The sequence below is a fragment of the Notamacropus eugenii genome, chromosome 5 (assembly GCF_028372415.1).
Source record: "Notamacropus eugenii isolate mMacEug1 chromosome 5, mMacEug1.pri_v2, whole genome shotgun sequence".
Lineage (NCBI taxonomy): Eukaryota > Metazoa > Chordata > Mammalia > Diprotodontia > Macropodidae > Notamacropus > Notamacropus eugenii.
The window spans coordinates 298441842-298681599 of NC_092876.1; the positions used below are offsets into that span (position 1 = coordinate 298441842).

Consider the following 239758-nt stretch of genomic DNA (forward strand, 5'->3'; position numbering starts at 1 on the left):
AGAAAGTTGAAATTAACATAGTAGATAACCTCTGTTACTAAATTCTGGGATTCTAATCACTCAGGACGAAAATGAGATGCTACTATTAGAGTGAAATATTTCCCCTATTCTCGACATGAACAAATAACCATTACCTCTAAACTGAGAAAAGAACTATATCCCATCTGGAAACCTAGGTAGGGTTATATCAACAGAAAAAAATAACAAGGATATATTAAAACCATAGTGTGGGGTGCTGGGAAACCCTTGTATCAGAGATACGAATGAAAAATATTTCCCTTTAAAAATATTGTAGTAAGCATCAAGATCCTTAGTTTTCATATCCTGGTTAAACAATGAATGGAGACACAGACACAACTGACCAAGATACGTAACAATTTTATTGCTTTACAAAGTTAATTTTTAAAAAGCTTGAAACATTGACATTACTCAGTAGTTAACACTATTTTGGAATTAAAAGTAGCTTCAAAGTCAGAATCTAACATGAAAACCTCAAAAGGGAAGACAAGAGATAAAGAGATTATTCATCAATAAATGACTGTCATATAAAGCCTGACCTCACTGCAATTATCTGGCACAGCAATTCACTTTATGACAAAGTGTTATCCCATGTCCTTTTCCTCACATATCACATGAATACCAAAGATGATATTCTCAAAATATAACATATCTAATGTAAAATAGTGTGTGGGAATTTTTAATAGAAATAAAAAAGTTTTTATAATGTTTTTTACAAGACTGTGGTTCAAGCAAATCTATTACTGTTTCCAGGTTAATGCCTGCATTTGTGTTAATATTTGTAATTAACAAAGAATTTGAAATTATTTCAACCTAAGATGAAGGTGTGTACAATTTATTTAACAAAAGAGCAGGACAAAAGGGAAGTGGGGGCTTTCCAAATTATAATGAGAAAAGAATTCTTAATAAAACAAGGAAGAAACCTCATGAATTATACACAATCCCTCTATCAAATGAGATACTTTGAAAGCACTTAACACTTTGGCTAACAAATAGTAGGTGTTTAATAAATGCTTATTCCTTTTTCTCTAGCCTCTCTCCAAGGTGTAACAAATTCATAAAAACTGGAAAATGGGTAAACAATTAAATTAATGAGGTTGCACAATTAAAAGCAATTAAATTGTAGTGCTATTACTTAGCTTGTATTATATTAGCTTGGCTTATATGCAGTTACAACTGCTTTGATAAAATCTTAGTTCTATATTGGGGCTATCTTTGGTGCTTTCATAATATTATGTAGTTTAAAAAAAATTATTTCATAAAGACAGAAAGAGCTGAAAAAAGTGTTCTATATATTTCTAAAAATTACAGATTTAAAAAGCAAGATTAACCCCTTTAGCCATTCCTGCTATTTTCCTCAAGCTGTTTACTTGCTATGAATGAACTTTTGATCATAGTGCTTATAGATTTAGATCTGAAAGAGACCTTAGGGATCATGTAATCCAGATTCTTCATTTTACAGATGAGGAAACTGAGTCTTGATGAGATTAAATGATGTGACCAAGATATTAAATGCACAGCTGACATTAAAACCCAGGTTCTCCTACTCCAAATCCTAAGCTGTAGCTTCTAAAAATTTGCACATGAAAATATTTAACAAAAGAAAATATTGATGTTTCTTAAATGGACATAGGTAGGATAGAACTTATCCTGTGCTACAGGAGTGTAGCACATTAGAAAGCACTGTGTGTGTGGAATCAGAGGATGAGCTGAAATCCACTCTTATCTGTTTTCTATTGATGTCACCTTGGGCAAGCCAACTGGACAATATGGAAAGTTGGAGATCTAGAACTAGTTGATCTTTGAAATTCCTTCTAGCTACAAATTTATAATTGTAACTTAGGTGTTTTTCTTGACTTGTTTTTTTTACCTCCTGTATCTAATCCGTAGGGAAGACCTAATTTTATTTTTGTAACATCCCTTGCCTCCTTTTCTCTGACCCCACCACCATTCTAGTACAGGCCCTCATCACCTAAAGTATAGAACAGAGGTACTGCTTTCATAAAGAAAAACCAATAGCATGCTGAACTAGAAAATCACAAATTAACATTATCTATGCTGTATTGTATTCTTATTTTGTCTTTTCTGTTCAGTCTTAGTATCCTACTCGTGACCTAATTCGGGGTTTTCTTTGCAAAGATACCAGAGTGGTCTGCCATTTCCTTCTCCAGTTCACTTTACAGATGAAGAAACTGAGGGAAATAAGGTTAAGTGACTTGCCCAGGGTCACATAGTCATTAAGTGTATGAGCCCCGATTTGAACTCAAAAAGAATAGTCTTCTGGACTCCAGGCCTTGTACTCTATCCACTGTGCCACCTAGCTGCCTCCTGTTTAGTCAAAGACTAGAAATTTTAAATTGAAATTTTCTATTCACAGATTGCTCGTTTCTGCCCATACTGATTTTCACTAAATGCTGCCCCTCCCCCCAATTTCTTTACAGGAATAAATATAACATAAAATTCTACTCTACTCTGCTTTTATCTCCCTAGTTTTATCTATCCTGTTCCTTTTCAATAAGGTACACCCTTCCTGAGTTATATTCCAGGCTTAAGTTCCAATCATTTCACATCTTGGAAATTCCCTTAGGGGTTAATTTGTCTCCTTTCATTAGGATCTCTAACCTTGTTATTAATCCATTCTTAGTCTATTTTGGGTGCAGAAATCTTAGGTCACAGATTTGATAGTGGTCAATCTGGTGGCAAACCTACTGACAATCTTCACCTTTCAACTCAGCTACACTATGATATCCAATCCTGCTTTCCAGTCTAAAGTCCTTTAGCAAAATTAATTGGTACACACATTTTCACCTGCCCTTTTAGGTCTACTCCATGTTGCCATATATTATAGAAATAATCCCTTCCAACATACATTTTATATTTTGTAATTGGTTACTGCTATTTCCCTGTGTTTATGGATTCAAGCAGAGATGTTGATGTTTCCAAGTTGGAAGGAGATCAAAAGCTGGAAAGCTAACAATGTCAAGGGCATTAACTTTAAAAAAAGGGGAGGAGGGGAAAGGGGAGTTTTCTGAGTCTTTAACTAGAATAGCTATGACTAGAAGAAAGTAAATCTAATTAATTTAAGGGTACAACAGGTGCAAGAGATAAGAGCTCTGCAGTACTTTTTCTTTAGCATCTTCTTTTTATCCAGATAAAAATTGCATAACTTTGTAACAAGCTTAATTTTCTGCCTGACCAATCTCTGCTAAAGAGGTTGCTTAAAACAATGTTGTCCCTATTAAAATAAAACATTAAAAAGTAGGAGGAGAAAGGAAAGAGGACAAACTAAAAGGTGGAAATGACAAGAGAATTAGACTATGGATATATACTTATGTTTTAAAATTTAAAGATGATTTCCCTTACCATTGACACAGGTTAGAAAAAAGCACACCTATTTGGTTAAAGAAGGTTAAATTACTTTACCAAGTAGTTTAAATGATACTGAGTTTGTAGACCTCAGTTCTCCACTCAGTTACTTCACTGGTTAGATCTTTAGAAAGCTGTTAGAAAGACATTTAAGTTGTTACAGATTTCCTCTTAAAACACTCTGAAATGTAACTACCCCCATGTCCTCTAGTTTTCTTATTTAATACCCTCTGAGAACATGCAGCTAAGTGGCAGTGGACAGGGTGCTGGGCCTGCTGTCAGGAAGGCCCTTCTTTTTGAGTTCAAATCTGGCAAAAAAACCCTTCTTAGCTATGTGACCCTGGACAAGTCACTTAACTCTTTTGGTCTCAGTTCCTCATCTGTAACATGAGCTTGAGAAGGAAACGAGAAACCACTCCAGTGTATACATGAAAACCCTAAATGGGCTTGTGAAGAGTTAGACAAGACTAAAAAATGACTCAACAACAAAGACATTAAATTTTTAAAGGGACACTTCTTTCTTCTCCTTTAGAATGTTAGCACTGCATTATCATATGGTCCCTTACAAATGGGCTTATAAATTTCTTCCCTAAGCTTCTCTTGGGTCTTGTGTCTGTATTTCAAAGTTCCTGCTTAGCTCTGATAACTTCATGAGAATTTCTTGAAGATTTTCTACTCCTTTAAAGATCCAGATCCCCACCCCCACCCCAATACTAAACATTGAAAGCTAAGTTATTCTTAGTTGTAAGCTTATAACTTTTGCTGTTTGGAATATTATATTTCAAGACCTTGAATTTGTAGCAGAAGCTGCCAGGGCTTGTATGATCCTGACTGTAGTTCTTTTGTACTTAAAACATCTTTTTTCTAGATGCTTGTAGTATATTGTCTTTGAAGTGGAAGCTCTGGTTTTTGGCTATGACATTCCTGAGATTTTTCCTTCAGGAGGTGATTAGTATCCCTACTATCTTTACTTTGCCCTTAGTTCTAAAAGATAAGGCTATTTTTCATTTAGGATTCCTTGAAATAAAGTGTTCAAACCTTTTTGTTTTAAAGAAAAAGCATGGCTTTCAACGAGTCAAATGATTCTTAAATTATCTCTCCTTGACTTATTTTCCAGATAAGATATTTCTGACAGCAACTTATACATTTTCTTTGTCTTTCATTTTGTTTTAAAAATTTCTTGTTGTGTCCGTTACTGGTTTCTGTTCAGTCTGTACATTTGAGTTTTCAGGGATTCTGTTTCTTGGATGACATTTAAAACGTTCTCTTCAAAGATATTTATTCTCCTTCCTATTTGTTCCTCTAGAACTTTTATTCTTTTTATATATCTTGCTTCATTTCTTCCAGATATTCATGTAGACCTTGTAGAAATTTCAATTTTTCCTTTAAGTCCCTATTTACAATTTAATGGTATGACATTCTCATTCTAGGGTAGACTGGGGTATTACTAGATCAACAATATTTTTTTCTTTTGGATGGGTTAATCTGTCCTGCTTGGTCTTGACCTGGGATAGGTAGGTTCCTGCTGTCAAAGCCACCTTTCTGGCTTAGCATCCCCACCTCTGAGCTTCTTAATTCTGGATCTTCAGGGCTGTTGTGGAATCTCAGGATAATCATCAGAGGCCCTGGACAACTTGGCTGTTTGTCTTCTTCCCAGGCTGTTTGGTATCAATTCTAGTGGCTTCCAATGTCCCTAGTGTGAGTTTCTGACAACATTCTGAGGGGGCTTTCTGGGGAAGCCCTCTATTCCTTCTGCCTCTGAACACAGAGCCTTTTAGGCTATAAGTCTGGCCTATTCAAGACTATGCTGAGAGTTTAGTAGTTTCACTGGAGTTCTCCTCTGTGAGGTCTCCCTCTCTCCCTGCTGCCCTCCTCCCCTGGGTTACTGGAATTTACTCCTTCATTAATTTACTTTGTAGTATATTAGTATACTTAGTTACACAATGTTTTATTCCCCACCTTCCTACCCTCTCCAACAGAAGATAAATTCCTTCAAGAAGGCAGACTAGTGCTGGAGTGTTATCAGGGGTTTTGGATTAAAATCCCAGCTCTGCTATTTACTAGCTATGTGACCTAGGTTAAGTTATCTCAACTCTCGGGGTCTCAGTTTGTTCATTTCTAAAATGACCTCTAAGATCTTTTCTAGCTCCTAGCCAACGTATGATTCTATGAGGGAAGAGTTTCAGGTCTTTGTTATCTATAGTACTCCACATATCACCTTACATGTACTTAATAAAAGTTCAAGTTTCTGAAATTAAAATAAATTAAAGGAAGCAGTCCTGTTATTATGATGTAACCTCTTTTAAATAAATTCAAAATGTTTTTGTTGTTTAAAAAAAGTATAACAAAGGGCCATTTTTTCTTTGTGCTCAAGGGAACCCTTTGGTAACATGCTTATGCTTTCATTTTTTTTGTATGTAGGCGGGCACATTTTGTTTCAACATGAGATACTTCCCAGAAAATACCTAAATAATTCTACCCCAACCAGTAACTTTCATGAAGTTTTGAACCAAGCACCTAACAGTTTGAATTGAAATAGATACATCACTTTTCATTTTTACGATCACTAAGGTATGTCTCTTGCATTTGGCCTAGGTCTTACAGCTTCATATTGTCTTGTTTACTTTGTGGTAGTCATTACATACATTTTTTTGATACTGCTTTTTCATAGTCTACCAATTTCATACGCCTGTTCATGGTTCTCTAATTTCCCCATATGCTTCATTCTTTGTGGTACAATAATACTGCATTCCATAAATAATATGGAATAAGTAAGATTATTTTCTGGATGTGGTCAGTAACTCCTTGCAGATGATAGTCCAGGTAGATGGTATCTTGGGATCAACTAGTATCAACAATTTAATAATTTTTCTTGCAAAATTACAAGTTGTTTTCCAGGGTAGCTGAATAAATTCACAGCTTCAACACCACTGAATTAGTGGGCTTGTCTCCTCATAGCTTCTCCAACTTTGGATTTTTACCATCTGTTACTGTCTTTGCCAATTTGATGAATGTGAAATGACACCTCAGAGATTTTAATTTTCATTTCTTTGATTAGTGACAACGAACAGTTTTCAGACGGATGTTGATAGTTTTCATTTCCTCTTCTGAAAACTTCCTGTCCTTTGAATACTTGGGGAAGAGTTCTAATAATACATTTGATCAATTTCTTATTGATTAGGCACATCAAACTTTCTGAGAAGTTTTAATACCAATAATTTTACTCAATTGAAATCCTTTTTTTCTGATGCTCTGCATTGCTTTATATTGTTTAAATGCAATTACATTTTGATAATCAAGACTGTTAAGTTTGTCTTTTAAAAATTCTTTTACCCTCTGTGTATGAATATTTTCCTTTTCTATATTATGTCTGACAGTTCTTTCCATTATTCTTCCTATGAGAAACTATCTAGTAATGGAAGTAAATATAACCATGATGAAATAACATATTTTAGAAAACCATATATATTAATTAAAAATTGTGACTTGGGAGGGAAAAAGTATTTTCCAGACATATTTAGGAAGCTTGTTCTTACTGATAGTAGCAGTATGGCCTAGAGGTTAGAAAGTCAGGAAGATGCCCAACTTCTGATATACATTGGCTGTGTGACCTTCAGAAAGTATTAACCATCAGCACTCTATGCAATTCTTCATGAGGAAAAAAAATGACACTGACCTCCATTAGTAGAGACTTTCTTTATCTGGAAGTTTCTTACACTAATGAAATCACAGATCCAAATCCAATTTTCTTGTTACTTACAGGAAGATGTTCTTAAGCATATGTAAAGACTTTTAAAATATCCTTTTTTGAAAGTTCTTTTTTTACCTTACAAAGATTTACAATTGATCAATAATAGAACTTTATCTACATTTTATTTTACCTATTACTTTGACTAATGGATGAACTTGAAATAAAAAAAAAAACCAAACCTATTTACAGCATTAATAGTTGGTCTTTCCAGGTTCTCATCATTCCCATTTTCTATTTCAATCTAGTTGGTGGTAATAAACACATTTTAGCAAAAAAACAAATGGTTACTGCCCAATTCTAGGAAGACTGGCAGAGAAATTCAGAACTTAGTTCTGACTCTAAAAGCCAACCATAAAAATTTTAATGAGCATTGTACTAGCAACCAGTAACCTCTTACTTGCTACTATCCTTATTATAAGACAGCAGTAGACTTGAGGTGTACCTCTAACATGAGCCTACCTTTTTTTTTTTTTTAAATTATTAAATTTATTTATTTAACTTTTAACATTCATTTTCACAAAATTTTGGGTTACAAATTTTCTCCCCTTTTATCCCCTCCCCCCCCAAACACCAAGCATTCTAATTGCCCCTATGACCAATCTGCTCTCTCTTCTATCATCCCTCTCTGCCCTTGTCTCCATCTTCTCTTTTGTCCTGTAGGGGCAGATAGCTTTCTATACCCCTTTACCTGTTTTTCTTATTTCCTAGTGGCAAGAACATTACTCGACAGTTGATCCTAACACTTTGAGTTCCAACTTCTCTTCCTCCCTCCCTCCCCACCCCTTCCCTTTGGAAGGCAAGCAATTCAATATAGGCCATACCTGTGTAGTTTTGCAAATGACTTCCATAATAGTTGTGTTGTATAGGACTAGCTATATTTCCCTCCATCCTATCCTGTCCCCCATTACTTCTATTCTCTTTTGATCCTATCCCTCCCCATGAGTGTCGACCTCGAATTGCACTCTCCTCCTCATACCCTCCCTTCCATCATCCCCCCCACCCTGCTTGTCCCCTTATCCCCCACTTTCCTGTATTGTGAGATAGGTTTTCCTACCAAAATGAGTGTGCACTTTATTCTTTTCTTTAGTGGAATGTGATGAGAGTAGACTTCATGTTTTTCTCTCCCCTCCCCTCTTTATCCCTCCACTAATGAGTCTTTTGATTGCCTCTTTTATGAGAGATAATTTGCCCCATTCAATTTCTCCCTTTCTCTTCCCAATATATTTCTCTCTCACTGCTTGATTTCATTTTGTTTTAAAGATATGATCCCATCCTATTCAATTCACTCTGTGCACTCTGTCTCTATGTATGTGAGCGTGTGTGCATGTGTAATCCCACCCAGTACCCAGATACTGAAATGTTTCAAGAGTTACAAATATTGTCTTTCCATGTAGGAATGTAAACAGTTCAGCTTTAGTAAGTCCCTTATGACTTCACTTTGCTGTTCACCTTTTCATGGTTCTCTTCATTCTTGTGTTTGAAAGTCAAATTTTCTTTTCAGCTCTGGTCTTTTCATCAAGAATACTTGAAGATCCTCTATTTCATTGAAAGACCATTTTTTCCCCTGAAGTATTATAGTCAGTTTTGCTGGGTAGGTGATTCTTGGTTTTAGTCCTAGTTCCTTTGACTTCTGGAATATACTGTTCCATGCCCTTCGATCCCTTAATGTAGAGGCTGCTAGATCTTGTGTTATCCTGATTGTATTTCCACAATACTTGAATTGTTTCTTTCTAGCTGCTTGCAATATTTTCTCTTTCACCTGGGAATTCTGGAATTTGGCCACAATGTTCCTAGGAGTTTCTCTTTTTGGATCTCTTTCATGCAGTGTTCTGTGGATTCCTTGAATATTTATTTTGCCCTCTGGTTCTAGAATCTCAGGGCAGTTTTCCTTGATAATTTCATGAAAGATGATGTCTAGGCTCTTCTTTTGATCATGGCTTTCAGGTAGTCCCATAATTTTTAAATTGTCTCTCCTGGATCTATTTTCCAGGTCTGTTGTTTTTCCAATGAGATATTTCACATTATCTTCCATTTTTCCATTCTTCTCTCTTTGTTCTGTGATTTCTTGGTTTTGCATAAAGTCATTAGCCTCCATCTGTGCCATTCTAATTTTGAAAGAACTATTTTCTTCAGTGAGCTTTTGAATCTCCTTTTCCATTTGGCTAATTCTGCTTTTGAAAGCATTCTTCTCCTCATTGGCTTTTTGAACCTCTTTTGCCAATTGAGTTAGGCTAGTTTTCAAGGTGTTAATTTCTTCAACATTTTTTTGGGTCTCCCTTAGCAGGGAGCTGATCTGCTGTTCATGCTTTGACTTCATGTCTCTCATTTCTCTTCCCAGCTTTTCCTCCACCTCTCTAACTTGATTTTCAAAATTCTTTTTGAGCTCTTCCATGGCCTGAGCCCATTGGGTGGGCTGGGACACAGAAGCCTTGATTTCTGTGTCTTTGCCTGATGGTAAGCATTGTTCTTCCTCATCAGAAAGGAAGGGAGGAAATGCCTGTTCGCCAAGAAAGTAACCTTCTATAGTCTTATTTCTTTTCCCTTTTCTGGGCATTTTCCCAGCCAGTGACTTGACCTCTGAATATTTTCCTCACACCCACCTCACCTCCTGATCCTCCCAGCCCGTGTTTGTGGTCTGAGATTCAAATGCTGCTTCCAGCCTCAGGGCTTTTGGCGGGGGCAGGGCTGCTATTCAGTATGAGATTATGTTCTGGTGCTGAGGTCGGGGCAGGGCCACCTCTCAGGCTCAGTTCCCTCAGGGGGTTTATGCACAGACCTTCCGCAATGGATTCAGGCTCCCGCCCGCTTGGGGAGCCCCTGTCTGCAGCCGCCTCTCAGCTTCTACCTCCGGGGGGGGGGGGGGGGCCTGAATTATGGGGGCACCCCACTCCCCTCTCGACCCGCCAAAGAGACTCTCTCACCCACCCCTGTCACCTGTGGGTGGAGGGACTTGTGCGGCCGCTGGAGATCCCGTCCCTGAAGCCTGCTCGGATCTGTTTCTCTCGGTGCCGCAGCAGGTCTGGGCTGGGCTTTGTGTCTGCAGTGCGACGGACCTTTTGCGAGAGGTTTGCAGATCCCTCTGTGGGTGGAGGGACTCGCGTGGCCGCTGGAGATCCTGTCTGTGAAGCCTGCTCGGATCTTTTCCTCTCGGTGCCGCGGCCGCGGCAGGGCTGCACTCAGCTCCCAGTCCCGGCGCCCAGTCCGCAGCGCGAAGGCCCCCCCCCCCCGCGAGAGGTTTGCAGGTCTCTCTGGAACAGAAATCTCCCTCGCTCCAATGTTCCGTGGCCTCTGGGTGCGGAATTCGCCGTGAGTTACTCCCCTGTAGCCATTCTATGGGTTGTGGGTTCAGAGCTATCTACCTTTTTTTTTTTTTGACACAATTAATGGCAGTGTTGAGGTGGAATGGAAAAATGTTCTTATTTCAATATATTTAATCACCTCTTTAGCGCCTTTCTACTGGTTGGAATTCATTTTGGGGGTAGGATGATGTTTTAATTGTTCCCATTATTTTTAGTTCCGAACTTAAACCCTGGTTTACAGATTACCATTAAACCCCTTTATTGCTATTCTCCATAAAGCAGATTTTGATATAAAGATAATTTCCCTTATATTTATATCCAAAGAGATTTATCAACTGAAGAACACAAAACACCTCATTACAAACCAATCTCCCCTATAACAAAATCAAAGAACCCATGTTTGTCTTTGTCTTCAGAATGCCTATGCAGGCACTCAATAAACACTATGACAAATGTTACAGGGAGACTTTTAATTAAGCTGTTTCTTCCACGTGCAGGATTATTTTATTGATCCCTTACACATCATAAAAAATTCTGTTTACTAAGTTGGTATAGTAGCCCCATTTCACAAGAACAGGGAGAGGAATATTAAATTACAGCCAAACAGGTCAATTTAAATTTTGCTGAATACATGATCTCATTAATATGAGTACTTGTTCCACTTGTATAGATTTCAATGTATCCAGATCTCCTCATTTGTTGTAATTCTTGCCTGTGACTTCCCAAATATCCTCTACAGAGAACTTAACCAAAATGTAAAAGGACATTCTTTCAGCTTTTTAACATTTAATGGACATTAATATAGTTTTTGAACATCTATCTCTCACTGTCACTATGTGACTATCTTACCTATGATTTACTTGCTAGATAAGATATTGTACTTCACTTTTTGTATGCAAGTTGTTTTTGCTAATATGCTGCAGCCCACTTTTACCCACCATGTTTGTTTCTACTGCCCTCTGGACTATCCCTGATTCTGATTTTTCAAAGATCATTGTACACTCTGGTATAGGAAGAATATTTTGGTATGAAAAAGATCAATTTGTGTCAGAGAATATCTTTCCATTACTCAAAGTAGCAGAATTTCCCAAATGCAAATCAGTCTGCTCCTATCACAATTTTGGATCCACTTCACTGTTCTGTTGCAATGTCTATCCAAGATATATATGCTGACGGTCTGACTGAAGGGGCTACTCATTAAAATGTATCTCAAGACCAGAATAATAATAGGTATTCTTTTTCTGCACAGAATGTCAGGGCCCAATTTTTTTGAGTGGCAGTGCATCTCGTCTGAGAGTGACCTGGGATTTATGGCAATCAGCACAATGTCATTTGATAAGAAGAATATTCAGAAGACTTCGCTATCTATGATGAATCCTCTTTCTTCTGGACTCTGCCTGTCTTTCCCCACCAGGGTCTCTTATTTCCTTGCTTTTAGTCGTTAATTTAGAATGTTTAAAAAAATTAAAAACACATTGGTAGAAACTATATACAAATATTACAAATAACAAACACAATCTGCTGAAGCTAAAGACAAATATGGAGGCCTGATAGAATGTTGTTGGCATTTAGGATTTCATTTATACTTTTCAGTTAAACAGTACAGGCATCTTTTTACAATTTTGGTCTATCTTGACCCAACACATTTAATTTTCTATCCCTAATAATAATGTATCTATTGTAATAAGTCTATTAAAAAACAGAATGTGTTCTGATAACACATTTTGTTGATAGAAACTTCTTTTATTTGAGGTAGAAATAAAATATGAGGTCTGGGAAAAGATTTTTTAAAAGGAGAGCTTGTACTTAAAATAAGTAAATGCTAACTAAAATATAAGATGTGCAATAAAATAGAAAATGTGTTTTTGAAATTTTAGTGCAGAGGGAGAAATTAACACTAAGGAAGATAAGAATCACCTGTTCTTCAAAGGAGGACCATCTTTTCCACACCAGGAATCTGAGGCTGAGCTCAACTTCCTTCTACCTTCTACTCTTTCTTCATGGATCTCAATAAACAATTATTTTATTTTAGGGGCAACCTTATGAGTGGTCATAATGATTTCAAAGGCCCTTCTACCCCTTCCCCTAACTATACTTGGTTGCTGATCCCTAGAATTGCTTTAATAGGGTCTTTAATATTATTTTATAATAAGTCTTTTATATTTCAGTTAGAGACAGAACATACAAATGTCTGATTAAGGTAACATACTAACTCAATCGCTCTTGGGCAAGCAATTAGTTTGTCAATCAACCACGAAATGAAATTGAATGATTGTATATTCTTTGCATTCTTGAAGAGAGAAAGGGTTAGAACACATGAAGACACTCATCCTGTTCAAGCATTCTTTAAGTGAAAAAAGGAGGAAGGATTGTGACCTGGCATATATGAAATCTGGGGGGTGGGGAGGGGGAGAGGAAGCAGTTGGAAAAAAGGGGACAAAAAGGGAAGGCTTGGAGATGACCTCACAGTTTTACTAAAAGTTGGTTCTGTATGCCTTTGAAAATGCATAAATACAGCAAAGCAGAATTATAGTAGCTCAAAAGAAGTATAAGATGAGCAAATTTAGAGACATCTTCAATCCAAATATTCATATGAACTATTTGTGCCTAACCTGTGTTAGAGCCTTCCGAACTCACATTGGTCTGGTCAGTCAATCAGACACATTGTACCTTGACCCTAAAAAGTGATGTCATTTTGGTCCTTTTCAAGCATGAAGGATAACAAGCAGAAGTATTTATGTTTAGTTCAACTACAAATGTTCACTAATATAACCATTATTAAGCTGTATGCTATGCACTACAAAATTGTCTCCAATGACTTTGGAAGATTTTGAAAAATCAGATTCTCATTAAAGACATTACAAAAGCTCTGCACATACGTATAGAAATTTACTGGTGCACAGACAGTATTTTCTTTTTTGGGGGGTGGGGGTGGGGAATGCTTTGAATGGGAGGAGACATGCCAGCCTAGGTAGTAAAATAAAATACATCTGAATTTATCTAAAAGTAAACTGGGACTCAGTGGTATAGTAAATTGGTAGAATATAATCATTCTTTATATACAAGTCAAGCATAGCAATAAGGGTAATGGTACAACCACAACCAGCCTACAGATTGAAATACTACATCTCTGCTACTGGCTAAATTTTAAGGTGATATCACGTAACTATACATAAGTATTAGATGTTATTTCAAATTGCTAGTATTCAAGGAAAGGTAAGGATAAAGAATATAAACAGAAGGAGTTTTCCTCAGTTATGGGAATAGTTATGTATAGAAATAATGTACAATCAAAGCTAGAGCAACAGATCATTGCAACTGATCTAACTCTGTCCTTATGAAAAAGGAACAAACCTAAGCTACAGGACATCACAGGTTCACTTTTTCTGAACAAGTAGTGTTAAAAAAAAAAAAAAATAAGCTCAAGTAAAAGACAAGAGTTATAAATTTAAAGGCTACAGGAGGCACAGAGAGGAAACCAAATGAGAGATAAAAACGTGTCAGAGGCTGGCAGGAAGGAAGAAGACGAAAAATTAGTGAATGGCAAAAATAAGACTGACTTTTGAGGGGAAAGAGTCAGAATATTAAGGGACAAAACATGGGATGGAGGGAAGAGTCTTTTGGAATAGGAAAGGAAGAAATGACTTGGAAACAGGATTAAATAACTAACCATTTTGCTTAATTCTCTGAGCCAATTTTCTAATTTAATTACTTTTGTTTAAAAAACTGATTTATCAGGTATAGGTAAAATTTACTTCCATAAGAAATACAGTCACCATATTCTACTGACTTAATTACACAGGTTATGCACATATTAAAAAAAAAAATTCACTAGAGTTAAGTGTTTATTTTAAAATAGAGTTACCAAAAGAACTGACATGAATCCTTTATGAAACAACTTCTAGTTATTTACATGTACAGGTATCATTCTAAAGATGAGGTATATTGTTCTGTGGTTTGTAATTCCTTGCAATACCCAGAACTGTTTGCAACAAAAATATAAGATCTGCCTTGAAGCTTCCCTTGAAAGAGCTGACTAATAGTGATTAGTTATTTTAATGACTTCATAAAAAAGTCAAGATTTTTAAAGGCTTTACATTTTAATATTCACAATATTATTACTTGGCAAAGACTGTTAACTACTACAGCTACATTACTAAAGGACTTGAGCTGAACATTTACCAAAAAGGGTATTCACATGTACTAATAAAGGAAACGCTTTCCCCTTCAAAAATTATGGAAGTTTATTTCAGGACTAATAGGTAGGTATTCTGAACTGTAACCATCATATTAAAAACCCTAATAGACCATTCAACTATATAGGGGGATGTGGGAAGAACATGAAGGAGACTACCACCTGCTACCGCAGAGGATCCAGATACTGTCCAAAGGAATTGAGTACTAAAAAGGATCTCATTAGAAGAGTTTCATGGATACCATGGTCCATTTGGCAGTTATCCTAATGATACCTTTATAATAAGGCTTCAGTAAAGGTTGAAAATTGATTGCTTGGAACGTCTGGAGAAAAAAAGCTACAACTTTGGTAATATTTTTTATGTTTTCTTATATATTTGATAATGAATGACTTTTAAAAGTAATTATATATGACCTACAGGCATGACTTATATTAGAACTATACCTAAAAAATGCAGTACTCAATTTCTGCAAAGTTGGCAGTATTTTTTTTTATGCTTCTGAAATAAATTATTTTGAATATGTATTTAGATTCGCCTAAGTTACTGACTCACCTTCCTACTTTCTCTGTAACACGAAGTACTGGATATGGATATGAAATTGCTATATAGTATTACTGCTGAAATCAATAGGTACAACCTTTAATTAAACAGGAATTAGAGAATATTACTGTAGTGAAGGTATCATAGCCCAATATGTCTTCTATTATTGTTATTCCATCTATAGATGGCTCTTAGAGTAAAAGTCCTTGAAGGGCAGAGATGACCTCTGATCTCTGTAAGCCTCAGAGTCATTCAGAAAATGCCTTGCACATTAAGCTTTAACAGATTAAAAGCACACCAAGACTCTTAAAATAATCTGTATTTGTGGAATGAGAAAACTGGTAAAGCACCATATTTGAAAACAAAGGGAACAGGTATAAATTTTATTAGCTGTAATAATCTTGACCTTGACCAATTTATTTCTTAAAATTTTAGCTTTGTATTGGAGTGGAGAGATTATTGCATTTGGAGTTAGGAAGATCTGGGTTTGCACTGTCTCAGGAACTGGGCCCCTGGAAGCTTCAGTTTCTTTAACTAAAAAATAGGGATGATATTTTAAACTATATTTTAACTAAAAGATAGGGAGGATCAAATGAGATAATAGGTGTAAAATGTTTTACAACCTTAAAATGTTAGAGATATCGGCTATTATGATTACTTATCTATAAAATGAGGCAGTTTGACTAAATAACCTCTTCCAAAGCTGTGTTCCTTTAATGTTATGAATATTTGGTTATCAGTTTACTCTTAAGGTTGAACTTAACATTGAATTGAATGAAAGGATGGCTTTGGTTTTAATACTGTTATTCAGTGGTCAAAAAGAAGCAAGCATCAGTACCAAAAGGCATTTTCTAAGATCAAATTAGTTACATTTAATCTTCTCCAAAATAAATTAACGATATCTGATCTATTTACTATGTAACTTTTCTTTCTAAAAATGACAAAGTTGTGAGTCAAACTACACCCTCTTCTCAATGGTCACAGTATAAGTAAAACTACCACTCAGTTAAGATAGTATAAACACTTACATGGGTGTGACAAAGTAAATCTACTTAGCATTTAGGCTGATCCTAGCATATGTTTAACTTTCCCCCCAACCCCCTCCCAATTAAGGCAACTGGTAGCTAAAACTATCAAAAGATTAAACAATCCAAAAACCATCTATTGATGTCTACTGAGTATCCACTAGCTTTTTCTAAACTGAGTTGTTCCTACAGGAAGGGTTGGAGATGTTAAAACAAAATAGTGAGAAGTAACCTTACAACAGGGTCCTGGAATTAAAACAGATCACCAAATATCACCTCTGCTGCTACAGATAGCTACCATATGCCAAAGGAAAATGCTACTTCATCCAATCCTCAGTCTGGGGACTAAAGGAACTAGTAAAAATGCAATAAGCTATCACAATAGGTGCTTAATATTGACTATTATTGACAGTAACTCAACACACAAACAATAAGAGAAAGTAAAATTAGATTGTACAAACTACTCTCCTTATATTTGGAAAAGAGCAGACAATCCGTTTTTTTTGCACTGCACTTTCACTCCCTGCAACATAACTTCATGTGAGCTTTTAGTTAGTTTGACAATATTTTCCAATTTTCATAAGTTTCATCTTCTTAAAAATGGCTATTGACCAAAAGCGCTAAACTCACACTGAGAAGCATCTTTTCAGTGTTGTATTAGAAATTTGAAAATAAGCCAATCCCAGAAAAGCCAAGTTAATGTATTCAGGTGGCTTCAGACAGAAAACCACCTTTGGGTCAAAGGACCAGAGAGAAGTTGGGGGGGGGGGGGGTAGAAATAAACCACCCCCAAACACCCTACTGCTAATTTTCTCGACCACTTCCTTCAAGCACACCATCACCAGAAGGAGAGGAGCCCTTGCCAGGGGTGTCTGACCCTGACAGCGTTTCTCAGCCTGCCCTTAGAGCTTCTTAGGACAGACAGATGAACAGGAAAGATTTCACTACCAGCCCCACTGCCCCGCTGAAGGAGGGGGGGAGTGAGAGCGTGTGAGTGTGTGAGTGAATGTGTCTGTGCGGGGGAACATTCAACATTTTTTCCCGTCAAAGCACTGGGACAAGGGCTTACCGTTTGCTCTAAACGCAAGAAAAGATTTTTTTCGAAATAAACAAAAAGCTTCCCCTGGCCCCGCGAGGCCGTGGCTGCTGCCCGGCCCCGAGAGTCGGTGTGTTGAGGCACGGGCCCCCCCACGGAGAGATCGGCGTCTCTCGGGCCTGCTGTTTCTGTTCTCCGAGTCCTCGGGGACGCAGCAGCAGCTACAGCAGCTGCAGCCGCCGCCGCCATGGCAGGGACCCGGGCACCGCAGACGGGGCTCCCCCCGTGCTTCCTCCACTAGGCCTATGGGGACTCGCTCTACACATGGCCCCGGGCCGGGGGGAGGGGGAGGGGAGGGCTGAAGGAGGCCCAAGGTTCGGCGGCCCGGGGAGGGGGGCGCGTCTTTCGAACCCCGCCGGTCGGGGACTGAGGGCGCAGGCCGGTCCCCGGGACCTCGGCCAGCTCAGCTGGGAAGGCCACCCCCAATCCCGACACACCCCCTCCCCCTATCTGCCCCCCCCCAAGCACCTTCTCCGTTAGAGCGACCGGTTGGCGGGCGGGGGAGGGAGGAGCGGTACACCGGGGAGCTGGAGCGGGGGATGGAGGTGGCGGGGGGTGGCGGGGTGGTGGTGGTGGAAATGTCTCTTACCCGAGTTACTGAGGAGGAGGAGGAGGAGGAGGCGGTCGGAGCGCGGCGCAGCAGGGAGACAGCGGGGTTGGGTGGGCGCGACTGGGAGTCACAGGGGAGAGAATTAACCCCATCACCAGCCCCGGACACCGGCTCCAGCGGCTACCGCTGCTAACGAAGACCCGCCCACCACCACCACGCACTAGCCGCCGCCCGCCTCCTCCAAAGGGAAGTCGGCCAATTGCTGGTCGGAGAACTGAGGAAAGACACCAACTCTCACCAATCAACTTTCGGGATCCGCCCCTTTTTTTACTCCCTCCCCCCCACACTGCTGTGCCCCTCCTGGGCCGCGGTCGAGCTAAGTGCCAACCCTACTTCAGCCCGGAGAAAAAAAAGAACCAATCGGCTTCAGGGACCTCCGCTTGAGGGACGTGGCCATTGGCCAATCCCGGGGTCGCCCTGGGTGATAAGGCTTTTCCTTCTGTAACGAGGCCACCTTTTCCCACGAGTGGGATCCTGAGGATCAGGACTGTGATTAGAGTACTAGAGTGAGAAATCAATACCGAGAGTCTGAAAAAAGGATCTTTCGCTCTTGTGATTATTACGGTTAGAGAAGAGGAAACGTCCTTGAGCTCTAAGATGGGGCTTATTTGGAGCGTCGGTCCTCGGAGCTTTCAACACCTGGCTTCAGTAGCTAAGGACGATGGTTTCCCCCCCACCTTTCCCGCACACTTCTTAGCGGGAAACTACAGTTCCCATAATGGCCTGCAATATTCTTCCAACCTATTCTTCCTTTATCTTCCGCTGAGCACCATGGGAATTGCAGTTTCCAGGCGGGACTTGCGACCTTGGCCAATGGGAAGGTAGAAGGCGTGGGGCGGGAAGCCAATAACCCTCCCCCACCCCGCTCTTTCTCAGGTGAGGTTACGGTGTACTGCAGACTTTTCCTTTCCAGCCTTTTTCGTCCTCCAGACTCGTGAGGCGGACGGAAGGAAAGTTGTCTCAGGAGACGTTGTCAGAAATGAGATTGGGGTTCTCTTCCCCAATCCCTAGCCCCCGCCTTTCCTTTCGCCGCGTCTCCTCGACGTCACTTCCGGTAAGGGGCGGGCCCACGCTCCCAAACCCTTGGCGGGAGCCTGAGCTTCAGTGTCCCCCCGTCCAGGTGTGGGTCTGAGTTCGGCGTGGTGGACAGGTATCGTCCGCCTCTGCTGCCGCCCAGGTTTGGATGGGGATATTGGAGGCTGAGTAGGGGAGATGGGGAAAGAGAATGAAGGAAGTGGGCGGGGAGGGGGGGCGGGATTGCCATGGCCTGTTGCGCAGTGGAGAGTGTGCGGGACCTGGAGGCCGGAGGACCTAAATTGTTAGTTCTGTGACTCTGGACAAGTCACCTAACCCCTGTCTGACTCAGTTTCTTCAGCTGTAAAATCGGGATAATAATAGCACCTGTTTCGCAGGTTGCTGTGAAATACGAGATATTTGTAAATATAAGATAAATATTAAAAAGATACAAATATAAAAATAAGTTATTTGTAAAGCATTTTGCAATCCTTAAAGTAACAGATACTGGCTGTTTCCATCCCTTGGCTTGTCACGCATTATATAATTTTTTTTCCTATCCTCCTGGCCACTGAGTCAAGCGTTTATTAAATGTGACTCTAGGCCAGGTACTGTACTAAAGGCTGGAAATTTAGAAATAAAACAGAACGCCTCAGACAAAATATGTTCCTTGTCGCGGAGGAGCTTCCATTCTAACTGGGGAGACGTTATTGTGTTTGCCAAGAGCTATGTGCAAACACGATAGATCCAGGATAATTTCAGAAGGAAAGCGCTACCATTAAGGCAGACACGTGGTCAGGTTAGTCACTTTGGGAAGGAAATGAGCATTTATTAAGATTCTCTACAAATATCTCATGTGAACCTCACAACCATGGAAGGTAGGCACTATTATTAATTCCCATTTTACTGTGGAAAAAACCGAGGCAGAGATTAAGTAATTTGACGAAGATTGTTAACATCTTCCTGATTCCAAGCTAGCCCTACATCCAACTGTCTCTGTATTTAAAATGTGTATGTGTATACATATAAAAGTATTTTAGAAAGCTCATAGTAGGTGTTCCACAAGTATTTTTTGCCTGAGGCCTGTGTATGTAACCAAGCTGTCCATGAGCATGACATGCCAGAGAAGACAAAAACAAAGTGATTTTGGATACTGCCTAGTAATAGCGGAAAGAGGTCTGTACCTGAAGTTGAAGTGACAAGCTTCACATGCTATGTCTGCCACTTAATGCCAGCCTTGGGCAAGCTAGTTGCCTTAAGTGGAAAATGAAGGTGTTGAATTTGTTGAATGCTAAGATTTCTCTCAGTACTAAATCTATGATCCTGTGAATTCATCCTCCCCAAAAGTTTTTATATGGGTGAAATTAGGCTAATATGAACCTCAGAAGTGTATTTGACAGAAAAAAAAAGTCACAAAAATACAATGTGCGGTTTGAGGGTAGGATAGAAGTCTTTGCCTTGGTAAGAAAGGGCCTGCTGGTGGTTTGACACAGCTGTGTGACCCTTAAACCTTCAGCATTGGCTAAGGAATTGTTTTCTCCTTGAGACATTCTAGAAGAGGAGGCCCTGACTTACTGTATCTTAACTGTTTTTGAATATCAGACATCTTAATGCCCTTTATCTTATGATACAAACGGGGGAGGGAACACTAATATTGGAATCTCCTCTTTTTTTCCACATTCTACTCATTCTGAGACTTTCATCATGTTTTTTTGACTTCACTACCTTCTCTACTTATTTCACCCCTTTTCACTTTGTGGTACCTCATCCCAAACATCCCTGATATATACCTTTAGCTTTCATGCCTGCATTGATTTTATTTCCTTCATCAACTATTTCCATTTGTACTTCACATTTCATTTGCTCTAGATTGTAGGCTTCTGAATTGAAAATAACAACTCTTATTTCTGTGGTATTGTAACTTCCATATGGACTGTTGCACTCAGATACTTCAGTGGTACTTATATAGTAACTCACGATGGACTTTTTATCAGCTTGTACTTAACCTGGTGTAATGTAAATCTGTTTAAATTTTTCTCTATTCCTGTATTCACCAAGGCAGAGAATATTGAATTGAGTGTACTAGGGCATGGAGTGTTGAGTAAACTAGAATTAAAGAATTTTAGAACTGCAGTGGACCTAAGATACCTAATACCTTCAGTTTACAGGTACAGTCTATAAGCTTTTTGCCTTAGTGAAATCAACAGGTGAGGGAGAGGAATATAAATATTTCTTCTGTCAATCCAGGGTTCTTGAAATAATGCCAGGCGTGGGATTATCAGGAGGTGTCTACATCCCAAATTAGTATCAATATAGCTACATCAATTTGATAATACTTTGGGTAACAACCTCACAACATCCTTTTGATGAAAGGATAAATAAGATGTACTATTCTTTATTTACTGCTGTAACTGAGATAATAACTTTCCCACAGGTCTTAGTTAATAGAAAAAAAGCCTTGAAAGGGTAATACTTATTCTCAATATTCTTCTCACACTTGTTATTTCCATCTTTAATTTTTTTAAATATGGGATGCTATACACATGCAGTCGGTTCTAGAGTATTCATCTGAAGAACAAGAGAGTGGAATTGCATGATTTCTACAGAGCTTTCAGTTCTCATTTCAGTCTAGTAAGCATTTATTAGTAATGTGTTAGGCACAGTGATACAAAAACGAAACAGTCTTTGCCTTCAAGGATCTTACATTTCTTTTGCTTATTTGTACATTTACATGTATACGTATATAAAAAGAAATGTAAGATAAAGTGAGGGAGGTAGATGCTGCCATCTAAGAGAAAGGCTTAAAGAAGAAAATACCTTTTGAACTGAGATTTGAAGGAAATGAGGGATTCCAAGAGGTAAAGATAAGGAGGGAGTGTGTTTCAAGCATGCTGAGTATGGTAATGGGAGATAGAGCATTGTGTGAGGAACAGCAAGGAGGTCAGTTTGGCTAGACCATAGAGTTCAAGAAGGAGAGTAATATATAATAAGACTGAAAAGGTAGGTTGGGGCCAATTTATGGAGGCCCTTAAAAGCCAAACCAAAGACTTTGTATTTGATTCTAGAGGTAATCAGGAGTCGTGAGAGTTTTTTGAGGAGTAGAATGATGTGGTCAGACTTGCTTTGGGAAGGTCACTGTGTAGAGGTGGATTGAAGGAGATAGCCTTGAGGCTGGGAGACAAGTTTGGTGCTATTGCAGTCATCTGGGCAAGAGGTGATGAGAGCCTTAACTATAAGGCAATATGTGGACACATATAAGAGATATCAGGATTTCACAGTGGATTCAGTGAAGATTGTGGTTGTGGTAAGGGTTATTTGAGACAAATGAGTCCAAGATTGTTAAGGTGTGATAAAATGATGGTGTCCTTGTTAGAAAAAAGAAAGTTTAAAAGAGTAACAGATTGGGGGAGGGGGGGTGCGAATGAAAAAGGAAAGAAGGAAGGACACAAGCATTAAACAGCCACTAAGTGCCACTATCCTAACTTTCAGGCATAGAAATACAAAAACATTACCTGCCCTCAAGGAGCTTGCATTCTAATGGAAGAAGGTAGCACTGACAAAGAGGTGGTGGTGGTGGTACACTGACTGTCTAGGATCTTGATTTTGAAGTCTAGAACATTGCTGAGAGGGGACCACCCAGGGTCCTTCCACAAAATGGAGTTCTCAAGCAGATTTCACCAGTGGGAAAAGAAGGTGGGCCTTACAGAGTGTTTGTCTGTGTTGAGAAGGCAGCAGAGTACTGGATTTTTCAGGATCCTGAGGTGCTAGGTGCTGAAGGATGTTCCAGAATGAGACAGCAAGTGCCCAGCAGAATTTTGGTTTTGAAGTCTAGAAGCTGGAAATATAACTGGGAGGAGGCAGTAATGAATTCCGTTTTGAATGTTTCATGTTTGAGGTGCATGGGAGATACTGAGTTGAAAGTGTCCAAAAGGCAGGTGATGGTATAAGACCAAAACTTGGGAGAAAAATTAGGAGTGGATTTATAGAATATGAACTAAATAAGTGTTTTACAGCTATTTATATGTCTATATTGTAGGGTGTAGGTGTTGATATTAGACTTAGAAATCAATAAGTATTACAAAGTATTTTCTGGATACCCTGTGTATTAGATACTGTGGCACAAATGAGAAAATGTGATGACGTATATAAGTTTTGCAAACTTTAAAGCATTACATACGTGCTAGCTTCTATCATCATCATTATCATCATCATCATCAGTATTACGACTACTGGGACAGACATGCAGGCATAAGACATAGTCCCTGCCCTCTAGAAGTTTATAGTTAATTTTCAGTCAAGACGATGAAAACCTATATGTGCCATAGTCTGTCACTAACACCTGCCTTACAGCATTATTGTGAAGCTCAAATGAGGCAATGTACGTAAAGCTCCTTGCAAGTCTTAAAGCATTATATAAATGCCAAGGAATCTTAGTACTATTATTAGACTATAGTGCAGACTACAACTCTATAGGAATAAAGAAAAAATCGTAGGATATAGTAAGTAGAAGTCATGAAAAAGTGGAAGAGGAGGGATATTCCACAGATTTGGAGAAATATGTTCAAATGCATGGAGAAGGAATAATTATGGTCTATATAGGAACAATAAAATGTAAAATGTAAGAATAGGGAAGGTGGATCCATTTGAACAAAAATGGTTAACCAAAGGGACTGTAACCCAGGATTTGTGTTCGTCTTTTATTGCTGAAGAAGACCTTGCCATCAGAGAAATGATGATATGACTTGCACTTGACTTTGCTTTGAGTGACAGAGGGCTGTGCAAGTCACCAGCCTCACTTCTTCTCCAGAGCCATCTGAATCCAGTGACCATTCATCAGGATGACTGACCCAGGGTGCACTGGGAGACTTGGCACCTTTAGGCCAAGGTCTTTTTAGGTACTCACTTAGAGTGAGATAATGCCTATTCATTGAATAGACCTGTTTAAGAAGTAACCAGAGGATGTTGAAGGACCCAGCTCAACCTAGGCTAAGTGAGGAGTAAAAGCCAGTTGTCAGCTGCCTTCATTGAATTCAAGCATCAGGTTTGGATAAATTGTATCCTTGCACAGCAAAAAAAAAAAAAAAAAAAAAAAAGATCATGAATTTGATTGGTAATTTCTGGAAGTAATCTTTGAAAAACTAAAATTCACTAAGAACCACTGTACTTTTATCAAGAACAGGGTTTGCCATATTTAATTTGGTATCCTTTTTGGATGAGGTTACAGGGCTGACAGATGGGGAGAATTCTTGCCTGCCTTCCTTCTTTCCTTCCTTTCTTCCTTCCTTCCTTCCTTCCTTCCTTCCTTCCTTCCTTCCTTCCTTCCTTCCCTCCTTCCTCTTTCGATATCTAGCTATATATACATAGGGTGTGAGGGAAATATAGTACACCCATATTTCAGAAAAATCATTTGACAGTATCTCTTATACTATCTTTGTGGAGAAATATATGTTACATAGTAGTATCTAGCTCATATGTGGATTTGAAAGTGGTGGGATTACTGGACCTAAACAGTAGATATTAGTGAGTCTTTGTAAGCTTAGAGGGAGGTCCCTAGTAGTGTGCCCCAAGGATTTCTATTTGGCCATGTTCAGTTTGATATATTTATCAGTGGCTTGGATGGAAGCATAGATAGAATAATTTATTACTTTTATAGATGGTACAAATTTGGGAAGGTTAACCAACAGGTTAGGTAACAATTATCATGCAAAAAAAGATCCTGAAAAGTTAGAATAAGACAAAGTAGTAAGATAGAATTTAATAGGGTTACATATAAAGTCCTATATTTGGGTTTAAAAATGACTTCACAATTACAAATGAAGAAGGCTTACGCAGTCAACAGTGAGCATGAAAAAGATATGTGGTTCTTATTGAATTGCAAGCTGCACATGAGTCAGTTGTGCAGGATAACAGCAATAAAAACCAAAGAGATCTTAGACTGCTCTGAGATGCTGTGTCTTCGTGAATGATAGTCCTGCCATACTCTGCCAAATTTAGGCACAATTTTATTGATTATCTCTGCCACATTTTAGGTAAAGTGGCGTAACAAGTTCATGTACATCTAGAGTAGGGGTCCTTAAACTTTTAAAATCCCTTTGACAGCCTGGGGAGGCTTTTGACTGCTTCTCAGGACAATATTTTTATGACTACATTAATAATGAAGGAAATGCTAAATTACATTCAGAAGTTATTGAAAATAAGGATGTAATTTTTTTTTCCCATCTAAGTTCATTGAAACCGTGAAATCTAATCTATCCTGATCTAGAATACGTAGGCTGTGTAGCAAACTGGATACCATACCACATAAAAATCATTTAAAGGACAGATAAATGTTTAGCCTAGAGAAGAAAAGACTTTGGGGAGTCCCGGTTGGAAGTGTTTAAAGGGCTGTTACATGGAAGAGGGGTTAGAGTTATTCACCTTTGGTTCTAGAGGCAAAATTCATCTCTATACAAGGAAAAACTTCTTAATTGTTGCTGCCTCAAAGTGGAATAGGCTACCTCAGGAGGAACCAAATTTCAACCTTCTACTAGTATTTTTCATGCTAAAGATGATCATTTGTTAGCCATGTTGTAGGGATTCTTCTAGTTGGTCTCCATGATTCTGATGGTATCTTGAAGTTGGATATTAGAGTCTGTCCAATAGGCAGAATTCCTTGTAGCTCCAGCAGTGACATCAAATTTCTGTATTAACAAGGAGAAATTGATATTTTAATTTGACTGTAATATAGAGGATGGATTATAAGGGAAGGACTAATTAAGGTGTTGATTTCAAATTAATCTTAGTATGAATTGATAAGAGTTTGGATTAGGGTGGGTCTAGTGGAAATTTGAAAGGGAAATTTGAAATAGAATACAGTAAAAAATTAAAGAAGGAATTGAATGAGGAGTAAAATGTTTCAGTAGTAGTGGTATAATTTAATGGCCCTGTGATCTTGGGCAAGTTACTTTCTCATTCTGGGTCTGTTTCCTAATTGGCAAAATAAATGTATGATAATATTTCAGCTGCTTGCCTTCTAAAATTAATTTAAGGAAAGTGATTTGTAAACTAAATTACATAGAAATATGAGCAATTTTAGAATAACTACCTAGAAACAATACAGGTACACAAAATTGAGCAAGCTGGCTACTTTGTGAGATATTCTAATGAAGGTAGTGATTCAAGATTAAACCATGACATAGGTTTAAATTTCTTTTTGTTAGTTGTTCAATCATGTATGTCTCCTCATGACCCCATTTAGAGTTGCTTGGAAAAGATACTGGAGAGTTTGCCATATTCTTCTCCAGCTCATTTTACAAATGAGGAAACCGAGGCAGACAGGGTTAAGTGACTTGCCAGTAGTTAGTAAGTGTCTGAGACCAGATTTGAACTCTGTTCTTCCTGACTCCAGAGCTGGCACTCTACCCACTGTGCCATCTAATTGCATCTAAATTTCATTAGTACAGTTTTGTAAAATGAAGTTAACTAAAAAACCCATAACAGTAGGCTTAATTAAGGACTTTGTACTAAGAAACAGTTTGACAACTTTTCTTTTGGTATATGGATTAGCTTTTTCTGCACTTAGTACTTATAAATGACCTTGTATTTAAAGAAAAATATATTTTCTCTTTCTTTAATGAGATTTTAAATACCTTGAAGGCAAAAACCATGTCTCATTTCTTTGACCAGTACTGTGCCTTAAGCATTGCAGGTACTCAATAAATGTTAATTGATTTATTGATGGTTGGTTTCCTATAGTCAACAATGTGAATTAGATGACTTATTCCCATCTTATGTGATTTTTAAATCATATTGACTTTATGATTACTGTCAGAAAATTTGCAACATTGTATTTTGTTCTTGAATAAGAAACAAAAACCATTTGATTAGCCAACTTTCAGACAAAAATTTAAGGAATATAAATATGACAATAACTGAGGCATTTGAAATAAAGCAGAAAATATCTTGTCTTCTAATGATCTTTCCTAAGTAGTCGAGTTTATTTGTAGATATATTGATTTTTGTGTGAAGCACATGGAATCAGTCTCATTCAATACCTTGTAAATATCAAGAGCTATTACAAATAACTCATGAATGATGCCAACTCTCAGCAGTGATATGGTCTTTATGGCTATCTGTTGTGATAAAATTACTCTGAGGTAGTCGGAGCTACCAGAAGCCAGACAGAAAAGGAGCCATATCAATTGCCATAGTTCTGGAATGTTTTCAGTGTCAGGTTTCAGCTGGGACTGTCAGATTCCCCACCTGCAACAATCTCAACAATGAAAACAGTGACTGTTGAGTATCCAGTCGTTTGGCTGGAACGAAAGATCGAATTACTGTAGGCTAAAGGGAAGTTTCTTTTTAGTGATTGTGAATTGCTCTATATGTAATCCAGATTTTAACCTCTGTACTTTATATAGGTTTTCCCTCATCTGGCTTCAATAGAAGCAAAAATAAATCAACTGTTAATAGGCTCTTTGATTTTCTGTGCCAGGCCTGCATCTTAATTTTCTGCATAGCTTTTGGTAGTGACTCAACCCCTTGAGGAATTTTCTCGAATGTCTATATGAATCCTGAAAATTCTCTGAATTAGTGCTTCTGGGACCATGCTACTTTAATGTTCTTCATGCTGAAAGTGAACATTTAGTATAGCTTAACCTTAAAGTATATATTAGTCATTATGAGCTCAGCATTTTGATGAATTATTGTCATATCTTTAGCTCCTGCAATTTGAACCATTATCATTCTTGCTTTTTTCAGAAGGGTGGGATTAGTTGGAAAATAAGTAATTATAGTTCAAAATTGCAAAAAGAGATTATGGACCTCTGTACTTGAGAGTTGGCCTCTGACCATTCTTCCTTGTCATGTTTAGCATCTTTGTAAATCACCTAGTTGGATTTACTTCTCTAAAGGTCTAAGACTTCTCTACTTTGTGGAGTGCTATAGGTTGCTTATATCATTTAATAGTATCAATGATTAGTCATTTTGCAAGATGGGAGAATGCATGCCAGCAGATTGAAAATTTAGAGGATTTTCTTCCAATGATTATTTGTACTAGGAGGAAAAGTACTTAAATGATTTCTTCCATTTTTCTTTTGCTCAAAATTTAAAGAATAAAAAAAACATAGATTGTCATTTAATAAGTAAAAATCAACAGCCCAATCTAGAACATTTCAGTGATTCAGATGGGTGTAAAAAATAAATATTCCAGAAGTGAGGAACAAATAAGCTTGTACTTAGCAAATTTTTAATAATTGTTTTATTTTACCTTGATAAAATGCTGTCAGTAGAGCATGATTTACACTATAAAGTTACGCTCTAATATTAGGAATACAAATTTACTTCCCCCCATCTCCCAATTTAAGTAGTTATGCCTACTCATTGACACTATTCTTTTTACATTCTGAAAGTAAAATGACTCTTTTTATTCTGTTCTTAATAGCAAATACTAATTTACGTCAGAGATGAAGTTTCACACTTTCACTTACTATTTAAGCTTTCCACTTAATATCCAACCAGTTGCTAAGCAAAAAAGTGTGAATTTTAGAAATAAATATAACACAAAAAGGCATTTTTATATAGTAGAAGAACACTTTAGAAATCAGAAGTCCTGACTAACACTGTCTAGTTGTGTGACTTTGAAAGTCATTTGTGCTGTTTCCTTAGCTATAATATTCAAGTAATGAAAGGTTATTGTCATAAGGTTATTGTGAACATAGTCTGTTGTATGTTTATTGTGTAAAGTGCTATAGAAATAAGAGATTGTTATCTGCTCAGTTGACATGTCTGTAGCACATGATAGGGTAATGAATCTTAACCATTGATTTTTATAAACTTTCAGCTTAGCTATCTGATCTAGATGGGGTAGAAGTTCAAAATGAATACAAAGACCAAAATATTTTATGCTCATTTCACATTTCCTCATTTTAGGAATCCTTTGTTAGAGATTGCTACCTGTGGCTCTGCCTCCTTGCTTCCTCCATAGTAGAAGAAAGTGGAGCACTTGTGAATAAAAACTAACTTTAACTTAGTTTTATACTGTAGCTTACATCATACTCCTTCTCTCTGTGAAATAGCCATATGTGATCTATAAAGTATACCAAAATCATTTGACAAGAGGAAGGAATGAAGTTTAGAGTGGAGTCAAGCAGGTATAAGTCAGTGCTGTAGCTAAGTTTTACTTGGTAATACCTAAGAGTACTGAAAAATGTTAAATTTATATTTTGAGGGAAGAATACTTAATGAAATCCTGACAGTCTTCTCAAGTTTATTAGAAAATAAAATGTGTAGATCAGGGACCTGGCTTTTAAAGTTGAGTCCATATAAAAAGGGAAAAAAACAAACCAATTATAATTCATCTCTACTTTTTAATGTCAGTCCAAATTGCTAGTTTACTCTTATTTTACAAGTTTTTTTTTTTTTCATAATTATACCCAGTGGCATTTAGCATCATGACTAAACACCCTGAAAGCAAAGAATTGTTACTGAACCCTAGAAGTAATACTAGGAATCAGCATTCTGGGCTCTGAAAAATAGTAGCGGTAGAAGACAAAGGAGACCTCTTATATTTAATTTTATTTTTATTCTTAAACACCAAAAAAAAAACCCCAGGGGGTTGGGTTATATAGGCAAACAGAAAAAGGATTGCACTTGAAATTGCAAATCTTTATCACGTACAACTTCCTTTTCAAAAAAAGTTCATAAATTCAGCCTGTACCATTCAAAGTTATTCCGATTGTACTTGTATTTTCAATTCTCTGCATTAAAAAAAATGCCTCAATGACCCTCCTTTTTTTTTTTTTTTTGTTACCTATCCCTGCCATCTTTCTCTCCATCCCCGACATTGGCAAAAAAGAAAAACCCAGGTCTTGTAACAAATAATGCAGTCATGAAAAAAAATCCCCACTTTAGCCATGTTTGAAAATGTATATTTTGTTCTGCATCTTGAGTACATTGTCAGAAGGTGAGTAAAATACTTATCAGTAAGCATTTACTAAATGCCTACTATGTTTCAGGTATTATACAGATGCTTAGGTCTTTCAAAGTTGTTTGTCTTTATACTGTGTCATTATCTTATATATTGTTCTCCTGGTTCTCACTTCACTGTACATTGCCCATACAGGTCACCACTCCTGTTTGTTCTAGAAACACTACCTATACCAACTATACAGTGCAGATTAAGATTTTAGCTTCTGAATGAATTGATCCCTACGGTTTTCGGACACGTGAATGTTTCTTCTTAACTCTGCAGGTGGATCCCTTTGAAGCTCCATTTCATAGAAGTTGCTCAGCATCATTTTGACTCTTTTACAAACTGCCTGTAGCATTCCCAGCTCTCTTATCAAATGAAACTTTTGACACTTAACAATTTATTAAGCAATTTCATACAGTATAAATGATTCTTTTGATGTCAAATATGGTTTTTTAAAGGTTTTTTTTCTTATTATAAGCCTGACATTTTCTTTGGATAAATTCTGTTGTCTTGCCAACATTCATATAAACTTTCAAGATTCCAGTTCACCATATTCATTTTTTTGTCATCTGGGGCTAAAGCATCAGTACAGAGCAAACAGAGTTGTTTTTCCTCTCCATCAGTACCAGTTGTGAATAACACTGATAAAGAGTGGATCATATTTTCTGAATTTCAGATTTTTGCCTTTTTATTTCTAAGTTTCTGTTATTTCAGTTGTACCTCTTATTTCTGTTTGGAGTAGTTTCAGTTGTGCTAGAGAGCTTTCTTTTCAAACTGGTTATGTAATTGTCCATTATAAAGCTTTTATTTCATTTTTAAAAAATTGTATAAAATTAAAAATTATAACATGTATTTTAATTTAATGTTAGAAAATATAAAATTATTATGAATGTCATATTTCCATTTTTAAATTTTCATGTTTTTTGGGGGGGAAAACCAGCTTATTTTGTTATATATACCAAAATATGTAACATTGAGAAATATGGTACATCTAATTTCCACACAGAGATTGTTTATCTTCATGCATTTCAAATGCAGGAAACCACTGGAGTATACAGCTCACTGATTTATGAACTTATGACTGCTGATATAGAGTAGTAAATCGTACACTTATTAAGTATCTATTCACATTTGACTTTGCATACAACATTGATTATTTGATGTTATTTGATGCTCTGTTCATTGTCATTTGAAGTCAGTTTGCCATGTTAATTTCAGACATGTTGAATGAGATTTCAACTTCATTTTGTCAATAACTGAACATTCATAGAGTTGTTCAGTTCTGTCCTACTCTGTGACGCCATTTGCAGTTTCTTTGGCAAATATACCGGAGTGGTTAGCCATTTCTTTGTCTAGCTCATTTTTACAGATGAGGAACTGAGGCAAACTCAGATAAGTGACTTGCTTAGGGTCATATAACTAGTAAGTATCTGAGGCCAGATTTAAACTCATGAAGATGACTCTTCCCTCCTGGCCCAGCACTTTTATCCACCACATCTCTTAGCTGCCCCATTTATAGAGGAGTTATACTCAAATATCCAGCAATTTTGATTCTTACTTCCTAAAAGAATATATTCTAGAGTTCAGAAAATTGCTATATGGTTAGTCACACAAGTAATAATATTCTCAATATGTAGATAAACTAATTGAAGTTTGGCAATGTGCGGTGACTTTCATAAAGTCGCAAACAGGTAAGTGATAAAGACTATACGTGAACTCAGGTCTTTTCACACTATATCCAATTGACACTTGGTGCTCTCCATGCAAAGGTATCTTCAGAATTTCCTCTATTACTATTGAGCCTAAAGATATCAACTTAGTACAAGGATGTTCCTGAAGTGCTGGAGATTAGATAGATAGATGGATAGGTATACATGCCAAAAAGCTTGAAGCTGTTTAATAACACAACCATTAATGTGTGAAATGCACTTAACATGAGACATGTACATTCCTCCCTATCCCCGACAAGCACACACACACACATTCCTGGCTTCATCCAAGGAATAAGTAGCACAGTATGATTACACTGATGTAGGAGGGAAAAGAACTAGACTAGGAACCTGAGACCACTTAAGCTGTGTGGCCTTGACAATGGGAATCCTACCTGACACTCTCTTCCTGTCCTTGTATTTGCTAGCTTTCTGCCTACAGTTTCATGAGAGCTAATCTCATTGACCCTCTTATATAAATCTGCCATCTACAGGTAGGCCCAGCCTGGGCAAAAAGACTGATCTGCTCTAGGGGTCATAGATTTAGAGTTGGAAGCCATCTTATAGGTCATAAAGTCAAAACCTCTCATTTCATAGATGAGGAAATTGAAGCCCAGGTGATAGTCAGAGCCAGGATTTAAATGTCAGTCCTCTGAGTTCAAATCCAGGTTTTCCTACCATAATATTTTTGTCTTTGTAGCAGTAGTTGCACCTGTCCTCTTTATGCTTTTTGAACTGCTGTGTGGGCTTCCTGTTGCACTGTTCTTACTTATTCCTTGATACCATACTGCCTTTCTTGCTTAATATTTATAATAATAATAATAATAATACACATTTAAATAGTGCCTTAGGATTTACAACTTTCCTCCAAGTTGCATAAGTTATACAAATATTATGGTTCTTTGTTGTTGTTATTCAGTTATTTTTAGTCATGTTCAACTCTTGATGACCCCATTTGGAGTTTTCTTGGCAGAGATACTGGAACCATTTGCCATTTCCTTCTCCAGTTCATTTTACTGATCAGGAAACTGAGGCAAATAGGATTAATTGCCCATAGTCGCATATCTACTAAATGTCTGAGGCTAGAATTGAATTCAGAAAGATGAGGCTCCTGTAATATACCCATTGTGCCACCTATTTGTTGGTTCTTTTTGATAATGATAATGATAATAACAATAAATAATATCATTTTTTGTCCCCTTGAGGTTTGCAAAATGCTTTTAGAAATAATAGCTAGCTAGCTTTTATATAACTCTTTGAGGTTTGATAAGTGCTTTAAAAGTATTATCTCATTTTATCTTTATGACCCTGTAAGAGGTAGGGTGCTATTATTATCCTATTTTATAGATAAGGAAACTAAGATATACAGAAGTTAATTGACTTAACCTCCCCTCACTTCTCCCCCTCCCCTAGGGCCACACACAACTTCTGCATCTTAAGACAAAATTTGAACTCAGGTCTTCTTGATTCCAGGTCCAACATTCTGTTTGCTGTGCACCTGATTATTAGAGAGGTTCAGTGATTTGTCAGTGGTCATATAGCTAAGTATCAGCACCAGGACTCCAAGCATTAGACAAGACCTTCGAGAGGAAAGGGAATATACATGTAAGGTGACCCAGACCCAAAAAGCTCTAAAGTAGCATACAATTACAAGTTATTTTTATTTAACCCATCTTCTCTCCTATCCGCAGTTCATTATTTCCTTTTTTTCAGTTATATGCCTGCTTTTTAGTTGTCTTAAATTAAAGGCTGATAGTAAATCTCTTAGTACAGAAGTAGATAAAGAGAGCCATTTATCATTTCAGCAATCTATAACTTAAAAAGAAATTTTCCTTTTGATTGACTCTTAGATTTTTTCATCCCTTTTTTGCTTTGATCTGTCTAGATTATATGATAAAATTGATTGATCTTTTTCTCCTTGATTTTATAGATAAAACTTTAGTTAAGTAGTGAAACCAAAGTGAAGACATTAGGATCAGGAGTGGCGAACCTGAGACCAAGAGGCCACATGTGACCTTGGGTGCAGCCTTTTGACTGAGTCCAAGTTTTACAGAACAAATTCTTTTGTTAAGGGGATTTGTTCTGTGAAGTTTGGATTCAGTTAAAGGGCTGCATTTCCTAGAGGCCACAGTTTCCTCATCCCTGCCATATGTTTATGATGAAAGAAATACTTGTTCTTCAAGTATCTACATGTGCTTTCTTAAATATTTCTTCAACTCCCATAATAAAGGTTTATTAATCCATATAAGTTTGTATAATATATGAAGAACGTATGTATCAATACAGTTATCAATCATGATTTTAGAGGTATAATGATGAAACATATTATTGACCTCCTGATGTAGAGGTGATAGGTTTAGATTGCAGTTAGACATATAGATATGTATGTATATGTATTCATGTGTTTGTATATTAGTATTTAGACAATGTGATGTTTGCTTGACTGTGCATATTTGCTAGAAGCTATTTATTTTTCTTTTCTATTTTTTTTCAGTGGAGTGAGAAGGAGATTAAATAGATTTGTGCTAATTTTAAAAACTATTAAATGTACTTTCAGGAGTGGTCACTATTGTTTTCCTTAATTGTTGTGTTATAAGAGATCTACTTTTCATGAATGGGAGTAATCTATAAAAATTTGTAATTCTACAGATATATTTTGTATATTATATCTATATAAATATGTATTACATATATCTTACCTATTTAGAAAAGCATTTCAGGTTGCTATGAAATTTAATTATTAAGTAGAAAAGGAAATTTGGCTCTAATGACACATTATTTTAGAACTAAGTTTTTTAGATTGACTTATATGCCAAGATACATAAAGTAGTACATACTTTATCCTGCTAACTATCTGAAGACTTTTATTTTTTGAAACATTCAAACATTATAGTGTTGAAGGTCATAGTACAGAGCACAACCGAATCAAATTAAGATAAATGCTTTGGCATTTTTCATGTACTACATTGAACATTTTAATATAGTTATAGGGAACATATGTTTTATTGCAGAGAACGTGGGGCTCAATGATTTAAAAGTAGTTTTGTTGCCTGCTTTTTCTTCTATCATTTGGTAACTCTAAAATTTTATCTGGAAATCAAAAGATGAAGGCTATGTTAATTAGAGTTGATGTTAATTAATCTGATTTAAAAAATTAATTTTCAGTATTTTAAAATAAACCTCTGTAATTCTGAAGTAATTTAATGAATATACATTAGACATTAGTATCTTGTACAGCATAATTCTTTAAATACAGATTTGTCCCAATTTAAGAAAATCAGATTCAGGAACATTTAACCTTACAAAACACATAAATTAAAGTGTTAGAGAATAACAATTTGCGTTACATGAGGATTTCACATTGAAAACATGCTCATATAATGCATAGATATACATACATTGAGTAATTTCATTTACATACACTTAGTTTAAATGCACCTTTTCTGGAATAAGGAGCATGATACAGATTTGTATTATTTGGCTTGCTATTGCACTCCCCACAGTAGCATGTCTTCTCAAATCATCCATACCATTTCCTCATGTAACCCTTTCTGCATAGGACTTTGTTTTATACTTTCCTGAGAAGATGGAAGCCATTCAGCATAAATTCCTTCTTTTTAGTTCCATGCCTTGACCATACTAGCAAACTTGTTCTCTTCTTTGTTTCTCTCTCTGAGGAAGATGCAAACTTTTTCCCTGCTAACACCTTAGATCCCAGACATCCAAGAAAGAGGAAAAAGTCTCATATATACAAAAATATTTAAACGAGCTTTTTTGTGGTAACAAAAACCTTAAAAATAAAGAGATAGCCATCAATTGAGAAATGACTGGATAAGTTGAAGTATTATGAATGTAATGGAGTGCTATTGTGCTGTAACAAATTAGGAAATGTTCAGTCACATCCTAACTTTTTGTTACCCTATTTGGGGTTTCCTTTCAAGTAGTTTGCTATTTCCTTCTCCAGCTCATTTTACAGATGAGGAAACTGAGAGTTAGGTGACTTGCCCAGGGTCACACAGCTACTAATTGTCTGAGATCAGATTTAACTCAAGAAGATGGATCTTCCTGACTTCAGGTCCAGCGATCTATCTACCTAGCTGTCCGAATGAGGAAATAGATGATGACAGAGATATAGAAAAACATAAACTGATGTAGAGTGAAGTAAGCAGAACCAGAATAATTTATACAAAAAAATGTAGACCAACAACTTTGAAAGCTGTAGGAACAATGATCGACACAATGAATATCCATGATTCTAGATGAGAAATGATGAAATGTATTATTTGCCTCCTGACATAGAGACGATGGATTTAGAGTACAGAATGAGACATATGTACATGCATATTTACATTTAGCCAATATAGGAATCTGATTTGCTTGTCTATGCATATTTGTAGCAAAGAAATTTTTCTTTTCTGTTCCCCCCCCCCCCCCCCAGTGGAGTGGGGAGTAAGAGGAAGACTGAATAGATTTCTGTTAATTGAACTATTAAATGCACTTTCAGGAGAATCCCCTCTATTCCCCTCTTCTCCTCCACCTCTGGCTTCTTCCTTGCTGCATTGTTTTTTTATTCCCAGAAACTCCTCCTTCCTTAAAAAAAAAAAACAACAACAAACCATGCTGTAGTCTCAAGCTATTTACTGTAGAAATCTCTTTGCTTTCATAGCCAAATTCACAGAAGTCAAGTCTTTGCTTCTACTTCATCCCCTTACTTCTTATTCTCTCCCAGTCTGATTTCCAACTCTACCACTTAGTGAATTTGGTACCTGGCTCACAATTTTTCTCTCCTCTCCAACTCCTGCCCTCATACTAGGAAACTTCATATTTCTTGACTGTACTTCTGGGACCTAATTGTCCTCCTCACCTCAAGCAAAGATGGTCATAACCTTGGTCTTGCCATAGACCACAAATGTGCCACTTCCATATTTAAGAATTCTGAAGTCTCCTTATTCTGACCATAATCTGTTGACTTTTCACCACACCTTCTGCCTTCCCTTACCAAACCCAACTGTTGTCTGCACTGTGACTCCAATGCCTCGACTCCCTCAGTTCTCTCGCAGGTTATCTCCCCTGCACTAGCCTTTCTTTCCTCTTTTCCCGATCTTTTCCCCTTGGTGAACCAATTCAACTTTATGCTGTCCTCCTCTCTTGAATTCCTAGCTTCCTTATCATTTCATTGATTAGGCCCTGCCAAGCCTCAGCCCTTCTGACTAGGTCCCCTACACATTGATTTTACAGAACCTCCACTGGGCCCTCACTGCTGCTAAACAATTCTTGTTTACTTGCCTTATCAACTCACTGTCATGATCTCCATAGTGGTTCTTTCAGACCTTTCCATCCGTCTTCAAACCTCCCATGGCATCCCCTCTTGCCCCCCTCACTCTGGCCCCTCTACCTCCCCCCTCCCACTGAGATCCTTGGAATTGAAGCAATTCACCAAGAGCTTCCTCTTCTCCCCTCTTCCTAGTCTATCCCCCAGATGCCTTCTGACACTTTCTCCTCCATCTGTCTCACATGATGAGGGAAACTTAGTGCTTAAGACTAACCCCTGTTTCCCTGCAATGTCCCTACTCTTGGTGGCAATTTCCTATAGTCAAAAGGTTTGTAAGCTTAATACCAGATCTATTCAATTATAGATTATGGGTAGAGGAACATCCGAGGCTGTCTAAAATTAAGTTATTAGGCATAGGACTTTAGACCAACAACATTAAGTTAGGGTCCTTTTATTCTTAGTAATACTGTGGAGACAATTAGATCAAGAGATTGTGAAGTTAGCAACATAAATATTGTCTGTGTCTCAGTTGGCTTATGTTTAAAAAAAAAAAATTCTGGTCCATATTGTAAATGCTTTAAAAAGATGTATCACCTGACCAAAAGTTTGAATTGCTTTATCTGTTATAAACTGTGTTAAAAATAAAAAAAATTAAAAAAAGACTAATCCCTCTATTCCTTTAAGTGTTTTCATCTTACCCTATCCCCTCCAACAGATTGTCTCCTTTATCATTCTCACTCTTTCACATATTTTCAATCTTTCCCTATCTACTGGCTCCTTCCTTGTTACCTACAAACATGCCAACGTTTCCTTCATTCTCAAAAAACCCTCACTTAATCCTTTTATTCCTGCTGACAGTCATCCTGTCTCTTCTTTCCTTTGTACCTAAACTTCTCAAAAGGCTGTCTACAATAGATGTCTCCGTTTGCTCTCCTCTCCCTTCTTAACGCCTTATAACCTGGCTTCCACCTTATCACTCCCCTAAAACTGCTCTCTCCAAAATTACTAGTGATCTCTTAGTTGCCAAAATTATTGGCTTTTTCTTAATCTTCATTCTCTTTGACCTCTCTGCAGCCTTGAAACTGTTGATCACCCTCTTTTTGATACAGGTGTGCAATCTGTTGCCAAGTTCTGTCATTTGACTTTTGTATTGTATCTTTAATATGGCTCTTTCTTTCTTCTGATACTGCTGCCACTCTAGTGCAGGCCCTCATCACCTCTTTCCTGGACTGTTGCAATAGACTTCTAGTGGGTAGCCCCATTGCAATCTGTTCTCCAATGTGATTTTCATAATGCACAGACATAGCTATGTTGCTCCCCTACCCACTATATCCCAGTGACTTGGACAATAATAGCCCCCTATTTTTTCTCTTATTATAGTCTTGTTGCTTTCTAATGCATCTTCCCTCTAGCTGTCGAATTAATGTTCCTGAAGCATTTAGTGCCTTCCTGTTTTCAGTTGGGTAAAATAAAAATTTCTGTCTCATATATTTAAGCCTTTCACAATCTAGCTGTAGCTTATCTTTTTAAAAAATGTCATCATCACTTCCCAGTGAATAATTTCCAATAAATTCCTACCTTGAAACAAATATATTTGTGAAATACATATTAACACATTGACTATATCTGAAAATATATGTCTTATTTTATATCTGTAGTCCATTACCTCTTTGCTTTTAGTCGTGAGGCATGCATGGTACTCATCAAATCCTCTGAAGTCATTGGTCACTGCATCAATCAGAGGTCTGAAGTCTTTCAGTGTTCTTTTTATGCACTTTATTGAAGTAGTTATATTCTTCTCTCTACTTTGCTCTTCATTAGTTCATACTATTCTTCCTATATTTCTCTGAATTCTTCAGATTTGGAATTTCTAATACCATAATACTAGTACATTGCATTCATATAGCATAGTTTTTTCAACTATCCCCCATTTGATGAACTCCTTCCTTCCAGTGATTTTGTATTACAAAAAAGAATTGTTGCTAGAAATCTTTTTGTGCATGTGATACTTTTCCATCTATGTTTGACCTCTGAGTATATGCCTTGTCAAATTGCTACTCAAAGGGTATTACCACTTACAGTTGTGTCTTTTTCATACTCTGTTCCAGGTTTGGACCAATTCACATCCTTTCCAACAGTATATTCTTCCAACAATATTTATTATTTTTTTAAGTTTGCTGAACACTTTTTAAAATTAATTTATTTTACTCTTCAACATTCATTTCTACAAGATATTGAGTTCCATATTTTCTCCCCATGTTTCCTTCTCCCACCCCAAGATGGCATGATTACCCCTTCCTCCAGTCTGCCCTCCCCTTTAACCCTCCCAACCTCCTCTCTCCCTCGCCTTCACTTTCTTGAAGGGCAAGATAGATTTCTGTATTCCATTGCCTGTACAACTTACTTCCCAGTTGCTTGTAAAAACAATTTTTGACATTTGTTTTTAAAACTCTGAGTTCTAAATTCTCTCCTTTCTTCCCTCTCCACCTACTCATGGCAAGCATTTCAATATAGGTTATATATGTGTAGTTATGCAAAACACTTCCATAATAGTCTTGTTGTGAAAGACTAACTATATTACCCTCCATCCTGTGGTGCCCCCCCATTTATTTTATTGTCTCTGTTGACCTTGTCCCTTTTCAAAAGTGTTTGCTTGTAACTACTCCCTCTCCCAATCTGCCCTTCCCTCTATCATCCCCTTCCATCCCTTTCCCCCTGCTTTCCTGTAGGTTAAGATATCCAGTTGAGTATGTGTGTTATTCTCTACTTAAGCCAAATCCAGTGAGAGTAAGGTTTACTAATTCTTTCTCCCCTTTCTTCCCCTCCATTGTAAAATCTTTTTCTTGCCTCTGTTATATAATTTACTCCATTCTATCTCTCCTTTTCTCCTCCCAACATATTCTTCTCTCATCCCTTAATTTTAGTTTTTAGACATCATTCCTTCATATTCAACTCACCCTGTGCCCTCTGTCTATATATATATATTTTCCCTCCAACTACCCTAATAGTGAGAAAAGTCTTATGAGTTACAAATATCATCTTTCCATGTAGGAATGTAAACAGTTCAACTTTAGTAAGTCCCTTATGATTTCTCTTTTCTGTTTTCTTTTTCATGCTTCTCTTGACTCTTGTATTTGAAAGTCAGATTTTCTATTCAGCTCTGGTTTTTTCATCAAGAATTCTTGAAAGTCCTTTATTTCATTAAATGTCCATTTTTTCTCCTGAAGTATTATACACAGCTTTGCTGAGTAAGTGATTCTTGGTTTTAATCGTAGCTCCTTTGACCTCTGGAATGTCATATGCCAAGCCCTCTGATTCCTTAATGGAGAAGCTACAAGATCTTGTGTTATCCTGATTGTATTTCTACAGTACTTGAGTTGTTTCTTTCTGGCTGCTTGCAGTATTTTCTCTTTGACCTGGGAATTTGGAATTTGGCTACAGTATTCCTAGGAGTTTTCCTTTTGGTATCTCTTTCAAAAGGTAATCAGTGGGTTCTTTCCATTTCTCTTTTATCCTCTGGTTCTAGAATATCAAGGCAGTTTTCCTTGATAATTTCTTGAAAGATGATATCTAGGCTCTTTTATTGATCATGGCTTTCAGGCAGTTCAATAATTTTAGAATTATCTCTCCTGGATTTATTTTCTAGGTCAGTGGTTTTTTCTAGGAGATATTTCACATTGTCTTCTATTTTTTCATTCTTTTGGTTCAACATTTATTATTTTCATGTTTTTTCATGCAATGCCATGAGGTGAAACTTTGGTGTTGTTTTAATTTGTATTTTTCTTATTAGTGATTTGTTTGATTGAATAATAATGAACTGATCATTGGATTTTGAACAAGTATATCATTAATTTGTTAACTAAAAAGTATTAATTTGTTATCAATGCTGTTTAACTTATCAAACATTTATTAAGCACCTCTTATGTGCATAAAAATGTGAACTGTATATCCCTCAAAACACTATGTAGTACTGTTCATTCAAAGAATATGTTTGAACAGGAGATAACCAAATACATGGTATAACAAGGTATTTTGTTACAGGTTTTAGTGATTGAAGAAAAATTAAATATTAATTATATTTTTGAAGGTTTTAATGAAATTTTGTGATGGTGATAAACCCTATGTGAATAGAAATGATTTGTTATCATGATAATGTTTTATTCTGTAATATACTTAATTCTTACTGCAATTTAAAATTTTATTTTTAGGCTCAACATGAACAACATATCTAATACTCAAGAATCTCATATATCTAAAAATTCTTGTTTGAAAAGTGAGTTTGAAGATCAGCTGTTGTTTTTGCCTGAAAAATTAAGAGCAAGATTACTTCCTTTCCAGAAGGATGGTATCACCTTTGCATTGAAAAGAAATGGCAGGTAAAAAAATTCAGCCTTTATAGATTGAAAATGTAAAATTTTAATAAGTATTGATCTGAATTATGTGGATTCTTATTTTACAAATAATTTCTTGAAATTTCAGAATTTTGGAGTTTAAAACAATAACAATGCCCATTTAGTGTAATAAAAAATTCTTTATACAAATTTCTAAAAAGTGTTCAGCTCATGCTCAAAGATCTTCTTTTAGGGGAAATCTGTTTTCCCCTTTTGGCAGTCCAGTCTGCTTATAGGGTACTCCAGTTTTTTTTCTTAAATCCAATCTAAATCTTCTGTATGCCAAAGAGCCTCTTTTGATAATCTTTGATGGCATATTCTTCACCTTTCTGGTCATCCACAGCTTTATAGAATGATAGAATTTGAGATTTGGATGAACCTTTAGTGGTCGTCTAATTTACTCCTTCTCAAAAAGAATCTTAATTATACTATATGCAAAAAGTAGTAGAGGGAAACCTCCCATCCTCAAGTAAGCCCATTTCACTATTGGCTACTTGTAATTGTGTATTACATTTTTCCTAACATCCAGCTAAAATTTACTTCTTTGCAACTTCTACCCATTGTTCCTGGTTCTGCCCCCTGGGGCCCAAAAGAACAAAAATAATCCCTCCATGATATCATAACCCTTCAATTACTTCAGGATAACTACTGGGTCTCCCCTGTGCCCAGTTTTTTTTCTTTTGCAAGCTAAGCATGCTCAGTTCCTAAATTGATCTTCATATGACACAGGATAAAGCCCTCCACCATTCTAGTTGCCCTCCTCTGGGTACTGCTCAGTATTATTTAGCTTGGTAGTCCAGGAATGAACATAGTTAAATGAGGCTTGATCAGAACAGAGTACAGTGTTCTAGTTCTTGGAAGCTGTGGTTCTCTTAACATAGTATAGTCCAAGGTCACATTAGTGTTTTTTTAGCTGTCACATCTTGCTGCCATGTGTTGTGCTTACAGATCTTTGTCAGAACAACTACCATCTAACAATGCCTCCCCCCATTTGTACTTGTGAATTTGATTTTTTTTATACTTGCATATAAGAAATTATATTTATCCTTATTAAATTTCATGTTATTAGATTGAACCCAGCGTTCTAGTGTATTAGAGTCTTTTTGGATCCTGACTCCATTTTCTGTTGTGTTAAGTGTTACTCCTTGATTTGTATTATCTACACACTTGATTGTCATGCCATGCTTGCTTTTAGTCCAGTCACTGATAAAAATATAAATGAGCATAGGGCCAAGGACAGGTCTCTGGATATTTAGCAGGACACCTTCTGTCACAATGACATTGAACTATTAAGCCTTTTGAGTTTGGTCATCCAAACAGTTATGAATCCATCTCATTCATTGTATTACTGTCTAATCCATATCTCTCCATCTTCACAAAAATAGTATGAGGTAATTCATCATGGAAAAAATTTTCAGTCTACGTTAGCTGTTACCTTCAGCTGTCAAAATGGGAAAAAAAATCTTGCAGGACCAGTCATTGAAGCCATGCTGGCTCTTCATCACCCCCTTGTGGAGGCACTTTGCCTTGTCTGTGTTCATTTTAAAATACTGCTTCAAAAAGCTATTTTCCTAATTGTGTTCTGACCCAAGGAAACTAATACTTGTTTTATTCTTGACTCATGTCCTTGGGTTACCATGAAGGATAGTGTTAGCTTTTTTGGCTGTCGTGGCACAATGTTGCCTCATATACAACTTAGAGTGAGCTAAAACTTCATTTCTATTTTTATTTCCTATCCTTTACTTGTGAAGTACATTTTTTTTTAACAGAAGGGGAGATTTTTGCTTTTGTCCCTATTAAATTTAATATTTCCTACACTCAATCCATTGCTATAACTCTTCCAGAATTTTTTTCATTTTCTGTTATCCAAGGTGTTAGCTGTTTCTTCAAGATTTTGTCTTCTGCAAAACTGACAAACATATCTTAGTAACTTCATCCCAGTCACTGATAAAAAGGTTAGACATCACTGGGCCCAGGATAGATTACAATGGTATATAGATAACCTCCAGATTGTTAGTAACCTATTATTGGCTCATCTTGGGCTCTGGTGATTCATTCTTGATTAAAACTTCCTCACTCTAGCCTTATCTCTCTCCATCTTGTCTGTGGAATAGCATGAGACACTATTAAATGTTTCATTGAAATCTTGGCGTGGTTTATCTGAAACTTTCTACTTTTTTGTCTAGTTTAATAATCCTGTCAAAAAATAAAGTGTTAGTTTAGCATGAAGTCCTTGAAGAAACTATGCTAATTCTTTTTGTGATCACTTCACTGATTCCCTTTAGAAGTATTCACAGATAGTCTTTTAACAGAATTTCCTATTATACCTGAAGTAGAAGGGTAAGTTACTGGACCTTGGGTTGTAGACTAGAGCACCTTCTTTTGTTTGAAAGTCAAGGCAGTATTGGTACCCCTCAGGGAAACTATCCCTAATTGTCTCTTCTTCCCCTGTCTTTTGCTTTATGACTCTTCACCTTATAATGTTTGTGGCTCCATATTATCATTCCTTTTAGTACAAGACGCTAATTTCTTCTAGGATAGTCCACCTTTCTTCACTAGAACGCTGTATTTGTTTCATAGCTCCACATGCTCAGTGGTACTTCTTCTCATCCTCTTCTGTGGTGCATGCTTTACTCTAGCCTTATGATACTGATTAGAACTGCTCTTGTCTCTTTACTTCCACTTCTTTGCTTTGATAACTGGGATATAGATAAAAATGTCTCTATCCCTTTAGTTCCCTCCTGTATGAGGTCTGTCTTGCACTTTGTGCATATATGGTTACTTTTAATTTCTAGCAGAAACAAAAATATAGCTTACTCTTTGTAGATCACTACAAAATTCTCCTTGCCTAGCAAGTAGACTAGCATACTTCCTTTAAAGAAGATAACAGTCCTTTGTCTTTTTCATAACACATGACTAACTCTTATGGTTAATGGTTGTGTCGGTGCTTGTTTTTGTAGCCCTCTGGGTGGGGGCTTTTATGGTGATGAGAGGATATATTTTACTTAGTTACTTTTAAATAGTGGTTGTCATAATTCTGTTATTCAGTGGTACTAGTAGAAATAGATCTTTAAGCAAAATTCAATTATCCAATTAGTTCTTATTTCACCTAACTAGTCAACTCTAGGTGTCTCTTGGACATCTATGGCCCCTAGGCTCTCTGTCCCCACTGGGAGGCTAGAGGAAGGATCCCCTGAGGCTTAATTAACTTAGGAAACACCAGGATACAAGATGTAATCCAGTTATCTAATTAGTTTTGCCACTACTGTATCTTGTTGTTGTTGATCTTCAGATAGTATATTGCCAAGGCAATATTCACAGCACCAAGGGCGTATATGAATATGCCAGCATAGTTCCTGAATCCCAAAGTATAACAGATTCTCCATGTAGAAGGCAGAAGAAAAACATTTATTCAAACACCAGGAAGCCAAATCTCAACACCAGAAAGCCAAACCCATTATAGTAACCAAAAAGTCTATACACATTATCAGGCCCTCCCACAAACAAACACTCACAGGCCTACTTCCTCTGTCGTTTCCAGCTCTGACTAGTCTGACCAACTTCCCCTCTGCTCTGCTCTTGTTTTGCCTCTTCCTGTTCTACCCTTCCTTCTCCAACCCTTCCTCTTCCACCTGTTCAGCAAACTCTTTCCACTACATGTGGCTTAGGTTTCCATGGGATTTAAGCAGGTCACTTAGGCCTATTAATGGATGGGAAAGAGCTTCAAATTAAGGAAAAAAAAATACATTAACATAAAAAATATCCATTACAATGGGGCAACTGGTATCAACAGAACTGCAATAGAGATAATAGAAAATAAGCATATAAAACAATATTTTTGGCAGCTGGTGTCAACAGAACTTTACAACAATGTAACAGGGACCACACAAAATAAGCACATAAAACAGTATCTTAGGATGGGGCTTGAGCACAAGCACCCATCATTCCCTCCCTTGAAAGAATGAGTTCTAAAATCTTGGGATAAGGGACAAAAGTCTCTTCTTCTATAGTTACTTCTGGTGAAATTGGATGTAAAGCTGTCCTTGCCCCAAGAGGTCAGTTCTTTAGGTGGCATCTGGAACTTGGTCAACACCAGGTCCAGGGGTGACACATCACAGTTGTGGGGGGGCATGATATCTGGCTTCTGGCTTAAGCAATCAGGCATCTGCAGGCGGAGAGTACTAAACCTGCAGAAACCAAATCTGACAAGATAAACAGACACAGACCCAAAAGGAAACAAGGAGACAATAACCAGAAGCAGGGTAGATATAGGGTAAGCCATGCTTCTGGAGTCCATGAGCCCACTAGCATAGCTTCATTCACTGTTGTTTACTATTTTCTGATTTGCAGTTTTGGGGTCATCATTCTGGCTAGGGGTATACTTTCTTTAATCTGAGTTGGGAGCTGGCCAATTTCCTTTTCTCCCTGCAGTTATGACAAACTTTTATACAAGGGTTCAGGAGGATCTGTAGAGTCAGTTCTTCTCGATTCCATCTAGTATCACACCCCTTTTCTCAGTACATTTTCTGTAGTTCATTAGTTGGGATACCATCTATGCTTCTAAAATTTACCCCTGCTCTAAATAGAGAAGTAAACATATCATTTCTTGTCAGTCTGTTTCTGATTTTGAATCTACTGGCTATTTACTCTTCTTTCTCTCTTGAGGAAATTTATCTTTTCCCCAGTCCCCTAAGTCACTTAACTGTGAAATCTTATCCAGCATCTCCAAAAGAAGGTACCCTATTTCCCCTATTAGTAGAGTCAGAACTAGTTGCTTGTAAGCAGGAGGAGCTGTCTTCACTATTATATTCCTGTGGGAAACTGCTAAGGGGGTATCATGGTATGCATCTGCATTTCTCATCATTATGGTAGTCTTCATTTCCTCCTCCTTTAACCTTCTCAGATAGTCCCTAATTGAATACCAGGGTCTACCTCCATTGGGCTATATAGAGTCATTAGGAAACTGCTTACTGTGTCTTTCTTCAGCCAAAACCAACGGATTAGTTGTATTATTATCTGCTTGCATATTGTCATCTCTGAAAACTTGCTGTACAAAAAAATTCTAATACCTATAAATTTCAAGCAATCCACTCCATCAGTCTATGTTCCTCCAGCCCTTTCATCATTCATTCTTACCATCCAGGATATTAATGATTCTCCCATCCTTTGGGTGAACTGACTCAAAATACCTGTGACTTCCTCCTGAGTAAAATCCTCAGTTATCTCCCTAAACATTCTGTTGTCCCCCTGGTTCTCCTGTTTCTGCCTTAGTATTAGGCATGCTTTTAACTGAGAAGCTTCTCTCTCTAACACTGTTTCATTTTCCAACTCTGACTTTGTCCCATTTTCCTCCTACACATCTCCTGGCAATTGTTGCCATGTCATCTAGGTTGGGTGTGTATAAAGGTTGTATGCACACTTCTTTTGCTAGCTTTTCGCTTGTAAGCTAAATGAACAACTTTTTCTTATATCACCTGAGACCCTCCAGCTTGCTTTTTTAAAGGAGAGCCCAAATACTGAGAATTCCCATGCAAACTGGCTCTTTTTCCATCTGAATTTTTTTCTTCAGCAGCTTGTCTCTGCTTTTACACATAATACACTAACCTGTTAATAAAATCCAACCTCTCCTACACACCCCTGTCAGTTCTTTCCCTGGTTTTATTGGTATTCCTTGCAAATACCTTTCCAAATCTCTAAGTTCCCCCTTCTGTAACCTTAGTTCCCAGCTTTCACAGGGTCCAGTGGTTTTGCCCCATTTCCTTGCTAGGGAGAGATGAGGCAAATCCTCCCTTCTTGGGATATCCCTTCTTATAAATGCTTTCTATCTCCAAATAGAGATTTTATACCCTGCAATCCTGTTCATAATGCCAAATGTGTTGCCAAGGCAATATTCACAGCACCAATGGCGACTGAGTATGTTGGCATAGTTCTGAATTGCAAAGTATAACAGACTCTTCATATAGAATGCAGAATAAAAACATTGAAACACCAGAGACCCAAATCCATCATAGCAACAAAGAAATCCATCATAGTAACCAAGAAATCTATACACATTATCAGGTCTTCCCACAAACAAACACTCACAGGCCTAGCAGTCTCTTTCCTCTGTCCTGCCCAGCTCTGACTGGTCTGACCAACTTCGTCTCAGCACTGCTGCAGCTCCACCTTTTCCTGTTCTACCCTTCCTGCTCCACCCCTTCCTGTTGTAACTGTTCAGCAAGGTCTTCCTGCCACATGTGACTTTGGCTTCCATGTGATTTAAGCAGGTCCTACAGGCCTGTTAATGGTTGCTTCAAATTAAGCAAAAGAATACATTAACAATACAGTTATCTGATATTTATGAGGGTAACTAGGAATCCTTTAAAAGTTGCCCCATGTTACATACTTTTATAATTTCTGTATAACTTTTTTTCTTCTTACAATATACAAGAAAGCCAGGGAAGCCAACAAGTAGAAGTGAGGAGGAGGAGAATTCCAGCGTATTATTAGTGATAATCATTTTCAGATCGGTCTAAGTTTGCGATTTTCTCTAGTATTTATGTATGTACAATAAAAATCTCCCAAGAAGTCACTTTATAAGACTTTGGTGTTTTGGTAGTTTTTGAACCTTTGGAAAGAAAGAAGTATGTATGTATGTATACGTATATATACACACACCCGTATATACATATGCTCATATATGTCTATATACATATATATGTATATACGCTCATATATATGTCTGTGTCCATACTTATTTTTATTTATATACATATATTCCATGAAAAACTGGTAACATTTGTCTTAATTAACCTAAATGCTTAATAATCCTTCTATTTAAGAAAATTTATTAAACTGAAAAGAGTGAAGTACTTGCTGAAGTTAGATTATGGTAGCTTTTTCAGTTCTTAAGATTTTGTTAGATTTTTAAACTTCTAAAAATCATCATAATTCATTTAAGAAAAGATCCCATCTCCACTGCAGATTTCCTTGACTGAAGAATACTAATGACTTTCTCAAAACAATGATTCACTTTGGTAGAATATTGTGAAAGTCCACTCTATAATAAACTTCATGGAAATGAACTGTCATAGTACTTTTACTGTGCAAGAATCAAGTTTCATGGTTATTATTTGATGTCATATTTTTAGGTTCCTTAAGCTTGTTATCACTAGATAATTAGCTTCCCTAATTGGAGTACCTCAGTGGCATAGTGGTTAAAGCACTGGGCTTGGGTTCTTGGAAAACCTGAATTCAAATCTGGTCTCAGACACTATTGTTAAATCACTTAACCTCTGTTTCTTTATCTGTAAAATGGGGATAATAAGAGCACCCATCTTCTACGTTTTTGTGAGAATCAAATGAGATAATTATGAGACACAGCATTAGCACCTAACACAGTGAGCTCTACATAAATTTTAGGTATAAATAATTATTCCCTCACATAACCAGGTATAGATTATGATTGTCTTGTAGTCATTAGATTTACCTTGTCTTGTCTCTGTGCAAAGAAGAGTGAGAAGTCATTTTCTTACCCCTTCTTCTTGGCCAAGTTTGGTAATTGGAATTATGTGGCATTCAGTTTTGGTCAATTTTTGCTTTTTCTATCTATGTTGGAGTTATTGTCAATATTATTTTTCTAGTTTTTCTGATTTCATTTTACATCAGTTCACACAAATCTTTTTGTTCCTCTTGTCGACAGGCAATCACAATGTCACAAGATTTACATGAAAACCAGGTTTATTATGAAAGAAATGAACTTGTATGTGAAACCCAAAGGGTTCACAGTTCTTACAGAAGTTTATATATTTATGACAGTGCAACAAAAGGAGGAGGAGAAATTAGGAAGGGACACAGCATGGGAGGGGAAGGGCTCGTGAAGGGAAGGAACAAGGTGATGGTAGAAGCTGCATTTTTTCTCCTTGGGAGGACTGCTAGACTATGAAGGTAGGAGGATCTGCTTATCTGCAAAGGACCCCAACTGCACAAGCCTGGCATAGACTGGCTGGCACCTCTTTTGCCTCCCAAGGACATGCAGGGATTCCAGCATGGGGTACAATAACAAATTATGTCAGCCCAGGAGGAGCTTCTTCCTTGACACACTCAGGGTCTCCTGCATGCTCAGTGTCCAGTGTTTCAGGAAAACATGGCAATTTGAAAAGACAAGTTCAGGGACAAGACAGGGGACCCCTAATAGCCCTTAACACACTGAATTCTTCATTTTGTAGCATGGTAATATTTCTTTACTTTCTTTCATATATCATAGTTTGCTTGACTGTTCACAGTAGGTACCTAATTTTTTTCTAGTTCTTTGCTATAACAAAAAATGTTGGTATTACTATTTTGGTATATATGCAACCTTCTATTTTTTCCCTCTTCAAGAAATATGCCTTGCAGTGGGATTTCTGATTCAAAGAGGGTGGACAGTCATTTAGTCAGCAAGATTTTTTTAACTCCTACAATGTGCTAGGCAGTATACTGAGTGCTGGAGATACAAAAAGAGGCAAAAGACAGCTCCTGCCCTCAAGGAGCTTACACTCTAATGGGAGAAACAACATACAGACAAATATTTTACAAACAAGATATGAACAGGACAAGTAGGAAATAATCAACAGGGGAAAGGCATAAGAATTAAGAGGAATAGGGAAAGGCTTCTTATAGAAAGTGGGATTTTAGTGGGTACTTGAAAGAAGTCAGAGAAAGCAGTAAGTGGAGCAGAGAGCATTCCAGGTATGGAGTACAGCCAGACAAAATGCGTGAAGCCAAGAGGTGGAGTGTCTGTTTCTTAAAACAGCCAGGGGGCCATTGTCAGTGATTAAAGAATATGTGGTGAGGGGGTACAGGTGTAAAATATGAGAATACTAGAAGGTAATTTGGGGTGAAGATTATGAAAAACTTGAACATTTAAACCACTTTTCTTAGCATAATTTCATTTTGCTTTGAAAATGTATGAATATCAGAGGCAGCTGGTGGCACAGTAGATAGAGTACTGGGCCTGTAGTCAGACCTGAGTTCATGTCCCACCTGAGATACTTAATAGCTGTGTGACCCTGGGCAAGTCACTTAAACTTTGTTTACTTCAGTTTGCCCTTTCATAAAGTGGTGATAATAATAGTTCTGAGGTCTCAGAGTGAGTGTAAATAGCAATTGTTTCTGTTTTGACTAGAAACCCTGAGGATCTTCCACTCCCAGATTGATTTTTTTTTTTTTGACTAGGTAGAAGAGGTCATTCTTTGCCTCATTTCTTCTTACATAGCCTTGATCACTGAATGGCATTGCCTCAGACACACTGAGACCTGGGAAAGCCTTAGCTTAAAAAAGCCAATGTCTCCCATTTGCACCTGTCTTCAGTCACCCTGATCCATATCTTGCAACTGGACCCATATGGCTCCAGAGGAAAGAGTGAGGGTAGTGACTTTGCACAGCCCTGCCTCACTTAAGTCCGATTCACTTTGAAGTCATGACATCACCTTCCCATGTCACCTGTCATGGTCACAAAACAACAATTATTATGAAAATAATAGCATGTACCTCCCAGAATAGGATCAGATGAAATAATCATAATAAAGCATTTAGCACAGTACCTAGCACATAGTGCTTGCTGTATTTAAAAAAAAAACAAAACATATTAGTGTTCCTGTCTTTACATAGCTCTTTCAACTTTGACTATGTTTTTCTCCTCTCCTAATTACCTGGGTGTGAAGTGAAACCTTAGAGTTGATTTACATTTCATTTACAATCTTTACACTGTTAGTAGCTTTCCTCAAAAATTTCAGTTGTTCTATGTGACTCATATTTAGTTTACATATCAGAAGTAACCAATGAGAAATTCTGAGGAACAACAATAAAGGATCTTAACAGAGTTGAATGCAGAAAAGAGAAGATGGGCTGGTCATTTGGCTAGAGTCAGAAAGTGTTAGTCAGTCATTTTCATTCATATTCGACTCTTTGTGACCCCATTGGGGATTTTCTTGGCAAAGATACTGGAGTGGTTTGCCATTTCCTTCTCTAGGTCATTTTACAGATGAGGAAATGGAGACAAACGGGGTCAAGTGAGTTGCCCAGGGTCACACAGATTTGAACTCAGAAAGATGAGACTTCCTGACTCCAGGCCCTGCACTCTATCCACTGTCCTCATGGACAACTAGAGGATTCAGTTGTTACCTTCTTGATGTCAGGAGAGACTGAGGGTCTCCTGTGTATTTCTTGGACCCCTTGCCAACTTTTAGCAGACCATGAATAAGAATCTTAAATAATGAGCAGGAATAAAGGGATTGTGATATGTATCATTTCACTCAACTCTGGCATTGATATGAGATCACAAATCCATTTGAGTAGATTTAGAGCAATCATAGGATCATAGAGCTGTAATGGACAGTAGAGTTCAAGTCCAGCCCTCTCCTTGTACAGATAAGGACACTGAGCTCTCTATTCTCTGGCTCTTTCCAGTGTACCATGCTGTTTTCCTGGGCCTGATCCTCTTATGTTAACAGCTTTACATTTTAGACCTCAGTTGAAAGCTCCATTGAATACTATTATGTCCTTTTAGAGAGTAAAAATGTGTTAACTTTTAATGTACATATTTTTTCCAAAAGTAGTGGTTTTAATAAATTTTAAGATCTGAATTTCTACATTTCCTTTTCAGTGTTTCTTTAGTCCACCTAATTTTGAAAATTAGATTAGATAGAGCTATGATTTTCTCCTAGTGTTTGGGACTGACAATTGCGTTCATCCTTGGAGAGAAAGCCCAATGTGGCTATTTTATTCCCCTCTAACTTGCCAACAGAAAGAAATGAGACACTTACAAGGAACAGACATTAATTAGGCAATGATATGCACCCCTCTCCCAAAATTTAATCTTCCTGTTAATATAGACTCTAAATATAGACATGCTCCCTGAAACTACAAATAGGGTCTCAGTATGTCACTTTCATGTCATTTTTACATCTTCCATGCCTGAAATCATGTTTAAATGCCTCTCTCATTTAAAACCCTTCCAACTTTACTTTTCAGACTAATTTCACATTTTTGCCCCTTATGCTTTCTATATTCCATCCAGCTAGACTGACTTCCTTCCTGTTCATCTCTCTTTCTTGGTAGAGGGCTTTTCAGACCATTCTCAGTGTGAGGGGGCACCACTGCCTGCCTCCTCTCTGTCTCTTGTGATTGCTTGCTTCTTTCCAGGCTCAGCTCAAGACTTACCTCCTCCATGAGACTTTTCCTAATTCTCCCACTCCCACTTCTTGGTGCCTTTCTCCCTAGTTATATTGTATTTACTTTTTATATTCTTTTATATTTTCAGAGCTGTATATTTGGTTTTTTTCCCCAGTTAGTCCTTTAAGGACTATTTTATTTTAGTTTTTTTATTCCCAAACTGTTACATATAGTAGTAACGATAATAATACCTAACATCTACATAGCCCTACTGTGTGCCAGCTACTATGCTAATTGTTTTTGAATTATCTCATTTGATGCTCACAACTGTGAAAGTTAAGTGTTATTCCTATTTTACAGGTGAGGAAACTGAGGCAGACAGGTTAAGTGATTTGCCTAATAGCTAGGAAGTATATAAGGCAGGGTTTGAACTCAGGTCTTCCTGACTCTGGGCCTGCTACTCTGTCTACTTTGATATCTAGTAATTGTTCAGTAAATGCTAGTTGAGTGAGTGAATCATCTGACTCATTCAAAAATGTTTTAATGATATAATTTTAAAAATAGAATGATTTGGGTAATTTTTTTGGTCTTAGATAAGTATGGGGAATAGTTCAAGGTTCTAATAATTCTGTATGGCTAAATATTTAGTTTGGAATTTAAGGTGTAAACTTCAAGAGAAATAAAAAATGATGTCATGTATTCAGGAAAAACCAGCCTTATGACTATTTTCTAATGCATGAGATTTTCATCTGGATATTTTAAGACATCATTGTATGCTATTTTCCAGAAGTAGTGGGTTTGAAAAATTTTAGGCTATAGATTTCTGCTATTTCTTTAGTATACCTAATGCAAAATTAGGACATAGTAGTCAGATATTATTTCTTAGGTCTTGTTTCTAAGGCAAGTGATTTAACTCAGGGATGTAGGGCTAGAGATCACCCAAAGAAGAAAAATGCCATAAAAGGTAAGATCTCTCATTTTTAGTTCTTGTAATATGACAACATTTTAGCTAGAGATAATTTTTAAAAATCATTTGATTTTGCAGAGTGGTCAGAGAAAAAGACAATTCTTTTCATCATATTTGAAGGACTTACTATTAAGTGTATAAGAAATAGTTATTATTTTTTAGTAAATGATCTTGGAAAAATAATTGTATGAGCTAGATTTTTTTCATAGACTACTTGGATGCCTGCATTTTTTTTGTGATTCTATTTTGTACTAAATTTTAATGTTATCCCCGAATATAGAAATTAAATCCTATTTAGATGATTGAAATTTGTTTAGATTTCAGCCATGTTTAGATTTATATGTTTGCCTATAGGCAAGGAGAAAAATTATCTTAAAAATTTCTTTTGGTCTTATTTATGATATACATTATAATATAATATAATATACAATAAAGTTCAAAATCTGTATAAAGGCATTCAGAACCCTCCTTTCATATGTATGATCATTCAGGCATAATTCCATTTGAGCCTACTCCATCCAGACTTCCATCCTAGCACACATAATTCTCACTCTCTCATCTGAAGTGAGTATGTCTTCCCTGCACATTTAACAGTTAATATTTGCTGATATTTAATGAGCAAACTTTTATTGACTATATATTACATCAAGTGTATCCAAGACAGTCATCTCATCATTTCTTACCTGGCTGCTCTCCTAGACTTCATCCCAGTTCCAGAAATCATCATCTGGCAAGATCACATTAACTCTTGACACTCATGCCACCAAAGTTCTCCCTCTGACTTTCTGATTTGGAGGGGGTAAAGGTGGACATTGACTATCTCCTTCCAGATAGTCCCTTTAAGGAGGGTTCCTAGGGCAGCCTTTTCATTATTTCCTTATTTCCTACCTGGCGGCTGAACTTCATTGTGTTTCTGTAGGTGCCCACTCCCTACATTTTGTTGTTTTTTTTTTCCAATTTCAGTTTTACATTGTTTTCCCCTGTTAGACTGTGAGTTCCTTGAGGGTAGGGACTATTTTTACCTTTCTTTGTATCCCAAGTACTTAGTACAATACCTGGCCCATAGAAGGTGGTTAATAAACATTTATTTTTGACTGACTAGCTTATGATACTGCTTTTGTTTTTCATGTGAAACCAGACTAAGCCTCACTGGTAGAAATCTTAAATCTTTGCAGTGCCTTATAAAATACAGTTCACTTAGTAAGGGACTCAAATTGTTATTCAGTGATGAAATATCATGTAATGATGGATTCATGGATTTATACACATGTAGTTTATTTTAAAGTTAACTTATATTTATTGATATCTTTGGGGGTTTTTTTTGGTTTTGTTTTGGGTGGGCAGATGAGACAGTTGAGGCAATCGGGGTTAAGTGACTTGCCCAAGATCTCATAGCTAGTGTCAAGTGTCTGAGGCATGATTTGAACTCAGGTCCTCCTGACTCCAGGACTGGTGCTCTATTCATTACACCACCTAGCTGCCCTGATATCTTTTGTTTTTATATTACCTTCATTTCCAAATTTCTCCCTCCCCTTCCTTTCCCAATAAGACATCCATTATAACAAAGATTAAAGAAGAAAGAAAGAAAAGTAGTTTGGCAAAATCAACTAACATTGATAATATCTAACAATAGGTCCAGCATTTCACAGTCATTGTTAGCTACTTAGATGAAAAATAGAAGTACACTTTAAACTTTTTCTGCGGCCAATATTGGTGAATATAATTATACAGGGTTCAATGTTATTCTTTTCATTTAGATTATTCTAGTTATTGTGTGTATGTACACACACACACACACACACACACACACACACACACACACACACGGCAGCTAGGTGGCACAGTGTATAGAGTGCTGGGCCTGGAGTCAGGAAGACCTGAGTTCAAATTCAGTTTCAGAAACTACCTGTCAGACTCTGGGCAAGCCACTTAACCCTGTTTGCTTCAGTTTCCTCATCTATAAAATGAATTGGGAGAAGGAAATGGAAAATCATTCCCCAAAATGGGATCATGAAGAGTCAGGACTGAAATGACTAAAGAACAGTAACAGCAATGCATCTTTTATTAGGTGGACTGTTACCTTGCACATTTTACCATTAGCCTGCAGGCCACACTTTTCATAAAAGTGACTTTTCTGTGCAAGTAGAGAGCTTTTTGAGATCTTTCCAGTCCTATTATTTTATAAGAGATTTGAACTTAAAACTCCTTTATAATGATTTTTAAAAACTTAATGTTTTTCTCTTAATATTTTATCTCAATCCTTTGATACTTCATAGTAATAATACAGACATTCTTATGGTGCTTTAAGTTTGCAGAGCACTGTAATTACATTATCGTATGCCTGTGAATTAGATGGGGGTTTTTTTTAGTTTCCATCATAAATGTGAACCGGAGATCAGAGAGGCTGATTGACAATCCCATGTTTACAACATCTTTGATACACAATTTCAGATGTGGGATCTGAGCCCTGGTTTTTCCTCACTTAGAATGCTAGGCTCTTTCCATTACAGGCTGTGTCTCTTGTAGTTGAGTTAGAGGTATTTGGAGGTTCTTTCAGGCTAAGACAATGGAACACCAGTTACACTGTATCCAACCAAATTGAAAATACTTTCCGTATGAATGTTTAAGCAGGTATGTTGTCAAGGAGCTTACAGGCTAATGGTGAGAAAACATTCAAACAACTGTACAAATATATATGTGTGTGTATGTGTGTGTGTATGCATATATATAGAACATATATAAAAGAGCTGAGGTTATGACTAAGAGTACTTACGCAGTAAAATAAAATATAATCCAGAATGAAAAAAAATGGACATTTAACCAACTGAAAGACATACATGTATTTATAAGAAAAATAGCAGAGCTTAAGGGAAAATTTGACCTACAGCATTCAGGAGAAAATATAAAGTAAACATAAAGGACACAATAAGGTCAAATTGTTTACTTTGTATATATGAAAATAATATGTTATATTAACAATATAACTGTCATTTTTATTTGGGTAGTCTGAAAGAAAGGCTTGGGCTGAACTTAGTATGATGGGGAGAGTCTAAAAAAAATGATATAGGGAGAGATAAAAAGGAGCAATTATCTCATAAAAATGAGGCCAAAAAAGGAGAAAGATGCGGAAGAATCTAGAAAGGGGGAGGGTGGGTATTGCTGAAGCAGTACTCTCATCAGGAATGGGTTAAAGAGGGAACAATGTATATATCTAGGAGGGTGTAAAAATCAAAAAGAAACAAAAGGGTAAGGGGAAAGGGTAGAGGGAGGAATTCTTGGAGGGGTGGGTAGATTAAAGAACAGAAGGGCATGGTAGCAGGTAGAAGAAAAGCAGAGGAAAGAGTAAGGATAGGAATAGGGTGAGAAGGATAGTGAGGGAAAATAGGAAGGAGGGAAATATATAACAAGTAATTATAGTTCAGAATGTGGATGGGATGAATTTACCTATGGGACAGAAAGTGATAACAAATTTAAAAATTTTAATTTAATAATATGTTCTTTCAGGAAATGCCATAAAAATGAGACATACAAACAAACATTTTTTAAAAATGTTCAGGAGTAGAATTTATTACATTAGAAAAGCAGGGGTAGTAATCATGATTTTAGACAAAGTTAAAGCTAAGATAGATTTAATCAAAAAAGAAAAACAGAGAAACTACACATACTATTCAATATTGCTTTAGACCATTTAAAATAACTAAACAGCATAAAATTCCTGAGAGTATACCTGCTAAAACAGACGCAGGAACTATACGAACACAAACATAAAATACTTTTTGTACAAATAAAAAATCTAAACAATTGAAGTAGTATTTGCTATTGGTGTGTAGATAAAGTCAATATAAAAATATGGCAGTTTTACCTAACTAATCTATTCATGTAATGCCATCCTAGTTAAATTACTAAAAAATTATCTTACTGAGTTAAAGACAAATAACAAAGTTTATTTGGTAGAACAAAGGATCAGAAACTTCAAAGAGACCAGGGGAAGAAAGATATAAAGAAACAGATTCAATAGTACCAGACCTTAAAGGTGAGAGAGCATTGTCGAGAGAATCTGTCATGTAGAATGTGATTGGATTGGAATATTGCTGTGGTGCAGGAAATTATGATCTGATTGAATTAGAAGAGCATGGAAGATTTGAACTTAGGAAGGAGGATGCAGTCCACCTTCAGAGAAAAATGACAGAGATAAGTATACACATGGACTAGCATATAGTTATGTATAAAAATATATGTATGAATGATTATAAATATGTATGTATGTATGCATATGTATATATGTAATTTATGTGTGTAGATACATATATACATACACACATGTAGATGCATATACAGATATACACATACATATACATACCCATACATACATATGCACACATACTAAGTAGGAGATAACTTCCCCAACAAAGGGAAGATTTGAGCACTAAAGTAGAGCAGGAAATTGTTCTTGTAACAGGTGAGATATTGATTGAGACCTGAGTAATTCAGGGAGGTCAGGAGGCAGAGATGGAAGGGAGAGAATTCCAGAGTTGGAGGATAGCAAGCAAAAATGCCTGGAATCAGGAGGTAGAATATCTTGCATAAGGAGACTGAATTGTCTTCAGGAAATTGCAAAACTCCTTCAAAATTGTCCCAACCCATTTTTTTTACTACCAATATTCTACCAGTATTACACGACTGCAAGACATGGAACACTAGTTTCCAAATAACTGAAAATCAGTACCTCATAAAGGATAATGTTCCTTTGTCCATGATGGGGGGGTGAACTGGCTACACAGTATAACAAAATAAGAAAGTGAATAATTATGAACTGAATTTAAGAATATCATCAAAGAAATGTATGTTTGTCTTCTGCTTTTTGACCATGTCAAACTGAATCTGTTGGCATCTCAGTCATCATGTCCAAATCTTTCCCCCAAATCTACACTTCTTACAAACTTTCCTATTTTTTGAGGGTAGCATCATACCTCTTATTATCTACGTTCACAGTCTTAGCACTGTCTTTGACTTCTCATTGTCCCTCCCCCAGCATCCCATCAGTTACCATGTCATCATTTCTACCTGCATCTGTCAAAATACAACCCTTTTTTTATTCTCACTTAATACTCACTTCCTCATTAGCTCTCTCCTGGTCTATTTTGAGAGTGTCCTAATTGGTCACCTTCCTTCATCTCTTTCCCCATTCCAATTTGTCCTTCTCATGACTCCCTTCTTGGAGTTTAAAGCACATCAAATACCCTATCAATACGACTACAGAGAAGGTTTAATTAATTGATATGAAGGAAGGAAAGCAATATATGCAATGACAACAATGTAAATGGAAAAACACAAGAAAAATATAAAAAATGAATACTATTTTATTATAACATCCAACCTGGGCCAAAAAAAGATATCAAAATATAATCCCTTTTCTTTGCACTCGTCAGGGACCGTTGGTATTGAATACAGTCTATAACAGAGGACTTCGTTCTTGTGTTGGCTCATTTAAATTTTTTCCCTCTTTCCCTCATTCCCTGCCTTCCATAATATCTGGGTAAGGGAAAAAGAAGGGATATACTGGGAAACAAATGTCGTGGAAAAACAGAAATCAGTAGAGTTTCAAAAATAGCGTTACAGTAAATGGCAATACAGAAAACAATCTTGATGTAAAACATTGTTTTATTAGTTGCAAGTAATATTTTGTACTTTAGAGAGGTCATTAGTTTATAATATATAAACAGAACAGAATCTACCTGAACAGAGAATTCCTCTCATAGTTGTTTAGAAATGACATGTTTGATATGCTGTGGGAAAATGTGAATCATTCTTACTTTCTTCATGGATTCTTAGCCTTTAACAGACCCAGGAAATCCTGAGAATAAAACTATGTCATCAAAAAGCAGACTTGACATTGTTGTTAAGTTACTATCTAGCTGATCATTTTTTCAGTTAGCAAAATATGGCTATATTATAATAAAAGTTCAAGTTCTTTTTTTTTATAAAGAACATTTTATTAAAATATAAAGATTATATTTTAACCATCTTAAGCAATGCTGAAGTAAAATGTTGGCAAGATTAATTGGGTGGTAAGTAATTTGTTACTGAAACAACAGTAATTCGGTTGTTTGCGCATTTTATAAAATGTATAAATGTACCAAGTTCACATGTTCTTTAAATAACTCATGGGAAGATGTTATATCTAAAGTGTTGGCTTGTGAGTAGGAGGAAATTATATGTTGCAGTGTTATATAAAACTGACTCACATGAGTGGGTGAAAATCCCAAGAATACCAGGACACCCACGCTAGAAGAGGCAATATGTGCTGTTTCTCTATACAGTATGTTCTAGCAAGCTGCTTAATGGAACTGTGTTCATTAAAGAAAACTCTGTAATTCCTTTCATAGCTTTAGTGCTTATCTTCTTTATCAATCAGTGAAATCTTCCTTACTCCCTTCACCTATTCTTCCTTCTCCTTACCTGTTTTTCATATCTAGAGTGCATTTTTTAATTTTTCAACTTATATAGTGCGTGTAGATACAAATAGAATCCCATTTTAAATTACTATTATACTTTTATGTATTATTAGTTATAACATTAAGACCTCAGATTTATGATATTTTATAGATTACAAAGCACTTTATATTCATGATCTCATTTTATCTTTGTAACGCTCTGAGGTATAAAAGGTGTTATGATGTCTGTTTTATTGATGCAGAAATTTAGGATCATTGAAAAATGTGACTTCTATGTCTTGGCCAGCAAATGCTATCTCTCCTTGGCTTCTTTTGTACTGCTTTCTCTTATTTTCCCTTCTTGTCTGACTTTTCCTGCTTAGTCTTGGTTTATTGACTTATTCCTGCCCTGTAATTGTTGTTGTATGCCAAGAGTCTGTCCTCAGTCCTCTTTTTTTTTTCTTGTTACATTTTAAGCTTTGTAGTCTTATTTACTTTCCTGGGTTATGTTTTCTCCTATAGGCAGGATTTTAAGACTTGTATTTTCAATGACTTTCTTGATATCCTAGGCTAGATTTCTTCCTAGTACCTTACATTCAGTGTATTTGAAACTGAAATCATTTTTTTCCCTCAAAATCTGTCCTTCCTAACTTCCTTATTTATATTGATGCCATGAGTCACACAGGCTCAAAGCCTCATATATATCTTTGGACACCTCTTTCTCCCAGTTAGTTTTATTAGGATGATTTTAGCAGAACAAGCATTGGTTTGGAGAAGAGAAAACTGAAGCCTTGCACAAATAGATAGATTTGGTAGCTATTGTCCAGAAGCAGTAATAACTTCAATCTGAACTAAGGTAATGACAGTGTGAGTAGAGAGGAGATGTGGATGTGAGAGATGCTGTGGCAAAGGACTGGATCTGAGAAATGGTGAAGATAGGAGTCAAAGATGGTGATTTCTGAGCCGTGACTAGAAAAATAGTGATGCTATCAACAGGATTACAGTTTGATTCAACTAACATTTATTAAGTGCCTACTGTGTATAAAGCACTATGTGTGTTACTGGGAATCTTGAGATGAAAATGGAACAGTCCCTGCCCTTAAGGAGTTTATATTTTAATGGGAAATTGGGTTATGGGACAGGTACTTGGGGGGAAATGATGAATTCAGTTTGGAGTATGATGAATGTGTTATGCTGATGAAAATTTTTTAATGGAGGGATCAGCACAAAGTTGGAAAGGCACAACTAACCCTCAGTGAAGAGACTGATTGAAACTGACAGTCATTGGCATGGATGTAATCACTGAAACCACTGACCGTAGATAAGATTGATAGAATCTGCCTTGTTCAACTCTCATATTGTTACTCCAGGATTTTACTCTTCCAGTCACCCACAGTCTTTTTTCATACACAGTTCTTGTCTCATTTTTCTCTTCAGCTTACTTAGAAACCTTCTTTAGCTCTTTGTTATATACTAATAGCCACTCTGCTTAGCCTAGCCTCTCCACAATCTGATTCCAGCCTACTTTTCAAGCTTTATTTCTTACTACTTAATACACTCTGTTCCAGCCAAGTTGAATATTTATTCAATGACTGTTTTTTGTTCTGTTCTGCTCTGTTACTGTGGCCTTTGTTCACAGCATCCCCCATATCTATCAAGCAACATATTTGTAAAGTGCTTAACATAGTGCCTGGCGTTTGGTAGGTACTTAATAAATGCTTGTTCTCTCTCCCACTGCTTATGTCTTCGCTTTGAGAATACCTTCCATTTATACACATACACATATGTACATGATTGTTTAAATTTTGTCTCCCTCATTTGAATGTGAGCTCCTGGAAGGCAAGAGCCATATTTTTGTCTTTCTTTGTATCTCCATCATTTAGTACAGTGCTTGGCATATATATGTGTTTAATAAATGTTTGCTTACTGACTGACTGCCTAGAATAGACTTTCCTTTCCCTTCTGTGTTTGTTGCAATTCTTCCTTTTATTTTTTAGATTTGTATTTTCATTCAAGACAAATACTTTTACTGTAAAGACTTTCCCTTTATTTCATGATTCAATCCAGATGCCACCTACTCCTTCCCTTACATGTAACCTTTCTTTAATCTCTACCCCACCTGGAATAGATCTTACCTTTCTCAAATCTAATAGCATTTTGTACCTTTGGTTTGCACTTACCACATTCTAATTTGTATAGTAGTTACGTTAAAAACCCCTTTAGGGAAGGGACTGTATGTCATTTTTATATCTTGTCATCTCTATATCCTGTGAACTTGACACTTAATGGTTGTTGAGTTTTATTTGAAGCCATATTTGTACTCCTTTCTCGGTAAAGTATATATTGAGTCCTTTAAAGAAAAAAATTGGGGGTTACAGTGAATTTGGTAAATGCCAACAACCAAGAACATTTTCATTTACAAAGAAGAACAGAAAAAGAAGATTGTATATGAAATGATGAATCTCCATTATGTATTGCTTATTTTTATTTATAAAAATAGTATATTATGTCTGGCCATGACCCCATGTGGGGTTTTCATGGTAAAGATACTGGAATGGTTTGCCATTTCCTTCCCCATCTCATTTTACAGATGAGGAAACTGAAGGTAACAGAATTAAATTATTTGTCCAGGGTCACTCAGCTAGTATGTGTCTGAGGCCCGATTTGAACTCTGAAAGATGAGTCTTCCTGACTTAAGGCATGGTACTCTATCCACTGGGCCATCTAGTTGCCTATATATATAATAAATTAAGGATATTAGTTCCAAAACTGTACTGCTTATCTGTTTTCTTTTAACTTCCTGTTCTCTTCTATGAATTTTCAAAAATATTTCATTATAACTTTTCTTTCTTTGTTGCATTTATATCCCTCCCCCCTCCATTTACAGTTTTCCCTCTAAAAAAATTTTAAAAATTTTCCCTTGTAATAAATAAGCCTAGTTGAGAAAAACACATCCACACATTAACCTTGACCAAAAAAATATGCCGCATTCCACACTTCTCTATCATCTCTGTCAAGAGGTGGAAACTGTTTTGTTGTATATCCCCTAGAATTGTGTTAGGTCACTGCATTGATTAGAATTTTTAAAAGTTTCAAAGTTGTTTTTTTTATACTTGTATAGTTATTATATAAATGGTTTTCTTGGTTCTACTCACTTGATTCTGCTTCTTTTTAAAACTTATGTTTTCTGAATTGGTCCCTTTTTATTTTATTCTATTTTTTCATATTAGTTTTCTCTATCTCACCCAGACTGTAAGTACATGGGTTACCCATGGTCCTGGTCCGTCAGCATGGGAGCTGTGATCTACTGTTTGCAACCTGGATTGGTTGGCCCCTCCTTAGGCTACCTGAAATTGATGACCAAGTTAATGCAGCCAATTGATTGGTTTAACTCCCTTCAGCTCAGAATTCCTGAATTCTGTAGATCCAAGAGCCCCAGCCTTCTTGATGGTGGAGATTAAACATGCCCAAAGTAAATAACATTCTACTGCACTTTGTTTTTTTCCCCCAGTTGCAACAAGCATTTATTTAGTGCTAACTCCTGTGTACTGTGGTAAGTGCTGAGGGTATCAAGTGGGGAACAGAACATTATATAATATAATTCAGTACTATATGCACTTAGAGTAGATGGAATGCAATCTTAGAGGAAAGGCACCTGAAACAAGGACTAAGAAAGGCCTCCTGTAGAAGGTGGGATTTAAGCAAATCTTGAATCTGAGATCATGTCTGTCCATCGTTGTCTTATCACATGTAAATAGAAAATACAGACTTTTCTGTTTGCTATTTAAAATCCTTCACAACCTAGAGCTAATTTAACTTTTCAGGCTTTTTTTTTTTTTTTACATTTTAAAGTTTTGAGTTCCAAATTCTATCCTTCCCTTCCTCCCTTCCCTTTTGCCCTCCTCCCCCCAGACAATAATCAGTCAGATATAGGTTATACATGTGCAATCACTTAAAACATTTCCACGTTAGTCATTTTGTACAAGAAGATTCGAATAAGATTGTAAAACCATTGAAACTGAAAAGTAGCAGCTTCAGCCTGCATTCAAACAGTATGCCTTCTTTCTCTGGAGGTGGATAGTATGCTTCATCATTAGTCCTTTGAGATTGTCTTCGATCATTGTGTTGCTGAGAATAGCTAAGCCATTCACAATTCTTCATCATACAATGTTACTGTTGCTGTGTACAACATTCTCCTGGTTATGTTCACTTTGCTATGCATCAGTTCACGTAAGTCCAGGTTTTACTAAAACAGTCCTGTTTGTTGTTTCTTATGAGACAGTAATATCCCATTACAGCCATATGCCGCAGCTTGTTTATCCATTCCCCAACTGATGGGCAACCTTTTGATTTCCGATTCTTAGACACTACAAAAACAGTTGCTGTAAATATTTTTGTACATATAGGTCCTTTTACCTTTGTTTTTGAATGTCTTTGGGATATACACTTAGTATTGCTGGCTCAAAGGGTATGCACGTTTTTATAGCCCTTTGGGCATAGTTCTAAATTGCTCTCCAGAATGGTTGGATCAGTTTACAATTCCACCAACAGTGCATTAGTGTCCCAGTTTTCCCACATCCCCTCCAAAATCCATCGTTTTCCTCTTTTGTCATATTAGTCACTCTGATAAGTGTGAGGTGGTACCTCAGAGTTGTTTTAATTTGCATTTCTCTATTCATTAGTGATTTAGAGCATTTTTTAATATGACTATGGAAAACTTTGACCATACTCTTTGACCTGAAGATGCTTCTACTAGATTTACATGCCAAGAATGTCCAAATCGGGATGAAGGATCTGATATATGCTAAAATATACATAGCAATACTTTTTGTTAGCAAAGACCTGGAAACAGAGTAGGTGCCCATTAGTTGGGGAATGCTCCCTCCCCCAGTCATGGAATATAAGTACATGAATAGGATTTTACTGTGCTGTTTAACATTATGGATATGAAGAATTTATATAAATATATAGAATTAACTGATGAAATGTTAAATAAACAATGAAGAAAATGATAAACTAAATGACTACAACAGAGTAATCATAAAGAAAAAAGTACTAAGTAATAGTAAAAACCATTATTCTGCTTTTGGCACTTGGAGCTTTTTTCACCCTGATTCCAGTGTATCTCTTTCAGCTTTATATGTAATTCTCTTCCATGTCCATATGTAGCCTTCTTGCCGTATGCCTAACATTCCATCTCCCATTTTTGCAGTTTGTTCTCCATGGTGAAATTCCTTACCTTTTCACCTGTATCTCATCCTTGTTTTCCTTCAAGGTTGAGCTCCCTTTTTGCTCGAGACTTTCCCAGATCCTCCCAGTTGCTAGTATTGCCCCTTGTATTTGTTTTGTATATACCTCTATGTGTGCATATTATCTCCCCTATTAGAAGTACCTTGAAGTCAGGGACTTATGTTTTTTTGTCTTTGTACCCCCAATGCTTAACACAAAGTTAATACTTCAAATATGCATGCTTATTAATTGATTTATTTGAGAAAGTTCCAGCTGGTGTCTAAATAATTGACGTCCTCCATTTCTAAATTATACCTGTGGCAGGCTGTCAACCTTTCCAGTCTCCCCCTTCTCTATCCCCACATTCTTTATCTGTTTCCTCTTTCTCTCTAGGAAGTCTATAGTATTAGTCATAGAAGCAGGAGTCATGGCCCTACTTCATCAGGTGTGTGACCAACCATTCAGAGATTGGTAAGATGGATTGTCTCCCGCTGTTCCTGTGATAGCTTATTCTGGGCTCGTCTCCATCATAACTATATCATCCTGTCTACCCTATTATAGCTCAACATTACTCTTCCCTTCCAGTTCCTAGATTTCTTCAGATGAATTATATCTTAATATTCCATGTTTTCCACCTCTGTCCCCTTTTTACCTATTCTCTTCCTTATGAATAAGAAAAACTTTTCTGAAGCCATTTTCTAGTCTTGTCTCATCCCACAAAATCTTGATGATGCCTGTGAAAGTAAAGTTGTACCCTCATATTAGAACCTCTTGTTCATCTTTCTTGTTGTCTAAATCTTTAGACATTTTTATATTAACATTAAAGGACCTCAGTTTTAATACTGATTTCTTTCTTGGATTGTGTCTTTCATGTACTTCTGGGCATTTCAGTTGTACTTTCTACTCAGGTGTCTTGATTGCTTGCTACATATAGGTCTCGTTTCAGTTTAAAGAGCATTTGATTAGATTTACAAGCCGCTGGGCAAATACATTCTTTTCTTTTTTTAATTTTTTGTTAATCTGAACTTGACAGACACAAACATGAATATCTCCATATACAATGGGAATGTAGAAAAAGAACTGCATCTGGAATTGAAAATCTCCATTACTGTATAACAGCTTCTTCTCACTCCTGTAACTTTTTTTGAAGAGCGAGATAGGGCATCGTATTCAGAATCAGAAGACGAGGGATGAAATTTAAGCTCTGCTACTTGTGTCTTGCATCACCATCCATACCACCCACTGCATCTCAGGTCCCTCATTCACAAACTGCAGGCATAAGACCATATAATCACAATCTTCTTTATCTTCTTCAAGGCCTCCCTTTCTTCCCTTCCGCCCCTTCCTCCACAGTTTCCCCCAATTTATTGTTTGAAAGAATTTCACCTCTGGAGTCCCATTTCCCAATATATTTATGAAAGGAGTATGATGTATGATGAGTATGATGGGGCATCAGATTTAGTTGGAAACACCTAGGTTAAATCATTGCCTTTATAACCCACCAGTTCTTCACTCTGGACAGTTATCTTCCCATCAGCAGAATGAATGAACAATATGGTTTTGAGTAATTCGGAATGTTTCCCTTAATATGGAAAGTGTTTCTTCCTACCCTCTTTTAAGAACTGCTTTCTAATGTTGAATATCTGGAGGTTAGCCACAACATTTCTACATTAAATGAACTTGATTATTTCTCTCTTGGCTGTTGGCTGTTTCTATGCTTTCTTCGTCCTATGTTTCCAAGACTCCTGGGAAGTTTCATTGTATTATTTTCTAATATAGCATTCTATCCTTTTATTAAACCATGTTTTTCTGAGAGACAAAGAATTCTTAGATTCTCATTCCATTTTTTCTTCAAATTTTCTCGCTTCAACTTGTAGAAATCTTAGATATTCTTTCATTTTTAATGTCTTTTGATTTTTGTTATGATACTGTTTATCTATCTCTGCACTTTTGAATTCTCAATCTTCTGATCATGTTTTCAGAGAATTCTTTTTTTTTAAGTTTTCAATCATTATAGTGTCTTTTTAGCATTTTGAATTCTTATTGAAAATGATTTTCTCAAATTTTAATGATCATTTCTTCTATTATTTCTTTTATTGATTCTCTAAGCCCGTCTGAAGTTTTTTGTAGTTTTGTTGTCATATCAATTGTTACTAATGTTTTGATATTTTTTCCCTCTCTTCCTTGCTCGTATCTGCTTCTTCTACTTCACAGTATGTATGCATTGTGTTGGGGCCTCCTTTTGATTCTGTACCTACTTTTACACTCTGCTATTTTTCCTATGACTTTTTCTTAGTGATCTGTTATTTTCTACCTCATGTTTGCCATTCAGTTTCATTCTTTTATATTTATTGATTTTGATCTCCCTTTTTTCTATTTTTCCTTCCCTCCCCCCTGTTCCCTTTCTCTTTCTGTACTAATTGGGAGAGCTGGACTTAGACATACCATCTTACCCAACTATCCTGCTGTGATTGCAAGTCCATGTTGTTTTAGAGATACCCTTGAGTGACCTCATCAAATTCTTTATCCAAATGCTTTCTACAATTTCCATTTCATGCTTTCTTAATATTCTCTTGGTTAGATTTTCAGTCCATAAATAACTTCCTATAAGATCTCTTATTTTAGCTGCCACCTGTTAAATTCAGATTTATCTTAACTAAAAATAAAAAGAAATAGATGTTGAAAACCTTTATGAGAATGACAAAGGGCAATTCCTCATTTATGTAACTTTCTGAAAGCAACACATTTTCCTTGTCCTTAATATGTTTCATACAGAGTAGTTAAATTTAGTTCATTTTTAAAAATTCTTGTATAAAAACTTGCACTTATACATTGAATTTAATTTAAATTTAATTTTTTAGAAATATTTTTCTAATTTAAGTTCCAATCATACTATTAATAAATGTTTTTGTATCTCTGACAGTTTCATTGCATTTTAGCATTTTTAAATGGTCACAGTTAAATTTTCTACAGTAATGAGGTGTTTTGAGTGGACCATATAGCTCAATATTAACATTGTTAACAATCTAAATTAATTATCAATATCTTTTATCTCAGGTCATTAAATTAAATGTTTTTTTCAAATAATTTTCAAGAAATTGTTTAAAAGTCTTCTAAGAGAGCAAATCTTCCTTTTGTAAAATTGCCATTTAAAAACAATTGTTATAAGGGATGACTCTCCGCATCTCTTGAAGAGGGAGGGATATATTTGGAAATGAAAGTCATGGAAAAAACAAGATATCAGTGAGAGAGAGCATGTATTCAGATACAACATAAAACCAGTAGTTGAAGAAGTTTAGACTTTTGTGAGTCTCTGTCCAGTGTCATCCATTTTCCACATCACTGCAAAAGTTATCTTGCAAAAGTTATCTTCCCAAAGTACATCCCTTTTTATGTAATTTCCTTCTTCATTTTCTTCCTTCATTCTGCATCCTAGGGGCTCCCCTTTAGCTCTACCTTCTGATACAAACTACTCTGTATGCCATTTAAAACTTCTTACAAACCGGCCTCTATCTAACCAGTCTTACATATCACTCTCCTTCATGTGTTTTACAGTGCAGTGATAGAATCCTACATGCTGTTCCTTTCCCATTGTTTGGGTGCCCACGTCTTTGTACTGTTAAACTATCTGTATCCCATGCCTTGAATGCTGTGTCCCTTCTCAATCCTGCTTCTTAGAATCCCTGGGCTTCTTCTCCCTTCAAATCCCACCATCTGTAATAGTAATATCCTTTTTCTGGTCTTCTCAATTACTAGTGCTTTCCCTTCCAAATGGAAGGGAGATACCTCTTTATTTTTACCTTCATCTAACTCTTTATGTACCTTGTGTATACTTATTTATTTATAGATTGTCTTCCTTGTTAGAATATCATCTCCTTCCAGACATGAATCATTTGCTTGATTTTTGTCTCTTCTGAATCTAATATAGCGTTTGTCACATAGTAAATGCTTAATGCATACTGATTAATTGATTTATTAATACATCCTGGACTTTATTGTTTAAACCTTACTTTAATGTATTTTGGGTGAATCTTTTAGTGGGTTTTTTTAGAGTCACTATTTAAAGGTATTTGAAGGGGTTTGGGGGAGAGCTCAGGTGAGTCCTTGCCTTCACTCCACCATCTTGGCTTCTTAATGAGTTTTTTAAAAAAATTATTGGCCATATATTTTTATTAACTGTACATTTGATATTTGAACTTCCCCAGATGTTCTTAAAATTTGTTATCATAACTTTAAAAATGCTTTATTTTTCTTATTATCTTAGAATAAAGTTCCTTAATTTACTAAATACTCTCTGGTTTTCTTAAGAACATATTTTCAAAGGAAAAAATTAGAGAATTAATTTCTTTGGAAGCTCTTTAAAATATGAGGTCGGGTTTTTAATAGCAAGAGAGGGATTTAACTGCCTGAAAATCAGAATGTGGAAAGAGCTAACGCTATGAACAACTGTGCTTCTAATACTGAGCATTTTACAAATCTCAGGAAAACTGCTAGACCTCTTGATTTAGAATATTCATCCTCTGTTGGCCACAGAATGTATGTGTTATTACTTGCACATTGCCCAAAACACATCATGTATTTCTCCAAATATCAACATCTCTAAAATAAGGTTTCTTTAAAATGATCATTGATCTAAAAATAGTGCTTTAAGCTGTTATAGTTCTCATTTGCTCTTCATTGCAATTCTTTGAGTTCAGTAGTACAGGTATAAATTTTTATTTTACAAATGAGGAAACAGGCCAAAGGTGAATTAACTTGCCCATAATAATACAATTAAAAACATCAGAGGCTGAATTTGAATTCAGGTCTTCCTGACATGAAACCTGCTACCATTTCTGCTGTAGAACCAATCCTTCCTCCAGATGCACATATTCATACAAAAACGAGGCCTTACATATTCAGACATACATGTTTCTGTAGAAACAGGATCTCATTGATAGGACGACTCCTTCACTCTGAGAGTCTTAAGTGATGCTTTACACCTTCCATTATGTGAGTTAAAATGTGGTGTAATAATGGCTTCTGGCCTTGAGCATTACTGACATACCTGATTCTTTTGTGGAAAATCTTTTAAATTCAGAAATGAATGTTGTGAACTAGAATGATTGTTATCAGCGAGACTAGGTCATCAGAGTGTCCCTCTGTCCTTGTGACTGACCCTTAGCACTCCTCTCCAGCCTGGAGCAACCCAGAACTGCATACGAACAATGGAGTTGTTAGTCAGTGCCAGTAAAGGGTCTCCTGTAATCTCTGATTCGTTGTCTGACCCTGTTATCATCTCTGTGCCGAGAGCTCCAAAGCTTCTGCTGCTGAAATAGGTGATATGTGTGTTTGGGCTCTGGATGGACTTCCACCCCAGTGTTAGAGCCTTTTCCTGCTGACCTATTAAGTTTTCTTAGGCCAGAAAAATGTTTCACTTCAACTTTTTTGTTGGCTTTGCTCCTCCAAAATTGGATTGTAGGCATTATTTTGAAGCTGCTTATAGGGGAATGTTAGAAGAGTTCAGTTTGGTGGCTTTCTTTGATCTGCCATCTTGACTTCCTGCCCAGTGTAGTGTTGTCTTAACAGCAACAAAGATGAGAATATTATAGTTCTTTGAGGTTTGGAAAATGATTTACATTTCTTCTCATTTGGTGTTTACAACAATATTCTAATCCTCCTAAACTAAAAAACTGAAGACTCCCATTTATTAATATTTTGAATTTCTATAACATCTCGCTATTCTATCTCAAGCACCAAATCACTATTGCCTGAATCATTCCCTGGAGTTTTTCACCTTCAAAACAGAAATCTACTGCCTGTCTTTGCTTAAGACCAGACTTTGCCATTACTGTAATCACCATTACCTTATTCCCTGTTTTCACAGAATCACAGAAACTCAGAGTTGAAAGATACCACAGAACAAATTTATTTCAACTTGTACCTGAAAAAAATATTCTCTTCTACAAGCTGACAAGTTATTAGCCTTTCCTTGAAGGCATCTAGTGAGATACCCATTACCACTAAGACAACTAATTTCACTTTTGGATAGCTTTAATTGTTAAATTATTTAGTATAACAGGTCTACATTTCCTCTTTGCCATTTTCATTCAGTGCTCCTTGTATTAATTACTCTCTAGAGCCAATGAGAACAAATATATTCCCTCTTCCACATGTGAACCTTTCCAAGACTATTATCTTGTCCTGCCATGTCTCCTCTTTTTCAGGTGAGACATCCTATTTCCTTTAACTAATCCTCCTAGTCATGATCTCAGGGTTATTTAACATAGTGGTTGTCCCTCCAGTAGATACTCTGCAGCTTATCAATGATATTCCCCAAAAATGGCACCTTTAGCCAAACACAGTACTTCATGTGTGTTCTGATGAAGGCCAAACATAATGGAACCACCTCCTAGTGCTATGTTAATGTAACCCAAGCTCCTATTAGTTCTCTTTTTCTGACTTTGCACATTGCAGTCAGCTAAGTAGTATTTATGAAGTACCTGTCAGATACTGTGCTGAGTCTTGAGGACACACAGTGAAATAGCTCCTCATTTTAAGAGGAGGAGATTAGACCAGATGACTAATAAATAAGCTTCCTTTCTGCTCCTAATCTTAGGATCTCTGCCTTTTGAGACTCTAATAATGAACAAAATGTTCAAAAATAGAGGTCTTGAAGTATGGAAGAGATGATTGAAGCATTACAGGGGACTTTAGAGGCCAACTAGCCCAGGCCACTCCTTTTATAAATAAAAAGAAAACTGAAGCGTACAAGGCACTTATCTGGGAAGAGGTCATGTATATACATATAAGGCATAAACTAATTCTGTACAAACTAGTTGGAGATGATGTGTTATTTTGGGAGGCATAGAGGGAGAAAACTACTAGTAGCCAAGCCTTTTTTAAGGATTCATACAGAAAGTGGCACATAAAGGGAGTCGTGAGGGAAACAAGGGATTCTAAGAGTCAGAGGTGAGGAGAGAATTCATCCCAGGCAAGAAGATTGGGTAGGAAAAGGTAAAAAGGAGCAGTTATTTCATAAAAATAGCCTGAAGGGAAGAACTAATACAGAAGAAAGAGGGAGAGTGGAGAGTTGATGATGTTAGAACTTTACTCTCATCTGGGTTGAAGAGAAAAGAAAGTATATACCTGAAGAGGTTTAGAAGTCTTCTGAACTTCTAGAGATGAGAAAATTGGAGGATAGAATGGAGGAGGACTACTAAAAAGATGTATAGAATAAGATTAGGAGGGTGGAGGAAGAATATAAGGGGAGAAGTTTTAGAGGAGTAGGTAAAATAAGGAATAAGAAGGTAATGGGAAAAGATAAGGTAACGGAGTTAGGGTAAAAAGAGAGGCTGTGAAGGAAAGTAGTGAGTTAAAAATAAGATGAAGGGAAATTCACAAATAGTAATTAGAACTTTGTCAAATCTGTAAGAATTCCTAGTTGATAAGTGGTCAAAGAATATGAACAGGCAGTTTTCCAATGAAGAAATCTAAACAATTTATACTAAAATAAAAAATACTCTAAATCATTATTGATTAGAGAATTCAGGTTAAAAAAAAACCCTTAAGATAGCATCTTACACCTACCAGATTGGCTAAAATGATAGAAGGGGAAAGTGACAAATGTTGGAAAGGATGTGGAAAAATTGGCATAACAGCTCCAAAAAATTGGAATTGTAAAATGATCCAAACATTTTGGAGAGCAATGTGGAATTATGCCCAAAGAGTTGTTAAACTATCTTTATCTTTGATCCAGTAATACCACTATTTGGTCTATTTCCAAAGATGATTAGGGGAAAAGGAAAAGAGTCTATATATTCTAAAATGTTTATAGAGCTCTCTGTGGTGGCAAAGAATTGGAAATTGAAGGAATGCCCATCAATTGGAGAATGACTAAGCAAGTTGTGGTATATCATTGTGATGGGATACTATGTGAAGAAATGATGAGCTCAATGAGTTTAGAAAAATACGGAGACTCTTGCATGAAATGATGAAGAGCAAAATGAGCAGAACCAAGAGAATACTGTGTATAGTAACAGCAATATTGTTTTAAGAACAGCTTTGAGGGAATAAGTTATTTTGTCTATTATAAATATCCAAATTGACTATAAAGGACCATATAAAGAAAGACGCCATCTGCACCCAGAGAGAGAAAGAGAGGACTGATAAATAGAAGTATGTGTGGAATAATTTTACATATGTGTGTATACATACATACATGCATATATATACACACATCCACGTGTGTGTATATACATACATGCATGCATATACACACACACATACATGTGTGTGTGTGTCTAATGGTAGCCATCTCTAGGCTGGGGGGAGGGAGAAAAAAAGATAAAAAATTTACCTGACAATTTTGTTTTATATTTGAAAGGAATAGCAAGTTGTATACAATAGATATGCAGTTTCATGTACAATTATCTTTTTTTATTATACTGTATTTTGAAAAAAGGCTTGTTTTATTCCATAAATTAAAAATAAGATTTAAAAAAAAAGGTTGGGGGTCAGAACATCCAGGTTAAAGACATAAATACAGGCATTTGAGTGTCATGTGGGAGGAATACTTTGAACAAGGCTTAAAAGTACTTTGTAAATATTAGCTGTTATTGATATTATTATTATATCATGGGGTCTGTCAAGGGGTATAATGTCTAACAGGACTGGAAAGGTAGGTTGGGGAACTTGCAGTTTGCTAAAAACTTTCAACTTTTTTTTTCCTAGGTAAAACTTTCTAGCCGTTCCCTCATCTTATATTCCTTGATCTAATCCTTTGTTGTGCTTTGTTTTTCTCTTTTCAAATTTTCAGTATTTTGTTGATCAGTTTTACACGGTACTGCCCACCCTGGAACCTCTTTATTGACCTCCTGATATTTACATACAGCTAATTTTCAGTTCTGGATCACTCCATGTCATCTGCTTTGTTCACTCTTATTCCTGAGCTGTTGATCACTGCTGTAGAAAGTTAGAAAATTGTGCTGAGTAGAGTTATTACAAATTCATGATATCTTATCATTTCTGATGAATGCTGTTATGCTCCACACCATGACTATTGTAAACTTCCTCCCTCCTCAAGCCCTCAACTCTACTCCCATACCTCTTTCTCTGTTTCAGCAGGTGACTTGGTTTGACTTCTTTACTGAAGTAATTAAGATGGTATCTGTTCCTTATTAGCACAGCATGATGGATAGAGCACTCGGTTTGGAATTAGGAAAATCTTGATACATATTCTTCCACAGTCATTTAGTAGCTGTGTGGTCATGAAAAAATCCTCCTCCCTAACACTTTCTTGTCTCCTCATTTGTACAACGAAGGAATTGAACTCAGGGATTTCTAATGTCTTTTCTAGCGCTAGAACTCTGATCACCTTGATAATTTCATTAATATTTCAGAATTTTTCAACATCTTTAGCCATCCTCTCCTCCTTTGTTCTAATTTCAAAGGATGAATATTACGGTATTTTGAGTGGAAATGAATCATAGTAATCATCCGTTCAAACACTTTTGTGTGTGCATGTGAAGAAGCAATGTCCCAAAGTGGCTTAACAGCATCCTTATTTTTTTTTCTCAGTATTTCTAATTCATTCATTCATTCATTCATTCATTTATTTATTGATGTTCTACGATCACTACCAAAAAATTTAGATTTTTACCCCCCCTTCCTATCCCCCATCATCCCCTTCCCTCCCCAAGATGCCATACAATTCTATATAGGATCTACATATACTTTACTACTGAATATGTTTTCACTATAGTCATGCTGTGTAGATGAACTAAAATAAATGGAAGAAATCATATAACAAATCATAATATAATACACACACACATATATACAAACATGATCTGCTACATTCTGCAAATGAATTCCATAGTTCTTTCTCTGAGTGTGGAAGGCATTTTGCCTTAGAAAACCATTGGGAATTATTTTTTTTTTCAAGTTCTTGCATTATTACCAAGTTCCGAGTCTACCAGAAAAAACTCTCGCACACTGTGGTCATTGCTGTGCACAAAGTTCTCCTGGTTCTGCTCCTTTCACTTAGCATCAGATCATATAAGTCCTTCCAGGCCTCTCTGAAGTCTTCTTATTCATCATTTCTTATGGCACAATAGTACTCCATTACATTCATGTACCACAACTTATTCAGCCATTCCCCAATTGATGGGCATCCCCTTAATTTCCAGTTTTTGGCAACTACAAAGAGTGCTGCTATAAATATTTTTGTACCTATATTTTATAAATATTTTTGTAGGACCCTTTCCCATTTTTATGATCTCTTGAGGATATAGTCCTAATGCTGGGTCAAAGGGTATGCACATTTTTGTAGCCCTTTGGGCATAGTTCCAAAGCACTCTCCAGAATGGTTGGATGAGCTCACAGCTCCACCAACAATGAATTAGAAACAGCATCCTTATTTAAAATTACTTATATAGTAATTATTATTTAATTTTTCAAGGCCTTAACAAACACTAAAAGAAATAAGCATTTTTGTGTACAAATAGAACATAAAAGAGGATTATTTGTGAAATCTTGGGTTCTCATTCCATACTGATTGCTTTTTATGATATATATATATTACATATTAGCAGCCATTACTTTCAAAACTTTTTTGTGCTTCTTCCTGAACAAAGTTTGTAGAATTGGTTTCATTGTGTACCCAAAAGCAATTAGAGGATGTTATTTCATGTAATGCTTGGTCATCTGAACTTGTGCTTCTTATGCTGAATGTAAGCAAGAAGACCACCATGGTGATGTTTTTAACTCATGAACCAGCATCTCTTATAGAGCATTAAGAATTAGAAAAATTCTATGACGAACTTGATCATTATTCTCCAGGCAAAGTTAATAAATTAGTAACTTAAGTAAAAATGCAGGATTAGGGGAGAATGGGGGGGGGGTATTGGAAAATATGTCTTATGACTAAGAAGCAAAGGAAGCCAAAGTTTTATTCCTTAGAAGCTTCATATCTATTTATCTTGAATCATTTTTTTTTTTTTTGGTAAAAGAAGCAGAAAGTGCTAGATATGGCAAATACCAAAACACTTGACAAAAAAAAAAAAGGAAAGAAATTGACTTTTTGTAGGTTCAAAATAACTCATTACTGATTTGGGGGCTATGTTAAAATAATTTATCAGTCAGATATTAAATTGTTAAAGCAAAGATATGAAAAAAATACAGAGAAGATGCTGTGTACAATTATAATGGAGTTTGGGAGTTCACAGTAACTTAATCCTAAAAATAGGATTCTATTTTTAATCCTAGAAATATTTTCCTTTGAAAATGTTAAATATGAGTTATTAGTTATGAAAAATAGGAAACAGATAAAGCAAAATGCATTGATGGTAAACAATAGATGACTTTTTTTTAAGTTCAAAGTGATTTTCACAATAAGTAATCCATAAGAGCCTAGAATCAATTAGAGTTAGCAAATACCTTCTCTCCTTTCCAAACAGAAGGTGACAGTTAAGGGAAATAACTGGTTTTAGGATTTAACCTCATTTGCAAAAGGTTATAGAGGAAGATGGTTGAAGGTAGTATCACCTCACAGTGAAGAGTGGTAAAAGGGGAAATGAGTAGCACTAATATTTCAGTATACCAAAAAAAGACAAAACCCAAAAATAAGATTTTATGTGAAATTGTAAAAAAAAAATAAAAAAGAATTTCAAAACAGGTCACACAAATGGCATGACTTTGTTATTACACAGCTCTGGGTTTTATTAGTTTTGTCAGTATTCCTGAAGCCCAGAGGGATTGTACATTGCTAAGTCAGTTTGGGAAACACCCAAACGGAATATGCCTACCTGCTAGTCTGGCCCCAGAAATTTCTTGTCTCACTTCTGCGAAGGTCCTTATGTGACTGAGACCTCAGAAACTGTTTAGTCCATAGGCTTGCACTTTTGAACTTGATTCTTCCTGAATCTGGGTCTAGTGTTCTATCCACTTTGCTATCTCTGTTCTTTCAATAAAATACTTATTTTTAAAATATACAGATTGGTTGTAAGTATATAATAAATTTGCTTCAGTCATGAAAATACTGCCTTGCTTTTTTCTGGAGTCCCTTTTGAAATTCTTTCTTCTGTATATTTTAAAAATGTTTCATTGGGGGTTTTTTTGGCCTGATTATCATTCATCATCTTGTTTCACCCCATAACCCACCAACTATCCCCTACCAAAAATTTAAAGCCCTCCCTTGTAACTGCTATAGGCAAACAAAACAAATCCACACTTTGGCTGTGTTGAAAGTATATGCCACATTCTGTACCTCTAGTCCATCACCTCTCTGCTAAGTGATGGGAAGCATAATTCTTTATCAGTTTTCTGGAATCATAATCGGCCTTTTCATTAATTAGAATCCAGAAGTCTTTTAAGAGTTTTTTTCCTTTAAAATGATTGTCATTTATAAAAATAAAAAATTGTCGTCCTAACATCACTTAGCATCAGTTCATATAAGGCTTCACAGGTTTCTCTGATGCCCTTTCTGCAATGTGATAATAGCTTATTATATTCATATAGCATAATTTGTTTGTCCATTCACCAGTTTATAGGTGCCTACTTTGTTTTCAATTCTGTTATGGTAAAAATTGCTGCTCTGAAAACTTTTATGCATATGGCTCCTTTCCCTGTTTATTGGATTTTTGGGGTATATATGCTGCTTATCGTTGTTGAGTTGTTTCAGTTGTGTCTGACCCTATTTGGGGTTTTCTTGGCAGAGATAGTAGAGTGGTTTGCCATTTCCTTCCCCAGTTCATTTTACTGTGGCAACTGTGGCAAGCAGGGTTCAGTGATTGGCCCAAAGCGGCACAGTTAGTAAGTATCTAAGGGTGGATTTGAACTCAGGAAGATGAGTCTTCCTGATTCCAGGCCCATCACTCTACCTACTGCTCCACCTAGCTTCCCCATATATATGCTAAGCAATGATATTACTGAATCAAACAGTGTGCACAGTATAAGTAACTTGTTGGGTATAATTAATTGTACGTTGCTTTCTAAAATAGTTGGACTCACCCTAGAGCGCTATTAATAATAGTTCTTTAGTTGGCCTGTCCTCTTACAGCTCCTCCAACAGTCTCCATTTTCCTTTTTTTTTCTTTTTTTTTATAATCTTTGACAATCTCAGGGGTATAAGAACCTCAGAGTTATTTTAAATTGTGTATCTCTAGTTGGCAATTTGGAGCATTCTTTTATACTTTGGTTGATAGCTTGTATTTCTTTAAGAACTGCCATCAGATTTTTAGGGGAGAATTCTTCTATAACAATCTCCACCTCCAGTTAACTGCTTCTTTTCTAATTTTCATTATATTGCTTTTGTTTTTCTAGGGACTTCTTAATTTCATGTAATCAAAATTTTCTTATTGTGTCCTGTGATTTTTTTTTTTTTGTCAAGAACTTTTTGTCCATCTATAGTTGTGAAAGGTATTCCTTTTCCTAAAGAGCAGTTAGTATTTTCACTGTAGATAATTATAATAAGTCTTAATACTTAATTACCAATCTGGTAATTAAGCCTAAACTTAAGCCCTTGAGTTGTTTACTCTTAGATTCATGTTTTTAGCTTTGGGAAAACCATCATTTTAGCTCTTATTTTACAGATTAAAAAAGTTAGAGATACTTGGGTTAAGTGACTTGCTCAAAGTCATATAGCTGCTTAATAGCAAAGCTAGAATTGAAGCCAAACTTTTTGACTCCTGACCCTGTGCTCATTCTGTTATACTCTACTACCTTCTATTTATACTCGTTTCTCATCCTCAGTAGAACCATTTTTTAAAAAAGGTCTAAGAATAACAAATTAAGTTACAAAAATTCTGATATAAGAAAAATGTGCTGCTCTTTGCTCTCAGGATATTGACACCGTCCATTTGGGGTGCCAGGATATGGTATTTTTTTCAGAGGTAAACTCCCTAATTTGTATCCTGATTGTCAGAACAATCCAGAAACCTTTAGACAAAGGAAGCTAATTAAATTAAATTACTTTCAAATGTTTTGAATGGTGCTTATCATAACTATTGGAAATTTTTTAAAAATTTAAATCATGTAATCATTACAAAGGGCTTATAGATAATTGAGCATCCTTGAATTTAAATCTCATATCTAAAGGAAAAATGAGAAAGCATATTTGCTGCAAGTTATCCGAGCTGACTTGCAAAACAGCTACAGTACACTAAACAGGAAGAGAAGAGGGAAATGTAATGTATGGCCGTATCAAATAGGGCTAAGTGACTTGTTCAGGCTTACATAGTAAGTGTCTAAGGCCAGATTTGAACTCCAGGCCTGGCACTCTATCCACCATGCCACCTAACTGCCCTTTTGGACAAATAGACTGTTGCTAAACAAATGTCTTGATTCCTGTGTCTCTGTGAGTATCCTGGATGAATTCAGACCAGATTATCTTGTATAACTGTGATCTTCCCTTATTAAGACTTTTAGATTTAATTCTCCTTTAATGATAGGGTCCGACTCAGGATGCCATTCATGTGCATGTGGTATATATATTTCACATGCTTCTCTGATTTTAGAGATCAAAGAAGTTTATCATTGTGCACCATGATTTAGAACAATATAGCATCTCTCCATGTTAAATCTATGAGCATGAGGAGAAGGAAGAATGATCTAAATGTATTATTGGAGAATATTACTGTGTTCCTTTGATAGATATGAGTTATACAAAAGGTAATTAAGTATTGGTTATGGGAAAGGTTTTCCTATAAATGTAATTCAATAAATTCTTTTAAATTTAGAGTATGTTTTTAATCAAGTCATGCAAAATGTTTTCTAGAAAAATTTGGTAACTCTTCAGTTTTATTTTCCATAATTTATTAGTCTCTGGAATAAAAATAGTAAACATGTGTTAAACTCGTGCATCAAAAACGTGGCTGCTTAAAACACTGAAATGTAAATGTCTTCTTGTAAATGAATGATTAATGTAAAGAACCCAAAGATTTTTTAAAACAACTTACAGAAATAAAGAACTTCTTTATAATTTCTACAGTTAAGCTAGATAAATTACAATTGAAGTAATTAACAATGAACATGAAACAAAGAACATTGATCATTTCTTGTAATTCAGTAAAAACTGAAAGGACTTGTAAAATTCAGATAGAATTGTATACCAACTGGCAAACCAAAGTAGGATCAGCAAATATGAAATGAAATCTTGAATTAGTATACATATGTATATTTAATTATCAGTATTCTTATAACTGATTGTTTTTCATCTCCCATGAATCAATTTTTGGTACTAAGTCTCAGTGTTATTATGGGTTTATTAAACTTGCCCATATAGCAAATGTTTGTAAATTGATTCCCTTTTATATTTACTTATATTATTCCACTGTAATTCCTTCTAATTTCATTAGTTAAGCTAGGAATTGTTTCCAATAGTAAAATTGCTCACAAAATAGTAGCCAGGACATTCTTAGAGGCAAAGAACAGGAAAAGGAGGAGCTATCATATACCTTTCTTTTAGTTAAATCTTAAGGAATCCTCTTCTTGACTTACTGATTTCAATCACGGGTATCACCATTCTCTCAGTCATTTTGATGACTTCTGGAATATCCTTGATTCCTCACTCTCCCTTTCCCCTATATATCCAAGCAGACAATTGAAATGATCCTGTATTATTTTCTGGTTGATTCCATTTACAATTAATTCCTTTTGTCCTGTAATTGCTTAAGTCGTAATTCTTTGTCTCTGAACTTGGTTCACAGATTCAGCTAGTCTGTAATGGGTTTAGTTGAAAATCCTTGCCCTCTTGCTCTTCACTGATCTGTTCTTGCCTTGAAGAATTTAGTTGACCTTCAGGGATTCATATGAACAAAAGGGAGTCTGGTCTAATAACTTCATACTATTAAGCTATCTCTTCAAGGATGTTTGGTTGGCTGTCCAAAAGTTTGGCCACTGTCTTGCACCTGGATTCTCAGGAGAGAAGGAAGGGATAGTTGTTAGTCCTTATTACCAAACTTCCAACCAATCATATTGTTCCCTGTGCCTCAACTCTATATCCAGTCCTGTTGTCCTCAATCCCATGATGTGATCTATCCTTTTCTATTCTTTTTTCTGTAGTTCCCAAAATCAATAAAAAGAGAGCTGGCCTTTTGCTCAAGGTCTTTGGCATAAATAGAGGCAATCTACTGACCCATTTATTGTCAGACAGCATGTTAGTGTTAGTAAATGTTATCTTGCTTGGAGAAAAATGTGTCAGTTTACCTTTTTGTTAAATTTCACTCACAAAATGCCTGCACAACCGCTTTTGCATCCAACATTTTCTTTCACAGATTCAGGCCCTCATCTTTTGCTGCTTCTCAACAGGTTGTCAACAGGCAATCATAACTTCACAAAACTTACCTACAAGAGAAATGAGCATACGTGTGTAACCCAAAGAGAGCTCAGTGGCTAGACTGCTGGACCTGGAGTCAGGAATATCTGAGTTCAGATCCAGCCTTAGATATTTAGTAGCTGGGTGACCTTGGGTAAGTAATTTAACCTGTTTGCCCCAGTCTCCTCAACTGTAAAATGGAGGGTAATAATAACAATTGTGAGACTCAAATAAGAAAATATTTGTAAAGTCCTTAGTAGAGTGCTTAGTAGTAGATGCTTAAGAAATACTTATTCTGTCTTCCCAAGCTACTTGGACAATTTTTGGTTAGTTTTCTTTTATGACTAAATTGTCCAGACTGTTTACAGTCATTGTAGATCTCATTATTGAGCCCTTATAGTGTCTTTGTGGTTGATGAAATGATCACAATTTCATCTACAAACAGGAGAATCTGGAGGAGTCTCGCATCTACAGTGAATCTCTCTCATTTTTGGCTTTGATCTGGATTTCCCTCTATATACGTGGCCCTGAAGATAAAAAGACAAAAATGAAACCTTTCCTTCCCTCAAGCAGCTTACATTCTATAGGGGGAGACATCACATACATAAATCAGTGTAGGGCTGCTTTGGGCTTTGCCTCCAACTTCTTGCAATTGAGTGTCCTGTAGGATGACAGATAGGACTGTGTGACTTCCCTAGTAAATCAGCTCTAGTTGCTTGCTGTATACTCTGGGACAAAAAGATTTTAAAACCTTTGTCAACCTAGCTCCAAAGCTGTCTTTCCATTACCATGCCCTTCTCCCCTGCCCCCAGCACCATTTCCACCCCCACCTCCGTCCCAACTCTGCAATCCAACCAAACTTGTCTTCTCTCTCTTGCTTACACATGATCCTCCATCTGTCCCTGTGTCTTCCCTGGCTGATCCACATGCCTAGAGTGCATTTCCTTCATATCTGCATTTCATAAATCTTTCCTTTACGAGAAAGATGAGTCACTATCTTTTGCATCAAGCCTTTCTCAATCTCCACAACTTCTAGTGACTTCCCTTCCATGTTGTCTTTTATTTAATAACTTGATATATGTTTGTATTCATTCACTTTATATTTGTATTTTATATTTTTGTATTTGTATTTTTCTTTCCCGATTAGAATGTAAGCCACTCATGAACAGGTATTGTTTCCTATTTTGTACTTGTATCTCGAGTGCCTTGCACAGTGCTGGATGCCTGATAGGTACTTACTAAATGCTTATTAACGAATAAACATTTTGTATCTCTTTTTGTATGAATCTGTTGCCTGTTTCAATAGATTGTAAGACCTTTGAGGATCTAGACTAATTTTTTTAATAGTTTTATTTGTTTATTTTTAGATTTTGACATTCATTTCCACAAAATTTTGAGTTCCAATTTTTCTCCCCATCTCTCCCCTCCCTCCACCCCATAACACCTTGCATTCTGATTACCCCTTCCCTCAATGTGCCCTCCCTTCTATCACACCCCACCCTTCCCTTATCCCCATCTTCTCTTTTCTTGTAGGGCAAGATAAATTTCTATATCCCATTACCTGTATTTCTTATTTCCCAGTTATATGCAATAACAATTGTCAACATTTGTTTCTAATACTTTGAATTCCAACTTCTCTCCCTTCCTCCCTCCCCACTCATCCCCACTGAGAAGGCAAGCAATTCAGTACAGGCTATATATGTGTCATTTTGCAAGAGACTTCTGTAATAGTCATGTTGTATAAGACTAACTATATTGCCCTCCATCCTACCCTGTCCGCAGCTTTTTTTCCTGTTTTCTCATTTGACCTTGTCCCTTCTCAAAAGTATTTACCTCTAGTTACTCCCTTCTCCCATTTGCCCTCCCTTTTATCATCCCCCTCACCCCACTTGTCCCCTTCTCCCCTACTTTCCTGTAGTGTAAAATAGATTTTCATACCAAATTTAGTGAGCATGTTATTCCCTCCTTAAGCCATATGTGAAGAGAGTAAGCTTTACTTTCCCCCTCTCACTTCCTCCCTTTTCTCCTCCATTGAAAAAGATTTTTCTTATCTCTTTTATGCGTGATAGTCTGCCCCATTCCTTTTCTCCCTTTCTCCTCCCAATATTTTCCTCTCTCCCCCCTTAATTTTATTTTTTATGGTTATCATCTCTTCTGATTCAATTCAATCTATACTCTGTCTGTATGTGTGTGTGTGTGTGTGTGTGTGTGTGTGTGTGTGTACGTGCACGTGCGTATAATCTTGCTACTTACCCAAATACTGAAAAAAGTCTCAAGTGTTACAAATATTATCTTTCCATGTAGGAATGTAAACAGTTCAGCTTTAGAAAGTCCTTTATGATTCTCTTTCCTGTTTACCTTTTCATGCCTCTTTTGATTCTTGTGTTTGAAAGTCAGATTTTCTATTCAGTTCTGGTCTTTTCATCATGAATGCTTGAAAGTCTTCTATTTCGTTGAATGACCATTTATTCCCTTGAAGTATTATACTCAGTTTTGCTGGGTAGGTGATTCTTGGTTTTAATCTCAGTTCCTTTGACTTCTGGAATGTCCTATTCCAAGCCCTTCGATCCCTTAATGTTGAAGCTGCTAGATCTTGTGTTATCCAGATTGTATTTCCACAATACTTGAATTGTTTGTTTCTAGCTACTTGCAATATTTTCTCCTTGACCTGGGAACTTTGAAATTTGGCCACAATATTCCTAGGAGTTTCTCTTTTTGGGTCTCTTTTAGGAGGTGATCGGTGGATTCTTTCAATATTTATTTTGCTCTCTGATTCCAGAATATCAGGGCAGTTTTCCTTGATAATTTTATGAAAGATAATGTCTAGGCTGTTTTTTTGATGATGGCTTTCAGATAGTCTCATAATTTTTAAATTGTCTCTTCTGGATCTATTTTCCAGGTTAGTTGGTTTTTCCAATGAAGTATTTCACATTATCGTCTACTTTTTCAATCTTTTGGTTTTGTTTCGCAACTTCTTGGTTTATTGTATAGTCATTAGCCTCCCTGAACTCCACTCTCATTTTTAAAGAACTATTTTCTTCAGTGAGTTTTTGAACCTTCTTTTCTATTTGGCTAATTCTGCTTTTTAAAGCCTTCTCTGCCTTGGCTTTTTGGACCTCTCTTTCCAGTTGAGTTAGCCTATTTTTAAAAGTGTTATTTTCCTCAGCATTTTTTTGGTTCTCCTTTAGCAAGCTGCTGACTCACTTTTCAAGCTCTTCTATGGCTTGAACCCATTTCATATTCATTTTGGAGGTACTGGAGGCAGAAGCCTTGACTTCCTGTGACAATATGCATTATTCTTCCTCATCCGAAGGGATGGAAGGACATACCTGTTCACCAAGAAAGTAACCTTCTATGGTCTTATTTTTTTTCCCCTTTTTGGGCATTTTCCCAGCCAGTTGCTTGACTTCTGAATCCTTTGTCAAGAGGAGGCTCCTAGTGCTTCTCCTCCCCACCAGGACCATGCTTAGGGCTAAGATTCAGATCAGCTGCTCAGTTCCCCCAGAAGCTTTAAACTGAGCTGCCTGGACAATGGACCCAGGCCGCTTCCTTGGCCACCATAGCCACCTGTGCTGCTTCTGCCTCTGCCACCACCTGGGGCCAGTGCTGGGGGGATCCCTGCTCCCCTCTCGCCCAACTGGGAAAGCCCTCCCACACTGATCTTTGAGGCTTTCTTTGTTGCTTGTGGGTTGAGGGATCTGGAACCCTCCCTGCTTGATATTCTGCCCCAGAGGTCTGTTCAGATCCTGTTCCTCCCTGTGCTGCGCAGCTCAGGCTGGGCTCCACTCTGCTCAGTGTCCTGTGGGATAGACCTTTCCTGTCGGCCTTCCTATTTATTATTGGACTTAATCCATTGAGGCAGTATTACATAAAAAGAAGACTGAACTTGGAGCTAGGAGAATCCTGTGTTCAGATTCCTCCTTTGACACTTAATAGCTCTATGCACAGAGGTGAGCCTTTAAGCCCTGTTGTTCCTTAGTTTCCTTAATTGTAAAATGAGAATAAGAGTATGTGCAATACTTTACCTCCAAGGCAGTAGTCTCATGTAAAGTACTTTGCAAAACTTAAAATGTTATATAAATATCAGTTATTACTATTATAAAGACTAAACAAATGAATAAATTCCTCACCTGTACTTTGGATTAGAAGGAAATTTAACAATGTTAGTATAGTATTTGAAAGAGGGATTATATCAGCAAGGAAATATGAGACTGTATGTGGAAAAGTGGAAGGAGCATCTACTTCCATTGGTATATATTATAATATGCCTTTATTTCTTTAGTAGATTTCTGAATACTCTCACAGGAGAGGACATAATTTCCTAGTAATGAATTATTTGTTTAGATGACCATATGTAATCCTAATTTTCTTTTTCATTCTTTGTGCCAGACTTTTTTTTTTTTTTATTATTTTTTAATGTTTAACAATCACTGCCATAAAATTGAGATTTTATCCCCCCCACACCTACCTCCCACTACCCGCCTCCCTCCCCACGACTGCATACAATTCTGTATAGGTTCTACATATACTTTCCTATTGAGTATATTTTCACTATAGTCATGCTATGTAGTCAGACTAAAATAAATGAAAGAAATCATATAACAAATCAAAACCCAGACTTTATTTTTTATTTTAGTTTATTTTACTCTTCATCCTTATTGTATACATAGCAGTTAATGAATTCATGGCTTTCCTTTCCTTTCTCCCTTTCTTTGTATCCCTAGTGCTTAGCAATGTGCTTGGTATATCATAAGTACTTAATAAATGCTTTTGGATTGATTGGAATAACCCATCTTTATGTTTTTGTTGTAATGTTAATAACCACAGTACCACTAAAATCTGTGTTTCATTGGTGGGAGAGCTGTCAGTAACACAGATTTTATCCATTGAGTTGTCTGAACCTGAGAAGTTAAGTAACTTACTTAGCCACAGTCACATAGCAAATAAATATTACTTTACCCTCCCAGAGATAAAGAGGGAGGAATTGAATACGTATTTTCTTGACTCTCAACCCAGCATTCCTTTTGCTTTGCTTTCCTGCCTCCAAATCTGTTGTTGCTAAAAATATCATGGCTTTGAGCTTTACAAAGCAGTTAAAAGTACCCATATAGAATAGGCCTCTAGGATAGGTCACAGTAGGACTGTTGTTCACATTTTACATGGGAAAGAACTGAAGGTAAGGGGGAATCTAAAGATTTTATCAGACTCACAGAGCCAGTAAATATTGAGGCCATACTTTTGACCTAGGTCTTCTACTTCTTGGACCAGTGCTGTTTCCACTATATCACACGCACACACACACGCACACGCACACTGCTTTACTCATAGATAAATATAACTCAATGAGAAGGAATAGAGAAGAGAGGGGGAAAAAATCTAAGAAAACCAACTGCTTTGGTACAGATGATTTAGCATATTTAGTAATGTGTATATCTTAGATTTAGACATTTGTGGCACTTATGCAACTTTTAATATTCATTGAAGAACCAGTCTAGAAGCCTTTAAGGTTATAAATTAGCTAACTGTTTGTACATAGCTTTTGAAAGTTTTCCCTACCTTGTAGGTAAGTCATTGATGCCACTCTTGTGAGAGGACTGCTTGAAGCATCAGGTATGACTCATCAGTACTCCAGCATAACCACGTGCATTTGGCAGTTGGAAAGACACACAGAATCAAAATTTCCCTGTATTCTCTTGCAAATACCCAAGCATCTTCTAACTTGCACTCAGTCAAGATTACTTTCTGAAACTGTCTTAATTTGAGAAATTCTGAAAAATCATAATTTTAAAGTATAATAGCTTCTAAAAATTAAAAATAATTTGTTTTTATTTTTTCTAGGTGTATGGTTGCTGATGAAGTAAGTAATGTTTTTTTTGTTCCAGTGTCTTATGTCAACATAAGTGATTGTAAATTTTATGTTATGTAATAACTGATGAATTATATCATAGTATTTCTCAGACTGTTTCATGGAATCTTATTGTTCAACATGATTTAAATAGGAGTACTAAGAAAAAAATTTGATACTGTCATTTCCTCTCTAAAATGTTAACTGTAAAATTATATATGTCAGCCCATATATGGACCCATATCAGGACCTATGTTCAAATCTCAACTCTGCTATTTATCTTTTTAGGACCTTGGACAAACCATTTGACCACTCAATCTAGATCTTGGTTTTTTCATCTCTAAAATCACGTTGTACCAGATAAATTCTCAGGCGCCTCTCAGTTCTTCAAATAAAGCAGGGCTTCTTAATGTTGGCTCTGCGAAATTGTTTCTTTTTTTATTTATTTTGATATTTCTACTTCAGCATAATTGTTTTTTTTCTGGAATCCCATGAATTTTATTGTGTAAAGGGATCCATATAGGCTTCCCTAGAATGCCAAAAGGGTTCATGCAGAAAAAAAGGGATTAAGAATCTCTCATACAAAGTAATCAAAAATGCTTATTTAGCATATCAATTTTTCCAGAATGAAAATGGACTTAATTTCTTCTATTCTGCTCCCCAATTATGTAACCCCATGCTTTTCTCTCCATATTTTTGGACAGTGTCAAAACATTTCAAGCCCAAAAGTATTCAGTAGACAAGCTAGAGAAACATTTAATTAAAATATTATACATGGTTTTAGAAGAAGACTAAAATAAAAAACATGAAAAAATCTTTCATATATATTAAAATATTTCTCAGAAGTTGAACTATGAGCTTTACTTGAAAGGTCATTTTAAATCGTTTCTGATATATAAGAAATAATGAAATGCCATCAAGAATGTCATGTTTTCTTACAGTACACCTCTCTATCTCATATTGTAGATATTTTTACAGTCCATAAACAGCTTGCTAATGGAATTTCTGGAGCTTGTTGTGAGAAGTTATTATCCTTTTTACATGTCCCTTAGAAATGTAAATTCGTTATTTTCTAATTCCAGATTGGATTCTAAATTTTACTGAAAAACCTGATGATGCTTTTGATTACTCCATTAAGAACAATAGTGATGCTTTGCACTTGTACATTTCAAAATGTATTGAAAATAAAGAGAACTAGAATCTGAGTTTGTTATGAATATGTCGAACCTGTGTCATAAATAGATTTATTATCATAGAGTCAATTGTCCGTTAGTCTCAACTTTTTTAAAAAAACCATTAATATGTCTTCAAGGTCTCTGCTATTTAATAATAATGAGATGAATTTTACAAAATTGCTCATAAATTAAGAAGTCAGCAATGATTTAAGTGCCTACTGTGTTCCAGGAATGATGCCAGTTTTTGGTGATACAAAGAAAAGCAAAAAGATAGTCCTCACTCTCAAGAAACTCGCAATTTAATAGGGGAAAAAACTGTCCAAACAAGTTGTATTCAGAATAAATTTGAGATGATCAGCAGAATGACGGTACTGGCATGGAGGAGGGAGTTGGGAGAGGTGGTACGATGCAGTCGAATTGCTGGAGCTGAAGTAAGAAGTAGCTGAGTTATTATATATATAGCTTTGATACTTTCTAGCCTTGTGATCTTGGGCAAGTCATTTAACTTCTGCCAGCCTCAGTTTCCTTGTCTATAAAATGGTGATAATAATGATATCTTCTTGTCAAGGGTATTGTTTGTAAAGTACTTTTTGAATCTTAAAGCGAGATAAAAATGCTATTTTTATTATAATAATAAATATTGTATTATTACAAAATTATAATTATTAGTTATCCATGATTATAATGATATCTCAAGACTGCTAGTTTTTCTATCTTGTTATGGATTTTTTTTTCTTTCTGCTGTATTAGTTGTTGTTGAACGTCTTGCTAGTTACCCCTCTCTCTTTCCAGGGATTTTCATGACACTGCTTTTTACTGGTTTCTTATTCTAACTGGTTGCTCCTTGGTATTCTTTCCTAATTAGCATCCTTGCCTCACCCCTTTTCCATGCATGTACCCCAAGGTTTCTTCCCGGCACTCTTCTTTCTCTGATTTCATTAGCTTATGTAGATTCACCTTTTATCTCTATGCCAACTACTCTTCTCTACCTACCTAGTGTCCTATCACCACTTGCCTGTTGGATATTTCAGACATTACAGGATAACCTATAAGAATCTCAAATTCAGTTTATCCAAAACAGAATTCCTTATCTTTTTTTCTTCTTAATTTTGTATTCACCTCCCCCAGTGCTGTTATCCTTCTTGCCTAAACTACTTGGCATTTACTTTATATTTTTCTTTATATATGTATACATGTTAACTCTTTAATAGAATATAAATATAGAGAGCAAGTATTTTTGACTTTGTATTTCCAGAGCTTTGTACATAACCTGATACATAGTTGGTGCTTAGTAAATGCTTGTTAATGTTTGATTGATAGGTTCAAATGCTAACTTTTTTTTGACATTTCAGGCTCTTCATGATCTGGTTCTAGCCTACCTTTCCAGGCTTGTTCTCTATTCAATTTTATGTGCCTCTGGGCTAGCTAAACTTTTGGTCCCTGCCACAAATCTCTCCCCTCTGCAGCCCATCAAAGTGATCTTCCAAAATCTTAGATCTAACCATGTCGCACCTGTTGTCAGTAAACTCTGCTGGTTCCCCATCACTTCATGATCAGATATAAAATCCTCTCTTTGACTTTCAAAGCCCTTATAACTCCCTCCCCAATACATTTCCAATCTTTTCTACACCTTACGTACTCCAGTGTACTCTCCTCAATCCTTGCTATTTCTCTCACAAGACACTCCTTTTTCTGACTTGGTGCTTCAGTAGCTGTCTCCCATGCATGGAATGTTCTTTCTCCTCATCACTGCCTCCTGGATTCCCTCACTTCTTTGAAGTTCCAGCTGAACTCTTACCTATAAAAAGTCTTTGTTGTTGTTTCTGACCCTTTGTGACCCCTTTTGGAGTTTTCTTGGCAAAGATACTGGAGTGCTTTGCCATTTCCTTCTCCAGCTTGTTTTACAGATGAGGAAACTGAAGTGAACAGACTTAAGTGACTTGCCCAAGGTCACATGACTAGTAAGTGTCTGAGGCCAAATTTGAACTCAAGAAGATAAGTCTTCTTCATTCCGTGCCCCACAGTCTATTCATATTCACTCTGGCAACTACCTGCCAAGACACAACTGAAGAGAAAGCATAAAAATTAAATGACTACGTGGTAGTTATATGAAACACCTTTTTTTCCCTTCCTAAAGATTCTTCTCCCTTTCTGGTACATAGTTTGTCCTTTTATTTTGGCTACTTTATTTAGTATTTATATATCACTTTAGAGTTTGCAAGACACTTTGCAAATGTTATCTCATTTTATCCTTACAACAACTCTGGGAGATATGTGCTGTTATTATCATTCCCGTTTTAAAGATGAAACAGAGATAGACAAAGAGGTTAAGTAACTTGTCCAGGGTCACACAACTGGGAAGTGTCTGAAATTGGATTGGAACTCAGTTCTTCCTGATTCCAGGTTCAGTACTCTATCCACTGTGTCAGTGAGCTGCCTTGTTTTCCTTAAACCAGAGCGGGGAAAAACAGCCTGTAAATTTGAAAGTCATATTTTTTCAGAAAATTACAGCAGAAGGATATGTTTTGATGTAATGAATTTGTGACTCATTAAACTGCTAAGAGGATTACTAAAGTTTTTCTGCAGCTTTCTTATTGAACCTATTTTTTAGACAGTTTACTCTGAACATTATGCAATTCATCTGTCTACTTTAATCTTCCTTTCTTAGCTTTGAGATCCAGAGTTCCTCTTTTACCAGTCTTAACCCTCCCCAACTTTTTTCCTATTTTTCCAGCATTATCTTTTAGTAATTCATTCTTGCTAAGATTGTAATCCATCTACTGTACTATATTTGAGATAGTCATTACTTTTTAATTTCCATTATGGGATTAGTTTTGATTAGTTTAATTCTTCTGCTGGCCTAAAGCAATTGAAAGATAGTTCTGGTTTCAGTTATAGCATTGTACTTCAAATAACCAACAGACCTGAAATCTTATTATAAAATTAATTTTGGCAGTCCTAGGTTGAATAATTTTAATTGCTTCAATTTTATTTTTTTCTTGGTTAAGCATAAGTAAGTGTTGTTTCATAGGCAACACTATGAATGTAAAAAAGCCATTATGAATTTGCATTTCATATATATAAAATAATAAAAAATCGAACAATTCAATCAATACTTAACATTCAATCAATACCTAATACATTCTACCTTTTTCATTTTTTATAACAATTGTTATTGAATGGTTCTTTGCTTAATTTACTTTTCTATTCTTCTAGTTTTTATTTCAGTAGTTGAGGAAAAAACCATGTTAAATCAAATTAAATCTTTTGCCAGTTTTTCTAGTGATTGGATTTTAAAAAAAATTTTTTATCTTATGTCAGGAATTTTTGTGTTAAATCAATATTGTTAAATTTATCAATTAGATTTTATCATAGGATCATAGATTTAGAACTAGAAGGTACTTTAAAGACCAAAGAGTCCAATCTCCTCATTTTACAGATCAAGTAACTGAAACAGAGAGGTGAAGTTCCTTACTCAGGGTCATATAGTAATAAGTGCCTGAGGTGGAATTTTAACCCAGATCTTCCTGGCTCCAGATCCTTTGCCTAAATTCAAGAAACTTTATTGTGGACTGAGAAAGATTCTGTGTACCAGTATAGTAATCTATATTTAGCATTTTATAGCGAAGTCATTAAATTACCATTGTTTTAAATTTCTTTAATATACTTTCTATTACTACTGCCTTGAGATTCTCTTCTCTGGCTACTGTTCTATAGTTAGTTCTCTCATGAAAATTCCGTTCTTCAGATCTCTTTTGACTTTTAAGTTATATCTAGGGTCTGTTTCTATAATTTTGTCCTCTTAAAAGTAGTGACTGGATGGTTGTGATACCCTCAGAGTCTAAATTGAATGCATCTCAGAAGTCATCTATTCCTACATACTATCCCCAATAAGGGATCCTCTCTTCTTTTTTTTCTTTTTTTTAAACTTTATTTCCAGTAAAGTGAAACTCACTACTCCTCAAGGCTCTTTCAGGATAAGGAAGTCTGGCAGCTTTGAGGACTCCCGAGGAAGCAGGTTGACGAGCCTTGACAAAATTGTAAAGTAGCAGAAGTTTATCTTTGATTTTCTCCTGCTTCACCTTTGAATGAACCTTTCCTCTCTTTTGTCCTTACCAGCACCCTTCCTTTATCCTACTCTTGTTTAGTTTGGAAAGACCTAATTCTTTCTAAGCTTGTTACCTTGTATTTACTTCATACACATTATGTACTTATTTACATGTCTATATGTTTTTCCCCCAGTAGAATGTAAAACTCTTTAAGGGCAGAAAATTTTTTTTTTGTCTTTACATTTCTAGTACAGCGCCTGGAACTTAGTAGATGCTTAATGAATAATGGTTGGTTGATTTTGAAATTATGTAATCACTTAGCATACATTTCCATCTTTTCCACAAGAAGGGCATAAGAGACTATCAAATATATACATTGCTAAAATACTGATCTATATCTATAGCATTCCCTGGTCTATTTTTACCAGTAAAAGCAGAAGCAGACTTAGAGTTGGGCATCTCTGAGTGCTTTCTCTTTGTTATCAGTTATCATTTACCCTCCACCCAGACAACAGTCTTATCTTTTCATCTTTTTTCCTTCTTTTACTCTATGTCTTTAAAATTCCTTTTTCCTATTCTTAACGTTTCTCACCAGCTTCACCTTAGTCTGAATTTCAGCATGTTTTTTTTTTAATTTTTTGGAATTTATTTATTTTCAGTTTTCAACATTCACTTCCACAAAATTTTGAATTTCAAATTTTTTCACTGTCCACCCCCCTTCCCTACTCCAGCATGTGTTCTGATGATCCTTTCCTCTCATCTGCTGTCCTTTCTATTACGCTACCTGTCTCTCTTATCCCCGTTCCTTCTATTTTCCTGTGTGGCAAGATAGATTTCTATTCGCCATTGCCTATATGTCTTATTTCCTAGTTGCATGTAAAAACAATTTTTAGCATTCATTTTTAAAGCTTTGATTTTCACATTCTTTCCCTTCCCCTCTCCCCATCCACCCTTATTGAGAAGGCAAGCAATTTGATATAGGTTATATATGTGTAGTCATACAAAACACTTCCATAACAGTCATGTTGTGAAAGACTTCCTTCTATCCTGTCCTACCCTCCATTTTTGGGACAGCTAGGTGGTGCAGTGCATAGAGCATCAGTGCAGGAGTCAGGAGGACCTGAGTTTAAATCTCATCTCAGACACTCACTAGCCATGTGACCTTGAGCAAGTCACTTAACCTCAGTTGCCTCATCCTGGGTCATCTCAAGTCATCCTGATGAATATCTGGTCACTGGATTCAGATGACTCTGGACAGCCCTCCCTCACTCAAAACAAAATCAAGTGTAAGTCATGTCATTATTTCTCTTATGGCATGGTCTTCTTCGGCAATGAAGGACGAACACACACACCTTCCATTCTATTCTATTCTCTGTTTTGACCTCTCCCTGTACCAAAGTGTTTGCTTCCGAATACCTTGTACTGCAATCTGCCATCTTTTCTATTATCCTCCATCTCTTATCCCCTTCTCCCCTGCTTTCCTGTAGGGTAAGATAAACTTCCATACCCAATTGTATGTTGTTCTCTCCTGAAGCCAAATCCGATGAAAGCAAGGTTCACTTATTCCCTCTCACCTTCCCCTTCTTCCCCTCCATTGTAAAAGCTCTTTCTTGTCTCTTTTATGTGAGATGATTTACTACATTTTACCTTTCCCTTTTTATTTCTCCTAGTATTCCTCTCAACACTTAATTTTTTTAGATATCATTCCTTTATATTTAGCTCACCCTGCTCTCTCTCTCTCTCTCTCTCTCTCTCTCTCTCTCTCTCTCTCTCTCTCTCTCTCTCTCTCTCTCCATACATATATATCCACATACACACACATATGTTCCCTCCCAACTGTCCTAATATTGAGAAAGGTCTCATGAGTTACAAATATCATCTTTCCATGTAGGAATGTAAACAGTTCAACTTTAATAAGTCCCTTATGGTTTCTCTTTTCTGTTTAGCTTTTCATGCTTCTCTTGATTCTTGTATTTGAAAGTTAAATTTTCTGTTCAGCTCTGGTCTTTTCAGCAAGAATGCTTGGAAATCCTCTATTTCATTGAGGATCCCTTAGTGTAAAAGCTGCTGAATCTTTTGTTATCCTGATTGTATTTCTACAGTACTTGAACTGTATCTCTCTGGCTGCTTGTAATATTTTCTCCTTGACCTAGGAACTCTAGAATTTGACTACAATATTCCTAGGAGTTTTCCTTTTGGGATCTCTTTCAAGAGATGGTGGATTCTTTCCATTCGATTTTACCCTCTGGTTCTAGAACATCTGGGCAGTTTTCCTTGATAATTTCTTGAAAGATGATGTCTAGATTCTTTTTTTTGATCATAGCTTTCAGGTAGTCCAATAATTTTTGTAATTTTTATATTATCTTTCCTGGATCTATTTTCCAGGTCAGTTGTTTTTCAGTGAGGTAGTTCACACTGTCTTCTGTTTTTTCATTCTTTTGGTTTTGTTTTATGATTTGATTTCTCAGAAAGTCATTAGCTCCATTCTTCAGTGGACCTCTTTGGACCTCTTTTTCCATTTGGCCCATTCTGCTTTTTAAGACATTCTTCTCCTTATTTGGACCTCTTTTGCCATTTGGTTTAGTCTAATTTTAAAACTTATTTTCTTCAGCATTTTTTGTGGTTTCCTTTAGCAAGCTGTTGACTCAGTTTTCATGATTTTCTTGCATCACTTTCATTTCTCTTGCCAATTTTTCCTCTACTTCTCTTGTAGTCTACTACTTATTTGATTTTCAAAATCCTTTTTGAGCTCTTCCATGGCCAGTGACCAATTCATATTTTTCTTGGAGGCTTTGGATGCAAGAGCTTTGGCTTTGTTGCCTTCTTCTGATTGTATGTTTTGATCCTTGTCACCTATGACATAAGAAAATATTTCTTTATCAAGAAAGTAAGAATCTGTAGTCTGCTTCTTTTCCCCCCATTTGCTCATTTTCCCAGCCAATAACTTGACTTTGAGCTCTCTGTTAAGTGTAGAACTCCAGAAGCAGCTTCTGCTTCAGTGGTGGATGTCACCACCCTGGGTTTGAGGCCAGGCCGGGTCTGTGAATTCTGGCACGTTAAACACTGTTCTTTTAGGAAACTGCTGTGTTGTGAAGATAAAAAAGTTGGAAAGAGGGGGAAGTTTTGGGTGGAAACAAAATGAGTTTGGGTTTAGAGTTTAGACATACTCAATTGGAGATGCATATAGGACATCTAATTCAAGATTTCCAAGAAGCAGTTTATACAAGATTGGAATTCAAGAGAGAGACTAGAACAGAATATGCAGACCTAGGAATCACTTGTGTAGAGATTGAACCCATAGAAACTGATGAGCTCATCAAGGGGGATAGAAGAGAGGGAAATGGGTATAACATAAAAGAAGATCCAGCGAAGAGCAAAGAGACTAAGGAGTGCTCACAAAAAGGAGCAGAATCAGGAGAGAATGTGGCCGCAAAAATTTAGAGAAGAGTAGCCAGGAATAGAGGGTGTTTAACATTTCAGAAGTTGCAAAGAGATCAAGAATAATGAGGTTTGAATAGGACATTAGATTTGACAATTAAGGATTCATTGGTAACTTTGGTTTTTTTAGTAGCATTTTTTCTAATTACATGTAAAGACAAATTTTAACATTCATTTAAAAATTTTGAGTTCCAGATTTTATCCCTCCCTCGCTTCTCCCCTCCCTAAAAAATTAAGCAATTTGATCTAGGTTATATATTTGCAGTCATGTCAGATGCATTTTCATATTAGTTGTATTATTAAAGAAGAAACAGACCAAAAGAAAAAAACATAAAAAATAAAGGAAGAATACTATGCTTTGATCTGCATTCAGACTCCATCAATTCCTTCTTGAGACCTTTGGAATTTTCTTGGATCATTGTATTGCTGGGAGTAGCTAAGTCATTCATAGTTGATCATTGTACAATGTTACTGTTACTGGGTACGAATATATATATATATATTTATATAGTCATTGGTTACTTTAGAGAATATAATTTCAGTTGAGTGATGATGTTGGAAACCTGATTATTACAGTTTTAAAAGCAAGTGAGAAGAGAGGAAATGAAAGCTCCAAATTTAAAGAACTTTCTCAAGAAGTTTATTCTAGAAAGGAAGAGAATGGGTACTTCCTCTTATTGGAAGGGTGCTTACTGAGGAGTTTGACTTCCCTCAGAGCACTACCCATCCATGGGACACAAAGGTAACAGAAGAAATAGTGGGGAAAATTTTTGTGTAATTTGAGGATAAATGAGGAGGGTATTCTCAGTGAATGACTTCAGACTTTTTGCATGTATTACGTGTTGGTTCTATTATTATCTCCCTTTTATAGAAGGATAAAAGCCTCGCAGAGGCTCAGGGAGGTTTTGTTACCTATTCAGTGTTACACAGTTAGAATTGGAGGTGGGATCCCAATGCAGATCTTACTGATTCTACATTGAACACTGTCTCCTATACCAAGCCATTGGCCTTTGCCTTCAGAATTTCATTCTTAAGAGTTATTCATTCCTTGTAGGCTGAATTATCACCATTTAATTTTAGTTTCAGGCATTATCTTTTCTTTTTCTGAACCTTTAAAATTCTAATCACCTAAAATCCAGATTACATGACAGCTTATTCTTAATTTTCCTCTTCTCCATTGTAATTTCTATAATGGAGTACTCCTTTCCCTCAAGTTTCTCATTGTTTCTATCCTTGTGAGAATCCGTTAGAATAAAATTTCCTCTTCTTGGTTCTTCTACCTTGTGTTCAAAGCCTCTAGGATATCAATACTGCTATTGTGTAGGATAGTCTAGAGAGAGTGTGCAAATGAGAAGACTGTTCCAAGAAAATGTCAGTATAGCTCCACCTTTCTTGCTTTTAGAGGAATAGTGTTTACAATGAAGGAGGTGATAGACACAAAGTAAGCACTCAGTTTTGTTGGGAATACCTCTGATGTACCATAGTCATTTCTGTGTACTGTGTTTTAAGGAGAATATTGACAAGGTAGAGTGCATTCAGAGTAAGTTGATTAAGATGGTGATGGCCCTAAGACTGCCATATGATGATTGGAATTGGGAGTGTTTACCTTGGATCAGAGAAGATTTAAATTGGATATAATATCAGTTTGCAAATATTTGAATTACTTTTGGGGAAAGGTTAAATTTGTTCAGCATGGCCTTTATTATCGAACTATAAGCAATGGTAGCTACAAGAAAAGAAACTTGATCTAAAGAAAAATTTTCTTTCAGAGTGATTCTTTGATTTGGAATGGGTTGACTCGAAGTGTAGTGGGTTCCTTTTCAATGGAATTTTTTAAGTGGAAATTGAGTGATCACTTGAGAATGTTGTAGAAAGGATTACTTTTTAGGTACTTAGGATGCGATAGGAACCCTAAGAGTCAGTCTCCTAATAAAAGGATTACTATTTTTTAAATCCTTAATTTCTAGCTGTGGAAGTTATTGCCTATTGCTTATTTCTCTCTACATAACTAATTAGGTAGATAGAAATACAATTATTTTGACACAAAATGTCTTTTTTAATTGAAGATTTTACATTAATTATGATTACATACTGCACAGTTCCATTTTTACAAATTTTGTTATAGTTTTAATCCCAAGTACTTCTAACCACCAAGTAAGTACAGGAATTTCTACATATTCTACATATTTAAATGACTTTAAGTATGTTATTACTTTTATAATTAAATTTAAGCTTTTTTTTGGTAAGTCCATATTCAGACTTTTGAAATAGAATTAAACCTTTTAGAGGTTTAATTTCTGAGAAGTCAGGGAAAAATATGCCAAAGAGTTTCATAAAGTTTGGAAACTGTATATTACAAATTCAGCTAGTTTAAGCTTCACACCTATTTTTGAAAAACCTCGGAACACCTTGTCACAATCTTCATTTGTCATTGTACATTTGTTTTCATGAAATTAGGAAAGATGTTTAATTTGTTTGGCTCACTACTCCTGAATTTCTATGTAATGGAGAGCAGAGTACAAATTTTGCCTAAACACCATAGAAACTAGATGTTATAAAGTAATGATGTGTTTCCTGCTTGTTTCTAAGCACTCAGCTTACACAAACTAATTTACACAAACTAGGATAACACAGTGAAAGTTTTAAAAATATTTCTAAAAGTAAAATTGTATAGCCACAACATATAAGATAAGTACACTTTTCCCACTTGAAATGCCCTTCCCAAGCCTCATCTCAATTATCTGATCCGCTCTTGTTCTTCAAGACCCCACTTGGGTTCTCCCTTATTAATGAAGTATTATTTCCTCACCTGCTTGAGTAAAATGATTTCCTTTTTCCATAGAGGTGTGACATTTATAAGGCATTCTTTGGAGAGGTCTTAAGAGGCATGATGCAGGAAATTTGGAGGAAATTATGGTAATTTGATGGCTGGTGATGAACATGAGTTAAAATCTGTCCTCAGACATTTACTAGTTTTCTGATCTGGAAAAGTCACTTAACCTTTGTTTGCCTCAATTTTCTTATTTGTAAAATGGTGATAATAATAGCACTTAGCTCTCAGGGTTGTTATAAGGATGAAATAAGATAATAATTGTAAAGCACTTACCATATTGCTTAATTCATTCTGATAAATCAGTTTAATCAGTACCAAATTCTTGAAAAATTCTCCAAGTCAGTAATAATTATAGAAATGCAAATTAAAGTAACTTTGAGCTTCAACCCTTTACCATCAGATTGGTAAATTTGATAAAAAGGTAAAAGGACAAATGTTAAAGTGAGTCTTAGGAAAATGGACACATTAATGCATTCTTGGTGGGGCTATAAATTGGTGCAACCATTCTAGAAAGCTTTTGAAGCTATGCTTAGAAAATTATTAAGCTATATATGTCCTTTGTTCCATTGATTTTACCAGTATGTTTATAACCCAATAAAAGAAAGAGGAAAAGTTTCTATCTATGTACAGATATTTCTTGCAGGTCTTTTGTAGTGGTAAAGGATTGAAAAATAAGGCGGCAGACAACCATTTGTGAAATGGCTGAAAAAATCATGAAATATGAAGTTAATAGAGTACTCTTGTGTTATAAGAAATGATAAAGAAGATGGTTTCAGAGGAACCTGGGAAGGCACATATAAATTGATGCATATATGGTAAGGCTAGAAAAGAACCAGGAGAACATTTTATATAATTATAGCAATATCATACAAATGAACAATTTTGAAAGACTTAAGAATGCTGCTAAGTGTAATGATCAACTACAGTTCCAGAGGATAGATAATGAAGAATGTTGCCTATCTCCTGAAAGAAAAAAATGTTAAATGAGACACACATTTTGGGATATAATCATATTGATTTTGCCTGACTGTGCATATTTATTACAAAGGTTTTTTAATTTTGTTTTACTTTATTTTTCTCCTTGGGAGAGGGAGAGATAGTGGGGATAGGAGTGGGGGGGAGAAGAAAAAAGAAATACTCAGGAGTTTAATTTAAAAACGAAAAAATCCAAACTAGGTTTTGCTGCCCTCTTTTTGTCATTCAATCAGTCAACTAGCACTAAATGTTTCCTTGCCTTGTGCTTGGTGATGGGGAACTACTTTCTACTTTCATTAATTGTCATTTTCCCTCTGGCTAGTATCAGTATTAGAAATGAAGTTACTCTAAGTCTCTCTAATTTTTATGAACTGATATATCATCATATCATCAACATTTGTAGGTCCTTAATTTTATGGAAGTCTTTTTTAAAAGCCTTTTCAAACACATGAACCAATCCTCAGTTGTACTGAATTTTCCATCCTTTGATTCCTCACGTTGTTCCTATCATTGTTTCTGCACAAAAGCTCAAAGCCTCAAAGCTTGGACTTGAATGGTGGTCCAACTCACAGAACTCAGTTTGAAACTGAATCTACAACTTTAAAAGCATTAATAACTACATTATGAGGATTGCTGTCTATTACAAGTCGTGTAGTGTAGGAAGGCACTGCTTTTATTGGCCATTTTAATAGACTGAATATGAGTTGTGACTATCCAACATTGAGGCTGAATTTTAAATGTGCTAGAACCTAAATGAATTATCACCTTGGTATGCTGCAGTTAAGTCAAAGATATTTTTTGAGATCCTCTTTTGAAATTGCCTGGAGAGCAGTTTACCACCCACAATGAGAATATCAGACATTTCATTACAGGAGACTTCTTCTTGGACCATTACCCTTGTCTACTTTCTCATTTACTCCTTCTCCTTGTTGCTTCGAGACAACAGCCTGAGGACTCTCAGAGGGTGGGCTATTTTTGCTCCCCAGAAGCATAGAAATGTGGGGATGAGGGTGGGGGTGGTAGGAAGGTTTTGAGAAGCAGAAGGATCTCATCCTGGCCTGAAGTTGGAAGCTCCTAGAAAGCCTGACTTTGAGGCAGATGGAGTGAAGATTATTTGTGTACTGCCAGTCTGCCAGCAATAACACAGGGCTAATTGGCCAAGTGCACCAAATTGCTCCAAGTCAAATAAATGTAAGTTGGAGACTATCTGTACTGTTAAGTATTCTACATTTCTTCAAATTTAAAATTTTTTTTTCATGATTTTGACTTTTCCTGTAATTTTTCTCCTATTCTAAATCATCTTCTTGGGCAGTTCTTTGGGGACTGATCATCCTAATCAGTTACTTAATGTCACTGGCCTCATGATTCCATCCCAGATATCTCTTTTCTATGAATGCTTTTACGTAAATGAAATTTAAAAAATTATTTATTAAGTCCTTACTATGTGTAAGGCACTGTGTAAAGCACTATGGATACAATTAGAAAAGTGAGAAAGTCCCTGCACTAGAGAATAGTAAGGGAAAATAACATATTTGGTGACTAGGAAGGGGCTTTGGGTTTTGAAAAACAACAGTGATACTGAGTAGACTAATAGGGAGGTAAATTTACACACGTTTTCCATCAGTTTATGGTATTATTGGTTTGATTAAGATTCTAGATCTGGAAAGGGTTGAGGAGAGGAAACAGGGTAAATGCTTGGTAGAAGGGAAAATGGCAAGTTCTAGTAGTCCAAAAGGTGAATGAGAAAGGAAGGATGAAAATATTGACCAGTGTGGAATATCAGGCATAACTGAGGTCAGCTAGATATAGTGGGCTTTGTGATGCAGTTACTGATCAGGACAGTATAGGACCTATATAATCATTATACGGAAAGAATTTGAGGTGAGAGGAGTATCACAGGGACTCCTATGTTATGGGTTGAGGTATATGGGTATTTAGGGAAGACTAGGACTTCTGGTGTGAGGGTTGGTGAACCCTTTACAGGAGTGCTTATCCACTTTTAGTATCCCACCTGATTCCTCCAACTCTCACCTGTAGCTTCAAGAAACTGCAGCGTTGAGAGGAGCCAAGATGGTGGAGTAGAAAGAAGCACATACGCTTAGCTCTTACCCCACAGCCCATAAAATACCTATAAAGAAGAACTCTCAACAAATTCTAGACCAGCAGAAGCCATAGAACAACGGAAGTGGAGGAGATTTCTGTCCCAGAGAGACCTGAAAGACTGACAGGAAAGGTCTGTGGCACACCCAGACGCAGAGCAGAGCCCAGCCCTGTCTTGGCCATGCAGCAGTTAGAGGAGCAGATCCCAGCAGGCTTCAGGGACAGAATCTCCAGCGGCAGGGCAAATCGCTTAAGCCACAGGTGCCAAAGGTCAGTGAGAGCGTCTTTTCAGCTGGCCAAGAGGGAAGTGGGGTGTCCTCATAACTCTGGCCTCCTCAGGTGGCAGCAGTAGAGGCAGCAATAGATGGGACTCCCAGAGCAGGCAGTAGCCCACATCCATTGTTGAAGGTCTCATCAGAAAGCCCCTGAGGTAACTGAACCCTGTGTGGTGGCCCTGCCCCCACCTGAGCAGCTGAACTTAATCTCACACTGAATAGCAGCCCCACCCCCATTGAAAAGCCCCTGAGGCTTGGGAGCAGTTCATTTGAATCTCAGCCTGCAAGGACTGGCTTGGCATAACTGGAGGCGAGGTGGAGGATGAGAAAGAACAAGGCATACTGTCAGAGGAAGTCAAGGCCTCTATCTCCAAAGGGAACTTAAACTAGCTGCAGGCAATAGAAGACCTTAAAAAACAAGTTAGCAGCTTACTAAAGGAGATCCAAAAAAATGCTGAGGAAAATAACAGCTTTAAAAAGAGGCTAACTCAATTGGAAAAAGAGGTCCAAAAAGCCAACGAGGAGAAGGAGATTTTAAAAAGCAGAATTAGCCAAATGGAGGAGAAGATTCCAAGCTCACTGAACAAAATAATTCGTTGAAAGAGAGAATTGAGTTCAGGGAAATGAATGACTTTGAGTTAAGCCAAGCAGTTAGTAAACAAAACCAAAAATTTGAAAAAATAGAAGATAATGTGAAACAACTCATTGGAAAAACTACTGACCTGGAAAATAGATCCAGGAGAAATAATTTAAAAATTATAGGACTACCTGAAAGTCATGATAAAAAAAAAAGAGCCTGGACATTATCTTTCATGAAGTTATCAAGAAAAACTGTCCTGATATTCTTTTGCCCCCAGAGGGCAAAATAAATATTGAAAGAATCCTCTGATCATTTCCTGAAAGAGACCTGAACAGAGAAATTCCTAGGAATATTGTGGCCAAATTTCAGAGTTCCCAGATCAAGGAGAAAATACTGCAAGTAGCTAGAAAGAAACAGTTTGAGTACTGTGGAAATACAATCAGGATAACACAGGATCTGGCAGCTTCAACATTAAGGGATCGAAGGGCTTGGAATGAGATATTTCAGAAGTCAAAGGAACTGGGATTGAAACCAAGAATCACCTACCCAGCAAATCTGTGTATAATACTTCAGGGGAAGAATTGTCATTCAGTGATATAAATGACTTTCAATCATTCATGTTGAGGAAAAGATCAGATCTGTACAGAAAAATTTGACTTCCCAAGACAAGAATCAAAAGAAGCATGTAAAGGTAGACAGGAAAGAAAAATCATAAAAGACTCTCTAAAGCTGAACTGTTTACATTACTACATGGAAAGAAAATATTTTCAACTCTAGAATCTTTTCTCAGTATACACACACACATACAGACACACACACACACATGCACATAGATAGTATAGGGTGTGTTATATCAGAAGAGATGATATCCACGCAAAAAAAATAAAATAAAAAATTAAGGGGTGAAGGAGGAAAATTCCAGGAAGAGAAAACGAGAAATGGAATGGGGCAGGCTGTAATTCATAAAAGGGGCAGGCTGTAATTCATAAAAGAGATAAGAAAAATCTTATTCAACAGAGAAGATAAGGGAGATGGGGAGAGGGAGGGAAAATAAAGCTACTCTCTCCACATGTGGCTGAAGGAGGGAATAACATGTTCACTAAATTTGATATGAAAATTTATATCACATCACAGGAAAGAAGAAAAAGAGGTGACAAGTGGGGTGAGGGGATTGTTAGAAGGGAGGGCAAATGGGAGAAGGGAGTCACTAGAAATAAACACTTTCGAGAAGGGACAAGGTCAATTGTAGGGGAAAAAAATAAGGGGGAATAGAGTAGGAGAGAGGGAAATATAATTAGTACTACACAACATGATTATTATGGAAGTCTTTTGCAAAAGAACACATATTTAGTATGTATTAAATTGCTTCCCTTCTCAGTGGGGCTGGGGGGGGAGGGAGAGATGTTGGAATTCAAAGTATTAGCAATGAATGTTGAGAATTTTTATTGCATATAATCAGGAAATAAGAACTGCAGGGAATGGGGTATAGAAATTTATCTTGCCCTGCAAGAAAAGAGAGAACATGGGGATAAGGGAAGGGTGGGGTGTGACAGAAGGGAGGGTACATTGAGGGAAGGAGTAATCAGAATGCAAGGTATTAGGGAGTGGGAGGAGGGGAGTGATGGGGAGAAAAATTGGACATGTTACAAAGTAAGGTAAAAGCAATTAGTATCAAAACAATTGACTGAATTAATTACTGAGAATAAATCAATGACATCTTTAATTTGGGGGAAAGAATTTCAGTCTAAATTTCCTAGTGGAAGGTAGCCTCAGGTAAAATTTGGCATTGATGGAAAAGTTAAGGTTTTAATGGTAAATATGATTTTATGATTACCGTTTAATGAGGAACTAGAACATGTATAGAAGAGCGTGTAAGCCACTTAAGACTTGCCTCAAAAGATGTTCCTTAGCCAAAGTGAAAATTATAATCATATTTGAAACCTGGTTATTGGAACTTGCCATTTTTTAGATGCTATGGGACTATTAAGTGACTGTTCTTCTGAGTCTAACTCCAGGTATGGATAGCAAGAAAGGTGGTCTGAGCCTCCAATCCATGAAGTCAGGAAGCTGGTGAAATGCTGGTATGAACTGCAAAAGGTGATCTCATGGGAAGGGTGGGAGAGTGGCTGTTCAGCCTGGGCTGAGGTAGGATTCTCCTGACTCAATTTCCCCACTGACACCTGGCAGACCTTAAGCCTAACTGAATGCAAGTGGATAATCTAATCCTGCCTGGAACTGACATGAAGTTGGGAAGATATTGTATCCCTGCAATGTCCCTACTCTTGGTGGCAATTTACTATGGTCAAAAGGTTTGTAAGCTTAGTACCAGATCTATTCAATTATAGACTATTGGTAGGGGAACATCCAAGGTTAAGTCTAAAATTAAGCTATTAGTCTTAGGACTTTAGACCAACAACAGTAAGTTAGGGTCCTTTAATTCTTAGCAATACTGTGGAGTCAATTAGGTCAAGAGCTTGTGAAGTTAGCAACTTAAGTATTATTTGTGTCTCAGTTGGTTAATGTTTACAAAAAAATTCTTTTGTGGTCCATATTGTAAATGCTTTAAAAAGAAGTATCACCTGACCAAAAGTTTGAATTGTTTTATCTATTATAAACTGTGTTAAAAAATGAAAAATTTAAATTAAAAAAAAAAAAAAAAGAAACTGCAGCGTTGCAGTGGCCCCATTCTGGTAAACCCTTTCAGCACATGGGCTAAACTAGATTGAGGGTGACCAAGGGGTGTCAGACCTGTTAGTGAGTTAGGAGGGTGTCTACTCCAAGCATACAAAGACTAAGTGCAGTGGAAGGGGTAAATGAGAACAATTTATTCCATTGGCCATAAAGACGGCTTAAACAAGTGCTATGAAGCACTTACAGCTTGGTTAAACATCAAAGATCCCAAGGTCACATTGCCATTACCAGTCCTCTTGACTTTTGTCTTGTCACTGGACTGCAGTAACTCTGGAAGAGGAAGTGAGGCCAACAACTTTGTCCAACTCTGCCTCATTTAAACTAATTTGTGCAAGAGTCAAAAGATATCACCCATACCATTTTACTAGTTTTACCTACCTCATAGACCTGTGATCATGGGCAAGTGATGAAGCAGCAGGTGCATATACGCTGGAAACTGTAGTCACAATCCTGCACACAGGCAGCCCAAGCTATATAGTCATCTTCTTACTGAACTGAAGCAGCAGTGGGATTCAGCATCTTCCTGGCTGTCTGTGCAGCTTTTTTTAAGTACCTCACTGTTCACCTCCTGGTGTGAAGAAAGGACTAGAAAAGGTACCCTAAAAATTGTTTGCTTCACACCACCTTGCCCTAGGCTGTATGCTGTAATAGGCAGGAATCCTACCCTGTGGTTTAAACACAAAAAATACACAAAAGCTTTTGCAAAGATGATTCCATTCACCATTGGTACATCGAATGTGTGCACACTTAGGGACAACACAAAATCCAGCAAATCTGAAAGACAGACAGTTTTTGTTGCAAGAAAACTCAGCAGGTATTGCATTCACATAGCACCCTTGAGTGAAACAGAACTGGCAAATGAAGGCTGGCTTATCTAAGTGAGAACTGGATACACATTTTGCTTTAGGGGCCACAGTGATGGGGAATGCCATGAAGCTGGCATAGGTTTCCCAGTCAAAACTTATCTAGTCAATAAGAGGGTATGCCTCCCAAAAGGAGTGAACCAACAGGCTCAGGACAATGCAATTACCAGTTGCAGGCAAGTACCATGACACCATAATCAGTGTCTATGCTTCCATCATGACAGACCTTGGTAAGATCAAAGAAAAAATTTATGACGATCTGGAGACCCTCATCAACAATGTGCTGAAAGAGGACAAGTTTGTAGTTCTGGGTGACTTTAATGTCAGAGTAGACATAAAGACTATTAGACATGGGAAGGGAGTCTTTGGTAAGAAAGGATTTGGAAATAGGAACAGTAGTCACTCCTGAAGACTTGTGTGTTACATGACCTCATCACCAACATATCTTCTATTTACCTAAACAGAATAAAACTCGGTGGATGCACCCTCACAGAAAAAATTGGCATTCAATAGACTACATCATTGTCAGGAGAAGAGAAAGATGTATTGTGAGAGTGATGAAGGTGAAGCATAGGGCAGAGTACTAGACCAATCATAGAATTATCCTCTCTAAGCTGAATATTCACATTCAATAAAAGCATCTGCCTCAAGATAAGATCACTACCGTTAGACCTTAATGTCAACAGATTAGAATGTTTCTTCATGTGTGAATGATTTGTTGCTAACTTGGAGGGAAAACTGAGCCAATACATGGTTGGCAATAGTGGTGCAGAAAAGGAGTGGGCAGCTTTCAGAGATTTGGTGTATAACACTGCATTTACTCATCTGAGCCAGAACACTCACAGATATCAAGATTCATTTGATGGTAATTATGGTGAAATTCAGAAACAGATAAACAAAAAACAAGGACTCCGCAGGATTTACCAGCAGGGTAGTTCATCCATCTCTAAGATGGAAGCATTCAACTCAATCAAAAATAAAGTGTAATTGAAGCTTAGAGAGATGCGGGATTCTTGGTCAAGTAAGAAGGGAGATGAAATTCAGTTTTACACTGATTGTTAACAATCCAAAGCATTTTTATGATACCTTGAAGACTATTTATGGGCCAAAGATGTATGGTATTTCTCAACTCCTCAGCCTTGATGGAGCTACATTGGTTAGTGATAAGGACATATTCCTGGAGAGATGAGCTATTCTCAACAGATCATCATCAACTAATGCTGAAGCCATTGACTGTATACCTCAAGTTGAAATCAACCTCTTTCTAGCTGAACTTCCCGCTGAAAAAGAGGTTTTGAATGCCAGTAGACTCCTCTTATGTGGCAGAACACCTGATGCTGAAGAACTTTTGAATGAATTATGAGACATGGGAGACACTAGCACAGGGTTTTCCAGCATGGTTTGCCTATATCAAAGAAGGTGCCATGCTCTGTGAACAAAACAGATTAGCAGTAGCTCAAAAGAAATGTGAAATGCATAAATTTAGAGACATCTCTACTCTAGTTCATATGAACTATTTGTGCCTGACCTATGGTAGAGCCTTCCAAGCTCATACTGATCTGATCAGCCACAGTTGGACATAGTGTGCCTTGACCCTGACATCATGAGGTCATTTTGGTTCTCTTTGAGCACAGAGGACAAAAACCAACCACTTGTTAGTTAGAAAGTAAGGTCCATTGGACCAGAAGGTATAGTGGCAGGCAGAGCAGTACAGTTAGCACAGTTTGGTATTTTCCATTTGTTAGGAAATGTTTTGGGAGAACATGCCTACAGAAGCTGATGATTCCATCCAAGGCACTATGACTAATTATTTGCATTGATACCAGGTGAAACTTTGAATATGTATGCCCATCAGATAGGTTTTCCTTAAGTACAGATAACTGAGAGTAGAAATAGCCAGTTATTCCCTCTTCATAAAAATTAAATTCTTTATTAGCAGTATAAATTAGAAAGTATAAAAATGCTGCAAACACCTAAGTACAAACTAATATTCTTGTCACCAAATTCAACTGTTAATCCCAGTATTAAATTCAGTATTAAAATCAGTCTTGACCTCAGTGATTTGAATATTTACTCCAAACCCAAATGTTCATTACAAAGTCATCCAGGCGTGTCCAGCTTCTGAGACTTTTTCTGTATATTTCTGTAAGTTTGCATTGGAAGGTCTACCTACTGTGCTAGTGGCCTGCCTTGTTTTCTCCAGACATTGTGAAGATATGGGAGGATCACTTGTATGTACCTTTCATTTCCCACCTTCCAACTTATTATTTATAATTTTGAGCTTGACTCTTCTTTCCAAGATTGTTTGTTGTGCTTCCAACTTATTTATAATTTTGAGCTTGATTTTTCTTTCCAAGATTGTTGTAATCTTAAATTCATGTTAAATCTTTTCTGAATGTCAGACCGAAGTCTTGATTCTCAGCTCTGATAGAGATGGCAGCAGGAAGAGGGTTTGATTCAGTTTTCTTCAGCAGCCCTCCATTTATTAAATCCTTCCTATGTGGAAGGCTCAGGTCTGGAGATAAAAAGACAATGAAAGTCAGTACCTGTTCTCAAGGAGCTTTATTGAATACATATAAACAGAACACTTCACATTTCTCATTGGTTTTTGGTACATAGTACAGCTACATTAATTACATCTGTAATTGGTCAGCCCTTGTTGCTCGATTTTTAAAAATCCATCTACATGGATTTGATGTTTTCTAATATGCTTTCTATAGTGCACAACAGTATTATACTCAATTCAGGAAACATTTATTATGTCTTATTCAGGAAATAGCAGGAAGGCCATTTTTTTCTGGCATGTAGAAGACTGATCGTGAAAATGTCAGGTTCTAACATTGTTGAACTTGTGATTTCTTCTAGCACAGTAATAGCCTATCACTATACCACAACTTGTGAAGGGCAGAGGGGAAGGGAAGAACAAAAGAAAAAAAGTAAAAAAAAAGTTACATGATAACTTTTTTACATGTTTAAAAGGAATTGCAAGTTCTACATAACAGATATGCAATTTCATGTATATCTTTTTTTTTTCTATTCTAACATATTGTGGAAACACTTTTATTTCTTAAGTTCAGAATCAATTAATAATATTTTTTAACAAGAAAGAAAATGTTAAGTTCTGGAGTTCCTGGAAGCACAGAATCTAAGAACTGGAAGAGACCTCAGAGCTTGTGACTGAAGAGGAGTCCTCTCTATTCCCAGCAAGTAGTCTTGCAGCCTTCCCTTGAAGACCTCTTGTTAGAGGGAACCCAATCTTTTCAAAGGCTGCCTATTCTACTTCTGGGTAGCTCTAATTATTAGGAGGTTGGGGGTTTTTTTGTGTTGTATTGGATCTAAATCTTTTCTCTCTAAGTTTTACTCCTTGCTCCCTTTTCTGCAGAATCAACTGATTCCTCAGGTACTTTTAGATACTTTGAGAGAGCAGATACTTAGTTGTACCCCTCCCTTCTCCACACACACTCTAATTCTTCTCTTTTCTAGGATAAACATTTTCAGTTCCTTCATCCAGCCTTGATAAAATCTTAAGGCCCTTTGCCATCTTGGCCACCATCTTCTTGAGTTTATCACGGGCTTCCTAGATAAAATAAAACTAAACACAATATTCAGAAATGTCTGACCAAGGTAGAATATGAAGGTTGTATGTTAGCTTGTAATTTTTCAAAAGCATGTTTTTATTGATATGGCTTATTATATTCATTACCCATGTTTAAACTATTCTCACATTCTAATATAAATGCTGCTTGGTTATAATTTTCTTCATAGGATGCTGTAATCTTTTCCATTCTTTTATTTGACATTTTTGTGTCATTATTAATTGATTTTATTGGCCTGTAATTTTCTTTCTGTGGTTTAATGGTTGTAACATAATTATTCATTTGGAAAGGTCTTTGAGGTCACATGTCAGAGTAGAAATTGTTAAGAAAAATTGATCAAGACTCCTTATCTTAAAACTTAGAGAAATAGCCGACATTCAGAATGATACAAAATGGCCCTAATTCAACATCTCAATGGCAACTCAAAATCAGCATCACCAAAATGGAGCACATTCTGTGTTCCTCTTATGAAGTTTAAGAGTCAAGCCTATTTTGGCCTCAAAAAAATGCGGTACTTAAAATAGTTAAATTATCTTTTCTCCTACCATTTTTTTTGTGCTGACAGTCATCCAAACTTTCTTATTTTGCTATTGGAAAAAGAAATCTTAACAAAAACCAAATTTGTTAACCAAACTTTTAAAAATCCGCACTTAACTAGATTCCTATATTACATGTGTTATTAAGTAGGTAAGTTTCTTTAATTCTGAACTGAAAGGAAGAATGTACAAAGTGCCACTAAGTAAAGAGCATGAAGCTCATTAACAACTGGAGTGTGGAGGTAAGATCAGGAAAGCCTCCAGTTTTTAATGCTCACCTTCATCCCTGAAATTACCTTGATTAATTTTTTTAATGTAGTTTACATTTACCCCTGTAAAATTGTTGTTTCTCTCTAGTATTGTTGTAAACTCCTTAAAGTTAGGGATAGTTGTGCTTTTTTTGTCCTTCCTCTGCTGAACACAGTGCCTGGCACATAGTAAGAGTTGAATTAATTCTTGTTTAATTAAATTGAATCATTGTGAGGTGGTACCAGAGGTTTCCTTTGAAGGAAGCTAGGGATTCCAAGACCCTCTGCCATAGAGAGAAGCAATGCATTCCATACACAGGAGACAGCACAAAAGTTGGAGGGAGATGGAATAGAGAATGCACGGAGAGTAATAGCTTTAAAGGCCAAACTGAAGACTTTCTATTTTACTCTGGAGCCTGTGGGACCCATGGAAGATTGACTTCTTAACTGAAATAGAGAAGTTAAGAGAAGAAAAACTCTGAAGAACACAGAATGTGCTCCATTTTGGTGATGTTGATTTTGAGTTGCCATTGAAAAGTTGAATTAGGGCCATATTGTATCATTTTGAATGTCGGCTATTTCTCTAAATTTTAAGATAAGGAGTCTTGATCAGTTTTTCTTATCAACTTCTGTTCTGACATGTGGCCTCAAAGACCTTTCCAAATGAATGATTATGTTACAAATAAGTATCCATATTGTGGAGGGATAAGGAGAAAACCCATACATGAGACATAAATGTTCACATGAGATTTATTAAAGGACATTCTTTACAGTCAGCTGGAGGGGATGCTTCCATTCTATAAGTCCATGTTCAGATTGGGGGAGTTGGGAGGAGATGTGTGGCAGCTCTTCCAGACTAAAATAGTTGGTGGTAGCTGTTCTTCTAAAGACGTCTTTTTTTGAGGAAAAATCCCATCTCTTATGTATGTCGTTCCTTTACTTAACTCCAATGACTCCCTGTTTCTTTTAGAACCAAATATAATCTCTTCATTTTAGCTTTAAAACCTATCACAACCTCACTTCAGTCTACCTTCATAGCCTTAACTATGTTTACACTTTTACCTGCACTCTATAAACCAGCCAACCTAGCCTTCTTGCTCTTCTTCATACGTGACAATCCATAGTTTTTCCTTTCTTCCTTTGCACATATTTGTAGAACAGTGAGAAGTAGAATGCAAATGCTAACCCAAGAACAAGAAATCTGGGTTGTTCACTTAGTTTTGACATTAATTCCATAACATTGAGCAAATTATTTAACTTATCTGGCCTCAGTTTCCTAATTTCTAGAATGGAGGGTTAGATGAAGAGAGATTCCTGTGATCCTTTCCATTTTTAACATTTTATTTTTATGTGATTAATCTTTGTTACTGATTATCATTAAACACCCTTTGTTGTGAGATGGGTAGAAAGGTAGTCTAGGAAAGATACTTGGTGATTTTCTAATTCCATTAGGTACACTCCTGTACCTAATGGACTCTGTTCCTTGTTTTATTTTTAATTGGTCAATAAACATTTGTTAAGCAGCTACTATATGCTAGATGGTCTGTTTAGATCTTATAGAAATAGTGTCATTGAGAGTGACTGGTATATTCTGTAATTTAATGCCTATGTTTTATGTTGTAAATTAACTTCATAAAAGCCCCTTTTCATATTTTGCAGGCTTATCGTCTATAGTCATTTCTTCTGACTCATAGTACTTTAGAGTTCTTATTAGAATATCCTATCACAAATATTATCACCTTAAATATGATAGCAAGCCCATTTTGACATCTTTAAACATATTATGAATGGTCAGTCATTTTATTATTGAATTCAACAAATATTTATTGAACAATAGATAGCATGTTATAGTATTCTTGAAGCTAGGTTCTTTGAACCTAGTTTCAACTCTTACCTCTCCTTATTCCTGGTAGCTACTTACAGGTAAGTCACCTACTTCTGTCACTATCTCTACCACTTACTAGTCTTGTGAAACCTTTTTCCAAGGACATCTTTCATTTACTAGCTGTTAGTCTTAAGTTAGTCACTTAGCCCTCAGAGGCTCAGTTCCTGCATCTAAAAAAGGGCATAATAAGGCCTATAGTTACCTACAGCTATTGGGTGAACATGAGAAACAAATTAAAGAATGAACACAAATTGCTTTTTAAAGGTTAAAGCACTATATAAAAGTCCCACCATTATCAAATAGTAACCTCACTAGAATATTGGAAGCATAATTCAGCTTGTGTCATTTATTACACTGCTTACCTACTATTGTTGTATATATGCTACTTCTAGCAAAAGTGTGTTCTGATTTAAACCACAGTTGATGTATACTTAGATAGTCATTATAGAGAATCTTTTTAGAGTGAATGGCAATTTTTTAAATCAAAAATTTGTTCAGATTTCCAAACCTAAGAAGTGATTAAAAATGACCTTTAATAGCTAATTACAATAGCTAACATGTAACCCTTTATAGTTTATAAAACATTTTACATATATTATTTTAATTCTCACAATAGCCCTGTGATGTACATGCTATTGTTATTCTCCTTTTACAGATGAGGAACCTGAGGCTTAGAGAGGTTAAATAACTTATCTAAGGCATTATTTGAACTCAGGTCTTCCTTTTTGTTTGTTTTGTTTTACCAAAGAAATTATTTTCATTTAATTCAATTCATAAGAAGCATTATGGCTATTGAATTTTACAATTCTCTATTATATAAAAATAGCAAGATTTCCTACTATTGTGATCACTTCAACTTCAGTTTAAAAATAAGTAAATAAAATAAGAAAATAATTTTCTATTTGAAAATGTATTATTTCCTTTTAAAAATATTCTTTGCACAGCCTAACATGATTACAACTGAATAATTATCCCAAGAATTGTGCTATTTTATACGGTTTTTAAATGTGTGTATGTGTGTGTGTGTATTTCTTTCTCTGTATATAGATAGATAGATACATATATATCTTTTTTAGTGATTTTCTGCACTTTTTTCCTTATTTTTTTCTTTAGATGGGTCTAGGAAAAACAATTCAAGCAGTTGCCATAGCTTATTTTTATAAAAATGAATGGCCTCTTTTAATAGTTGTTCCTTCATCTCTGAGATACCCTTGGACAGAGGAGATTGAGAAATGGATTCCGGAACTAGGACCACAAGAGATCATTATTATTCAGAATAAAACTGATGTTGGGTAAGAACAACTTAAATATTTTTCAATGTGCAGGAAGTCTGTGGTTTTTAAAAAGTTTATGAAACATTTGTCAGTAACTTATAAAATTAGTTGCATGCTTTTGTATTCCTTTTCTAATCAACATGCACATTTGTCTTTACGTTGTAATTCACATTAAAAAAATGTAAGTTACTTGTTCTGTATGACTGAGAGTTGTATTTGGTAATTTTTGATACACATAATATAGTTAATTTAAGTATTTATCCAGTAATGCTTACAAATATTTCTAGTATTTTAGGGGTTATTTTATTTCTTTTTATTACAAAACCTCTTTTCCTAATTCTGTTTTTCATTCATTTATATGAAGTTTGTCTCTGAATAATCTGGCTTAATGCTTAAGTAAATAAAGTTGCCATGCAAATTTACATTTCCAGGGCATGTATGGAAGCTTATTCTTTTTCCTACCTTCTATGCCTGGTTACTTGGGGAATATTTAAAAAGGCATAATAACTAAAGGATTGTACAAATGTATAGAGCTGGTTGAAATTTAATAGCATAAATATACATTTCGTTATGAAACCAAAAAGCTTTTAAAGTTACTTAGAAGATTGGAAGAGTATGGGGAAAAAGAATTAAAAACAAATATAGTACACAGTTTGCTGTTTTCTGTATAATTGGTTACTCGTTTTTAAAAATTGGTACACAGAATTGAAGGATTGTAGAATTCATAAGGGTGTAAGGACCTTTGATCATTTCTAGCCAATATAAATTATATTGGTTGTTAAACACATAAAAATGTCTTTTTCTTCTTGGTCATATTTTAATCATATAACCATATGATTATATACTATAATCTTAAAGAAAAGATAATATTGACTTTATTTTATTCACATATAGATTATCTTCCCTCTAGACATGACCTGGTTATATATGAAGTCAACTATTTAAAATTTCTTCTGCATTTTGTTTCCTAAGTAGAAAGATAATATCACCAATCCTCTTGCAGTAGCTAGTCAGAATTCAAAAATTCTGATTGCCTTGTTGCCATTGACAATTATGTCTTCTACTTTGACTATTAGAAAGCAGAGAGCTGAATAATGTTGTCTATTGTTAGTTTTCTCTGTTATTCATAAAGAAAAAATGTTGAAGTAATACTAATACTATCCATCATTTAGAGTTAACCATGATCTATGCACATTTCATCTATACATAGTTATGGTGTTCTTCTGTTTTCTTAATAATGGAAAATGAAATAGAAGTGAATTCTGTTGTCATGAACTATTAAATTCATTTTATGCACATGATTAAATGAATAGATTAAAAATATTTCCCAGGGAAACAATTTTTACAAGCGATGTCTCTGATAAAGGCCTCATTTCTAAAATATGTAGAGAACTGAGTTGAATTTATAAAAATACAAGTCATTCCCCAGTTGATAAATGGTCAAAGGATATGAACAGGCAGTTTTCAGATGAAAAAATTAAAACTATCTAGAGTCATATGAAAAAATGCTGTAAATCACTACTGATTAGAGAAATGCAAATCAAAACAACTCTGAGGTACCACATCACATCCATCAGACTGGCTAAAATGACAAAACAGGAAAATGATAAATGTTGGAGAAGATTGGGAATTGGGAAAATTGGAATACTAATGCAATGTTGGTGGAGTTGTGAACTGATCCATCCTGGAGAGCAATTTGGAACTCTGCCCAAAGGGCTATGAAAGTGTGCATACACTTTGACACAGCAATATAGCTTCTAGGACTGTATCCCAAGGAGAGCATAAAAATGGGAAAGGGACCCACATGTACAAAAATATTTATAGCAGCTCTTTTTGTGGTAGCCAAGAATTGGAAATTGAGGGGATGTCCATCAGTTGGGGAGTGACTGAACAAAGTTGTAGTATATGAATGTGATGGAATACTATTGTACTATAAGAAATGATGAACAGGAAGACTTCATAGAGGCCTGGAAAGACTTATATGAACTGATGTTGAGTGAAAGGAGCAGAACCAGGAGAACTTTGTACAGCAACAACCACAGCATATGAGGAATTTTTCTGGTAGGCTTCATATTTCATTACAATGCAAGGACTTAAGAAATTCCCAGTGAACTTTTGAGGGAAAATGCCTTCCACATCCAGAGAAAGAATTATGGAATTTGATCGCAGTATGAAGCAGACCATTTTCTTTTGTATTATATTTTGTTTTGTTTTGTGATTTCTCCCATTCATTTTAATTCTTCTATGCAACATGACTAAGGTGAAACTGTATTTAATAGGAATATATGTGTAGAACCTATATAAAATCGTATGCCATCTCAGGGAAAAAGGAGGGGGAGAGAGGGGAAAAAAAATCTAAGATATATGGAAGTGATTGTAGAACACTGAAAACAAATAAAATAATTTAATTAAAAAATAGTATTGTGCTATAAGAAATGATGAGCAAGCAAACTTCAGAAAAACCTGGAATGACTTATATGAACTGATACTGAGTGAAGTGAGCAGAATCAGGAGAAAATTGTACACAGTAACAGCCACAGTATGTAATGACTGACTTTGATAGACCTCTTTTCAACAATGCAAGGATCTAAGACAACTCCAAAAGACTCATGATGAAAAATACTGCCCACATCCAGAGAAAGAACTTGGGAGTCTGGATGCAGATGGAAGCATACTATTTGCTCTCCTTTTCTTTTGCTGTTCTGTTTTGTTTCTTATTTCTTGTGGTTCCTCCCATTAGTTCTAATTCTTTACATCATGACTAATGTGAAAATATGTTTCATATGAATGCATGAGTAGAGCTTCTATCAGATTGCACGCTGTCTTGTGGTTGAGAGGGAAGGGGAGAAAATTTAAAATTCAATCTTATGGAAGTGGATGTTGAAAACTAAAAATAAATAATTTTTTTTTCCCAGGAATAATTTTTGTAAGATTTTCCTTTATTGAATATCTTTACTTTTAGCTGTAGTTAAAGGAATCAAAACTTCCTTTTTTAGATTCTTTTCTCCTAGACTAAGGATAAATGAAGTATTCATAATTATTTTTTCAAAAATAGTATTATAGCGTCTTATTTTATTCTCTTCCATTTTCCTCTTCCCCTTTATTTCTCTTTGCTCCAACAGTGGTTATATTTTCCATGATAAATTGGTAACTGACATTTTTTTTTAAACCTCTATTTTCTTTCTTAGGAGAATATCGACCAGCAAAGTGACAGTTCTAGGTTATGGTCTATTAACCACAGATGCAAAGCTTCTGATAGACACTCTGTACAAACAGAACTTTAAAGTCGTTATAATAGATGAATCACACTACATGAAGTCCAGAAATGCATCCCGAAGCAAGATTTTGTTGCCATTAGTACAAAATTCTAAAAGAGCCATTCTTCTTACGGGGACTCCAGCTTTGGGAAGACCTGAGGAGGTATTAAAAATAGTCATTTTTAGTGTTTTGTTTTTTTTTCAGGAAAGTTAATTGAGTCAATGACCTACTCTTTTTATAATACGTTTTCAAGTTTAAATACCTTAGACACTCAGAGAGAGTTCCTTAGTACTTTTGCTAGAGAAGTAATAATGATTATAAAGTATCTAATAATGAACATTCTTGAGTAGATTTAGCATGAAAGGCTATACCGTAGGTCCAAGCAAACGTTTATTGTATCTACTTTCCATAAGGCATTGTGTCTAAGTGCTGAAGATAAAACAGTAACAAAAGTTTTCTGTTTTTTTTAAAAACAGTAATTGTCTTCAAGGAGGATACATTCTACAGTCGGGGTGAGGTGAAGGCAGGAATGGAGATTGAGCAGGAGGAAAATAGGTTTTACATACAGAGATATAATGTACAAGATAATTTATGGAAGGAGAAATTACCAACAAACCAACAGATTGCAGTAGGTTTCATGGAAGATGTGGTATCTTTCATTATCAAGTACATTAAAGATTTTGAGAGGAAGAAAGTGAATTCCAGACACTAGAATCAGACACACAAGTCTGTGTGAAGGGGATAGTGGAAGGGGATGGAGTGCTAAGTTTGAGGAGCAATAAATATTCAACTTTACCTGATACATGAGTAAATAAATACACTGGAAAATTGAGCCATTTTATGGAGCACCCTAAATACTATGTAGAAGAGATTTTATTTTATTATAGAAGTAATAGTGAGCCACTAAAAGTTTTTGAGTAGGAAAATGAGACAGTCGTATCATATCTGTGTTTTAGGAAAATTATGATGGCAACTTTATAGAGGATATAATAGAGTGAACAATATGGAAGCAAGGAGATTAATATGGATGTTGTGACAGTGGATTATAGGAGAGAAAATAAAATTTGGACCTAGAGGAATAGCCATGTGAATGAGGAGAGTGGCAGAGACAAAAGAGATTTTGTGGAGGTACAATCAGTAATATTTGGCCATTAACTGGATATGGTGGGGGAAGGAGGAGAGAGGAAAAAAAATAAAAAAATTACCAAGCTTGATGACTATAAGAATGGTTATGTCATCAACAGAAGTAAAAAAGCTTAGAGGAGGAGAGCAACTGTGGCACTGCTGACCATTTTTTTTTTCCTACTGCGTACTCTGGATTTTCATGACTGCTTCCTTGGTTCTCGTCTCTGAATGACTCTTCCTGCTCCATTTCCTTTGCTGCATATTCATCCATGTCATACCCAAGAACCAAAGTTCTGTCCTAGGCCCTATTTTCTTTTATCTGTACAATCTCTCACTCATTTCTTCCCATGTGTTCAGTTATCATCTCTATGCTGATGATTCCAGGATGTATGTATCCAGCCCTAGTCTCTCAGAATGGCCACATGTAAAAGGAACAGTGCCTTACATACACATATACACACACAAACACGTGTATAAAAAGTCTATCTTAACTAATCTCTCCAAACTCTCTCTCCTGAGCTCTAATACACATCACCAATTGTCTGTTGGAAATTTCAAATTATATATCTGTTAGAAATCTGAAATTCAGTATGTCCAAAAACCAATTCATTGTCTACTCTACCCCTCCCCCCAATTATGACTTCTGAATTTTACTTCTTATATTGTGGACATTGCCATCCTGCCAGTTACTCAAAATCACTGTTTCAGTGTTATCTTTGACTCCTCATTGTTGCTCAGCCTACATAGCTAACCATGGCAAAACCTTGCCTTTTTTTTTCCTCCACAACTTCTTTCCACTGTTAATGGTTGCCAACTCTACTTCAAACATTCTATCAAGTCTCTGCACTCTTATTCATTTTCCTTGTATGTGCTGAAATAATAACCTTGACCACAGATCTGCCAATAGCTTCCCTACCCCTCAACCCCACAGCCAACTCCAGTAGCTATTACCTCTAGGATCAAATGTATTGTACTCTGTTAGTTATTTAAAGCTCTTTGAAACCTGGCCCCTTCCTTCTTTTCAGTCTTTTTATATAGAAATTCTATGTGTTTTACAGGTCTTTGTGCTGTCTTTCACACACAGTACTCCATCTCCTGACTCCATGCTTTTGCAGTGGCCATCCCCTGGAGTATTCTTCTTCCAGACTCCACCTCTTAATCAAGCACCATTTTCTACCTGAGACCTTTCCTGATCTGTATGTTGAATACAACCTTCCCCTGTAAAGCTCCATTTCATCTAATTAATATGTCTCTTCTATCCTGCATCTCTCTTAGCTTTGCTTGTACTTTGCTTTTGATGGAATTAAATGCTACTTTCTTAGAAGTGGATGACCTATCCTGTTGATAAATCCTGTGAAGTTCTTGTTTTTCATTTAGCAGCTTCTGAATTAATTCATCATTTTCATCAAACCAGTCTTGGTGTTTGTGAGTGTTCTGACCCAGATGAGCAAATGCAGTGCTGTACACCAAATCTCTGAAAGCTGCCCACTCCTTTCCTGCTCCACTGTTGCCAACTGACTGTGTGTTGGCTCAACTTTCCCAACAAATTAGCAACAAACTGTTCATGGTCAGAGAAGAGCTCTAATTTGTTGACATTAATTCTTCTGGTAGTCATTTTGCCTTGGGGGCACTTTTGAATATTTAGCGAATATTTAGCTTGGAAAGCATAAGTCTATAATCGGTCCAGCACTCTGCACTACATGTTGCATTTGTCACTCTCACATCTTGTCTTTCTCTTCTTCTTACAATCACATAGTTTACTTACCTTGGTAGTGTACTTTCCAGGGATGTACACATTGAACATGAGGTTAATGCACACATTGCCAGTGCTAGCTCAGTGTTTGGGAGGCTCTGAAGAAAAATTTGGGAAAGATGAGGTATTAGACGGACTACCAGACTGAAGGTTTACAGAGCTGTTGTGCTAACCTCATTGTTATATGCTTATGAAACATGGGCAGTTTACCAGCACCATGCCAGGAAACTGAATTGCTTCCATTTGAAATGTCTTAGGAAGATTCTGAGGATCATCGGGAAGGATAAGGTACCAGACACTGAAGTCCTTTCTCTACCTGAACTGCCAAGTATTCAAACTATGCTTCAGAGAGCACAACTCCGTTGGGCTGGCCACGTTTTTTGAAAGCAAAATGTATTCTTGCCAAAAAGACTATTTTATGGAGAACTTACATGGGGAGGCAATCACATAGTGGCCAGAAGAAATGATACAAAGACACTCTCAAGAACTTTGGATTTGACCGTGCAGCATGGGAAACACTGGCACAGGACTGCTCAGCATGACATGCCCACATCAGAAAGGGTGCTGTGCTCTTTGAGCAAAGTAGAATTGAGACAGCACAAGGTAAACGCAGAATGTGCAAATTTGGGCTATCCACCCTAAATATTCACATGGACTATCTGTGCCCAGCCTGGGATAGAGCATTCCAAGCTCATATTGGTCTGATCAGCCACAGTTGGATACGCTGAAATTTCACTATCATGGTGATGTCATTTTGGTCCTCTTCGAAGACAAAGGACAACAACCAACCAGGCATGTCTCTTCTGTGTAACAGGTCATGTACATGTTTGCTTTTCCATTAAAATATAAATTACTTGAGGGCAAGAACTTTTTTTTACCTTTTTCTTTGTATCTCCAGTACTTCAAATATAGTGCTTAAAACACAATAAGTCCTCGATAAAGGTTTGATTGAAGAGTAAAGATGGTGAGCTTGGTTTTGTTCATGTTGAATTTGAGATACCAGTAGTTCTTGATACATCATTGGAGTCTAGGGAGAGAGTAGAGTTTCATAGATTTGGGAATTTTCTGCATAGAGATGGCAATTGTGAGGGAGTCAGTCATCAAGCATGTATTAAGGGCATATTATATATACCAGGTATATTGCTAAGCTTCTTTCTAATGGAAATGGTATGCAAAGAAATTGGATATAAAATATGTATCGTGTACTATGTGGTAAAACCAACCTATTAAGGGAAAGTGTTGCTGTTGCTTATTTTGTAAATACTTAGATATTTCTTTATAGTAACATCCCATTTTTCCAAAAAAATTTTTTCTATGTAGATCAACCAAAGAATGACTATAAACCAAGACTCTCTCAAGAATATGTAACTATAGAGCACTGCATACATGTTTGGAATACCTAAGGGTATTTCTGAATATTGAGCATATGTGGAAAATATTTTCTATAGTTTGTACTGATTGTAGGATCAAAACTTTTTGATGTCTTCGTAAGAAAGACTTTTAAGTGCTAGAAATACTTTTCATTCAATTTTTAAGTGACGTATTCTTCACACTTCATGAAGCATTTTTAAAGCATGAAGCTAAAGTCATTTTAGTTTCCACTTTTCATTTATTAGGATAAATTAATCTTTGAAAGAAAGTAAATTTGCTTAGTGATTGAAAAAATGTTTTTTGACCCCAACTCTGAGGTGAGAGAGCAATCTCATAGCAAATAAGATTATATGGATCAAAGATTGTTTCAGACGTCAGGGACCAGGAGAACAGTGTCATTATTGCTATGTAGGGTACCCGGGACCAGAAGCTAATGTATATGTTAAATGGGGGAGTCAAGGGAAGGGTAACGAGTGAAGGGTAATACCTTTGGAATATAATTGACTTTGGAATGATAGTGAATGAGAAGGAAAGGAGCAGGACTATAAGCCTTCAGACTCCTAACATCTCTTACTAAAGGGATGCTGTGGAAAATAATGATATTTTCTTCAGTCTGCTGCTTATTGTTGAAACTTATACCTATCAGCCCCCTGGAATGTCATTGACAGAGACTTCTGGGCACCTTCCCCAAATCTTGCAGGGTTAATTTGGACCACAGATGTCTAAAGAGTGTCTTCAGGACATAGATGAGCCTTTGGCTCAAGTTAGCTATCATTGGTAGAGGTGGGGATAATGTCTTCCTTTATTTTCCCCTAACTTTCCCCTAACAATTTGCTACCCTGGGATCTACTGCAACTCTTTCAAAACTAAAGATTGGCTCTTTCACAACCATCTTGTGATCAGAAAAAAGGCCTTATTGCTGGACTTGAACAAAACCGAAGTCTCATATATCCTACCTTTTACTTCCAGGACTCAGCTCAGGACATGAGCATCAGATCTAACAGGACTCAGACTAGCACCTGTCTCCTAAATACTAGATCTCTTAACTATAGGATCAGGGCCACAGAACTCTCACCTGTGGAACCAGTGCCTCCATCAACAGTCCCACCACTTTAAGGAACTATCCAAGAATCAAAAATTCCACACTTTATTTGACATTCACTTTGCCAAAATATTTCTCTCTATTTAGGTCTCGATGGCAGTTAAGGACCAGCCCCCATGTCATTTTCCCTCCTTTTTCAAAAAGGTGACAACCCCTGCCCCTATAATAAGGGACTTCAGCATTCACATCAGTGATTCCTCAGATGCCTTGACTTTCAGGTACTCAATACCTATGACCTCCTTCTTCGCTCTGTGTTGGGCCACACACAAAGGGAAAATCACACCCTTGATTTCATCATCCATCACCAATGTGATGATTACCATCTACTTCCAGGAGCAAAAATTGTGAAATTCTTCTGTCTGACATAGTCTCATTAGTCCAACTTCCCTGTGCCTCATTCCTCCTAAACCTATTCTTCATCTTCACCAGGACCTCCAGTCCCTCAATCTCTTAAAGTGCTAACATGCCATCACCTTGATTCTGGCTTTACTTTCCTCCCTTCCCACTCTTAACCCTATATATAACCAGTTCCCTTGTCGAGTCATACCACGACCAACCCCATTCTGAATTATTTCCACCATTCCTTTTCCTGAAATAACTTAGTGGCACAAGGGAAAGTCATACACTCATGTTGACTGGCTATACTACAGATTTATGTTATCTGAGTTCAACTGGGCCCTTCCAGCAGAAATGTGATTCTTTTACTATTCCCTAATCAATGCTCTGTATTATTACCCATAGCATCTATTCTAAACCTTTTCTTTTCCCTTTATGTGTTCCCCATCATTTCCCCCACCTCATCACAGTAGAGTACTTTGCCTGATACTATACTGAGAAAATAGAGACCATTAACCTTGAGCTTCCTCTTCTCCTTACTCTATATCTCATAATTCCTTGACATCTTTGCCTCCTCTTTCTTTCTTTACTCTCTGGTGAGGATGTTAGTCCTTTTTACTTTTCTTCTAAGGTCTATCCTATTATACCAAGACTGGTTTGATGAAAATGATGGTGAAATTCAGAAGCTGCTAAATGAAGAATGAGAACTCCACAGGATATATCAGCAGGATAGTTCATCCACTTCTAAGAAGGCAGCATTTAATTCCATCAAAGCAAAGAACAGGTAAAGCTTAGAGAGATGCAGGATTCCTGACTCAGTAAGAAAGCAGATGAAATTCAGTTTTATGCTCATAGTAACAATCCAAAGCGCTTTTATGATTCCCTGAAAGGTATGGTGCATCACAACTACTCAGTGCTGATGGAGCCACATTGATTAGTGATAAGGACATGATCCTAGAGAGATGGGCTAAATAGTCTTCTCAACAGACCGTTATCGATCAGTGCTGAGACCATTTACCATTTACCTCAGGTTGAGGTCAATCGCTCTTTAGCTGAACTTCCAAGTGAAGAAGAGGTTTTGAGGGCCATTAGACTCCTTTCAGGTGGCAAAGCACCTGGGGCTGATTCAATTCCAGCTGAGATTTACAAGGGAGGGGGACCATTGCTCATACAAAAGCTGACTGAAATTTTCCAGATTATATAGCAAGAGGAGGTTATCCCCCAGGAGTTCAAGGATGCCTCCATTGTCCATCTCTGTAAATGTAAAGGGAATAAATTTTCCTGTGACAATCACAGAGAGGTATCTCTCTTAGTTATTGCTGGCAAAATTCTTGCTAGAATCCTCCTTAATAGACTGATCCTTCACCTGGAAGATGATCATATACCTGAGAGCCAATGTGGCTTCAGAAAGGGCTGAAGAACAGTCGATATGTGTTTGCTACCTGACAACTCCAGGAGAAATGCCTGTATATAACGTTTGTAGATCTGACCAAGGCCTTTGACACTGTTAGTCATGAAGGTTTATGAAAAGTTACATTAAAATTTGTGCGCCTGGAGAAGTTCACCAGTATTTTATGTCAATTTCATGATGGCATGTTTGCCCCAATTTTGAATAATAGACAATGCTCTCGCGCCTTCCCAGTCACCAGTGGAGTGAAACAGTGTATGCCTGCTCACATACTTTTTGGCATGATGTTTTCAGCCATGTTGTCAAATGCTTTCAGTGAGGATGAACACAGCATCAAGGTCAACTACAGTACTGATGGTAAGTTCTTCAATTTGAAAAAGCTACAAGCCAAGACCAAAGTGGAGGGCATGTTGGTGCATGACTTTCTATTTGCAGATGTTTGTGCACTCAATGCAGCCTCTGAAGTTGAGATGCAACAAAGTATGGATCAATTCTCTGCTTCCTGTGCTAATTTTGGCCTAATAATTAACACCAAGAAAACACAGGTGCTCCATCAGCCACCACCACACCATCTATACATGGAACCATCAATTGCAACAAATGGAGAAGTTTTGAATGCTGTGGATAAGGTCACTTAACCTTGGTAGTGTACTTTCCAGGGATGTACACATTGATAATGAAGTTGATGCACACATTGCCATAGCTAGCTCAGTGTTTGGGAGGCTCTGAAGAAAAGTTTGAGAGAAGAGGTATTAGGCTGACTATCAGACTGAAGGTCTACGGAGCTGTTGTGCTGACTTCATTGTTATATTCTTGTGAAACATGGACAGTCTACCAGTGCCATGCCAAAAAACTGAATTGCTTCCATTTGAGCTGTCTTAGGAAGATTCTGAGGATCACCTGGCAGGATAAGGTATCAGACACTGAAGTCCTTTCTCGAGCTGAACTGCCAAACATTCAAACTATGCTTCAGAGAGCACAACTCTGATGGGCTGGCCACGTTGTTTGAATGCAAAATGTATACTTGCCAAAAAGACTATTTTATGGAGAACTTGCATGGGGCAGGCGATCACATGGTGGCCAGAGAAATGATACAAGGACACTCTCAAGGTCTCTCTCAAGAACTTTGGATTTACTATGCAACATGGGAGATACTGGCACAGGACTGCTCAACATGACATGCCCACAATAGAAAGAGTGCTGTGCTCTTTGCACAAAGCAGAATTGAGACAGCACAAAGTAAACGCAGGATGTGCAAATTTGGGCTATCCACCTCAAATATTCACATGGACTATCTGTGCCCAACCTGGAATAGAACATTCCAAGCTTGTATTGGTCTGATCAGCCACAGTTGGACACGCTGAAATTTCACTTTATCATGGTGATGTCATTTTGGTCCTCTTCAAAGACAAATAACAATAACCAACCAACCAACCAGCTTGCATATCTTGGCGTCTAATTCTTAATAGATTCCAAGGCTCTGTGCTTCACCCTTTCTCTATGCTTTCTGTCTTTATAAGCTCATCAGTTCTCATAGGCTTTTTATCATCTCTTCACAGCTGTAGAGGGTTCCACATCTATATATCTATATTTCATGTAGTCTATATATATATATTCTGTAGTGTGTGTATATATATACACACACACATATGCACACATATATATGTATACTCTCTCGATATGTATACTGCGTATACATATCGAGAGAGAGAGAGAGAGAGAGATCTCTACATATCCTATAATTTATATAGCCCCAGTGCTCCCTTGTGTCCCAGTCCCATATCACCAGTTGCCTACTGGACATTTCAGACAGTTCTACTATAGTCATTTCAAACTCAATATGTCTAAAACCAAACTTGTTCTCTTTCTTCTCAAACACCTCTTTCTAATGTCTCTATTTTTGTTGAGGAATATGTGCTTCCAGTTGCCCAGGTTAACCACCTAACTTTATCTGCAGCTACCATCTCTATGTAATTTTATATATCCAATCAGTTGCTAAGTCGTTTTGTTTTGACTTCCACATTTCTTATGTTTTTCTCTTCTCTACCCACAGCTCATGGAGCTCCTGCCTCTTACCTGGGTTATTGCAGTAGCCTATCTTAAGTTGGGAGACCATGCTCTACATAGTTACCAAAGTGATTTTCCTAAATTCAGTTTTTACCATGTTATTCCCTTCATCAGTAAACTCCACTGGCTTCCATTATTTCTAAGATCAAATACAAATTCCTTTGTTTAGCATTTAAAACCTTTTATATTTTGGCTTTACCCTACCTTTACAGAAATTGCACATTCTTGTACTCTGTGGTCCACTCAAACTAGCTTTCTTGATATTTTTCCCATACAACATTCCATTTTTAGTGTCCATATGTTTACACAGATTATACCCCCAAACCAAGATGTACTCATGTCTGACCTCTACCTCAGAATCTCTACCCAGCTTCCTTCAGAGCTCTGTTTAAGGGCTAACTCCTTCCTTACAAGAGGCCTTTCTTGATACTCCTCAGCTCTTAATGCATTTCTCTGAAATTGCCCTGTGTTTCTTTTGTATATATCCTACATATGTGTGCATGATTTTCCCCCCAACTCCTCCTCAATGGAATGTAAGTTCCTTGTGGGCTGGGACAATTTCATTTTGTCTTTGTATCTCAAGTTCCCAGGACATAAAGTAGTATCTCACATAATAAGTGGTTGTTGATAGAGTGCTACTAAAATGCCATGTATTTTTGGTTGATTAAGGAAAATTGTTAAGTTATTGTTTGAAGAGATTTAATATACTGTTACTATGATATGCTTAAAATAATTTTGGTTAAAGTAAAAGTGTATACCTATATTAAAATATTTTCCTTTTTCTTTTTAGCTTTTTATGCAGATTGATGCACTTTTCCCTAAGCAATTTGGAACATGGACTGAATATGCAAAAAGATACTGTAATGCTCATGTCAGGTACCCACTATTAAACATCTCTCTCTGTGTCTCTTTTTCTCTTAAAAATATATGTTTTGCATTGTAAATACATACACGTTATATAGATACGTATAAATATATATGTATGCACACATATGGAACCATAGATTGAGTTATTCAGCTGCTATAGGATTGTAAATTGAGAATATTTATCAATGACTTTCACATTGGTATGAGATATTGAATGATGCAATACATTACAATCTCATTAAATTTACATATAAGCTGACGGATATGACTTGGACCTAGGATCTTAACTCTCAGGGATCTTAAAATTTTGCATTAGTGTTCCCCAAAGCAAATGGAATAAGTGTTATTAAGGTCATTTAAGTATAGTTCCCCTTGAAAGTAAAACAATAAACTTAACGACTTTTTAGTCTTTAATAACCCAAAGATGTTGATAGTTCATAAGGAAAAGAGAGTCTTCTTAATATCCCAGAAAAAGAATAAGGCAAATAAAAGTGGTAACAGTCATTCTGTTCCTGTATTTCTAGCTTTGTCCTTTTAACTAAAATAAAGTTAACCAGAAAAACAATTGTAGAGTCCCTTGGTGTGTTACTGTGTGTATCAAGTGATTATAGTTGTATAATTTCAGGTTAAATGGGTCTGGATTGACTCAAAATTTTTAATTATGTTCTCCTGATGCTGAATGGCTTTGTTTAATGAAATCGGCTTTTGTTGATAAAGTCAAATGAGTACGGACTTGGCCACTATCATAATCAAACCCTTCTCTAGGGTTTTTAAGAAATACACAATATTCAGTTTTGTTTTGTTTTGTTTTGGTACTGTCTTTCCAAAACTGTCTTTCCTCTCAAGTTCAAAAATCAACAGTCATCCCTTAAAATCAGTTGATTTCCCTCTGTCTCATCATTTGGCATCATTCTAGACACTATTAGGAAGCAGAAGATTACTATTCTGTTGAGTTTAAATGCCTGACCATAACAGTAAATAATATGCCAGATATCGATGAGTAGGATAATGTTTTCTGTTTTTCTTATACCATTTTGGTTGTGGCCAAAATTTTGTTGTCCTTTTTTGACACTGCAGTTCAGTGGAATGATGCCCCCCTCACAGCAGCAGTTCTCAAACGTTTTGCTCTTAGGACCCCTTTATACTCTTAGAAGTTATTGAGGGACCCCGAAGAACTTTTGTTTATGTGGGTTTATTGTATCAATATTTACTGTATTCGACATAAAACTGATAAAATTTTAAAACATTTATTCATTGCAGCGTGAAGCAGACTATTGTCTTTTTTTGTTATGTTGCGTTTTGTTTTTTTCCTCCTTTGTTCCTCCTAGTCATTCTAATTTTTCTATACAACAGGATTAATGTGAAAATATGTTTAATAGGAATGTATATGTAGAGCCTGTATCAGATTGCGTGCTGTCTTGAGGAGGGAGGAGGAGAGGGAGAGGGAGAAAATTTAAAACTTATGAAAATGAATGTTGAAAACTAAAAATAAATTTTAAAAAAATTTATTGTTTTAACATTAACAATAATAAATCCATTGTATATGTATATAAATAACATTTTTATGAAAATAAAATCTTTCAAAACAAAAATAATTAAGTTAGAAGAGTGGCATTGTTTCACTTTTTTTTCTAATTCCTTTAATGTCTGACTTAATAGAAGACAGCTAGATTTTCATACTTGCTTCTGCATTTATTTATTTTGTGTTTTGGCTGAAGTATATGAAGAAAAGCTTGCCTCACAGATACATAGTTCAAAAAACAATGAGTATTTTACTAGGTAAATAATGTCTTAGTTTTTTTGTAAAAATAGTTTTTATGTCTAAGACTCCCTAGGATTCACAGTCCACACTTTAAGTGTTACTGGTCTACAAAGACTCTAGTTTATTTTTGCATTCTAATTGATAGCTCACCAACCTTCCTTTTTATAAGTATCATGATTTTTCTCAAATTATAATTCATATTCCACTTTTCTTCCCATTTTCACAAATTCATAAGATTTTTTTCCCATCATTTATCTCCATTGTCTTTGCTCTTTGCAATTTGGAAGAATTTAGTGTCATCTAATAATATGCACATTCCCTCCTCCAGATCATTTATTAAAATTAAATAAGACTGAACTTACCAATGATTTCAGAGGAATTGAGCACTTTAAATTTTTCCTTTCACAGAAGTATCATTTATCCCTATCATTTGTTTCCTGTCTGTAGCACAGTTCCATACCCATGACAAGGAAGCCTCCTCCTCAGTCTCATTGTGACTGAATCACTATTTTAATTTTTGGTATAGAACCTTGTGAAGAGGGTTTTAGAAAGGTTAAGTAAATCTCTAATTTTGTCCTTTATTTACCCCTCAAAGAATTCCATTAAGTTATCCAAGCAAATTCTACCTTGTTCCCTTCAGCAAGCATTTATTAATAAATTCCCCTGACCTGCCTTGGAGAAGATTATACTTTGGAGAGTATTATACTTGGGGGGAGAGGAGGTTGGGGGAATCGATTATAATATACGTAGAAAGACAGGGAGAGAGAGCAGCAATTCTGTCTTTTAAAAAAAAATTTAAAGGGTAAGGCCCAAGTTTACTCCAATCCCAGGTGGCTTAGTTCTTCATGTCTCAACCCCATCATTCAACTAAAACTCTTCTCTCTAAAGTTACTAATGATCTCTTAATTGGTAAATGTAATGGCTTTTTCTCAGTTCTCATCATTCTTGTCCTCTCTTACAGCCTGTTTATCACTGTTGATCACCCTCTTTTCCTATATGCTCTTTCTAAATTTTTGTGACATTTTTCTCTCTTGAACATTATATTACTTAATAGCTGATGGTATAGTCTACCTATCTTACTGTTTCTTCTTGATCTCTTTTCCCAAGCTAACTGTGAGTGTTCTGCAAGGATCCATCCTCTTCTCTCTCTGCAGGATCTTACTTAGTGATTTCAGCTCCCAGGAGCTCAATTATTATCCTCTGCAGTGGATTATCAAATATAGTCTTCTAACTTCTTTTCTGTCTTCCCCCGCCCCAGTCTTGCATCATTAACTGCGTATTAAACATCCTGAATGGAGGATACTTGTATATGTGTGTTGTCTCCCTAAGAGCATGTCAGCCCCTTGAGTGCAAAGACTATTCCATTTTTGAATCTATATGTTCAGTACCAAGCTCAAGGCTTAGCACAAAATAGATACTTAATAAATGCTTGTTGAACGATTGGTCCAGACCGTTTATCTCCACCTTGGCCTAGAACAGTGGTCCCCTCATAAAAAATAATTAATAGAGAAGCAAAATGAGTTTTGACCCTGTGTCCCTTGATTATATACCCCTAGTATCTGTCCTTGGACTGAACTGAAAAAAATAAATTTCCCTCAGGCTAATAGACACTGAACACTTATGCAATGACTGCTTGCTTTCAACAAGTTACAAAATGGTTTATGCCCTCCCTATCCACAAAGGAAGCCACTGAATAAAATGTGGGCTTATCAGAAGTAAAGCAAACCTTTAAAAAAAAAATAGAGTATATAAACAAAACATTCTTCTTAAACTGAGGAGAAGGGAACTCTGCTATAAATATCGACGAGGAAAACATTAGATCGCTCCCAGCTGCATAGGAAGGAGGGATCCTACAGGTCTTCATGGAAAAGCTAGTATTTAAGCTGGGCTTTTAAGTCTGTAGAAAAGAAGATGACATTTAAGGCCTAGGGAACAGTCTAAGCAAAAGTAGCAAGAAGTAGTGAGAAATAGTGAAAAAGCATAGCACTTATTCACAAGGTAAGGGCTTGTTTATTCATAAGGTAAGGAGTAGTCCAGTTTAGCTTGTATTAGAGGGAGGCATGTGAGATACATCTGGAAAATTCAATTATATTCAGATTACAGCAGGGCTTGATGAACAGAAGACATTTATATTTCATTCTGTAGGTTGTGAAGAAGCTTTTCTCAGTTTTTGGAGTAAAATAATTAGAATTGTGCCTTAAGATTGTAGCTTTGTGTTCAATGGGTCAAAGCTGAGTTAGAAAGCCATGGCAGCAGTTACAGCCTTTAGCTAGGGTCATGGCAGTGGTCGGGGAAAGGGTGAGGACTGATAGGAGCTAATTCAGAGGGAGAGTGGAGAATTCTTGTTTACTTATAATTAGTATAGTGAAACATTTGATAGAACATTGAAAAGGATGAGATTCTTGTAACTACATTGTGTTAAGAGATAGCTGTGAAGAACTTTTAGCCCTTCATTGTGAAAATAAATCCACATTAAATCAATTCTTAGGAGCATTCTTAATATTTTTTTCAGGTATTTTGGTAAAAGAGCTCAGTGGGACTGCAGAGGTGCATCAAATCTAGGTGAACTTCATCAGCAATTAAGTAATATAATGATCAGGAGATTAAAGACTGAAGTTTTAACCCAGCTACCCCCTAAAATCAGACAACGGATTCCATTTGATCTTCCGTCTGCAGCAGCTAAGGTGAGGATCCCTTACTTGTTTGTAAATCATTTCCTAAGTTATTTCTAAAAATAATAAAGTTATCTCAAAATGTGCATTTAAAAACTATTTGCTGATATAAAAAGCTGCTTACCTGAAAGAGTTGTAATTAATTAGGGCATCATTTCCCAAATTACATTGTACAGTAGAACCCCACTGTTCACAGTGAATAGATGCTCCTTGAGAAAATTTCAATACTGTAACTACCATTGCAATGCTATATTATTAAACTTGAAGTTGTGTTTTAAAAACATTGGATGCTGGATTTTTTCACATATAAAATTGGGCTAAATTCTACTATTTTGCTCTAAAATCTCCTTTCCCACCCTTTATCCTGGTGGCATCCTGTGCTCTCTGGGCCAGTGTTGATGAGCTTTGTCAAGCCCAAAAGTGTTTCAGGGCCAAATGAGTTTAGGGAATACTAAATTAGAGAAAATAAATTGGTTTTTATGTCCTTTTGGTACATGAAGGCTGAAAAGAACCATAATAACAGCTTTTAAGCATGTGGAGAATCATTCTATAAATAGTGATAGTCTTTCTCTTTTCCCTGTTATGACAGAATAAGAGAACTAATATTACAGCAAAAGTATTTTTCTTGAAAATTAAGGAAAGATTTATTTCCTCAGAGCTTTTATGAAACCCTGAAATTAGTTATTAATGGTGGTTGTGGAGTTTTTTTTGAGGACAGTAGTCCACTGTCTACTTGTATAATTTGGCCATAGTTCTGCTTCAGAGATCTGCTTCCAGCTCTGTTATCGCCCTGTGAAATGTGCTAATCATCACACTAGAAAACTAAAAATAAATTACATTGAAACCTCATATGCACTTACATCTGAAGAATTTAGTTTTCATATTGTTAAATCTGCTTAAATCTGATCTTATATAAGAGGCCTTCTGACAGAAACTGCATCATCTTCCAATCTCAGTAGATTTATGCCAAACATTTTTCCAACATTCTTTCTAAAATAAGAATAAAGTGACTTTATATTCAGTTATTCCAACACTGCAAAAGAAAATATAATTGAAGAAAGTCAATATCCAATTCTACTGAATTTTTAAAAAATTAAGTAAAATTCCCCATCTTTATGGCTATTTAAATAAAACTCTATCTTGCTGTAAAAGTAACTCGTTACCATATATTTTTTCTATGCCCTCCTTTTTTATATAATTAGATTTTTTCTTCTTGCTTTGCAAATTGTTACTCCTTAAGAGAAAGCTCTTTGTGTTTGATTTATGATGTTAGCAAAGTGCTTTATTTTCACCCACAGCTTGTCATTGGTTTCTATAATTGGTAGGAACATGTGACTGACCTACCTCTGCATTGACGTTTTTTGTATGAGCAGGCTGGTATCTTTGGGAATTTTCTCTTCTCTCCGTACCTTTCTGTAGCAGAAAAAAGTAGGACATGATTCACAGTTACATTAATTGTTCTGCCCTTTAGGCTGTATTTCTAAACATTGTTCTTTCCTCCCACATAGGAATTGAATACTAGCTTTGAAGAGTGGGAGAAATTAATGAGGGCTCCACATTCAGGTGCCACTGAGACTGGTAGCCACTTTTTTCAAGCCATGGGGTTGATGACCCGCATGTTTAAACAAACAGCTATTGCCAAGGTATTCTTGAAATTTCTATGTAATTCTTTTTTATTCTTGATGAAGATTATTTTAAATAATTTAGTTAACTTAACATCTTATTTTTAAGACTGTACCCTGCATCATTCTTCTGGTTCATTTTACCCCTATATATTATGTTATCCCACGCATTCATGTTAAACCTTACAACAACCTTATTATCTTCTGTTCTGGTGGTTTCATTTTATCTGTATGTCAAATTGTCTCTCAGTTAAATGTAGCCATACTTTGTCTCCAGTTTTAAATATGTATGTGTATATATTCTATAGATATATGTATGTGTGTGTGTATATATGTATGAATGCATGTGTTTTATATATGTATATACCTGCATATACACATACACATACACATCTATACATACACATGTGTGTGTAAACATGCCTTCTCACTTTCCTTGCCTTTTTATTGTAAATGAAGTTATTTAAATCTACAAATTGTGATTATAAAGTAGAGTCATAGACCTAGATGCACCTTAGATTAGAGGTCAACTAGTCCAGTGGTGTCAAACTCATATAGAAAGGGATTTCCTGCAGTGTGAACATTGATGTAAAAAAAATCACAAATCAATAGTATTTGTGTTGTATTTTATTTTTATTTGTTAAACATTTCCCAATTAGATTTTAAGGTGGTTTGGGACTTACCTGGTAGTTTTGCAGGCCTCAAGTTTGATACCTCTGATCTAGTCCACCCTTCTTTCACAAATGAGAAAAGTAAAATGGAGAAATGTGATTTCTGCAGTATTACAGTGGCCAAGCTGGGAACTGAGTCCAAGCCTTCTGACTCATTCCATGGCACTACATCATGTTGACTTCTACATTAGGACACTGGGATTTTTTTTTTTCCCCTATCATAATGGAATTTATAAATCTAAATGAATCATAGAATGTCACAGAAATCCAGTGATAGAAGAAGAGTAAGATGTCATCTTAGCTTGTATAATTCTTACCTTAGTATCAGTTCCTTTTATAAAAGGTTCAAGGAGGATATTGTCAAACTTGTAATGATTCTACCTCATATGGTAAGCCCATTTAATTTTCACCTATCTGAGTAGTGATATCTTCTTTGATTTTTAAGGTGAACTCTGTCTTCCTTGTAATTTATACCCACTTAGTCTAGTTTTTCCCACCTTAACTATATAGCCATGTCTAATTCTTCTTGTATGTGACAATTTTTGAAAACAGCTATTTTGTACCCATTTTGTACCCTCTATAAATCTCTTCTCCATATTAAAAGTCCTGATATCACTTTATGCACAGCAACAACCACAGTGTGTGAGAGTTTTTTCTGGTAGACTTAGATTTTTGTAATAACACAAGAACTTCTTACAAAAAAAAAAAAAATCCCAATGGAGGATCTCAAGGCAAAATGCCTGCCACACTCAGAGAGAGAAATATGGAAGTCACTCACATATTGTAGCAGATCATGTTTGTGTATGTGTATGTATTTGTGTATCATGTTCTGATTTGTTATACGATTTCTTTCATTTATCTTAGTTTGACTACATAGCATGACTATAGTGAAAATATACTCAATAGGAAAGTATATGTAGAATCTATACAGAATTGTATGCAGTCGTGGGGAGGGAGGGGGGTAGTGGGGAGTAGGTGGGGAGGGATAAAATCGCAATTGTATGGCAGTGATTGTTAAACATTACAAAATAAAAAAAAAAAGTCCTGATATCTTTGATTATTCCTTATGTGAATTATAATTTCAGGTTCTTGTATCACGTTGGTCTCCTCTTCAGAATGGACTCTAGCTTTTCAGTCTTTCTCTTTCTCATATGGTGGAATACTTAAAATTGGTTACACTATCCAAATATGGATTACCATTACAATTCACAATGAAATTCTAACTCAATTCAGCCCAAGATCATATAGACTTCTTGCTCAGGGTGAGGAAGCCTTGGTTTTAATTCTGCCTCTGACACAGCCTAGAGGTACTAAACTTCTCAATACTCCAGACATTATAAGTGTCTCAGAAACTATAAGTTACAGAACAGTTTCTTATCCATATTAGTCAAAGGAGTTTCCTCACCTGGGTTTCCCTGTGCAAATAAAATCACAGTTTCCCTAGACCAAAATGAAAAGTTATATTAGCTCTTTTACCACTCAGTTTTTCTCTGAAGTCATAGTCAAATGAAACCCTTTGATCTTTTTCTTTCTCATCTACTGCTTAATCTTTTTAAGAAGGACCTCAGCTGAGGACTCAAGGTGGTGGAGTCAAAGCAGGGACTTCCCTGAGCTCTCCCCCAAAGTCCTTCAAATACTTGTAAAAGTGACTCTAAACAAATTCTAGAACTACAGAACCCGCAAAATGACAGAGTGAAACAAACCCCAGCCCAAGACAACCTAGAAAGCTGACAGGCAGGGTTTATCACACCAGTCAGGGAGCAGAACATATTCCAGTGTGGGCCACACCAGCACAGACTGGCCTGAGCAGGCCTCAGGGGATTGAATCATTGGCAGCTGTGACAGTTTCCTGACTTCTCAACCCACAAACACCAAAAAGGTCAGAGGAATACTCTGTGGGATCTGGGGGAAAGAGGAACACCATCTGGCCAGGTCTGGCCCCAGCCCCAGGGTGGTGGTGGTGGTGGCGGCGGCAGTGCAATGGCAGCAACAGCTGCAGTAGAAGCAGCAAAGGTTGCTTTAAAAGCTCTGGGCCCACAGATGGTGGAGGTTCAAGCAACTGATAGAAAATCCCTGAAGCCTGGGACAATACACCCACTCCTACTCCTACCCCCACTGGAAGCAGAGTGCTACCTTGACAAAGAGTTAAAAAGTAAAGCATTTGGCTGGGAAGATGAGTAAGCATCATAAAAGAACTCAGACTATAGAATTTTACTTTGGTGACAAAGAAGATCAAAACATACAACCAGAAGAAGACAAAGTCAAAGTTCCTACATAAAAAGCCTCCAAGAAAAATATGAATTGGTCATAGGCTATGGAAGAGCTCATACAGGATTTTGAAAATCAAGTAAGAGAAGTAGAGGAAAAATTGGAAAGAGAAGTAACAGTGATGCAAGAAAATCAAATTAGAATGGAACAAGTGGAATTCAGTGACTTTATGACAAATCAAGAAATTATAAAACAGAACCAAAACAATGGAAAAATAGAAGACAATGTGAAGTATCTCACTGGAAAAACAACTGACCTAGAAAATAGATCCAGGAGAGACCATTTAAAAATTATTGGGCTACCTGAAAGCCATGATCAGTAAAAGAGCCTGGACACCTTTCAAGAAATTATCAAGGAAAACTGCCCTGATATTTTGCCCAGAGGGCAAAATAGAAATTGAAAGAATCCACTGATCACCTCTGGAAAGAGATCCTAAAAGGAAAATTCCTAGGAATATTGTAGCCAAATTCCAGATTCCCAGGTCAAGGAGAAAATATTGTAAGCAGCCAGAAAGAAACAATTTGAGTATTGTGGAAATACAATCAGGATAACTCAAGATCTTTCAGCTTCTACATTAAGGGATTGAAGGGCTTGGAATATGATATTCTGGAGGTCAAAGGATCTAGGATAAAAATCAAGAATCACCTACCCAGCAAAACTAAGCATAATCCCTCGGGAAAAAATGAACATTCAGTGAGATAGAGGACTTTCAAACATTCTTGATGAGAATACCAGAGCTGAATAGAAAATTTGACTTTCACATACAAGAATCAAGAGAAGTATGAAAAGGTAAACAGGAAAGAGAAATCATAAGGGACTTATTAAAATTAAACTATTTACATTCTTACATGGAAAGATCATATTTGTAACTCGTGAGACTCTTCTCAGTATTAGGGTAGTTGAAGGGAATATATATATAGACAGAGGGTACAGGATGAGTTGAATATGAAGGAGTGATATCTAAAAAATTAAGGGGTGAGAGGAATATATTGGAGGAGAAGAAAGGGAGAAATAGAATGAGGTAAATTATCTCACATAAAAGAGGCAAGACAAAGGTTTCATAATGAAGGGGGAAGAGGAGGGAGGTGAAAAAGAATGAGTGAATCTTACTGCCGTCAATTTGGCTTAAGGAGGCAATAATATACATATTCAATTGGGTGTCTTACCCTACAGGAAAGTAGGGGAGAAGGGGATAAGAGAATAGAAAATGATAGAAAAGAGGGCAGATTGGGGGACGGGGTAAGCAAACCTTTTTGAAAAGGAATAGGGTCAAAGGAGAAAATAGAATAATTGGGGGGTAGAACAGGATGGAGGGAAATATAGTTAGTCTTTCACAACATGACTATTATGGAAGTGTTTTGCATAAGGACACATGTATAACCTACATTGGATTGCTTGCCTTCTCAGTGAGGGTAGGTGGGGAAGGAAGAAGGGAGAGAATTTGGAACTCAAAGTTTTAAAAGCAAATGTTAAAAAATTGTTTTTACATACAACTAGGAAATAAGATATACAGATGATGAAGTATAGAAATCTATCTTGCCCTTAAATAAAGTAAAGGGGAAGGGGATGAGGGGGATGATAAAAGGGAATGCAGACTGAGGAAAGGGATAATCAGAATGCATGCCATCTCGGGGTGGAGGGTAGGGAAGAGATAGGGAAAAAATTTGGAACTCAAAATCTAGTGAAAATGAATGTTGAAAACTAAAAATAAATAAATAATTTTTTTGAGAAAGGGCCCCAGCCATCCTCATTCACTTTCCTCACCGCACTCTTTTTCAGTTCCCTCTTTATGTGTTATCTTCCCCCATCAGAATGTAACCTCCCTGAGAGTAGGTACCATCTTTTTTTCTTGTATTTGTATTTCCAAGGCATAGCTCAGGGCCTGGCACATAGGAAACAATAAATACTTTCTCTGTGGCTCTCCTTCATCTTCATTCACCCATATATCTGATCCAACCTAATTAAAAATGATCTCTTCTTATTTGAACTTCAAATAGCATTTTGTATGTATTGTTTCCTATATTCTTCTAATTTCCTCCATTTTCTATTATAGTTGCTGTATGGTTAATGCATATTTGTGCTCATTTTAAACCTTTGTTGGAATGTGAGTTTTATTAGTGAGGTGACGTCTTATCTTTTCTCCTTGCACAGTAGTTTACCAGTAGATCTCTTATCTCATCTGTATGAGTATTTGGTACAGATTGTAATCTGTCTGTCACTTCTCATTCTCGATGATTATTGTCCTTATTCTTCCATAGTTTATTCACAGAGATCAACCCATTATGTGGAAAGCTGTTCTCTAGGTCTTTTTATATTTCAAAGATACCAACTAGAAGGGCCCTCAACTTCTCCACCTGTCATCTCTTGCTCTTGTGACATGTTTGACCAGTTCTCTTTTCCCATAATACATTTTCTGAGTGGTATCCCTTAAACCACTTATTTGAGTGAAGGATGTCAATATACAGCAGCTTTCTTGTGCTCGCTATGGGTCTCTCCATTGCCTTTTGCATCAACTAAATTTAAATTGTTTGGAGTGGTGATATGATTTGCATCCAAAGAACATTACTAGGAGACTATTTGCATTAAAAATATGGGTCTTTTCACCCAAATTCCTCAAACTTGGGAACATTAAAAGCATAATACAGTTTCCCAAAATTGAATTCTATCTGCTCTTCTTTTCAATCTTAGAGCAAATTCATTATTCATCTACTGAGCCTTTTTTTCTTATTTTGTACTGATTAGCCAACTCAATGAACTATACTTCCAAGAGTACTTTTCATAGGACAGTAGGCATTTTTGTCCATTTGGTTTAGTTCATATTGATTGCTAGGTTGATCTCTTTTGAATAATCAGAAGATTTTTTTCATGTGGATCTTATGCAAGAGACCTACAGGCATGGGAGCAACTTTGGCAAGCATGCATCTCCCTATTCTGTGTTTCCCTTGGTATTAATAATTTCTGTCATTGGATAGGATTATCTCTGTAGTGGGATCTCAACATACATGCATATACATGTGCATGCATTTCATGTATGCACATACATATATATGCACAGACACATGTTGTGTGTATGTATTTGTATGTATGTATATCTAGCTATCTATATGAGATTACTATTTGGAAAAGCATCTTTAAGGCCGAATATTGCTTTATCAATTCAGATACTTTTTTGTGATTGACAAATGATAGCTATAGCACTATCTTGCGTTCTCTGCATCTTTCAGTCAGTTGTGAGAATGTGAAGAAGATAATTTGCTGTGGAAAATCATTTAAGTGAGCATATGGACAGGTGAATGAATGCATGCTTGCACGATTGAACGAATGAATGAAAAAGTAGTTAAGAGTTTACTTTGTGCAAAATACTGTGCTAAGCACTAGCAATACAAAGCAGAAAAGGTCCCAAGCTCATATTCTAGTGAGGGAGACAATAGATACAGAAGGTTTTAGTTACAAGTCAGATTGAAAGGTCACACAGTCCACAGGGTACAGCAGCAGAAAAAGGTAGTAATACATCTTTTAAAATTCATTTCTACTGATAAAATCCTATCAGTTTCTGATGTTGAATCATTTGACTGCCAAGAACCTCAGTGGCAAGAACTTTCCCTTCTGTGTCTTTCTGCATTGTGGCGCTAATGATTGTGAAAGCCTTTCTATTTTTTTCTCATATTTTTACCAAGGATACTTTCAATATAGACATAAATCATTCTTATAAAGATGAGAAAGTGGTTTCCCTGGTTGTTGGTGTTCTCTCTGTTCACTTTTTGATAGTATTAACATCAGCCATTCTTTTTCTGTTTTCTGAGACCTCATAAAAATACTCTTCCGCACTTTCTGGCTTGCATTACTTCCAGTGTGGCTTTCCTTGGTTTATTATCCACTTGGTCTAATCCTTCTTCCCAGTTTCATCTTCCTAAATGCCATTTCTGCTTTTCATATATGACTTTAGGAGCTAAAGTAGGAATGGGGAGCCTGTGGCCTCAAGGCCACGTGTGATCTTCAAGGTCTTCAAGTGTGGCCCTTTAACTGAATCCAAATTTCACAGAACAAATCCCCTTAATAACAGGATTTGTTCTGTAAAACTTGGACTCAGTCAAAGAACTGCACTTGAGGACCTCGAAGGCCGCATGTAGCCTTGAGGCAGCAAGCTCCCCACCCCTGGACTAAGATGTCAGATTCCCTGTCACTGTTGATGAAAATGTATTTTTATAATGACATTGATATATTATTCTTTTTTATGTTTATATGTTTTCCTTACACATTTGTTTTTGGAATACTATGGGATGATATAGCTAATTTGGCTCACAAATCAGTTCTGTTCCTTTTCACCATTTTATTAGGCATTATTCCTTTTAATTATTTACCATCTTCCATTGTAAGATGTTGGAAACAGTCAATAGTCTAAAGCAATGTTGTCCCCTAGTTTCCATCTCTTTCTCTGTAGCAAGAAGTTCAAGTTTTGGCTGACTGAGGAAGTTAGGGGCTCTAAAAGTCTCTCCACTGACACTAATTGGCTCCTATAACTTGGAGTCTTGGAGAGTTGCCTGGGAACTTAGGGGTTAAGCAACTAGGTCAGAATCACATAGATTGTATGTGTCAGATATAAGACATGAGCTATTACTGATTTGAAATATGACTATCTACTCTACTGCCTCTCTTTAGTGTTAATTAATATCCTGTTTAAATAGGTCACAGTGAATCTGTTTTTAATTGCATACCATATCTTCTATATATTCTTCTAATTTGGTGGTTTTTGATCTTTGCTCAAATAAGTTGTTTGGTGTGAGTATAAATAGTTGATTAAAAATGACATTCACATCAGCAACCATTAGTTTTCCGTTTGTTAAAATGTAGTTATAGAATTGACTGAAAGGTACAGAGAATACAAGACCACACTCTGCTAATTGTTTGGTTATCTATAAAAAAGCATTTCATTTTATAGAACAGAATGCTGCCTTTATTGCTTTCTTCCGTGATATATCCCATACATATATGCTAGGGTAATAAAAGATTACTTAATGAATTCAACAACAAATATAACTTTTTTACTTTAATCTGTTAACATCAGTAAGGTATAAAACAGAAAGATGTGTGCTCCCTAGTGTTGTTTGTTACTGTCAGAGAGAATGGCAACAGAAGACTCCAAAAGAAAGAGGAATATCTTGTAAGTATATGAGGTCCTCCATTCATCTCTGAGGATTTGAGGCAAGACAGTGGCATAGTGGATAGAACACTGAGCCTCGAATCAAGAAGACCCAAGTTCAAATCTGGCCATAGACATTTATTAGCTATGTGACCCTGAGCAAGTCACTTACCATCTCTCAGCCCTAGTTTCCCCCTCTGTAAAATGAGGGTAATGGAATCAACCTTCCAGAGCTGTCATGAGGATCTAATGAGATCTTTGAAAAGCACTTTACAAACTTTAAAGCACTACGTAAAGTCACTTAGCCCTAACCTGGTCCAGCAGTACGTATATCTTGAACTGAGTTTAGAATAAATGGTTGGGAGAGAGTAGGACTGGGTTGCATTTGGGAAATTATGTATCCCATTCAATGATCTCAGTCTTCTTCCTGAATCAAAAACCTCTTTTTAATATGACATGCTTACATACCAAAAATTCATGGCTCAGTAAGCCACAGTGACTTGAACTCTTTATTTCTGGCTTTAATGGCCAAAAGTGACCCTAAGGGAATATACACCTGAAAAAGGTCTGAACAGGTACTTGTTAGAAACCCTGTTCCAAGAGGAAAGGGTTTTATAGTTGAGGAACCCCAAAGCAGTGGTAGAAACTATTAATTGCTTGAAAAAGGAAAAGATCCTGCACCATGTAAGAGCTGGGGTGACTATAGGACCATGATAAGACCTGGTGAAAGAAGCTAAGAGCTCAGGTTGAAGTATAGAGGCCTGAGCAAGAGGAAGATGTATACCATGGAAAGGAACTGAACCAGCCTAAGGTTTCATATTATTGATGCTTGGGGTAGTCAGTGTCATGAATTTTGTGAGGACTATGACCAGTCCTATAGAGTGACAGTAGAGCAAGTAGGAAAAAGCACTTAGAGAAAGACAGAATAGTCCCTTTCTAGCATGATGAGTAGGGTAACCCCTTCTCTAGTCTATACATGCCTTTTCATAAATGTGTTCCACATTTAAATCTTTATTTTTGCTTAATTCTTTTTTTTAATTTAATTTTATTATTATTATTTTTTAATATTTCACAATCACTGCCATAAAATTAAGATTTTATCCCCTCCCACACCTACCCCCCGCTACCTCCCTCCCTCCCCACGACAGCATACAATTCTGTATAGGTTCTACATATACTTTCCTATTGAGTACATTTTCACTGTAGTCATGCTATGTAGTTGAACTAAAATAAATGGAAGAAATCATATAACAAATCAAAACATGAACACAAAAACACACACACACACACAAACATGATCTGCTACATTCTGCGAATGACTTCCATATTTCTTTCTCTGAGTGTGGAAGGCATTTTGCCTTAGAAAACCACCATTGGGATTTTTTTTTTTTTTAAGAAGTTCTTACGTTATTACGAAATTCCAAGTCTACCAGAAAAAACTCTCGCACACTGTGGTCATTGCTGTGCACAGAGTTCTCCTGGTTCTGCTCCTTTCACTCAGCATCAGATCATATAAGTCCTTCCAGGCCTCTCTGAAGTCTTCTTATTCATCATTTCTTATGGCACAATAGTACTCCATTACATTCATATACCATAATTTATTCAGCCATTCCCCTATTGATGGACATCCCCTTGACTTCCAGTTTTGGGCAACTACAAAGAGTGCTGCTATAAATATTTTTGTACATGTGGGACCCTTTCCCATTTTTATGATCTCTTGGGGATACAGTCCTAGTAGCGATATTGCTGGGTCAAAGGGTATGCACATTTTTGTAGCCCTTTGGGCATAGTTCCAAATTGCTCTCCAGAATGGTTGGATGAGCTTGCAGCTCCACCAACAATGAATTAGTGTTCCAACTCTCCCACATCCTCTCCAGCATTTATCATTTTCTTGTTCTGTCATGTTAGCCAATCTTATAGGTGTGATGTGGTACTCATAGTTGTTTTGATTTGCATCTCTCTAATCAAAAGTGATTTAGAGCATTTTTTCATATGATTATAGATATCTTTAATTTCTTCTTCTGAAAATTGCCTGTTCATATCCTTTGACCATTTATCAATTGGGGAATGACTTGTATGATTATACATTTGAGTCAGTTCTCTATATATTCTAGAAATGAGGCCTTTATCCCCGAGCTTAGCTGTAAAAATTCTTTCCCAATTTACTACATCCCTCCGGATTTTGGTTGCATTGGGTTTGGTTGTGCAGAAACTTCTCAGTTTAATGTAATCAAAATTATCCATTTTGCATTTCATAATACTTTCTATCTCTTCTTTAGTAAAAAATTCTTCCCTTCTCCATAAATCTGATAAATACACTATTCCTTGCTTCTCCAGTTTATTCATGGTATCAATCTTTATACCTAAATCATGTACCCATTTGGACTTTATTATTTTTGCTTAATTCTTGAGAAAGAACTGACGACTCTTAGGGAAAGAGCCAAAATCAAGCCACATTTAGTTGTTATTAGAGTTTTCTTGGTTTGGGATAAAATTAGATTTTGGGAGAGATAGCCCCCAGGATAAAACTGGTTCCATGTGAACCCCAACCTGCAGTTCTCTGCCTTGGGATAATTTAAAGATTAGAACTCTTCCAGTGATGCTCTATGACTGGAAGTCATGGCATACTAAAATGTCTCTGATTTAAACTGCAGTCCATGCATGGGTGGAGATAGGTATAGTGGGTCATGATTACTCTGCATCATATCACCAATAATGAATTACAGTATGTAAAATACAGGCAAAGAGATCATCAATGTCTGGATAGAAAAGGGGGTTAGTCGATCATGTAGGAGAGTAGGATAAAAGATGGATATCCTTCATGTTACATTTACCCCACCCATCCCAATGTCAGGAGACCTGGAGAATGCTCCCTGCCAGAGGATTTATGGAATGACATAGGCAGTAGTCTTCCAAGATAAGATGTGAATGAGTTGTGACAAGTGACTTTGGAAGGAGTACCCACATGAATGAGTTCAGAGTATTGAAATATCTATATTATAATTATACACATACTCATTGTAATTCTTTTTGTCCTTTTTCTTTCCTGTTTTTTAACCTAGTTTCAACCCTGTCATTCTAATTAACCAGTATAATCAAGATAATAGTTAGCTAAGTATTATAACATTGCTATTATTTCAAGTGCTTAACTTATGAAAATGTTACTACTACAAGTTTGCTCCAAAAGTTTTTTGTGCTTATTCTGTTTTCATTTTTTTTATGACCATATTATTCTTCATGTATTTTACAGAATTTCTTGATGAACTCTGTTGTTTCTCTAAAACCAAAAGCTGTTCTAAAACTTGGCTTTTTCTCTGGGAATTACCCAGTCTTATTGATTTTTAAAACACCATGTAGCATATCTGTTGTCTTCCTAAAATGGAAAATGTGGTTCCCAAAACTGAACCCAGTGCTCCAGATCTAGTCTACCTTCATTTACATGTTACTCTAAATATAGTTTTAGAAAATAAGTTTGTGAAAAATTGAAACAAGGTGCTCTTGTGAAGCTTAATAGCAAGAGATCATTTGATACATTTTGTTTTAAGATAATAATAATAACATTATCCCAGGAACCATAAAATCTCATGGTAGATCTTTTGGAAGGTTCTCTATGTCACTTCCTTTGTTTTTCCAACTTTTAAGTGTTCTTTTGATGAAGGCATAACTAGAAATAATATAAAAGTCATATACCGATATTTAAAACTTTGCCATACGATAAAGCAAAATCACATTTCCCTTATTTAGTTGTGGTCTTAGGTAAATCTCAGGTTACAAATACTGCCTACAATTTGTGTATATGAACAGTGTGTTATGCCAGATGAGTCAAAAACTTCCTAGTTGGGAAAAATCGTCCTGAATGGCTCATTATGATTCAAGTAATTGATTTCTCCTTTTTTTTGTTGTTGTTTAACTGTAAATATTTTATCTTTCAGGAAATATTGCAAGCTTGAGTATGATAGTTTTAAGTGTTTTTCCCCCTATATTTCTCAAATAATCTTTCTAAAACTTTTTCTTTATCCTCTAGCTTAACATAAGATTAGGAAAAGGAGCAGTAAAATGTAAGCCAGAAGACCTGGCTTTTGCTTCCAGTTTTGCCCCTAACTCATTATTTGATATTGCATATCCTTCTGCAGTCCAGTGACAGAGTTGGACAGACTGGGAGTCTTATTTTAGTTATTTCACTTTCAGGACCCTGGTGGGTCTGGCACCCCTACTCTAAATCCATATTTCTCATAGAAGCATTTTATCATATGATGTTTATGTTGCATAAAACTCATTATACCATATTAGTTATACATGATGGATTAAATAGGTTATTTGTTTTGGCGTTGGTCATATTGTGTCTTTGGGAAAATTCTTTTTGACCCTCAAAGAATTAATTTTTATGCAGACTTTAAAAACATAATTTGTTCATGAATTGGAGATTGTCTCCATTCTCAATCTCTTCAGTCTGTTGAATCAGATTATTATTTCTAATAGAACATAAGCTGCATGGAGAGAGATCTTGTCTTAATCTTTGTTTTTAAGACAACACTAAGCAAACTTCCAAGCATGTATAATAAGCACTAAATAAATAATTTTGAATGAATGAATTCATGTTAATAAATTTAAAAATAACTTTAAGCCTAATAATGACATCATATCTTAATAACTATATCTCATTTCAATGTCCTGCTTTGGTTCATTTTGGAAATTATTATTTTTTAATTGAATGATTTTATTTGTTTTCAGTGTTCCATATATCTTAGATTTTTTTTCCACTCTCTCTCCCTCATTCCCCACTCCTTCCCCACTCTCTCCCTGAGATGGTGTACAATCTTATATAGGTTCTACACATCCATTTCTATTAAATGCATATTGCATAGAATTAAAATGAATGGGAGAAACCATAAAACAAAACGTAATACAAAAGAAATACAAAACATAATACAAAAACATAATACAAAAGAAAATGGTCTGTTTATATCTGTGATCCAGTTCCATAGTTCTTTCTCTGGATGTGGAAGGCATTTTGTCTCGAGTCCATTGGAAATTTTTTAAGTCCATGCATTTCAATGAAGTACTAAGTCTACCAGAAAAATTCTTCACACACTGTGGTTGTTGCTGTGTACAGAGTTCTCCTGGTTCTGTTCCTTTCACTCAGCCTCAGTTCATATAAGTCTTTCCAGGCTTCTATGAAGTCTTCCTGTTCATCATTTCTCATAGCATAATAGTATTTCATTACATTCATATACCACAACTTGTTCAGCCATTCCTCAATTAATAGGCATCCTCTTGACTTCCAGTTTTTGGTCACCACAAAGAGAGCTGCTATAAATATTTTTGTACATGTGGGACCCTTTCCCATTTCTATGATTTCTTTGGGATAGAGTCCCAGAAGCGATATTGGTGGGTCAAAAGATATGCACATTTTTGTAGCCCTTTAGGCATAGTTCCAAATTGCTCTCCAGAATAATTGGATCAGCTCACAGCTCCACCAACAATGAATTAGCATTCCAACTCTCCCACATCTTCTCCAACATTTATCATCTTCCTGTTTTGTCATGTTAGCCAATCTGATAGGTGTGATGTGGTACCTCAGAGTTATTTTGATTTGCATCTCTCTAATCAGTAGTGATTTAGAGCATTTTTTCATATGATTATAGATAGCTTTAATTTCTTCCTCTTAAAATTCCCTGTTCATATCCTTTGACCGTTTATCAATTGGGGAATGACTTGTATTCTTGTATATTTGACTCAGTTCTCTATATATTTTAGAAATGAGACCTTTATCACAGACACTAGTTGCAAATATTCTTTCCCAGTTTTCTGCTTCCCTCCTAATCTTGGTTACATTGGGTTTGTTTGTGCAAAAACTTTTTAATTTGCTGTAATCAAAATTATCCATTTTGTACTTCATAATGTTCTCTATCTTTTGTTGGGTCATAAATTTCTCCATTCTCCATAAATCTGACAAACACACTATTCCTTACTCCCCTAATTTGTTTATAGTATCAATCTTTATACCTAGATCTTGTACCCATTTCAACTTTCTTCTTCTGTGTGATGTCAGGCATTGGTCTATGCCCAGTTTTCACCACACTGTTATCCACTTTTCCCAGCAATTTTTGTCAAACAGTGAGTTCTTATTCCAGAAACTGGGGTCCTTAGGTTTATCAAACAGTAGATTGCTATATTCATTGACTACTGTGTCTTGAGTACCTAACCTATTACACTGGTCTACTTTTCTGTTTCTTAGCCAGTACCAAGTGGTTTTGATGATTGCTGCTTTATAATACAATTTGAGATCTGGTAGCCACCTCCCCTAGCATTTCTTTTCATTAGTTCCCTTGATATTCTGGACCTTTTGTTCTCCAAATAAATTGTGATATTACTTTTCTAGCTCTAGAAAATAATTATCTGGTAGTTTGATTGGTTCGGCACTGAATAAGTAAATTAATTTAGGTAGAATTGTAATTTTTATTATAATAGCTCATCCTACCCACAAGCAACTGATGTTTTTCCACTAACTTAGATCTGACTTTATTCGTGCAAAAAGTATTTTGTAATTGTGTTCATATAATCCCTGGGTTTGTTTTGGCAGGTAGACTCCCAGATGTTTTATAGTGTCTACTGTAGCTTTAAACAGGATTTCTATTTCTATCTCTTGCTATTGGGCTTTGTTAGTAATATATAGACATGCAGATGATTTATGTGGCTTTATTTTGCAACCTGCGACTTTGCCAGAGTTGTTTATTATAGTTTTTTACTTGATTATCTGGGATTCTCTAAGTATGTCATCATATTATCTGCAAAGAGTGATAACTTAGTTTCTTCTTTGCCTATTCTAATTCCTTCAATTTCTTTTTCTTCTCTTATTGCTACAGCTAGCATTTCTAATACCATATTGAATAATAGTGATGATAACGGACATCCTTGTTTCACCCCTGATCTTATTGGAAATGCATCTAGCTGGTCCCCATTGCATATAATGCTTGCTGATCGTTTTAGGTAGATACTGCTTATTATATTATGGAAAGTTCCATTTATTCTTATGCTTTCCAGTATTTTCAATAGGAATGGGTATTGTATTTTGTCAAAGGTTTTTTTTCTGTATCTATTGAGATAATCATGTGATTTCTGTTAGTTTTGTTGTTGATATGATCAATAATGCTAATAGTTTTTCTAATATTGAACCAGCCCTGCATTCGTGGTATAAATCCCACCTGATCATAATGTATTATTCTTATGATAAGTTGCTATATTCTTCTTGCTAATATCTTATTTAAAATTTTTGCATCTATAGAAATTGGTCTATAATTTTCTTTCTCTGTTTTGACTCTTCCTGGTTTAAGTGTCAGAACCATATTTGTATCATAAAATGAATTTGGGAGGACTCCTTCCCCAATTTTCCCAAATAGTTAATACAGTATTAGAATTAACTGTTCTTTAAATGTTTGATAGAATTCACTTGTAAATCTATCTGGTCCTGGAGACTTTTTCCTAGGGAGTTCATTGATAGCTTGTTCAATTTCCTCTTCTCAGATGGGGTTATTTAAGATCTCAACTTCCTCTTCTGCTAATCTGGGCAATTTATATTTTTTAAAATAATCATCCATCTTATTTTGATTGTCCAATTTATGAGCATTGTAAAAATCAAATGAGCTGATGGTGTATATTATGGGCTTTGCAAATTTTAGCATGTTATGTTTATTAATGGCAATTGTTATTATTAATGTATAATAGGTAACCAAAACAAAAATTCTATTATTTTAATAATTAAATTGCTGGTGAAATATCTTCATTATTTATTGCATTTAATGAAGAAAAATGTTCTATGTAATATTGCACTAAATGAAAATGAAAAATCTTTTTCTTATCTTTTATTCTGAATCACTGAATAAGTCTTGCTTTCATGTATATGGCTAATTTAACAATGATAATAAATTGTCATTATAGATTAATAGACCTGAAAAGGATCGCTGGGATTATCTGTTTCGTTTCCTTTCCTCCTGCCAGCATTGCCTATTAAAGTCTAAATAAATGGCTTTCCAGCTTTTTTGTTTTCTAGCTCTCCAAGGAGATTTCTGTCTCATTATCTTTTTTCCTTCCCTTCCATATTACCTCACAATGCCTTTCAGGCAGGGGGAAGCCCAGCAGTACTCTTGGTCTTGCTAACATTATTACAGTATTAGATAGGAGCTATTCTAGACTCTGGCAATTATGACAGAGATACAACAGTTCTCATTTCTGAAAATATATGCCCCTGTCTCATAAGATTGCTGAACAGATAACAAAATAAGTTCTTTTACAAAGTCTTAGGAGGAAAAATGTGATTAATGTATTTTATCTTGAGTTTTATTAACTTTTTTAAGTTAATTTTTAAGTTAAGTTAATTATTTTTGTTAACTTTAGGCTTTCCCCCTAACATTTGTTATAATGTAATGATAATAATAATGCTATAATAAAAAATAAACTACTCCTGTACAACTTAAATGGTGAATATTAATTAAGAAAAAAAAATCACATAATAAAAAAAATCTCAGATTCTTGAGGGAGAAAAATGTCATTTCATTACCATGTTGAACTTCCTTAAAGGTTAACACGAATTAAACTGATCCTGTCCAGAGAACTTAAGATACATATTACATTAAGATTGATGAAAATTCCAACATTTAATAAAATCTTATTTTTACAAACTTTACTTTTAATGCTGTATGTAATATGCGATTAAACAATAGTTGCTGATAGTCTAACGTGAATTCCTTGCCCAAAGACTAACAAATGAACATACTGTAAAAAGATATGTCATTTCAGTATTGATCTGATTTGTAATGTAACTCATATCCGGAATTTACAGAGGAGGATCCATCAAAAAACATTTATTAGGCACCTACTATGTGCCAACTGTTGTGCTAGGTGCTCCATGTACAACTATAAAGAATGAGACAGTCCATACCTAGGAACTTAAATTCATTCTAATGGATTTGGAAAGAGTACAATACAGTATCTGCTCATAAAATAAAAAAGAAGTGGTAGAGGAAAAAATGAGATCATAGAAAACTTAGTGTGACAGTCAACTAAAGCAGAACATCCTAGGACAATTTGTAGATAAACCTAGAAGGAAGACAACAAACAAAAAATGGAAAAGATTTGTTCTTTATTAAACACATTATTTTGTTCATCAGTGACAATGAAGAGATTCCATTTAAACTCTGATAGCAGTCTACAGTGTGCTGCATGAAAAAAAGAGCAGTGACACCAAAGACAGCAAAGATGGGAAAAGCTGCTGCCCCAGACCAGTTTTTCCCTGATGATGAAAAAGATCTATTATTACTACATCAGCAGCCAGTTTCTCTTTGTTGGTCAGAATCAGGTCCAAAATAACAATTCCACTCATTGCCTACTCCACCTTATAAAGAATGAAGTTATTATTAAGACAAATCAGCAACATCATTTATTCTGCTTTTAGAAGAAAGAGATTTATACCAAATGACCAAGCAGTTGAAGAGTCCTGTCTGAAGTAGATTATGCTTTCATTTCAGATTTGTGTTTCCTGACTTCCGCATGTTGTTTACTCCTGATCAAGTAGTCTGTGATGTATATTCACAATAAAATATTTTTCTTTCTACCTCCATTAGTACTTGTCTACACGCCTACTACCCTGCTTCTCCCTCCTCTACTTCCCTACACCTCCACTTGCTAGATTTCCTTACTTGAGTATCTCTTAATATACACTATTCTTCTTACAGGTGCCTATTCTAGTTATGAGTCCCATCTCAATAAATTTCAGTAATAGCTTATGAGGTCAGTTTTGCCTGCTTACATTAGAGTCCTGACTCAGTTTATTTACTACTCATGCTTTGTGTATTTATGTATAAATACATGAGGCCATGGTTTTTGCTGTGGTCATATGATTTAGAACTGAAGGAGACATTAAATATGATCTAGTTCAACCCCTTCATTTTACAAATGAGAGAACTAAGTCCCATAGAGGTTAAGTTACACAGGTAGTCAGTAACAGAGCTAGAATTTGAACTGAGTATTATCTACTGTGAATTATTGGCCTTCCCTACTGACATTTTTATTTTATTTTATTATACCTGCTACTTTTGATGGTATTTGACTTAGAAGATACATGTGGACAGTTTTCTCTCTCCCACTTTTGTTTCAGAGACCTCTTGATCAGATTCATGAGACCCCAGGTAAACATATTTTTATCCGTCCTCATAAAGGGCACTACATCCCTGTCTTAAATCATTCCTATTTCTAAAGTCTATAATAATAATTATTTTTTGAAAATTTATAGCACTTACTGTGTGCCAGGCACTGTGCTAAGTGCTCTACAATTATTATCTTATTAGATCCTCCCAACAAAATAAAAAGACAAGCCCTGTCCTCAAAGAGCTTATAGTCTAATGGGGGAAGATAACACACAAAAGGAACCTGGAAAGGAAGCCAGAGGGAGAGGGATGGATGAAGAGAAGGCACTCAGAATGGGGTATGATGAAAAAGTACAAATGAGTTCAAAAGCAGAGTAGCTGATGGGAAATAGAAGATTGTGCTGGGGCCCCTCCTTAAATGGAAGTCCTAGAGCCCATGGCTCTGCACTCTCCTTCAAGCTCTCCCTTCTCTAGGCACACTTATTACGTAGCTATTATGGTCCTTTTTCCTTTCCTTTCCTATTACATTCTTTTGCCTTCCTTCTTTCTGGTTAGGGTTCTTCTGCCTATTCATCGTATTTTCCTTCCTCCAATGTCACTGATTACTACTGTCTCCTCCTGGATACTGTGTGTTTTGGGTTTTTCTGACACTTCCGTTTCCGGGTCTTCCTCCTGCTTCTCTGAGCACTCGTCACTGCTAGTTCATCTTCTCTGTCATGTTGCCTGTTTGTGTGTGTTTCTCAGTGCTCTGTCCTGGACCCTCTTCTCTACTAGTTCTGTCTCTTGGTAAACATCATCAGCTCCAGTAACTTTAATTATCATCTATGTAGATGATTCACAGATCCAACTCCCAACTCTCCCCTGACCTTGGCTCATATCATCAATTACCTGTTGGAAATTTTTTCAAATTCAGCATGTCCAAAACAGAACTCACTATCTTAGTCCAAAATATACCCCACTTCTAAATTTTCCTGTATTTGTCAAAGGCACTATGATTGTTTTAGTTATCCAAGATCATAACCTCACCTTTATCCTTAACTCTTCTCTCTTCCTTACTCTACAAATGCAGTCATTTGTCAGATCTTGCATTTTGTAACACTGCATTTCTGGCATCTGAGCCCTTCTCTCTACTCACATATCTAGCACCTTAATTGAGGTTCTTGCCACCCCTCACCTAGATTATCACAGTAACCTGATTTATCTTTGTGCTGCCGTATGTCTCCTACCACCACCATCTATCCTTTGTGCTGCTGCCAAAGTAATTAAGCACAGATCTGATCATGTTACTGTTGGAAACTGAGTCAGCCTTGACTATAAATTGTTTAATTCTTTGTATTTGCATTCATAGTGTCTAGGATGATGACTGGCACTCTTCAATAAATGCTTGTTGATTGTCTGATTTTTCTCTTGAAATCCTTTCTTTTTAAAATCTTTGAGGAATACTACAGTCTTTTAACCTTTTAACCTGAAGAGTAGAGAGGTATTCTTCTAGCTCATTTACCTTCTCTAAGATGAAGATTACTGCAACATTCTCCTTGCTCTCTATATTTGCAGAAAGCAAAATCTTAATTCCTCTCTCACTCTTATTGGTAATTTCCAAGGATAACTAACAGCAAATTATTCCTTTTACTCTCTCTTTTGCTTGTATTGGTACTCAGTTACTGTGAATTCCTTAGCCAAGCTTTATTTACAGTAGAAAGCCTACTATATCCTCATAATGTAATACTAGCTTGTTCAGCTGCCTTTGGTTGCATTTAGCAGCTTCTTACCAAAACCCCAGTGTCAACAGAAGCATCTCCTAACTATTCTCTTTGAGAGGGTCTCAAGTAGCCTCTAAGTACTGGCCATTTTGTACCTCTTCCTGACTCTTCTGTTTTCTCCAATATATGACATTCTTTAGCTCCCCTTGGACAATGGGCAGGAAACTTAGCTGTGGGAGTGGGAATTCAAGCAAAAAGACTGGTTATGCTTGAATGTGTGATAGATGAATTTGGTTTTTGGCTCCCTGAGTAGGTAAAGGAAATAGCCTTAAAGGTTAAATTTTTAAACTTTTCATATACTTTATAATTACTTATCAAAATAAATTTATTTAGGCAAATATAAAAATCCAAAGCTACAGGTTACAGATGAGTTGCCAGTCTACATGAGTGTAGTAAGTTTCCACACGAAGAATTGCTTATATAAATGAAATCCCAGGTTTTAACCTACAAAAAAATAAGTAAATCTTAATTTATTGATTTTTAAGTCAATCTATTTGCAATGACCATATAACTAGAATTTTTAAAATTAGAATTTTGTTTTATGAGGGTTTAATCATGCTTCTGTAAGGCATTATGTGTCAATTGCAAATTTCTGCTGTTTAGAATATTTGGAAGTATAAGATACAGCTTGTGGAACAAGCCACATTGCTTTAAAGTTTTACTATGTATGGAAATTGGGTTTCTCCATTTAAAATCCCACAATTTTCTCTCTGAATTGATTTTCTTATAGTTAAAAACACATAATTTCCCTAATTCTGTTTTTACAGTGTGCATGTTTCTCTGAAGAATTGTACCAGTATGGCCCTAAAAGCATTGATTTATATTACATGTGCGAATATTATGTTTCTCAGTGTTACTTAAAGGCTAACAAGAGCATATAACAATTATAAAGCTCATATAAATTAATTTTTAGAATATCCATGACCTCAAGAGATTTTTTATTTGTCTTTGAGTAAACATGGCTGGATTTTCTTTGTAATAATTTTTATGAGATTAATTATATGTTGTCTTTTTTATTTAGGCAGGTGCGGCAAAGGACTATATTAAAATGATGCTGCAGAATGATTCACTTAAATTTCTAGTTTTTGCTCATCATTTGAGCATGCTTCAAGCTTGTACAGAAGCAGCTATAGAAAGCAAGGTATGTTTAGTTTTCACATAAATTATTTTTACATTCTTCTAATGCAGATTGTTTATGAATAACAGTTTGTTTAAATTTACCTTATGGAGAAGATTATGCTCATTGGAAATTAAAATTCTTCAAACTGGAAGGACTTTAATTGTGGGCCCAGTGACAAAATAAATATGATTCAAGGACCATCCTAAATTCAGAGGCTTATCACCAAACTAGACATGTTATGGTAAATCGTTTAACTACAGCCATACCTCAAACTGCCTACCAAGTTGTAGAGCGATTATGATATGCTTTGTAGAAGGGATTAGCCACACCAATGGAACTGTTCCTTGAAATATAGGGTAGTAGTGACCACTAGAAAGGACCATAGCTAAGGTATAATCCAGTATACTGGCAGATTGAGTATAGAGGAAGAGATGAAAGATAAATAGATACAGTGAATGAGACATATTAAGTGCTTACTATATGTCAGGCAAGCACTGTGCTAAGCATTGGGAATAAAATTATAAGCAAAAATAAATACAGTTTTTGCCTTCAAGGAGCATACTAATGGGAGAAGACACCACATAAAAGGGAGCTGAGAAGGCGCATGGGAGAGAGGCGCATGTGCACAGGGGCAACATGGAGAAGGCCAGAAATTTTGAAGCAGACTTGAGAGAGGCATAAGCATAGTTATCTTGGATGCTTCTCAAATGGAGTTTCCAGAGAGGACCTTATGAATTAGAGGAGGTGGCAGATGCATCTTCCAAAGAGAAAGTTTCTAGGGTGCATATGGAAAAGACCAAAGAGTCAGGAGTAGACTTGAGAGACAAATGAACATGGCCGATTTAGGCACTTCCTCAAATGGTGGTTCCAAGGGGGAGCTCACCAGTCACAGGAAGGGGCAGAGGCTTCTTCAGTGATGAGAAGGCTGCTGGGGTAGAGCTGGAGGAGTTCAGAGAGCCCAAGTTGAGAGAGAAATGAGAAATGTTGTACATGAAAACAACAGAATTTGGCAACTTTTTGGACATGGGAGTTGTGAAAGAGAGAAGAGTCTAGAATAGATTTAAACTAAGTGGTTGGATTTGGGGGCTAATGAGGAAGGAAGAGTCACAAAAAGATGCCATTATTATGAATCTGAGTGTCACTGGGAAAGTGTTATCACTCTTGTCAGAAATGGAAATTTGGAAGACGGGCAGGTTTAAGCTGAAATACCACTTTGGCAAGTTGACTTGAATTATACAACGGACATATAGGTGGATATGTTCAGCAGGCAGCTGACTGAGACATTTGGGACTCATCTGTGTAGAAATCATATGTGAATATGTCAGCTGTGAAGTATGTTAAGTTTATAAAGTATTAGAAAAGTGTTGATCTCTTTATGTGAAGTGGCTCCACAAGAACTTGCCCTGACTTTGCCATTTTCCTTGTAAATATTAGGTCCGTTACATTAGAATAGATGGAAGTGTTCCCTCCTCAGAAAGAATATATCTGGTCAATCAGTTTCAGAAGGATCCTGATACTCGAGTGGCTATCCTAAGCATTCAGGCTGCTGGCCAGGTAAGACGAAATGTGAAGGTAACAGAATTTACCAGCGGATAATAACTTACTACAACTCTTTAGTTGCGAACAATAATAACAGTATCAAATTCCTGAAACAAAATTGGACTTAAAGTCAGAGGAAGGCCTGTATTTGAATTCTGCCTCCACCATGTATTAGTCATGTGTTTTTAGGAAGTCACTTAACCTTTTTCACCTTTAGTTCTCTCATTTGTAAAATGGAAATGATACCCTGTGTATAATATCTAAAGCACAGAGGTTTTGAGAAGATAAGTAAGGTGATAGATATCTGAGCATAAGTTTCAACAACTATTGTTAGTATTCATGTTATTTTTTTAAAAAAGTCAATAACACCATAAAAACAAGGTGAACAGCTGTGTAAAAGTCACCATGTATAGTTTTTGGATTGGGGTTAACAATTGGTAAATAACAGAATTTTTATACTATGTAGAATCATTCATATATATGTGTGACATTAGCTCATGTCTTTAAGGTAGATAAATTATACTACTTCTGTACTTGAAAATGCAGTTATGAAATGGTTATGCCCCCAGATAAAGAGCAAAACTCTCTAATAGTAGGTAGAAGTTGACCTCATGGCCCTGTATTAGTATTACAAGTGAAATTCAACAAATGTAAACCAAGGCATATTTTTTCCAAGCAAGATAATATTTTATTCACAGGGCATGAATCCTGAGAATCAGAGAGTCAGTGAAAACCTCAGTTTTCAGCAAAGACCTCCAGCAAAATGATAGTTCCCCTTTTATAGGTTTTTGGACATACAGACAAAGTAGGTGACATGTTGGGGTTGAGGGCAACATTATTGGTTACGTAGCTGAAGCGTGGGGAACAAGATGATTGGTTGGAAGTTGGGAATGGGGCTAGCAACAATCCCCTTCCTTCTCTCCTTCCTGTGACTAAGATTTGATTTTTTTTAGGCCTCCTACAAGATAGTTGCCGAGACTTCTTTGGGTAGCAAACCAGACATCTTTGAAGGATACATGGTGGTGTAAAGATATTAGACCAGACTTCCATTTATAGCAAGCCACTTTCCCCTGGGTCAGCAAAATTCCTTGGGGCAAGAATAGAACAGTGATTAGTGAGAGAACTGGATTTCTAAACTTAATACCTTACAGGCCAGTTGAATTCTGAACTAAGTTCATAGACAGGGAACCATGACTTAAGCTGTTATAAGACAAAATCAATTAATTGTAACTAAGATTAATAAGAAAAGATACAAAATCAATTTAATCTTTTTACTAAAAAAGGCCCTTCTTTCTTTCCTTTGTGGTTTCTATTGAGTCCTCATGCTGCAAAAAAGAAACACCAAATAATGTAAGAACAGGGTTGACCACGGATATTTATGAAAAAATATTAAATCTGTCAAATGTGTTCTTTTTTTCTTTACTTTTTAAAATTCAATTTTAAAGATCTACCATCTTTCCCTCCCACATAAAGTCTCATTCTTCACTCTGAAACTTTCACCTTTCATCAGGAGGTGGGGTAGCCTGTTTCATCATTAGTCTTAGGGAATTGTGGATGGTGACTATGCTGATCAGAATTCTAAAGTTTTTCAAAGTTGTTTGCCTTTTCAGTGTTGTCCTTTTGTATGTTGTTCTGATTCTGTTCACTTCACACAAGTCACCCTGGGTTTCTCTGAAACTATCCTCTTCATCATTTCTTAAAAATTTATTTATTTTGGGGGGCGGAGCCACGATGGCGGAGTAGAAAGACGCACATACACATAGCTCCAAACCCACAACCCATAGAACATCTGTAAAAAGAAACTCACGGCGAATTCTGGAGCAGCAGAGGCCACAGAACAGTGGAGCAAAGGAGGTTTCTGTTCCAGAGGGACCTGCAAACCTCTCACAAAAGGTCCTTTGCTCCATGGACTGGGAGCCGAGCACAGCCCTGCCGCGGCCGCGGCACCAAGAGGAGCAGATCTGAGCGGGCTTCAGGGACGGGATCTCCAGCGGCCACGCGGGTCCCTCCACCCACAGGTGGCAAGGGTCAGTGAGAGGGTCTCTTCGGCGGGTCGAGAGGGAAGTGGGGAGCCCCCATGACTCAGGCCCCCTTGGGAGGCACCAACGGAGGTGGGAGCAGACCAGGGCTCCCCAAGCAGGCAGGAGCCCGGATCCATTGTTGAAGGTCTCTGCATAAACCCCCTGAGGGAACTGAGCCTGTGAAGTAGCCCTGCCCCGACCCAGGCAGCTGAACTTGATCTCACACTGAATAGCAGCCCTGCCCCCACCCAAAGCCCTGAGGCTGGGAAGCAGCATTTGAGTCTCAGACCCCAAGAGCTGGCTGGGAGGATCAGGAGGCGAGGTGGGTGTGAGGAGAATATTCAGAGCTCAAGTCACTGGCTGGGAAAATGCCCAGAAAAGGGAAAAAAACCAAGACTATAGAGGGTTACTTTCTTGGTGAACAGGTTTCTCCTCCCCTCCTTTCTGATGAGGAAGAGCGGTGCTCACCATCAGGGAAAGACACGAAAGTCAGGGCTCCCACATCCCAGTCCACTCAACGGGCTCAGACCATGGAAAAGTTCAAAAAGAGCTCAGAAAATTTTGAAAATTATATTAGAGAGATGGAGGAAAAGCTGGGAAGAGCAATGAAAGACATGCAAGCAAAGTATGATCAGCAGATCAGCACCCTGCTAAAGGAGACCCAAAAAAATGCTGAAGAAAATAACACCCTGAAAAATAGGCTAATTCAATTGGCAAAGGAGGTTCAAGAAGCCAATGAGGAGAAGAATGCTTTCAAAAGCAGAATTAGCCAAATGGAAAAGGAGATTCAAAAACTCACTGAAGAAAATAGTTCTTTCAAAATTAGAATGGAACAGATGGAGGCTAATGACTTTATGAGAAACCAAGAAATCACAAAACAAAACCAAAAGAATGAAAAAATGGAAGATAATGTGAAATATCTCATTGGAAAAACAACTGACCTGGAAAATAGATCCAGGAGAGACAATTTAAAAATTATGGGCCTACCTGAAAGCCATGATCAAAAAAAGAGCCTAGACATCATCTTTCATGAAATTATCAAGGAAAACTGCCCTAATATTCTAGAACCAGAGGGCAAAATAAATATTGAAAGAATCCACCGATCACCACCTGAAAAAGATCCAAAAAGAGAAACTCCTAGGAATATTGTGGCCAAATTCCAGAGTTCCCAGGTCAAGGAGAAAATAATGCAAGCAGCTAGAAAGAAACAATTCAAGTATTGTGGAAATACAATCAGGATAACACAAGATCTAGCAGCTTCTATATTAAGGGATCAAAGGGCATGGAATAGGATATTCCAGAAGGCAAAGTAACTAGGACTAAAACCAAGAATCACCTACCCAGCAAAACTGAGTATAATACTTCAGGGGAACAATTGGTCTTTCAATGAAATAGAGGACTTTGAAGCATTCTTGATGAAAAGACCAGAGCTAAAAAGAAAATTTGACTTTCAGACACAAGAATGAAGAGAAGCATAAAAAGGTAAACAGCAAAGGGAAGTCATAAGGGACTTATAAAAGTTGAACTGTTTACATTCCTACATGGAAAGACAATATTTGTAACTCTTGAAACTATTCACTATCTGGGTACTGGGTGGGATTACACACACACACACATGCACATGCACACACACATAGAGACAGAGTGCACAGAGTGAATTGAATAGGATGGGATCATATCTTAAAAAAAAAAAATGAAATCAAGCAATGAGAGAGAAATATATGGGAGGAGAAAGGGAGAAATGGAATGGGGCAAATTATCTCTCATAAAAGAGGCAAGCAAAAGACTTTTTTAGTTTGGGGAAAAAGAGGGGAGGTGAGAGAAAAACATGAAGTTTACTCTCATCACATTCCACTAAAGGAAGGAATAAAATGCACACTCATTTTGGTATGAAAACCTATCTTACAGTACAGGAAAGCGGGGGATAAGGGGATAAATAGGGTGGAGGGGGACAATGGAAGGGAGGGCATGGGGAGGAGGGTGCAATTTGAGGTCGACACTCACGGGGAGGGACAGGATCAAAAGAGAGTAGAAGTAATTGGGGGCAGGATAGGATGGAGGGAAATATAGTTTCTTATACAACACGACTATTATGGAAGTCATTTGCAAAACTACACAGATTTGGCCTATATTGAATTGCTTGCCTTCCAAAGGGAAGGGGTGGGGAGGGAGGGAGGAAAAGAAGTTGGAACTCAAAGTGTTAGGAACAACTGTCAAGTACTGTTCTTGCCGCTAGGAAATAAGAAATACAGGTAAAGGGGTATAGAAAGTTATTTGGCCCAACAGGACAGAGGAGAGGATGGAGACAAGGGCAGAGAGAAATGATGGAGGAGAGAGCAGATTGGTGATGGGGGCAATTGGAATGCTCGGTGTTTTGGGGTGGGGGGAGGGGACAAGGGGGGAGAAAATTTGGAGCCCAAAATTCTGTGAAAATAAATGTTAAAAGTTAAATAAATAAAAAAAATTTATGTATTTTTAGTTTTCAACATTCACTTTCATAGGATTTTGAGTTCCATATTTTCTCCCCATCTTTCCCCTCCCTCCACCCCAAGGTAGCGTGTAAATTCATGTAGGCTCCACATATATGTTCAAATTGAACCTATTTCACATTAACCATGTTGTTAAGAAGAATTAGAGCCAATGAGACAAACCATGAGAAAAAAGAAATAAACAAAAAAAGAGAGCAAGCAAAGAGCATTCCTCGATCTGCATTTAGACTCCATAGTTCTTTCTCTAGCATTTTCCATCATGAGCCTTTTAGAGGTGTGTTAGAATCTTTTATTGCTAAGAAGAGATGTCTGTTGAAGTTAGTCATCACATGTTGTGGCTGTTCTTGTGTACAGTGTTCTCCTGATTCTGCTCACTTCACTCAGCATCAGTTCACTGAAGTCTTTCCAAAGTCTTTCTTTTCTGAAGTCTTACCTGCTCATCATTTCTTATAGCGCAATAGTATTCCATGACATTACAACTTGTTCAACCATTCCCCAATTGATGGACGTTCCCCCAATTTCCAGTTCTTAGCCACCACAAAAAGAGCTGCTATAAATATTTTTGTACATGTGGTTTGGTTCACAGAAAGATTTGGTTCACAGTTCATCTCAGTTCCTGTATAGCTAAAGTTATCATCCAAAGCCCCTGGGGGCTTGCCTCTTGGTACCCTGGCTTCTCAGGGCTTCCCTGCTAAGCTGGTTGTAACATTTGACCTGGCATATCTAGACTCCAGGCTTCTCAAAGCCCAACCTCCAGGGTTTGCTCTGTACCTAGAACTGAAAAGGACAAACAAAAGAGACCAAAGCCCTGATCTCATTTCTCAGGACCATCTTGTCTGTTAGGAGGTTAAGGAGGCCCTTCCTCCTATGTTACTGTTTGACACCCCCACTGTGTCTGAATAAGACCCTCACCCCTGGATACCACTTGCAAGAGAGCAAACTGTGCCTCACTTGGGCAGATTTAAAGACACAGACCATTCTAGCCATGCAGCAAGCAGAAAAGAGGCTGCCCACAGCCACATGATAGACTAAGTCAGAATGGCATCTCTCACATGGATGCCTACACCATAGGTAATCAGGGCATGAAGCAAAGCCCCATTATATTCAAAAAGGAAATATATAGATGGTAGGCAGCATGATAGAGCAGACAGGTTCAGTACTTCCTTCTGATCCCTACTGGGCACATTTATGAACTTGGGCACATTTAACTTCTCAGTGCTTCAGGCAACTCTCTAAGATTATACATTGCAGAAAAACTGTCAATCTTCATTAGTGTAGGCAATTTCTCACCATGAGCTTCCCGCTCCAGTGAAATCAGAAGTCTGGAATGGATAGGTAGGTAGGTAGATAGATAAATAGATATAGATATGTTATTTTTATACCTGCAAGCGTGTTCTTTATAGATTTGTGTGTAATGCCATTATGTCTTGATAAGAAATTTTAGCCTTTTTTATTAGATAATTTTTGTGTTCTAATCACTTTTCCACTTGCCCAGATCAAGTAATGGTTAAGCATTTTGACCAGCCAGATAAATTTGCAAACAATATCAAGTTGAGAGGGATCACTCCTGTGACAGATTGCAGACTCAAAATCTAAGCAGATCTAGTTGGGCTGGAACTGTGAGCCAAATCTAACAAAGTGAAATTTAATGAAGATAAATGCAAAATCTCATACTTGGGTTAAAAAACAAAAACAGAATCCAGTTTTACATGTACAAGAGGCATGGCTAGATAAATCTGTTAGTTTTTGTGAACTCGAAACTCAGCATCAGTTGACAGTAGCAGCCAAAGAAACTAATATATGATGCCAGGCTGTGTTAAGATAGGGTTTATACGTCAGACTGTGGGAATAATAGTCCTTTAAAACTCTAGCATTGGCAATCTAGAGATATATCTTGCTCCATTCAGAATACCATTATTTTAGGAAGGACATTGGTGAGTTGAAAATATCAAAAGAAAGATAACCAGGGTAGTACAGGGCTTTGATATCATGCCAAACAAGGATTGGTTAAAGAACGTAGGAATGTGTAGTCTACAGAGGAAAAGACTTGGGGGTAACAGGAGGGAGATATGTCATGAAAGCTATCTTCAACGGTTTTGAAGGGCTTTTCTGTGGAAGAGGTTTGATTGACCAAACTTGGCCCTAGAGGACAGAATTAGAAGCACTGGATGTGGAGAGTGTAGAGAAGTTATCTCAAAGTAGAATTGGTTGCCTTGAAAGGATCTGAATTACTCCTCACTGGAGGTATTCAGACAGGAAGGGATTCTTAGTAAAGTACCTGTAAGATTTTGTGAAGTCTCTGAAACCTTGTCATTTATTTTGAATATTCTGTGCAATGTTTAAAATTGATTTTGTATATGATGCTTAAAATGAAAGTCAAAATTTTAATCTATAAACCTCTTATTCAAACAGTATCATTTGAAAATTTATGCTATGTTTTTTTGGGGGGGTACTAAGAAATGTTGATTTTCTTCCAAATATTTTTTGCCATTCTTTAATAATTTGCTGGTATCTCAGCTATAATAAATCACCATTTCTTTTGCTTTTATGGCTTAGGGTTTAACTTTCACTGCAGCAACTCATGTCATATTTGCTGAGTTATATTGGGATCCAGGACACATAAAGCAAGCAGAAGACCGTGCTCACCGAATTGGACAATGCAGTTCTGTAAATATCCACTATCTTATTGCTAATGGAACACTGGACACTTTGATGTGGGGGATATTGAACCGCAAGGTAAACCATCTAAGTTACCAACTTTGTTACAAATAGTATCCTTCATGAATATGAGACTTTCAGTTTTAGTAGTTGACCTCCCGAAGAGACTTAACCAAACCAAGATGATAGTAACAAGGGTATGGAGTTAGAAAATTATCTCTGAAGGTATACCACACTCTAAATTCCTGTGATGCTAATTAGCATAATAGTGATAACCTGTAGTGAAATCGTGACATGAAAATTTCTCTACACCTGCTCTCCACTGAAATTCTTTTAATACCACAGTGGAGACTTCTAAAGGGACTATGTTCTACCCTTAGTTTACTCTCCTTTGGGAAGATTCTTGTTTCTTTGGCTCTGCTTCTCTTTTGGGACAAAGAAGATCAGCATGTATGCCAGTAGCCTTATGCCCTGTTCTTGAATTGGAGGAAGGGAATCATCCTATTTTAGCTAGCCTAATGCTTCTTCCTCTAATCCAATTCAATCCAATCTAATCTAGCATACATTTGTTAATCTCTTAATATCTGAATATTAGGAGTCAGCATGGCCTGGTGGATATGGTTCCCGATTTGGAGTCAGGAATACCTAGGTTCATGACGTGGTTCCTACACTTGCTGGATGACTAGGGATAAACCACCAAACTTTTCTGAACTTCAAGAAATTTTGCATTTGTGGAAGGAGTTCCTAAACCAGCAAAGTCAGAGGTCCTTGATATTAACATACATGGGTGTCAGTCAACAAACATTTATTAAGCTTTTAATATGTGCCAGGCACTGTGCTAGGCAGCTAGGTAATTGAATAGATAGGGCAGTGGGCCTGGAGTTGGAAGAACCTGAACTCAAATCTGTCCTCAGATCCTCACTGGTGGGAAGGTAGTAATAGCACCCACATTTTTCAGGGTTGTTGTGAGGATCAGATGAGATAATATTTGTAAAGTGCTCAGAACAGTGCCTAGTACATGGTAGGCACTCTAGAAATACTTACTCCTTTCCTTTCCTGGGCAAAGAAAGGCAAAAATATGGTCCCTGTTCTCAAAAAGCTCACATTCTAATGAGACGACATATGGATAACTATGTACAAATTAGATATATCCAGGGTAGGTGGAAAATGTAAGTAGATAAGTATATACATGATAATTTAAAAAAGAAAATAGCAATAACTATAGGGGATCTAGAAATTTTTTTGTAAGGAGATGATGTAATCAAATCTGTGTTTTTGGAATAACAATTTGGAAATATGGAGGATGGATTGAAAGAAGAGAAACGCAGGTATGTAAAACAATTAGGAAGCTCTTGAAGTGGTCCAAGCAAAAGAATATGAACGCTTGAACAAAGATAAGAGCTTTGGAAATAGAGAGAAGGGAACAATTGAGGCAGATGTTAGGTAGGTAAGACTCATCTTGGCAACTGCTTGGTTTTGGGAGTTGAAGGAGAGAGAAAACCCTGGGTGACTAGAAATTTTTAGCCTCAATAGAAATAGGAAAGTTTGGAAGAGGAACAAGTTTTAGGGAAAATGTAATCAATTCCTTATTTGGCATATCCAGGAGAGTTCTATATAAGCCAAAGAAAAAGTGTCCATAAGGACAAAACTTGGTCAGCAGTGTGAAAAGCTGCACAGAGGTCAAGTAGAATTACAGTAGAGAAAAAGGTATTGGATTTAGTAGTAGAGTTTTCTGGTAACCTTGAAGAAATCAGTTATGGCAGTTTTTCAAATTTATAGATCATCCACTAGAATCCTCTTCTGATGGTCTCTTTCATCTTGGCTCGGAGATGATAGGTCTTCCTAGGCTAGAAAAGCTTTAAGTGTTAGTCTGTACATATTTATTGGCCATAGCTCAGCCTAATTAAATGGGAAGAAGCTCATCTCTAGAATGCAGTCTCTAACATTTTGGATGGTTTTGGACACAACTCAAGAAGGCCCACTAGATCTAGAGGTGTTCTGAACTCCTTTCTGGAAAAAGTGTCTATACTGATGAATTTATAGATTGTTGAAGGTAAGGGTACAGACACTCAGAAAGACCCAAAACAGAATATTGTTAGACTCCAAACAAAATAGCATGAGAATTTTTCTTTTCATAAAAAATTTTTTTAAAAAACTTAAAAAAAATCTTGGTGTTGTTCTCTAAGACTTTTATCTGTCATATATAAGAATCATTGAGTAGGTATTTTAATTATTTTGAAAAGTAATACAGATCATGTTACTAACATTAAAGCACAAAAAAAATCTTTCATGGTCTACAGTGTCTGATTTAAGTGTAAGATAAAGTTAAGGTTTCATTAATTTTCACAGCTAAAATTAGATGTGAAACTGAAAAACTCACCTGTTTCTCAATCCTGCAGGCCATCGTTACTGGTAGCACATTGAATGGTAGGAAAGAGAAGCTAGAGGCAGAAGAAGGTGACAAAGAAAAGTGGGATTTCCTGAAATTTGCTGAAGCTTGGACTCCTAACGAAAATTTTGAAGAAATAAAAAATGAAGTTTTGTTCACCCATGTAAGATTACTTTAACCTTTTTTTTTACTCTTTCCTCCCATCTGTATTGAAATCACGGCCACTTTGTAATAGTTTTCAAAATGAGATATCACTTTTTATTATCTATGTTAATGAAGAAGTTCAGTCATTTTTCTGTCATGTCCAAATCCTTGTGACCCCACTTGAGGTTTTCTTGGCAGATATTGAACTGGTTTTTCATTTCCTTCTCCAGTTCGTTTTATAGATGAGGAAACTGAGGCAAACAGGGCAAAGTGATTTGCCCAGGGCCACACAGCTGGTAAGTGTCTGAGGCCAGATTTGATCTCAAGAAGAGGAGTCTTCCTGACTCCAGGCCCAGCACTCTATCCACTGCGCCACCTAGTTGCTGAAAAGGCTTCAAATGTTGATAAGAAGCAAATAATACCAAAAATTCCTGTTGGTATAGAAAGAGCTTACTGATTTGCCAAGGAAGACAGCTTTCAAATACCACTGGAATGAACTTCTGTGTTGGCAGCAGATAAAAGTTCTGTGATAAAATTTTAAAGCTAGCAGCCACTTTCCCTCTAATATATTAAAAACAAAATTATATTTGATTTTAAAAAATTTCTACATGCATTAATTTTTCATTATGGAAATGGTTTTAATTTCCTTCAGTTTTCTCTAAAATTTTCTCAGTCTCCTTTTATTTTAGGAATATTTGGTATCCTACTTTAGCATTCTGACCCTAAATTATCACTCTTGATTCTGATGATAGATTTCAAATTTAGGTCATTAAAACAGTGTAGAATCTGACTCTGTTTCCAGATTTTACTTAGCAAGGAGCATATTCATTAGATATAAATACTCTAGACTCAGAAGTATGGTAGTCAAGGAAATAGTATAGGAAATAGTTTTGATTCCCACATGGTCATTCCACTGAGTAAATTGTAAGGAAATCATCATAGAAAATCAAGATACAGTAGAATGAGACAGCAGTGCAGCTCTTTGGGCAAGCATGGAAATTAAAGCAGGGGATCTGCAGTTCACATGTTCAGAAATCGGTATTTGAATCATCATCAAAGGTGGTAGATTCTAATATAAAATAATGCAAAGTTAACTATAAACATTAAGGCTGTTCCTATATAATACCAAAACGACTGCCAATTCATTTTAAGTAATTAAAAGAATCACAGCATTTGTTAGGTATTATCTCTTTTGATCAGTTGTCAAGTCTTTGATTCTACCTCAACAATTATCTCTCTCTTCTGCCCTTTTTCTCTACTCACAGCTTAGTATAGGCACTTATCATTTCTCTCCTAGGCTATTGGAGTGGCATCCTAATTTGTCATCTGTTTTTTAGTCTTTTTCTTCTCACTCCTCTACATAGCTACCAAACAGATATTTCTAGATTGAATTGTTACATTTAACCACTGTGTTTCAGAGTTTTCAGCTATGAGTATTTTTTTTCCCTAGAAATACCCAGACACACATTTTTAATTGATATTTCCTTTTCTGTACTCTGAAGTTTTCTTACAGTTTTCTTGTATTATTTTTTGAATTACATTGTTTAGGTTTTTGACTTTTGTTCTTCTAGAGATCTAGAATCATTAGTCTGTCTCTGCATATTCTGTCTACAAGATCATTATATTTTGCTTGAATTCAAACCATACTTTCTTTTAAAGTTATTGCTTATTGCTTTTCTTTCTCAAGATTGCCTTTCACTTCTGTGTTTTTGCATTCCTAATCAGTTGTCCTCTCCTTTGTTTCTTTGTTGAGACTTGGCAAGACAAATCCAAGTTTTTCTATTTTACTAATTATTTCTACTTGTAGCAGTAATCTGGCATACACAGGAGAGCCTGCTGTACTGGTTCTTAGATCTGCTTTTCTGAAAGGAAAGCAACTTTTGAGGGGTCAACAATCGCTGTAATCAAACATATATACCAACAAAGAAAATACAAGCAGAGAAATAAAGACTGACAGGGCTTCCAACTGTCTGACCATAAGCAATACATACATCACAGATCAATAGACAGATCCAACCGTAGAGGGAGAAGCACCAACATCTGGGTTTTCAAATCTGGGGGACTCCTTAGCAGCTACCCAGAGTCTCATCTAGCACACAAACTTTCTTCCAGAAAATAAGCCCCAAAGTAAAACCTCACCTCAGAGTATATATACATGTTTCAAAGCTGGAGGGCACAACCCTCTGACCCAGTTCCTTAATAGAAATTAACAAAAGGTATTAAGGCCTATTAATGGGTGGGGAAGATCTTTAATTCTTCTTCCTAGCTACCATTAACATTACACTACTGTATAGACCATTAATTCTGCTTTCATCATTCTTATTTCTCTTTTATTCCACTCTGAAACAGCTTGTTGTGTTCTTTGTTCTCCTCATACTCCACAGGGTTCTCTTTTATCCAGTGTTGAGCAATTTTCCTTTTTCTGTAGTATTTGTTCATAAACTTATTTACTAGATCATATTTCTGTTACTATTAGATCATTATTATAATTATACTGCTATATATAGTATATATATTATAATTGTATTACTATTAGATCATATTACTAGGTCAGATTTCTTTCTGCTGTTAATGTTTTCTCTATTGATTTAGGTCCTTATGATCAAGTCTTTGAGTTTTCTTTCTACTGAAATCTTTGATAATTTCAGTCTCTTTTATCCTTATTTTTCTGTTACTCATTTTCAGACTCCCTCCACTCTTATAGTGGTTTCCATGGGAGATGGATCTCAAAACATCTCAGTCTCCTTCCACCTTCTCAGTTCACCAGTCTAGGTCTCTATTCCAGTTCACTTTTGGGGAGACAGAAATGGCCTTAGCTGAATGCTAAACCTGTTCCCTCAGGCTTAGAGGAGTACTATATCCCCCCCACCCACATACACTCTGCCTTGTCCCATTCTCCCTGTTCTTCAGTTCTCTTCCCCAGCAGTACAGAGCATTTCCATAGGTGGTGCTACTGCAGCTGGCATTGCTTTTTTGTAGTTTGGATCTCTCTGGCTTTGGGAGGAAGGGGTCTGGAGTTGGCTTGTGGGGTTGAGCAGACATTTTTTATCCCATTTCTTCTCTTCCTCCAATGTCATAGAGAGATCTTTTGTTGAATAGAATGCTGCAGTGGCACTGGCTTCTGAGGCCCCCAGCAAACTTCTGTAGCCTGGAACCCAGATATCCAAGGCACTAAAAAAAGTTATCTCTTTCTATAGACACTGGAATGTAGGGTTGGGTTTTGTTGCAAGGCTATAAGTTGGATCAACTGGCACAGCCTTGCTGCAGGTAACCCAGCAAGTGTTGGGGTAGGGGGTGCTGAGTTAAGCTCAAGGCAAGTAATAGTTCATAGGGGTTTTTTGTTTTCAATTTTTAAGTCTTTTTGGGTTTTTGGTGCCCTACACCATGGAGATAGTTGAAATTGCTTTATCTTTGTCACATAATTTCTGTTTTGGAGAGCTTTGAGAGGTCATGGTTAAAAAAGAATATGTCTAGTCCTCCATCTTGATGGTCATGTGATTAGAAATTGATCCATCCATCTATCAAGATTCAGATTGATTAAAGTCATTCAACCTATCTGATATGAGTCAATAATGAATTCATAAATAAGATCCAAAATGCCATTCCTGCATACAATAGGGCCCCAGTAAAATTTTTCAAATTGTTGAACCTTTTGAAATACTCTAGTTGATAAATTGATAAAGGTATGAGGTAATCTTACTTTTTGTACTGAATTTTGATTATGAGAATTCAGATCATTGTGGAAAAGAATGCAAAATTTATTGTCTATAGAATAATTTTTAAATATGAAAAATAAGTCATTTTTAAGATTTAAAAATTTTAATGATTTTTAAATCATATTTTACATACAATAGAAAATAATCCATATTTTTACTCAGAAAAAATTACCTTTCTATTGTGGAAAAATTGACTATTCATATGAATGCAACAGACTGTCAAAGATTTGTCTGCATAACACCAAGCATTTGGATATGACTAAAAAATATATTTAATTACCTGCTTTTGAGGGGAAATCACAGCTATTTTCCTGAATTCAATAACTGAAGATATTCTTTTTTTAAAAATAAATTCTTATGGACCTTTTTGCATATGTTTCTAAAAAATTTTTAGTTGCAAGGAGGAAAGGGCTTATTAGATATTCAAGAATCAAATAAACATGAACTATTAAATATTCCAATTTTCATGTGACTAATATAAGGATATAGTTTTTTAGGAACTGAAATTCATTCTATTAGAAATATAGCACTGATGTATCAAGATATTAATGACTTTTCATCAGAGTTGTCATTTGAGAGGAATCTGTCATATACTGAGACAAGTCCCTTTTGTTTGTGTATTTTTTGTTCAGCCACAACCATGGTAATCTGTCAAATGCTTGTCTTGCTTTTATTGGTTTTTACTAGACTTCCTTTCTCTCTCCTTCAGTTTTAATACCTTATGTTTATCTTCATCATTGCCAAGAGAATCATTTCAGAAGAACAATAGTTTACTATAGTGTAAAATAGAGCAAAAAGATTAGGTTCCTGAACCTTTCAGAAAAAATACAACATCTTAAACATTTTATAGTTTTTATTCCTAGCATTATAAACAAAAAGCAATATTGAATTAAATGAAAAGTAAAGCAATAACTTAGTTGCCGACTGTATAAATGAAGGGAGAAAAATGCAGCTCTCTCATGTTCAGTCTGCCACATGGACACATTGTCTTAACCATATTTCTTTGTTGCCAAAAAAAACCTCATGCTGAAAATTAATATTTAGCCACATTTAGATAACACTTTAAATTTTAAAATAATCTTCATTTGTTTTTTTGTTTGACAGTTTAAAAAATCATTTAAAATAGTTATTTCTAAGAAAATAACAGGACTCAATTAGCTAGAGTCTTATATTCATACCATTTGGTGTCCTAGAAAGTTATTTCTGGTTACAAAGAATGCAGTTAGAAGATAATACATTTTAGGTTAATTTTGCCATTTATCTACCAAAACATATTGGCATATAAGATTTATTTGATTAACCTGCATTGCTTCTTTCCCTTCCATATTCCCTATTCATCATGTGCTTAAATGGATCATAAAATAAAGTTAATACTTTAAAATACAGATTCAATTGACCATTTATTAGACATTGACCACGTGCCAAGGATTGTGCTTGGTACTGTGTATGTACAGAGATACAAAACTACAATTTCTTCCTAAGAAGTTTTTACATCAGTTAGAAGTACATATAGTAATTCAGGTATATGTAAAAGTATCATATATAGTAGATTAGGATAAAAGCAAAGTAAAAATCTTTAAAAATGTTATAAGAAACTTGAATGGTATAAACTAACTTTCAGGGGGCCACTCAGAAAAGATGTCATGATGTAGAGGGTTTCTGAAGTAGACCTTGATGGAAGAAAGAATTAGGGGGAAGTGTACTTGTAAGCACCAGGAACTACCTGCATAAATAAATGGAGGCATGTGGAAGTGCAGGATAGGGACTGTAATGGCTGGGATGGCTGGAACAGTGTTGCTTGGGAAACAAGCATCTTTTTGTTTAAAAAGGTGAACAAACAAAAAAACCAATCCTTGAAAATGTAGGTTGGAGCTAGACTATAAAAGACCTTAATTCCTAGACTAATGAATTTGCCTTGTGTCTTCTAGGTAATAAAGAGGCACTGAGGGTTTTTAGGTATGGGGGGAGGAGAGAGAGAGATAGAGATAAAAAAATATTTTTTAGCAAGATTATTTTGACTTTCATGTGAAATAAGTATTGGAGAAGGTAAAGACTGAAAGAGGGTTGTTAGGTTTGGAAGCTATGACAGTAACCCAGGCTAGAATTTATGAGAGACTGAGTTATCATGGTTACCATGTAGGTGAAGAGGAGGAGATAGATATACTGAGTTTGAAATGATAATGAGACATCCAGGTAGACCCTTAGAAATGTGAGCCTGGGCCCAGATTCAGTCTAGCTCAGACTCAATCTCGCTCAGATTACAAGCGTCACAAATGGCAAGGCTTCTTAAGAGTCAACCCAATATGGCAGATCTTTAATAAACTGTTTTTCTTTGACTGAAAGAAAGCTTGAGTCGAATTCATTCGAGCAGGACCCAGTATGTTGGTATTTTGGGTCCAGAGCACCCCAGACCTCAACATTTTGGTTCCCTGATGGGGAGCAACTGCTAATCTCCTGCCAAAACTAGAAGATGGGGAAACTGAGGCACAGAGAGTTGAAAATACTTGCTTCAGATCATATACTCACTTGGTGGAGACAGGGCTAACAAGAACTCAAACTTCTATGCTATGAATATAAAGAGTTCTGCTTGGAGGACAGACTAATGAGCTCCAAAACCTCCATGCAAGGAGGGTATCCAGGCCAGCCATCTGTATGTCCCACCTAGCTATACTCTTTGAACTTCTCCATTGTGCTCCAGGAAGTTGATTCCTGAATTCAGCAATGCCTGGGGGAATCAACTTCACTCAGCAGGGCTGCTTCTGTCCATGAGACTACCTAGCAGGCCAAAGTCTGTGCACACCTGCAGTCCACAGAGCCCTCAGAAAAATGGCACAAAAAGAAAGAGAGAATGCTGTGAAAGAATGGAATCAGCCCATGGCAAGGTCCTTAGAATACCAATCCTCCAACTACTCATAGCCCTTTTTAAATAAGTGACAGCAGGTAGGACCCTGGCCTCTAACCCAGGAGACCAGATTGGAGCCCTGTTCTACCTCTCACTAATCTTGAACAAGTCACTTAGCTTTTCTGTAAAACAAACAAAAAAAATGTGAGCCTGAAACTTAGGGTGGAGATGGGGAATGGTTGTGTAGAGTTGAATGTCATTTCTTTGGAATTAAAGACATTGGAGTGAATGAGGTAGCCAAAGTCAAGAAAAAAGAAAGTTAAAAATAGAGAACCTAGGACAGAGTCTGGAGGGACACCGTTAGTAAGAGACTAAGGGACAGTGTGCCAACAGAGAAGACTAAGAAGGGGCAGACTGCTAGTAAGCAGTATAACCAGGAGCAAGCAGCATCTCAGAAGCCTAATGGGGCAGGGGCAGGGAGAGGGTAAAAGGTCAGTAGTGTCACTTGCTGCAGAACTGTCAATTAGGGGGGTTGGAGACTGAGAAAAACCTTAGAGACCTTGTGGAAAACAGTTTTATTAGAGCCCCACACTGGGAAACAGGATTTCAGACAGACATGGGGAAAGGTTAGGTCAGGGGTTTACAGGGGGAAAGCTGGGAACAGGAGTCATTAGTAATGCTAACTGCTGATAGAGGAGGGAGGAGAACGGGTCCAAGGAAAGATACAAGGAGAGAAATTAGCTTTAGTGAGGAAAAGGACCAGTGTATCCTCTGGGACTGGTAGGAAAAAAGACAGAAATGGTGGGCATGTACAGAAGTTTTTGAGCTATAGAAGTTAAGAAGTCTGCTCAAACTATTAGAGGTTTTAAGCACAAATATAAGTGTAAACTAGATTTTCAATTTAGTTATATTTCTGCTGCAGGACTTTTAATTCTGAGTTAATTCTAGGTGAGTTGGATAAAGCTGTCTTTTTCTAGTGTGTTGGATATTATTGACACACTGCAACATCTCTAAAGTTGATTAATAGAGCTACTTAAGTTTAGTATCTTTATTAATAATCCAAGATCCTTTCTTTACATTTTTTTAATCATCTGATTGCTAGGGTGGGATTATTTTTAATTGTGTTTATCTTAGGTTCCACCAAAATGAATAGATTCTATATAATTATATGGAATATATATAAAGAAATATATATTGAAAAAAAATTTTAAACCAGAAATGCTGTAAAAACAACTGCATTTAAATTGAATTCATCTTTCAGTAAACTGTACTTTTACTTTTGTTATTTACAATTCAGTAAGAGTTGGGAAAGCTGATGTTTTAACTTCTTTTACTTTTTTCATTAAGTTTTATTGATATGTTTCATTTTTTACATGTCACTTCCTCTTAGACTCATTCCCTTTACTTGAACTTGGAAACAGGGAAAAGTGGATAAGCAAAACTGACCTCCAAAACCACCACAAGTTGTTTGGACACCTTTCATTTGTTATGTTAAAGTCATTTCCTGTTAAACCCACTGCCCCTATTGAACTTTTCCTCATGATAGAGAAAAATAGCAAAGCCAAACTGAGCTATATAATGCCCACAGGTGATAGCCTGTCCAAGATTAATACTGCTAGTAATATCATTATATAGCAGTTCAAGGCTTGCCTTTATATGCAAGTTACTATTTGATCCTCACAATAGTCCTATGAGGTAGATATTATTATTATCCCCATTTTGTAATGAAGGAAACTGAGGATCAGAGATTTTAAGTGGTTTACCAAGGTTACAAAACCTATTATCTGAGGTAGGAATAAAACCCATGTGTTCCTAATTCCAAGTCCCATGTTCTATCCATTACACCAGTGATGTCAAACTACCTGCCCGCAGCCTACATCCTGCAGCACTCCCCAAACCAAATTAACTTCATATGATTCTCTCCCTATGTGTCCCACCCCTCCAGAATCTATTTATCACACTTGTCAAGGCCTCCAGTTCATCTGCCCCTTCAGTACTATCTTGGGCTGTTATGCCTCTTCTGATTTCACTTACTTTCCTACCCAATCTCAACCCTTTAATTAACTTACTCAGCAGCCCTCTGTCCTGTTCTGTAGACTATCTAGAGAATATATATCCTCTAGAATGGGCAGCTAGGTGGTGCAATGGATAGAGCACCAGTGCAGGAGTCAGGAGGACTTGAGTTCAGATCTCTCCTCAGACACTTGACACTCAGTAGCTGTGTGACCTTGGGCAAGTCACTTAACCCCAGTTGCCTCATCTTGGGTCATCTCCAGTCTTCCTGACAAATATCTGGTCACTGGATTCAGGTGGCTCTGGAGGAGAAGTGAGGCTGGTGCCCTGCACAGCCCTCCCTCACTCAAAACAAAGTGAAGTACAAGTCATGTCATTATTTCTCTGATGGCATGGTCTTCAGCAACGAAGGACAAACACACAGATCCTCAAGATTATCACCTGTAATATTACTGCTAGTCTCATACCAAACACCAATTCTATTTTCTACCTCCATTTTTTCTGCCCCATTTTCTACCTCTTTTTTCTACTCATGTATTGGTAAATGTAGATGACTTAGTATATTATAAATTTATATAATACAACTTCAACTGCTCCCTCACTGTAAGAAGTCAATCCTTTTATTCCTGCCTAATTCATGTGCTGTCTCAACTCCCCATAAAAGCAGTTTCAAACCTTCTTTTCAGTGCTCTTATACATCCCCCTTCTCCTACTACTTTTGCTGAAGACCTGGACTCATATTTCACCAATAAAATGACATCATCTTAAATTAATTAATAAATAGAAAATTTCATTATTCACTGTTAGAGCCTTCTCTCCTCTATCTTACAACCCCTTGACACCATTGCCCTTATACTCCTTTATTGCAGTCTAAGAAAATGGCACTTCTTTTTCCCTCCTTCCTTCTTCATCCGATTGTCTCCACTATTATCCTATCTCTCTAATTTTTCATCTCTCCCTATCTCTAGGTTCTTTCCCTTCTGCCTATGAATGTGCTATGAATGTGCCCCGTTCCTAAAAATTCCTTCACTAGGAACTACCATCCCTGCTTGGCACATATGTCATGCTAAATAAATGCCTGTTGCCTATTGGCCTGTGAGCCCTCATCCTCTATCCCTTTCCCATTTCTTAGCCAAACTCCTTGAAAAAAATAATTTATCAGCATATCCACTTCCTCTTCTTTCAGGCTTTTCTTAGCCATCCATAGTTTAACTTGAACCACATTACTCCTAAGTTACCAAAGATCGCCTAATTGTCAAATCTAATGACCTTTTTCACTCTTCACCCTTCTAGATACTTAAGTGTTGGACAGGGTTGACTATTCTCTGCTCTTTGATATTTTTTTTTTTTTACTTGAGAGTGCCTTTTCATTCTCTTGCTGGCTTATCGTCCCTGTTACCTCTCTTGACTGAATGTACCTCAAGGCTCTATCCTGGGTGCTCTTCTCTTTCTTCCCTCTTCTTTCTCCTTTGGTGACCTCATTATTCCCAGTGGGTGTAGTTATCATGTCTATAAAGATGATTCCCAAGTCTGCATGTTCAACCCCAAACTCTCCTAAATCCCAATCCTATATCACTAAGTGTCTGTTGGACATTTGAAACTGAATGTCCTATAGACTTCTCAAGTAGAATTCATTATGTTTTTCCCCAAAACCTACTCATGATTCTTACTTCCCTGTTACTGTGAAGATGCCCTTTATCCTTATAGTCATCCAAGTGTCATCTGTGATGCCTCACTTTCTTTATAAATATTCATTTCATTGCCATGTATTGTCATCATTTCTGTCCCCACAGATCTCTTACAGCCACCACCATAATTCAGGCCCTCATCACCTTTCCCTCGGGCAATTACAATAGCCTCCTAAATGGTCTCTGTTTCAGATTTCTCCCCATTCCCATCCATGAAGGGGCAAGAGAGGAGAAAACCATTCTTTTACCTTTGTACTGACTGTTCCCTGGACTGGGATGTTCTCTTTCTTCACATCTGCTTTTTCTCATCTGGTGCTTAGGAAATGTCCAATGAAATGCTCACTTGACTGCTTATTTTCCTTGATTTCCTTGAAATCTCAACTCAATTGCCAGTTTCCACAGCAAGGCCTTTCTTATTCCGCTTGGCTGCCCATCCTTCCCATCCAAGGTTACTTTTATATGTTTTTTGTGTGTCATATATGAGTTTCTACAAGTATACCTGTCAACTTCCTCAATAGAACATGAGCTCCCTGAGGGTAGGAACAGTGTCTTGTTTGTCTTTGTATCCCCAGAACCTATCTCAATACCTGGCAGTTTAGTAGATCCTTACTAAGTGCTTCTTGACTGATTGATGTTGTATGTATACATTGTGGGTTATCTACACTTCCATCTTCTGTATATATCTTTAAAATGTATGGTTTTCCTACCTCCCCATCCACCTGATAGAGAGGCAATAGACTCAGAGTACACATTGGTGTGGGGAGAAGGGGTTCTTCATGCATGCTCATTTGTATAAATGTATGGCTATGTCCACATACTTAAATAACTGAATATGTGTTTATAGACATGGCTATTGCAGGAGTTTGTTTTGCTTGACTTTGCATGTTTGTAACAGAGTTTATTTTGTTTGTTTTTTTATTTTATCATTTAGGTCAAGGGAAGGGGGGATGGGAAAGAGAAAATGCAGAACTGAAAATAAAATAAAATATAATTTAAAAATACAAGTTCACTATGTATGAATATTAAATTAATTGGGTAACACCTTTTTTTCTTCTTCATCTCAGTCATGTCTTTTTTTTGCCTTCATATTTTCATTCCTGAGAACTTCCTATCCATCTTGGGTCAAGTACCCTGTAGAATTTGAGGCCATATAAAGGGAATAAACTTATCCCTGTTATGAACTCTGAATTCTTTGAATCTAAGGTTCGTGTCAGACTACTCTTTACTTGTCCCTATTAAAATGTTTGATCACTCCCTTACAATATTACCATCATTTTTATTTTGACATCTTCAGTGGTTAAATAAGAGATTCAGAAAAACAGTTTTTGTTGCTTCCTCACATAAAATCATAGAATTATACATTTAGAGCTGAAAAAACCTTGGAGGCCATCAAAACCAGCCTTCTTAATTTACAGATGAGGAAACTGAGGCATAAGAGCAGTTAAATTACCTACTTAGGATTATATTACTATTAAGTATCTGAAACAGTATTTGAATCCAACTTTTCTAAGTGCCTTACTTTAATCCCTATGACAGAAGTATCTTAACTTCAAATCAAGTTAAAGAACTTGTCTGATTTTGGCAGAGAGGATCATAGATTTGTAGAAGTGAAGATCATGAAGCCCAATTCCTGCATGTTATACTTGAGAAAATTGATGCAGAGGTGAAATGACTTGCCCAAGGTCATCTAACTAGTCTTGAAGCAGAATTTGAACTCCATGTCCAATAATCTAATACCCCCAGCTGCCTTCTGCAAGAGAGACAGAGACAGAGAGAGATTGAGCACTCAAGAAGACAACTAGTGGAAATTCCCATCATGCTTTCATACCACCTTTGTGATCTCTTTCATGGACTTCCTAGTGGTCTGTAATATAATCTTCATGATTATATTGCTTCTCTTTCTCTTTCCTTAGATACTTTTCCAAGAGTTTCCCCCTTCTGTTTTCTAGATGCCTTCATAGGAATATATTACCTTAATATAAAGTGTGAATACATCATTCTATTTGCTTATTCTGTTCTATTTGTATAAGGTTCACCCAGGTGTAGCCAAATTCTAGTCACCAATTCCACACCACCAAATATCAGTAATGCCTGTGCAGCTGCATCTTCTTCTTTGTATTGTGTATATTTGTTACTCGTATCTTATACATCTGTGTATAAATCTGAGATTACAGATTGGATTATCTTCTTGAATACTGTCTCTTGTGAATTGTCTTTTCTAGTAATAGGGTATATCTGCAACTCAGAGTGAATATGTGATTTGGTGAAAAATGTAGGGGGTTTTCTCCTCCCTTCATTTTCAGTTTAAAGTGCTCTTGATCTAGTAGGGAAATAAGATGCAAACACTTGTATTTATTTCCCTTATGTATAAATGTCTAGAAATGACTGATGTTACTTTGTTATTTTTTCATTTGGTTGACAGCATGAGTTGTTGCCATAGGATTATTTTCTATATTAGCATCTTTCTTTAAGAATCTTAGATAATATATTTGGACTCAAACTGATTTACTGTCCCTTTGTGTCAAGCCGGTACAGTTTGTCTTCTGTCATCCCTAGCTATCAGAATTGAGGTAATTGACTTCATTTCTTCTGCTACCTCATGAATGGTTGCCTTTTCTTTGATTTGTCATGAAAAAATTCTTTTCACACTCTTAACTCTCTGTGGAATAAAAATTAAGTTGATTTGAAATAAATACAATCTTCTCATACATGTAGTATCATCATTTGCCCTGTTTTAAAAGTATTCTAATTTTAGGACAAACCTGGGCAGGGGCAGGGAAATGGAGATCATTAATTAGTTAGAGATGTTTTTGCCTTTCTCTTCATAACAGTGAGGCTAATAGTACACATGCTAGCCTTCCTTCTGTCAACACAGTATTTTCCCTTTTTGTCCAAACTTATGACTTCAGTACTGTCAGAAACTCCTAGTATGGAATATCCCTCCACTGCTATTAATGGGCAGCTTTCCAGCAATTTATACTTAGATCATTTCCAAAGACAGCAAGAAGATAAATTACTTCATAGTCACAGAACAAGTTTGTGTCTGACAATTGAGGTAAAAAATTTAGATGTTGTGACCATACCCATTGTTGATTTTTAATGGGAATTTCTCTAAAGCCAGCTCTTTTGTTCCAGTAGAGAGTTTTGATCTCACATTTAAGAATGTGAGATCACATCTTGAAATATTTTCGAACATTTTTTTCCTTGTCACTTGTAGCACAGGATTGTCAAGACTGATAGTCAGTAGGCTTAGAAGTGAACTCTTGCTAAGAGACCAGGTTCCAAAAGCCTGACCTATCATAAACGTCCAGTTACTGATACCTTACAGCTTCTGACTACATCTGGATCAGGATATTATCTTTTTAAAGCTCACTCTCTGTCACATTATTCAGTGTTGTCCATCATCAAATGAATTTGGAGGCGGCATTGCATTGAAAACCCCCTGGGTCTGGAGGACCTCACTTCAGATTGTGGCTGTGCCTTTTACTATCTGACTCAACATGGGCAAGTCACTTAAACTTTCTGCTTCTCAGTCCCTGATCTATAAAATGGTGGCTTTGGAATAGATGGGCTCTGAGGCCCCTTCTGACCCTTAATGTGGAATCCCATGAATCATTGACATTGCTGCTAATTAATCTCTGCCTCCCCTTCCTGGTATGTAATGGCTCTTTACTATATTCTGTTAGTTTCTGCACATCCTATCACATACGTCTTACATAGCAGTAAAGGTCCAAAATATCCCCAGTATTCTGACGGCACAGTAGACTGCAGATAGGATCCCCATGGTGGCAGATGTAAGCATCAGTATCTGATTACTGTCAGTCATTGCTCCCCTTCACTCTAAACTGCCCTCCAGCATATAAAGCAGAGTGTCTCAAATGGAAACTTCCTAAATTAGATGTTGTTTAAATAGGAAAGGAAGTTCTTTTAAAAATGATTTGATAGCTTACTGAGACTGACTGGAAATGCTTGCATTTTTTTAAGACAGTAAGAATCCTATAGAGAAAGTGTACTTTGTTGTTATTTTAATAAATCCTGAGCAAGCATTTGGTAGAGAATAGGAGAATTTTTAAAAACTTCAAACTTTGTCAAAGAAAAAAATCTTCCTAAGTGTGGAATAAGGTAAGAGAATCTCATACTCAGCTTATATGACAGTGGGTTTTTTTTTTCTCTTGGCAGAGATTCCATTTATCATTTTACCAGGAATAGAAATTTCAACAACAACCTGTTCTTTTAGTTCTTCTGGAAGATATCATGAAATATGTATGCAATAAACCCTCATTAATTTGGAATAATTGGAGGGAAGACCAATCTGAGGTTGCTGAAAATCTGAATTTAGAATGTTTTTTAAGGAATGTGTTTTTTTAAATTTTTTCAAGGCAAATCAACAAGCATTAATTAAACAACTCTTGCACAGTGCTAAATGCTGGAGATACATAGAAAGGGAAAAACAAAGGTTTTATTGCATACATATTTCATGATATCTTCCTGAAGAGGTAAAAGACCAGATTGGAATTAAAGTTTCTATTGCTGTTAAAATGATAAATAGAATCTCTGCTTTAAAAAGAAAAAAACACTGTCCTGTAAAGTGTGTATGAGATTCTGTTGTCCTATTCCATATTTAGGAAGTATTTTTTCTTTGATCTTAAGGAGTTTGCAATCTAATGGAGGAAACAACAGGCAAACAACTATGTACAGACAAGATATGTAGGAGATGCATTAAGGGGAGTGGGAAAAGCTTCTTGCAGAAGGCAGGATTTTCACTGGAATTTAAAGGAATCTGGAGGAACCTTGGGGGTAGAAAGGAGAAAATTCCAAAAACTGAGACAAATGAAAAGGCATGACGTTAGGGGGAGAATGTCTCGTGCAAGGAACAGGAAGGCAACCAGTGTGATGGAATTTGAGAGTATGTATATATGTGGAAGGAAGTCAAGTATAAGAATACTAGAAAGATAGGCAGAAATCTGTGAAAAGTCCAGCACAGGATTTTATATGTGATCCACTAGGTAATAGGGAACCACTTGATTTTATGAGGGAGTAATATGGTCAGATCCACTCCTTTTGATTGCTGAGTGAAGGATAAACTAGAATAGGGAGAGACATGTAGAAAATGAAGACTGGAGGGGCTAAATAATTTTATGTAAAAGAAAACTTCAGAAGTGATAGTATTTTTTTTTAAAGTAGATTAAACCTTCCCCTTTTAATCTTATTTACAGTCAACTTAGTGAATATTTTTACACAGACCGGGAATAAATAAATTGTAAATAAACTACTGTCATTAACCCCCAGTGTGTTTTTGTATATCCAGAGAGCCAAGACTGGTTTTTACATTTTTAAAAAAATGGCTGTACAAAAAACAGGCATTGGGTCAGATGTGGCCCTGGAGAGTAGTGTGCTGAGAAAACCAGAAAGGGTTCATCTTGAGGAAAAAATGGTATGCAAGTATTTTCTGGTCCTGTGTTCCATTAATTACTTATCAAAATGTCTTTACTGTTACAGCCCATGTAATTACATTGAAGTGTTTAAGTCTGTCAAAACTGGCCATAGAGTTTCACCACAATTTATAATATATAATGATACAATGAATAGCTATAATCACTATAAGCTAAAATCACTATAAGCAGAAACAAATTTGTGATCTCAGTGATATAAGGTATTGCCTCCAGGGCTGCAAATCACAGCCATTTGGTGCCGGGCCCACGTCTTGTGACTGTTCCCTGTCCTATAAGTTAACCTTATTTGGTCCATCTGCCATGCTGGGTAGATTCTTTTTCCCGACATCACTAGGACACCAATGGAGCATGCAGTCTCTCCATTTGTTTTCTCCTCGCTCTTGCTAGCTGTCTTCTTTTTCATTCAGACATTTCTTTGCTAACAGAATTTCTACCACTTCTACAGCATAGTTCCTCCTTGGTAATATGTTACACCTTGCTAATGCCCTTTGGGGAGCCTTAACTTTAGTTTTCTGAGATTCGTGTTCTATGACTCACAGCCATACAGCATCAGTGGAAGAACATTGGTATACAAATAATAGACCTTTGTTTCAGAGAGAAACTGGAGTTTATTATAACAAGTTTGCAATCTGCTCTCTTAACGATGTTACTTAAACCAAGTCAGTGGCAAATTGGCCTACCAAAATAACTTACTGTAGTTTAACTACAAACAGCGAATACTAAATATACACTCAAAATGGCTATAGATTTTCAGGTAGTTTCATCTTTTCCCTCCATTTCTCTTAAGTATAATACATTAGCTTTGATTATCTATTGTCTTTTCTTTTAGAGCCAAACTAGTTCAGCCTATTTACTACTGCCTTCCTTTTCTCTTTTCACCTAGAAATATGTGTTATGTCCTTTTCTAAAATGTATTATTCACTTAAAGATCCCACATTTGAAATACTTCTTCTGTATCCCTCTTTTAGCATTCTTTTTTTTGTTAAAATTCAGCTGAAGTTATCTTTCCTAACTTATTCAGTTCCTTTAATTATATTCCATTGTTTTATATTTTCACATAAATTTTGAAACTTTTCCAGCTGTTTTGAAATGTGTTTGAATAGCATATGAAAAAGAACTACACAAGGTAAAAGTACTGTATTATTTTGGGAGAGCCTGTGGTAGTATGTCATAATTTTACCAGTATAGAAACAACCTGAATCTCTTTGCCTAGCAACACTGCAAAGGCAGATTAAGTTCATTATGGAAGTTTTCTTCATATTCTCTGCTTTGAAAGCCAGTGTGGCAGAATGAATTGAAAGCTAACCTCAAGGCCAGGAAGACCTGAATTCAGGTCCTGCCCCTGACTCAAAGTGGCTTTGTAACTCTAGTCAAATCTTTTAACTTCTCAGTGCTCAAGGGCACGTGGTGGCATATTCAGACAAAAAAGGGGACCACTAGCCCACTCAGAAGGATCCTTGGTACTATACGTTATTGACTTAGAAAATCATATATTAACATTATCTATGTTCTATTGTAGTTTTAAAATTAATTTTGTTAATTATTCCCAATTACATGTTATTAGTTCCAGCAGCATTGGGAATTTTGTGGCAGCCTGCATGCACCATGTTTGATACTTCTGGGCAACTCTCTAAGGCTGTACATTTACAGAAAGGTGACTTTATGCCTCTCAGAGTTTCAGTGAACTAATGAAATCAGAGGTGCAGTCCCTGTCTCTGTGCTGTGCACACACATTGCCAAATTGGAATGTATCCATAGGAGGGGGTGACCAAGTTGGTGAAGTACTTAGAGACTCTTCCCTGAGGATCAGCAGAAGGAATTGGGGACATTTAGCCCGGAGAAAAGACTTCATGGGGTCATTGTATCTCTCTTTAAATACTTGAAGGATTATCCAGTAGGAGAAAGACTATATGTGTTCTGCTTGGTCTCGAAAGGTCTATCTAGGAACAGTGAGCAGTAGTTGCCCAGAGGCAGTTTTCAACTTGATGTAAAGAAAAACTCCTAACAATTAGACCTTTCCAAAATAATAGCAATATTAGTACAATTACAGTGATAACAGCAGTAACAGTAATAGGTAGTATGTTATTATCTTCTTTGGACCTTACCAAAAGCCTGAGTTGGGTTCATTTGTTATCTCCATTAAAGAGTGGATGACCATCTTAGGAAAATAGTGGGTTCCTCCACTCCACCCAGGTCTGCAGTCAGAGGCTGGATAACCACTTGTTAGGGACATTACAGAGAATCTTGATCTGATATGGTTGGATTACATGCTCTGTGGGGTCTCTTCCTCCTCTAGGATTCTGTGATTCTATAATGATCTTTCAGAACAACTTGAACTTACACAACTTTACCTAAATTTTAGTTCAGTAAATTAACCACCATTGGTGAGGCAGTGTGGCATGGTAGAGAGAACACTAGAATTGTTGCTAGTGAATCTTGACTCCTATCCTGGCTCTGCCACCTTGTTTAACCTTGGTGATGTCATTTGGTTTCTCATTCTTTAAAATAAAGTTGCTGAATTATATGCGCTGAAGTCCAGCTCTAAATTCTGTGATCTTTTGAATAATGTCTCTTAAATTAATTGTGCTAATGGGTATCCATCACCTTCCAAATGTGAAGTTCATTCTTATATATGCAAAGGGGAAAGAATGGTTGAAACACACTACTATAGCCATTCACAGGAACATAGCATTTAATTTTTGAAAAGAAGAAAATAAATTTTCCTACTTCTGAATTGTTTTTACAAAAACAAATGGTCTTCAAGTAAAAAACATTAATATGATTGCCTCAAATCTTTGGACATAGTGTTTCTTCCTAGTTTGAACATGAAAGCATTTTTCCTAATTATATTATTGACTGAAGGGGATAGAAGTAGACAATTCCTGAACATTTATTAAGGCTTTTCTCTGACAAAAACCCAGCAGAGATAATTTCTAAGCAAGATATTTTGAAGTTTCATAACATAGATTTTCATACGATGTTCCACTATGTTAGAAAAGATACTAAGACTTTTTAAATTGCCTCTTTCATCAAGAAATCATAAAATTAAGCAAATTTAAAGGATAATGGTTTGTCTTGCTAATAAGAAAAATGTATTTATGAAATCTTTTTATTTAACCAAAGATTGTTACAACCCTGAATTATCTATCTGCTTTTCCGTAGTTTGAAAAAGAAAAACAGCATGATATTCGAGCCTTCTTTTTACCAAAACATAAGAAAAGACATACAATGGCTACCTGTGATGAATCAGACATACTACAGGAAAAAGATACTGAGAAGGCCTTGGATTGTAGGAAATTAGCTACAAGGGATACCATTGACTATGGAAGTGATTGTGAACCTGAAGCTAAAAGATGGAAATCAGTGGCCACTCAGAACAATTCCTGTCAAAAAGAGAAAAGACCATCATGGTCTAGTCCAACAAATGCTGAATTTATAAAAGAAACAATTCAAGAGACAAAGACTAATTCAACCAACATATCCCTCCCTGGAAAAAATTGGCAGTGTCATCTCTGCACCTATGTTAATAGTTCATTATTACTTTATTGTGAAATGTGTGAGACCCCTCAAGGCAGTGCTGGTGAGTAGAGGTGGGGGGAGAGTTGTGTTTGTTCCTAACTAGAACAGAAACCCTATTGCTTTTAGAGAATACAGCTTATCAAAGCTTAGTGAGACTGCTCGGTGACTTGAGCCTGGAATACTAGAAATCAGACCTTCACATAGTGAAGACTCGGTGAATTTATCCTCTTTGGGAATGTGAAAAGCTCCCATTTTTGTCAAGAATGTATATCCCCAAGTGTCTGTGACACGGCATTAATTTGGCACAAATGGACATTTCTGATTAATGTCAGCAGGATGCGAATTCAATGGGCAGGAATAGAATCTCTGTTGCCATAGCAGCAAATATGCCTTATAGTCAGAGATCTGCTGTTTTCTTCTCTTTTGTAGATGTTATGAGTTTAAAGGCAAATTGTAGATTTTTATGTTCTAAATAGCTAAATAATTCTCTGGAGTTTCTTTGCTTCCTAAATCTGTGAGGTGCAGTATTTTTATTGTGATAAATAATAAAAAATTCCCCCAGGTTTCATTTCTTTAAAGAAGCTAACTGGACTGCCTGTTTTGGTAATTTGTTATATTTTTTAAAACAGGATGTGATTTTAAAGAAAAAATAAAAATGTTCTAAACTGCTGACTCTGTATATTTTTATACCAGGGTCAATCATTTTCTGCTGTGTAGTTTGGGGAACGGTTACACAGTTGTCTTATGAAGAATGCCATTGGTATTCCTTTTGTTTCATAATTTGGAAGCATATTTTTATGACTGTGGAAACTGCCAGTTGACAGCATTGGAAAATGAAATACAAATTTTATTTATGAGTTCTAATAATCATACAACTGATTTATCTGCCACTTATTGGCCTCAGAGCTCCTGACATTAACCAATGAGTCAGCTACTTGGGTTGCAATAGTCTGAGTTGCTCTCTGTCCTTCCCTCCAGGGTCTCTTAGTTCTGATCCAAAGCTAAATGCAATCTGTAGCAAAGGCTTTACTCTTTCAGTTCTTGGTGTTCCTGCCAAAATTGACAAAGTCTGCCATCTGGGTAGTTGTATTTGTAATGTGGACACCTGTTGTCTGCAAACTAAATTGGAACCACAAGCTCATTTCACAGACCATCCCTATAGCAATTAGCATGATTTCATTCAACTCCCAACTGTTATAAACATAAAAATAAAGTATTCTTTGCCTGTAAAATAATTTCTGAGCACATGAAGTATATAAGATAAATGACTCAGCAGCATAATTTGGAATTTAATATTGGTTAATAGTTTCTTATTTTTTCTCTTGTGCTATCAAAGTCAATCCTAAAATTGCCTCTTGAATGATAAGGTCATAGGCAGATCGTCTCACTTATATTTGAACAGCATTTTTAATGACTTTTCACTAACTTTATCAGCATCGTTAAAGACAAGAAAAAAGAATGTTCTTATTAGTAGTGATCGTGTCATTATATAAAAATTATAATAATTAGTTTAATGAAGGTTAAGTTACTGTTTAGTGAAGTGATTCCCACTGCCTGCCGGTTTTTGACACCTCAGGATATCTCCAATTAACTCAAGGGGTATCATGGAAAAAATAATTTAAAAAACAAAATTAATTTTAATTTACTTCCAGTTAAAAAATACATGCCATCTGGCACATTTGGAAGGGGACAGCTGTTAGCAAATCAAACAGTAGAAAGGTGTCACGATTCTAGAAAGGTTGGGAATCACTTGTTCAGTGCATTATAAGTAATTTGGCATAATTGGCATTCAGTTCCAATGTTTAAGTCATTATTGCTTTAACTTCCATCTGTGCCAAGGTCTTTCTGAAGTAACAAATAAATGAAGTTATAAATACATTTTTTTTCACTTTCAAGAAACTGCTGATAACTTTTATTTTGTTTTTAGTTCTTTTAGAAGCAGTGATATTTATGGCAGCACAAGCATTACATTAAGAGTAGGTTTAAGTCTCTGCCCAGATGCAAAACAGCTGTGTGATCCTGAATAAGTCACACCACCCTCTGAGCCTCAGTTTTCTCTTCTGTGAAATGAATATGCTGCTTTGTATTACCTACTTAGGGTATTTTGAAGAATAAATGTATAAAATATGTAATTTATTGTGAATATTTTAAATATATTACATAAATGTAAACGATTATTTCTGTCACTGGTAGGACCAAGAGGAATGGCTAGCTTAGAAAATGGAAAACTTCATGGGTCATCAAAACAGTCTCCCATTATTTGAAAGACCTCTTATGTGAAATAAATTTATTATATGTCATATTTGAGGCCAGATCAAAGCTCACTGGTAAAAGTTATACAGTGGCACATTTTTACTCTTTGCAAAAATTTTACAACACTCAAGAACTCTGCAGCAGTGGAATAGACTGCCCAATGCTACTATATATTAGTTTTCTGCTTAGCAGAGGCTAGATTAACACCCATCAGGAATGTTGAAGAAGAGATTTTATGGTAGGTAGGATTTTGAGCTTGATGACAGTGAGGTTCTTTCTGACTATAAGATGCTATGATTTTATGGCTTAGAATAAAATAAGTAACAGGGTTTTTTTCCCTTACATTTTGAATATCCCATTCTAGCACAATGGCTAGATATAGTAAGCATTTAGTAAATGCCTATTAAGTATTTTCAATTGATTTCTCATCTTTTAAATTATAGTATGTCTGAACAAGCAACAAATAGATGATCCCAACTGTATTCAGGATGAAAAAGGAAATCAGGTGAATGAGTCCCAGAAAAGCAACGTTTTACAACCTGAAACCAACTCTTCCTGTATGCAGCAAGTCCTTGAACCATCAGCAGCAGAGCAGCTTGTGGAAAGCAAAGGAGAAAAAGCTAACAGGGAAAATGAAGGTGCAGGAGATGGACTCAAACCCCACAACGGTAAATGTTTCCATTCATATTTTAGTCTGTATGAAAACATGTGTGAGCGATGTAGTAGCCTGGGGTCGGAGGATCTGGGTTTGAATCTCCACTCGGCCGTACCTGTGTACACGTGGGCGGGTCTCAGAGCTTCCCTGAGCCTTAGTTTCCTTGTCTTTAAAGTAAGATGGTTAGTTGGACTAATGGTCTCCAAAATTACTAGTATTTAAATGTTTTCTTTCTTTTAATGCACTTTATCAGTTGAATCTTGTTTGCTTTCAAAGCAGATTTGAAGAGGCATAAGATGCAAAAATATATCATTAAAGTAGATATTGTTGCAACATCTTCTAATTTTTAAACCAACTTTTTATAACTCAGTTTTTAAAACAACAGCAACAGATGTGTAAGAGTCTGGACTTGAATTTTTGAGACCTGGTTTCAAATCCCACTTCAGACAGCTGTGAGCTTGTGACCACAGACAAGTCAGCCTATCAGAGTCTCATTTTCTCATCTATAGAATGTGGTTAATAATACCTGCCTTCTCTGCCTTATCGGGCGGCTTTTGAGGAAAGAGCTAAATCTTAAAGGTCTGGATAAGTGATCGTTACTTTTGGCGATAGTGGTGATGGAATCCGATTAATGGCATTGAATCCTTCCACATAAAATGAATTGTTAAAGAATCTACAACCAATTATTTTCCTAATTCTACCCAAACCCAATCTGTTCTGACAATTGGAGTTTTCTTATTGATATTTGGCATATTTTTTGGAAGTTGGTAGGTATTATATATTATTACTTGTGACATATTTTTGAAGTTGACTGTGCTCTGTAAAGATATACAACAAATGACAGTATGTCTCAAGGTATTGCAGGGGAGACTATAAAATACTTTAAGTTTATTCTTTTTTTGGATAATTCCTTCCAATTGATGTCTGTATTAACATACATACATAGACATACATATGTATATGGTGGTTAGCTAGCAGCAAACTAGCAAATATCAATGTCGTATATGGGCCAGCTGGCAAGAATTGGCAATATTATGGGAATCACTGTTTTTAAGATATGTTACTATATGTAGTATATATGTTACTTTGGTAACTTTTTCAGAATGTAATTCTTGATAGAATTAGCTAAAAATTGTTACAATGAGTTTATAATGTGTTGCCTAAGTGTTGCTTGCATTGTTTCTGCAGTAGTAGTTTAATGATTATAGCATGTATTGTTCTTTTGAAGCTGAAATTACTGTGCTAGTGAACTGAAGTGAAGGTAGATACCACTTTCAAAATTTTAATCAAAGACTTCCTCTAGCTAGTATCTTCCCTTTCCTTCTACTTCATCTTGACCCTAAGGTTTCTTTAAAGCAATGAACTTGAGAATATTTATTCCAACTCTGTACACCCCACCTATATTCCTGTCATCCTGTAGACCCCAGTTCCTTTGGTAAGAAACTCCTCCTCATTCTGAATGTTTTCTGTTTAGATATGTTCCATTTCCTTACATTAACAGAAGTCTAGATTTTCTTTTATGTTATTCTCTGAACCTTTCCCTGCCTCTGATTTCTGTCTCTACATTGTGATCACTGTATTTCAAGTCACACATGCTCATAACTTTGGAGTCACACTTGACTCTACTCTATCCCTCATCCTACAGTCTAATCAGTCAGCAAGCCCTTAAAGGCAGCTCTTTTGTTTATCCCTCCCCTCCTGTCCACTCCTCCTCTAACCATCTCAGTTCCTGCTTTCATTTTTTTCCCATTTGTACTCCTTTGAACCAGACTCTATTATGCCTCTGGGATGGGCCCCCCTTTTAGTTTCTCTTTGTTATGTTGTCTTTCCTCATTAAATTGTGAGCTCCTTGAGGTTAGGGACTCTCTATTTTTTTGTATTTGTGTCCCCAGTACTTAGCACAGTGCCTGGCATGAATAGGCACTTTCACTGATTGATTTTTTGTTCCTTCTGGTCTGTTTTGTTAACCTTTGAGGTGTTCTTTTTGCCTCCAGTCTTTCAGCTCTCTAATCTATCCTACCAAATGTTCCTACATAAGTCTTCTTAAGGCACTACTATGATCATGTCCATCAGAGGCTTCTCCCATCCATCCCCTTCTCTGTTAAAACACTTCCCTGTAGGTCTTAATTTAGATGCTGGCTCCTCAGAAAGCTATCTCTGGGTTTTCGTTCTCACCTCACCACTGGGAAAGTTATGTCCAGCCTTCAGCTGGGCATAGCTCTTTGCTCCTATCTCTTTGACCTCATAGCTGTTTTTTTATATGTATTTCATACACCAGATTAGACCATAAGCTCCTTAGAAACTGTCTCATAGATCAAAATTAAGAACTGGAAGGGATCTTGAAGCTTATCTAACCCAACCTCCTCATTTTGCAGATGAGGAAACTGAGTCCAGAGGGTTCTAATGACAAAATTAAACAAGTAGTGAATGGAAGAGATGGAATTCTAACTCATATCCTATGGCTACAGATTCAGCCCCTTTTCCATTATATCCCACCTTGAGGGCAGGAAGGGGCTGTCATTATCATATTTCCATCCGTAGCTCCTAGGAGGGCCTTGCATGTAGCAAATACTTATTGCATGTTTAATTGAATTAAACTGAACAGAGTTTGTTTAGCTCTGTTAACTTTAATGGCCATTGAATAGGCAGCATATACGTGGAATAAGAATACTATTATGTATCTATTTTTTCTTATTCCCAGTTTAAAAACAAATGAAACCAAAGTTCTGAAGTTTCTAATGTAATAGAAAAGGATCATGAGAATTATGTTCATCTGGGAATGGATATAAAATCATTTCGGTTGTTTGTTCATTATCTTTAGTATTCATTTAATCTCTTTTTCCGTCTGTATATTAAGAATAATGAATTCTCTTCTTTCATCAGGAGTCAGATGCTTTCACTCAAACTTGCAAATATTTTTCAGAAGTCACTTAACCTGCAGAAAGTCAGTTCATCTAGTAAAATGTACATTAGCCCCTTCCACACTTAACAGAGTCATCATTTTCCCTCATGGCTACGCCTTCTCCTCTTGCTTCTTTGATTGGTAGACTAAGACATCATTAGCATCCATCTGGAACAGATTCTGAGTTCCTCTACTCCTAATAACAACAACACACACTATGTGTTTGGCATTGTGTGCCAGACACCGTGCTGAGTTCTGGGGATACAAAGAAAGGCATAAACACAGTCCTTGCCCTCAAGGACCTTACAGTCCTTTGGAGGGAGACAGCATGCAAACAACTATCTACATACAAGATACGGTATAAGTGGGAGGTAATCTCAGAGGGAAGGCATCAGCAATGCTAGGAGATCAAAGCATGTCTTTTTCAGAAGATGAGACTTGAGAGAGGAATCTGGGAAGATGGAGTAGGTCAGAAAATTTCAAGCTCTCAAGATTGTCCTTTACAAAAGAGATAAAATAGCACCTCAGAGCGAATGTGGAGTGGTGAAAATAAATGAGTAAAAGCAAAATGGGTCCTCCTGGGACAATCGGAGAAGAAACTATTACCCAAAAAAATTCACAGGCAAAGGAGAAAGAATCCAACCATAGAGAGCTATTATGGGAATAGAGAAGACTGGGGTTTGTCTTCAGAGGAGGATACTGAAGCAAAGAAACTCTCTTCTACTCCAAAGAGTAATGTGAAATGGTCACCTGCCCAAAAAGAATTCATTGAAGAATTTTAAAAAGACTTTAAAAATCAAATGAGATTGAGGAAAAATTTCTTAAAAAATAAGAATAATCCAAGAAAAACAAGATTATGAAAAGAAAGTCAACCAGTTAGAAAAGGAGATGCAGAATCTTAAGAAAATGACTCCTTGAAAATCAGAATTGGGCCAGGGGAAGGCAGCAAAGTTATTGTGTGTTCGTCCTTCGTTGCTGAAGAAGACTATTCCATCAGAGAAATGATGACATGACTTGTACTTGACTTTGTTTTGAATGAGGGAAGGCTGTGCAGGTCACCAGCCTCACTTCTCCTCCAGAGCCATCTGAATCCAGTGACCAGGATTACAGGAGATGACCCAGGATGAGGCAGTTGGGGTTAAGTGACTTGCCCAAGGTCACACAGCTAGTGAGTGTCAAGTGTCTGAAGTGAGGTTTGAACTCAGGTCTTCCTGTCTCCTGCACTGGTGTTCTATCCACTGAACCACCTAGCTGCCCCTGTTTTTGTGTGTGTGTGTGTGTGTGTGTGTGTGTGTGTGTGTGTGTGTGTGTGTGTGTGTGTACACATACAAATGAAAAAATAGAAGAGAGTGTGAAACATCTCATAAAAAAAACTAATCTGGAGAACAGATCAAGAAGATAAAACATAGGAATAATTGGACCACCTGAAAGCTATGATCAAATAAAGAATTTTGATACAATAATACAAGAAATAATTAAAGAAAATTGCCCTGAAGCATTAGAATAAGAGGGAAAAGTAGAAATAGAAAAAAATGCACCAATTACCACCTGAAAGAGATCCTACAAGGAAAACTCATAGGAATATTATAGTCAAATTCTGAAACCCCTAGCTCAAGGATGGAATATTACAAGCAAGAAGAAAAATCAGTTTACATATGGTGGTACCACAATTTGAATCACACAAGACCTAGCAGAGGTGACACTAAAACATCACAGGTCTTTGGAACACTACATATGGAAGAGCAATAGAACTGGGCTTCTGGCCAAAAATATCATGCCCAGCAAAGCTAAGCATAATTCTGAATGAAAAGAAAAAATGGATATTTAATGAATTGTCAGACTTTCAGGACTTCGTTTAAAAAGAAAACAAACCTGTACTTGATAGAAGATTTGGCATATAAGAACCAAGAGAAATAAAGGTACATACCAATGACCAATTACAAGGGACTGTTTACCTTTTATGTATGTAAAATGTAAAACCTATGTCTTAGATTGTTACTTAACATTGTTTAATCAATTAGTTAAATTAATTGTTTAATTGTTAGTTATATGTTGCTTATTAAAAAGATTAGAGTAGACCTGAGTATATGACTTCAAAAAGTAAAACCTTTCAAGAACATTTAAAAGGGTAATTATATTACACAAATGAAATGTGAGAGGAAGAACCAATACAAAGGAATTAGATGGGGGAGGAAGGCTATTAATTCTGGAAACCTACTTTCATCAGGAATGGGTTCAAGAGGGGAAAATACATATACATCTAGAAGAGTATAAAAGTCTTCTAAAATCAAAAAAATAAAATTCTAAGGGGATATAGAGGGATAAAGGAGGAATCCTTAGAGGGAAGGACCAGGGAGTAAGATAAAACGGAGATTTGGGAGGGTGTTTAGATCAATGCAAATGAGAAGATAAGGAAAGGATTCTTAGGATAAGGGAGGGATCTTTAGAGGGGAAGGTGAGGGAATAGATCTAAAGCATGTACAAAAAGGTGTTTAGATTTATGGGAATGGGAGGATAAGGGAGGGATAGGTGAGGAAGTAAGTTAAGTAAATAATAGGAGGGTTAGGTAGCAAGTTGAAGTAAAGTAGAAGAGTTAGGAGAGAGAGGAAAAAAGAGATATGCAAACATAAAAACAAAGATTAGTAGAATCTCTCAGGTAAAATTTATGTTTATGTATGTATGTATATGTGTGTATATATGTGCATATGTACATGTGTATGTGTATGTGTATCCACACTTAATTGTAGCCTGGTGGGGGAGGAATGGGGGGAGGGAGGGAGACAAAGTAAAAAGTGTATAGCAGAAAACAAAACCTACAAGGAAGCAAAAAAAAAAAGACAGCTTTCAATATAATATGCTGTATTTAATATATAGGCTTTTTTGACATGGAAAGTTATTGTTACATGTTTTGAATACTCCTCTATGTTCTACTGTATCCATTACATGTTTCTTTCTTTTCTTATTTTATATTTAAGTTTATAATGTTTCTTTTTCTTTTCTTATTATGTATTTAAGTTTTAGTATTTGTCTAAAGCAAAAAAAGATTTTTTTAAAATGTAAAAAATAAATGAGACTTTAGCTAAATCTTGAAGGAACCTGAGAAGCAGAGGTGAAAGGGAAAACATTCCTGGTATGGGGCAGCCAGTGAAAAGTCATGGAATCAGGAGATTGGGGGTGGGGGATGATCAGAAAACCAGTGTCACTAGACTATAGAGTATGTAGAGGAGAAGAAAGTGTAAGATTAGAAAGGTAGGAAGGGGTCAGTTTGTGACTGATGAAATAAACAAAACCAGAAGGATAATTTTACAGTTACAGCACTCTAGCTGAGTGAAATGGGCAGAACCAAGACAACATTATACACAGTAACAACCACAGTGTGTGAGAACTGTTTTTGATAGACTTAGCCCTTCTCAGCAATGCAGGGACTTAAAACATTCCCAAATGACTCTTGAGGCAAAATGCCATCTACATCCAGAGAAAAGAGAGTCGGATCTCAGAAAGAAGCCAACTATTTTTCGTTTTGTTATGTTATGTTTTGTTTTGGTTTTTCTCATGATTTCTCTCATTCATTTTAATTCTTCTGTGCAACAAGACTAACATGAAAATGTGTTTAATAAGAGTGTATGTGTAGAACCCATATAAGATTGCATGCCATCATGCGAAAGGAGGGGGCAGGGAGGGGAAAAGAATTTAAAATTTATGGAAGTGATTGTTGAAAACTGAAAACAAATAAATTAATTATTAACAAAAAACAAACAAACAAACCCAACACTCTAAAAAACAAACTTTGATCAGTTCAGTGATTATTCATGATTCAGTGACTGTGATCAATTCGTGATTCCAGAGGATTGATGTTGAACTACGCTGTTCCTTACAGAGAGATAATGGAATTAAGATGCAGAATGAAACATATATTTTTATATACAGCGATTGAGGTAATTTGTTTTCCTTGGCTATGCATATTAGAAAAAATTTGTTTTTTTTCTTTTTCTTATTGGAGTAGGCAGAGAAAACAGATTTCTGTTAATTAAAAGAATAGAGAGGTTTTTCCTTTTAATTTTGGCTGTATTGTTTTCATTTGTGCAAAATCTTTTAAATTTAATACAATCAAAATCATACATTTTATATCTAGTAATTCTATCTCCCATTGGTCATGAATTCTTCCCTTCTCCGTAGATCTTATAGGTAAACTATTCTGTACTCTCCTGATTTGCTTATGGTATCACCCTTTATGTTTAAATCATGTACCCATTTTTATCTTATCTTGGTATATGGTATAAGATTTTGACCTATATGTAGTTTCTGCCATTCTGTTTTCTAGCTTTCCCTGCAGTTCTTGTGAAATAATGAGTTCTTGTCCAAAAAGCTGGGATCTTTGGGTTTATCAAGCCGTAGATTACGGTGGTCATTTAAAACCATGTCTTGTGTATCTAATCTTGTCTATTGATCCACCACTCTTATTTCTTAGCCAGTACCAAATACTATTGACGATTGCCACTTTATAATACAATTTGACATCGGACATGGCTAGGTCACCTTCCTTCACATTTGTTTCTATAAATTCCTTCAATTTTCTTGACCTTTTGTTCTTCCAGGTGAATTTTGTAATGATTTTTTTCTAGCTCTATAAAACACTTTTTTGGTAATTTGATTGATAAGTCACTGAATAAGTAAATTAATTTAGTTTGAATATCTTTATTATATTGTCTTGGCCTATCCATGAACAGTTAATATTTTTATAATTGTTTAGGTCTGATTTTATTTGTGTGAAAAGTGTTTTGTAATTGTGTTCTTGAGTTTGTCTTGGCAGGTAGACTCCCAAGTATTTTATATTGTCTACAATTATTTTAAAAGGAATTTTTATTTCTTGCTGCTGGACCTTTTTGGTAATATATAGAAATGCTGATGATTTTATTTTATATACTGCAACTTTGCTAAATATATTAATTATTTCAGCTGTTTTTTAGTTGGTTCTTTAGGATTCTTTAGCTATACCATCATATCATCTGCAAAGAGTCACAGTTTTGTTTCATTGCCTGTTCTAATTTCTTCCATTTCTTTTTCTTCTTTTATTGCTAAGGGTACCATTTCTGAATTACCAAGATAGTTAATTATCAGGCAGTTTCATAGCAGGACTTAGATTTGAACCTAGGTTGTCAGACTCCACAGTGTCATACCATTATTCCACATTTCACTCCTGTTAGTAGACAACTTTTCAAATACCATTTACTTTTTCTTTATAGAGCAATTGAAGAATTCAGACACTTTGCCTATATATGATGTCCTAATGTTTTGTGCAAGTAAGAATACAGACAGAATTCATCTCTACACTAAGGTAAGCTTTGCTGGGATATTTATCATATTTTTTTAAGTCTTTATTTCACATTTTAGCAAAAATGCCTGACATGCTTTCTAGTCTACCACTAATAGATCTGTATTTATTTTTTTTGACAATTCAAGGTTTACAGAAGGTTTGAAATTTAAAATGTCTTTTAAATCCCATGATAATCTTTTATGGATAAACACTAAAGTTTTTGCTATCTTTTTGCGCAGATAAGGAAACTGAGGTTCAGAGCAATTAAATTATTCCTCCATGTTAACACAGCTGCTCAGTGTGAGAGGTGTGATAAGGACTCAGGATACCCCCTTGACTTCAATGCCAGCCTTCTTTCCACTACTTAATATTGTCTCTGATTCTCTTCTGTTTCCCTTTTCCCACTCTCAAATTCTTGCCTTGAAATGAGGCAAGTGTTCTCCATCTACCCACTGTTGCTACTGTTCAGGTGTATTTAGGTGTCTTTTGTCTATAGCAGTACACTAATACTATGGATGCTTCCTGTTTAGTTTTAGATCTTAAATTACCAACAATTATCAATGTAATACCTTCCTAAAAATTTGAGTTGCTTTTACCTTTTATTAGCAACATATTGGAGTTTCAAATTTTTAAATTGATAATCTATAATAGGGCATCGTAGCTAATTTGAAAGTCAGTTACAGGTTGGTTTGTTTTGCTTTGCTTTGACATCTATATTTCTTTGACTAACTTTTTGGGAAACCATAGCAAGAGTCAGTGGGACATAGTAGGTAAAGGGGCAGCCTAGGAGGACCTGCATTCCAGTCCTTCCTCTAAAAGGCTATGTGTCTCAGGGCAAATCATTTAACCAGTTAGTGCTCTAGGCACTTCACTAAGTCCAAGAAGTTCCCTACATAATTGAAATCACATGTCTATTCCCTTTTTTAAATAAATCTTAGTACTACTTTATCTGGCATCATAAGCATCCTTTAAAAAAAAAATTACAGATTTTTTTTTTTATGTCACCTTTGACTCCTGATATATCCTTCCTCTACCCAGAGGGTTATCCCTTATAAAATGTTAGTCTAAAACTAATTTCTGTCAAATTTCTGTCAAACTGCCTTTCATTTACTCCAGCAATTCTTGTAAAATAAGATCTTCTGCAAGTAATGTGTTCTTCAGGAAGTCCTCAAATATTGGGTAACTGAGTTCAGTTTTTATCTGACTTCCTTATCATTCTGTTTCAAAGATCTGCTTTTCTTTTTCATTTTTAACAGAAAGTCATTCTGATGATCACAGTTTTGTAGGATAAATTGAAGTACACAAATGCTATTATTCTCTCTTCATTGTTTCTCATTTTTTAGTGTTTTCCATGAGATTCTAGATCTTTTGTTCTTCCAGTTGAATTTTACTATTACCAAGCATTTTCAAATTAGTCAGAGCTGCTAATGTATTTTTGGTTTTTATTCATAAATCATTTATTTTGAGTTAATCTTATTAATTCAGATCCTTGTCTCTGATTTCATGTGCTCACTTACATGACTGGCCTAAAAATGTAGAAAGCATTTTCTCAATTAAAATAGCCTTACTATTATTATTTATTTATTTTTCTCCTTTTTAACAACTTCACTGTGGAGATACTGAGAGCAAGTGGGGTAGATGGGAACACTCAGATGGAGAGATTTGTGCCCCAAAATAAACCCAGTTTGGGGTTTGGGGTCCCTTACAGGGCATTGAACTTTGGGATCAGTTGCACAGAGCTCCCTTTTTTTCTGACTGGTAGAGTACAGTTTCAGAACTGCCAAAGGATATCCTGAGTTCACATCTCCTCCAGCATAGACTACACAACTCTGGGCTTATTTTCTCAGTGCCCTAAACAACTCCCTAGCTGTATAGTTCCATACAATTAGTATAAGTTACGGAACAGCTTCTGTTCAACATTTTTCAAAGGCATTTGTTTCCTCACTGGGAGCTCCTTTCCTTAAGATCTGGAAGAAAAAGGAAGTACCACCTCATAGGCTTGCTGTGAAACTCAAATAAATGAATGAATGTAAAGTATTTTGAAAAACTTAAAAGTACCATTTAAATGTTCATAGAATCAAAGGTTTAGATCTAGAAAGGACTTAGGAGGTCACAGAGTCAGCCTCCCATTTCCAGATGAGGTCATTGATGGCCAGAGAAATTAAGTGAGTTGCCCAAGATCCAGAGCTAATAAAGTATGAAGGTAAAATTCAAATCCAGGTTTCCCTAACTCTTATTCTAGCACTTAATCCATGATGTCAGACTGCATTATACAAGCATAATTTTCATCAAATACAGACCAGGAAGAATCATTAATTTATGTATACTGTTTTGGTTTTTACTATTTTTTGTACAATCAGTTTTTATGAAAAAAATCCCACTACTGATTTTCAGCTAACTTCCTTACCATGTGTGATATTTTTAATCACTTAAATTCTTGAATTCTATTCATCTGATGATTAAGAGCTATGTACCAATTCCATTTGTTCTTTAGTTGGTTAGACATTTCAGTACTCCAAAGATAATCCACTCCCCATTTGTGTTGCGTAGGATATGCCCTATAAATCATCTCTAAATCTTCCTTCCCATGGCTGTGAGGAAAGTGCTTTGTTAACAATAAAATACTATATGTGATTTTTTGTTATGCTAGTAGAATTGCTATGTGAGCTAATTATGAAACAGCAACTGTAATGGTCAAATTTTCATAACCATCATTTATTTTTATTCTTCCGAGTGTTGCCCCCACTCTTTCTTTTTGAGGATGGAGAATCAAGAGTAGACCATTGTGTTAAACTTTTGAATGATGATAAAAATAACTCACTTTCAAATAGTGCTTTATTCAGTACAAAGCCCTTTCATGTATATGATTTCATTTCATCCTAACAGCATTCTGTGAGAAAAATATAGGTATTAGTATTTTATAGGAAAAAAAACAAGTTCAGTAATATGCCGAAGGTCGACCTATGCTGTACCTGAGCTGCAAAGCTAGTACTTGAACCCATTGAAAATAGACATCAGATCTTTTTTGACTCCCAATCTAGTTTTCAATTAACTTTCCATTATCAAAATGCTTGTCTGATGGAAGTCTGCCTATGAAAATTTCAAGATTTCATCCACATTTAATTCAGAGAATGAGATAAGGGCAGGTAGGTGGCACAATAGATAAAGCCGCGACCACGGAGTCAGGAGGACCTGAGTTCAAATCCAACCTGACACATGACTCTTACTAGGTGTGTGACCCTGGGCAAATTACTTAACCCCAATTATCTCACCCCCACTCAAAAAAAAGAGTGAGATAATATTTTGATGCTGCTGAAGCCCTTTATTTTGACACATATTCCCTAGAATGGCAAAGAAGGATGGGTATTGGACCACTGATTCCATTGACCTAGGGAACAACTGGTTGAGGAAGCTTCCTTTACCTTAGGGAACTTCCTGGGACACTGCAAAATGGAGTAACTTGTCCTGAGTTGGTGCTGGAAGAGAGATATGAACACAGGTCTTCCTGACTTCAAGATCAGCTCTCTAATACTGTGCCCTCCTGCCTTTCATGTCAAAGAGAAGAGTATAAAATTATACTTGGGCTATCAGAGTAGCATCCCTTTCACAAGTGCTGGTGTGGATTGAGCTGGTGTAGATGTAGTGTTTGACTCGGACTCTGGTTCACCACCTTGGTTCAGGAAGCACTCCTATTTGACCTCTCTTCTGGGAGTCCTTTCTAAAATAGGCTTAGATTAGTTTATCCTTTATGTGACTCCTGGAAATGTAATGCCATATTGTAACACCAAATCAAAACAGAGAGTTAGTCAATGCTCAGAGACAAAAATTGAGTAATATTTTTCTCTCAATCCTTAATCAGAACGGTGAACAAATGAACTGCAATTTCATTCCTTTGGATGTAAAATTAGACCTCTGGGAAGATTTGCCAGCATGTTTTCAACTGAAACAAAACCGCTCACTGGTAAGAATAATAGTCCTAAACAGTCACCTAAATACACTTTATGTTTAATCATTTTAATGATTCTTTTGAGTTTAATAAATGTAGAGCAGTTTGTGACACTCTTACAGGTTCTAATTGTTGGCTGCATTTTCATCCGTTCAGGCACATTATTAATCACCACCGGTGCTAATAATAAACACAAAATCTGTTTCTTTGGCAAATGATCACACCTACAGTTACTGCTTCACATCATTTTATTTCTCATTTGCAGGATTAGCAGCTGTGGTGTTTGTCTCTGACAGTCACATTTTCCCTTAAAAGGTTAGGCTCTAACAGGGATACATTGTGAGAGTGGGAGAAATTTCATGTTGGGTGACTCTTAATTAATTGTAAGGATCATCCAAGTGCAGCTTCAGGCCAGGTGCAGCCCAGAAAGGGCTTCAGTCTGATCTGTGACTGCATTTATCTCTCTTGTCAAGAGAGGTCAGCTTGCGTTGGTAACTGATCCCAGCATGCAGGACAGTGCTTTGTAAGTTATAAAGTATCAAGCATGAGGACAATCTGTATGGGGACAATGTTTTTTTTACTCTTTGAATGAAAATGGCATATTGCCCCCTAGAATACATAGTTGACAGGCTACACATCTATCTTAAAAGAGAAAATGGCTGTGACATCTTCTCTTTGAGGGCTTCTATCCTAACCTCTCAAAGTTTTAGCAAATAGCCAATGTTGTCTGGGCAGTTGTTGACTAAAATACTATTTTCCCACTTTATCTGTTTGATGACTTTTTTATTTGAAGAATAATTCAAAAGCTATTAAATTCTCACTCACTGGTAAATGTAAATGTTTTGTTAAATATTAGCTTTACCATCATTACACCTGCTTTGACCATTTCTGACCTAGCCATTGTAAAGGATGTGTTCAAATAGCCAAATTAGACTTGAGCAAGTATCCTGTATTGGGATGCTGATGACAGAATTGTAAATTTAGAACCAGAAGAGACCTAAGTGTCATGGAATCCTCCTTCCTCATGCTACTGATAAGAAAGCCAAGGTCCTGTGAACAGAAGTGACTTTCCCTACTGATTGTCAAGCTTGCTGAGCCTGCTGTGGCCTGACTATAAATTTCCTCTAGAAAACTCATGGTAAATGAGACTTGCATGTCACAGAGCTGACCATGGTAAATTCCTTTCAAATATATCTAATTAAATAAATCTGTCATCACTGCACTCAAAGTACTATTTTGAAGATAACTTTGAAGTATTGGTTTTCCACTGCTTCATGTGGCTAAATCTCTTAAGAAGGATCACTGTTTTATATTCACTGAGCTTATGATCTGCTTCTCTGCTCTTTTCAATGTCTCATTCTCTGCCAGATTTTGAAGTTTGTGCGAGAGTGGAATAGTCTCACAGCCATGAAGCAAAGAATTATCAGAAGAAGTGGCCTTATCTTTTGTAGCCCTGTTCTGGCTTTGAATGAGATAACAGAGCAACAGACTAAACAAAATAGTACCAAAAGGTATGAATCTCCACCCATTTTATCTGTCTCTTTTTATGATATTCACATAGGAGCAACATGTAATAGAAAGTTGTACATTAACAGCTTGTTTTTGTGTCCATCTCTTTGTGACCCCATTTGGGGTTTTCTTGACAAAGATACTAGAATGCTTTGCCATTTTTTTTCTCCAGCTCATTTTACAGATGATGAACTGAGGCGAACAGGGTTAAGTGACTTGCCCACAGTCACACAGTCAGTAAGTGTCTGTGGTCAGATTTGAACTCAGGAAGACAAGTCTTCTGGTCTCCAGGCCCAGCACTTTATCCAGTGCACCACCCAGCTGCCCCCACAGCTTGTTTTATAATTATATAATTGGAAAATTTCTCAGAAACAATAGAAGAGAGCAATCTGCCTGGTTCGTAATCACAGTGAGATCCATTCCGGTAACACTACCTCTGTCCAAAGGTTACTGATAATAGCAACTTACGTTTCTATAAAGCTTTCCCCAAAACAACCCTGTGAGTTAGCAACTATGTGTTTTGCTCTCCCCGTCTTATAGATGAGAAAATAGTCTAAGAAAGGTTGTTACTCATCCATGATAACACAGCTAATAAGCATCAGTTAGGGTTTGAGCCTAAGTGTTCCCTGACTCCAAGTCTAGCATTCTGCCCACTCTGCCCCACTGTCTCCACTGCTATGAGGATCAGATGAGACAGTCTACATAAAGTGTTTGAGTTCCTTAAAACACCATGTAAATGTCAGCTGTGGATATCTCTTAATCAGTTTTATTCTCTTGTATGGTCCCATGTATCTCGGGAGAATGGTTTAAGGAATGAAAGGATTTCTTTATCACAGTGAAGGCTCATTTTAGAGCAGACAACCAAGGCTGGTGCTGGACCTGTGCAGCGCAGCTGTGTGATTCGTAGCACTGGTCAGCCACATGGGAGTAGAGGTGCAGTGACGGGTTTCACAGGAGTTGAGGTTGGTACAGCTCCAGTATGGCCCCTTTACCTTCTAGCTACCCCACTAGCAGCATCTTTAAAAAGCAGGGATCAGTGACTTAGTGTCTTGCTTCTAAGATATTGCCGACTCCTTTATAAATATAAACTTTGTTGGTTACAGGCCTATGATTTTGTGTAGATTGCAACTAAGTTTTAATTTATAGTCTTGCAGAGTTGCTTAAGGCTCAAAGGGGATACATGACTCGCTCATCCTCATGTCACTGAAAAATGTCAGAAGAGGGATTTAAACCCAGCTGTTCCTGAGTCTTTATCCAGCATTCTGTCCTCTAATCACAGGGCCTTAGTTGATACAATCTTTAATAATTTAGATTCAGTATTTTCAGTGTTGTGTATTTTTTTCTATCTCATATATTGCTCAGAAATCTTACTTATTTCTATTCACTGTTTATTTTGGTTGCTTTCTTGTTTTTAACTTTGCCCTGTATCCTTTCTAAAAGCTTAAATCTTTTCCTGTCTATATTTTCCTAATTTTTTTCCAGCTGTGTTCAAAGGCAGCACTTCTTAAACTTTTTCCACTCACACCCTTCAGCTCTTAAACTGTGGAGTCATGACCCACAGTTAAAGGAGCGCTGCCTAGAGGCTAGGGCTCTGCCTAGCTTCTGTGAAGATCGTCAAGCTGCTCTCATTTGATCTGATTTGTATGATTTTTCAGATACTTATTCATGGAATTCTTATAGAAAAAAATAAAAAGATTACTCTGGTTCTCAAGCCTCTGAATAGATACTTTATTACCTTTTTAAGTCACTGAATTTGGTTTTCAGGTTTTATAAATGTTGAATAAAACCTGAGGAGAAGCTTAATAACATCCCTCTTGCTCTCAAAATTAGAAATTCTTTCTATTATCAACAAGAAATATTTTGAATTTATTTGTATGGCAAAATATGGCAAAGAAATGCTACTCTAGGGGATAAAATAGGTGAATCAATGGGGAAAAATTAAGATAAAGAAAGAGTTGAATTTAGGGAACCCTAGAGAAACCCATTCTGATTTGATTTTGATGAGATTTTTACCAACTTGTTGAACTCATAAGATATGGTAGTAGACCAAATTACATAAAAATGTGTAAGTTTTGACTAATTTTTCAGAAAGGAAAAAATCTGAGATGTAAACTACCCAGAGAAACTAGGACATGCTAATTAAAAGGAATTAATTGGGTAATTGCATTCCACCTACTTAAAATCCCCTGTTGTTTTAATTGAGAATAACATTCTTCTTCATTTCCGGTCTCTAAACTGTTGTGTAGTATCAGAAGTGCTGGGTAATGAGTTTCCGAATCCTACTTCAAGGATGGCTGTATTTTAACGAAAGGTACAGTGAGCCCTGTATGTACTAGTGATTATGGAAATGACCTTCAGATTTTCAGAAGACAGGACCCAAGTCAGTAAACTAAAAAAGGGCCTAAATAGTGTACTAGAACAGATTGACTCCCCCATCACGTTTGATTATATTACATAAATTTGGCCAAGCTTAAAAAGGAAGGTGAAGAAGGAGGCAGGTCAGCTGAAGCTAGAGGACTTATGCACAGTACAGGAAATTGGACACCCAAGAGTGGTGGCTACTTTTGTGTACTTAATGTGTACTCAAATGGCACATTTTGCAGTGATACTCCTGCCTGTTTGGTTTTCTAAATGAACATTTGTCAAATAAATATAAATGGTATTTGGATATCTTAGGTGTGAAGTCATGCAAAGCACAGTTTGGAAGGAAAAGATGTGTATGTGTATGTATACACATACATACATACATATATCTATATATGAACCGCTGTAATGGAGATGTGCTAACAAAATAAATTCCCTTTTTACATTTCAGACCTGATAATATTTTGTCTTGCATTTTTCTACCACCGATATTGCAAGGATCATCTAAACATGACAGGAAGATGTCTTTTTGTTTTAAATTGTGATATTATAAAAGAGAAAAAATTTAAGTAACTTTCCATTGTTGTAGATACATAACTAAAGAAGATGTTGCAACAGCTGCTGTGAACAAAGTGCAGAATGATGGGGGCAGCACCCGTGTGGTCACAAAGGAATCCAGGTTTTCCTCTAAAAACCAAAATTCTTCTGCTACAGAAACATGGAAAACTACTATACAGTAGGTTTTTAATGCTAGTAAGATACAGCATCATCATTATACCTTGCCATTTCTGTGGAATTTTTCAAAGTAATTTTATATATATTAGGTCATTTGAGCCTTATACGCTGTATGAGGAGCTCAGACAGATGTTGTTATCCTCTATTTAGTAATGTAAAATGTAATCAGAAAATATATTTTTTCTTTTATTCTAATATACTGAGCAGATGAGTAAAGGTATTTAGTTTCTAACTTGACTACAATCAATTCTAAGTCATTTACAAATAGACTGATAGTCATTGGCATATCTTTTAAATTTTATTAATATTGCCACCTTCCTTACTTAATTGCTTTATTGATATGAAGAGGAACTTTGCTTCTTTTAAGGGCTGAAAGAGAAAGGTTTTTAAACCAAAAAAAGAAAAGAACAAAGAAACCAAACCCTATCTCTAGAAAGTTTAAACCAGAAAATATTGTTTCTAAATTTATTTTCATTTCCCCATATTTATTATTTATTATAGAGTTGTAGCATTTTATTGCAGTGATAAGCAAAGGTTTACTCAACCATTTCACAGATTGCTGAATATTTAGTTTCCAGTTCTTTGCAATTACACATAATTATGAGGTTCAAGGGTTTATCTTTGTGATTTATTATTTCTGTTGCCTAAGAATCCTCCAAAAAAATTCTACCCATTTGCAGTTCTACCAGCAATGTATGAATATAATGTTTCCAAAAACTTTGCAGTTATTTTTTTTCTAATTTGATAAGTGTGGAGTGTGAACTGGAAAATTTTAGGGAGAATTTGAGAGGTTAGCTTTAATATTGGCTTGTGTTATGCATCTGTCTAAAAGGAGAGTCTTTTTCTTTGTGGAAAAAGAAAAAAGTTAGAAACAGAAACTGGAAGTTTTCTTCTGCCTTAATCCTTTTTATTATTTGGTTCAAAATATTTTAACTCCCAGAGCACCCAAAACACTTAATATTCAGATGTAAATAGAAGCAACTTCTAAAGCTAAAACATGAAATTTTAAGCATTATTATTTTGCACTGCTTTACCTTCCTTGTTACAGATAATGAAAGAATGGCTATAGATTGTACCACTGGATAACTAGCACTGGATAACAGTGCCTGGCACATTATAAGTACTTAATAAATGCTAGTTCACTGACTGTGCCCACGAACCTTGAATTTAATAGAGGTTTATTCGTGCATACATTCCTGTACTATATTATAGAATACTTATCATTTATAATACTTTATAATACAGCTGGGATTTCACAAGTTCAGGTGAAATAATTACATAAAGCAGATATAACGATATTAATGTTATTATTATTAACATTTATATAGTGCTTACTATGTTCCAGGCACTGTGCTAAGTTCTTTTTACAGTTTTCATCTCATTTGATTCTCATAGCCTTCTCTCTAGCTGTTCATTCATTCAGGCAACATGCATTAATTTAGTGCCTACTATATGCAAGGTGCTTTGATAGATGATAGGGGTACAGAGTCAAAAATATAGCAGCCTCATCCCTCAAGGAGGGAATGTCTGGCTTATACACATACTAATAAATACAAGATGGATGTAAAATAAACACAATATCAAATATCAAAGTAATATCAGAAATTGGGAAAGTAATCTTAAAGAAGAGGGCATCTGAGCTGACCTCTGAAGGAAATGTTAAGTATTCCAGGGGACAGATGAAGGAGAAAAGAGCATCCATACATAGGGACAGCCTATGGAAAGGTGTGAAGGCAGGAGACAGAATATTTGATACTAGTATTAGTAAGTAGAGTAATTTGCCTGGAATGTCAAGTGTGTGAGGGAGAAGTTATTTTAAGTTTGTAGAGAGAGGCTGTAGCCACCTGGAGAAGGGCATCGCAGGCCAAATAGAGATATTTGTATTTTATTCTAAAGGCAGTAAGGAATCATTGAAGTTTCTTGGGCAGAGGACTGACATGGTCAGAGCAATACAAATTGCATCCCTTCTACAACTTATTAGACTATTACTATGCACCCTTCCCCACCCAATACATCACATGACTCACCTTCCTGATGAGCTTCTCCAGAATTCTGTGGACCCAACCTTGAATGACAGCCAGAATCCAATGCCAGCCTTTACAGGTTGTTAGGGCTTGACAGAACTTTTCTTAGCTGGCAAAGCTTTGGGACACCCATGGTCCAGTCATCTCTTTGGCATAAGGAGTCAGCCAATTAGTACTTTATAGGGAATGTGAGAGTTCTAGCTTATAGCATTTGTTCAGTTGAAAGAAATTTCTAAAAGTTTCTCTGACTTCTTCATTGTAGCCCAGTCCAAGATGATCTCACCACACAACCTTCTACATCTAAGGGATTTTTACAGGCTCTGGATATTGAAGGAAATCCACTTTGTCTCCACTGTCAACAACCTACTTGCCAATCTGGCCAACAGTACAAAGTGAGCGCTTGGGATTCACGGTTTTGTTCTCAGAAATGTCAAGAGGAATTTTGGATTCGATCAAATAACAGCTACTTACGTGCTAAAGTATTTGAAACTGAGCATGGTGTGTGTCAGCTCTGTAATCTGAATGCCCAGGAACTCTTCCTTTCTCTCAGAGATGCGCCTAAAAATCAGCGAAAGAATCTTCTGCAACCCACTTGGATCTCAAAACTCTCCATAGAACAGGTAAAACATAAAAATACCATACTCCTATGGAGGATGGGGTGGGGGTGGGAAAGCAACATAGTTCTCATTGGGAGCATTTTGAAATGCAAAATTGTAGAAGAAAGAAAACCTATGAAAGCTCAAAGCATTATACTGAGAATATGACTGGGTTTCTGTTCTGTTATAAAATGTAATAAAACTGAAACATTTATGATCCTGAAGTGGCTTATATTTGACACATCATCATCATCATTCAATTAGATTTCTGGCCTGATTTCTAAGGCCAATAACTAATATAAAATTGCAATCTAGAACAAAATTGTATACTTTATTGTGTGTGATTGTGTAGGGCTAGACAGTGATTACTCTTTCATGAACCACCTGTTCTTGACTAAAATGCTAGTAATTGTTTTCAGGTTTTAAAAAAAAAAGAATACATTTTCATTTAATAATATTGAGTTGTAATTGATTTAAATTAATAAGTATTTTTCGACAGATAGGTTAAAATGGACACTGAGATCTAGTAAAACATTTCACCTGGAATTTTTGTGTGAATTTTTGGCCTTATGGATTTCTGAAAGATATGACTTAATTGTGGAGACTCATGCCAGACTTTCCATAGGAGTGGAGTGTCTGCCCAGGAGTGCTAGTCTCCATTTTTCTCTCTTGCCTTAAGCCAGAGGCTTCCAGGATACACCAAAGAAAAATAACATAAAAATAATTGCAAAATAACATCAAAAAGTACAAATGTTATGTCATATGAATAAAATATTTTACAACTGACAGAATGAATATAGGTTAAAAGCTTCTGCTCCATTAATAGTACTAAAGAGAAGTGGATTCCAGAGGTGTCTTGTTGACTCAGTGAGTAGAGCACTGGACCTGGAGTCAGGAAGACCTGAGTTCAAATCCAACTTCAGACTCTATAAGATGGTGATAATAATAGTACCCACTTGCCAGGGTTGTAATGAAGATAAAATGAGTCCTTTGTAAAGCATTTTGCTTACTACAAAATGCTAGCATTTGCTGGCCATTATTTAATCATTTATTTGGAGGAAACCATAGATGGCATTCTTATCAAAGTTTAGATGACACCAGCCTGGGAGTGATGCTTAAAACATTAGATAACTAGATAAGGGACAAAAAAAAGAAAAATCTCAACACTCTAGAATTACAATAAATGTGAAGTCTTGTAGTTGGGCCCAGGAACATCAGCTTGTACAAGTAGAAGATAGGGAAGCTACAGCTTAGGAGCAATTAAGTTTTTAAAAACCTGGTAGCTTTAGTGGACTGTCTGCCATCTCAGTGTGAATCAGAAGTATAACAAGACAGCCAAAAAAATCAAATACTATATTTAGATAGAATTTTACCCTGCTCCAGACCACTCAGACCCCACCCCAAGCCTTCCTACCAGTGCCATCTTTCCTTTTTGCCCTCCTAGCCTCTTCCTCCCTCCCATTCCTACCCTTACCAGAAGTCCCAGAGTCTTGAAAGATGACTTAGATTTGTTATGGTTGGCCCCAGAAAAGACAGTGAAGCCCAGTGGGCAAGAATGAAAGGGAGTCATATTCTGGCTTAAGGGGAGAGGTGCAGGGGGACTTCATTAGATCTGTCAGAAAATAAAGTGAAACACCCCTGGAGTTGGAGCATGCCTTATTATGCTTGGATTTCTTTAAGCAAAGTGGGGATACCCCTTGTCACTATTGCTTTAGAGGGTATCCCTGCTTCAAGTTGGGATTGGACTAAATAGTAGGGATTAAGGTCATCCCTTCCAGCTCTGAGGTTCAAAGAGTCTTTGGCTCTATGGCCACTATGAAGAAATGTGCCTCAGTGGGAGCATATCAGTGAGCAGTAAGGGAACGCCTTGAGATTAGAAGGGTCTGTCTAATTGGATATTGCTTGCAACAAAAAAATGCGAATTAGTCAAAAGCTGGACAGATTTTTTTAAAGGATTTAAAGCCGTTTTGCGGAAGACCATAGATTTTATATGTCTTTTATATGTGCTTCTGATAGAGCCAGCACATACACGCGGGAGATTGGCCCATATGAACATCTGAATTGTGTGTGTGTGTGTGTGTGTGTGTGTGTGTGTGTGTGTGTGTTTGTGATCTGACAGAATTTGAAAATGTTGGTGTAGAAAATAATGGAAGACTATAACACTATAGCTGAATATCTCTGATTCAACTCAAGTGTGCTACCTGAGCTCCTTAGGGCCAAGCCATTATTGATCATGCCACTGCCCAATTCAACAACTGTAATGTAGTTTTTTATGAGTCCTTTAGTGCTATGCCAAAGAATTCTATGGCTCCTGAAATGGCAAATTTTGATAATTTTAGTTTCTTCCTGGCTTAGGAAAAAGAAAATAAAAACTACCTGTAATAGTCATCTTATATTTAAACATCACCACTGCTGAAGTCTGATTTAGATTTGCTACCCCAGGCAAGATGGTAATATTGCACACTATTTCAATGTAGGTCATTGTTGGTTAAATATAAAGTGTGCATATGTGGGATGGCCTAAATGGGAGTTATTTTAAATGGTAAACTCAGTATATTTCAAACAAGGATGCTAAAGAAATTTGTATTAAAAAACGAGGTTCTAGCCCATAGACCTTTGTAAGTCGACTTTACTTGGTTTCGCAGTGATACTGTGCCTCTGAATGTATCTTACAGATGGCTAGAATTGAGGCCACTTTTACTTCTGGTGGGAACTATTAATACTTAAACTGTCGTTGATAAAGTAGCCAAGGCATCTAGGTCAGCAATTAAAGGCTGCTTGGGTCAGTCATATGCAAAGCACTTAATTTCCAATCTGTTCTTTTCTTTTCTAAGAATTTTGCTTCAATAAGTATGTAACCTAACTCAAAGGTGCAGCTGCAAGTGTTTTTTCCAATCTGTCGGGAGTCTGATACTTTATACTTGCTTGTAAATTCTATCAAAGTGAGTTAGGTGAAAAAAAATCCTTCTTTCAACAACAGATTTCTTATTGCCTACGAGGAATAAACCAAATTGCTAACCCTGAGGTTTTTTTTCTCTGCACAATAAAAGCTATAAAAAGCCACAGTAATGTATTTTCCCTAGGATTTTGCTGTATAAACATGATTGCACAATGCCAAGCCAACAATTACTCTAGTGTATGGCGTGTGGCTGAAAAGTGCTGATGTGTTATGTTTTTATTGCAGTTAAATGAGATGATGATAAACCCTGTAGAAGGGCAGTTCTGGCAGGTGGATCACATCCGACCAGTCTACAGTGGAGGAGGGCAGTGCTCTCTGGAAAACCTTCAGACTCTATGTACAGTTTGTCATAAGGAGGTGAGTCCAGGTTTACACATGTCTTTACCTCTCTTCCCTGGGAAATCAAAATGCCATTTGCGATGTATTTTGGCAAACTTAGGAGGAAGAATCTGTATTCAAGGTGACTGATCTGGTCTAGCTAAGAAACAATACTGTTTGACTCCATTTGTCATCTAATACAGTAAGCTACACCTGATGGCCTCTAAGAGCTGGTGTTCATTCTCAGTCAGATAGACCAAAGCATGCAGCAGTAAAGTGAGCTTTGAGATACATCTTCTGGTCCAGACCCTTCGTTTGAAAGGTGAAGAAACTGAAACCCAGGTAGATGGAATAATGACCCAGGGAGAGACGCAGGGCCAGTGTTCAGTCACCTTCCCTAGTTCCATGCTCTGGGCACTGCCATGCTCTCGTCCCCCCTCTGAGGGAAGCACATTCCTTTTCGTGTATTTTAGGAACAAGATATTGTTCCTGGCTCTTGGGGTGATTTTTGCTACTTTTCTCAGTAGTTCTTTCTAATCAAGATACAGTTGGGCTCTCAGTAGAGTCAGAGGACGAGCTAACATGTGACCATAGGTTCAGCCTCAATTGTACACTGAGTGATAATAAACAAGCAGATCCCTAAAGGCACTCCAGTTTCCGCAAATACAAGAAGCTCTGCAAGAAGTAGGACAAATAGAAGAAGACAAGAAAGGGGCTGGTAGTGTATGTAGCTGGGCTCACTGATCCTGAATGGGTGATTCTATAGACATCTCAAACTTGTTGAGAACCATGTCAGCATTCACAGTGATGTCTAAAACTCTCCTAGTAAGTTGAGAGAGCTGGTAGTTCTAAGAAACAGCAAGGTTCTATATTTGAACTTCTCTGAACTCAGAGTAGCTGCATTAGCTTGGGATATTGGGAGGGATTACAGGGCTTTTGTGAACATCTGTAGTTTTCTGCACTAGAGAGTATTCCGTGCACTTAATAAGCCCTACTAAATTTGACCAAGAGCAATACTCTGGTGTCGTTATCACCTATGGGAAAATGCATATGCATTTTCTAGTATTGGAAAATACTGGAATATTGGGACTGTTTCACAGTATTGGGAAAGCCAAGACTCCTAAGTGAGAAATGATAAGAATGTGATATCTGCATATGTGTGAGACAAAGGGAAAACAGGAATCTTGTCATTTTCATCTTTATTTAAGTTTTATTAAGGAACAATATGCACATAGTATATTTTACCAGCTATAGTATAAAGCAGGTTAAACTGATGGTTCTTAAAGGCAGTTAGATTTTGAAGTTAAAGGGGAAGAAAGAAGTGGTATGGTTTATCATTAATGCAGATTTCAGAGGCAAGTTCAGTTCAGAACATAATAATAGCTTACACTACATAACACATTATGGTTTATACTTCCCATAATATTTCATATATATTAACTTGTTTGCTACTTTCAACAAATCTTTGCTGTCATCCAGGGTCCAAATTTGTAGCTGAGGCAAGAGAATACCACAGAAATTCAATCAATCAATTGAGTATTTATTAAGCATTTGTGTTCCAGGCCCTATGCTAGGTGCTGAGGATACAAGCATTAAAAAAAAAAAAAAATCCCTGCTCACAAGGAACTTACATTCTAATGGAGAATGCAAGTAAATTAAAATATATGCAGTATAAATGCAGAGATGACTAATACAAATATATGCACAGTAATTAAATACAAGGCAGTTTGGGAGAGAGGGCACTAGCCTTGTGGAGGATCAAGAAAGACTTCCTGAAGAAAGTGGTACTTGATCAAAATATTAAAAAGAAGAGGGGGTACTATGTGAACAGAGGCAAAAAGGAAATGCATTCCAGGAATGGTGGATGGCCAGTGTAGACACAGAGATAGGAATGGAGTGTCATAGTGAGGAAGAGAGAGAAGCCTCGTTTGGCTGCATTGCAGAGACAGCGTAGCATCCAGTGAGGCTGAAAAGATAGGTTGGGGTCAGGTTGTGAAGGGCTTTAAAAGCTAAACGGAGGAATTTTGAGTGGGAGAATCACATGGTCAGCTTTGCTTTAGGCAACAATATGTAGAGTGAACTATAGTGATGAGACACTTGAGTCAGAGTGGTCATTAGGAGACTATTGCAACAATCTAGGTGAGACATGATGAGGATCTGAACCAAGCTGGTGTCTGTGTGAGTAGAAAGAAGGGGTTGGATGTGAGAACTAGAAGGTAACAAGTAAAGGTAGAACTGGTATAATTTGGCAGCTGATTGGTTCGGTAAAGTGAGAGTGAGGAGTCTAGGTTACTTCCAAGATTACAGACCTGGAGTCTGAAAGAATGTTGATGCCTTTGAAAGAAATAGAGATGAATTGGGGGAGGTACAGTTGGGAGGGCAGATATGAGTTCAGCTTTGACCATATTAGGTTTGAAATATCTCTGAGATATGTACTTTGAAAAAGTCAATAGACAGTTAATGATGTGGGACTGAAGCTTGGGGGAAATTGGGGAAGAAAATTGGTAACTATCACCTGTTTAAAGACGACTGCTAAAATCCTGAGATCTGACGGGATAACTGAGAAAAAACATGAATGGAGAAAAGAGGGCTGAGGACAGAACTTGGGGAAGGAGTCATGATCTGGAGAAAGAGCCAGCAAAGGTGCTTGAGAAACAGCAGCCAGGTAAGTAGAAGGCAAACTAAGAGCGGTGTCACTAAGACCCCTAGAGGACAGACCATATCCAGGAGGTGAGGGGGCATCAGCAGTGACATAGCAACACAGAGGCCAGGAAGGATGAGGACTGAAAAAGGACTCTTCAGTTTTTCAATTAAGAGAGATCACTAATAACTTTGGAGAGAGTGGTTTCAGTGGAACAATGCCATCAGAAGCCAGATGTCAAGAAGGAGAAGCAGCAGGTGTAGACAGCTTTTTCTAGGAGTTTTACTGAGAAAGGGAAGAGAGACATAGGGCAGGAGTTGAGAGGGTGGTAGGGCCTATTGAAGGGGTTTTCTTTGTTTTTAAGGCTGGAGAAGACTTGAATGTGTTCAAAAGCAGTAGGAAAGGAACCCATTGAGAAGGAACTAAAGATGAAAGGGCAGGGTGGAAGAGAAGGTGATTGAAGATAAGAGGAGAGGGGATCGAGGGCACATTACTGTAAAGGACTTGTTGACCTCAGCAAGGTCATACAGCCAGTATGTCACTGGCCTGGGGTCAGGGCTTTGTGCTTGTGTGTGCTGTTGTTTAGAAGAAAAAGGATCCCTTCCTAAGCTGTGGTCTCCCTTAAAGAAAGAGTTTTAGATGCTAAGTTCCATGAACAAAATAAGGCAGGATGATGTAAGATGTTTGACCGTGTCTTTCTAAGAGAGCCCTAAACTATCCATCCTACCATCAGAAACGTAGTTGGATATAACACAAAGCATCCTAGACTTGGATTCAGAATACCTGGGTTGAAGGATAGGCTGCATAAAAACATCTAGTGAGTAGTCTACATTTGGTCATTTGTTTGTTTTTAAACTGCCTTTTGGAGTAGCATACTGGTTGTATTTTATCTTAGTCTAATGTTAGGACCATGATCTTTTCTCTGTAGTTACTATGGATTTAAATCCGCTGTTTAGGTTGCTAGCATGAGTTTATACCATCAACCATGAACCTATCTGGCAAGAGAAAAAAAGTATATTCAATTGTGGGCTTGAAGAAAATGCTGCTTCTCCTTTCCGTTATTACCCTTTTATTGAGTTTTCATGAGAAATTTTGAGTAATGAGTTGAACACAGTTTAGCAGAAAGAACTATTGGATTGGACTAAGAACCAGGAAATCTGATTTTCTGTACTAGTTATGCCACTAACTAGTTGTACATAAAATCATCAGATATAAAGCCTTCATATATAAAAGCAATCCAGCAATGAAGAAGCATGTATAAAGGTGATGTAAGGTATTAGATAATCTTAGAAGGGCCCTTCCAGCATTGACATTCTGCAATTCTTTAGCAGTATCCTAAATTTTTCCTGTCCTGGCTTGATAATTTGTTGCTGCTACTGGTCACTGTATGTAGTAGACCTGGAAAATAGGGAAATATTTCCTCCTGAACTCTGATAGAGTTTCCATACTTCTGAGGATGTAGCAAGGACAGCCATCACTGTGCCTTGAGTGTTATAATTCAGGCCACTCCTACAATAACAATAATATATTGCAAATTATCTGGAGACAGCAATGGCCCTCTTTTCTCCACATGGAGGGAAACACTTAAAAACTGAGTTTTTTCCCAAGATAAGTTGCTTATTCTCTCTCTCTCTCTCTCTCTCTCTCTCTCTCTCTCTCTCTCTCTCTCTCTCTCTCTCTCTCTCTCTCTGTGTCTCTCTGTCTCTCTGTCTCTCTGTCTGTCTCTCTCTCTGTTTTTGAGCCTGTGCAGGGCATTCCCTGATATAGTTATATGTATCTATTTTGTTTTCTTTTTTAACTTTTAGAAAACTGCTAAACAAGCCAAAGAAAGAAGCCAGGAGAAAAGGAAATCTTTAGCTTCAAAGCATGGATCCGACATCACAAGATTTTTCATAAAGAAATAGAATGCAAACATATTTAGCTGGAGAATAAATGGATCACATATAAAGGAATGGCAACATGTGGAATTTAAAAAAAATTTTTCATATTTCCTCTTTTTAAAACTGGGAGAAGATCGATCAAGAATTTTCAAGATTTTCTCTGCCACCATAGCATGAACTCTCACTGTTACAGAAGGCTCACAACCATTATGTCAAGACACAGTCAGTAGGAGGTATTTTGCTATAAGACATTGGGTCTGATGTAGAAACAGCGTTATCAGAGTGCTAAATTCCCATGATTTTGGTTTCATTCAGAATTGCGTCTGTGTTTAGGTGAGGTTTTTTTAATCTGCCTTTTTTTTATTAGCTCTTAATTACTGCACACAAATTTTGTTGTTTTTTGTTTTTTTTAAATCTATTTTGTTCTTTTTGAGCTGGTAGTAGGATGTGTGTTGGCTTTGGAGTATTCTGGCTGTCAAAGAACTTGTAGTCAAAAAATACCTCTTTGCTAATATCATGCTTATTTGAAAATCCTGGGTCACTCACTGAGTATGCAGGAAGAGACCCTTATTTCTGCAATGTCTCCAACTTGGTTTCTGCATGTGTTTTGCGGTTTAGTTAGCTTGATTTATCAATGACAAATACACATTTGAAAATAAGCTAATGTAAATACCATATTTATGGACAATTTGGTGTTTCTAGGCAAAGCTACTAATAAAGTTATTTCAAAATTGACTCTCCATTTTAAAAGGAACACACTATTTAAAGGCTTCATTTGATTGGTTTCTGAAACGTCTAAAAGCAAAATTACCATCATTGAAATATTCTTCAGCATCAGACAGGTAAGCTTTTCATCATGTCTAATTAGTTTAAAATGAGATTAAACCAAAGGCACAGCAAGACTCATCAGGACCAGCTAAGAAGCCAGAGCTACCTAAAAAACAACTTAAAAGGATCCAGTGAGCAGTAGAGACCTTCTGAAAAACTGTATATCTGTTTGATGACACAACAAACTAGCCTAAAGATTTCCCAGCTTTTATTGTCATTCTTTGCAAAACAGTGATAGAAAGATGGCACAAGGATAATACTTCTTTTATAGAATTGTGTCGAGTAATGCATAATGCATTCACTGGATTAGTTTAGTGTTATTTTGTAAAATAGGTTGTGTTTCTTTGGGCCTGTCTTCTTTGCTGTGCGAGCTGTTGGCAGACTTCTACCTCTGTAGCTGGCTCACTTCAAGGTTAATGTAGGATTTGGCATGGTTGGTATTTCAAAAACACAAGAGACTATAATCAGAGCCCAGCACGCTTTGTTTCCTGTATCATAGCATGGTAGCAAGTTAGAGTTTGGTAGCATGGATCCCACCTGAGCAGTCTCTTGGTCTGTGGCTGCAAACTAAAACATTAATCATAAGGGAAAAGACATATGAATTGATGAAGTAGAACAGATTGAGATGAAATGAGCCAGGAGCATCTCCCTTCATGCCAGGTTTCAGAAATGTTGATCATTCAAAAAGTTTTACAAGATTAAATGACATCAGCAAGCCTCTGCCTGCCAGATATTTAGAAGCCTGTACTCTTCCTGTCATTTACAACTTATCTTGAATAATGCAGTCACATCTTTTTCCAGGATAATGTATTTAGCCCTTCTAATGCATATTGAGCTTAAGGTTTTTGAGACAGAAATCCAAGAGTTAAAATAGATCTGATATCAAAGGCTTCAGACTAAAGGTCTCTGCAGGTGAGTTTTTAGAAATGGTTCTTTCTCAAGGGCACTTGCAAAACAGAGCGAACTAAGGAGATAAGAACAGAGGTCTGGACCAAAATACAAGGAGGGTCGCCAGCCCAAGCAGTGCAGTTCTCCAGCAACAACAGTAATCCATAGTGAGTCCTCAGAGAAGTGGAGTTGTTACAATGTAAGAAATCCATAGTGAATGGAAATTGATGACTAAGAAAAATGGTTCCCCAGATCTGAAGACATAGGAAGGTTATACAGTCTGAGTTATCCTCCCCAAACTAAAATAACGTAGTGATTGAATTAGGAATTGGGAATGAATCGAAGATTTGCTATATTATAACCAAGAACTACAATTATGTTGTTAGATGGAGGCTTTCCTTTTACATAAAACCTTGATAGTAGAGCTGTTACATATTTTCTTTACTTCAAAATGAGGTTTATGTCACTGGGTCTCAACCAGGTCCAGATGAGAAAAATTACCAGGTATCAATGTACCTTTTCTTGCATTAACCCAGTTCATGTTATATTTAGTAACACAGATCTGTAAACAGACTGGGAACTATGGGGAACAGAAGGGGCTATGGCAGACACATTCATTTGGAATTTAAAAAAGAAAAAACTCACTCAACAATCATTGCAATTAATGTGTTTCTCAGGTTTTTCTGTTAATAACACTTCTGTTAATACCACTTCTCCTTCCCCACCCCCATAAATGTGAATGGTTAAGATTTTTCTGCTTGTTTTATATTAATAAATTTGTTTTCTTCAGATCTTTGAGTGTCATATCTTCTCTCACATTATTGCCATTTTTCAAATAATTTCTTTAAAAATAAAAAAACAAAATCTTTTAAATTGTCAAAGAAATCAGTATTCTTAGGCAATCCAAAATAAAATTTAAAACTCCTAGTAGTATATATGGAATTCATGGATAACAGACATCTGAATCTATGGAAAAATCTCATTTTCTTTTGCGTGTTATTAACCTGTCTCAGTAGACTGTTCTTTTGGACTGGAAAATTGCAAACTACTAGTCACTGCACAAATCCATTTAAATATCCAACTACCAGAAAATACCTTATACCATATCAATTTTTAAAGTTGTTTTAAATTGTTGAGAATGTTTTCCCACATTGCTTATGTTCTTACTTACTACGAACCAATTTTATCATCATGGCAAAGCATTCTGGGTTCAGATTACCTTCCTATACTACAATGTTCTTCTCATTCTCTGAAGTCACTGAATGTATCTGTGACCGTTTTTTTGGTTGTATATAGTGGCCATGTTCCTGTCACTTTAATATAATGTAAATTAGATTCTAAAACTTTAAAGGTAACAGAAATCATTCTACATTTGCATTTCACAGTTTCTGTATATCTGGTTTCTCTGCAACTAAATTTCATCATAAGACTTTTAAAAACCCCAAATGCCAGTATCCACATTTCAAGAGGAATATGAATCAGTTTGAGCAGGCTTAATTAAGACCCTTCTTAAATGGGGAAAAGAATAAAGTCATCTGTTTTTTTGATTCAACTTACTGAATAATGCATAGAATCATGGTTTCTCAGAGTTGGAAGAAATCTAGCCCAACTTTCTACTCAGTATGGGAATCTCTTCTCAACATCCCCAATAAATACTCTCTAGCTTCTGCTTGAACACCTCTAGTGACAAGGAACTCACGATCTTATTTTGATCCAAGTTTTCTAAAATCCATTATACCCATGTTTAGATCCCACTATTTAGTATAGTAGGCAGCTAGGTGGTGCAGTGGATAGAGTGCCAGTCCTGGAGTCAAGAAGACTCATCTTCTTGAGTTCAGATCTAGCCTCAGACACTTAGTACTTTTGTAACTCTAAGCAAATCACTTAACCCTATTTGCCTCAGTTTCTTCACCTGTAAAATAGAAGGAAATGGCAAACCACTACAGTATCTTTGCCAAGAAAATCCCGTATGGAGACACAGAATCAGACGTGACTGAAACGACTAAATGATGATTTAGTACCGTATCTGTAGCTAATGCACTTCCACGCTATACCTCAGCTGCAGCCTCACCCTGTAACTTTCCTCAGTGCCTGGGAGCTCCTCACCCTGGAACATTCCTCCATCATGCTGATGTCCTTCTCCATGGTTATTTTAGGGAATTCCTCATGGTGCTGTCCCTTGGGGGAGTGACCCCGGCATCCAGGCCTTCATTCTCTACCTGCCTATGTTTCTGACTTTGCAGACTTCAACACTAAACCCCCTCCCTCATTTATGTATATATATATATATGTATATATTATACATATATATATTTATATACATATATGTATATATCTTCCTGGTGCTTAGTGTAGTGGCTGGCACATAGCTTCTTGCCTTGCTTTGCCTAAATGCGAGTTCCTAATGATAGTGTTTGATTTTTCTCCTCTTTGTGTCTTGACATGTTTGATATGTATTAACTAACCTTTATTGGCGCCTTTGGTTATGTAATGATCTCGTCTACAAGATATCAACAGTCCTGAAACAGATCGGTTAAACAAACTGATAAAGCATAATTCACATCTCTCTATCTCTAAGACAGACAATGTGCTGGGGTAGCAGGAGTGATCCAATGTGAAAAGTCCATTCATGTTTCCGTGTTTAGTCTAGGCTTTTAGGAAGAACACCTTGCCCTACAACAATGACTCAGACATCTCTGACAGAGTTTTAGAGTCGGGTTTCTTTGGTACTAATGGATTTGGTGAGGAGCAAAAGAGAAAAACATTTCTGTTTTGTTAAATTCAATCCAGCTAAGTAGGAAAAAATTCAGTGACATGCGATTGCAAAAAGTAACTTCCCTGAGAAGTGAAAATTGATGTCATTTTCTTAACCTTTTACTCTCTAGTTAAGTGTTATTTGCATAGTATTCATTGTCCTTAAAATGAATATAGCAGCTTGCATTGTTTATTATTAGTAATAATAGCTGACATTGAGCACCTTGACGTTTGCAGAGTGCTTTACGTACATTTTGATATTTGTTCCTGAGACAGATAATTTTTTGGACCAGCCCTCTGATTCGGATGGATAAGCAACCCCTTATGAAGAAACTGTTTCCCTCAATGCAGATTGGTGCCAGTGGGAGGAGGGGATTGGAGCTGGGGAGGAAAGCCACAGGGATGATTAATGTTCCAGGGTGAGGAGGTGCCAGACACAGAGGCTGGTTGCTGAGTGAGACTGCAGCTGAGGCATGGACATGCATTAGCTGCCAACACTGCACCAAATGATGGGCTATCTTAGGACTGTCAAGTTCAGTGAAGGTACTGAGAAGTTTGGTGACATCCAAGGTCACATCACCACTATGGGTCAAAGGCAGGACTTGAACCCAGGAATTCTGGACTCCATGGAAAACTTGCTTTCTTTTTAAACTGGATTTTCATTTATAATTTTTGTTTTTACATCACCTGTGCGGATCATCTCCAGTCATCCTGATCCATATCTGGCCACTGAACCCACATGGCTCCAGAGGAGAAAGCGAGGCTGGTGACTTTGCCCAGCTCTGCCTCACTTCATCACTTGAGTGACATGAGTGGTGACATCATCTTCCTGATGCCATGATCCTCTTCGAGAATGAAGGACAAACATCTCCTGTATCTCCCAATGTATCCCTTCCTTGCCCCATCCTAGAGAGTCACTCCTAACAGAAGAAAAGAAAAAACCAGTTCAACAAAATTAACCAACCCATTTAAAAAAGTGGTGTTCCAGCCCAAAGCCCCCCACTTTTGCAAAGAGGGGGAGAGGCACCTCTTTCTTTGTGCACATGATGAACACCATCATTATATTCTCAGTATTCTTTACATTCATAGTGTAGTTGTGGCCACTGGGTACGTTGTTTTCCTGGTTCTGCCTTCTTTACTTTTGCCACAGTTTGTTTAACCATTGCCCATTTGGTGAATGTCTCATTTGTTTCCAGTTCTTTACTTATACAGGAAGTCCCTCTATAAATATTCTGGTGTACATGGAACTTTCTTTTTATCCTTCACCTACTTGGGATACATGAGCCTACCTTTTAGCCACTGTTTCTTACCAGACAGGTAAATAGAGGTATTATTATGCCCCTTTTCCAGAGAAAGTGAAGCTCAGTTGGGTTACCTTGCTAATAAATGACAGGTATGAGATTCAAATTTAGGGTTCCACTTTGAGTCCAGGAGTAAGGCAGAACTGCAGTCTCAAAAACATTTAGAAATTGACTGAAATAATTTTAACTGTCTTACATATCTAGAGCATGTGGCTCTGAGACTTCGAGTATTTGGCCAAACTGTCAGGACAAAAACCTCAAAGGCAAATGGGAAAGTTGGAAAGAGGCAGAAGCTGAAGAACCTTTCTCTTGGGCCAGGCCCAGCAGGGCTGTTACACTCTGTTGATAAGGAACCTGCTGCTTCCATTAATGACCCTGATAGGAACTTGGACCCCATTTTGCAGCCACTAAAGAAGTTCCATTACATTGATGGGGATTCCTGGTGTGAAGGTGGATGCACAAAGGAAAGCTATTTTTGTTATAGCTGATTGAGAAAGTCCTTGTGCTGCTTTTATTGGAATGGACAATCTAAGCTTTCTACTCTGTTACTAGAAATAATAGAAAACATACTTGGAGTTCCTTTTGTTTTACTTTATTCTTTTAATAATGTTTTGAGTACTTACTATATAAGCATCTGTCTAAAGAAGCTTTATAAAGACATTTTCTCCTTTAAGAATCTTATAATTATGGGGGTAGCTAGATGGTGCAGTGCATAAAGCAAACTGCTCTGGAGCCTGAAGGTCCTGAATTCAAATTTGACCTCAGACACTTGACACTTAGCTGTGTGACCTTGGGCAAATCACCTATCTCCAACTGCCCTGCCTTCCCCCCTCCAAAAAAAAAAATCTTAAAATTATCAATTCAGAGTTGTCTCACATCACCTTACGTGGCCTATTGTTAATAAGTTCCTAACCTATCTCTTGGCCTCCAGGCTGTCCTGTTTCCAATCCCTCCATCACTTTACTGCCCAAGTAATTTTTCCCATGTCCCAACTCCTTGCCCAGGCCAACCACAATTGGACCTCTGTGTAGGTGATATATTTTAATTGGGACACTTCAGTGGATCATCCTGCCCAAAAGTATTTTCCCTTACAAGGGGTTGCTGTCGGGACCCACAAAATTCCCGCATTAGTCATTCCTGTAAGAGCCCTTGAAAATGAAGACTGTGCTACTTGAATAAGGGTGCAACATTATTTACACCTTAGCATGAGTTAATCATTTTCATTGTTAAAAACACACACACACACACACACACACACACACACACACACACGGATTAATTATGATAGGTCTGCTGGGTGGAGAAGGAGGAAGTAGAAGAAATGTAAAGTTTATTCCATATCTCTTCCTGAAGGAGCAATCCTAGATGGGATCCCTTAGGCAGCGTCAGAATACTGGGTTCTTGGGGTACAAAAATACTGAAGTGAATGCAAGGTCAGAGAGAATGGGATGGAGAAATGGTAGAAGCCACTCCCTCCCCACATTTCATTTTTGGTCCTACTAGTAATAAAGCCACAAGGCAGGTAGGCAGAGTACTTTTTATCTTATCAATGGAAAAATAAAAGATACATTTTCCCTCCTACCCCAACAGAAATGTTCTCTGTCTTGGAAATTTCTAAAGAAGCTTCAGTACATTTCCCAGTCACCTTTCCTCTTGTCACATGCGCACATATTCATTTAGCAGAAGTTGTTGCTAGGCAAGAAAATCCACGTCTCTAGTTAAGCAGCTGTCTTTTAGACTTGTTCCAGACAAAAACTGTGGAAAGTGGCAGCTCAGCCCTATTTCTTTCTGTTAATTGCTTCATTCAACATCAGCCTTCTTCCTTCTAACTCTCCCCTGACTTTTGAGCATAATGCTTTCGTTACCATGAGTCTAACAGAAGCTGCTAGACACCTGAACTGCTAAGAGGCTCGCCCCTGTGGAGAAGCTAAAAGGAAAGTGTTTGTTACAGCAACATGGAGAAAAATAGAGAACAAACCATCAATTCAGCTCTTTTGCAGCAAGTATAGTACATAGTATTCATTGTGTTCAACTGATTTGTAGTCTGTGCTGCCCCATTTATCTGCAGGTAGCAGCCAGTCAAGCAATGAGATCACTCATCAAGGAGTAAATAGGAGATGGCCTACATCCTAAATGTTGCCATCATTTTAATGTTATTTCCGTTACAAACAATCGCCTTGCCTCTGGTAGTGTGAGTAGTGCTGGGAAAGGACTGAAGGGCAGGGGAGAGGAGGGAGGCATTTAGAACTATCCCAGAGTGGACTGGTACTCTTAAGGTATTCACTGCAAGACCAAGCAAGGCTGCATGGCCATCCATCAGATGGATTGGAGTAGGTATTCTTTCTACATATGGGTTGGACTAATTGGCTGCCTAGAACCCTGCCACTCTAAAGTTCTGTAATTCTGTGATTTAATTGTTCCACAAATACCATAAACATGGAAAATTGTATGATGCCCTACCAAAGAGGTCTTTATTTTGTACCTTTATTTTTAGTGTGTCTTAAGATTCTATTTGTCATTTTCTCTGTCAATTCATTAAAGAAGGTTACGGAATTTTGCCAGTGTCTTCGAGCTGAAGACTCCAATCTTTAGTATTCTATTAAAAAGAGAAGGAAAAGGTATTATTACCTCCATGCTGGGATGAAGAAATTAGAGCCCAATATCCCAGGTTGAACACTACCCGATGGCTGAGCCAGCTTGCAGTATTGCCTCAGGATTTGAGCTCTCTGCTGGGTTTTCTTATTAGAGTTGTTTTTCACAGCAGCATGATAAAAATAATCTAAAGCAGTCAGAATAAATCCTAAGTATTTCCTACCCTTCTGAGTGCAGCACGTTCCATTAACTCAATGAGTCAGTTCTCTTTTTCCCTTAAGGTCAGTAAAAACCCTTGGAGTTCCGTCCAGAGGCTATTGAGATCATCTGAGGAGGATAATTCCTGTTCCTTTGCCCAAGACACTCCTGAATGTCAGCCATCCTCATTAAAAGGCCAGGGCATGTTATCCACTGGCATCCAGAAGGGCTAGAAGAAAAAGGGACTGCAAGTTCTTAGTAGGCTGGGGGAAATGCTGAAGTCCTTTTATTTAAGATAGCTTATTGCACATCTGAAGTTGGGGTTTTTTTGCTGCTGTTTAAATACCCAATCTGATACATTCACTTGGACCTCCAAAGTTCCCTGTAAACCTACCATCTTAAATCCTTCATGTCAAAGAAATGTTTTCCCTTTTCAACAGTGTCTGCTGACTTCTGCAAAGATTAATAAGTTCTTTTTTTTGTTGAGGATGCTCACTTATTAATTCCTTTACTATAATAGTTTGTGAATAGCTTTTAAGGCAGCTTTAGAGGAAAATTTTAAAAAATCATCATATGATATCTTAACAATATCCATGCAGTGTTGTGGAGATGATATTGAGCCAGACAGCGAGGAAAACTGGCCCAGGCCCTATTGTTTTGAGTGTTTGCAAGGTTAAATGGATGATGATAAAGTGGGCCAACAAAAATAAACAGGCAGATAAGTAGAGGACAGAATGCAGTGTGTGTGCTAATAATAGCTGACATTCCCATAATGCTTTAGCGTTGTAAAGTGCTTTACATAGATTATCTGAACTGATGTCCATAATAGTTCTGAGAGGCAGGTAGCCTGTTTTACATTTAATGACATTATGGCTCGAAGAAAAAGTTGAATTGACTTGCCCAGGATCATAGAGCTACATGGATGTGCAAGGCATGAATTTAGGTTCTTTCCTGACTAAGGCTAGTATTGCTAAGGTAAAGGAGATAAAAAGACGAAGAGACTGAGGCCACTCTACATAAGCTCCCTCATTTTACATCTCCCACACTTAAAATCTCTATATCTTGCCCATCCCTGTTGCCTTCCTGCCAACGGGCTCCCTAACCAAGTCAAAGGAAGGAAAGTTAGAGGCAATGAAATATGTATGACTGGAGGAGAGTCATCCACCGTCACCCCACGTGTCTAGTCATTTGCCAGGTCTTATTAATTCTCAGCATCTCTTGGGCAGCCAACCCTTTCTCCAAACACAAACTTCTTGCTCTCCTAATTCCTCTCTTTTTCTGGCACCACCATCCTTCCAGTTACCTTGGAGTCATTTTTTCTTTGCCTTCTTCCTCTCCTCATCCCACACATCCAATCATTTGCCAACTCCTATAGATTCCACTTCCCCTGCAACTACCCTAATTAGGGCACGCACTGCCAGAACTAGTTCAGTGTTTGGGAGACTCTGAAGGAAAGTGTGGGGGAGAAGAGGTACTAGGCTGCCTACCAAACTACAAGTCTACAGAGCCGTTGTGCTGACCTCATTGTTTTACGCCTGTGAAACCTGGACAGTCTACCAGTGCCATACCAGGAAACTGAATCACTTCCATTTGAATTGTCTTAGGAGGATTCTGAAGATCATCTGACAGAATAAGATACTAGACACTGAGGTTCTTTTTCAAACTGAATTACTAAGCATTTAAACTCTACTGCAGAGAGCAACTCTGATGGACTGACTACATAGTCTGAATGCCAAATGTACATTTGCCTAAAAGACTATTTTATAGAGAACTCACACAAGGCAGGCACTCACATGGTGATCAGAAGAAGTCATACAAGGACACCTTCAAAGTCTCTCCGAAGAACTTTGGAGTCAATTGGAAGACACTAACACAAGACTGCCAAGCATGGTGTGCCCACATCAAAGAAGGCATTGTGCTCTATGAGCAAAGCAGAATTGCAATAATTCAAAAGAAACACGAGATGTGCAAATTTAGAGACATTTCCACTCCAAATGTTCATATGGATTATTTATGCCTGAACTGTGGTAGCACTCTCCAAGCTCATCTTGGTCTGATCAGCCACAGTTGGACACACTACATCCTGACTCCAAAATAGCGATGTCTTTTTGGTCCTCTTCGAGAATGAAAGACCACCACCACCACCAAGCCTATGGTAATAATATCCTAACCTATCTCATTGTCTCCAGTCTATCCTCTCTCCAATGACTCTTTCATATTGCTACTCAGTAATTTTCTCCGTGGACTGTACCAATTATGCATTTCATCTACTCTAAAATTTTCAGAGTGTCTGGATATATCATCTATTTTCATAAGAGTATATACAAGACTTCTCCCACGTGGAGTCAAGGCTCTTTAGATTTGGCTGATGTCTTGAGGCCCTAGAAGTCACCACATTCCTACCTTGCTGACATTTTCATATGGAGATAAGGGGGACCATGTCTTCCCAAAATGTATGTTGTATCCTTATTGAGTATTCTTACTATGCTAAGGTTAAGTAAACCTTTTGTCAACTATTAAATAGGCTGCATATGTATCATTTCATTCTAATATCAGACCCACTTCAGCAGAAGCTGAATGATCACTTGTCAAGGATGTTGCTGAGGGGCTTTCTGCTTCTTCCCTTCTGACTCTGAGATTCTAAGAGTCTATCATTTCTCTGACTACAGAAGAACATAGAGGCTCAAAAATGCATATGTGCTTCCAGAGCTATTGCTCTATTGCTTGTAATCTGTTCCTATTTCAATTAGATTATAAATCCTTCAAGCTTGGGGACAATACTGCTTTTAATTCTGGGGAAGGACAGGATATAGGTACCCCTTGTTGAATTGAACTTTTTCCATGGTTCATTTAAGGTTAGCCATAAGGATCTATCTTAAGAAGCTTTCCCTGGATTCCATCTAAAGATAGCCATAGAGACTGTGCTATTTCTTGTAAGTTGTATGCAGGCTCCTACAAGTCCTCCTGTTACCACATCTTTCCCAGAGAACCAGTAAACAAATAGAATAAATGGAGCTTGGGGGTACCAAGCATTTATTAAGTACCTGCTGTGTGCCAGGAATTGTTATAAGTTCTGGGGATACAAAGAAAGGCAAAGATTGTGCTCCCTTCTCTCAAGGCATTCACACACTAATGGGGCACAAGTGCAAACAACTGTACAAATAAACTATATGCAGAATGAATTGAAGATAATCAACAGAAAAGGCTCAAGCACTAAGGTGGACAAGGAAAGATTTGTTGTAGAAGGTGAAATTTTGTCTGAGATTTAAAGGAAACCAGGAAATAAGGAGGGAGAGAATTCTAAGTATGTGAGATAGTGAAAATGAAGAGAGTCAAGAGATGAGTGTCTTGTGCAAGAAACAAGGAGGCCAGTGTGTCACTGGATCACAGAATACATGGAGGGGATTAAGGTATAAAAAAAATGGAAAGGTAGGAAGGATCTAAATTATGAAAGACTTTTATTTTATATTGGATCATGGAAATGATAGGGAATCAATGGGGTTTATCAGATGGGAGGTGAGAACATGGTTTGGGAAGATTTTGGAAGATCAAGTTGACAGTTGAGTGGAGGAGTGGGAAGAGACTTCAATCCTGAAGTGAGGAGCTTAAGGAGACATGTGTATGAGACATTATTAAAGTAGAATCTGGAAATGAATTGGATAGAGAGATCCAGGGAGAAAGTGAGGAGTGGAAAATGACCCCTAGGCTGTGAGTCTGGGTGACTGGAAGGATGGTGGGACCCTCAACAGTTTTAGGGAAGTTAAGAAGAAGGAAGGACTTGGCACGAGGGGAGAAATAATGAGTTCAGTTTAAAGTCCCTTCCCTCAAAGTGTTTACATTCTGTTGTAGGGCAGTGAGGAAAAATGAACACGAAAGGTACACAAGGTAATATTAGGGGAGGGGAAAGCCCAGTAACAAATGGGGGCCTCAGGAAAGACTTTGTTTAAGAGGCAGCAGCAGATAAACTGAGCTTCCTTTAAGGAAGCTAGGAATTCTGAAGTAGAAGTGAGGAGGCAGTGAATGAATGCTTCCATGTAGAGTTTCTCCCTTTTAGAAGGTGATCTCCTTGTGAGCAGGCACTGTCCGGCTTATTTATTTCTATTTCCAGTGTTCAGCGCTGTGCCTGATACACAGTAAGCATTTAATAAATGCTGTTTCATTCATTCAATAGCTTTAGAATGGCTTCCTAGGGCTTAAGAAGACATTACTTTCTCCAAATTAAGACTTAGGTCAAGGACCACGTGCTGCAGAAATCTTTTCTTGGTCCTCCAGTTTTGTTGGCAACCCCTATCTCCACCCAGGCTACTAGTACCTCACTTTCCAAGATCACACTGTACTTCATATGTTTTATACATGTAAGTACATGTTGTTTCTCCCATTAGAGTGTAAGATCCCTGCAGGCAAAGATGGTTTGGCTTTTGCCCTTGTATTTTCAACACAGCATGGCGCCTAGTTCATAGTAAGCACCTTGTAAATAAATGCTTGTTGATTGATATGGAGCATCTCAAAACACTTTGTGACTGTTCACTCATTTCCGTCGTGTCCAACTCTCTTGTCAAAAATACTGGAATAGTCTGTGCTTTCTTTCTCCAGATCATTTTAACAGCAGTGACGTGTGGATCACATAGCTAGTAAATGTCTGAGGCCAGATTTTGAACTCAGGAAGAGGAGTCTTCCTGACTTCAGGACTAGCATTCTATCCACTGTGCCACCTAGCTGCCCTTCTCAAAGCATTAGGGAAAAAGAAAATTAAAAGTGGCCCCAGACTTCTGACTGGGTTACTAAGATTTCAAAACATTCTCTGAAATGTCTATCCTCTTCATCATCCTTAGGAGAGAGGTCAGGAAGGAATTTATCTCATTCCCAGTCACCTAACTTCCCTGGGTAGAGAGGGAAGCATTTTCCATAGACGTTCAGTATGAGCCAGAGAGGAGAAAACTTGGCCCTTTCTCTACTATCTTTTTTTTCCCCTATGACATTATTATTTCGGTCCCAGAATAGTTCAGAACATTTGGGAAATTCACACTCTAAAAATATTTCTTTTCTTCATCCAGGCAAGATAATGCAAAAGAATGACAGTGTGTTACTAAGAATGTGGTTCCCTCGTTATGTAACCTGGGCAAAAATAAAGAGTGTACTTGGCCAAAAATAGGGCCAAAGAAGACAAATGTGAAAAGTAATACTGACCACTCATTATTTACTTAAACTTTTAGTTGGCTAAAGAACTTTATAAGAAAAAATCAGATCAGAGCCACATCATCTGTTACTCACATCTAATTAGCTTCTTATGTCACTTTCCTGGTAAATGCTTAAACTAAGAAAATGTAGTCGTTTTCAGAGTAGGGTGACCAGGGAAGCCATTTTTATTTTAAACTGGAAAACTTTTTATTGTAGGGGAGCAGGAGAGCTGGGTGCGTTTTAGATGATTCCAGTTTTGTGGGCAACATCCAAAGCATCATAGTCTGGAGCAAGTTGGACATAGGCCTCCTTCTCTCTGTCAGGACAGATCAGTGTTGGCCTTGGCCGTGTTGATGTCATACAGCTTCTTTGTCACCTGCTTGACCTGATTCTTATTGGCCTCGAAGTCCAAAATGAAGACGAGAGGGTTGTTGTCCTCGGTGTGCTCCTTGGCAGACTCAGTGGTCAAAGGAAGCGTAATGATGGCACAGTGATCAGGCTTGTTTCTCCAAGAGGCACTTTTTCTAGGGTGTTTGGGCCACCTTCAAAGTCTTATTGTCTTAAGTCACCAGAGGGTGGGAAACATTTGTATCTTCTTTTTGTGGCTATGGAAACCCTTCAGCACCACTTTCTTGGCCTTCAGTGCCTTGGACTGGGCTTCTATATTGGGGAGAATGACTACTTCCTACTTTTGCTGTCTTTTGGCACCATCTTGGGGGAAAGGGCATACTCTTTTTTTAAAAAAACTTACCATCTACAGACTTTTTCTTGCTGCAAATATTCTTAATTTAATTTTTTTCTGCTAAAAACATTTATTTTTCTTTCCCTCTTGCCTCCTCCTTCTCCTTTTAGTGGGGAAAACAAAACACCTTGTAAACATTTGAATAGTCAAATAAAAGAAATTCCCACATCCAAAAATATGTCTCAGACTGCATCCTGAGTCAGGAAGTAGGGAGAATGTTTCATCAGTTATCTTCTGGAATTATAGATGATCCTTGAGTTAATCAGAGTTCTCAAGTTTTTAAAAATTGGTTGCTTTTAGCTGTTTTTGTAATGGCCAAAAACTGGAAATCAAGGGGATGGCCATCAACTGGGGAATGGCTGAACAAGTTGTGTTATATGAATGTAATGGAATACTCTTGTGCTATAAGAAATGATGAACAGGAAGACTTCAGAGAACTGATGCTGAGTGAAAGGAGCAGAACCAGGAGAACTTTGTACACAGCAACAACCACAGTGCGTAAGGAATTTTTCTGGTAGACTTAGTCCTTCATAGCAAAGCAAGGACCTAAAACATTCCCAATGGACTTTTGAAGCAAAACGCCTTCCACATCCAGAGAAAGAACTATGGAATTGGATTGCAGAATGAAGCGAACCATTTTCTTTTGTGTTATGTTGTGTTTTGCTTTGTTTTGTCTTATGGTTTCTCCCATTCATTTTAATTCTTCTATTCAACATAACTATGCTGAAATTGTATTTAATAGGAATGTATATGTAGAACCTATATAAGATTGCAAGATGTCTAGGGGAAGGAGTAGGAAGGGAGGGGAGGAGAGGGAGGGAGGGGGAAAAAATCTAAGATATATGGAAGTGATTATAGAACACTGAAAACAAATAAAATAATTATTTAAAAAATTGGTTACTTTTGTAGTATTATTATTATATAAATTATGTAAATTAGTTCCCATTGCTTTACCACTACACAGAATTGTATATATAACTTCTTTTCCTCTTTCTTTGATCTTTTTGGGGTATGGGCCATATAGCAGTGGAATCAGCAGGCAATTTCATATTCAAAGAGTTCAGGATTTATTAATAATCCTGTGATTTAATGTTGCTTAAGGAACATATGCTGTTGTTCTATTATGTATCTAAGTAAAATAAATTCAAGTTAACCTGCTGGAGAATGGACCCTGAAACACGTTGGAATCATTATCAAAAAACATCATTGAGTGCCTTCTGTGGGGGGCATCATACTGGAATTGAACTGCTTTAGACCGTTGGAACACTGAGACTCAAGAAATAGCCTCCGTCTTCAGGGGTCCCAGAACTGCTGCTCCAGGGTCTTATAGTCAGTGCTTGATGTGGCTGATTTCTAAGTGCATAGTTTTGAAGTGTACAGTTCCTTTCTATACTGAGTACCATCTCTAGTTACCTACTGTAAGTGATTTCATCTGGTAATATCAGGCAAAAAAAGCTTAATGCGAAGGAAGAAGAAAGACATGGCAAAGGATTCATCATTGTTTTCTTTTTTTCCTGTTTCATAAAATATAGTCATCAGAAAGTAGCCCAAAGACTCAAGTTATCCTAGGTCAATAGGCCTAAATCTGGGTAAGCAGGAGAGCAAGAAATGAGGAAAGGGGAACTCATTTATTACTTTGACCAAATAGATCTCCAATTTTTTCATATGTGCTTTTCCAACTCTTTAGTTCTCAATCTAGTGTGGTTCTTAAACTGTCTTTTAAACAATCTATGTGTAATATGGTTGTAGCTGTGTCTCCTGTTTCCTCATATGTGTGAGAAGATTGGACTAAATGATTTCAAGATCCCTTCTAGTCCTAACTTCTGTGTATTGGAGCATGATGAACTTAGGAAACCTTGGTTCAAATCTCCAGCTTACCTGTGTGATCTTGGGCACATGCTGAACCTTTACGGGTCTGTTTCCACATCAGCAAAGTGAGGGGGGTTGGACCAGATGACCTCTAAGACTCTTTCCAGCTCTAAATTTATGATCTTAGGTAAATGTAGAATCTACTAACAGAAGGGCAAGATATAAGTTTCTTGAGAATAGGACCCCCATTTTGTACAATGTGTATTAGGTTCCAAGGATGCCTAGCCCAGCAATATCTGGTGTTAAATTCATGGAAGTGTTTTCATATATAATTAAGGTGCTATTCAAATTTAATATAGGATTATGGGAAAATACACTTTAATTTTCCAACGGAATATCATGGATTCACAAAACTTAAAAAAAAATTAATGCTAGCCTAAGAACTCTAGCTAATTAACATATTGCCTCACATATAGTAAGTGCTTAATAAATGCTTGTTGACTGACTAACACTACCCTGGCCAAAATGCGAGTGTTTTGCTTGGCTCTTCTTGTTATAAGGGAGGGTTTTGGGGGGGGCATGGCAGGAGCAGAGACATGAGAGGAAGGATATATGTAATGTATGTTTGATAGTGATCGAAAATAAAAAGGGAAAAGTACTTTGATGAAATAGTTTTAAAATTTTCAGAGAAAGAGAAGTTAAGGAGAGGACACAGACATGCAGGGTGGTGTATTACTGCCATCTTAAATTGAATACTTTTTAAAGACCTAATTGTATGCAATAGAACAGAGGTATTTAATATGTAGCCACTCTTGAATGTGGCCAAACCAAACATACGTACACACAGGGATTCTTACATATGGATCGGTGGCTATCCATTTCTATATCCATTTCTATGTGAGTTTGACACACTGGTATAGAGTTTCACAGTTTCTGATACAACCCTTTTTTTCCTATTCTTCTTTGTAAGTGGAAATATTCATGTTTGTTGATGTCTTTGCCATTTTTTAAGAGCAAACATCCCACATACTACCCATGATTCTAGGGGAACAAAAGTAGCCTTTGTTGTTTTTATTTTTTTAATCAAAGACCAAGACATAAGTTAGCTGCTAGAAGACTGCTTCTCATCCCCTTTTGGGTGCATCAATGAGAAACTACAAAGAAAAAAGTTTCTAGCCTTGGCTTCGCTTTGTTTATTATGTAGAATCCTTGAGTTGGAAGCAATTTCAGACATCAGCATCTTTCCCAAGATGGTACAATTCTTAACATATACTTACTACATCCTTATGACTCCTATCAAGGAAGGAGTTTCTTTAATCTCCCTGAGTAATCTCACAAAGGTTTACTCTAGTACTAAGTTCCCTATTTCCCATGATTGGACAAGAAGGAAAGGATTATTACACCTTGGCCGGCCCGTGGGAGAATTTTAGGTTACACCCTGGGGAAGCAATGAGACTGTACTCAAGGAGATGCTCTAGCAAAGTAGGCTGCAGCTTCTCTGATGACTATTCTGAGGAAATCATAAATGGCATTTTCTGAGCTTGGGAAGAGTACTGTGTTCCTCTCCTCCCCCAGACTGCCACTTCAAAGACCTCTCTTCCAGATTTTGTCCTTGGACAAGTTCTTTCAAGCTGCTCCCAGATCACTTCTATAGTTTAAATGGAGATAGAGCAAAACAGAATCATACAGAGATGTGGAGCCTGAACTGGCCAGCCTTCATAAAGAAATGCTTACAAAACTTATGTCCTCCCCTGTCCTTAATCAAGTTAAAACCCAATGTTGTTTTTTTTTTAAATTGTTTTTTTCCTACTCAGTAGTCTTCTTCTCCAACCCATTTGTGGCTCTTCCCTTACAGTATATTACCTTGTGACTCTTGTGAGCTCATTCCTGACAGCCAGTTGGCATTAGAAAAGTAGATATTTATTACCCTCAGGCTTGATCATTACTTGTTCACAGCAAGAACTTTACCAGCAATTTGGCATGACTTCTGTGAGATCTCAATAAACACAGCTGTACTCACTGATGAGAAGGGCAAAAAAAAAAAAGAAAGAAAGAAAAGCCGTGGAAAGCCAGGTTAATAGAGTATAGGATTGATCTTGAGAAAAAACATTTTGCAAATCTTAAGATTCTTATTAAATGTGAGTTATTATAGTATCTTAGAGGCAACCAAGTAGCACAATGGATGAAGTGTTAGATCTGGAGTCAAGAAGATCTGAGTTCACATCCAACCCTGACACTTGCTAGCTACGTGACTGTAGGCAAGTCACTTGATTTGTTTCATTTCCATATCTATAAGCTGGAGATAATAAAAGTGCTTATTTCTCAGTTGTTATGAGGATAAAATGAAATATTTGTAAAGCACTTTGCAAACCTACATAAATGCTTATTATTATCTTAAATTTATTGCGCGCCATTGTGAAAAGTCCAAAAGCATAGTTCTGGAAAGACTGGGAGAAGAAGTGGGATTCCATTTCTCCTAACATAATTTGCACAATGAAGATCATTGGATAACAGATTTATCATTGAAAGAAACCCTAGTAGTAATTACTAAAGCATCTTCATTTTAAAGATGAGGATGCTAGGACCCAGAGAAGTAAAATGACTTGCCCCAGGTGAGGAGGGCCTCTGACTCCACATCCAGCACTCTTACTCCTATTAGGTTGCCTGAAGTTTTTTAGAAACCATCTAATCCAACTATACCATTTTATTCTCCTATAAATTTTGTTTCTGAGGAACTGGTCACTAAAAACCAATCACTACTAAGGTGACTGCTAGCAAAAATTAGGAATAAGAGACCAAAAAAAATTTCTTTTAATGACATGTCATCAGTGTACCAACAGTACACCTTTTACTCCCATGGTCAAGTGCATTGGCTCATGCTCTAATGCTTGATGGCTTGCTAAAGAAGTTATCTCATTTGAATGCTTTCTGAGGTGAATTAGTTTTTTTTCTCTTCCTTATAAATAACATCTTTTTAATTAGGTGCTTAGAAGTAAGGCTAAAATCACCTTGGCTAACCTATGGGAGTTGTTCATTTAAAATCACCATTTTATTCTGGGATATGGCTAAATTAAAAAAAAAATCTACAGGCTTAAAAATTATCTCTGGGTCAAGTTTTTGAGCAAAAACCTTTTTTTCCAAATTGACAGAGGGAACAATTTTGCAAAGATATGCTCAAGTAAAGAACTAAGAAAGGGGAAGAATGCTTTTTGTACCTAAGGTGGAATTTGGGTATCCATTCCAATTCATTTAAGTGAGCACTCATTACACAGTGTAGGAAGGGCATTGTGCCAGCTGCTGGGCATACAAGGATAAAATCAAAAAGGAAATTTGGGCAAATTTCATAAAACTGTTCCCTGCTAGTCACTCTTTCCCCCCCTTCCCTGCCCCCACCTCTGGTGGGCAAGGAGGAGGTGCAGATGCTGCTCACTGGCCTGCTCTGTTGTTTGATCTCTCTCAGAGTGAGCCTTCTCATGAGGGTGACCCTACGCCAGCCTTCTTCAGTTTACTCTACACACTAAGAAACTGCTGGCAGAAAACCTTCCTGGGGATGGTGAAACTTCCTTTTAGAGGTGTTTTGTCCATGAGTACCTGGTAAAGCAGTGACAAATTGCCTTGAGAAACAGCTATATTTTTGGTAAGGGAGTGATGCTACTATAAAGGAGCTTTATTTTAGCATTACAGGATTCAGCCAAACTCATACTCCCCAAGCCAACACCAAGTTAAGAGCTGGAGAAATTATTTTTTTTTAAATTATTTTTTCCCAGTTGGCTTTTTTCTTTCTTTCTTTTTAGATTTTGACATTCATTTCCACAAAATTTTGAGTTTCAATTTTTCTCCCCATCTCTCCCCTCCCTCCACCCCATAATACCGTGCATTCTGATTATCCCTTCCCTCAATGTACCCTCCCTTCTATCACACCCCACCCTTCCCTTATCCCCATCTTCTCTCTTTTCTTGTAGGGCAAGATAAATTTCTATACCCCATTACTTGGATTTCTTATTTCCCAGTTATATGCAATAATAATTCTCAACATTCGTTTCTAATACTTTGAATTCCAACTCCTCTCTCTCCTTCCCTCCCTAACCAACCCCACTGAGAAGGCAAGCAATTCAATACAGGCTATATATGTGTAGTTTTGCAAAAGACTTCCATAACAGTCATGTGTAAGTCTAACTATATTGCCCTCCAACCTACTCTGTCCCCTCCCCCTTTTTTCTATTCTTTCATTTGACCTTGTTTCTTCCCAAAAGTGTTTACTTCTAGTTACTCACTTCTCTCATTTGCCCTTCCTTCTATCATCCCCCTCACCCCACTTGTCCCCTTCTTTCCTGTAGTGTAAGACAGATTTTCATACCAAATTGAGTGAGCATGCAATTCCCTCCTTAAGCCAAATGTGAAGAGAGTAAACTTCACTTTTCCCCTCTCACCTCCTCCCTTTTCTCCTCCATTGAACAAGATTTTTCTTATCTCTTTTATGAATGATGGCCTGCCCCATTCCATTTCTCCCTTTCTCCTCCCAATATTTTCCTCTCTCACTCCTTAATTTAATTTTACTATGGATATCATCTCTTCTGATTCAATTCAACCTGTGTTGTGTGTGTGTGTGTGTGTGTGTGTGTGTGTGTGTGTAATCCCTCCACCTACCCAAATACTGAGAAAAGTCTCAAGAGTTACAAATATTATCTTTCCATGTAAGAATGTAAACAGCTCAGCTTTAGAGAGCCCTTTATGATTTCTCATTCCTGTTTACCTTTTTATGCTTCTCTTGATTCTTATGTTTGAAAGTCAAATTTTCTATTCAGTTCTGGTCTTTTAATCATGAATGCTTGAAAGTCCTCTATGTCACTGAATGACCATTTATTCCCTTGAAGTATTATACTCAATTTTGCTGGGTAGGTGATTCTTGGTTTTAATCCCAGTTCCTTTGACTTCTGGAGTATCCTATGCCAAGCCCTTCGACCCCTTAATGTAGATGCTGCCAGATCCTGGATTATCCTGATTGTATTTCCACAATACTTGAATTGTTTCTTTCTAGCTGCTTGCAATATTTTTTCCTTGAGCTGGGAACTCTGAAATTTGGCCTAGGAGTTTCTCTTTTCGGGTCTCTTTCAAAAGGGGATTGGTGGATTCTTTCAATATTTATTTTGCCCTCTGGTTCTAGAATGTCAGGGCAGTTTTCCTGGGTAATTTCACAAAAGATAATGGTTAGGCCCTTTTTTTGATCATGACTTTCAGGTAGTCCCATAATTTTTAAATTGTCTCTCCTGGATCTATTTTCCAGGTCAGTTGTTTTTCCAGTGAGATGTTTCACATTATCTTCTATTTTTTCAATCTTTTGGTTTTGTTTTTTAACTTCTTGGTTTATCTCATAGTCATTAGCTTCCCTGAACTCCAGTCTCTCTTTTAAAGAACTATTTTGTTCAGTGAGCTTTTGAACCTTCTTTCCATTTGGCTAATTCTGCTTTTTAAAGCCTTCTCTGCCTTTGCTTTTTGGACCTCTCTTTCCAGTTGAGTTAGCCTATTCTTAAAGGTGTTATTTTCCTCAGCATTTTTTTGGTTCTCCTTTAGCAAGCTGCTGACTCACTTTTCAAGCTCTTCTATGGCTTGAACCTATTTCATATTCATTTTGGAGGTACTGGAGGCAGAAGCCTTGACTTCCTGTGACAGTATGCCTTGTTCTTCCTCATCTGAAAGGATGGAAGGAGACACCTGTTCACCAAAAAAGTAACCTTTTATGGTCTTATTTTTTTTCCTTTTGGGCATTTTCCCAGCCAGTTACTTGACTTCTGAATCCTTTGTCAGGAGGTGAGTCCTAGTGCTCCTCCTACCCCCAGTACAGTGCTCAAGGCTGAGATTCAGATCAGCTGTTCAATTCCCTCAGGAGCTTTGGGTGTGGGTGGGCCTCCACTGAGGGCTGAGGTTCAGATCAGCTGCTCAATTCCCCCAGAGGCTTTAAGCTGAGCTGCCTGGACAGTGGACCTAGGCTGCTTCCTTGGCCACTATAGCTGCCCACTGCCCGCTGCTGCTGCCGCCACCTCTGCCACCACCTGGGGCCAGTGCTGGGGGAACTCTGTTCCCCTCTCTCCCGGCTGGGAAAGCCCTCCCATACTGACCTTTGGAGCTTTCTTTGTCACTTGTGGTTTGAGGGATCTGGGACCCTCCCTGCTGGGGATTCTGCCCCAGAGGTCTGTTCAGGTCCTGTTCCTCCCAGTGCCATGTGGCCAGGGCTGGGCTCTGCTCCACTCAGCATCCCGTGAGATAAGACCTCTCCTGTCGGCCTTCCAGGTTATGTTTGACTAGAAACCTCTTTCACTCTGTTGTTCTATGGCTTCTGCTGCTCTAGAATTTATTGAAGTCATTTTTTACAGGTATTTTGTGCGCTGTGGGGGAAGCGCTAGAGTTTATGCATCTTTCTACTCTGCCATCTTGACTCTGCCCTCCTGGAGAAATTTTTAATTTCCAAAAGCTAGTCTAAGAGACCCCGAAATCTTCCAATTCAAAGGTGTCCAAAGAATTTTTAAAAAAATCATACATTTGAGATCCATTCCTTAAAGCTTTTGTCAGAAAGACTCAACTTAAGGATAGCACTGTGAGAGCATCTGTAGGGGAAAAACGTAATGCATACGGCCACTTGCTGACTATGAATAGAATGCAAAGGGGTTCGAGGTTTGGCTTGGGCTCAACATTTTCCCACAGGTTAGTTCTTTACCCCACCTGTTCTTCCCATCCCTAGTAGTGCTGTTGATGAGTATTATGAATGCTATCAATGGCATCAGTATCAGGCATTTTCCCTCCAAGGGTTCAAATTGCTTTCATTTTCTTCTTCCTCCCATCCTTAGCAATCTCCATTGGGAACATATGTATAATACAGAGAGCTTTAAAAGAAAGTCCAAACTCAAAAGATTTTTACGTGTTTTAACTGAGCAGAAATTTACAGGAGCAGGTTTAGTTACCATTCCCAATGATCCAATGACTTTTCAACATGCTTGCACCAACAGGCCAAATAGCTCTTTCTGGATGAGGCCTACTGAACATTTGCTAATATGAAACTGAGATAGGATAGGGTTAAATTAAATTCCTATCAAAATGGGGAAAAATTAAGCCTTTGTACGGCATACTCCCAAAGTCTGTTAAACTTCTTTGCCTCTAACTGCAGTTTCCATTTTGTAAATTTTTGCTTTATCCCACAAAGTCCTAATCAGAAGGAGCACAATTAGTCTACTTTCCAAGTCTCTCTGGTATGTATTTTGGCTTTTAATGTTCAATGGCTCAGACTTAAGCCTATTTAGCAACTGATATACAGGCCTTACCAAATTATTATTTTTTGAGGTTGAATTGAAGAAAGTTTATCAAGTACCTAGTTGATAAACTATATTGGGGTAGATACTGATACAAAGATGAAATAAGACAGTCCTTACTTTCAATCAGCTCATGTAAAAAATATCTAATGGGGGTATAAAAGAAGGCTAGAAAGAATACACAGATTCTAAGGACATAGAATAGTTCAGATGAGATTTGAGATCATTTAAAACTTTGAAAAGGCAGGAGGTATGGGGAAAAGCTTGCTAGAAAAATGGCAACAGTAAAAGGTTTCTGAGCACACAATGACCAAAAATTAAAATTCTAACGTATAACGAATCTGATGTGAATACAAAGCTGGCACACTTTATGCTGTACATGTCCTCAGGCCACACACCAATGAGCACTGCCTAAACTCAAAAAAGAGTGAAAAGGGGTCTCAAGGGGAAAAAGTTTAAGAAGCCCTGGTCTAGACAACTTCTGAGGTACTTTCCAACTATGCGTATGAACCTATCAACAATTTCAAAAGGCAGAAATTGTGAGTTGGGAGGGAAGAGGGATATGGAGGCCAATTTACAAAGGCATTGAGGATGGAAAAGAAAGGGTAAGATCAGAGAAAGGCTTATAAGAAAAAATATCATCAGAGGGACTTTAAAGAACTAGTAATCATTTTGTTTATACCCTATCTTGAAGCAAGATAGCACTTTACTCATCCCACACTGGTGCATCATTTCCAGTTTTTCAAAGGAAGATTATTTCACAACTTCCCATAGCTACTTCATTATCTAACTGTCTTCACTGTTCAACATGAATTTCTTACGTTCATTTTCTCTTTTCTTTTGGGACTTCAGACGAAATTATAAGTAGTCAAATGCCCCCCCTGCCTCAAATAAATTCTTCAACTTTATCATTTTCAGCCAGGTCTTCAGTTCTTTTACATCTTCTCTGAAACTTTTTTTCCTATGCTTTTGAAGTTATCCAGTTAAAAACCCTACATAATGCTCCAGTATGGCAAAGGAAAAAGAGCACTGTGGGGGAATGTACTGGGCTAGTAACCAGAAAATGGGGGCTTAAAGCTAAGCTCTACCATTCAGTAACTCAGAAAACTTCAGCAAGGCCCTTAATTCTTGAGCCTTGATTGCAGAGCTTTATGGCCACACAGGACTATTATGAGAAAAGAACTTGTTACATGTGCCAGTGCTACACAAAGGGGAGTCATTATGTAAGTACGGAGTAGTGCTGGGATTCTACCAGTAGTACTTGGAAGACAAAGGGTCTTCCCACATAATTCTATCCTCAGCAAAGGAGTATTCAGAAGACAGAAAGCTAGTATCCCTTATAATCAATTTTATCAAAATGAAATTTTTATGCATTTCAAATAATTAAAAAAGAAAAAAGTTAAAAACAGCAGCCTTCCAAAACCACTACAAACTGCTGCAAAGTAAAGTGGAAGAAAAGGGAGGCCATTGTGTGTGGTTACAACGTTTTAATACGATC

The 239758-nt window shown here is 36.7% G+C and overlaps 1 protein-coding gene and 1 long non-coding RNA gene across 6 annotated transcripts; one reads left to right on the forward strand and one right to left on the reverse strand.

Moving 5' to 3' along the window:
• Nucleotides 1-18093: 18093 nt before the first annotated feature.
• On the forward strand, nt 18094-217176 carry ZRANB3 (zinc finger RANBP2-type containing 3). Of its 5 annotated transcripts, none has more exons than XM_072613230.1 (21): nt 18094-18955; nt 41056-41223; nt 87134-87152; nt 113498-113676; nt 116847-117078; nt 126869-126954; nt 131220-131391; nt 132888-133022; nt 154004-154123; nt 155537-155656; nt 162708-162887; nt 165209-165361; nt 184217-184634; nt 187270-187494; nt 195627-195718; nt 199557-199658; nt 201012-201154; nt 204106-204252; nt 206538-206895; nt 210056-210187; nt 214595-217176. In XM_072613230.1, exons 2-21 carry the CDS (start codon nt 41063-41065, stop codon nt 214691-214693), a joined length of 3273 nt encoding a protein of 1090 aa, XP_072469331.1. In that variant the 5' UTR covers nt 18094-18955; nt 41056-41062; the 3' UTR covers nt 214694-217176. The 5 variants fall into 5 exon arrangements, with proteins under 5 accessions (XP_072469331.1, XP_072469334.1, XP_072469330.1 ...); XM_072613229.1 differs by lacking the exon at nt 18094-18955 and adding an exon at nt 18967-19078; XM_072613231.1 differs by lacking the exon at nt 18094-18955 and adding an exon at nt 88545-88746 and having other exon boundaries at nt 41187-41223.
• Nucleotides 120792-206550, reverse strand: LOC140506251 (uncharacterized). Its single transcript, XR_011967838.1, has 3 exons — nt 206279-206550; nt 132724-132792; nt 120792-120821 (listed from the first exon to the last, which is right to left on the reverse strand). It is a non-coding gene; the product is annotated as an uncharacterized lncRNA (long non-coding RNA).
• Nucleotides 217177-239758: the final 22582 nt, after the last annotated feature.

Bases quoted from the DNA above. Each gene is read 5' to 3' on its own strand.
- ZRANB3 (XM_072613230.1), top strand. From the start codon at position 41,063: ATGAACAACATATCTAATACTCAAGAATCTCATATATCTAAAAATTCT. The intron at 165,362-184,216 runs GTAAGATTACTT...GCTTTTCCGTAG, and splicing joins ATGAAGTTTTGTTCACCCAT to TTTGAAAAAGAAAAACAGCA. The intron at 201,155-204,105 runs GTATGAATCTCC...CCATTGTTGTAG, and splicing joins AAACAAAATAGTACCAAAAG to ATACATAACTAAAGAAGATG.